Source organism: Nasonia vitripennis, chromosome 3 (genome assembly GCF_009193385.2).
Source record: "Nasonia vitripennis strain AsymCx chromosome 3, Nvit_psr_1.1, whole genome shotgun sequence".
Classification (NCBI taxonomy): Eukaryota; Metazoa; Arthropoda; class Insecta; order Hymenoptera; family Pteromalidae; genus Nasonia; species Nasonia vitripennis.
The window spans coordinates 15,119,250-15,365,719 of record NC_045759.1 but is presented as its reverse complement, the minus strand read 5'-3'; the positions used below and the strand labels follow the sequence as shown (position 1 = coordinate 15,365,719).

The following is a 246,470-nucleotide window of genomic DNA, read 5'->3' as shown; positions in this document are numbered from 1 at the left end:
TGCTCGAAAATACGCACCTAAATGGCAATCTCTGTCTCTAGAGCTTGGTCATATTAATTACCATTAACGACCGATACGCGCGCACGGCAATTAGGCGAATCTTTATTCAATAACTTCCAAGGCTCTGATGCACACGCCGAGAGGTCGTTCCTTATAATTGCCGAAGCCCAACGTGTGACGTGACGTAAATAATAACAACCAGAAAACGGCCCACACGATATACAGCGACGTATAAGAGCGACGTATAAGGCGAAGTATAAAGCGCTTCGCACAATTGATTGCTTATTTAGCGAACTCTTACTCGATTGCGGTGGTCGATGTCGTTCAATGCGGTTGCAGCTCTGTGGACACCTCTTGACTAACTTTGCAGCTTTCGAAATGAGTTAAGAGGTCAGTGACACATTTTTCAGTATGCTGCTGGAAGAATTTATGTGGTGTTGCCGATAAGAAATGTAAATCACACTTTCTGAAGTTTTCGCGTATAGATGGGATATTTATTTTATTGCGAATAGCGTTGATGAGTGCTGCTATGAGGATAAACATCGTTTTTCATGTCGATTCGTTCAAGCGAATAACAAGTTGTGTTACTTGTTTATTACAAGTATATCAGTTTAGGCTGCATATGCAGTGAATAAATAAATAAATGTATTGTTAATTACATTTTCTAAAATTATAGTTCTGCTGCAAGTATTATTATAATGGAAGATTACTAAAATAATAATACATAAAATTCTTTTATGTATATTGCAGTTAATGTATGAACAGCTTAAGCAGCATGAAGCCTAACAAAAGGTATTTCGGCATGGTATATATAGAAATAGGAAAGTACTTATGCGCTACCTATCTTCGTTGACCAGAAGCTTGGGAAGTTTAAATTTGCGAATCCAGTCCAAAACTGCTTTAGTCAAGAACTTCGCTACAATGAGAAGAAAATTATATATTTTCAAACCAGCGTTTTCTTACTCTGTAATTATTTATAACGTTTCAAGAAAAAAAAAGTTTTGAAAAATATTACTCTTAATCCAATGTGCGATGCTTCATAAACCAGGTCCTGGAATCGTAAATTGCTCAAAATATCTACCATCGCAAAAAAAAGCACAAAAGTCAATTATTCGGCGAATAAAACCACGCTGACGTCGAGCATCAATTTGCATACAGCGGAAAATAAAAGTCATGTTAATTCAGCAGCAGTGGCGTACTCAATCGCCCCTGAACAAACGCTACTGGCATGCTGGTGTGTGCGAGAGTTGCCTGACCACAGGCGCGCCACTGTTCTGGGAAGCATGGAAATTCAAGAGTTTAAAAACACCAAATTTTCTCGAGATGACACTCGACGACCAGTTTGATAGTTTGCGGTCCTCTTGACCGTTTGCATTCCGAGACATGGCGACAAAACTTTTTTACTTTGTCTCTTTACGTGATGAGCGAGATTCTTTCCTGCTTTCGAGGAGCGACATCGTGAATGTCTGGTTAAAATGTCTTTTGTATTTTTAACGTATTTAAATGTAATAGAACATATTATAGTAATGCATTTTCTTAATTTTTAACAATTTTAAATGACGACATATGATTCAGTAAACTTAGCACGCTTAATAATTCCAGTTGGCAATATCTAAATTTATAGTCTCGTCAGTTCACAGTGTATAATAAATCTTCCGATGCAAAAGTACGCAAAATAGCTATTTAAAGCAGCAGGCAATTTTCGGTTTCTCGGTAGCGTTTATCCGCCCTCTTTTTACACACTGTGCATCTCGAGTAGCTTCTTATACGTTCGTATCTTCTTGCGCTACACCTTTAGCACACGAGCAAAAACTATGGATCCCCGACAATAAAAAGCTGATGCACGTGTGTATACGTCGGCTATAAATAAACCAAAAGTGTCGATTTCGCAAAGTAACGAGAGCCGCCCATGTCTGCGTCATTATACGCGAAGATACAAGCTGCCGCAGAGAGCAGGACTGCAGCCGCGCGCGCGCATCATCCTGAAAAATCGTAAAACTGGCTTTTCGTTCCTCACCCTGGCGCCAGACACGATCGGCCGATCGGACGTGCAACCGTCTAGCTATGCAATATACCGATTTTTCAGCCGGGATCACGAGCCGCAGAATAAAAGAGCGCAAGAAAAGGAAGACGAGATGCCGAGGTTCAGCCACAGGAGCAGTGAACGTCCTTGGTCCTTGGAAAGTATATTACCGCGGGCGTTGTTCCTCCAAATGCGTGCGATGATCACGCGTTCGTGCGTGCCCGTGCGCTCGGGTGTATAGCTATATAGCCTTGCTGCAGCAGTTTATTAAGACGTGTGGATTAAACAACAGGGAGGAGTCGGCGTTCGTCAGCGGAAAAGTAGCAATCATTTTTCGCAGCTGAAGCGTGTATAATGAAACTGTTTATACGGCGCTCAAGATTGAGGGGATGCTCTCTTGGTCGTATAATCGGCGATTTGAGTGTGATGCATATGCTTCAAGGAATTGTTAATTTTATAAGCAAGTGTGAGTCGTGCTTCATGAAATAAATTGAAAGTTGTAATGATTATTTTTTTCTTATAATAAAAGCTAATTTTTTGTAAACATCATATTTTTAATGAATATATTTTACTGTATTAATCGAAAAAATTTTGAATTAATTTGTTGAAAAGCTACGTGCCAATGACATTTTTTCATTATATTTGTAATATCGAATTACATTCATTACTGTTTGCGTCATCCAGCACCAGCTTCGTATCAATAAAAACTGTACAATATCTTTGCAAAGATATTAGCTTAATGCAATTAAACTCTTTAATTGCCCGAGTGGAAAAACTACTAGAATGACAAGCCCGACGAACTCTTATCCTTTTATGTTGACTTTTTATGCTCCACACGTGTATGCTCTGAACTTTTTCATCCAGCAGAGACAACCAATGTCATCTAAAAGTTTTTCATGTCAAAAGGAAACAATGTAATGTTTAAAAGTGCATGTGCCATCGTTTAGCTCATTCGTCATCGGTCAGTTCAAGTGCGACTCGCTGCAGGTAGACTTGGTAGACTCTAAAGTGAAGTTAGCTAGCCACCATGATTGTGTATTTTCAATTAATCCTGCTTAGTTTGTTCGTTCTTCACATATGGATTCGATATCGCCGCATGGGTCGAGTAGTTGATAAAATACCTGGACTGCGGCCTTTGCCATTTCTTGGCAATATGTTAAGTTTTGCAGTGGACAAACGTGAGTGATTATTATTTTTAATTTATATTATTAAATTTTAAATATATCTCAGTGACACATATTTATGTTGAAAAATAAATTATAAAAACTTATTAAATCTTCATTTATCATTAGAGCAAAATTTCTATAATATATTAGTCTGCCATAATTTTTTGTTTCAGATCAATTATGGCTTACTATGCGGGGTCTTGCCAAAATATACACCATAACAAGAGTATGGTTTTTCACTCGTGCTTGGGTCGTTACCCGTGATCCAGATGACTTTCAGGTGCTAATTAAATAAAAATCAAAAGTAATACCTACACCTACTCATCTGACATTGGAAACTAATGAGTAATAATTTCAGATACTACTTACGAGCAAAGTTAATTTGAACAAAAGAGCCCTATACGAGCACTGCTTAAAATTTGCGAAAACTGGTCTTCTCACAAGTAATCGTGCGTAAAAAATTATATTATGTTAGATCCGCGGAAAAAATTGTATGTTGACATTATTATTGTTTTAAAGTTATTTCCAGATTTCTCTTCGAGAAGGCAAGCACTTTCTTACCATCACTGACTATTTTTTCTGTGTACTACTGCAGTTTATTACCATTATACCCAAAATGTAACAAGTTATTTCTTGTGCAGGTGAAAAATGGAGTCAGCGTAGAAAAATCGTGAGTACCGGATTCCACTTTAACATCATGAAAAAATACGTTGAGATTACGGGTGAACACGCGGAGCTATTCACAAAAAAAATTAAATCGAATGGCAAAGAATCTTCTCTGAATGTCGTGCCAGTGTGTTCAGATCTTATGTTACGAATTATATGTGGTAATTACTTCATTCAATATTTTGTGAATTTTTTTAAATTTATAAAACAATGTATATTGTGATATATTTTTTCTTATAGAATCAGCATTTGGCGTTAATCTTAATAAATTGGACCCCCAACTTGTAGATCAATACAGCGAAGCACTGCACGTCGTATACGATACTGTAGTTTACAGGTAACGTACCTTCTCTCCTTATAGTTACGTTATTGCAATGATAATACCGGTCGTCAATCATCATTTTTTAAAAACTCATGTAGAGCAACAAGACCATACATCAGAGAATGGATGATGGACTTCCTACCCATCGGCTGGAAACTGAATCGCGCTATCAAAATTCTTCATAGCTTTTCTGACAAGGTTTGTTAATTCGATGCTTACAATTAGCACACTAGTGTTAAATAATAGGTAAAATAATGTATTATTTCTTTTTATAGATTATACAAGAACGGAGAGATTATTACAACAAACAAGCAGAAAGCCGGACGTATCAAAGTTTTGTGGATGATGTTGATACCGACAATGAAAATACGCTGGGTGGTGAGATAACAAGCTCACTTATACTTCATTAGCTTCTGAATGTTAGTAAAAAAATCGTCCTTAATTATTTATAATTTTAGAACGTAAAAAAAGGCTGGTCATGCTTGACGTGTTATTATCAGCAGAGAGGGAAGGCCTCATAGACGCGGAAGGTGTTAGAGAAGAAGTAGACATATTTACAGTCGCTGTGGGTATCAGAATTAGTTTTGTATGTATTTAAATTAAGTAATCAGTGCTTTATGTATTTGCAAAATTTTACAGGGTCACGATACAACTGCAGTTACGATGGCTTTTATGTTAATGTTGTTTGCTGAACATTCAGAAGCACAGGTAATCGACGTAATTAATTTTTTATTTTCTGATATAGGAATTAATATAATAATTTTTATTAATTCAAGGATCGAGTGAGAAAAGAAGTTACGAAAGTTTTTAATGAATGTGGAGGCAAACTGACTATTACGGAAACCCAAAAGTTAGAATACTTAGATCGTTGTGTCAAAGAAACCTTGAGATTGTATCCACCTTTTTCAATTTTCGCACGTTACATCGATGAAGACGTTCAACTGAGTAATATTTTAATCAAATACTACAATACCAATAGCTATGAATTATATAGCATAAATGAATTTGTTGCTATAATTTTAGAAAAGTACCTCGTTCCCGCTGGCGTCGATGTACTATTTTTAAGTTACGATGCGCATAGAGATCATAGGCATTGGCCAGATCCAGATAAGTTCGATCCTGACAGATTCTTGCCAGAAAACGTGAAAAAACGCCATCCGTATGCTTACGTACCATTTAGCGCTGGTCCTCGCAACTGCATCGGTAAGCAATTCTTGGATGAACTTATATTAAACTTCTTTTTGGGAGTTTCATATTTTAAGAATGAATTCAAATTTTTCAGGCCAGAAATTCGCAATGCACGAAGTTAAGTCAGTGCTAGCTCACGTTTTGTATAACTTTAACCTCGAACCTGTTGATAACATAGCCGATATAAAACTCGAAACCTATATCATAACGCAACCCTGTCACCCGTTTCATGTGAAATTCATCGCAAGGAATGCAAACTGATGCGAAGCACAGTGTAGGAGAAGCAATATCAATCGTTATACGAAATATATGCAATTTATTTATTTCACACCACCACCTATTAAAACGAGATGGATATAAGTTTATAGAAAAAGCCGTGGGCCACAACTCATCGGCAGCGGTTTTTAATAGCGCACTGCCCCACTGCTCTAAAGCACACAATAACAAGACAAGCGCCAGAGGGCGAGCCTAAACTCTCGGGGGGGGGGGGGGTGCGTAGCGAGCCCTCGACTCTTCATAAAAGACAAAGGGTTTAAAATCAATTTACGTGTTCTCACGGCTCGCAAAGCCGGCCGCGCGATGGCTTCCTCCCTTCCGCTATGCAACCCGACGTGCTCTGGCCGGTAAGACAGGGATAAGGTCTTGCCGACACTCGGTCGGATTACCGCCGGGGCACTCGCCCACTCGATACATTATATTGTACATCTCTCTCACTCTTACTCTCAGCGCGCACCCACTTCGACTGCGTGTAAACAAGAACACGCGCCGGCACTTGAAAGCTCCCGCGCTCGCGCGCATTGTGCAAATAATTGAAATACTAATCCGAACTCGTGCGCGCGGACGCGACAATCGCACGCGTTACTCCGGAATCGATGAGCCACTCGCTTGATCGCCCTCTAAGCTCGCGTGTACGAGCGAAGGGAGAGCGCGCGCGCAACTATATACTGTGTGTATACAGCTACTACGTCAAAGTGAGCGGTCGCGTGTGCTTGAGCCTCCCTCGAGGGCCACACGTGACTTTGCATGCCGTGATTTTTTGGCTCGTCGCGGAAGAGCTTCGTGTTTTGTGCGGCGGTCGATTTGAAATGCGCGGAGATGAGCGGGAATCATATTGTGCCTGCTGATATGGGGTGGTCTGTTTTTCTTTCAGCTTCTGGAGGGTGGATGCGACTGATTGACGGTAATACGGGTCATCGTTGTATGCGAGCGACGTTCAGTCTAAAAAAAAATATGTACCTTGGTTGCTGTTCCGGACGAAATCGAGGGCTGCTAGGGATAAGTCTTTATCAATAATATATTCTACCTATTAGTAGTTTTAGCGAACGTTTCTCCGTCATTTGGCTCTCATATGCGCGAATCGACAAGGCGATTCGTGGCTTCAGGCCAATACGGTTAGGAGTGATTTTATAATCATTCCTAGACTGCCACGGCTTCCTTTAGGAGTTTTACTCCGCGGATTTTGAGGGTCACTTTCAGTGCGGAGAGGCTAAAGAGCCGATCTGTGACTGCCAGGCTAGAGAGTCGAGTGGCGAGAGGCGTTCGCGTGGGCACATGACTGCGTATGTACAGCTATAGATATAGAGGAGCGCGCGCACTGATTCGAGTCCCTTCGGCAGTCCTCGAAAAAGCGCTTTTGTTTTAGCGAGCCCGAGTTTTCGGCGGCGTTTAATGTGTAGAGCGTCAGTTCTCGGCGATAACTTGTGAGAGAAGGTCACGCCAAAACCTGATCGTTAGGAGATTTCAATAAAGTCATAACATCTGATCAACAATGATTTCACAGTTTATTTTTGAACTTTAATGTAGTCTTGTCCCATACCGTTACTTATAATTATTTAGAAAAAATATAGAAGAACGAGAATTTTCATCCATCCGAGCTCGGCCTTGAAGCAAACAGAAAGAATCTCTTGACCAGCCAATCTCGAAAAAGCGAGGCCGCGCATCTCTCTCCTTTGTCCGTATCAAGAAAATTTTCAATAGCCTCGCGGCGTGTATCATCGGCCGAGCAAACAAACAGAAACTCAGCCGGCCTTTTCGAGAACCTCCCACATCTCGCTGTATATACCTACCCTGCACACATATTGAAACCGTCTTTGTAAATACGCATTCAAGAATTAGAGAGAGAGAAAGAAAGAGAAAGATCGTCCGATGGCAAGAACCGACGCGGCTTACGCTCCGCCGTCTCTTGGCTTCCTCGGACCGTCAAGTCGCGCGAACACGTACATTATAGCAGCAGGTATTATTCAGGTGGAGGAGAATAAACGAGAGGCCAGTTTTTACCCCGAGCAAAGCGATCCCACTCGAGGGTAGGCTGTTATATACGTGTACACGCCAATGTAGACAAAAACACAAGACGCGAACAACCGCGCGCGGGGAGAGAGAGTGTCGAGGATGAAAGAGAGGAGAACAATAACAGAGCGGTAAACGAGAGCTGTGTGCGCGGGGGAGTTTAGTGGCCTCGTGCGGATAATGAGAAAGAAATTAGTGTGCTGCGTATGAAGACGGGCCACCTGTGTGTGTGTGTGTGTGTGTGTGTGTTACGTGCGCCTTTTCCACTGCCACTGTGCTCTTTTCTCTTTGTATGATCTACCTTTTAATTTCTTTATTATCATGCTCTGTTCCTTTATCTACATTTATGGATCTTATTCTTTAGTTCTATGCTGTAAATTATTTTGAATCGTAAATTCACGCCATTTTACATTCTATTCGAATTTTAACACGACAGCAAAATTAAAATAAAATTCTCCGTAGGGAATGCAAAGTATAACGAACGAAATTACGATCTGAGCCGCAGCCCACTCTGCTTGAAAAAATTAGTCACGATCAAAAGCAAATATTTTTCCCCAGCGTCTAAACCTCAAGGATCCTGCTTTCTCAACTGACCTTCGTTTACCGATAGTCCCAAAGACTAACAAACCGCAAGGGCTCTCTCTCTCTCTCTCTCTCTCTCTCTCTCTCTCTCTCACTCTCTCGTCACAGCGACTTCATTTTGTCCCACACCCCCGACGACTCGTCGCTTCGGGAAGCTCACCTCCTCCTCCTTCTCTAGTACACATAGGACAAAAGCATTCAGCCAACGTATAGATCCTCGATAAAACACTGAATGCAGCCCTCTGTCCCTTCGTCCTTCCCAGCTCATTCAAAAGCGATTGCCCATTCACGGAGGTACACGCACACAGTGCGCGACTCGCACAACGGAACGAGAGAAAAAAGGCGGGCTGGAAATGTCATCGCTCGTGCGGTTCGTAAACGTCGCTTCTGTGATTTCGACGCTGAGAGAGGGGTTTGCGGGCTCGAGATGTCCAGCCACGAGAGACCAGGGCTTTCTGATCGCAGTCGCCTTGTTCCGCCGCACGAGGAGCTTGGGATTTCTTTATTTTTTTTCTGTGTGGCGACATTTATCGGAAGATCTGTGCGCTTGGTATATAGGAGAGATTGACGCCTGAAACGAGATTGTTATTGTAATACTTCCAGGATGCGAGATCATTTCGTTAGAATAGCACGTGTTTAGCTTTAAATCTACGGATTTAGACGGTGCATCGGATAATACGCACGCGCATATCGTCACTAGAAGTAAATTATTCTTTTATGCCTACTTTGATATTTCGTCAATATGCTTACGACTAAATAAACGCAGAATTACATTTCCCTTATAAAAAAGATAACGTTTGACAATCCAAAATCTTCGATCCAATCTCTCGTCTTGAAGGGAAAAGAAGATGTCGCTCGGAAGATTGCTTCGAGGAACAGAGAGAGAGAGAGAGAGAGAGAGAGAGAGAGAGAGAGAGAGGCGCCGGCACTTTGTCATATTTTTTTACAATCATTTTCAAGGGACAGCGAGAAGTGGTGTTTGCACTAATGGAAGATGATTTGTCAGTTCAGCCGGTTGAGTGCCTTGCGCAGCACGCGCTACGGGGACACAATGATCTCGAGCTAAGTGATTTGTCCCTGTCACCGAGAGCGACAGATCCACGCCATTACCCGTTCTAAATTTACAAAAGGGAGCCAGCTTCTATAACCTCTGGGTAATTCTGCATCTCCCATCACTGCCGTCATCGCAAGCGTACCTTATAGATTTTTCAAAAAAATTTTCTTCATATTTTTCTGGAAGAATAAGAGCTCCTACCTTATGCATAAAATATAAGATTGATAAGATCGAGAGATATCAAACTATGCTTGAAAATGCTGTGTAAATTTTTTTTTTAATAAATTGATTATTTTGGAGCTGCGTCTCGTCAATTCCCACCAGAAAGCCGAGCTCGAGTAAATCTCGTACTCCAGCTCTACAAGTGACGTAATTTAATAAAAGAAAAAAGCTCTCCACCTGCAGCGTACGTCACTCGATCCGAAGACTCCTCTCGTGTGTACGGCATCAAAAGGAAGAAGAGAAAAAAACAGCCGAAAGATCGTGACGACGCGAGACAAGCTTTCTCTCATCAAGCGACGGAATTTTTCCCACAAGTTACACAAAAGCCGAAGACATGCGGGCCAACGTCGTCTTTGGCAATATTATATACGTTTTGTCTCTGAAGCACCTCTTCTGCCAGTACAACTCGCACACATAGCGACGCGTACATGGTATACAGCAAGCCCGCGTTCTCCGCTTTCCTCCCGATATGATGGCTCCTTGGCGCTTCGAGTGGGTCCCGGGCATTATTTTCTTCCCCCCACGGCAGGGGGTTGTCGACACTCGCGCACGAGAGCAGCGAGGAACAAATATTTATATCGCGGCCCACCCGTCGCGGCATTGTCGTCGGCTGATTTCGATTTTCGTGACTATACTCGATCTTCGCGAGTGCCCTGACGGGGGGCAAAGAGAAAAGGTTTTGACACCTTCGCGCGAGAGAAGTTTAGGATGCTGGGTGCGCTGAGATGGTTAATATTGATGCAAGGGAAGGGTGTATAATGGCGAGGCGAGGGACACCGCTTCAGGTTTTTAATAGAACGTCGTTGCGTGAGGTATGGTTGAGAAGATTTTTGATCAGGGTGTATCATTTTTTGCGTAATTAATGATTGTCTTATCAAAATATGCAAGTATGAAATATGTATGGAATTTTATTTGTAAGTGTGATTTTATTCAACAAGAATCGATTGATATAGTTATCAATATAGAAACGGGTAATTTTTTTAAGAATTAATACATTTGGTATTAAAAATATCAATCAGCAGGCAATTTTGCAACTTTAATTTTTATAGCCCGGCAACTTGCTTTTCAACTTTTGAATATTGAAATTAACGTGTACAAGTATAACGGAGAGTACAGCACCGAATTTTTCACGTAAATAAATATTGCATTCAAAAGACAAGCGTCGTATTCAGCGAAACGCATCTCGACCTTGTCGAACTATATTTAAAACTTAGTTCGGTAAATCGATCGTTAACAAAGAAGAAGACACACTTGCATCCCAGCATTTTCCGCTCTTCGGAAAACAAGGAGAGAGAGAGAGAGAGAGAGAGAGAGAGAGAGAGAGAGAGAGAAGCGCGCATGCACGTACGGGCGTTGATATTACATCCCCTTCATAATACATATACATATAGAGGCAGCGGCAGTGATGCACTCGTCAGTGCGGACGATATTATAGGGGGGAGGGCCGGCCGCCCTTGGCGTGTGCGCAAAACAGGTAAAAGCACGCTCAGTCATTGCTCGTTGACTAATGATAGCCATCTGACGATCGCGTCTGATAGCGAGGCATAACATGAGTTCCCATGGATTATATGCTTGTATACAGCAGCCGCTATAGTGGGCGCGAGTGAGCGGCTCGTTGTCTAATGACCGAATTCTCGACGATGTGTGCAGGGTTTTCGTGGGCGATGCGGTACATCGTGTACATCCGTGACTCAGAATTTCCGTTAATTGAACGACTTTTTTGTAACCTGCTTAATATTGATGAGTAAGTTAGTGTTCTGAGAATCCGTATACCACCCCATGGATACTTTATCGGGTTGTTTCAAAAGTTGAAAACAGAATTGAAATTTAATTCAATTGAATAATGCGTGATTTTTATTATCATGCTGAAGTTAATTTAAGATTGTTATAATATTGTCAAGTTCTTGTAGTCATCTAAAATTTATTTTATTTTACTAACAAACATTTCAACGACATAAAATAAGAAGAATAATAAATGTTGATTATAATATTTTATTCACTTTTATTGAGAAATTAAAACTTATAATCACAATAGCTTGTAAAAAATGCCAACTAAATTACAGTACACAAACGAGTTACAAATTCAACCCGAAATAACCGGCGACATCCTCTCGCACCAAGCTCAAAGTTACAACAACAAAAAAACTTATTCACAAACATAAAATTACCACCACGTGCCGTACGTGCTCATAAAGCCACACGACCGAAGTGCAAAAGGCACATCTACATACGCATCATAACCCACTATATAAAAGCGATGCCTCTATATAACCTGGTAGTGTCGAAGCCAGCAGCAGCAGCCAGTCAGCCAAGCTTCGCGGCCAAAGAGGCAACACGCATGCGGGGGAGTCGCGCGCCGAGGCGGGGTTGGTTAACCGCCCGCGCCACTATGGGCGTGGTGTAGCAGAGTCGCGACCCCTGATCTCTCTCGCTCGTCATCTGCGTATACTCTCCCTTGATGCGAAGGGTAATGGTGTTATTACCTAGCGAGGGGGGCGACCACGTATACTCGTACACGACCCCCCTGTGAGATACGCGCGCTATCCTTTTATCGGGTAAGCGTGCGCTATCAGCGCTAATGTCGTCGCTCTGCGGTGCCGCTTGCGTGTAACGCGCACTGATGAATCGCTCTCGAGTTTAGTCGGTGTAGTCAAGAGGCTCCTCTTGATTATACAGACGGAGATTCGGGATGATACTCTTCTTTTTGATGTACGAGTGTGTGCGTGATTTGATTTTTTGAGCGGATGCTCAGAACGAATGATTTTTTTGTTTTCTTTGCTATAATTTACTTTTTTTCGTTTTTTATTCATTTATATAATACATGAATATCAGGATGAAAAATAAAATAAAATCATAAGGTTATTTGCTAATATGTTTGAAAATTATCATTCAAGGATTGCATTAGAGAATCGAGAAATTTGTCAATATCACGAGAAGAGTGGATACTGCTAGAAATAATCTACTACACAATACATGCCCCGAACGAGTAAAATATTACACATTTCCCACGATTTATACAACCGGTAATCTCGCATCCTCGAAACTTTAATCGCGCAGGAAAATTTTTCCAGCCACCCACGCAGGGTATAGCACACCCCCGGAACATTAATAAAAAAGCCGAACAAAAAGGAAGAGCGAAGATCAAATTTCGTCACGTTTGTCAGCGAGAAGAATCGAGCGAAAATGGCCGCGCTGCCACCTCTCTCGTCTTTCCACACTCTCGATGAAGGCAGAGAGAGAGCGAGAGAGAGAGAGAGAGAGAGAGAGAGAGAAGGGCAGCAGCCGAGTATAAATCGTGGGACGATAATGGAATTCTCAACGGGGGTCGCCCCATTGACGCTCTCTCTCTCTCTCTCTCTCTCTCTCTCTCTCTCTCTCTCTCTCTCTCGTACACTTTCTCGCGGCAGCGAAATGTCGCCGGTGTCGCTTCCCTCGTTCCACGGGTAGTATAGCGTATAGTAGTATGGCGCGACGCCAAGTTGTGCACGAGAAGATCGACGGCTGTGTAAGCATTCACCTCTCTTTGCAGTCGCTCAATTATATAGTTTATTATTTTCATGTGCACTTATATTATGTTCATGAATCATTTAAAATAATGTACTGCTTTATCGACTATTTTGTTATAATTTTCTTCTAAGTGTAGTGCAGAACTATTATAGCACTGACAAAGTTTTCAAAATTTCAAAAAGTGAAGCTGTCATTTAATTTCTGACCAAAGTATAGATTTTATCCATCAGCAAGTTTATAGCGTTCTTTAATCCGCGTACGCACAGAGTACAGAGTAAAGTATCCCCGATGGATTGCCGGCGAATGATTTGATTAGCAGAGGCGCGCGGGGTGTATAACAGTACAGCGGATGGCTCTTCGTGTGAATTCTCCCATATAGAAGTAACACGTGTTAATACTCGACTACTGCTGCCTGTTCGAGTGAATCACGAAATGCACTGACGTTTTCCGCCCTCGCTAATTTCGTACACGAGGATGTGAAGGGAGAGCGCGGGAGAGAGAGAGACAGAGAATTCATCGATGTTGTACAATGCGCCTATACACGCGTATACCTTTTTCCAGCAGCTTCGGCGAGCTATCTTCCTCCCTTCCCGACTCGCCCTCGCATCGGCAGTTGTGCGTCCCACGCGTACGACAAGTTGATGTGTATCTTTTTAGTTTAATGCATGAAATTTAAAATTATTTTCTTTATCATTTTTTTCTGCTCGATTTTGTATAATCTAGATAAAAATATTTTATGAATAAATAGATTACTTAAAATAATTTTTCATTAATTTTCTTTAAAAAAAAATTGTTTTAAAAATCAATCTAAATATCATAACTATAATTTATAATTTGGATTTCTAATTTATATATCATTCTTATTTGCAAAAATTGCAAAATAGAATTATTATTTAAAAATATGATAAAAATATAATTAATATAGTAGTACATTATGCAACAAGGGACTAAAGTCGTAGATTATTCCCGCAGGCAGTAATCACCCGAGGGAATGATCGACTTCGGTCCCGTGTTGCATATAGAACTTCATGTACGACTTAACTGTGTGGCCACTTTGTTGTCTTGTAAAGTGGGACCTACACATCCGTTGTTATACAAACTACATCTTAAAATTTTTTTAAATTTTAAATTTTATTTAAATTTTTCCAAAAATTAAAAAAATGTGGAAATCAGAAATTTTATTCCCAAAATTGCCGGAATAAAGTCATAACTTTATTCTCTCAATTCCTGCAAATACGGGACGAAAAATATATGAGGAAATAAAAAGCTACTTTAGTCCCGCTTTTCGGGAAATAAAATAGTTATTATATAGTTAAGACGCGAATAAATAAATAAATTAATAAATGTAATTATAATTATAATTGTAATTATCATATACATGTAAGAGCATATGAGCGCACGCGTCTGGAGCGGGTGAGGATTTTTACCCCCACCCGACTGGAGCCTAACTTATTAGACTCCTTATATTATGCACAATCATCAATAAATATTTCAGTATCAATAAATTTTAAATTTAATATAATTGCTGTTATAAATAATTAGAATCATTATTATTTTATCTCAATTTTAAATACAAGGCATTGTAAATACCATTGCGCCACTCAAGTCAATTCAAGAACCGTACCAGAATGCTGAATCCAAAAGTATAATGACTCTTTTCAAGATTCATAAGTCAATACCATAGCAACTCGATCTTCCAAGGCGAACAGGCCTGAGACAATTTGGCACTGCGCATCCATGGTAGAAATGAATCTAAGAACAGGATAATAATTGGCCAGTTCTTAGGATTTAACCTAGTTACTAACTGATAAATGGCCAGTTCTTAGGGTCATTTCTACCAGGGATTCTAGTTGCAAATACCGCATACTGAAGTTCTCCCCCTGGTAGAAATGACCCTAAGAACTGGTCATTTATAAGGTAGTAACTAGGTTAAATCCCAAGAACTGGCCAGTTACTAGCCTGTTCTTAGACTCATTTCTATCAGGGCCGTCACCTTAATAACAGGCAATCACCGGGCCCTCGGTCTCGCCGAGAGACAATAGACGCTGCCGCTCTAGCCTGATCCCTATCGTTAAGCCATAATCACCTTTATGTTCTGGGGAAAACCCGAGACTCTCGGTCTTCTTTATTAGACCTCACTGCAAAAATGCGTACACATTCGAGGTTGGTCGCTGTCCTCTGTTTACCAACAGCACAAACAGCTTGTCGCCGTTTAAGCAAACGAAGATTGCATAAGAGAGGAGGACTCCCGCCACCGCCAGTTTTTACCGAACTCCAGCAAAAAAGGTAGGATAAGCTTGCTTCATAGGAGTGCGAGTGGTATACGGTTCTTTCCCCGGCGACGTATCATAAAATACTGGCGCCTGGTATTATTGAAGGTAGAGGGACGTTTTACAACTTTTACTGGGAATTCGGTATATAGTTGAAAATTCCTGAGTATATTATTTAGGGTTCATTAGTTAAATCCATAATTTACAATCGATCTTATGCGCACTTGTTCGATGGCTTTAAGTCGATGAGATGAATGATAAGCACGATCGGAGTCTGGCGACGCCTCTTTGATTTTATTGCATGTGCCGTCATTGGCCTGTGAGTATAAAGTATCTCCCAATGGGGAAAACTTTAAGCGGTGAAGTTTATACACAATTTTATAAAGTGGTGTGCTGAAAAACATTTCTTGACTAAAACTTATGTGGTGTATAAGTATTGCGCGGTTGAGATTCTGAGGAATATCGCACGTAGAGCCTTAGAGCTGATCAAGCTTCTAAAATTTTATGTCTAAAATATATACAGAGAAAATTTTGAAAACTTGTAATTGTGAAAAGTTTTATTTAAATTCTTTGCACGAGTAGTCTGCTTAGTTATAAGTAGTTTTTATTAAATATGCCTAAAAACACTATCTCGGATTTATTTTGCTCTTCTCGCTTCTTGCAAAGAAATGCATAACTAAAACTTACTATACGCTATCAGGTGCTAAAATTTTAGATCTTTCTGGAAATATATAATTGATAACATAATTATGAGTGCGTGAAATCAAAGCCGAAAATAGATTGGTAGATTCTGATGAATCGAGAAATGTGATTAGTTAATGACGGCGCTGTAGCTGCTATCTAAAAACTTACCATGATTGGTTGTTTGAATGACGCAAAATTAAACAATTCTATCCTTAAAATGTAGCGTGCACTATATAATAAATTTGATCACGTCTATTAAGAATAAAAAGTTTTATTATTATTGAAAAATTAGTTTAAATAACGAATATGATTGTTATTGTCTCTGTATAATCGCGTATACGTACGTCCTATAAGAAATAGTCAATGTATGTGTGAATTCTATGTAGTATCTGTGTGGCGTCAAACTTTTAAGTACTTTTATGTTTACGTTATCCCTTCCTTAGTTTCTAAGATGCGATGTAGCGCGTTAAGAAAGAAAGCGTAAAAAAAATCAGTGTGGAACAAGGGCTCGACTAGCCAACATCTCATTTCTGTGTCCTAGTAAAATAAAGTACAATCTTTTCATTCTCAATCCTTATCGAGTTTTCATTTAATAAAATATCATTACTTAGATTAATTTGTAAGTAAATGCATTAATAATGCAATTGTTTACAGCATCTTAAATTTAATTTGAAATTTTACTGTACCGTATACTAAAATTTAATATGATTCGAGTTTCTCTCCTCTTAACACATAAAATATGCTTATAGTCATTTATACTGATACATCTTTTTCCGCGTACAGCTATTATTTTTTTGCATAATTACACAATCAAATAATAATTTAAATAATTGTATTCACGTTGAAAGAAAATTCCCGATCATATGAAAATTACACGGACATTTATTAAAGTAGTAAAATTAACAAATCAGGGAGTGCTCAGTTCTAGTAAGTGCATGATTTAAAATCAGCAAAGTCGCTAGCTACAGCGTCTACACTCCTGCAAATGAGATGGAACAGATGTCAATTTCATTTTAAGAACAGCTAAGGCGCGCTCATCTGCCCGAAGTCGCGTACCGGCATCAACCTGTCTAATTCTAACGTTTGCACAAATGTCACGAAATCGACTTTTACACTTCTATCCGTGTAGCATACTATAGTTCCCCGCCTTCTTTTGTGAGTAGACGCAGGTGCAGGGATTTCTTATACTCTTAGTACTTGAATACTTTCAGTGCGAACAATTCAATAAAGTCTTAATTCACTATGGCTGTAAAAGGCTGTCTCTTCTATGCAGACCAAAATTATCCGCAATTAAGGTCGGGGAAACCCAGCAGACGGCGGGTCGCCCTCCTTTAGCATACATCTTGACCTCCAGTTTAAATCCATAGCAATCGCTGCACCGCAAACGACGCATCGCTCGCCTGCGGTATATACCTTGACCTCCAGCTTAGATCCATACCAATATGCGCCACTCCACCTCTGTCGGACGGCGGCCGGGTGTCATTAAGAGTATTTTCAAAGAAATCGAGTATAAAGATCAAGCGATCTGATATGATAATTCGCAGCATTTGAGAGGTGCGGACAGGTTGAACGAAGATACTTTTCGCTTTTCTTGCTTCAAGTCTAGACGTGCCTCGTCCGGGATCGGCTTTAAGTTTTCCCCAGTTTTTCACTTACGATTCCCGCTGTGTAAGTTTATGGCACTCGGCCGACATTATCAGCATTATATTGCTGTATAATTGCGAGGATTTTTCGTGGTCTGAGATTTACAATGGAGCTATATAGCTGGCTCCATACCTCGAAGTGTACGAAAAGTTATGACTCTACCAGGTGTTCGGAGAGCTGGCGAGAAACCATGAAAAACTACGACTTTCGCCTGGAATAACAAAACGATTTTGTACACTCGTACATTATTATTTAATTACATATTATATATCATCCATCATATACAGACGGACTACGATGTTCACGCCAAGCTCAATAAATCTGAAAAGTTTCTAAAATTAATTTTTTTTATTTTTCCAAAAATTTATTAATTTTCCAAACGAACTTTAAAATAAAAGTTTTTGTCCCGCATTTGCGGAAATAAATTAACTATTACAAAGTGGCTATTATAGTTAAGCCGTGAATAATAGTACATTATGCAACAAAGGAGTGAAAGTAAAAGATTTTTCCCGCGGGTGAGTTTACTGCCCGAACGGGAATATTTTTTCAGAGGGCAGTATGCACCCGAGGGAATAATCTACGACTTTTGTACCTTATTGCGCAATGTACTAATATGAATTACGCCTCTTAATAAACCTAACCAGTGCAGCGTATAAATATAACCATAAGGCCTCACAAAAGGCTTGAGATTTACAACAAGTGCGCCAAGATCCCCGCCAAGCAAGTGAATATCTACAAAACTGAAACAATAGAGCCACCAGGCCCCCTTTACACTCACCCTTTTCTCGTCCCTCCCGCAAGGTCCAATGTTTGTAATTGAAAGCGCCGACGACGACGTCGTCGGCAGGTCGTGTTATTTTCTCCGCACGGCAACTCTTCGAGAGCAGCAGCTAAAAGCTAGAATAACCTGCGCGACTCACATGAACAGTACATTCTCCTTTCAACGTATACGGGTATACCTCCCCCGACATTCAAGCACACACGCCCTGCCTCCCCCGCTCTCTGTCGAAACGAAGAAAGAACTCGACTACTGGACCAGCGCTCTCAGTCTCTCCCCGGAAATGCTTTGAATAGAGGGAATACACATGCGTAAGCGGTGCGGGATCAGGCTCGCATTGAATGAGAGACGCGCGCGCTTGAATCTCTGTAAGGAAGCACTTCGTCAAGAAGCGAATCCTCCGACGAATGAGAAAGCTCGATGCAATCATTCACCTAGAGAGTGTTGTGCGCTCGAAAAAATGGCGCGCTGACAAGTAATTCGAGACGCTGTACAGAGTTGGAGAAGGAGGAGGAGGAGGAGGAGAAAATGGTGGGCTCTGTCCTTCTTTCTTCCTCTTCGTCTTCGTACCTTCTCCATATTATGTATAACGTATACCTTCGGCGGCGGGAGGGAAAAAAGGATAAGGCACAAAGACCGACGACTGACAGCGGCACTCGGCCGACATGGCGAGGCTCGAGTTACGTCATCCTTGCGCGCTCCCGCCGTTGTGCTTTTTTTGAAAAGGGGGTGCGATGAGCCGCGGCCATTCAAGAGAGTGAGTGCAGGTAGTGCGTTAAACGTACTATACACTCGTGTATAGATGCTGATGGACTGCTCTCTCGCTCACTTTGTGATTTTCGGTGAACGATCGAAAAGGAGATTGTGTTCCCTCTTTGAGCGTTTGATCCTCTTTGCTTTCTTTTGCCGTTGTGCTCGCGCGCGCTTATTGTGCGTGGGACACAATGCCGGACTGAGATAATTAATTTCGCTGTGTATGGCTCTCACTGGAGAAAATGAACGGACAGAAGCCTTTTTTTCTGGTTCAGTTGCGGGCCTGCGCTTCTCGAACGAGGAGACGCGGGATTTTCATGTGCGCGTTTGCTGCTGCTATGGATGTGAACGAATTTTGACAGCTGTCGTTTAGTCTACGGCGATGTGTAGGATTTTTATTTAAAAAGGCTGAAAGATTCTCTCTTGTACACCAAGTAAATCGAGAACAACCTATCTTGAAAGTGAAATGAAAAACGCCCTATCTCAGCGCGAGCATATTTTGCAGATTTTTCTAGGTTTTCGAGTTTTCCTCGCAGGAGGAACAAATTTAGTATATTACGCTAGAAGGGCAGAAAGTTATGGAATTCCTGCACTGCGTGACATGATGCTCGAGGCGTAGCCGAGCATCATATCGCGCAGTACAGGGCTTTTTGTTTATACCAGGTCGAAAGTACGTTTACTAATTAACTTCTAATTAATAATTTTCAAAAACAATGCGTTGACTGCTCTTTCGGACTTACACTCGGCGGTACACGAAGAGAAATGTATCACTAAAAATTACTATATATTTTCTCCTAATCGAGAACTCAACCTATGCAGAAAATATAGTATGTTTACGTGAATGTTTACTATAAATTCATCAAAAATTGCTATACCAGTATAGTAAAAATTGCACTCCGCTTTGACTCGCTGTGTTCCGTCCTAAGCAGCTTTGAAGTTATGTACTGGGTATAGTACGGGCTAGCAGGCGATGGCGACGACGGCGACGGGTCAGCACACAACATCGTGGGAGAGTCCGCACTTCGTTGTTCTTCTCTACTCCTCTTTCACGGTAAACTCCGCACTTGCACTTCTGTTTAGATACCTTTAGATAGTGCGGTTTAGTGCACATTCTGGTACGTAGCTTTAAGGACTTAAGGTATACGCTTCCGCGACCGATACTGGCGACCGTCTCGTCGTGACTGTATGAAATTGTTGCTCCCGCTGTTATAGAGGGGACGCGTGAGATCGGCTCGGCTTCGCCTCGGGCATCATGTCATGCAATACAGGAATTCCACCTTTCTGCCGTTGTAGCGATATATATATATATATATATATATATATATATATATATTTCCTCTCGCTGCTTAAAAGTTTGAAAATTATTGAAAATTTATTTATAAACTTTACTATACTAGCCAGTTTAGACGCGCTTCACGCGTTCTTTATATCACATATTTTTTGAAGGTACAATTTTTGAGGTTAGGAATTCATACATCTGCACAAATCGCGCGCAAAAACGTAAACGAACAGCCAATCAGAACGACTTTTCACTGTCCTTCAAGATCGCGCGATAACTTCTTTTAGATAGAATTAGAAAAATAAATAAAAATCAATATTTTGTGTTCGTTAAAACAAAAAAAAAGACGCAACAGTTATGCAGTTCTTAATTTTCCATGCATGAAAAAGGGCCTATGTTTCTAATTTTCCCCCTAGTTGCACTATATACTATTCCTCAATTTTCATGGTAGTCCAGTACACTTTTTTGAAGGACTCATTACTACCATAAATAAATTACAGAAAATTAATTGCATATGGCATAAATATAATCTAGAAAAATATGCTCGCGCTGAGATATGGCGCTTTTTAATCCGCTTTCGAGATAGGCCGTTGATCATGCGTCAGCCAAGATAGGCCATTCTCGAAGCTGCTGCCGAGATAGGTCGTTCTACTACTCAGCCATCGAAATGGACTTTGAATTTATCTAATAATGCCCTAATATTACCTGTGATAAAGAAATTCCCACGGAAAAATTTACGATTCGCGCGCGTAATATAATTCACAGCTCTGGCGCGCAGTTCACGCTTCATTAACGAGGCCCATAAAGCATACCAGCAACAAGAGCCCTCGGCGCACAAAAGTATTGCAGTAAGTGCCATATTGATTTACGCGGAAGAAGCTGTTGTAAAAAAATAATAAAACTCTCACTAATCGATTTCCGCCTGTCCAACACTCGTTAAAACCCTGTTTATCGCGGCAACCTGTTGCAGCCACCTACGCACATCACATCAACTCGGTCTACAAAAAAAAATGTCGATGCACGCATATACACACCCCGAAAGAGAGGCGAAAAAGCGATACACGCGAGGGTGTGCAGTGCATAGGGGGTACATGGGAACCCGCGAGCATATGGCCCGGCGTCAATACATATCGGATGGCGCAGCGTTAGATCGTCAGCTCGTCTATGCCTATATATACCTTTGTTCCACCTACTACTGCGAGCGCAGCCGAAAAACGCGCGGTACCTGTGTGTTGTACTCTGCGGCAGACAGGGGCGCGAGAGAGATACGCGTCGGAGAAAGTGGAGTCGGCAGAGTTTTTCGATCGATTCGCCTGTTTCGCCATATGCTGCACGAGTTGACGAACCTGCGGTGTAGTTTCATGAGAACGCGCGGCTCGTTCGTAGGTACTTGTAATTTGACATGGGAATTTCCTGATCTCGAGAGATGATGATCTCGTTTGGCACGCCGGATCATAATGTGTTTACCGTAATGCGCTGCGCATGCATGAGCTGCTGAGCTCGAGTGCTGTGTGTGTGTGTGTGTGTGTGTGGATTCTTCTTTTCATTCGTTTCTCATCAATGGGATATATGGACTACTGGGATAGGGCAGGACGTGATTAATTGATTAACAGCAGTTTTATTGATGGTACTGAGGAGGGAATAAGATATTAAAAATATTTTTATTTTTATCGTTTTTATAATCACTAGAAAATTAAATTTAAATCTTACCGCCGGCTAAGCACTAACAGTTTGAAGCGTTTGTAGGTTATGTAATCAAATTTTCATTTCTAATTCGCGTTCCTAAATTCTTGTACCAGGCGACCGATCATCAATTAAATGCTTTACAACGAAGCCTATCACTTTTCTAAGAGAGGATTTTTTATATAACGTGCAAAATGAACGATAAATAATTATTCATAAAGCAATAAAATATAATAATTTCTAATATAAGTGTAATTTTTAACACAACCCAAGTAGTCCTTACATTACGTGCTTACTAAAAAACCTACCCCCAAATATAACCGTAGAGAATTCCTAGAACAGCTTTTGAAAGAAACTTATGTAAGGCTTATACGCCACTCCACTGACGGATCCATCACAGCATCTACATCCGCGGATCTAAACGAGAATCAAAGTGTTTCTCCGGGAACTACGCCACCTCCAGCGACATTATTTGCCCCAAATACATCCGCTTCCTCTCGAACCTCCCCGCATCAGAGCTACATCCACGAACGTGTAACGCCGCATTGAAAAAAAGAGGAACAGGAAAAAAGCCGTCCTCGCATAGAGATTTCCCTGCGCATACATTCGCGCGCGTGCAGAAGACAAAAAGCCATCGGATGAAAATATCAGATTCGCCATCGTGCAGCGCATCGGGAGAAAAAGGCAGCTGTTGAATCGGAGCGCGATGCGTCACTACATCGCGAACGACGACGGCGACACGTAGATGTCCGTTAGTCGGCCGGAAGTTCAATGTTATTAAAATCAGCCGGTCGCAGTTGTCGCTGCCGTTGGTTTCAACGGGGTAATAAGGAGGAGGGAAAAATCCTGAAACGAGTCGCGTGTGTAACGAACTTTTGCGCTCGCATGCGGGGATTGAGAGGAGAGAAGACGCGAAGCCAAGACGTTCGTGCGGCCAAGACATTGGCGACAATAAGGAGGTGCTCTCGAGGGCTTTTGGGGTGGGTATGGCGTGAAAGGGACTTTTTAGTCAACAGCGTGCTTTTGTGATTTTATTTAAATTTTATCGTCTTCAGTGTATGGGACAAGACTACATTAAGATTCAAAAATAAACTGTGAAATCATTGTTGATCAGATATTATGACTTTATTGAAATCCCCTAACGATCAGTAGTCCGGGCGCTGGTGCCATCTGAGTATAAATTTTGAGCTCCCATCAGTAACTTGGAGATTTTCCATGTTTTTTGGGATGTTGAATCGAAATTTGTTGGTTACGAAGCCCGAAACCCGTCAGTTTTTTTGTTATAAACAAATTACTGATTTACAATTAACAAATAATTGCTATTTGCAATAGAAAAAATTTAGTTACATTATTTAGGCATTTTTAAATCGAAAGTGATCTTACAACTTTTGTCGTAAAACGCATACTTTTTGAGTTAAAAATTGATTCAGCATTCCAAAAAACATAGAAAAGCTTCAAGTTACTGATGGGAGCTCAAAATTTACACTCAGATGGCACCAGCGCCCGGACTACAGGTCCTGGTGTGACCTTCTCTAACAAGTTGTCGCCGAGAACTGACGCTCTACACATTAAACGCCGCCGAAAACTCGGGCCCGCTAAAACAAAAGCGCTTTTTCGAGGACTGCCGAAGGGACTCGAAGCAGTGCGCGCGCTCCTCTATATCTATAGCTGTACATACGCAGTCATGTGCCCACGCGAACGCTTCTCGCCACTCGACTCTCTAGTCTGGCAGTCACAGATCGGCCCTTTAGCCTCTCCGCACTGAAAGTGACCCTCAAAATCCGCGGAGTAAAACTCCTAAAGGAAGTCGTGGCAGTCTAGGAATGATTATAAAATCACTCCTAACCTTATTGGCCTGAAGCCACGAATCGCCTTGTCGATTCGCGCATATGAGAGCCAAATGACGGAGAAACGTTCGCTAAAACTACTAATAGGTAGAATATTATCAATAAAGAATAAATACGCCGCACTTGCTCTTATCCCTAGTAGCCCTCGGTTACGTCCGGAACATTCAGCTTCTTCGTTTTTATTTTCGACTTTTAGAGTATTCAATTATTATTAACAAAGAAATATAACAATTGTTGTCTTGTTGTAAATTAATTTATTATATACAGTTCTGAACCCTTCAAATGACACTACACAAAATAATAATAAAATCTCGAGCCAAACATTGAACTCTAAGCCCGTCAACAAAAGTAGAGTATCCCACTCGTCTACAGCACGCACTTAGCCGGCAACTTTATCGCAGAAAGAGAAAAAAACGCAGCCGTATAAGAACCAGAATCAGTCGGAGAAACCGACTATGAGAACGTTAAAGCTGAACAAGACGCGAAGAAAGCAATGGCAAGGAGAATAATAAAGAACAAGGAGCCGCGAGCGCGTCCCTCTCGCACCGGCTCGCTGAGGAGGCGGTGCGCGGCTTTGCAAGGGTGACAAGTACCAGCGCGGATCAGAAATCAGAGACTCCTCGAAGGCGAAGGTAGACGAGCGAGCAGCGGAGTCTAGCCTATATCCCACCCTGGGCGGAGACATCCGGTCTCCGATTACGCATTCACCTAGTTGCGCGCTCGCGCTCGTTAAAGAAGCGCGCAACCAGGTTAAGGAGAGGAGGAGGAAGAAGAGAGAAAGAGAGAGAGAGAGAGAGAGAGAGAGAGAGAAAGAGAAACGAGTAGCTCCTTGACGGTGGGAACTTCTTCCTTGGATGAGACTCACTCGACTTGAGGGTGAGCCACTGCTTTCTTTGGACTCGAGCTCGAGAGCTAAAAGACAGAAGCTGGAAGAGAAAGAGAGAGAGAGAGAGAGAGAGAGAGAGAGAGACTGGATGTTTATTGCGCGATATACGTTGATGAGAAGAAAGTGTATTATGGATTGACGTGAGTAAGGGAGTTCGTCGGAGATTGAGCTTCGAGAGGGGGTGTGATGTGGCTTGGGAAGCGGTTTTGAAATTTTGTCGGGCGCATCTGACGGTTTTTAGGATTGATTCGAGCATCGTCAGTTTTTATAGTAATTTAGCAACTACACGCTTTACTTCATATTTATATTTTAATCCTCTTTAAAGAAGAGATACCGAAAAATTGAAGCCGAAAACGGTTTGGTCGAGAAATGTGATTGGTTAATGACGACGCTGTAACTAATATCCAAAAACTTACCATGATTAGTCGTTTTAATGGCGCTAAATTTGAAAATTCTAAATTTAAAATGTAGCGCGCGCGGAGCACGCTTAAATGCACCAACCGCACTTGCCAAATATTTTCAGCCCTCCTCTTTCGTCGCTCTACCATCACGCTCTCAAACACCCTTAACTCCCTTCCCTCAAATCCCTCGCTAAAAGTCTTCCTACTGATCCTGCGTCCGGTGTCGATCTAGGCGAGTATAAGATCTTGCAAAATTAGGTTGACATTCTCTCGGAGCTCTTTCTTTTGGAAAAAGCGCGCGCACTTTCTTCCAAAAATAAGGCGGAAGAACGGCCTAGAAAGCAAAGCGCTCGCGCGGCCCAACAATATGCACCGGAGTCGCGCTAATCCCCTGGGCTATCATACGCTTGACTGCTCGCGGACTATGGGGATCCGCGCGCGTCCCGTCAAGCCGGGGAATTGAAAATAAGGCCCCTTACAGTTCGCAACCGAGTGTACGGGGGGCCTGAGCTATATGCGCTCCACAAAGTCCTGCGCGTAATGGAGGATAAGCCGGGGGGCTTCGGACTGACTCTACTCGCCGCCGCTGCTGTTTGAGAAAGAGAGAAAAAGAGCTGCCGCGCTAATGCTGTGCCTGTGTAAAAATTGCCCCGAGTCGGTACAATGCTCGGGATTACTCACTGGAGTCTAGAGACGGATGCAATGCTGGGTCAGGACTGGACGAGTTGGTTGCATCGCTTTTTTTTATTTTATTTGACGGAATTCGTCGATTGTTACAGCCGCATGACTTTGCTCACTTTTTCTCAGTCAAAAATCGACAAAGTAGAGATTACTATACACTATTCGATTATGGTAAAAAGTCATCGATTTTCTAAACCAAACCATCCAGTATTGCCCTAATTTTTCATTTAAATTTATCAGTAATAATTAGTATAAAATATTTGTGTCCCTATGTACTGTTAGAGTTTATAGTAAAATTCTGTTAATCGCTGCTATATATTTTTCTCAATGCAGGTACGATTTCGGGATTCGGGAAAAAGTGATCTTTTTCAATATACTCGTGTGCAGGATAATACCGGCGCAGAAAAACGAGATAGCGGCAGATCCCGCGAGATATTGGAGTCGACGCTGAAAGGTCTTTCGCTGGATGAATGAAAACGAGGTCGGACTGCGCGGGCTTTTCTTCTTCTCTGTTTTTTTTACGGGGTCCGAGAAGTTTCTCTCTAATGTGGAAAATGGATACAAAGTCCTTTTCAAGCAATTGTCGGAATGAAGATCGCTAAGCTAACGTATGGAGTTACTAATACGCTATCCTTGGAATCTGTAATGATGCGCGTTTTGTGGGAATATTTCGGTGCTTTCATTTATTTTAATGAAAAGTACACGTTATACAAAAATGTACAGAGTTTCAAGTAGATGCATATTGATAATAATTGTCTGACTATGCCCACACTGTTCTACTTTGTTAGTATATAACAAAATTAGGCATCTATACACTGTGCCAGTGCCAAGGTTCGTTCGAAATTATGCGAAAAATATGTATTATTAATAAGCAAAAAATATTCCGCAAGCTACTTTGAATACGACAGTTAGGCCAATCAGCCGACGATTTTCAAATTTGAATAGCTCGAAAAAAAATCTAAATCGCCTGATTAGCATTGCCAAATTTCCAGTTCATCGAAGCAGGAAAAACTTCTCACCGCAGCAGTAGGGACTGCGAAAAAAAATCACGGCGAATCGGCTGAGCGTCGAAGAGTCCTTTCTGCAACATCCCGTCGAAGCGGCAAAAGACGACGCCGAGCCGAGAGCGTATAAGGGGATCGGCGCTCGATGCCTCTCGAGCCCCGGATTATAGCGTTATATGCGTCTGCCAGGGTTAAGCCGCGGGAACCTCATTAAATGCAATACCAGTAAAACAAGGCGCAAACAGTGAACGGCGTCTGCCCGGATTACGGGCCACCACACAGCGGCAGAAACTATGTATCGACAGAGAATTGCTGCGGACCGTTTGCGAAGACGACGCTGATTTTACGTCCAAGATAGGGGTGACATAAAGACGTCGAGCTTTACCTGAGCACGACCGTGTAGCTTTCTCTCCGCGTCTGTCTTTCTTCCGTGAGACGGGAGAGCTTAAGTTCCGGTCTCGGCTCGGCTTAACCCACGACGGTGCTTTGCTTATCGATCGATCGTTATATATTGTAAACTTTTTCTTCGGGTTTCTGCGGGAAAAACTTGACCACCCGTGGCAGGCCCCGCTTGTACGCCCGTTTTATTGAAGGATTATGGATGATAATATAGCGTATACGACTCAGTTCTAAGAAAACCACATTCGAGAATTAGGAGAAATCGGTATGGGCATCGTTGTTATATTGCGGAGTCGGTTTTTTCTATGACTAAATGGAAATCCCCAAGGATGGGCTCTCGACGATGCCCGCGTCTATGAAGATTAGATATGCGTAGAGGAGAAGGACGCTAACTTGAACGCTCTTGTTTTGTCGCTTTATAGTTTAAAACGGTTACATGGAAATAAAGAAAAATCAAATAATCGGGTTACAAGAAGTTGGTTTAAAGTTATTTATACACGAATTTCAAACTCCCTTAAGCAGCCACTGTAAAAATTCGTCTAGAGCATTAACAAAGTGTAAAATTTAGGTGCAGAATTGGGCAAAAAAATTAATCAGAAAATTGTATGCATAATGTTTAGCCCTTTTAAGATGTACTTTCAAATCTCAGAGGCCCGCAATATTAATTTTCGGACAGACTGGGGCGATCGCGTTTTTCCTGACTTTTAAAAGTTACAGAAACTGCTCGAGAATTTTCGATTCACTGGTCCTAAGCGCATAACCACCGCTTACAGAAAAATCCGAGAGTCAAATGTTGCAGAGCGCAGGGGCAAAAGTTATAGAAGAGTCATCGTACTGCCCCGCGTTCAAGTTAGCCCCCCTGTCCCCTACATATTTTGAGGCGCATTTTCGAATATTTTTGAGCCAACTTTCTAACGCTATGAGATAAGGTAACTTCAAACAGCTGCTTAAAGCTCATCGCACATAAGATCGTTTGGAAAAACAGATTTGATTTGCGAGCAGGGGCCGTCGTGCGACGATGAAGTTATGATACAGCTGGCAAATTCGCGTCGGAGCGGTTGAGCAAGTAATTTCGTAATCGGATCTCGAGTGCATTAGGGGTGGCTTAATCTGACATCTATAGACCATCGTCGATTTAAAATCGCGTTCAGCCTTGGATTAAATGATTTCGGTGTATTCTAATACTTCCATATTATCTAATCGCAGATTGACAAATATACCGCTAGAGTACGAACCTTCCGTACAGTTAAAATAATAATAAAAAAAAATATTGCGAAAAAATCGATTACCCGGTCAACACCGAAAGACGGCAGGTCGCCCTTTCGAAAAACAAGCTCACTCGAGCGCGAGCGTTTTGATTTTGCGACTCCGTCTCTTTCCGCGCTGCAGCCCCTCCGAAAGGAAAACAGAGTCGCGCGATGGAAGCCGCTCGAAATGTTCCTCGTCCTCGGCCTAAAACAACATATCGCTTTTGTGCCGGCGATCCGCGCGCCACAGTGCACTGCAGTCCCATAATAAAGCCCGGTAGACACAATTGTATTTTGATTCTACGGGCCCACATTACAGCCGTTTAGCCGCATTTGCCTTCTTGACAAAGCGACTCGAGCTTCGATCTATACGCCGCGCGGCTCTCTATTCGCTTCGCTGCGCTTTTCGCCCGTATTTTTCTTACGGATTCGCTCTCGCCCTCTTTTCTCGCGTTTGATAATATACGCGCAGCGTCGACTGGTGCGCTGAATAAAAATAGCGCATCTGCTTTTCTAGACCAGCAGACTTTAATTTTGTCAACTCAAATGCGAAAGTAATTTTCGCAAATCAAAAAGCATCCCCTAATCCTTTTCCTTACGGACAAGCCAGTGAGAGAGAGAGAGAGAGAGAGAGGTGCATAACGCCGCGCAAAACGAGAGCGCTCGCGTGTCACTATTCCGAGTAGCCCTCGCGCACCCCCCCCCCCCCCCCATCGCCGCGCGTCAAAAACCGGCTTTGTTATACACAGCCCCGTAAGCGTCGGTATGGTCCGAAAAATATAAGCGGCAGCAGCAGCAGCAGATTTCTCGGATAGTTACGCGGATAATCTTCTCGACATATTGCGCCAAAGCCAAAACGCCGCACGCCTCGGCGAGCAGAGAGACTCCAGGAAAAAGAGCTATATATAGGGTGGATCGTGTTCACCTTTTCCTGGCTCGCTGCGTCCGAGAGATTCCGGTTTTTCAACTTTTGTTTTCCGCCGCTTTTCTCTGTTCTCTCGTTTTATTTTTTATCTCGTACGCCCGGTCGGAGAGCATTAGTGTTTTCTTTGCGGTCGTTATGGTGTAAAAGTTTTTTATCCTCGCCGCGGACGCTTATTGACGCGGACTTTGTTGTTTCCGAGAGGGATGAGAAGAGAGAGAGAGAGAGAGAGAGAGAGAGCTGCATAGCTGTAGTGTGTGGAGAATGGGGAGGAAGTGCGGGGCGGAAATCGCGAGAGGGACTGATTTTGAAGGATGCCGCCCTCGAATATAGGTGTACCTACTTGTGAGGTCGCAGCGGCATAAATCCTCATATTTTCGCTTTTATATAGTTAATTCAGCGGCAACGTTTGATGGAAAATATACTCGGCTCTGGGAAATGTCTCGAACGAGTTGCGCGCGGATATTTAAAACTCATGTCGCGAGCATTCGGAGCCAACTAGTGCGTGAAATTCCAACGGTAAATACAAACTCCGGTACTAATCGATCCAACAAACGTATCGAAACGAAAACATTCTATTTGCGCAGGTCCACTACTACATCTCTCTCGAAACTCAGTCGTCCCATCGTCTTTCATCGCATCGAGTAGACTGAAAGGCAAATAGCTACAAGTCCATTATCCGCGGCGAGCTCAGAGTCTCTCTATTTTCCGCCTGAGAGAAAGAAAAAGAAGAAGAAAAGGAAAAACTTCGTCAATGAGCGTGTATCATCCGAGAAGATCTCCGCGTGCGAAACGCACACGCATTCACGACGTTCCTCTAACGCGCGCGCCTCCGGCACTAAAATATAAAGAAGCCTCGGAAGAAATCAAGAAAAAGCCGGCCCGTTGTGTAACCGATTTTCCGGCCGAGAAACTCTCCCTCTTCCCCTCTCCTCTCAGCAGTCCATACAGGATAATTCAAGATGGAGTCAGAGAGTCAGGAGGCGCGTAGATGTATCCTATACGCATCTGCGCTGGGATTCGACAATGGCCGCGGCGCGACTCGACCCTCGCGCCTTCTTTCTCCCTTTGTGCCGACGTTGCGCTGACGATCCTCGTGTGTGTGTGTGTGTGTGTGTGTGTGTGTATACCTGAGAGTGCACGCATCGGCAAATCATCACAACGAATACGGCCCCGCGGCTAATTTTTATTTCGGACTGTGTAGCAAGAGCGCGCGCGCGGCTCTCTTGTGTCTCTGCACGCGTATAAACGCGGAGATATACGCGCTCTTTTTTTCCTGGTATATGTAAGTGTATATAGGTATAGGTATCGCAGCCCTTGATGATAGGTGGCTCTTGAATGGGCGATTGTTCGAGTGAATGCGTTATATTTATTTCGAGTGCGCGAACGATTCGGAACGGCTGCGCTCGACGGACATAAGTGGATAGCGTAGCTCCTTTCGGGGGATGGATCGCGTTTCGCGGTTTGACGACGTGTGAAAGTTTGCTACCGCTGCTTGATGGATTGTATTATTTGAATGCAATAGATGGTTAAACGGTTTATACTTTTTTTGTTCGAGAGAAGATTGAAAAAAATATTCGGTATAGTAATGACCTGTTTGTTTTTAACTATGCAAATAATCGCTGCGACCTCTTCATCGCTCGAATCACAGAAGAGTTCGGATACGCAAAAACAATTTGTTTTAAAAAAAAAGTATTCGTAATCTATTCTTACACGCTAACTAGTACATTTCGATATCGATTCGATACCGTGCACACTGCACATGTATCGAACTATGATTTTAAACACTCCGTGCACGAAACGCGGTTTCTCGGGCTCTTTTTCCGTGCGCGAAACACCAGGTTCTTTGAATAGTGCGCAAAACAAATAATATGGCGCGAAACATGCCGTTATTATGGAAAAGTTATTTCGCATACATTTCGAAACACTAGGTTTTTTAAGGGGACAAAACACCTTTAAATCCTGAAAAAAAGAATTATAAGTGAGAATGACAAAATTGAAGTAAATCAATTGAAAATTTTTAGTGATATTTAGTATCAATACCTTTAACTTTACCGTGCTAAATCCTTAATTATCCCTGCTGGCCCATTGTGGCACTCGGTGCAATGTTTTGTGAATTTTTCCACTGTCCGTAGGATTCCAAGTGAACGAATGGTTTTTTTGGGATCAAATTAAAGAAGGATAATTTGTACACCTGTAGTTTTGTTATGAATACAGGGATTTTAATTTGAATGTTAGAAAATATTTTATATACAGAAAGGTGGCATAATAAGCGAAAAAAAAGAAAAAATTCAGTATTTTCATCGCCAAACCATTTTTGAGCATTCAAATTAAAATCCCTGCATTCATACCAAAACTACAGGTGTACAAAGTATCCTTCTTGAATTTGAGCCGAAAAGAACCATTTCTTTTCTTCATGATTTGAAGGTGTTGTGTCCCCTTAACTAGTGCGCGAAACAAATAATAAGACGCTAACCACATGGCGTAGTTATGGAAACGTTGTTTCGAATACGCTACACGAAAAACGAGCCCCTTGAAAACCGCGTTTTTATTAACTGTCTTAACTTACAATAAAACCAGAAGCATATAACGCAGCTAAAACTCTCAACGTTATCCGCTAAATCCCCCCGAAGTGTAACTCAACGCCAACAAATCAAAGATCTCTCTTTGCAGTTGGCCTTTTGCTCCCAAAGTCATATCATCCCTAAAGTACCTCTTCCCGTATGGACCTGCAAATCTTATCAAAAATCATCTCCGCGTACACCCCTAAAAATAGGCAACATCTCATGTGCACAAAGCCGAAAGTAGAATTCACCACACGCGCGCACCCACCTATCGACTCTGCGCCGATGGTATCTCGCTGTGAGCAAGAAGAGCAATTCATTTGGCAAATCTGTACCGTCGTGTCTGCATACAATGCAAGCCCGGTATGCATTAGCATCAACCAGTGACACGGCACCGTCAAGAGGCCAGAGAGAGAGAGAGAGAGAGAGAGAGAGAGAGAGAGAGAGAGATACAGAGAGAGAGAGAGGGAGAAAGAGAGAGGAGGGGGGGAGATACAATGCAGGGCGCTCGCAGCACCCTGCGGTTAGGGATCGGGCGCATGCGCGCATCCCCCTCGTCTGTGTGGCAAAACAGGCACGCACGTCTGAAGAGAAGGGGGCTAAAATTTAGGCTCCACCTATTTCTTGCGAGGGGTAGGGAATAGGGTCGCCAACTGACCAATCACAGAGATCTGAGCCAGTATCAAAAAGTCCGCCGCACGGTTGAATGTCAGTCAGAACAGGCTACACCGTCAGCGTAACAACGACGCGAAACTATTCCTCAACGTTATCACGAAACATAAATTGACGGAGAAATAGCTGGAAAGCTCCAGTTGTGCTCCAGTAGTCGTATGATAAGCATGTTGAAGGCTAGAGAATCCCAGACTCAAGACAAAAAGCAGCCTTGTATTGTATTGTTTTGTAACTACGAGGGGTTGGTGCAGTTACAGTAAATGTTACTCGTGACCGAAAGCACCCTACATTATTTTGTTTTGTATTTGCGTACAACGGTAGAGTAGCAGTGAATGTTACTTGATACAGAATGCAGCCTTGTATTGTTTCGTTTTGGATCTACGAGACGTCGGTAGAGTAACAGTGACTGTGTTTCTGCGGACAGAAGATACGCGAGGTGATTTACATCAGAAATCAGTGCAGCCGACGGACTCTGAAACGAGTTCGTATCGTCCGTGTGAGACACAGATAGAAAAAAAAAGATTCGGGAAAAGCTTCTAGCGAAGCTGTTCATTTTCGTCAAGAGTGCAAGCGGCTAATTTAGCCGAAAACTCTTCACCCTGGCTCGAGGACTTATGATGCTTAGACCAGACACCAGGATGGGACACATATCGCATAGTCCTGTTGAAAAAATGGAAGCACATCCGATGACTCAACCACAGCCACCGTCTTCAAGTGAGTATTTTTTTAGTATTTTTTGGTTCAGTGTCGGCTGGATTTATCGGCTTATTACCTCTTTAGGGTGTAGGTTTTATCGATTATATATTATGTATAATTTGATGTAAACATACATGTCGTGTACTCTGGTAAATAAATAAATAAATAATTGTCGTGTGCAGACGTGCTTCCACTAAAAATTTTGACACGCGAGTGTCGAAATTTTGGTGTTTACAAACTTTCGAGTAATAATCATTTCGTCGCGTGGAAAGCTTCACCTCGCCAATTTATGCTTAACATCGTTCTACCTTTCTTTTTCAAGGCCGAATCCTGCACGACGTGCCATGTCGAGTCTGCCAAGATCATTCGTCGGGCAAGCACTATGGCATCTATGCATGCGACGGTTGTGCCGGATTCTTCAAGCGTTCGATCAGACGTAACAGACAGTACATCTGTAAGGCGAAAGGCGAGAACCTCTGCGTCGTCGACAAGACGCACAGGAACCAGTGCCGTGCCTGCAGGCTTGCGAAATGCATCGAGGCTGGCATGAACAGAGATGGTAAGTTTTTGGAACATTTTTGCTCGGATTATTTGCAAACCTTCGAATCTAGACTAATCGAAAGATTCTTTATTACCCCAGCTGTGCAACACGAGCGTGGACCGCGAAACTCGACGCTACGCAGGCAGATGGCCCTATACTACACGAACAAGGAAAGCGAAATTCTGACCAGCAGCCTCACTAACGGTCTCGCTAACGGCCTGGCTAGCGGAATCGTAGGCAACATCGCTACCAGCCTCAGCAACAGCATCGTCAATCAGCACGGAAACGGCTACACGCCACCGCCGCAACTGAACACCGCGTTGGATCTCGTTCTCCCGAAGTCAGCATCGACGGGACCATCGAGAGTAAGCGTATCGCATAGGCATCTACATCATTCCCTCTACAGCAGCGCGCATCCATCCAAAGTGAGTTTTCCTTCCGATTGATTGCAGCGAGACTTCAACAGTGATAATAATTCCGACTAATCGTTAATTTTTCTTTGCGTTTCGTTATAGGTTACAGACATCAGTTCTCCCTACCTTCACCACCCTCGACATCACCACCACCAGCATTCCCCACCTCCGCAGATCTTACACCCTCTGCCCACGATCCGATTGCCCTTGTTCATCATGGAAACGATGTGCGAACAGGCAGCCAATATCTTTTTGCTGAACATTGCTTGGGCCCGCGAGGTTAATTCCATTACGGGGATCTGCCTGGAAGACCAACTGACCCTCGTCGAGAACTCGTGGCGCGATCTCTTCGTCCTGTCGGCGGCCCAGTACGCACCTACCATGGACCCAACGTCGCTGATCCCACCTGGACCCAACAGCCTTGCAATGTCGATAGAGGTCAGTCGCTTCCGCGAGGTGCTCATGTCCTTGCACACGATGGCTCTCGACTCTCAGGAGTACGCCTGCATACGCTCGGTCGTGCTGTACAAGGCTGGACTCGAGAACAGCGAGATCGTGCCCAGCAGCCGAAGCAGCGACGGTTCCATGTCGCCCGGATGCAGCAAGCTCAGGGACGTCCATAGTATCATGAAGATGAAGGACGCCGCGCAAGCCGCGTTGTGCACCAAAGTCGACGTCAGCAACGCCGTCGGTGCTGTCAAGTACAGCAAGATCGTTCTACTGATACCGATGCTCAAGCACATCTCGGCACACTCTATCGAGGAGCTTTTTTTCCGAAAAACTATCGGTGAGTCCCCCATGGAGAGAATCATCTGCGACGTTTATCTGAGACGACGTGAATAAAGACGCGGACGTTGTTGTTGATTATATATAGTTTTAACGCGTGAATTGTACATAAAAATTATACATATATATAAATATCTATGTATTTGGCATACATGTATATACATATATGTGTATGTCGGTTTGAACTTTTATCGAGACAATTCGAAGGTTCGATGTATATATAGATCGAAAGAGTAAGAATACTTTTAGGTCGAATTCAGAAGACGAGGAAAATTTTTGGTGTACACTTCGCTTAAGTTCAGCCAATTTCATTTGCAGTTTTAGTTAAGAAAACTTTTAAATTTGTTTACCTTGTTAAAAATTTAGTATTAGATTTCGCTAGTCCAATCTTTTTATTAATAGAGTTAGGGAAACAAGACGCTGCTGGAGACAGAATACGTTTTAAAATTCTATTTAGTTATACTAAATTATGAAAATTATCCCTATGCGACTATAGATATGTATCGTAGCAGATAAAACGTTCTGTACATGTAGAAAAAAAACTACGTTGTATAAAACATAAATTATTCGATTAAAGATTTAAATTTTATATAAACCTGTTGACGTTATTATTTTTTAGTTCATAACAATAAGATGTATGTATAGTTTTAGTTGGTTAGTTTATGAAATTCATAAAATAAATTATTAAAAAGCCAGTTTAGAATATTCGTAGCAAATAATATATGAACAGATATTATATACTGTGAAGACAATAGCAATTTTAAGCAATAAATGATTACTTATCACCCAAGTCGAGTTTTTTTTACTTAAAATTATTGAGCAAAGCATTTCTTACTGAGAAGTAATATTTTGAAGAAGTAAGCAGCTTGACACAAAAATATACACGTGCGCGTAAATAATTCTCGCTACGCTATATTATAATAGGGGAGATGTGCCCAGTATGGATACCCTTAGCTATTTCGGGCATAACTTTTAAACGACGCAATGAATATTCGAATTCGAAATTTCAACGTGATCTCTAGTCCATTTTCTACAAGGACATAGACGGGCGCCAGTCTAAGAAAAGTTATCCGCGTTAACGTATAAAAAGTGCAATTTACGAGATCTCGAAAACATGAGACCAGTATAGATAATTTTAACTATTTCGACTGTAACTATTGACTTACGCTTAACAAAAATTAAAAAATTTTAAGTGAAATTATTCCTAAAATATAGCCTTCTATAATTAAGAATGATCCTGATTCGATTTTCCGTGCAATTGTTAATTCGTGACATCAAAATAAAAAGTGCAATTTTCAATCCTCGTAAAATAACTTTTTACACTTTTGAAATGCACATTTTCTTATTTTTCTTATAACTTTTGCTTTGATTAATTTAAAATAACGGTACCGAAGTATATTCATTAGACCACAAATATGTAAGAACAAACTGACCTACAGTAGCTCTATCTATTATTGGAAGCTGGATACATAAAATTATCCATACTGGGCACATCTTTCCTATACTATTTACACATCCAAATCGATTTTGTTGACTATACATTTTTTTTATTCAAATCTAACGTCAAAAAGGTCTTATTTAAAATTTTAACTTTTGATTCTCATACTGCGGAAGTATCTATAGAATCTGAGTCGAATCTATAGAATATCAAAACACCCCTTTGTACTAGAATTTTCCGTATTTTCTATTCAACTCAAATGAAAATTTCCTTAATACGACCCTTTAATACGGCGTCGTCCTGTCGCCAGATCAAGCTCGGGATTTACCCGCTGATGCGGATTCTGCGAAGTAGTCTAGGCGAAGGTGGTTCAAAGGTTACATGGGTACTAGTATAGTGGGTGGAGTAAGCTTAAATCCGCAACTCTCATTTAATAACTACTTAATTTATGATCAAGCTCTATTGAAATAGTCTGCTAATTTATGAATGTATTCTTAGAACTTCTGTAGTCGCACCGCCCATACATAGAAAAGCTTAAAACGTAGCGTCTACGCTTATTAACCTACACTGAGAAAACTAGATATTAAAATTTACTACTCATGCAGGAAAAATTACTATTATTATTATTATTATTATTATTGATATTTAATGTTGTTAAGTGAAAGAAATAAATGAAAGAAAGAAATTTTTCTGCGGCGACGGGAATAGAACCTGGACCTCTAGAATGGGAGTCGAGCGCACTGACCACTTACCCAAACAGTACTGTTATGTACTAAATTTTAAATCTGATATATTAATCACATTCACTCATGAATTAATATTAATAATAAATTGACCAAAATTAATAAATAATAGCAGCGAATGATATTTTATCACTTAATAATACCAGATAAACAAAAAATTATAGATTTTGGTCTCTGATTACTGCATAAATCAACTTTATAACCTCAAATTTTGGCACACGGAGAAATTCTTAAAATAATTTTTACTATATAATGTAGTAATTTCTAGTAAACACGTAACAAATTTTAATATAAGTCTAACAATTTTTACTATGAATATAGTAAAAATCGTCATGGAGCGAGTATGACCTGCCGTTACGATCTAATATAGTAATTTGTCCTACGTATGTAGTAAATTTTAATATATAGTTCTCTCAGTGTATAAGACTGCGTCTACAATGGACCGTATTCGGTCAAACGAACCTATACGGTAGCGAATTTGCCAGTACTGCCAACCTAATTCGGCTTTTGCAAGCAGGCTGTACCTAACCTCAACATCTAGAATACTTTGGCAGTACTGTCTGAAGCACTATCGTATACGTTCCTTTGACCGAATACGGTTCATTGTAGACGCAGCCTAACGCACAAGCACTCGACTTAACGCCCGTGTGAACGCATATACCGAACGTCCTCGAAGAATCAATTAGTCTCCAAAATACTTTGTACGCGTACAGAGCAGTCACGCGAACTCTCGCTCATCGCATGACGCATCTTCGCTGTCACCCCTTTTCGGTTATCGAAGCGCACGCACTTGTTCCCCGATATTCGAAAAATTCCCATGCCTGATGGTCCTGGCTATTACAACACTGTATACGCGGTGTATCTCATCTCGTGTGAAACTCGATAGTAAATTCGAGCGCGAACATTTGGCATTTAAACGATCAGTCATATACGGCGCATATAGGAGCATAGCTCGAATCGTCGTTATGCCACCCCCGCAGCGCGCGTGCGCGTTCGAGCATGAGAAAACGCCGGCAGATGGTTAGACAGTTTGGCTGCGCGTTATGTTATAACGAGGAATGCGCTGCAGGTTGACCCGTTTATACATCGGCAAATCCCGATTGAATAGTAATTATTTTTCAATCCAAGCACTGCCTGTATAAAAAATAAAGCTTCCTCGAGCGCAACAACAATATCGCGGTTATTATTCTCGCAGGACAATATACTCCGCGGATTTCTTTCCAGCTTCGAAAACAGAAAATCATCCCGCAAGCTACTTTGACTCTGTATACGTATAATATTATCTCACCCCCTCAGACCGCTGCCGCGGCAGCTAGCTACTATAATACAACATAGAGAGCCTCCGGCTGTTTTTTATTAATTCCTCGCGAATCGAGCTTCCCCGCGCGTATAGCGAAGGTCTATCAGTTAAAACAACATCTATATATTTTTTAAAGACCAGAAGCGCAGATGACGCTTGTCGTATACTATAGCACACATGTCGCGAAATTCCCATGCTTGAGTGACTGTGCAGCGCTTCGTTCGTGGGGGGCAGATTTTTTCGGGACACGCGCGCGCGCTCCGAGGGCTATAATTATTAGGTCGTTTAGATGCGTCGCGTGAGAATTTTCGGCAGGTTCTTTTTTTTTATTTTTTATTTCCTCTATACTCGTCTATAAATTTCTTTGTTTACTGACTTCGATACACTGGCTCGAGCGCGAGCAAAGCTGAATTTTTTTCCCGCCGCGAATCGACGCGCATGAATAAAGCAAGCGCCACTTGATATAGACAGCCCCGACGACTGACGTCGCGATTTATTATGCAGCGAGCGACAAGAGCCGGTCGTTCTCTCGCGCGCGCGCAGGAAAATATAAAGCGAAGAAGATCCGCGCGCGACGTGAAAATATTAATGACCGCATCGACACACGCTCTCGTATATACATATATACATATACTGGCGCAATTATAAAGTCTCGGGGGGAAAATCGATACGAATTATAGCCGGTGCGCATTATGTACGCGAGAGAGAGAGAGAGAGAGAGAGAGAGAGAGAGAGAGAGAGAGAGAGAGAGAGAGAGAGAGAGAGATAGAGAGAGAGCAAAAAGTCCAACCTGTCACGTTAGAAGCCAAGGCCTGCATTTACGCGCGGGTAATATTATAGATGCTCGAGTCGCGCGCGCGGCCCTCGCGCGTCATCCCCCACGTGGAGAGACCGAAAACAGGAGGAGCCGTTTTCGTGAAAAAAAACGATCCACCCCGAGTACGCTCGTGCGCGCAAGTGAATCACATCCGGTGTGTGCAGTACACCAACGCGACGCCCTCGCAGAGAGAGTTGTGCGTGCCTTAAACGGCAAAACCGCAGACACACGTGGATAACTTTTGGTGCGCGGCGCTTGTATTATATTCGCTGACTCGGGAGGACGATGCGAGGGATGAGACCCTTAATGCTACGTTGGTTTACAGGGAAGATGATCACCATTTATATCGACGCTCCTAAAGAAGACTAGCACCACTTAGCTAACTGCGAACACTAGCTCATTTCACGACTTGTAACGAAGGATCGCAAAATATGTGGCCCCCCCTCGTAAAATATGTGGCCCATGTGTTAAGGATTACAGGCGAGCGTAAACCCGGTTTTGGTGTTAGTTTTCGTCGCAAAGAAGACAAAGAGTTTTCGTTTCAGTCGCGAGCTCGCAACACGTGCTACTATTCAATGCAAAGGTATCTTAGCGAGCTAGTCTTCGCGGCAATCTTGGTTTTCGTGCGATTTTTCGTTACAAGCCCTCGTTTTGGGCTTGTTTTCGTCACAAAGTAAGTTTCGGTGCTGATGTTCGCGGTTGTGCTGAAATGCGTGCTAGTCTTCTTTAAGAGCGTCGATATAATATAAAAGATAGTTTATGACGGTCGAATCGAGCCCGAATTCGGTCTAAAGTCTCTAACCCGCAAAACCTGCCCCCAAGCGAGCCTCCCAACGTTAATGACGTTAATAATAGCTACAAAGTTGGAGACTCTCTGTCTCCTCGGAAAAAGTTATGTACACCAGCCATGCAGAGACAACGAGAGAAGACGAGCACACCAGCTCGGCTATATACTGTAAAAAAGCTCATGAATTTTTAAGATGAATGCCGACATCAGGATCGGCGTGCGTATTGCCTTATCCCCTAATGAAAAATTCACGCGCATACGCAACGTGTGTGTCCCGGTAAACTCCCACACACGTGCGCGCGCGCGGCTACTTTTTCCACCCCCTGACGGTCAATATGTAATTTCCTCTTAACGCTACACACGAACGCGCTTTTATGCACTCGCGGCGTGTTATATAGCTGCAAAGCTACCGTACTGAAGCTGCCTCCACGGCTTTTATTTTATATATCTATGAGAATTGTATAATTCTCCCGAGCGTCGGAACATAAGAAAGATGCAGTATCGCTGCGGAGTCTGTAATATTCATACGCAAATCGTCGTGTTTATAGGCGCGCGCGGGAACCTCGGCGCGGAGGAATAATTTCCCGAATGGATCTGCATTATGCACAGCCGTGCATCCGTATGTGATTACCGTCCAGCGTACGTACATAGCGTTTTCTTCTTTTTTTCCCCGGCGAATAATTTTTTTTCCTTTTCGTCGCCGTGTGCGCGCATTCGCGAAAAGAGAAACGACGCCTGATGCATAAACACAGCTCTCGTCCCTCTCTGCGCGACGAAACTTTGCCGATTTATCATTCATCGAGTGCATTTCCGTCGCGGAGTGTATTGAGGGTCTTGTGCATCGCGTATGTACGAAAGCTCGGACTGTCTCCTGATGGTTATTCATGACTGATTCTTGTGGTTTTCGCCGAGGAAAAAGCTGTCTTTTCGTGCAGTGCTGCACATGCGAGGGATTATATCTGTCTATAAAGTTTTTACATATTGTAAATCATTCATGTCCGCAACTTTTCCATCTCTCTGACGGCAAACATATAGATATATTTAAGGAAAATTAGTCAATCAAAATCGAAACGCGTCCACTTCCTCGACCCCTACACTCCGCGCACAAAAGGAACTCGGTCGCGAGAGCAAACAATAACATCCGAGTCTGGAAAAAAAGAATTCCTCGAAAAATTTTCGCAGAGTATGTATAACGACTCGTTTCCCATTCACCCCCGGAGCCTTTAGTAGTCGGTAAAAGCCATATTAGCCTAGCCTCCACAAGAGAGCTGCGCGCGCAGGAAGTTTTCAAAAAAAAAAAACGTCAAACACTTCCTCAAACGTCAGCGCTAAACTCGACCAAACCGCCTCAATGAAATCGAAAAGTCCCACAGTGAGACGTTGAATGAAAGAACGAGAGCGAGAGAGAGAGAGAGAGGAAAGAGAGTTCATTCATAAGGCGCGCGCGGCGTTAATCTCGAGCCGCAAGAATAAGCGTATTTTGAGTGGGAACCCGTTGGCCGAGTGAAAACACGCACTTTTCGCTGAATGAGGCGAAAAGCCCCGTGAATTTGTCGCAAGGTCGCGCGATGAAAGATCCTCAAGAGAGCGAGAGAGTTGCTCCGCCCACGATTCTCGTGTGTGCGCGCGCGTGTATATACGGAGTGGATGAAAAAGCCCCCGGGGGCGCGAAGAATGGGGCGTTGAAAGGGCCGGATGTGGCAGCGTAGTGCTCATTCAATCTCTGCAGCTATATAAGTGAGCAGCGCAGCCAGAAACATGACACTTCATCGTATCGCAATCTGCCAATCGATTCCCAGCTTTTGCTTCATTATTGTGCGAGACTCGCCGAGGTATACATATATAGCTTTGTATTTGTGAATGTATATACGAGGGCCGTTTGCCCGGCGGCGAAGATGACGGCGTTTCTCGCGTGAGATTTTTCAGGTGCGCGACGGCGGGGAGCTAATCAGGTGTGAATGAGGCGGATATGATCGTAAATTTGTATTTAGGAGGCGTTGATGTAGATGATTATAATGATGTGTATGGAGGGCTGTTTGTCCTGCGTTGCATTTATAGAGCAATAATAATGACAATCCGACTTTATCGTCTTACAGGTGACGGAACGAGGAGCTTTATAGCCGATTTGCAAAGATTTGACTCCGAGCGGCTATAAACTTATAGTACCTCATTTACAACCCCACCAATATAGTGACGATAAGTTTTATAAGCAGCATGATCACCATCACCCGTACAAAGGAATTCGATCATGACTTTTCGCCCGGCCGATTTCATATACCTGATGCTGATTGCGGAAATAAAATGATACCGTAGGTAAATTGACTTCTCTTTTGTTTAGTCAGATAGCAGTCGATAATTATTATACCGTTGCTATGATTGCGGCAATAAAATGATACCGTAGTCAAATTGACTTTTCTTTTATTTAGTCAGGTAGCAGTCGATAATTATTATACCGTTGTTATGATTACGGCAATAAAATGATACCGTAATCAAATTGACTTTTCTTTTGTTTAATCAGGTAGTAGTCGATGATTATTATATACTGTTCATTTAACAATAGTATAGACGATTTCATGTACCTCACTGGGGGTAATAAATTTTTTCTCCGATTCGGCAAGAGTCAGTCAACGCTTACCCCCTGCTAGCTTGACTGACTTTCCTACCTCTGATTGACCCGCCCCTTTCTGTCAGGTAGTATATATATACTTTGCTGTTCGTTATCACGCTGCGTTATTGAGATTGCCGCTATTTTACGATCAGATGAAGTGCCTTGTGGTTGCAGTTTAAAGCCATTTTCCGCGTGAAATAAGTCGTCGATAATAATTTTGCTAAAACTATTATTAGGCACGACCACGACACGGAAGTGCCTTATAGTTTTGTCATCGAAAAATGTGTGAGATGCGATATCTCAGGCAATTTTCGACCGATCGGGCTGAAATTTTGAGAGGAGTCTTAGTCTAGGCGCTGAACACTTTTCGTCGGACTTGAATGGCCAATGCTTTTTCTATGTATTTTTGCCTCCTGAACACAAATTTCGAGGGTGGAATGCACAAAAGTGGTCAGGTAATTTGTTATTAACAAATTAATTGTTAATATTTAACAAAATTATATTATTTCGAACCAGTTTTCGAAATGTTTTTTTAGATTCTTTACATAATTCTAAATAGAAAATGTTCTTATAAGATTTTCTGAAAAAGGCTTTGTTTTTGAGTAAAAATTGATCAAGTTTGATAAAATTGAGAAAAAATCGCGATATTGACCGGATTTCAGTACTCTTTTACTCGAAAACAAAGCCTTTATCAAAAAATCTTATAAGAACATTTTCGATTTTACATCATATAAAGAATCTATAAAACTATTTTTGGGTTCAAGTTTTTAGAAATAACATAATTTTGTTGAATATTAATAATTAATTTGTTAATAACAAATTACCTTACCACTTTTGGGCATTCCACCCACGAAATTCGTGTTCAGAGGCAAAAATACATATAAAAAACCTTGGTGATCTACTGGCCATTCAAGTCCGACGAAAAGTATCTTCTCTTGCACAAACCTAAAAACTAATTTTTTTTTTATCCCGATCGTCTACGTTTTTTTAAAATGCGGGCACAATTTGTTCAATTTTTGCGTGTTTTTTTTTAATAAAAATTTTGGTGTTACACGATTATCTCTAAGAGACTTTTATCAATCGGGCTAAAAATTTGTGTGCGAACTCCCCTCGTAATAGTAAGGTGCCAAATTTATTTTGGGCTCGATCCTGCATGTATACGCAGAATGCGATCACATCCAAAAATCGCTAAAAACGGTTTTTTGGCTCTAACTCGGATTCTATGCATTCTACAAAAAAAAGTTATATAGAAAAGTTGTAAATCTCGAAGAAATACAACTTTTTTCTATTTACACTGAGCGTGAAAATGCTTTTAATTCGAGTTAACAGGCCAAAATCGATTTTTTTATAGCAATAAACCAGTATTCATTATAAAACTTTGAGGCTATACATTATACATAAAAACCTTAAATGTAAAAGTTGTAGATATTTTAAAAACACAACTTTTTATCGTGACAAACATTTTTTCAAAACGCTTATACATAAACAACCACCCTAGAAACGATTTTTGGTACATAAAATTGAATAACAATTTCGGTGTGAGTGTGTGAGTCTGGTCCAAAAGCTTTAATTGATTGCCTGACGCTCGCGCGAGCATCAGGCGATATCGCTTAGCGGTCGTGCCTTACACGCGCCTTGCATCGCTTAGTGATGCAAGGCGGCAAGTCACCGTGGCCGTAAGGCCGCGTGTGGAGCGCTAGTTTTTACAAATAAGAACTCACCAGACGCTTCCTCCCTGCCCCACTTTCGATCACGGCCTCAGCCCCCGGGAAAATCCCCGCGTATTTACTCATCGCCTAGATCTAATCCCTTGGCCATAAAATCAAAAACCCCCCAGTGAGAAAAAAAATTTTTCGAAAGCCAAACGGACAACACATCAGCATACTATCTCCCGCAGCCGACAAGCCCAAGCCAAACATCGTTCCGAGCAGAGCTGCGCACCTACGCAACCTTGGCTCACCCGCCGAGGCTAATACAGACCGAAATTTCCCGGAGCAAATAACTCGGGCAGACAGGAGAGAAAAAAATTCTCCGAGTGAGATGCAGTCGAGTCTCTCGGAAGCTCATCAAGGCGAACGAAGAGCTCTTACCTGCGCGCGCGGGTTGCAGCTCAACAATGCAACGCATTTCCACGGGGCATTTCATGGTGATTTGCGCGGTAATCGCTGCACAAAAGGGAAAGAGAGAGAGAGAGACCGAAATATTCCAAGCTATATACGTCCGGCCGCAGCAACGTGTAATAACTGTGGGCGCGAGAGAGAAAGAAACTGCCCTCTCTCTCTTTCTCAGGGGGTAAAATAATCGCCTTGGCGCGCGCCTCCGCGCGGCATTTTCTCGCCGAGCTCTTTCTCTCTCTCTCTCTCTCTCTCTCTCTCTCTCTCTCTCTCTCTCTCTCTCTCTCTCTCTCTCTCTTTTTTTTTTCAATTGTCCCGCTGTCGCCGACACACAACATGGCCGCGCGCCCGCTCTCTCCCGATCTAGCGCGCGCCAGAGTCTTTTGTCGTCATTTGTCACGGCTACTTGGCAAATCGGTTCCTTTTTCCGGACAATGCCCCGGGGGATACGCCGAGAGCGCGAGAGAGAGACTTTTGCCAACTTCAGCGATGAATGCAGGCTTTCGGAGCTTGATTGTGCCTCGCGGAACAATATTTGCATAGGGAGAGTTTTGATTTTTCTTTATATGTCGCATTCTGTACTTTGGTTTCTTCTAGCCGAGAGCTCGAGATTTCGAACGCCGAGAGGTATTCATCGACGGCAGGCTTTTTGTCGCCTGTACTTGTAGTCGTGAATGGCGACGTTGTTGGAGCTTGGATTTGATGAGTTCGGAGGTGCTAATTGGAAGCAAAAATATTATTTTTTGGAAAATGAAATATTTTTTCTTGGCTTTAATGGATCTCTTTTGCTATTTTATACTCGAATCGTATACGTTAGAACTTGAGGTTCGAATTAAACAGTTTGTATCAATATTAAAAAAAAAAGCCTTAGATATAGAGCACACATGCGGGACTTTGAATTCGCAGCTTGAATGCCCACGTCGAGTATATCACCCTTGTGCCGCATGGATGAGCCCTGAAATGTATCGACACTTTTTTCCGGCGGGTTAACCGTCAATTATTGTTGTCATCTCTCGCGCAAATCGAATGATCATTCAAGTGCGCCTATACGAGAGGTCCTAACTGACTCTGTTTGAAAAACGATAAATCGACGAAGCTATCACAGCTATTTTAGAAACCCGACATCCTGCCAAGCTACTTCAAGGCGGCATCATCTAACCGAAAATCCCCGAAAACTGCTCTCCTATCATCTCGAGCCGACTGCGTCGGTAGCTAAAAAAAGCTGTTTCTGGAGCATCGCTCTCACCGCCGAGCAACCTTCAACGTCGGAAGATATAAAAGGTGACCGCTCACAGAAGCATCGGCGTATATAGCTATATACACCACCCGCTGACCCAGAGCCTCAAAAAGCCGGCCCCTGTGGCTGGCGACGGGCCAGATTTGCCCATTGGGGTATTATGTGCTGACAAATTACTCAGGTAAACAGCCCGCCCCGAACGTTCGGCCCTGTGGAATATACATCTCCGCAGTGCAATGTATGCGGCGACCACAATGATTATATTTTCGAAAATACCCGCGTAAAAGCCATCATCAAAAAGCCGGGAGCGCGTCGAAACGTCAAAGGTGAGCGGAGCTTCGCTTCTGTGCGTCAGTACCTCTGCCTTTATATGTATAGGGGCTCGCGAGGATGGAATTGAGTTTTCAATGCGAGCCTCGACACGCCGTCTTTATGTAATTTCCCTTTTCGAAAGTTTTTGTGTACGAAATAAAAATTCAACCAAAACTCAATCCCACATTGCGCTAAAATAAAAACAAACTGCAAGTACAGCAGCAGTGCCTCTCGCGTCGTCGAACTAAAAATAATTACACGCACACACGAATTCCATCATCAGGCGTCCCAACGCTGCACAGAACAGCAGCCGGGCGCAACATACCCTTCGTCACATAGTCCCGGAGAGAAGTAGCGCGTGCGCGACGTCGGTAATTAACATCTCGATTTAATGAAGCACTCGAGTCCAGCGGCCGTATGTCGGTAATATTCCTCGGCGGGACATGCGCGTCTTCCACCCTTTTTTTCGAAGGGGAGGAGGTGGAGGGAGGGGACAGAAAATTGCACTCGCTCGCGCGCGCGCGAGTTTATCAAGTACCTACCGCGGTGCGACGCTCTGAAGAGGACGTAACTCGCCGCATTGAAGCAATAGGCAATACAGTGTATCGTTTCCGGTCGAGTGAATAATCATCCATGTCTGCAGCGAGTGTTTATAATTTCCTAGGGGGGAGTGAGGACCAAAACGCAGAGGAGAGAGGGTATAAGCGTGCGTAGGGGCTATTGTCGGAGTACGGGCTTTTATGCTGGGCGGCCGTAGTCGAGGAATTCCTGCGCTTGAAATAAAGGGAAGGAGAGTTTTCAAAGGCCGAATCGACAAGTGGTTCCCACACCGTGGCGACGATTATTATATACTGCAACGCTCGAGGATAGCGTCGCGATATGGGCTGCCGCACCTTGCCGATCGAGCCGACTTTCCCTCCTCCGCTTTCTAACTTCGGTTTTGATCTTCGTCGAGACTTTTTTTTTGCTGGTTTGAGTTATGTAAATTGCGTAGAGTTATCGGCGTGTATCTGGCTTTTTTTAAGTGCATCGACATTGAAATTTATTTCTTGTTGACTGCAGAATCGGATTAGAATAATTTATATTCGAGATGAAAATTTATACGATTAGAATGATAAATCAAGCTTTTTAGACTTATTTCTGCAGCTCTCAAAAAAATCCACCCTCGACTCATGCCTGCACGAAGTGCGAGATAATTGAGAGCGGCATATCGGAGAGCAGAGAGAGTATAAACTAGAGCAGGAGAGCAATAGACCAACAATAACAGAACGCCATCGATGCCGCTGCCGGCACAAAGGCGCGAGCGTGAGTGTATAATTGCATCTAGGACGCGACGCGCTACAAAGAGGCACCCTCGACTCAGCTGTGTGTATGTATTGTACATACCGCCTGTAACATGCGTCTGTATTGCACTACGTCGCTTTTTTCAGCCCCTCTCTCTCTCTCTCTCTCTCTCTCTCTCTCTCTCTCTCTCGGACGACTCACGCGAGACGACGTCTCTCTCAGGGCATATCGCGTCGGCCGAATCTCGAGGATCGGCGCATTGTCTCGAGGCAACAAAACAGAAAATTCGAACTCGCCATTGTGTGATCAATTAGCGAGTGTGTCACACGCGCGACGTATGACGTCGCATCAAGAGTCAGTGAACCGCTATATAACGTAATAATTCAGGGTAAGCATTCGCGAATAATTTTTAAAAAATTCCTCCTCTTAAAAGCTATGACCCACAAGCTGAAATTGCGAGAGCGAATTCATATCGTTCCCGGCGGAGAAAAAGGCGCGGATCTGCTTTATAATATAAAAGCGGCGACAATATAAGGAAGGCACGACGACTATGTGGCAGCCGCGCAAAATAAGCGAAGACGAAATATTTGCACGTGCGCAAGTCTCTCTCGCGGCAGGAATTTAATAAAGCACAAAACGCGCGCGATTTTAAGTGGCTCTCGAGAGACAGGAGACTCGCACGTACTAATCGTCGCACGTTTCGCACGCTCTGAAGGTGTACTAAGTATAGAAGCGCGCTCACTTATAACTCTTGGTTATATGTGCGTGTGCTATATATACGTAATTCTGTAGAGCTCCCCATCTCGCACGTCTCTTCTCGCTTTCTCTCCCTTCCCCGCGCGAGTATTACCCGTATATTGTGTGTACATACTGTATACGCTCTTTTGCCTTTCTTTATCGCGTAATCGCATCGCCTTCGCGCCTTTGTCGTGTTTTCTTTGCGCGCGATAATATTGTGTGCGCCGTGTGTCACTTGCGCGAGAATTTATACACGCCACTTTGTAGAGGCGGAAAAAAGCTTTGGGTTGTGATTTTTCGCGATTACTTTGAATTTAAATCTAGGTGTATAGAAGTATAACGAAATAAACTAATTGAATAGAATTCGTAAATTCCTCTGAAATCATAATCATTCAGGTATAAGATATTATATTGCATTTATTTTTTCAAAATATGCACAGATTCAAAATGAGAAAACAGAAAGATCACTAATTTCTCATACTATTGGTATTTCGATCGCATCGAGATTCCGGCTAGCAAAGATAGGTGGCGCATGGCTACTTCCCTGCAATGTTCTATCAAAGTCTGCCGGGCGAGTACATACATATAAAGCTATGCCATCCAAGCCTAAACCATGCATACATGCTTTGCCAAGCCTCTTACTTGCTGCCTAGTGAGTATGATTTATTATGTTGTGAAGTTCAAATTGAGCTTCGAAAAATAATAAACTTGTTTTGTCAAAAAACCAAATTAGACTATATAAAAAATTCTTTTTTAAAAGAACAACAATTATAGAATAAATAGTGCCACGCAGCAATTAATACGCAACTGCATAGTATCCATTTCATTTCACAGAGCCATACACACTCGTCGCAATGGCTTCTCGTGAATGTCTCCCGAAGCGCGACGAAATCTCTCTTTCACACCCCTCTCCAATCGCACGAGCGCTCGCATCCCTGTTTATTATATATACCACCTACGGCGCGCGCGCTTGCGTTCTCTCTGCTACCCCCCTAAAAATCAGTCAAATTCATTATCTAAGCCAAACGATTAACCAAGACACGAGCGCACACGGTCACTCTCGGCTGTGGTGGTGTGCACTTTATTCGCCGTATACCTTATGCACACAGATAGACTCCCGTAGGCGCGCACAGCGGCTCCACCCCCCGAATAATAATTTATTCGGACAATAAGCCTCGCGCCGTTGATTTGCGCCCCTTTTGCGCGTCACAACGATGAGCTCGAGCGTCACCTTTCTCCCGCCCCTCGACGTGGCAGAGAGAGAGAGAGAGAGAGAGAGAGAGAGAGAGAGAGAGAGAGAGAGAGTGACAGCGAGCAACGTAATCTGTTCCCATCATCGGGCCGCGCGCGCGCAAGCGACATAATGGATGCTACGACAATGGGGGACAGCGTTTCTCGGGGAGAGAGCGGAGTGACGCTTCGGATGCTGGCGTTTTACGTCGCTCGCAAAACTGATGCGCGCGCGTGTATACGTCTGGATGCAATGTATAGACGTGTATAGGTATAGGAGTGAAAGAAAGAAGGTATTTCGTGCGTAGGGGGTCCTTAGCCTCTCTTGCGCGTGAGCTGATCTGCTTTGGTTTCTGCCGCGGCGAGATGCTTTGCGGATTGTCTTTTACGCTTGTATAACTAGAGAGAGAGAGAGAGAGAGAGAGAGAGAGAGAGAGAGAGAGAGAGAGAGAGAGAGAGAGAGAGAGTTAGTGGAGCATTATTTTTCGTTACGAGAGTATGAAGCGCTCTGAAGAGGAGCATTACGTTTTAATCAGCTCAATCGTGTGTAGCCGATTGGTTTGAGACCGTTGCGTTGTGGCAGCTCGTTATGAGCGAGTTTAAAGGGTCTAGCGATTCTTTATACTTACGATCTGTGAAACGTATCCAGCTAACGACCAATTTATCTAGCTTAATTGTGCATGCTGACTAAAATCAGTTTGAAAAAAAAAATCAAAACCAAACAGTATACATTCCACCTCTACTAGCACAGGTACTCATGACTCAGCCAACTCTCTCGCTTCCTCAGTTCTCGGTACTTACCTAATAAAAAGTTAAAAACCTCGGAACCGAGCATTCCAAACACCTTATGCACAAAGTCTCTCCCTAATCCCCCTAGAGTCAAGAAAGAACGCTTATCATCAGGCAAAAGTAGCTTAACGAGCCATTCGAAGCCAGTGAAGCAAGTCAGCGATCGGTCGCCCTTTTCATTCCTTCTGCACCTACGTACGACCTTTTTCTCGCTAATCGTCCGCCTCGATCGAGAGCTGACCCACGTAAGAAGCGATAATATGTCCCGAATAACTGTCGTCTCTCGCGCAAATGATCCGGAAGTTCGCGCGATAATGAAAACAATGCTCGCGGCGGGGGTCAGCGCGCCGAGGACGACGCCTCCGTATACGCCTTCGACTCGGGTGTCCGCTGGGATTTGCGGATTCCTCGAGCGAAGATTATTATACCAGGGCTCGGTCTCACGTCGGGTAATCTGTTTTCACTGTAAATGCTGACTTTAATTGTTGGCCACGCAGGTGCTGCACCTGTTTTCGCTATAATGTCGCCTGTACTTGGCGCAATGCGCCGGTTGGAGGATTTTGCTGTTCGGTGACTTTCGGCACTCGATCCTTGAGTACTTTTTTGGCCGTTTGAAAATAAGAAAATTTTACTCTGTACTCGCGTTGCGAGTTTCTGTCATCCATGTAATTGTGTACGCTCATCGCTGTTCAAGTGTATACAATTATAAAACCGATTTGAGTACGCCATGCCTTCAGAAGTGGGATTATACTTACATGGTTTTCAACGGCACACGCTACCGGGTAATTGCCGAGGATTAAATTCTCTCTCTCTCGCTCTCTCTCTCTCTCTCTCTCTCAAAGGTACTCGGATAAACGCTAATGGCTTCGCTCATCGCGTGTCAAGATTGACTTCGTGATTTTCCTATACCTCACCGCAGCTTCCGCGCACGTTTCTACATCATGAAAAAGAGGATTTCGGATATAACGGAAATTCCTACTAACGACGAGAGACTGTTTACAGGCTAAAAGCTTCCAAAAATCCTAATAGCAGGAAATGCTCTTTAACAAAAGATATTTACTACAGCCCGAGTGAGGAGTCATACACAAAAGTTCGAAACGTGAACAAGTCATCGAGGGCATACGGCAGCGTTAATCTCCAGAAAGAATACGAGCCTCGGTGTACACGCATCCAAAAAGCCCCGGGCCTTGGAAGAGAAAAAAAACCGTCGAGTCGTGCAGCACAAAACGGCATTAGTGCACAGAGAGAGCGAGTCTCCTCTGTCTTCGCACACACACATACCGGATACAATAACTCTCCCGTATATCCTCGTGCGCATCGCGCGTGTAAGTACGCGGCTCTCGCGGCCGCTTAAACATCCCTCGAGGCTTTGAGAAGAAATCCTCCCCGGCGAAAGGTGACGCAAGCGGCGGGTCTTGCTTCCGTCAGTACAATGGCTGACTTTCGTATAAGGCAAAAATCAGAAAGCTAGCGATCGCGAGCTGGCTCTCTCTCTTTCTCTCTCTCTCTCTCTCTCTCTCTCTCTCTCTCTCTCTCTCTCTCTCTCTCTCTGGGACCGGCTGTGCGCGTATACATATAGGTCGACGAAGAGAGAGAGAAAGAGAGAGAGAGAGAGAGAGAGAGAGAGAGAGTGAAAAGGTTGGAAGATCCCCTACTCGAGAGATGGGGTCGAAAATCACGGTCCCCGTTGATAGAGAGAGAGCGAGGGATGCGCAGCTGTCGTAATATGGCGCGAGAGCTGCGATTGGCCGGAGTCACGGCCATCTTGAATCTTTCTGGTCTGATTTTATTGAAGTGGTAGTTGGCCGAGAGAGTAACTTTAACCGACTCTCGTTCTTTCTTCCGCGTCGAAGTCAGATTACGCCCGGGGAAAGACTACCGATCTACATCGTACAGGAGTAGAATTGCGGAATCACGAGTATTACGTAAATGTTGCAAAAGCGTGCATTATCTTGATAATTTATTTCATTTTGTAAATTACAATTATGCTTCTAGTTTTCTCCAAATCCCTCCGATAAAAGCAGAATCGCCGCGTCCGGCGAATTTCTCCGATCAAAATCCATAAACCCCCGCCAAAGCCTCCTGCATCGAACTTCGAAACTACGTCACGTTTCGCGCGCATGCAACCGAATCCTTTTCGAGTGTTTGCTCATACCCCCGTCGTCGTCGACCCTCCGCGAGAAAGCACAAGTGCAAAAGAAGAAAAAAAAAATTAACAGCTAGCCCGCGTCCACTATTTGCGCAAGCAGGACTCGCGCATGTAACGGCTCTCGCTTTTACACACAGGCAGCCTCGGTAAACAAAACTCCTCGGCTTACTCGCACGTCCCGCAACTCTCTTTCTCTGAGCGTGTGTTATCGAAGCAAATCCCGCAGCAGCGACGTCGTCGATCCCACATAATGCGCGATCACGCCGGCGAAATATACGGGGGTGTGCGGGACGAGCGCAGTGAAACGCTGTACGTGTATAGTATGTACGTAGGAGCGAGAGAGAGAGAGAGAGAGAGAGAGAGAGAGAGAGAGAGAGAGAGAGAGAGAGAGAGATGAAAAAGGAAGGGTTGCGACGGGTCGCCGTCGCGTGCACGCCCTCGGGATTAGGCGCAATTATCGAAATCGTCGAGAGCCGCAGCCGCGCGGATAGATGTATGCCCCTGCTATATACGTACAGCGGGAAACGTTATATCGTCAATCGATTCCGCCGTTCCGTCTCGTCTCGGCAAACAAGTCGCAAAAATTCAATCTCGTGGACAGATTACGTGGCTGAATCCCAGCGGCGGCGACACGGTTCTTCCGTATAACGTACGTGTCATGTGTGTTCTATATACTCGTGTTATATCCAGCCGAACGATGTACGGTGGGCCGTGTCCTTTTCCGAGTCTATAACTGCGCGAGACGTGATCGCGGGGGCGATTCCAGGTGAGATCTGTTGCGCGTAGTATGCGCGGATCTCTGGAGGCAATGATTTTCGGAAGGTCATAGTCGGAGGATATGGAATAGGCGGCTTTGTTTGATTTTAGATTTGACTAACTGGAAGCTGTACGGCTGCGGTGTGGACTGTTCCGGTTGGGAAAAAAAATCTGGCTTTATATAGGAGCGCGCGAAACTGAGCTTGTATAGGCGCGTTTAGTATCATTAATTCCGACGCATATGCTACCGCAAAGCATCGACTTTCTACTTCAATTCGCTCTAATTCAATTAAACGACCAATGATACGACTCATAGCGCCCGATTATTCTCGCATTTATACACAACTATTTACACCCGCATTTATAAGCTGAAAACGTGTTTATCAAAACGAGCGAGTGCGTACTTATAACGATCGACGCTATAATATACGCGTTACGTTATATAAACCGAGAAAATAATCCTACGGTAGACGCGATTTGCTCGTGCACCTACGGGAAATCCAGACCCGTTCGCTGCAGACACACAAGAAACGTGAGACTCGCGCTCGCGCGAGATTACGAAACAGGACAAGTCACCGATTAAGCGACACATGCATCTCTCTCTCTCTCTTTCTTATTTACTTATGTATAGTATAGTGTGTACTATATGGAGGGTCGATCCCGGCCACGCAGTTTTCTGCGCGTTGACTTCGATTTCCATCGATGGAAAACCCGTTACGTGTACTTTCTCCTGGCTATCGTTTTTTTCTCGCTCTATATACGCGATCGGCGAGTATAGCTTGTATGGTATAGCGGCTCGTCTCTTTTCACTGACCTAGAGTTTACGACGTAAGCGTTACATGTAACGACTCTGTCTATACGGGCGGCTGTGTAATTACGTGATTAATTAGCAGCGCTACTACTACATCTATGGAATTCCGTGTAACTATATATATTCCTTAAAATTTTTGTTTAGAAATTCATACGAAATTTAAGCGTTAAATTATCGATCCTCGACCGGCAAAAAGCAATCGGCCGAATCAATCAAAGTTCGCTTCCCACCACTCAATAAGCTCCTCGATACGTACAAGCCGAATAATCCACCCTCCTACTTCACTCCGATCGCGCGCGATCTTATCTAATTGCGATCATTACACAGGACCTCGAGAGCCTTATCTCTCGCATAAGCTCGCGACTGCAGCACGCGTCGCTCGCGATCGCTATCTCACCTTCTCTCTCGCTCTCATCCTCTCGTCTACACATACATACACACACGACAATAAAGGAGTCCAAAGAAGAGAGACTACACATGGGCCAGAGAGTGGGTTCGATGCACACAAGGAAGGGGGGAGAAATAGAGTCGCTCTCTTTCAAGCGACTCTCGGTTTGGCTTGTTATAACTCCGATAATTATGTTACCAATGCCGTCGCGGGGACAAAGAACCCTCGACCAGCCCCGTCAGTGCAAATCCCCGGATATAAGTATGTAGCGCTGCGAGCGCGTTCGACGGGGGCGAAGGACTGCCAGAGAGAGATGGAGCGAATCGGAAAAAGTGTTGTGCGGAGAGAGAGAGAATAAAAATCACACGTGTGCGTGTGCGTAGGCTAGAAATGCATATGCATGAGAGAAAGAAAGCGAGAGAGATAATTTGTACGCGCATTAGGAGAAGAGAGAGAGAGAGAGAGAGAGAGAGAGAGAGAGAGAGAGAGAGAGAGACAGGCAGACGGAAAAGGAGGGATGATTACCCGTAGCGGTAGTGGTAGTGGTAGTAGGCCAGCTGCCGGTAATCCTCCCTTTGTAATTTGCCTCCGTGACCCCCTGTCAGTGTGCCGCGGCGTCGTTCACGCGCGTGCGCGCCTATACCAGACGGCAGTTCTCTTTCTCACTCTCTTATTGCTGAAAATTCTTTCCACTCTCTCGAGTAAAAGTGAATATATTCCGCCGGCAGAAAAGCATCCGGCCGAGATCTCGTCAAAGCGAGGGCGAAGATCGTTATCTCGTGCCTATGGCTATATACCTATAACACAACGGCTTCGTTCCTACTAACGCGCTCTGTTTCCTCGGCGAGCTGCGTATACAAGACTCTGACGTTTAGTCCGCTCAGCCGAGCTGCTTAAATTTCGCCGTTTTTCCAGATTTTCAACCATCGCCGCGCGACGGCTTATTATTTTAAATTTTTCTCTTATCGATCTTCTCCGCTTCCTCTGCAACTTATAAGTCTATAAGCGAGTGGGATTTTTTGTTTATACATCCGCGCGAGCACGCCACAATTGAGTCTTCGCGGAACACACATCGCATAAATAATTCAGCTCGTCGATTTTACCTGCGCGACCCTCGACCGAACAAAATTCATCCCCGAATGGTAAAAGTTAAAAGAGAGACGCTCGCTTTTTTCCGGACTATACACTCCAGCGTCGGCCGAGCAAAAAAGGGAGAATAAAAGAATTCCAGGTCACCCTATACGCCAATGGCACACGGACGAGCTGCACAGAGAGGAGAGGCGCACAAGCGGTTGATGTCACCGTGGCCGTTCATAGTGTGGATAATAGAGTCCGCGACTTTAATGGACTCGCTAATCCTCTTGCCAGTTTGCCGGAGAGAGAGTAAGGGCACACACACGCGCGCATCACTGTCAATGCGAGCGAAAAATCCCCGGTTTCTTTTCTCTCCCCCTCAGATGTGCGCTGCACGTACACGCTTTTTCTCTTTCACACGTGCGGGCTTTTTTCTCGCTTAATAGTAACCTCCTCGTTCGTATGTTTTGACGCTCTTTATTGCGTTAGCGTTAATGGTGCTCGATGTAATTTAGAGATCGAAAACTGCTAATATATTATACGTGATTTTGTAATGGAACGAGAATTCAGCTCTTCCGTAGTTTTTGAAACGCGCGCGTAAAGCGAGTACTTACAACGATTATAATAAATCAGGAGCAGCCTAACGCTGCGAACAGCTTGCGCAATCTATAATCAAGCTATTGCTTTTCCGCGAACGAGCTGATGCAAGTACTCGCAAATTCGTGTAATTTACGGGTGTATAACAGTACGACGATTACAATTTTGCCACGATTATAAATATAACGACCGCAGTTATATAGAATCCAATCCTGTGGACAAAAAGATCCGCTTCCTTTTGAAGTTTCGATTCGCCGTTTTCCTCCCCCCTCAAAACCACCTTCCAATTCGGCGATTCCACACACGGACACTGCGCGACTGCGGCTTAACTCTCTATTCAGTCCGAGACTGAAGCCTAGAAACACCCGCGTGCAATTCCACGTGCGCGCACTCCTACGGTCTCCATTTCCATCTCTGCGGCTCGCTTATATTTACCGCGGGTTAAACGCGTCCAAATGCACACACACAGTCGCACAAAGGCCAGGGGGGCTGTACCTTTTAAAAGAAGAGAGAGAACTGCCACATCGGCGAAGCGTCGTCGTCGCCGCTCCGGGCTACGCCCCTTGTGTGCAACCACCGGTGCGATGATACCTTGATTTCTCGAGTGACATATTAAGCACCCTCTCACCCCCGAAGCGCGCGACATTATACGCGCGCTTCGAAAACGCAGAGCGGGAGTGTACAAAGCTACGGGAGATTATGGACGCAGAGCGCAGCTGTGCGGCAGCGCGTCTTCCCTCTGACGACTTTGTTTGACGCGTCGACCGAAAGTAGATTGAGACAGCAGTGCAGCGCTTTTCGGACATGTGTGTAATTTTCGCTGACAGGAGGAGTTCTGCCCGAGCTCTTTTTTTTCGACGGGAGGATGTAGAGGTGTACAAAAGATCAATGAACGCTGTGATTATTGTTTGACGAACGTTTTCTTTTATTTCTACTAAATTCGGCGCGTTAGGCTTTGCGTTTAATTATCGTATAGTATACACAGTGTCGCGTGTTACTCGTGTAAGACGCTATAGAATGATGAAGATGACGAGGATGATGGTGATGGACGTGGGGGAGATGATAATTTATTTCGCTATATTTGTAAGACGAAGAGAGAAGAGAGAGATATAATGTAGGAATATCGATCGTTTTTGTAACTGCATGTTTTCTTAGTTGGTGGGGCTTGGTCATTGGGGCAGCTTGCTCTTAACCTGGAAACAGAAGTTAAACGTTGCGCTCAGTCAACAGCGAAAGTATCGTGCGGGTTTTATTGAATTATTTTCTTGACCTGTTCTAGTCGAATTATACCAGATTGCTGTTTTTAGTAGTAAGTTATACGGGCTTCGATTTGATTTTTTCAAAGTATAGCATAGCTGGTTCTAAACTAGTTTATATCGGGCATTAACATAAACTTAAACCGCATTTCGAAGCCGTTAAACGTTGCGAAATCTAATTTTTCAACGAATAAAAACACGTTTCGAGAATTGCAGCATAATTAAAAGGAGCTCGTAGCCTTGGAAACTAATCGTTAAACAAAAAAAAAATATATAAATAGTTCTAGTTTTTCGAAATAAAAAAATCCGAAAGTTCAGATCGGAAAGTCGACCGTTACCCCTGTCTACTTTTACTATGTAAACTAATCTGCAATAAAATAAGCGATTCGCCAACCTTGATACGCCCTCTGCGAGTCGATGATCTTCTGAATGTGTGGCGGCAGGTTCTTGGGATACTGGCCCTGTGGCTGCTGTTGCGGCTGGCCCTGGTAGGCGCCTAGACCGGCGGGGGGTCCAGCGGCCTCAGGTCGATAGAGTGCGTTCGGCTGCGGCTGGGGCTGCTGGTACTGCGGGTTGTATTGAGTCTTGTACTGAGGCGGGCCCTGCGCCGCTGGCTGAATACCCTTGTAGGTGGGCTGCTCCGGGGCTTGACCGTACTGTACCTGTTAGAGCGAGACGTTCGTTTGCGGAACAGAGAAAAGTCGTGGGGTGAATTGAAAGTGTACGCAAGTGTGCAGAGAAAAAAAGTACAATTAAATTGGCAAAAAGGTGTGACGGAGGAACTGATGATTACTATATACCGCGATGATTGTGCTCTGGTATCTATTGTAGGGTGATAAAAGAAATTGCGAGTATGACGAAACATTACACTACTATTACTGGATACAGAAGCGTATACATGTAAAAAAGGCGTTTACATGCTGGGAGAAAGTATGTACCGACAAATTGGATTTCACTTGATTGCTGGTATCCGTCGATACGTTTCGTCCGGCTAATACTTATTGTATTTACGACTTATTATGGTAATTATAGCAGCGGCGATCAAACTACTAGTAAAACATGACGTTTTATAATAATCTCAAAGCGTCGTAAACTGGCGCCAGATTTACGTAACGTGTGATTACTGAAACTAATCTCCCAAAGAAGTAAGGATTTCACTAAAACTAAACTAACTAAAAAAGCAGTGTTCTACAAAGCGTGTCACCTTAGGGTTATACTGGGTTGGTCGTACTTGTGGAACGTGCTGCTGCTGCTGCTGATGCTGGGGCGCAGCAGGAGCAGCCTGGAGCTGCGGAGGAGCGTGAGCCGGTATGTGGACCAGAGGTTCGCGATACGCCTGGAGTTGCAGAAGCTGCTTGATACGGTCAGGAGCCTGGTTGTAGGGACGATAGTTGTAGTTCTCGATCGGAGCTTGCTGTGGCTGCTGCTGGTGCTGGTTTTGCCTCTTTACCCGCAGGTTGTCTGGAGTAAAGCAATGCGAAATATTTGCATAAACTAATTTTCTAATTTCGTTCGTTTAAGACGCCGCGTGTTTGCACAGATAAGGAAAAAAAGAACGATTCGAGTGTGAATGGTGGAATGCATATACGGTCTAGAATTTCACCGTAGAAAATTATCGGGTACAAGAGCCTCATAGCTCGAAGACTTGATAACAGTAGTGGAGAAAAATCTAATAACAGGAACTTACCAGCAATATCCGCGTACAAGCTTTCGCCCGTGCACGCCGAGACTAAAAAGCATCCTACTATCTGTAAAATGAGGAAGTAAACGTTGAGATGCATACAGATTACGCACTTTTACAAGATCGACGGTTTATGTAACGCTGCGCGATTGATTAATGATTTAAAGGGGATTATAATCCGTTCGAGCGCGTACTTTGTTATATGAATTTTATTTACGCGAAGTTGTATAACTTTTGCTTTTAGCTTCGAGTGGATTGGTATAGACGTGTTACGCGTTTGGTCAAAGTCATTATCACTGCTTTCTTGTAATATACGATGCAAAAAAGGATATTAGATGAAGATAATACAATCTATTATTAATTCTTTGTTCGATCCTTCGATATAGTTACCTTGAATATCCTTTTTTATAGCTAGCAGTGATTTAGCTTTGCAATAAGCCAACAATGAACAATCACAAAATAACAATAGAACCGCGATAGACTCTAATCTTTGTTAACCAAAAAGATATTTAAAAAAAACTTTGTATAGCATGCTAGCTTTCTCCCCATCGCCAAAACCGATACATCGAATCCGAAGCTCGAAACAAAAGCAATGATAAAAATTTGCCCCGAAAACGATCACTCGACACTTACGAAGTACCACATAATGCTAAGTAAAAATGCGCGCGAGCTGCTCGTGCCCGTTGTCGTTTCTCTTTCTCAATAATGCCTCTAATACGTTCAAAGCCGATGAGGATTTCGGAAGGACCCCGAAGAAACTGGCGGCGGTATCGCGCGGCACTTCTATATGGGCTCGGTCGGTCGCGCGCCTTCTCCGCGATGGGCCGCCGTCGTCCGCCGCCACCACCTTTTGCGCTTTCACGCTTCGCGCTCGGCCACCGCCGCCGCCGCCGTCGCCGCCGTTGCATTTTTTCTACGCCTTACCCCACGGCGCCGCACCGAAGCTGATCACGTAACCAGCTGTGCTTTGCACGAGCCCAGGAAGTGATCGGCTTCGGGCAAAAATGTCAGCCAGCAAAGTGCACTGCTCCGTATAGTATATATATGTACATGTGTGTGTGAACGAGAATATACGGGATGCCGTTGAACTACTGCATGTGCATGCGACGTGGAGTACGTAGACTCGCTTTGTGTGTATTGGCTCTGCTGAATCGAGGTAGCTTTGCTGCTTTGCGGTTCGTTTCATGCTTTTACCCGAGGACGGGTTTCGTCGGCTTATTAACTTGAGATTATGGGAGAGGGAGTTGTTAGGGAATTATTTATGGGATGATTACTCCATTTTTCGGATGAAGCAATTTTTTAGAGGAGAAAAATTAGACGATAAAGCGGATTGTTCTCTATTATCGTTTCTGCTGAAAAATGAGTTTTATTACGGAATTAGCGTTTTATTGGTCCCTAGAATCTCTGATGTGTGGGATAATTTTTTTGAGAAATTGGCGCAGTGTAACTTTTGCATCGTAAGTGAAATAATTATACAATTAAGTGCGCTTATGACAGTCATAATTAAATTAAAGTATTATGATTATGCGATGTATGCATAGTTTCGCAAATGGGCTTTTCACGTAATACACCATCATTGTTCACCGCCTTTCATCCAATTATTTATAAAGCACAACATTATCAAAATAAATGCGTTTCTAAATTATGCAACGAGCTATCGAATTCCACCAAAGAATCTAGACGAAGGATCGTACTGCAATAAATTTCGAGTATTCCCGATTTGGAATATTCTGTACACGTGATGCAATAGTTACAGCTGTGATAGCCATTAATTTGAAAAATAGCGTTAAAAATGTTATAATGCACCATTAGATTTGAATGTCTCATTATGCCCGCATACTTACCAGCACTGAATCTCCATACAGAAACAATGCCGCATATAATAACGTCAAAATTAATCAACATCTCAGAGCATTTTTCGCAATCCTACATCACCTCCAATCCGACTATACCTATATACGCATCCACATATGCATCGTCGGCGAAACAGCAAAGTAATTAATGCCTCTCTATACAACCAAAAGAAAACAAACCCTCCTCGTATACACTCGTCCGCGATACAGAGCAAAGGCTCGAGTGGTACGCGTAATTAGGCCGTTGAAAGGTTGCTAACCTTTTCGTTCGCGCATTGTGCGAGCGATTTATAAGCTGTACGCGACATCTGGTGAGTCCGTGTGAGCTGTATAAATGCATCAGCCTCGACTCTCGAGAATACTCGTATTATACATACACGTATTACCCACTATGTGTATCGACGATCACGTAACACACAGAGTCGAGCGCGGCAGTCCCGATCGCTTTTACGAGAAGAATGGAAAGGAAGACTCCTTCCGCGTTGCTCGAGAGAAAAAGTTCTATGCTTATAGATAGCCAAGTAGCGAAACGCGAGCAATTTTCTTTGGGAAACTTTTCGCGGGAAATTATAAACGACCCAATTTCTCATTGTTGCGGCGGCTGTTGTTAAATTCGGTGAGTCGGGCAGAAAAAAGAGGAATTGCCTGACGTAAAAATACATCACACTGCTGGACTGGCCAACTAATTCGCCGGGCAATAAAGTCCGGAGATACAGTGTTGTTATTTAGCCTGGAATGTGTGACCCAATGATGATGCAATAGCGAAGTTGCATTTCGCGCAGGTGCGATGTCATAATTTTAGGCATCGAATTATACGGAAAAGTTTTATTCGGGCGTAGAAAGGGTTAAGCTGCGGATGAAGATGAGGAATAAATAGCGTGTTGCGTGTATACAGTTTTAGAAAATAGAATTTATTCCATATTGTCGATCGTACAAAAAAGAACACATCTGTTATACACACGCACTTACTGTGTAGAATTCGCTTAAATTAATAATAATGCTCTGTGTCTATGTCCTCGGTATACAATCGATACGTTATAGGTAGGCGTATATATAGATAAATTCAGAGACTCGTACATCACACATTACGTCATTTACACGCTTTAAACTTATATCACTGTGACCTTGTAATACTCTAATTCTCTGCGATTTTACAGAATAACTTGTATAAATTTCGATTAAAATGATCGTCGAGGCAAAAAATCAAAAGCGAAAATAATCCAGACCGGTTATTTGCTCGCGTGAAAAAGCTTCGATTTCTAAAAGCACGCTGTTGACAAAACTCCGACCGGTTTGTCGTTCGATTTTCCTTCTAAATAATTTCTCCGTTTCCGGTTGACCGCCGATCTAGTGTAAAAATCTCATTAATCCTCTTGGTTTCGAACGAACGCAAAAAACAAGCAAAAGTCTCGCAGGATCTAGTTTCGTTAAAACATCAAAATCGCTAAGTATAAACACGCGCGACAGAAGGCAGACTCGCGCGCGACGACGACTGTAACTCTCGATGTTTATATTCCGTTATACACAGAGTTACGGCGCTCTAGCGAAGTGCAACAACTTTCTCAATGGAAATCGATATGGGATATAGAGTGTTACCGGCGCGGGACGAAAAGAGAAACGATACTATCTACGGGCTCAATTAGTTCGATTAATTATATCATTCCTTTTCAAGTTTTCATGATAAAGCGCGGAAAACTTTCACTCCGCGTGGATTTTCCTTCGCCGCAGCTGATCCCGGCGGCGAATGCGGGACGTTGGACGCGTTGTAAAGAGAATGTTTGAAATTTACGAGCTTGTAGTTTTTTCAAAAGAAGAATTTCCCAGCGAAAACACTCTACATCTCAACGAGCGGCTTTAAGAGTGAAAAAAAATACGTTTAACAATCTATCAATCTAATAAGAAAATCATCAAATCTCGTTAGATCGATCGAGCTCAATACTGTCGCTCGCGGGGATCCGCTTCCTGCTGCTGCTGCTGCTGCTGCTGACCGTAGTAGCCCAGAGCACGCGACTGAGCATAGCTCAGCTGACCCTGTTGTTGCTCCTGCAGCTGTTGCTGATGGGCCTTCTGAGCGTAGGCGGCACCAGCTCCCTGTTCGTACTGGGGCTGCTGGTACTCGGCGGCCTGAGGCTTGTACTGGGTAGCAACCGGTTGAGGTGCCTGGGAGTGTTCTTGTGGCTGGACCGGCTGGGGGATGTAGGGTTTGTCAGGTCGGTAGATGATCTGGTTGGCGATGACGTCGTAGGGGATCTGCGCCTGGAACCTCAGGATCTCCTGGATCTGTGAAGGCACGTTGCCCGAGTACTGGGGAGCTGGTTCCGCCGGTGGTTGCTGGACCCTCCTGTAGGCTTTTGGGGCTGGTACGTACTGCTGCTGGTCCTGCTGCTGCTCCTGTTGGAGGTAAGCCTGGGCCTGCTCGTGCAGCTGTTGCTGGTATTGACCTGGATGGGGAGCCTCACGACGTTGCTGACCCTCAGGGCGGGCGTAAGCCTGCTGCTGTTGTTGCTGCTGCTGTCTGGCGAAGGCCTGCAGACGTTCCTGGTAGTAGGCGTCGTACGACGTGGCCTGTCTGCGCTCGCGGGCCTGCTCGCGCTGCTGCTGCTGCTGCTGATGTTGATGGTGTTGACGAGGCTTGGACCTGTACTGACTGCGAGGAGCCTCCTCGATCACCAGCTGGGGTGGATGCTGGGCTAGAACCTGCTTGGGGTACTCCTCGGCGAATTTTTGGGCTTGGGCTTGGGCCGCCTCCAGGGCGTCGTGTCTGAAAAATTATTATGAAGCGCTTTGATTAGTTTGGCATTTTAGAGTTCGTACAATGAGAAACGCGTTAACGCTTCGAGTAAGTCGTCGATGATGATATCATTAGCTTATTCAAACCAGTCGTCACTTCGCGCGCCGGACTATAATTCACGTGCGTAAGGAAAAACTTTATTTCTCCACACTCGTCTATATAGTTACAGTTGTCATGCAATTGTACAGCTTCGACGGATGAAATTTATTCCTACTACAAGTCGTAACTTTCAAGGCTATAATCACCGCGTTCTCACATCTGCAATCAACGATGCCACTACGACTGCAATAGTATAATTTCGGTAAAGGCAAACACGTACGATTCCCAATCACGCATAGCCAGAAATAATTCGTTGCCCTCCCGGATGGCTTCCCATGCTCAAGATTACGCTGAACAATATCGAGCGAAATCGATCCCGTGCAGATTATCCGCAGCACAAAGGAGAATACAATGAAGCCTCGATGCGAAATATGCGCGTGTATACGCTGCCTACCTAAGGTGCTCGGGTATGATGTTGACATATGGTATTTGCGCCTGGAACTGAAGTATTTCTTGAATCGACGGCGGTGCCTTGTCAATGGGGTTGTAATTGATGTTGGCGACCGGAGACCCGTACTGCAATCGTTGCTGCTGCTGCGGTGCAGCTTGTGGCTGTTGAGCGGCTGCCTGAGCTTGCGTTCTTCTGTGCGAGGGACGACGATGGACCGGTCGAGGGGCTGGTTCCTCGTATTGCTGCTGTTCCTGTTGCTGAGGCTTCGCGGCGGCGCGGTTGTACGAGCGCCAGTTTACGCGGTGACCTGGAGAGTTGAAGGTTGATTTTTGTAATTTTTAAGTTATCACAAAATTATGTGAATTTCTCTAGAGTCGTTTAGGTCAAGTAATTTACTAGGAGGATATGGTAAATTTGAAAATATAAATTTAAAAATTTGTTTAAAGTTTATGATATTTTGTTTGTCTTGCAAATAAAGATGTAAAAATGAGTCGAATTAAATTTCACGCGGTTCAAATTTTACCGATCAGGAAATACGGAGTATGAACCGTACCCTCAAACCGCAAATACGTTTTCTGTATCTGTAGATGCCAGATACTAATGTATAGTTATAAGAATTTGTGGTTATGGGTCAAGTATATTTTACAAAATGCAAGGCAAAAAGACATTCACACTGTATATTAGAAATAAGTCTATATCTATATCTAGAAATGTGACTAGAAGTTGTTGTTTGAAAGTATTTTGCATTTTGAAAAATTTGACTCATGAATAAGACAAAATTCAAACTCGTTTGCTTTTCGCAATAACTTTAACTACTCTTAATGCATAAAGTACAAAATTTCGTTATTTTAAAACGCTAAATATAAATTTTGATACTGACCATTTGCATCTTTGTATTCTATTGCTCGGCTCTGGTGAACCGGTTGCTGAGGTTCCTGTTGCTGTTGCTGTTCATAATTATGAACATAAGCTTGGCTACCTCCGTCGGTCGGTCCGTGAATTTGAAATTCAGAATTTCCATCTGTAGCCCCTTGGATTCGGAAATCAGAGTTTCCGTCGGTAGCGCCTTGGATCACAAAATCACTGTTTCCATCACTAGCTCCTTGAATCGAGAATCCACTGTTTCCCAAAGAAGCTAGAATTATATGGATATTGTATTATTTCAAAACAATAAGTTTTTTGGGTATTTTGAGGACATCTTTAACATTACAATTATTATTGGCTCTTTAGAACGTCTTATTAAAACAAAGCAGTTGTAGACTGGCTCTTACAACACTTTAACCTTCTGTTTCTCTAGTCCCTGACTAGCAAAGACAGGTAGCGCATAGACGCGTTTCTGTTTCCCTCATCACTTATCTGCGCTCATAATGCACATATTATGAAGTCGCATGACACCTTTGTCAAAACTGCCTTTTCTTGTGCTTACACATTGAGCCGCTCATGCCATAACTGCCCAAGTTACCATTTTCTAGACATTTGTATTTTACTTTTCGATTTGTTTAATTAATTATTATATACGTATGTATCGTACGAAAAACAGTTACTATGCGGTACGATTTACAAAAACTTTTTTCGTGCAATATGCAAAATCCAAAAATAGAAATGATAAAACTAAAAAAAAATGTTTTTCGAGAAATTCTGTGCAACCAGGCATGCGACCAGCGTCAAATCGTGAAAAGTTATTCATTTCCTCTACAAGGGATTTCACAAGCGCCGTTCAACTTTTCCAGTCGACTTGATCTATTCGTGCAGGTTTTGCGACGCACTAAACGCGTACACGCATTGAATTTAAAAAACTATTGCCATTTTCAACTCTGCCTGTATTTATTGAAAAAAAACGATCGACATCGCATTATATAGAACGCGCGCTGAAAACTCGTAAACTATATACCGGGCCGCGACGAGGAATTTCGAAATTCTCGCTAGTTACAAGCCCCGCCGTAAATATTCTAATTGGACAGCGGTGTGAATTATTCTTTCCACTTTTGACTCGCGACATGTGTGTAGTATGCGATAGAAAGTGGGAGAAACAGCGGAGCGCGGGAAAATATAATCAATCGCTTTGGCACGGCGCAACGCGCTCGCGCAATGGCAGAAATTGAGAGGGGCAATTACCGGCTTGATCCGTGTACTCGACTCCCTTGTCCGCGCTGTACTTCAGGCCCTGGGCCCGTCTGTTTCCATCGCTTGGCCCTTGGATGGAGAACTGGCCGAAGCAGAACGGCAGCAGGGACAAAATAATTATCTGTAAGAGAATGTTTGTTGTATTAGAGTATTGTATATAGGGTTTAAATAATAGTATATTGTTTGAGAAAATTTTGTTAAGAATTCTATGAGATAAGTTTTATAAGTAAGATAAAAACATCCGATTTTTCAAATTAAAGAATTTAATATCAATAAAAACCAAAAGGTTCACGTGCAATAAATTTAGTTGACGCCAGTAAAATACGACTATGGCGGAGTAGATAGTTAAAATAAAATACAAGTGCAAAGTCGAGTCTTTATTATTCCATTTATCCCGGCGCATATAATATTTTCACTTTCTTGCGTCGCGAAAAAAATCATTTACAAAAAGCCTGCAGCCATAAAAAAGCGTATAAAACTTTAATAACTTTTACTATTTTACAAGGTACAGCCGCGCGCACAGTGAAAGTTATCCCGATATTTATACTAACATCTCCGCACGCAAAGCGTCCTATAACATTTATTTAGCAGCAGCCGACGATCATCGTCGTCGTACTTGAGAAAACAGACCGTCATTACATTCAAACAGACGCACGTGCTCGACACATTCGCGCATTAATACTGTAGGCAAGACGAAGTTAGCGCGCGAAGGTACAATTTATCATTGTTTTCGCGGCGAAGGTGCGCAGGTTTCGACACGGAGCACGGACTTTCATTATCCGCGTGCATCGGCATAAATATCGAGTGCCGCATAGTCGCGCCTCTCTAAATGCGGGATAGGATATGGAGGAGCCGAGAGGAGAGAAGAAATAGAAAGTCGGCTAGTCGCGAGCGGGCTGCATATGGAGCTGGGATGAGGATAGAGTAAATCACGTGCCACACGGCGATGGGTGTACAGTCTGTTTCAAGCGTTGCGTGCGTGCGAAATTCATTTTGATTTTTAATTGAATAAAAAAATTTACGAAGTAAAATACGAATTCCGAATCTGAACGCTTAATAGTTCGATGCACAAAAAGCCAAAGTAATCAGTCACCGCTTACTACATACAAAATTTCAGTATAGCTTGGATTTCGGCTTCTTCCTTAATGAATAATGAGCGTAATTGGAAAACAATAAATTTCGGGCCTCGTAAAGCACACACGACCTGTCATCATGGGTTAATAAATCTGCGCTCATGCTATTTTTAGAGACTACGCATTATCCACCTATTAAAAGGATATTTGCAATGGTAATAAACTTATGTAACGTTATGCACAAGTTATTGCCAAAATTTTTAATTCACTTAACTTTATAGCTCCAAAGATATACTGTGCGCATACGTCGAAGGTATAATACAATGCAATGTGTACGTAGATCAATATATTGAGAAACTAACTTTTCAATATCGATCAAAAAAGCGGATAAAACCATCGGTACTGCCAATACCCATCAAACTGCACCACTAATCCGTCAAGTCTGCAGCCGGCCGCGATAAAAAAAAAGAAACAGCATAAGACGCTCGGCTCCTTTTTCCGCTTCACTTTTATACTCACGATCAGCCTTCCACTCGCGGTTTACAGGTTGCGCACAGCCGTGTATCGCGTGACGCGCCGCGTGTATACACATCCCGCCCGATAGCGCACTCCCGAGATGCACCGCTGGAGTCGCGTGAGAGCAGCGAACTACCGCTGCCGAGAAAGTAAGTACACGTTTGTTCAGCGGCGAATGACTCGTAAAATTTTTAGCCGACTTTGCCGCGAATTTTTTCCCGCTTCCGCATTAGCCGCCACGCCGCGAAGCCACGAGATTACCCATCAAGCTTAACGAGCCGAGTATACGGAGAGTATTATTACGGAGTTTTTGCCAAGTGTCTCACGCGCACGTATAGGGAAAAGGTATTTTTTCTCTTCGATGCTTGCGCAATTTCAACTTTTGCGTAATTACACGGGTTAGGCCGCTCTTACCGAGGTGGACAGTTGGACGTTGCGTTGGGCTGTGGTTCTTTTAAGGTTCGATGCAGTTCGGTTTGTAAAATCGAGAATTTATAGATTAAAACTACAGCCGATCGCGATTTAATCAAAGCTCAATTTCGAACGCGTTTAAATTTAAATTAAACTTTGGCTTAATTTCCCAAGACTAATCTCGCAGCTAAAAATCGCAGCTCATAAATTACCCAAAGAATTCCGAACTTTCTCGTTCTCCAAAAGCACCAATAAACGTAGCAGGTTTAACTCGAACTGCACACGGTATATATCGCGCGATTTAGCTTCATGAATAATCTAACGGCTCCTTAATTGCGGAAAAGCAATCTCCGGCAGCACTGAAATTTCATTAGACTATACCCGGCGCGCGCTTATACTTGCGCCCGCACCGATTCGCGATTTTTCTCAAAAAATTATGCTAAGTACATCATTCGCTCTATGAGCGAGCAGCCGTTTTGCGGTCCATGGCGCGCGTTTTAGAGCCTCTGGCGCCTCGATTCTCTTTTTTTCCACACTATGCACTTTCCCGGTGTTTAAAAAGCCCATAGCGCCGGCAGCGAATCGTTACAATATTCCGGCGAAGTAGAGAAAAAAAGCGGCCGCACCTTCGGAGAAAAAGAAACGGCGACAAAGCGATGATAATTAGGGTGTATAAACGGCCGAGTACTTTACCTGGAGTTTCGCCATGATGAGAGAGTGAGTGAGAGCGAGAGAGTGAGTGTCGACGACGGGCACTGCACCGAGTGTCGTCGAGGGTGGAGCGATTCTGAAGCGGGCGCGCGTCGCACGGAACAACTTTATAGGCAAGCTGGCTCTCCTATAGAGCGAGGGGATGTGTTGTCTGCTCTCGAGAGCGGCGAGCGGTGGTATAGCCACCTCTCCTGCGACGGCTACGGCTACACTTATACCGGCGAGTGCCGTGTACATACCGTGTGCTCGCGAAATCTTGGACTGTCGCTCTGCTGCATGCGGCTGTACGACTGCGATGGAATTTTCAATGATTTTCGAAATTTCATCGTGTTTTGTGTGATTTGAAATTTTATAAACAATTATAAGCATCGAGAATATGCACAATATCCATTCACGAATTGACTTTCGTTAACATGCCTGAATATTTTTACTCGCATTAAATGCAGCCATCTATAACGTTTCTAATATGCGTACACCGTAATCTCAAAAACAAATAAACGTTCCTCCTAGGGCGTGGGCCTAATTTATGTGTTTATTCAAACCGCGCACTGCGCACGATTATTATTTTTTTTTTCCAATCATTTTGGCGAATGCCAATCAGGTTCTCAAGCGCGGCTAGAAAGTTTTTACGCACTTTCCCGGAGCAAATGTTTATATTTTTATTCTGATAAAAGCAACATCATTATGTACTCGCTGGCTATCCAATATAAATTAAATATATATTTTTTTGAAATGCCTCTCGAACCGCCATCGAATTACGTTACATACCGCGCATATGCTAATTCGTTAAATAAAAGACATTTAGTTTCCGAAGTCTTCAAAGAGTTCGCGATTTGCCTCGGCTTTCTAACGCGTGTGAGAAAGATAAGATTAGTGAGAGCAGATCTGCACCGTGGTATAAGTAATTCGTTTCAAGAAATTTGAGATGCCGAGATTGTAAATAAATATCCCTCGGTGTGTATCAAAGTGAGTGCGTTCGCGTGCTCTGGCTTTTTCGAAAATCGCATCGATGAATGCTATAAGCGTAATAATATATAAAAGAAATTAATTTATAGCTATTTACTTCTCCATAATATTCAAACATACGGAGAGCCGTATAATTTTAATAAACATCGACCGTGCGCTTTAATACTTACTAATAAAACCACTGAGTATGCTTTTCGAGTCGGAATAACGTTCGCGTATGATTAAAACTCAGCGATACCTCGTTCGTAACGTCACTCGTTCTTTATAATTCAATCCAGCGCCACTACGCACACAAACTCTATACCTTGTCAACCCATGAAAAAAAGAATTATACGCGCGTCGATCGCGTCCATCAAAAAGGATTGCACGTAAGTCCCCCCATACTCGCGTTCGATGTAACTTATACCCTGCATAACAGACATTTCTCGGTCAGCGACTCCAATTCATCTCGGCGCACTCGAACGCTCGTGAGATTTTAACGAATTTCCGGAATGCCCCCGATCGGCCATCGGGCGTTGCGCTTTACATCTCGCGAGCGCGCGCTTCTAAAAACGACGAGCAGTAGTGCGCTCGCCGAGAGTAAGTAAAATCGAAAGTACGGCGTAACTCGCGCACGTATACACACGCCGCGGAGCGTGAAGGCCACCAGGAAAATGGATCGTTGATCCTTCCTTCCTTCCTGATCCGGAGAAATGCCTGTGTATACGTGTACCGATGCGTCGTTTATATATGGATGTGTGTAAGAAGGTGAAATCGTTCATTAATCCTCGCACACTTTTATTTTCCTTTGTATTTGAAGTATTTTTTTTTTTTTGTTTTATTACAGAGAATGACTCGTGCGTTACATTGCTGGTTGATTTTGCTAAAAACGGCAGACAGTAGCGTAAACGTATGCGGTGTGTATCGTCGTTTATTACAAAATTTCACTTTTATACGTCTGTACACGCTTCTGGTGCTTATGTCGTTCGCTTTATGCTCGATCATTTACAGAGAAGAGAGCCGGAGAGATGTTTTCACTGTCGAAGGGAATTTTCTTTTTATTGATATACCGAGCTGTACCGATAAATGATCCTGGAGATCTTGCCCAATGACTATTTTTATCGTCCCAGACGTTGACAAAACTCCGAATCGTGTACACCACTTAGAGGCACGAGACCGTAAAAAAAGACGCTATTGGGTAGATATACACTGCACTGCAGTAATTTCTTACTGCACGGTCTGTGTATGAGAGAGAAGAAGGCTCGATCCTCTCGATAATTTGCCGGTACAGCAGAGAATAAAAGGTGTATAAAAACTAAGATTAAAAGAAAATCGTACAAAATCTTTTGGCACCGTAGTAGGGGGGATAACAGAAAGATCGTGTGTCGCTCGAAGCATATTGTTATACATAGTCGCGATCGAAGATAGAGATTGAGCCGTAGATTTTCGTTGGTATCTCGCGGAAAACCTACTCGTCAATCTCGACCACCTTAATCTCATCGATTGAGAGACAGAGAAAAATCGACGTGTCATTTATACGATAGAGTCGAGAGAGCTTACTCCTCGCTAACTTCCTCCTTGGGCTCCTCTCGCTCGACTCGATCCTCTCGCTCCTCGCGATCGACGGGCTCCTCGCGCTCGGTTCGCTCCTTGACTTCCTTCTCCTCAGTCTCCTGGTCGTTCTTCACGAAGTAGATCTTGCTGCGGTACTTGTACGGGCCCTTGACCTCCTCGGACAGGGGCTTGGGCACGAAGATGTTCTTGGGCTTGTAGAAGATCCTGTTGGCGATCACGTGGTAGGGTGTCATGGCCTGGAGGTTGAGCAGCTGGTGGATCTCCTTGGGCATACCGTCGTCGGCTTCGCGTCTCTGCTGCTGTGGGTAGTCGTACTGCTGCTCTTGGGGTTGCTCCTCGGCGACAGCCTCGCGTCTCTCGGGTACGGCGCCGTACTGGGGAGCAGCCGAAGCGGCCGCGGTTGGCTGCTCTTCCTTGTACTGAACGTAGCCGACCTTGGACTTGTTGATGGGGTACTTGGTCGGGTACTTGGGGGCCTGCTCGTACTGGCTGCTGTAGCTGCCGAGCTGGGGCTGGGAACTGGTCTGGGCTGTCTCTTCCTGAGGCTCGGCCTGGGATTTCTCCTGGGCTTGCTCTTGCTGCTCTTCCTCCTGTTGCTGCTGGTGGTGGGCGCGGTAGATGTAGACCGCGGGGTCGACGTACGGGATCTGAGGCTCGTACATCTCCAGGATCAGCTGCTTGATGTGCGTTGGCACCATCGAGTAGGGTTTGTATTGAACCTGGGATGAAAATTTTAATTCAATAAATACACTCGATTTTTGAGAATTGGCTAGAAATGATCGAGTATAGACTAAAAATGAAAATGATTGAGGCCTTGCGCGTTAGCACTCGGTCGTCGGACGTGCAAAGCTGCACCGCGGCGGTGACTAGCTGTCAAGCGTATACTTATCAACTTGTTCAACGGGTTTGATTATGTGAGAAGTTCCAATAAAGCTAATGAGCTATAACTCACTTTTACGATCGTATAAAAACTTTATTTGGAATCTCATAATTTCTCTAAATCATCATTGTTTATTTACGAATAACCGTTACGCCTTTCGACGGAGCATAAATTATCCTCGAAGCAAAACGAATCATTTCCTCAATTCGCTACTTTCCGCGGAATATCCAAAACAATCCAATCTCACCTGAACCTGGTGCACAGGCTGTACAGGCTGCACAGGTTGCACAGGCTTCTCCTCGGCAATGGGAGCCGGATCAGAAGCAGCCAGAGGAGCTGGCTTGACGAACTCCGATTGTTGAGATTGTTGATGAGGTCCCAGAGCGGCGGCAGGTTGAGTTCCGCTCTCGGCTCTCTGATTGCGCTGAGGGTTCTCCAGGTGGGACTTCCATTGGGTGTACGGCGCGTAGAGCTTCCAGCTGACTTTCAGACCTTCGACAATAATCATCGTTCCGGAAAGAGCGATTTTTCGCATTAAGATCGAACGACGATGATAACATCAGGCGCGGAAGTGAGTGCAAATGAGCGCATTATGTCGGATTACTATGTTGCAAAATGAATAGGAAGATAGATCGGTCGGATAAAATAGAAAGTGCGCGTTTTGAAAGTACAGCCGCGTGATCGATCGAAAGTTACCGATACATCGCTTTAATTGCTCTTAATTAAATAATGCTCGCCATTAATCAAGTGGAATTTCGCATGGGTGCGGGAAGGGCATTTTCGCGTAATTAGTGAATCAGGCTCGTGCGGGTATTATGTACTTTCGATGCCGCAAGATAAGGTTTATCGGTAAAGCGAGTGGTAATGAACTTTCTTGGACGTTACCATCGGGATCGCTGTACTGAATGTGTCCTTGCGGCGCTCGAGCGGGCCGTTCCTGCGCTGCGGCAGTCTCTTCCTGCTGCGCGTACGTCGCGGAGAACAGGAGAACAAACAGGATCTGAAAACAGAGATGTTTATTTATTTTCTTAGAAAAATTATTTTAAGAAAATAACTCGTGATTGTATTCTCTGATTATAACTTTTTTTCTAAGAAAGTATAATTTATTCGCAGGAAGAAAGTTTTGCGCTGCTATGCGATTTTTCAAGTACTACGTTTATACACATTGTGTTATAATAAAGATAATTATAAATACAGCGTGCAACAATGCGTTTGAAATGGCTTTTCCGTTTCAAAAGCATGCAATAAAACAGCTGGAAGCTTAATTATACATCACATTGTATGTACACGAAGAAGTGGTTGATTTTTCGATCAAAAGAACGCATTTAAGATATAAGAGCGCGTGCAAACTTTCACTATAATTTTCAAAATGATATTTTTAATACTTTCTACTTCAGCTTTGCCAAACCTCAATTTCTTGCATGAAATATCATTGAGGTGCCGAGAAGCATTTAATGTTGTAAGGTTTACTATAAAGATTTCAATAAATTATTCCTGATATGGGTAGTATGATCACGTGAAATAATTACGCTTCATGTACTGTATGCATGAAATAACTATAAAACGCATTTTTCACCCTTTTATATATGAACGATTAAAATTATATATATATATATATAGTTTCATTTATTGCTAAAAGTTATGCAGTGTAATTGTGCAATTTTATCCAGCTCTAATAAAGCATAGACTTCGTTACTTAAAATAGAAGTGATAAATCAATTGTTATTGCTTCTTAGTGGTGCGTAATAGGTAACGTATGCGCAATTAGGATTTCAAAGAGAGCCTAATAAATTTAAATGATTCCGTGTGCATCGAATCTTTTAAGATAAGAAAACAGGCATTGCAGGATAACGCATAGTTCAGAAACAAAGAAAAAAGCTGCCGCAGCTATAAGTTGAAATCGAGAAGCTTTTTACGTTTACAAATCAACAGTTGATAAAATAATCAACTGTCACAAAAAATATACAAAAAAGACAAGTGAATCAGTAATAGACAAGCATTTCTATAGAAAATTGCTTACTACCCGGAAACAAGCTTTTTTTGTACAAATCTACAATGACGTCGCGGCTTCCCCTATACAATAACTCACTACATGAAATTATCGACAACGAACCTGTTCCGGCTACAGTCTAGAACGCAGCACTAAACAATAGAGTAAATTTAAAAACGCGTCAAAAGCGAAAAAAAGCGCGATTATAATAAAGCAGTCGAATGCCATAATCGATCACACTCACTGTCGACTTCATGACGTCGTAAAAACTCGGGCGGCAACAAGAACGAAGCTTCGCACTTTCTTCCGATCGCACGCGCGTTAGTCCGTTTCCTTCGCACAGAAGCAACGCTTATCTCTCTCTCTCCAGTAGCTTCTCTCCGCGCAACAAGGGTCTCTGTCCCGGGTTGATGTGTTGGCGCGAGTCAAGTTTGAAGATATCTGTCCGTCGGGCCGCTGCGGACTTTTCTATATAGGCAGCGGCTGGTGCCGTGTAATTGGGGCCTCGCTCTCCCGGTAGCCGCTTTTTAAAGTCATTCGCCCGCGGTATAACGAGCGCCAGCCCGCGGCAGCGCGTCTCTACTCCGCTGCACCGAGCTGCTCGCGAAGCCTCCAGGGTATTGTCCGGGGAGGGATAGCGCGAGCGAGAGAGCGTGGCGTAACCGCGCTATATGCACTGGCTTTTAGAAAATGCTGGATAGGAAGCTGGAAAGGTGGTATGGGTTAGATGAGGGGCGGAAAAAATAGCCGCTCGCTGCGCGCGAGAAAGATCGACGATTTTCTTGAATGATCCGCAAGAGAGAGCTTGAGGGGGAAGGGGTTCACGGTTTTTCCACTTGTTACCGCGAGGTGTTTTGGAATGAGAATGAGTGGTTTTTTTCTCGAGCAGAGCCAGGCGCGAAAATAGCCCACAATGCGCGACAGTCAAGAATGTTCGCTAGGAGCAAGGTTCTTTGTTGTTAAAATAGTTTCTTCGCAGCTGTGATTGTTTTTTTTATGCATCTACTTAGCCGATTCTTAATTTTCAGAGCGTAATGCCGTTTAAACTACTCGTTGTACTATACGCGACAGATGCAAATATTGGCGAGGCATTTATCCACTTTTTTATTCTTCCTTTCACCGACGTTGCACACGATGTAATGATTATACTTTTTAGTTACGAAGAGGCATTAACAACTATTTTCACATTTACCCGGGTACTTCTGCTTACGCGTATAGCCCGATGTTTATGCGTTTGGTAACCGGGTAGTAACAGATGAAACCGTTTCGTAAAAACGCACTAAAGATGTAACTTCGGATACACGGGGATGTATCAAAAACATAAATTGTGCAACGGCGAGTAATCGTTTGCCGAAGATTACGACTCGCATAAAGTATTCATCGGCTTCCATAAAACCATCCGCTATTTACACTCGCCGATGCGGCGGCTTCAACTGAATTTGCCGGTTTCGACAGACTTGGCGTTATTACACGAAAACTTTGGCCCGACCTCAAATGTCAAATCGTTTTCTCAAGCCGAGCCGCCTCGATTTTAGACCAATTATAGTCAATTTCATCGGCGAACTAGATTATCTTACTCCCCGGCGCAGAACGGGCCGTCGAAAAATCAGTGCGCAAGAGACCGCAGAGTATCGTGATTGAGGGATCAAGTCGAAACGACGGTATCGGCGCTTTTTTTGCTCGAAAAATCGTTCCCTCCGCGCACAGCCTCGCGTGAGAAGCTCCGGGCGTAGATTGGGCAGGGTTTTCTTCGTTGTCGATTAACTCCGAAACGGCCGTATTCTACTCTATGCGCCAGAAATCTGCACAGCTGTCGGTTCGTTGAATTGAGCTGAGATTTTAGTTATTCAGTCACGGCATTAAGGGGTAATTAATTTTTTGCAAATCATTGACGAAACGCGCGCATTCGATCTGTTTCGCCCGTGTATAACGTGTATAAGCATACGATACAACTGTTGTTTTTCTAGGGGGAATAATTGACATGTTACGGTTTAATAGGGCTTTTACTTTTAGCGGCATTGATTATCTGGCGAAATATAGCCCCGAACGAAATTTATGATGACATTCAGTAAAGAAAGAATCGAAACGGGAGGCTATGAAAAATTTTCCATCGGCATTGCGTTGAAATCTTTATTGCTTTTGAAAATTGCTCTATATTTTCCCGGAACAATATACTTTGACTTGATTTATAATACTTTCTTTTTGCGTGCGCTGTAAAATAAACTGCTGATTGTAATTGTTTTTACTAACCTTGCTCCTCTATACATAGAATGTAGTATCGCGAAAAAATGATAGGCTAACGTAAGATGTATACGTGTCTACAGTGTGCGATGCATAAAAGTATAATCAGGTTTTATACACTCCCATAAATAACGTTTTCTCTCTTATATGTACAGGAATTTAAAATTTACGTAAAAGAAGTTTTCTTTATCTTCTTCGGATATCTTTCGACATCCAGAAACAAATACTGCGTAGCTTGTTCATCTTTGCTAGAACTACAAGTGAAGGTAATCAAGAGATCCAAGGACAATGAAAAGTCATGCGACTATATTGTACCTGCGAATACAGCAAATTATTGTCAAATCGTTTTTCTGTGTAGCTGCAGGCTGCGCTATAAAACTTGAGTATGCATTCTTCTTTTTTACTGCATTCCCTATATACAATTGGATTTTAAAGCGCGTTTATAATATCAGCTGTCGATTATACCGCATTCAAAAAGAAATTCTACTAAGCACCATTATTCGTGAGTTTAATTATTAAAATGATTCAGTTACAACTGTATTCTAAGAATTGGCTATCGAAATGAACACATTGCAAAATAGTAGTAGATTGACGAGTTACGTAAGTTATTAATTTATGGTTCTTCTAAAATTCTGAATTTCTAGCTTTACGTAAAAAAGATTCGTATATACGTGGTTTTAAAAAGCAACGTTGCTCGATGTTAAGTAATTGGCACAAGTACGTGAACAACGTTGGTGTACACTACTTATATTTCCAGGTAAATCGGCTTATTTACAAGTATTTTTTGTTTAGTCCCATTACACATCAGTGTTTCCGTTTCTGAAGCTGTGATAATAGCCATTTATATTTTCGCACTTAGCGAGTTAGTCGCAAATTCTGAAATTTTTGCCTCGAGTCATAGTGAGAAACGTTTTCTTAAAGCATTAAAACTGTTGGGCGCAGCAATTTTGTAAAATTTAATAATGATCTTTTTTATGATGGAATCGATAATTTTTAAAAAATGTGGACACTTATAACATTACCTGTGTCCTTCACAGGAGGCGAGTAGATTAAAAAAAAAAATAACGTTATAAAGTGAAATTCTTAATTCGTATACAAGAATTCCAAGTTGATTACATTGATTACTTTAGAGAATATGGCTAAGAATTTTTCAATCAACTGCGCAAGCGATTAAAAAATTAGGCAAAATTTTATATTCTTCTGTATATTAAATATGCATATTATATAGCTTAAAATAAGGTGCAATTTATTTGCCGATCAATAATAAATATTTCTGGCGCTCCTGTATGGTCGGTAAAAAATGGTCATATTAGAGGGGCCGCCGCCGCAGTGAAAATACGGGGATACGAACGAATGATCCCATGAAAACGTAATAAAGCTACGAGGGCAATTACTCGTTCTTCTTATTTTTTAGACTTCAACAGATAAATTATCTCGAGTCGTGCTCTCTGTGTTACAAAATTCTACAGAAATAAAAAAAAATGTTTTGGGAAGTGCAGGACGCTTGATAAACGATGTTGCAAAATATCGATCGCTCTACTTTTATACGTGGCAATCGCACCTATACTTTATGCTGGAAAATAAATAGCAGAAAATCAATTTAAATGTTTATATAATATCGAAATTTCGTTAACTTATTTATTACAAATTTTTATTTTATATCTTCTGTTGTAATGAGACACCTGTGATATTTTCACTCGCATCACAACAACTCGAATCCTACAAAAGTAAAATTTGACGAAAAAAGTGTATGATTATATTGCATTTTAGAAAACAATAAACTATAAGTTTCACTCTCTGTAAAGTAAATAATAACTAAAATCACTCTTCAACATTTATAATTCAGGTTCAAGATGGCCCTGCTTGCTTATGCATCATTGTTCAAATGTAGAAAGCGTTGCTACAGAACAGAATATTTAAATCTCATTACTTTTCTTTAAAAAATCGTACGCGCCCTCTTTTGGGAATTCCTGAAAACGTCAAGCCTTTTCTTGCACTCAGTCGATAACTGTAGTGTCGAACGATGTACTTACGTGAACAGTATACTCTTTCAATATATTCCGACAGATGGCCTGCATACAACAAGTTTCAAAAGCGCCTCGCCTTACAAATATTATTACGTAAATGAAAAATACATTGTTTGTATTAAAAAATATGCCTTTTTAGCATGATTAGCAAATTTTTTTGACATAAAATTTTAACAGCTCCTTTGATTATGAATTGAAAAACATAATATTTCTATGGCTGAAAATATGGCCCTACAGTATAATATAAATAACACAAAATTAATGTACAAAAAAGTTTAACATCAACATCGAGAGCAAAATATCTTGGTACTTGTATCAGTCGAAGCGTGCTCCAAAATTAGCATACAAAAAACGAGCTTAGGAAAGCCCAAACAATAAGACAATCAATTGCGACATCATTAAAATTCGGAGTCGCTCTCACAGGCAATTGCAAAAAGGGACTCGCATCGAGCAAATAGCGAGGATTCGTTTCTCATAGGACATCTGGACGAAAATCGCGAAGCCATTTTCCCATTCACAAAGTTTGCATCTCATGCATAAGAAATTCCCTTTGAGGAGCCGCGCGATCCGTACTCACAGCCAAAGGAAAAACCGAGCGCCGCCGCGGAGAGTGTCAACGTTGAGAGAGAGAGAGAGAGAGAGAGAGAGAGAGAGAGAGAGAGAGAGAGAGAGAGAGAAGGCACACGTATACGTACGAGGAAGTGGAAAAAGACTCGCGTTCGCGAGAGAAAGGGACTCTCTTTAAAGGTGAACAGCATGTTTTTGTTCTCGTATGTTATTCTCATTGGACGTTACTTTGTATAACAGCCCAAAATATTTGTTTTAATTTAATTTTTTGATATGCAGTGCTGGTATCAGTTTCGTTTTTCGATGAACCGTTGGTGTAAGTGAATAATTTAAGTTTTATTATTTTCTCCGTTTGAAATAAAAAAGGACTTTTATTATTGATCGCCCTTGAATAAATTCACGGCATACCTTTGTAACGAAAGGTAAATCGCAGGTGATCGTCCTGCCAAAATTAATTTTCTTCCTAGCTGTTTGTCGACGAAATTCCAAACATTCCTCATCAACAAGAGTTATTTATTTCTTACATCGCAAATGAATTTATAAGATTATAGTGAAACTTTATTTATGAATAATTTCAAGAATTTTTAATATAGTAACTCCGCGGCTTTCTCCCATCTGAACCTTATCAATTATCCTGCAAAATTTGCTTATAAAAATTGCAAATCCTTTGCAATTAACGAAACACGACCCCATGCAAAGGAGGCACTCCCTCGATTCCTGAGCCCGGCACACAATGGTCCCTCTCGCCAAAAGTACACAGAGAGGAAATAAATAACGATCACGCCGCGAACCCGCGCATTATCCTTCAGCATCCGTATTTCTCATGGGCATATATGTGCAAATCCAGAAAAAAACGGACACTTTTGGGGGTCTGAGTGAACGAAATTGAAATTTGAGGGCACACCTCCCAGACCAACTATTTTGGGTTCTTTAGGCCACCCAGAACCCGAAAAACCTTGGGTTCCCGCGATTACGAAATACTTATTTTTTTGCCGGGTACATTAAATTCTCTTATGGGAATTTAACATGGGAAAAATAAACGAAAATTAGCCATGGTTCAACTTTACCCACTTAGTGTCTGAAGGCGAAATTAAAAAATGTGTATTACTAGGATAGAAGTATTAAACGACAGCTTTAATTTAAGGGCTGGTGAGTTAAAAATAATTGACTGGGGAAAATGTTGTCTAGGCTTGAAAATAGCAAAAAATCATGAAAACTTACGAAAATCAGTAATTATTCCCATTTTTAAAATTCTTATAACTTTTGATCCGAGCTGTCAATTTCACCCATCCGGGGCTCAAATTAAAGCCAATTACTTCTACTTTTGTTTTAAAAATTTAGATGAACCTTCTAGTTGTTTGAACAGTTATATATGCCCATCAATTATAACAGTTTTTTTATCTTTTTCGTTGTCATATATATATATATATATATATATATATATATATATATATATATATATATATATATATATATATATATATATATATATATATATATATATATACATATATACATAATGAAACCGGTAAAATGTTCAATCTGATTTTTGAAAGAAAAATTAGAAGGAAAGAGCTTTCATTTGAGGGCCGGATGGTTAAAATTGACAGCTCGGATCAAAAGTTATAAGAATTTTAAAAATGGGAATAATTACTGATTTTCGTAAGTCTTCATGATTTTTCGCTATTTTCAAGCCTAGACAACTTTTTCCCTAGGCAATTATTTTTAAACTCACCCGCCCTCAAATTGAAGCTCTCTTCTAGTACTTCAATCCTAGTAATATACATTTTTGGATTACGCCTTCAGACACTGAGAGGGCGAAGTTGAACCATGGCTAATTTTCGTTTATTTTTCCCATGATAAATTCCCATAAGAGAATTTAAAGTGCCTGGCAAAAAATAAATATTTCGTAATCGTGGGAACCCAAGGTTTTTCGGGTTCTGGGTGGCCTAAAGAACCCAAAAAAGTTGATCTGGCAGGTGTGCCCCCAAATTTCAATTTCGTTCACTCAGACCCCCAAAAATGTCCTGTTTTTTCTCGATTTGCACATATGGTCATAAACAGAGACTATCTTACACATAAGCTGCAGCACTAATTGCATTAGTATTCCCGCAATTCGAATTAAGGAAAAGTGGTCTATCTCGTTCGACGTATGGTTATGCACGCGGTGTGATGTATTTATGGGCCTCACGCCTGCCACCAGGGCGTGGTACTATATTATGTCTGTGTGTATATGAATGGCAAAGCGTTGTTGCGCTCTCAACGATGCAGCAATAAAGCCCGGCTATATGCATCAGCAGCCTATGGTCTTTGCTCGAAGTATAAGAACAGCAGCGACAGAGCAGAAGCAGAGGTGGGCTCGAACCTTCGCAATCTCGTATAAAACGCCCCTCTCGGGCCCGCGGCAGCGCACTGTTCGTTTCATCCACTCGTGCGATGAGTGCTCGGCTTGTAAGTGATTGCTGATTTTACGTTTTGGTCCTTTACGGTGTGCTGTGTGATACCATGGGTTTTTGACTATTTGTTTAATTGCTTGTTGGAATGTGGAGGATGACAGTGACTAAACTTTGACGTAGCTTTTTTGTAATTTTTTTAACTTAATATTTTGAGTTTCAGTGACGAAAATTTTATAATATTCAAATTGAAATGGTTATTTAGTATTTTAATTTAGGAAGTTCTTATTGAAGAGTGGTGTAGTATAATATTTTTATAGTTTTTTTAATCAAATTTATAACGTATGATTTTGGAGTAACATAATTGAGAAAGGATAATCAAATTGTTTTGTATACTGTCTAATTTTAAGAAGAATTCACACACAAATATTCCTAATCGTATTTATTTAATGACATTTATACGTCTTTATTAAACACTTTTTTACTCCTACGTTTTTATATGCATTTCAAGTGTACGCAAACCGGTTTCGGGTGAATGCGGATGTAGTGGGAACTTCATTGTGTTATTTGCAAGCACGGACAAATTTTTGAATGAAACATTTTTTTATAATAATTTTTTTAACTCAAACCTAACATCAAGCAAGCTCAACAACTTCTCGACACTACTTCATAACGGTTCGTCCACGCGACACTACTGATTCAAAAGCTTACATTCGTTAGTACAATATTAACCGTCCCAAAGCTTTCTCTTTGACAATAGGTCTTTTCCACTCTATTGATTTTAACGACGCATTGTGGGATGTTCGATAATAACTATGAAAGAATTCCAATCATCTGCTCATAGCAATATTTCGGCAGCTTATAATCATTACTCAATTTGTAAATCGCAACAACCTACTGTCCCCTTCCATTTAAGCAACATCCTCGCCCATCGGTTGTCTCCTAATTACATCGCCTGAATAAATATACTCATGCTCTTACTCACCAAGAATTCTTTTCCATAAAATTGCAGATAATCTTGTCCTGCGCGATAGCGCTGGCAAGGTGCCAAAGAGAGTACCTGCGAGACTCGCAAAATGCGGCGATTCTGAAGGACTCGCGTTACCTGTCGGGCGATGGGACCTTCGGCGCCTCGTACTCGCAGGAGGACGGCGTTGAATTCAAGGAAGAGAGCGACGAGTATGGCAATCGCCGCGGCTCATACTCCTACGTTGATCCCACGGGACAAAGGCGCACTGTCACCTACACTGCAGGCGTCAATGGTTTTCAGGTATGAGAGCTATTTTGTTCGACAATAGTCTATGGGATACGGATTTTTTTTCAAATATCAATTTGCACTGTATACATTTTGAAAGATGACTATAATTTAGATGCGCTGTAATTACGTATCTGCGATCAATGACCTTTTACGGTGATGCGAAGGCTTGACTGTATGGTACCTGCTATGCTGGTATCAATGCAATACTACGATCATTCTTTTGTGTAGAAAAGGGATTGCTGCAATTTATTGATATTTTATTCAGAGACTAATCATTTTTTCGATAGATAGCGTTCTTGCTCAATGTTTTTGTATTAAGAAAGTGTAATTTTTTAACTAATACCCTTCGAGCTCTCCAAATACAGATATTATCTTGCTTTGCTAAATTTTCTCAAGCTAAATCGAAGCGACGTGAAGAATACCTTTGGGAATTCAACGCCGTTTAATGCAATTACGTAACGTGAATATACTTATCTTTTTAGGCGCCAAATCTTTAGGCAAAATGATCGTCTTTAAAGCACGATGTTGCATTAGACGGCGCTAGATTTATCTTTATTCCTCGAAGCTATTTGAACGAACGCTGCTTCAAGATACGGATAGATTCATATATCTCAATTAGAGTTACGAACGGTATTATGCAACTCACGTGTCATGCGAAAGTTCAAAACTATCGATAACTCTTAGAAACTTGATACACGATTAAGGTATGCACGATACAACTGCAAAGCTGAAATAGAACAAACCATTCATCCCTTTGTCTCACGCATAGAAAAAAAATTCAAACGATCTCGTATCCGTATATCCGCGACAGAAGCTATAAAATACTTCGCGCTCCGAGAAAATCATTCGTAATTCAGGAAACAGCGAACGCCAGCGTCTCTTATCTTCCCGAAACAATAGCGCCGCGTCAACCCACAGAAAGTCTCTCTTCCTGCACGCACTAAATTTCGTTTTCGAATCTCGCAACTCGCGTATAAATTACAGGCAAGCGGCGATCACATACCGTCGCAGCCGCCACCCACGCCTCCTCAGCCCGAGTACGTGCCCCTGCCCCAGTACAACCCTCCGGACTACCAACCCCCGGCTCAGCCGTCTCGTCCGCCGCGCTACCAATTGGTGCGTCGGCCTTACGAGCCGCAATACGAGACCCAGGAACCTTCGTACGAGCCACAACCTCGACCAACCCAAGCACCGCGTTACCGTGAACCACCGGCGAGGGTACCAGCACCGAGGTATAACCGGCCGCCACCCCCGCAGCCTGAATTGGTGAGTGATTTTTTATCGCTTTGGTGTAGATTGATGGATTAACCATTATGCATTTTTCTTATATTTGTTTATTTTTAAATTGAGCTTAGTTGCATAGTTTGCCGACACTTCTTTGCAACGTTATACAAATTTAATATTTTAATTTCCATGCGAAATTTCATCAAGTGTAAAATAGATTCTCCCTCCCATCCCTGCCCTCGAGTCAACCCTATGAAAAATTTGCAGGTGCAGTACCACTCGCCGTACGTAGAGTATCCAGCTGATTCGCTGCGTTACGAATCCAAATACGAACAACCAGTTGGACCACCGATCCCACCAGTCCCTCAGTACCGGCCCTTAGTGCGACCAACTCCTGCGGCACCGCTACCACCATCGCGTTACAATCACTATAACGAGATAACGACACCGGCTCCACGACGCTTCTATCCGCCCGGTAAGCTCGATTTCAACAGGACACCCGACGGTTTCTCCTACACCTTCAGCAAGAGCTGAACCAGTCGCGAGGAGGTGCAGTCGTACTAATCGTCGCCGGTGAAGGGGATTTCGACGAAGACAATCGTTTTGATAATGATGACGATCGTCGCCATGGGTGAGAGGATCTTCGCTCGTCTATGATTCTTTTTTTTTTCAATGATGATACCTTTTTAAAAAGTTTTTTTTTCAATAATCGTGATATTATATCGTGTAACGATTGATTTTTCGTGCTAAACTTATTAAATTATTTTGAACCAAGAAAAGAGTTTCGTATCTGTGATAATGAAACTGGAAATCAAAATGCTTAAATCAAAATCAAAAAGTTAACATTTGAAATGTATCGTAGAAAGAATATTTTTAATGCAATATAAAAACTGTTATTTTCAACATTACTTACAACAAGAATAAATCTTTCTATAAATATAATAACTGTATACTCGTTTTAGTTGTCTAAAATTTCAAAAACGAGAAAGATAAGTAATCTTCAATTCACGAATCCCTACTTGGAAGTCAGAATCCTTTGGACGTTTTAAATTGGACTGTGCGCAGTATACGTGTGTGCGCTATGCAACGACCTTGGAATTTTTACGTCGTCGTCGAGGGAAGAGCTTCGCGTTCACTTGGAAGATTCGAGCTAGCGATTGGTCGCGCACAAAAAAAGTCGCGGGTGGCCTCTATAAATTTATCTTTATCGAAGTTGACTTTCAAAGCGTCTTTTTCTATCCCTCGAGTCGTTACGTATACACCGAAATACGATCGCATGCTAAAGGGTCTATGCTCAGGTCAGTTTTTTCACGTATTATCGTCATGCATGACGTCGGTATGTTTACATGACTGCTAAATATGAATCTAGTCGTTTTCTATGCAATATTCATTTCCAATTTTCATTGTATTATATTGCTGCTATTCTTGAATTTAACGAATCTACCCGTAAAGCACTACAGATGCAAGGCAGTTAAATTAGATCGTTCTACAGGCTTCAATAAAAACATACGAGGTGAACACACACGAAAATCGTTTTTCCCCTATATACATGCAACCAATTAAGCCGTACTCACGTGTAATACAAAGGTACAGATGATGATGCAAAGGTGGAATGTGTTTTGCACGTGCTTTTCTCAATCAATATAACGAAAAACGGGCTCTAAAGAAGCCGAGCAAGAACCAAGGAACATCTGCTCCCTTTATAAAGTACACATTCTCTCTCGTTCTCTCTCCTTTCCAATAACTCGATTCACTTTCATCTGCTAACCTTTGATTACTCTCGCGCGTTCCGTGGCGCAACCTCGTGCTCCGTTCCCGCCGCAATCACGCCCTGAAGTCGCGCTCTGTATTTGTTTTCCATTCAAGCGCTGAACTCTCTTATAGCGCAGGAGGCGTCGAGCCGTTTGTGGGAAAGTCGAGTGTCAGAAAAAAATTGCCTTGCTTCGATCGATCATCTTATAACTCCTTAATTGGTTCTGAAAAAACCTGTGCATCGCGAGCGGCGTCTTGTGCAACGTTTCTCTCGAGAGAGAGAGATTATATTCAAATTTATACGGCGTTGTTTCACTTGGATGCATCGGCAGGCCTCGTTGTGTATTCAGGCGGCAATTTTAGGCTTCTACAAATTTTATGGAAATCACTTTGTTGGTGTATTGATAGCTTATTGGTTATTGATATTTTTGTAAGAAAAGTAGTATCGTAGCAAACAAAAGCTTTTATTCTTTTTACTCGAAAGGTTGACTTTTACAGATAAGTCTTGTGAACCAAAAGAAAAAGTTTATCCGATAAAGCAACGAAAGCCTAAATCCTTGCGATATGAATCGGCGTGCAAACCGCGAGTCTGCGTCGATCGCACAATGGTACATTGTATATAAGTATCCTCAATGCGAATGACTGAGACGGTGAAAGCTCGGGCTATCAGGTGCTTATTCGGAATGCATAATGTGTGCGCACGCGGCTCTTATCTCGCGCCGATCGCATAATGTGGGAGCAGCATTTCTGAAGTTCCTGTGCCCCGGAGATTGAAGCTGGTTCTCCTTCGGCCGCGCCTATCGTGCTGCAGACTCGAGCTGTCTGTGAACCCGACTGTGGGCCGGGTCATGTCCCGCTGTGGCAGTAACTCGCATGTGCTCCTGCGATTCTCCGAAGGAATGGGGAAAAAATCGTCGTGTAACCTGTACGATCGCGAATTGGAGAACTACTGATCATGTGTATCGTAGCTGTAGAATATCTTAGGGTGTACGTGTTCTTAAATAGTATATCGGGAACGATGTGCATACGCTTGTTGGTGCACAGATTCCCGTGGGAATTTCGCGTTCGGATGACCTATCCCTTGTAATAATGCATTAGAATTTTTTTATATTTCAAACATTTTAAATAAAATCTGGAAATTTTTGTATCATTATACAGTTAGATACAAATAAGTGAATGGTTCAATATGATTTTTATTTATAAAGATATAATGAGTATACATTGTATTTTATTATTATGGCAGTAACTAACTGACTCAATTTAGCCGTGTATACTTCCATAGTACAAAAGTCACTTACCCAACTATTTTTTATTTCGGAAGTAAATTGTAGTATAAAACAAGAAAACTGACAATAATTACCTACAAAATCAATACATCTACAACTCGCGCCCCGTTTCGAGCGTCATGGCAACGTGCCTCCCTAAGCGCGCACTATGTGCCGTGCGTAAGTCAAAGTTAAGCAAAAGGCACCACATGTACTTTGAAACATATGTACATTTTCTTAAAAACGCATTATACCATGTCGGTAAATGCGATTTTTATGGATTTCATTGCACGTCAGTACCACTCTTTAATACAATGTATTTGCTTTGATTTCATATAATTACGTTCTAAACGATTGATACAAAATTCGAAACCTCTTCTGTAAATAATCTTCCTATAGCTTTGTGGGAACTACTTATTTTTACCGAAGTCGCGATAAAAGTATCCAAAGATTAAGACTTTATGATTGAAGCTTACTGGTATTTAACTAATAATATCAAGTAATTAAATTCCAGGTATTACAAAAAAAACGTATAATTGTGAAAAATTGGAAGTACAACAGTTTGCGAGTTTCGATCAGAATTATTCTTCACAGAAGATCCAATCTAATTTATATATGATGAAAAGATAGCCAAATTTTTTATATTTATCGTACAAAACACATCAAAAAATCGATAATTTGCCTCAAAGCTTCAGAATCCGAAATATTCAATATTTATATAAACTGAAGGAGTCTAAATACATTGTGATTGTTAATTGCAAATTTTATAATCACAATTACGTATCTTGAAATAAGAAAAAATCAAAATCATATCATTTTTCTTGTGATTCAGAACTTCTCAAGTTAAAATCAACTGGATAAAATAATATCTATAATTTACTTCGTACTTATAAGAGAATGATAAAAAACGTATCTAAATTAAGAAAAAATTTCGTAAAAGGCAACAAGAATATAGATTCTAAAAACAAAATAGTTCTAAAAACTAATTTCACAGTCTTAGCAAACATAGTAGAATGAATTGTACTGTTTTCACAACTAAAAAACGAACCTAACTAATACAAGTTCTACGAACATAACACTTATTTAGTGAGTCTTAAAAAGCTATAATCTCTAGTTATATTTCTATTATTAACCATAGCTAATTAATAGTACGATCACAATAAGCAAACAAAATTCGGGGAAGCTGCTTTAGTGACTGTTCGAAATAGTCTCAAAGTCTTCTTTTAAAGAAAAGCTACGCATTCATTCAAATTCACTTCTCTCGAATTGTAAAAAATCACGTTTTTCACCAAAAGCATGATACGCAGTTTAAAATTTACACCTTCATTTCCGAAGATAATACGATGCTCAATTTTGGAGTCACGGTACTTCGAACATATTCAGATGGTCAATCAATCAACTGTGGTAAGTCAGAGAGTTCAATCTCTAAACCTTCTCAACTGAGCATCGCAAAACTCGTTAGCCACACTTTCAGAACCAGCTATAACTACTCGCTAAACAATTCATCCTGCAACCCTCTTCGACTATTTTAGGGTAGTACGCGGATCGAAGGAGTCAGGGTACCGTGGGGTACCAGGCGATGTCGATGTCGCATCTCGAGAAGGTTCTAGCTGCATAGTCCGGATGGGTCGACGAGCCCGCGAGCAATGAGTTCAGCTGTGGCAGGATCCTGTTTGACTGCAGCGGCCGCCGCAGCCGCTGCAGCAGCTTGCTGCGCATGAGGCTCGAAATGCGAGCGCACATGCAGGATGAACTCGGTCTTGTCGGTGAAGTCCGTCCGACACATCATGCAGTGGTGCCTCTCTGCTGGATAAGGCTGGGGCGGAGGCACCGAGCCCGGGAAATAGGCCGCGGCGTGTTGAGGTGGTCCCGAGGCCTCCAGGTGCGACCTGAAAAATTTTCGAATTAGTTTAAGTAGCTGTTTTAACATAGGGATTTTATGGGAGGGTTAAATAATTACCTGGCATGTTGAGACCATTCTTCTCTAGTGGCCAGCACTCGACCGCACAGTTCACACGCCCAACTGACGGGTTCTTCCTTGGGTTTCAGTGTGCTGTCTGGACGCGATTGTTGTTGTTGTTGTTGCTGCTGCTGCTGCGTTTGCTGCTGTTGCTGATGTTGTTGCTGTTGTTGCTGCTGGTCGTTGTGAAGACTGTTGTTCACCGATGGTGTGGACAGCGATGCGACACCAGGCCGATGCCGAAGTTTGTTCATGTGTATCACCAGCTTGTCTCTCCTTGCAAAGGCTTTTCCTATTGAACGAGAGTGAATTATCAGTAATTAAAAGCATACTACAAATATTAATCTAAATTCTTGAAAACTGTAGCGATAAGCAAACAAACAAAAATCTCAACCGAAATTCTCGTAAAAAGCCACATCCGTCAACAAAGCGGATGCGATTCTCAGCTTCCTTACCGCAAACTTCGCAAGAGTAGGGCTTCTCGCCGGTGTGTATACGCATGTGGATGACGAGTTTGTCCTTGCGCGCGAGACCCTTGCCGCAAACTGTGCAGGCGAACGCTTTGGTCGTGGGCTCGCCTGTATTGGTAGCTTTCGAAACGGAGCCCGGCCTGATGCCGGCATTCGAATTTCTCAAGGGCTGTTGCTGCTGCTGCTGCTGTTGATTCACCGTCCCCGTAGCGCCAGTTGTGCCCTGGGCTCGACCGTTGCTGAATTGAGGCTCAGCGGCACCAGGGAACGCTGGCATCACGGCACCTGGTCGCATTGCTGACGAGTAGTCTGGAGACCTTGAGGACGCAAGAATAGTGGAGTTAGTGAGAAAATTGATTGAGTTATACGAGATTTTGAATGAGTAAATACAAACGATAAAATCTTTTGTACTGAGTGAACCATGAGATAATTACCACGTTCCGATCGACCGCAGAACCCGCACACCGTCATCGTAACCCAGTCCGTCGTCCGGTAACGTGAACGTCGGATTCGGAGGCTGTGGTGCGGCACTTGGTACCGGTCCAGACAACAATCTCGCTTGAGCTGCTTGCTGGGCCATGTGTTGCTGGACGGCCGCGTGTGCGACTGCGTGCGCTTCCGCGTACGCGGAGCGTTGGTGGTGCTGGCCGTTCGACATTTTGTCCTTGTCGTTGTTCTAGAAAAAATTGAATTTTGTGATATCATTCTGTAATTATTGATGCCTGAATCCACTACATAGTAGTAAAATAGTAAAGTTCAATGAGGTGAAAATCGGTAAGTGATGTAAAAGGAAACTTGGTTTCGCAGTCTTAAACGCGTGCGCAATTTATCAACTATTTTGATTTGATCTATTTCTTTGCCAGTAATAAATAATTCTGAATTTTATAATTTATGAAAAGAGTATTTATGGCTTTCACCAGAGTGAAAAACATCAGGGAGCAGTTGCTGATCATTAAAAGTCATTTGCATAATTTTTACAAGTCCATAAATGCGGCTATAAACGTTTAATTGCGAGAAAATTTTACTTTCGCGTTACACAATATCGTCAATCAGTTGGTATATGCACGATTTTGAACGGGAAATTAAATTTATTTTTGTAGATTCTAGTAATATCATATGAGCTTAAGATAATAAACAAGAAACCCGCTGTAAGTGCATCGCGGTTGCATCTTTTATAATAAAGAGTGAAAATGAAAGAATATTTGCTAGCCTATATGCGAGTAATGCAAATATACGATATAATTCCGATTTACTTTATCAATGTAAACGTATCATAAATTCATTTAGTCTAAAATAAACACACATAAGCGTCTAATTTATGTAACGAAAGCACTTTCACTTTTTTATATAATTTACATACGCATATATTGATGGATCATGAAAAATACAAAATAAATGCACTGAACATGATCTCGTCGCCCTTTCAAAGGTACATTCTTGTGAACAATTAATTCATAATGGTTTCATCTACTCACACAAAAAACCTTAAAATTTTTCTCAAAGTCAAAATTTCCAGGTGCGTTGTTGTAATTTAAATACTGCATTGTTCCATCGAGAGGGAACTCTCTAAATAATGTTTATTTGCACCGCACTGTTCGCCTCGATTTACTCCATTCATCAACGTCTTACACTTCGTCGAGCTATACCTTACAACCCTTTCGTAAACCTGCGTGTGAATAAAAATTTCGATCGCTGATACAATATTTTCAACAAACGTGCCTCCCAAAATCACACCAACGATCACAAATACCCGCACAACAAAAGCAGCCTCCCAAAAGTTCAAGACCGCAGTGTACAACTCGCCAGTAGAGCAGCTCAGACGTAACTCCGCAAAGCGTGTGCGCGCGACAGCAGCAGCAGCGACTGCAGCGGCGATCTACGTCGTCGATGCGCCGCCGCGGGCTGCTGCAATAACGAGCGCAAGCGAAACAAGGCCTCGTCGGGACCAAGCGAGAGAGACTCCTCGGATCTTTCTCACGAACGAGAAGGAGCCGAAGACGCCAGAGAAGAGAAAAAGAGAGAGACGAAGAGCAGAGCTTAAGGAGAAGGACGATCTGGGTTTCACGTGCATATTGTGTGTACGTGTGCACCGAACGAACGCGAGGGAAGGAGAGTGGCCAATGATTTTTTTTGCAATATTTTTTAGCGATTTTTGCTGAATCACTTAATTTCGTGAGAATTTTAATGCAAACGATAGCGTCGCAAACAACCTGTATCGAGGAAGAATAAATTTAATCGTTCAACATCCGAATTCCTCAGCAAACGAAACGCAAACAAAATTTATAAAAAAGTCTCTCCCCCAGCAGTAGCGAGCATTCGACAGGATTCGATTCGGCCACTTTCTACGTTTCCTTTTTTCATCGAGCACCGGGCACGCGGTATGTACACGTAGAGAGAGAGAGAGAGAGAGAGAGAGAGAGAGAGAGAGAGAGAGAGAGAGAACCAGCGAAAGAGACTGGCCAAAGAAGAGGAGAATCCAGGCAACAGCAGCCATCCTACGGGCCTCTGTATATCCTATACCCACATACATACGTACGTGTGCGAGCTGTGCGACGTCGTGGAGTGAAAACGCGCGCGCGCGAGCGACGCTCGCTCGCGTGCCCGGCTGCTGCGAGACGAAGGTCGACGAGAGAGGAGTATCGATCCTCCGGCAACGACCTTATGCACCGATATATGTCCCGCGGGCTGCGCGCACGCCGATACTGTACTGCTGCAGCCGCGTTTGCTCGCTCGCGGATATTATCCCGTGTGCTCGGACGAGAAGAAAGGGAGACTGATGACCATTGCCAAGTTGAGAGGGAGGCTATAGGTCGTTTGGTTTTATGCCTGCAGAGATGGTTATTTTTGGGACGAGGTTTTGTCGATCAGGAATCGCTTGGGAAGAGAATTCTGTTAATCGGAGGTAATCGTCTGAGATTGTTGCGCTTGTAGGTGAAGAAGTGGAGACTAGAGTCTTGCTGAACTCGGCCCGCAACTACTTGCGCGGATTACGATTTAATTGCGATTTATCGCATGAATACCGCAGTAGTTTTCCTTAAAAATAGACCGCCGATTCCTAATCTCAGTCGGAGAGATTCCGCGTATCGGGATTTGAAATTCAGCGTATGCATACATCGCGAAACTTTGCGTCTATACCGAGGTTAATTAACAACGCTTTCACCACAACGAAAGTACCGCGTAAATCTCCCTACTCTGTGGGAATTAAATTAGTTCAGCTAAGAGGTATGCCTAATAATTTTACAGCTACGAAGAAAGTCGTAAAGCCGAGTTGAGTAAAAAGGTTACGTTCGGATATATAAATTATGCAACTGTCTCGATGCAGGTGGTGTTAAGACACAGAATTTCAATTGTAAATGAAGGAGACTTGAGAGTGACAAAAGCCAGCCAAAAGAATGCTGAGTTTGCCAAACAAGCGCGAAATGCGAATTGAAAAAGGGGTGTTGTTACCGGGCAGGCCTGATGCGATGCTGCATAGTCTTTTGCCCCCCGAAGAGCCGGTTTTTTCCTCGAGTCAACGTCTTCGGGCTTTTTCAAGTCAAAACTTACACACAAAAGCCTTTGTCTCCTGTTCTATGTAAATTATTGCCAGGAATTTTAATATCTTAAGCGGACTTTAAAGGATACGGCTGAATTAAGAGCTGTTGCATACGTCGTGGAAGAGAATGAAACCCAAACGTGTTTTTCTTTGCGGATACTTTTTAACGATTAAATTTGCGATATCGACTCGTTGTACAAGTTGAATTGAGAATAAAATGAAATTCCTTTGAGTAATCGAACGCACGAACTGAATACCTTCGGCCTAACGAGCTTTAACGTAAATTTATCGAAACGTAATGAAATGAACCAGAAATATACCAGAAACCGTCACCCCCGAAAATCCAAAGAAAAAACAAGCCCTTTCCTCCACCAAACTAACCACACCACAAAACTCCAACCTCGATCCACACTTTCGCGAGAGACGATACAACGAGAATCAGCACACCTCCACGCGACTAAAAACACCCCGTGCGAGATTCGGTCGCGCTAGCTCCCGGCGTAAAACTGACGTTACCGCCGCCGCTGCAGGGCCGCAAGCGCGAGGCGTAGACGTACACACGTACACACAGACGGTCTCTCTCTCTCTCTCTCTCTCTCTCTCTCTCTCTCTCTCCTCCCTTCCCTCCTGGCTGGCAGCCTCCCTTTTGCGCTCTTTTCCCCGGGTACCGCGCCAACGTCGCCGCCAGACTGCGGCGCGGTGCGTCGGCCGGCTGACCTTGACACTGACATTGGCCAAATACTCCGTGTGTGTGTGCGTGTGTGTGTGTGTGGGGGGGAAATCATGTGTGTTCGTGTGTGCAGGAGGAGGCCCTGCACCAACGACGAAATCCCGATTATTACGCGGTCCTTATGCTCGCCGCCCTTTTGCAGCTGCGGTGACGAAAATTTTCGGCGATTCTTGGGAAATGCAGTGGCTGGATAGATGCGAGCTTTATTTCGAGTACGAGGATTTTTTTTAACTTTTCCAAGGGAAGCGACTGAAGGGTAGTATTGTACTCGATTTGATCTACTTACTGAGGAAAAAATTGCCTTACAATTTTATTCAATTTGGCAGCAAAATGAAGGTAAAGGAATAAGTCTTCATTGAACGAAGCCGAGCGAAGTACAAGCCATAACAGACTCTTTAATTAAAAGGGGAAAACGGTCGTGCTTCAAAAAAAAAATGGCGGCTAGAAAGAGAATTTACCGGTTAAATTAAAGTATGGCTGCATAAAAGGGAGACGAAGTAAAAGTCCTTGCAATTATCCTGCCGTGCTTCTCCAATTAAAGAATTTCAATAGGATGTTCAGACACGAATCGCTTCGTATACAGAACACAGAAAATGATTAACTTCTATGATATCTGCCTGATTAGAATGTTCAAGACTGTTGTTTGCTTTCGTACCGGTTAGATAAAAGTATTGAGGAATACATGCTAGGGACTTTCGAGCCGTTAAAAATATATATTTATATTGGTGTGATAAATTAGTTGAAAAACATATCTCAGCGGAACATCGAAATTCTACGACTTCTAGTGTTTAACAGACATTCATACGCAGTCATAGCAGAGCGGCCTAAAGACAGTTTTGTCACATAGCCTTCACACACCTGTATATCTGCAATACGTGCGCAGATTTCAATGAAGGATATAGAAAAATGCCCATGCGCCACCTATCGTCTCTAATCAAACACGGCGGTTTTGTTTTACGGCTATACTCGGACCTGGCGCTACTACGACTAATTCCACATGCTTTACGCTTCTGCACACCACTCGTGGATCTTTTTTCTACATAGAATCACTCAGATCATCGATCTACACAGTTACGCTCAGAGACGCCGGATGCAGCGATCGTGACAAAGTGTATCGTTTGTACACCGCGAAAAATAAGGACGAGGAGGAGGCGCGAGGGGGATTCCCTCTTTTTTCATCGAGAGAGCCGCAGACTCTCGCGTTGCTCTAGCAGCAGCAGTGGCTCGCGAGAGGAACAGGTTTTGCGCACAGCGGCGTCGCGTCGAACACGGTTGCCACAGTGGCCGAGACGGCGGCAGCTATATGCGCGCGACCGGATCGTTAAAAACGCCCTGGCGATGCCGCGCGCGGAAAAAAGGAACGGCGCGATTAGCGAGAGGAAGAAAGATGTGCTCAGTGCGCACCTGCAGCGCACGCACGAGGATGTGCGACGAATCGAGAGAGAGAGAGAGAGAGAGAGAGAGAGAGAGAGAGAGAGAGAAATCGCGAGGTATGCCGCAGAGATGAAGATGATTCGCGGAGACGTTCGTGTATACGTGCGCGAGTAGTAAAAATGTCTGTATGGAAAAAATTGTAATCTTTTTTTAGACTTGGATAGCTTTTGTATAGGAAACCAGGATTCTCGATAAGAAAAGAGTAATCAGAATTCGAAGACGAGCTGAAAGGATGAAGCAGACGTCGCAAAATACCTGGCGGCCCCCTACGAGGGAGGCGGGGGAAGAGCGAGCGCGCGACGCGAAGGAGACGGCTAGACGGAAAAGAGGAGCACGTATATAACAGAAGGCTTGACTTTCGCTTTCTCTCGCGTGTGTAGAGCAGAGCGTAGCGCATATAGTCTGTATACACGAGGCGCACAGCTTGTGTGTGGATGGATATACATGTATACATAGCAGTAGAGAGGTAGACAGACCGGCCACCCCGCGTTACTCGCGCCGATCAATATAGCGTCGAGCCGACTGCGACGACGGAGATGCGATTGCAGCACCCACACACACACACACACACACATATATGTATACGTATGTCTGTATGCATACGAGTCGAGGGGGGGCTACTTACCCTCGCCCGACTCGCAGACTAGATATTCGACCGTATATAGTTTTTTTAAGCGACGGGGCTGACATGGAGCTTTTATTTTATTATAGATTGTTTGGCGAACGTGGAAACGATTGCGTTGCTTTAATTTAAAAATAATGAGATGGTAAAAATTTTGCGGAAACGTAATTCAAAGACATTCGTTTCTTCTTTTCAGCTATTATTACGAGCGAAAATGGTATGGATTTGTTTTTCAAATTAACGATTCGCTGCAATATTTATGAAAGAGCAGTTTTTTACGCGATTGATTATCAGCAAAAGAAAATTCCAAAATTATTTGTTTATTGGCTAAAAGATAAATGCATAAAAATAGTCTTCGCATTGCGTTCCTTTTGTAATTACGGAAAATTCCGAAATACTATATTATAATCATGAGTAATAACATTTACCTGATGAACTGCAGATGCTGCAAGGTGCTTCAAGCTATCTGCATAGTTTTTCAAAACTGTGTCAGTCGTCATGCAGCTTACTCGAAATTCATAAAACATGTTTAATTTGTACACACACCTCTGGCATATATTTTTTGGTAAAGCGTCTTCTTTTGTAATCTGAAATGAGAAAAGTAATAATCATGATACCATCAAAAAAGTAATAACAAAATTCGTACAAGAATTCAGCTTTTAATCAGTGAATTCGAAACTTCAAAATTGTTTAGTCTGCATGCATCTATATATATATATATATATATATATATATAGTTCCTGCATGAACTGCATCAAAACATCCGGCGCAAAGAATGAAATTGACTTGCTTGACTCACCACTGCCGGTATGCAGGACCTGATTTTAAACAGCAACTGTCTCTGCTCTCCTTCTTTATCGAATATCTGCATCTGTTGGTTGCTCTTTAACGAGCAGAGCCTGCAGAGCTCTGAGAAATTAAAATCTTCGTTCATTGCCATTATATCCTTTTAATATTTTCTCCCACTCCGACGTTTGAGGTTAGGGTACACGCGTTTCCCGGGTAGCTTTAAAACCCGCAGAAACTGTTATCTTGGTAAAAAGATCGTTTCGAGTACGACCACACTGCCCTTCGGCTATCGACTCCGAAGTCAGAGACACATAATTCTGTATGTGCAGTGCCCCCGAAGACTTGAGAAAAAAATAAGTATCAAGTGTAGGGGGATTACACGAGTGAGCGGCTGTAACGCAACCATTACTGGCTTTTGGTTGTCGTCCTTCGTCAATCACACCTCGCGGCTCGCACCCATGCACTTACATATTTCGACAGCCTTATAGTCAACCATCTGGTGTCAGCAAACTGAACTAAGCACGAGTATACTGTAGATGGTCAAGTAGGTGACCGTCTTTTTCGGCAATTGATTATGGATTTTTGATAGAATAAATAAGTTATGTGGCCTTGAATTTTTTTTAAATACCTGTATTTTACTTGCTGTTGAAATGAAATAGAATTATTTACTATTTATTTTATGCATTTACAATTTATAAGTAATTTTAATTAGTTTAAATAGCTTTAAAATTTTTAGAATAACATTAATTTGTGGCATCCAACAGACTATTCATTTTAAAATTTAACTGAGAATATAACAAATAAAAGTAATATAATATTGTAAATAAAATCTATTTCTTTTAACAATGACTCTCTTTTTTCATATTCCGGAGAAAATGTTGAAATAAATGAATATTGAAAAATGAAATTAATTTAAATGTGTGTAAGTGTTTATTAAATGCACATCTTTACATTTGGTATACAGAATTTTTAATCCTTCTTACTTTGTGCTTTAAATTCATTCTTGACATCCTTTACAACATCACGCAACGCCTGTTCTGGATTTTGTTTCACTTCCTCCAATTTTTCAGTACCTTTTCTAACAGCTTCGTCCAAGACGCACTGTTTGGCCTTTTCCATAACTTCGTTTTTGTACTTGTTGGGAATGTTTTTTTTCAAATCCCATAATTTACCGTCCATCTGAACGAAAATTAGGATCTTAGACGTGCACCATAACTATTTTGAATGTATTCAAGAAGGAAATAAAAATGCTACTCACGATTTTCAAGCTTATCTTTTGTTACCGATTCGTTGAGCCTTGAACCTGCGAATTGCTGTCCGTATAATGCTTCGAACTGATTGCGACTACGAACAGACGACTACTGAGGTTTTGCAGCAGGTGAATGTCGGTAAAGGTCGGTTTATTGCGGGGACACAGACTCTTAATTATTCATTTGATTAATATCGCTTTTGAAGTAAATTTTTCATAAGCCCATATACGGAGCATAACACTGACGCCTTTGCACTAACTTTGACTCTAGCTTCAACGAGCCTTGAATCAGCCTGAATTAAATACTAATAATTGACACGTAAGAAAAGTTTGGTGAACTCTAGATTGTATAAATATAATTCTTTTTATGTTTCACGTATTGTTTAGAGGGTGCATTCAATCAATAAAACTAGAGTTGGTGCAGGCATAACGTAAAAGTGTTATACAAACTAGCTTTTGGAAAAGGCGCATTCTTTTCTCAATTTACCATCAAAATGAATTAATATAGATGTCAGCTTTCAGAAAAGTTAATATTATGATGAAAGCATTCAGAGCTTCTCTTACGCCGTATCAGCGTCTGCTTACCGCAAGGTGAATCATCAAACTTATATAGTGAAGAGACTTGAACTGTCTTTCGATACAAATTTTTGTACCATGAATTTAATAAAGAGTGAAGTATAAACACATAAAGAATGAAATATATACATATTTATTGAGAAAATATTTTACGATACGTGAAACTCGTGTAAAAATATTGCTAATTATATCATGTTTTGGGTATATAATAAAACAACTGTATATTTAAAACATTACAATTAAACTATTTATTCATTATAAAAGTACAAAAGAACAAGTCGGCTTCTTCTGACAAAATTATTATTTTTCGAAGTACACCCACATAGATTTTTATACACTAGGAATGAAGGCGCGCTTCGCGCGCTCTTGATTCTATCTCTGTCTAATAACACTGGTAAAAAATCTACCATAAGTGTTGGGCGGCACACTAACGTCTGCTAATATTTTATAAGCATGTAACATGTTACTAAATCCCTCAAAACTATTTTTTAATAAATATATTAATAATGCTCAATGTCGTCATCATTGGTTTGAATAGTGAATTTGAAGAAAAGTTCAGTATAAGAGTCAGTGGGTTTGTCTATCATTACAATGCCTTTTATTTCCATTACAAAAAAGCTATACAACTGAAATTTTACACAGATACTTACTATGCTACCTAGAAAACATGTAACCTACATGACTATGATTTAACTGTTTTCATTCATATTTTCACATCGAGGTCCATATGAATTTTTTAACTTAGCGTATCAAATTTTGCTTGTAGACAGTTACACAGAAACTACCATCTCTAGCACATTGTATTTCTGGTTTCCAGTGTATTTTTACATGAAGAAAGTGATAAGTATTTTAGCTTTTTTGTCAAGACCTTAATTAGAATTTTGACTTTTAACAGTTGTGAAAGATTTTGAGACCGATACCTGTTTCTCCATTTTTGCATTTTTTCTCAATCGAAAACTAACAGTTTCTTTTGTGATTGTGGAAAGATATTTAAAGTTGAATCAACGTTAACTGAAATACTTTTGTGTTCGACTACAACATCCATGATAATTATTTAGTCGTATAGCATGAGTTTGCATTCACATCAGTGTCGGAGTCGAAATCAGAAGTTTTTCAGTTAAGGTCGATTCAACTTTAAATATCTTTTCACAATCACAAAAGAAATCTATATGCAAAATATGAGCTCTCTAGAACTGTTAGTTTTTGAATGAGAATAAATACAAAAATGGAAAAACAGGTATCGGTCTCTCACAACTATTAAAAGTCAAAATTCTAATTACCTAATACCTTGACAAAAAAGCCAAAACATTTATCACTTTCTCCATGTAAAACTATGCTAGAAACCAGAAATACAATGTGCTAGAGATAGTAGTTGCTGCGTAACTGGCTATAAGTAAAATTTGACCTGCACAATTAAAAAATTCGCATGAGTCTGGATGTGAAAATATGAACGAAAACAGTTAAATCAGAATCATCTAGGTTACATATTTCTAGGTAACATGTCTAGTAGCCTTTTTACAATTCAAAGAGCATTGTATAATGATAGACTTAAACTTACTGACTCGGATACTGAACTTTTCTTTAAATTCACCTCTCAAACCACACCGAGGGCGACTCTGGGCACAGACACACAGTATATCTTCAAACTCTTTTTTCTTTTACTTGAACTTCTCACTGACATTTAAAAAAAAACTAAATAATATTCACACACTTTATTACTACTTCAAATAGGGTTAGGGTGCCACTTTTCAATACACATGTTGTAATACTACACACTCTTGGTAATGATTAATTTTTACTAAAATTTCTTGCTAGTTATATTACATATATTTTATCTGTTATCAAGGTTTTCACATTTCATTTTAAACACCTCAAACATTTCTTTCAGGGTTATAAGTTATGACTGTTTTGAGGGTTATGAATTTAAAGCGCGGTTCTGATTTCGTTGCCTAGGCAACCAACCAGCAACCAATCAGAATCACGTATTAAATGCTTCACAACAAAGGCCATCATTTTTTAAAGAGAGGACATAATTCATACATCAGCTTTTTTGAAACTTGTCGTAAAAGTTTTGAAAAAATGCAGAGAAAGCAATTATTTACTTTACAACTTGTTGATAAAAAGTTCTGGGCAAGAGAACGCTAATTTGCGCCTCCGTCAATATGATTATCATCATACGACCTCAAATAGTTTAAAATAGCATCTATGATTCTTCTTGTCTTTATAACTTGAGGTCTTCCGTCCACTCTTCGTTCGAGTAAATCAATAGCAAATCTTTCACTCGTTTGGTACGCATTCAACAACGAATCGAAATCAATATGAGCGTATGCCATTCTTTCTAACATAGGTTTACTAACTACTCCTGCGAGAGGCCTCAAGCTTTGCAAATAAACTATACTCTCTTCTTTTCTATGCATCAATTCTACAAGCGAATCAAAGCTTTTATGGCTTTGAACTATATCATCATAAGCTATATAATTATTAACTAATTTTTCCAACAACTTCACATCGTACATCGCATCGTGAGCATATTCCTGCGCTTCTTTAGGCGATACACCAATAAAGTCTTTGGCTAATGTTGTTAATTTATAGGAGCCTTTTTCTCTTCTACCGGGGAATCGCTTTTTGAACAGACTCAAACTGTCAGTGAATCCAACGACTACTTGGCGAAATTGATCTAGTAAATTAAAATGTCTGATTTTTATTAAAAGCCTCGAGGAGTCGAAGTTACAATTGTGTGCTACGAGTACACAGGGAGAGCCTACTATTTCTTCCAAAAAATGCAACAACTCTAATAAAATCGGTTGTAAAGGTGATGACTGAACTCTTACTCTGCGATGATACAAGGCACTTCCGTCATTTGTTAATCCGTGAACTAAAGAAGAGCCTGGACTGATATATTTTGTAGGATTTGCGTACCTGTTGAAGACTTTACTTCCGCATTTCATCGATATCTGGAGGATATCGTCGTCCCTATAGAAGCCACCAGTTTCAAGGTCGAAAAAGGCAATCGCTACGTTCGAGTACTGAGTTGGTGCTCCGGCCATAGCGTAAATTTGCGAAGTTTATAATAGAATAAGATATATACGGGTATAACAATGTACGATAAATACACGAATATTTTTGACTCTATAGTAATTACTCGCAAAAACGAATCGTATAAAATCTATCTATAAGTACAAACACGCTTAATTCGTCGTAAATAATATACTTAAATCACAGTCACTTGTATAACACATACACGCAAATCTTCTTTGCACTATAAAAATGAATCACAAACACGTTTCGTGCCGCTCTCGTGTCAAGTTCGCATCTGTCAGTCTGTACCTCTTCTCAAGATCCTCGAAATTCGGCAACGTTGAACTCCGGCCTAAGTTATTTCAAGCCCTTGCACGCTAAAAAACGATTCAAAGTCAAAATTCTAATCATGGTCAAAAGAATATAAATACGCGTAATGTAGATGTGGTTCTTACGGTAATTTGGATGACGCAATTCTTGTCAAAAAAGTGCCTGCTACTATAGTTTCTCCCGTAAGCGCGCGCTCGAATATGTTTTAGCGCGTTGTTATCTGCTTGGCGAACAGCGAACGACAGAGGAGACGACTCGAGTTGTATCCGCTATACATACATTATCGGGCGCTTTCCTAAATGCGGTTCGTGTAGTACCCACGTAACTATACAGTGCATACTGTATACAGTGTAGAATTTGATGCGCTACAGGCGCGAAATTTAAATTGACCGTTGCAATAGCCCGACGACGGAATTGGAAAAACTGATATTTCAGTCTTTTTAACCGTAGTCGCGCGTTGTAATCACTTGTAATATACAGTCGTTTCTGCTGTAAAGTCCGGTAGTTTTAACCATACTGCCACCGTAACGACTGTTCAGTAAGAACAACGGTGTGCAACTGGTAGTTTTGGCGAGTCGCGACTCGTAAAATTGGTCGCTTACGCGGGACACCACCAAAAACGACCGAACTGATTCTTTAAAACTGCTGAACTCTACGGTAATCTTGGCGAGTCTTCGTACAATGACGGATTACTGGTGCGAGTTCAGATAAAATGGCTGTGTTTTTTTTTTCAGTGTGCTGCCGAGTCATAAAACGGCCGAGTTCGGCGACAGACTCGGCAGCATATTATCTGATGGTTGCTGAGATTGCTCCGCTCTTCTAAAGTTCAGGTATAGCCGTAAAAGGGGTAAGGGATGTCATCGAATTTTCGATTCAAGTTGAGATAGATTGAGCGATCTTTGTTAATTGACTGAAAGTAAGCAATGGTTTTGCAATATTTGCTGGTGATTTAATAAAAGAACGTTCCTACTGTTACACAATTTTCGTATAATCAAGATTCGGAGCTTATCTTCTTGCGCTTTATCAGTGTCTGCTCGCTATACACGGTGAAACCTTAGAGCTTTGTAAATAAAGTGAGTAAAGTTATATATCTTTGAATAAAAATTCTTGTTGAATAAATTGTATATGCAGTATGAAATGCACATATTTAATGCAGAAAGTACTATGATACTTGATCAAAATCTCAGCTTCATCTCTTAAAGATATACTGAGATAAAATCGAATAAAAAGAAGTCGAACCGATTACTTTAAATGAGAATCCAAGTCGTTATCTCGCTGATTTTTCATTCGAAAAAATTGATTGAGAAAACCATACGAATAATTTAAGGATTCGATTTTTTGGTATAATACAATAATTAAACACTTTAACCTTATATTTATTACAAAAATGAAAAATTTTCTTGTACAAAAATACTTTTGTACCTAGAGATTTATTACAATAACGAGATATATATGTTAGATTTATAAAGTACATCCCTGAGTTTTTCATTATTTTACTAAAACATGTTTTGTATACATGTCGTATAAAACTGTAGAAACCATACACATCAACTTTTATATGGCACTTGGTTGGAAAAAATACAGAGAGAGAGAGAGAGAAAGAGCCATTATATACTTGGTAACTTATTAGTTAATTCGTTGAGATCATGCTCTGAGCAAGAGAATGCTTCCCTCCTCGTCTTCATTAATAATAATTAAACTCCTCCCGTAAATAGCTTAAAATATTATTCAAAACGTTTTTACTCCTAACTACTTGAGATCTCCCCTTAAATCCTCGCTCAAGCAAATTGATCACATGCTGATCGCTTTTTCTATACTCACTCAGTATAGTATCGTAATGGATAGTAGCATTTGCCGTTCTTTCTAACATGGATTTAGAAACTACCCCTTGAAGAGGTCTCAAACTTTCCAGGTAATATAAAGTCTCCTCCTTCCGTTCCATTCTATCAACATAAGAGTCGTAACTTTCATGATTTTTAATCAAGTAATTACGCGAGAAAAACTTTAATGCTAACTTTTCCAACAACTCCGCGTCGTACAACGCATCATGTGCCTGCGCATGTATCTCTTTGCACGATATATTCAGGAAATCTTCAGCTAATGATGTTAATTTGAAGGCACCTTTACCTCCTCTATCAGGAAATTGCTCTTTAAACAAACTCATGGTATCAGTGAATCCTAGAATTACTCCACGAAATTGATCTATTAAAGACAAATGATATAGTTTTAATAATAACCTGGAAGCATCAAAGCCACATTGGTGTGCTACGAGCACACATGGCTTGCCCAGTCATCTCAAAAACCTTAACAACTCCATTATAACTGACTTTAAAGGCAATGCCTTGACTTTCTTTCCATGATAAATTATTATTGTGTCTAGATAAGCCATGGACATCAGTAGCATGCGGGTTAATGTCTTTAGTTGGTCTGATGTACTCGTTGAAAAATGCATCTTTGCTCACGATGGCTATCTGTAGAATGTCGTCTGTTCTACCAAAGCCACTGGTTTCGAGGTCAAAGAATAATATTTCTACATCCGAATATCTAATACCCATAGCGCAAACTTATATTGTCAGTAGAGCCAGCTATAAACTGTAAACACACGAAAAGATATTCATTGTTATACTTATTCCAGTCACTTGTGCATGCGCATGAATATTCTTTATTCTATATACTAACAAAAAGGTACAGTTTCTTACATTTACTTATATTTTTTTACGTTTTATTACAATTTATTACAATTCATTGCATTTTTTTCCACTAGTGAATATTCATTAATCTGATAAAAAACAAATCACAAGTACTAACTGCATAAAATCTATCTATGCTAACTTAAATAAATTATAAGCCCACCTGTTGATGCGAATGATATTCCGTGCTGCCAGCGTGAAGTTTATGCCCAGGTGCCTCTCGCCCTTTAACCTCCTTTCTAGAGACTTTCAAGCCTGAGAACGTTGAACTTTGTTGTTAAATATTTCGTAAAGTTTTGGCACTGTAAAACGATTCGAAGTCGAAGTTTTGATCGTGAACTGAAGTATTAAAACGCCGAATTGAAATGCTGTTCTTGATGAAAAAAAGATGATGCAATGGACTTCTGAAACGTGTCTGCACTAGTTTCCCTATACAGCGATGTTATCAGCTTGGCGTATCTAAGTACCTATAGTGCGACAATAGAAAGCTTGAATTGGATCTGCCCTGCTACATAATTATATGGTACTAAGGATCCTTGAGTCGAATGTACTCCCGCCAGTCTACTATGCCCAGATAACAGCACGTGCTGTCTCCACCGAGACTTGTTGTGCCGCACGGCGTGCTGTCCGTGTGCCGTCCAGTTGCTGTCTCGACATGCGTCCTAGGGCGTCTGTACGCGACGGCACAGAGACTGCACAGCGACAGCACGCGTGCCGCGTGCTCAGAATGTTGCATTATTAATAATTATGGACTTTAATTAGTAAAGAGCATACATTTATTACTTTTTTTATTCTCTCCAAACCGAATTACATTTAAACATTATTTTATTACATAATTCTAATTATTAGCGATGATTATTAGGTGCAATTGTGCATCAAATTGTAAGAAGAGTTGTGGCTCAGAGGCTAGAGCTTCGGACTTCTGATCCAAAGATCGTGAGTTCCAGCCCTACACCCGGCAGATTTTTTTTTCTTAAATAAAATTTTTTTTATACTATATAACAAAATTTATTAATTATTTATGATGTAGATGCTTAGTTATGCGTTCTAACTAATTTTTATTTAGCGTTATTTTTATATGCGATAAAATCGCTCCCCGCCGGTAGCGTTTTCTGCTGGCACAGAGACGGCACAGAGACGGCACGTCGTGCTGTCTCGCCGTGCCGTCACGTGCCGTCTCTGTGCTGCGGCAGCTGGACGTCGCGTGCTGTCGTGGATGCCGCCATCTCGTGCCGTCACGGGGACGTCTCTGTGCCGACACGTTGTTATCTGGGTGTATACAAAAAAATTGAACTTGATGCGAGTTCCGACTCAGAGCGCCCTTTTCCTGCACAGCGGCCCATGCGGCAACTATACTCCGCGGGTTTTTGGTAATGCGTTATGCGCGCGAAATTCGAATCGCCAATACAGTAGCTGATTCTCTGATCGAGCTGGACGGCGACGCGATTGAACGATACTTTAGTTTTTTTAGTAGTCGATATAATATAATTTTCGACTCGGATTCATTTTCTTTGGTAAATACATCAGATATTTGGATGACGAGAAATAAAAAATCCGTATTTTGTAAAAACAGAACTGAGATGTTCATATATTAATTACTTTTTAACAATACAACATCATCATGTAACCTGTACATACAATATTTTTCATTTCTATAATCACGTTTAATTTAAAAATTTTGCGCAACATTGTATGAAACAATTAGTCACAAATATACAAAAAAAAAAAAGATAAGTACTGCGAAGCGCACATTTATATAGTAAATGATTGTCTTAGTTATAATTACAGTAATAATTTATTTACAAAAGCTACATCGAAGCTATTTACTCGACGCATTAACGCATATAAGATAAAACCCTGCTCTACATCGTTGCGGACGCATATCATATAATCTCAGCACATATCATACTTATCCGAAGCAATTAGACTTAGCACAAGTATAAAAAGAACAATAATTTTTGTCAATGGACAAAAGACGCAATGACGAAATTATGTACGATTGTAAGTACAATGCGTTATCCGCGTTTCTCGACTTGTCCTCCGAAGTATTCTCGAAGCATTTTTATGTCTGCCGCCTTGGATAGCTTTTGTCTAGGCTTCGGAGCCTTATACGAAACTGGAAGTCACTGAAAGTTCAAAGTCGTTTGAACGATCGAACGATTTCACTCATCGCGATGTCGGTTATACATATACAATTTATCGAAAGCTTAATCTAAATACATATTTGATCACGATTTAACCCTTTTAATCACTGGATTCATCATAAAGCATATCAATTTTCGAAAAATTTTCGCACTAAAATTGTCAACATTGCAGTGTTAATACTTTCAACTCGGAATTTTTACTCGAAATCGACAAGAAATATACTAGAAGGGTTAAACATTTTTGCTGCTCACTAAAATCTATCATACTGAAGTGTCATGATCGCTTATCATTGGGTTATATCTGTTACGTTATAACTGTGCTGTGCTACGGAAATTTGTGTAATGTGTGTGGCGAGTTAAGTATATCTAGTTAGAAATGAAAGCGGCTCAATAGTCATGCTATTAACTACAATAAATTACAATAAAAATACCGTTCTTGAATGATTTTAGACAATTTTTTTTTTCAAGCATCGAATCGACGACTAAAGTCACAGTGTATAAGTAGATTCCGAATTTCAAATAAATAATTTTATTCCACACGTACGTAAATCTAAAATTATTCAATAAATTAGAAAAAAAAAATTACCAGCGAATGATAAGATGAGAATGAGAAGCAGCGGTGGCTGTACTGCTAAGATACGATTAAATGATTAAAATGACGTCGAGATCTCTTCTCTTTTACCCTTTCAAATAGCGTTTCCGATATTCTCAAAATACGTAGTTCTGCATCCCATATGCGTTCACGTGAAACATTAATAGACCTAAGATTAAACCTAAAATATTTACAAAGCTATATAACGGAGTAATAGAAAGCCATCGAAAGGTTGATCCGTCTTAAAATTCGAATGTACACACGCGTAATCGAACGACTCAAGCTCAAGGTAAAAGTGTCGTTATCACGTCAACGGGACTGACGGTAGTCGTTAAGTCGACGGGGCTTAATGTTGTCGTGCTGTTGATTACTCCCAACGTCGTCGACAAGATCGTCTGGACGGCTGCGTTGACGATGGTTTTGTTACCACTGTCCACCAGTCCAGACGCGGGGGTCGTGTAGAGGGAGATGATGTCCAGCAGTGAGATCCAGGTACCGGATATGAGAGCACAGACGGCAACCAAGGCGAGGAAGCAGTTCTTCCACAGCCTCCAGTTGCAGGTGCCGAGGTGACACTCCCAGCAGGAGACGGTCTCCACGACGGCCGGGATGAAGATGCCGAGGAAAGAGAAGAATATGGCTCCGACCAACGAGATGAACGGCTCCAGTCTGGGGACCAACATGGCCACGCTCACTGCGAAGAGAGGAGAGTCGAATCAGCATTGGATGCGAAATGAACGAGTTTCGTGTAAAGTTATAGCGATAATTACCTGTCAGAAGTACCATCAGGATTCTCATGACGGTCTCTCCGAGTACCTCCCATCTGTGGCTGAACTTGTGCTTGATGGAGTTCCAGATGATCTCCAAGGGGACGAAGAACTGGAGTCCGTAAGTGAGTATGACAGCCAGCGCGATCAGGATATTGACGACCTGAGCAAGGCTAAAAGTGGGAAAAGCGTAAATCATTAGTACTCGTCATTTACTAGGAACAGAGATCGGTAACACAATAGTGTCTTATTATTCACAATGCAATTGCACTCACATGTCTCCAGGCGGCAAATTGAGCGTAATGCTGCCCTTGGCGTCATCGCCGAAGCTCAAGTAACCGAAGACTCCCATCATCGTGTAGAGCGAGATGACGACGGTCATGGAAATATTGAGGACACCTGGGCAGCCGATGAAGTGGTTTGGATTGGCCATACTGTTCTCGATCGGCATCACCTTGGAATTGAGAAAAATTAATTGATCCGCTGCAACTTATTAGCAATGTCAAATGGACTTCCTGCCGACTCTAATTGCGGAGAAAACCAGAAAAACTAATGCAAGTGTAAAGCGACTTACGGTGCCGATTCCTTCTATCGCGAAGATGACGGTCGCGAAGAACTTGGGCATCTGCGCCCAAGTCGACACGTAGTGGATTTCGCTCAGTGGTTTGAGATCGCTGAATATGTAGTAGAGCGTGATGGAGAAGCCGATGGTCAAGCTCATGTTGGCGATCACCGAGAACGGAACAAGGATTTTCAGGTGACGAATTTGGCCCAGCAGAACCACAGCCGGGATCAGGCAGAGCATGTACGTTCGCTTCGGTATGTCGATACCGCTGTACTCGTCGCCCAACTGTAAACGAAAGAAGGTATAAAAATAAAATTTTTTACTTGGAAGTTGTAAATTTTGATTATTCGGATGAGTGTTTGGGTGATTACATATATTTATTCTATCGTTAATCGCTTTAGCGCCGACGACGGCGATAATCATATCGCCTGATGTATTGCGCTTGACAGATATATGAAGAGAAGTTCCTTACGTAACGCGGACTTCGCGTCTCGAAGTTAAGTATATACGCTCAAACGTCATAAAGTGACATCAATAAAATGTGGAACATTAAACGTTATCTACTCTTGCGCGAAAAACATTGTCGCATAAAGCGGGTAGTAAAATCATTAACATTCATTCTCTTTGACCAAGATAAGAACTCTAAAATTATTTCGATCCTTGAGTAAGTCAAAAATATCCATCGCGAGTATAATCACTCACCACTTTGATGGCGTCCGCTATGAATACTATATAAACACAGGCGCCGCCTACGTAGGTAGCGCAAAGCGCCCAGTTGACGAGGTTCTTGGCGAAGGCAGCGTACTTTCTCACCGCCAGCGGGCCAGACTCGAAGGCCGCGCCGGCCGTCTCGGCGTACGTCATCTGAGGCGTCTTCGTCCTTCGGCACAGCACGTGCGATGACCTCACCAGGATGTGCACACAATGGGAGCACAGGATACCGATGATGATGGTGCCGATACCGCCGACCAGCAGACCGCCGTTCTTTATGGCACTGGGCATCGCCAGGATACCCGTGCCCAGCGACGACTTGATCAGATGCGTCGCCGAACCGACGTCCCTGTAAAAACGGATGAGAGCATTTTTATTTCGGTTCGATAAGCCTTTTCGAAAGAAAGGCCCGATTGACGTACGGAAATTCTATTATATAGAATATTGCCTATATTTGCCCAATTGAGTTTTTTGCCGATATCTCGTATAGTTTGTATGTGAAAAAAAACCGACACGGCTGATAAATCCCGCACGTGTTTCGAATGTTTATTCCTGGGTCTGAATGGAAATTACTCATGCGATAAGAATAATTATGTCAACAATGTCAACTTTTCCGCACGTTTCTTCGGGCCGATATAATTATATACGGCTAGATAGTGGTTAGAATTAATGTAAGGAATTCGTGAAAACACACCCTATGTTATTTGCGCCAAAGCAGTTGGATTAACATTTTTCGCTCTCGAAAATATTTGATGAAGTGTGTTCCTTATACACGACATCATCGGTAATCTAATAACTGATCAAATATACACAATACCGACAAATTTCTCCTACTCGTGAATTCCAATCCCATTTTTTCCAAACAAATGATTCACGCCAAGTTTTCCGCGATCGAACTTTCAATTAACGAATTAACTCATCCGCGTAATATATATATACACTGAGAGAAATTTATAGGAAATTTTAATAAAAAGTTTGGTAATCCACTCACAGACTGACAGTCTAGTAATTTTTACTAAACTGTATAGTAAATTTTATAAAACTATAAATTTTACTATACTGAGTAGTAATTTTTACCCTGACTAAATTAAATATAAAAATGCACATAGTGGAAAAATTATTTTCAATTATTGTATGGCTCTAAATTTTTATGGTTATGGAGGGTTACTCTTCTAACGCACTTCATTCAAAGAACATTATCGATTCACTCGCCGCAGTTGATTTTTAGAGACATTAAACTAACCTAGATACATTTCCTACAACTAAACGCTTAATTATTATACATATTCGCAATTCGCAGTACATATGCTTATACGCTTGCAATTGTTACAACAGGGTTGCTAAACGGACTTATATACTAACTGAGCTAACTTCTTACCGCTTGCGGGTTTTATTTTCCGTGCACCCCCTAGCGGCAGCACACAAAACAGTTTGACTCTATTTGAAACAGCACCGGCTTCAAACTGCTGCTCTGAAGTCGAGTCTTGCCATAGTGCTTATTTTCAGGTGCTTCTTCTCGCGGCCGCCATGTTTGCTAAACGCGCATGCGCATAACGCGTCAATACGCATCAGTTCCGATTTTCAGATGAAAAGTACTATACGTTCTATTAAAAATTACTATACTGTCAGGTAAAAATTCATACATTGGCGATTTTCACTATAGTTTCTGTTAATTTTTCCTATTGAGTATGGTAAATTTTATACGGAAGTTTAGTAAAAATTGATATAAATATAGTAAAAAGGTCAGTTTTGTCAGTCTGTGACGAGATTACCAAACTTTCCAGTAAATTATCATGAACATATAGTAAAATTTACGCACTATTTCTCTCAGTGTATATATAGGCGTGAGCGTATAATCGAGGAATTCGTTTAATACGCACATCCGAAAAAAACAACAGGTTCGCGTAATTTTCCCCAAAAGTCCTCGAAACCGCACACGCACATATCGTTCTCGCCACATACACAAAACGAGGATTGAAAACTAACAAAGTAATCGGCGCAAAGTAACGCGACCTTGATCCCGATCATGCTGCAGAACTCGCAGGTGAAAGGTCCCTCGCGCGAGTAAGCACTCGTCCATGTTATCATCATCATCATCGTTTATTCCTTTACGTTTCAGGCACCACTCGTCGCTTGCATCTATAGTATATAAAAGCCGGCAGTTTAAGCGGAGAAAAAGAAGTGGGACGGAAAAACTCCGAAATTAATCGGCGACGCTTCAGCTGTTTTGTCGAAGGTCTCGTGCAGATAGAGCCTGTTTGACTCTCTTTTCATTTACGTGACGGAATTCCACTGAGGTTTCGTTGTTGTTGCTCTCGCGCGACGATGCGAGCACGTGCTTCTGTGCGGAGTTTTACGACTATACTTACACGCCTGTTTGTGTAACGAATATGACCGGTGCGAAAAGTAGGTTTTCCGTTTGACACACACTCTTTCTGTCTAATTATTGCTTTTACGCGTGTGAATTAACGTCTCGCTAAGATTTTTATTGTCGGGCGATCGTTAAGTTATTATTTCTACTCGACTGATGGTGCAGCGTTTAGCAGAAATAAAAAACGCAAAAGCAAACCTATACGATACTCTGTACACGGATCAAATCGAATCGTTTGTTGTGAAAGATTTACTTCGCAATCCTCTACCGCGATAATAATTAAATATCACTTTGCTTACACACACACACACGCGCGCGCGCGCGTGTGTGTGCAAAAAATTGCGCAATATACCAAAACACATCCGCATCAGTTCTAGCACACGTTCATTCCCGTTTCTATCATTCATCATTCCCGCCGAATAGCTCACTATATTACATGCACAACAAACGAAACTCACGCGTTGCGCAACAACAATAACCCCGAGGAGAAAGTGTTCCAGCCTTAATTAAGAAAAAAAGTCCTCCTCGCTCTCTTTCATTACGAACCCGAATAACTCGCTTCGAATTCGTTCGCGCGCGCGAGTTTAAGAGAGTCGCTCTCTGCGGAGAACAAGAAAAAAAATCCTGTAGCAAAACAGATGCCAAAGAGAGTCCATCGGCCGCGACGAAACGCCGCGTGTATCTCTCAGCGCGCCCGTATAATAATTTACGCTTTCGAGCGCGTAGTTTCCTTTTGTCGCTATATATACACATTGTTCCCGAGCACAAACAGGCCGAGCTCTCTGAAAAAGTCCATCTCATTTCCGTGTTATACTCGCGCCTCTACTCTATAAACTCTCCTGAACGCAGTACAGGCAAAAAAGGTCGTCTTTTTCGCGTGGATTTTCCTTTCCCGCGATGACTGCACAGGACGGAAATCTAAACGTCGCCGCGTTGCAGAGGTATTGAGGTCGCGGACGAACACCTCGAGTGTGTGTACATAGGCACATCCGATTATCTGTTATAGCCGTGTGTGTATATGGAAGGAGAGAAGCGCAACCTTCGCTGACTGCATTTTTCGCAGCCGCGAGAGCCATCGATCGACGAGATGAATATTCAGCGATTTCCCGAAAAACGGACGAGCGACGCTAATGGCCTTCGCCATATACACGCGTCATCCGAGCGAAATGGTTCTGAGTATGTATGGCTTTGGAGGACTTCTGACTTTCTAATTTGAAATTTATTGGTACGGTTCGCCGCGTGAGATCGTTGACGTGCGAGGAGATCGCGAAAAAAAGAAAAGATGGATCGATGTTGTTCGATCATCTTTGTTTTTAGAATCTCGTCGGTGTATTTAATTTTGAAATGACGTGCGTGTGATGCTTGTATTATTCCAATTAACTATATTTTTAAACTGATAGCCGCGAACTTCAAGAATGCAGATGTGTCACCATCAGAGAAATTAAAAAAAATAGCTTTACACCGAATGAACAGAATAAAACAAGTGTGCGTGTACTTACGAGGTCGTATGCTTCTTATCTCTGTGATCGAACGGGTCGTAGAGTTCATCCTTCTCGTGGTATTGGCCAATCACCGGTGCTATTTTAGTTCTGTAAATTAAAAAAGATGACTGCATTTAGTCTCCCGCAGCTATAATTGAAGCGCACCGGTACACATAGTCGTAAAAATAAGGACGAAAAATCAGTTGAAGAAAGTTTTGTAAGAAAGTTACACAGTATGTCGCACGTAGATAAGGCAAAAATGTTTTTCCGATATAGCAGACACATGTTAGCTCGGCGATCTTTCAACCCGGCGTGTATACCTGTATATTGCAACACGTGCAGGTTTATACAGCATACTGTATAGATACACACGTCTTATTAATCAGCAACTGATCGTAGATAACGAATGACGTTATTAGACTGTAGTCGACGATAAGTCGAAAAACTCATTCGATATACTGTATAAAGAGTTTCAATGTCTTCGCGAGCGAGTCGTTTTGTACATGTATACGTACATGCATTCCATCGCGCGTCTCTTATCCGATTATGATGATTGATTATTATCCGGTATGTTTGCGTCGGGCAATAGAAGAGTATAGAGGTGTATTAATGTACATAAAATGCCGAGGTCTTTGCTCTCGCACACAACTTGCGTTATCGGTACATGTACTTTTTCGTATACGACTCCTCTCGAGTATATGCGGTTTGTCGTTTCATCTATAAGATTTGCAGCCGTGTTTGCCGCGACAATAAGTAAATATTACGTTTATGTTTGTGTGCATTGGAGACGAAGAATATAGCTGCGGAAACCTCTGGAAAACCGAGCGTTAACTAACGCAAACAGTTAGAATGACGAATTTTTCTTCTTTGCATCCCGATGAGCTTGCACTCGCGCGTGTTTACAGACTCTATTCGCGATAATAGGTGTCAATTTTTTGTTTTTTATTTTTGCTCCCCAATTAATACATTAAGGACACTCACGTGCTGCTGAAGTCTCGCATCTGCTCTCCCGGAGCCTCGTTTGCTTCCTCCTTCTTGCCCATCCTGGAAATCTGAAAAGCAAAAGTTTTCCTTCATAAATATATTGGAACAAAAATACATCGTGAAAAAAGTAAGTAGCCGGTAATAACCGTTCGTCGCTATACTCGCGCTAATGAATAAATCCATCATCGTTGCAAAAACCAACGCATTGTATATATAAACGCCTCTGCATAATGGAAGAATTCTAATTGTCAACCTCTCTCTCACTCTCTCTCTCTCTCTCTCTCTCTCTCTCTCTCTCTCTCTCTCTCTCTCTCTCTCTCTCTCTCTCTCTCTGTAGGCGCGCCGTAAAACATTTTTTACCTTATTTGCAGCGCGCGCACTACGAAAGAATAAATGCAAATGGCACAGTACAGATGCTGGAGAGTTTAGCGCGCGGCGGCAGTTTTTTTATCCGTGTCAAGAGTGAACAATGCCTCGTCTCCAGCTCCGGTCGGCGCATATAGGAAAAAAACTCAATCGCGTCCTACTTGAAAGAGAGATTAAAGAGCCGACGTAAAATGATGAGTGTGTATAATTGTATATATTCGCAAAATCTTAGATCGTCTTCGATACAGTGCGAGGTATTCGCGATCGAATATAAAGGCTGACGAATCTAATGGAATTTATTGCATGGAAGCGAAAGCTTTTCGTAATCGCTCTCGATAATACCGCGTGAGGGTATATCAGATCGAGTATATCGTGAAAAAAAAAGAATATGTGCGCTGTGTCGCTCGATAAAGAGGCGCTTTTATCGCTGCGCCTATTTATGCGTATACTTATAATTGCGATCGCGACTGTCGATACCTGCGTAGCCGATATGGGCTTTAGCGTCGCGCGATCTCCGTTTCCTTCCTCTTCTAATTGCTCGTATACTTATATGCGTGTGGTATAATGTGAAATAATTTTCAGAGAGACCGGCTCTTATATCAGATATCGAGGGGGATGTTACGTAAAATATAACATAATTCTGGAAAGCATCGTCTCCGGCAATTTTCGGAAAATTCCACGTATTTTAATGAAATTAACGCCGGACGTTTCGTCGAAATTTTTATCTGCCGATTTTTTTCGATACGCGCGTGCGCGTTGCGCAACGTCGTAAAAAAAGATCCGCATATCCTGTCGGGGCGTTATCCTTCTCGGCGATCGTCGCGAGAGCCTTTATTTACAAACATCGCATCAGCGACGGCGGGTCTAAAAATACGGTGATATATTATAAATGATTCGCGTTGATACGTATACAAGCGATAATGATACGATCGACGCGTTGCACAATGCTAATTAGGCACATATCGACACCTGACATTTTTCTACGTACAATTTCCCTACGGCTAATCTCGTACTTTCTATCTCGGGAAAAAAGCGAAAGGTATGCGCAGACAGTCTTTCACGTCGCCGTCGCGGATCTCTAATTAAAATCGAAGTGTGCCTGTTGCGCGTCCGATTGATTTACGACTCTGCACGACGCCGAAGCCTAGTGTAATTTCAAAAATGGCTCAAGACAATACACGATCCGATCGCTGATCGATCAACGGGTTGATTTACGAGGAATACGAGTGATAGGATCGATATAGTAGTTGGCGATACATTTTTGAAAAAAAAAAATCCAATCTCATCTATTCCCCCGACGATTATGCACCGATTCATCAATTCGTGTTATCGCGCGAAACGTGCTCCGTCAAGCTCAACATTCCTGAGTTTTCTAGTTAATGCCTTCTTTCGAATCGTTCGCACAACCTTCTTTCGATAAAACGCCGCTGAAGCGCCGCTGTGCACCCGCGCGATCGGCGGAAAAAAATCATACGTCACATCAGCGATAAGAGCGAGTCACACTGTATATAGGATACGTACATACCACACTTAACTTCCCCAGCGAGTGAAATCTCTAATTTATATGCGAGCGTGACTCGCGTGCCAGTTCGTCCTTCTCTCTCTCTCTCTCTCTCTCTCTCTCTCTCTCTCTCTCTCTCACACACACACACACACACACACGTACATGCATACAGTTCGGCAAAAGTCGTATATATACCGTTACGTTACATAAGCGGCTTCTAAACACCGGCTAAATGTACGCGGCTATTGTGTATCGACGCGGCGCGATGAATGACTCGAGCGAGAAAAGAAAAGGACGACCACGTTGATCGGTAGTTTGTTTTTATTTTCAGCGCGGCCCTCGCTTTATATACCACTTGGCTATTCCGCGTGTGGGCTCGGCCGACAAAAGATGAGCTTCGCGGAATGCGCCGAAAAAGAGGATAGAGAAGCGGATGCTATTCGGGCGTGTGTGTATTTTTGCATGACAATAAAAACGGAGGCGCGTGGAAAGATTTCACACAGATGTTCCCCTCTATACGCGCGTGTGTACGTGTATTAAAAACACGGAACGCCGCGAGGAGCAGCTGTAAATTCCGTATTTTGCCGTCTTGTTTTTTCGCGCGACTTTATCTGAGGTATTAATGCTACGCGACATAAGTATGTAATAGGTGCATTTATGAGTGTGTACCGAAGCTTTTTTTTGCGTCTCGAGCGACCAATGAGGAAATGCGGCGGGATGTCTATTGCCGAGCGATTTGTTGAAAAAACGACTGTCTCGGAGTGATAAACAAGTACTTATCTCGACAAAAAACTGCGTACGTTATTTACATGACGAGGCGTGTATCGATTGCAATATACAATGTTTATTCAGGTACGCAGACGGAGAGCAGACAAGCCTTGCGTGTGTATATATTAGCGATTGCACCGGCTGCGATCGACTATTCAGACTAAAGCAGTGCTTCCGCAACGTATTAGCATGGGATTAACATTGCGATGAAAGTGTGCTAAAAATTTAGCTAAAAATGTAATATCGATTCGTGCTTTTATCACACACTCGATGCGATCCTTTGTTCACACGTATATGAAAGTTTCTGCCTTTACGTAAGAGGTCGGTCTTACACGCGCATTACAGATTGCGTCGATGACAAGAAACTCGGTGCACAGAAGAATAGAGGCTGGTGATCGAAAAAAAATCTATCGTTGTTGCTATCACAAGCTGCCACGTGCAGTGTCGATTGGATCAAATGAACCGAAACGGCGAGTCATGTAACCGACGCTGCAAACGTTACATGCTGTCAAAAGTTCCAGCGAAAGTCCATCAGTGGGCTCGGGGGGGGGGGGGGGGGGTGAGGCACGCGGCGTAGAATTTAAGGCCATCAAGTGAAAATTCCGCGTCGCGCGAGGTGAATAAACGAACTACCGCGACTTTTTTGCCTATGTCCGTTCTTTATTTCTTTCTCTCGTTCGATAAATTCACCATACACGACCGAATAATTATGCAAATGCGCGGAAAGATACTCCAGGAAAGATTCGCGCCTGGCGCTGCTTTTTGTTATCGTATTCACCACCGAAAAGGCATCGCGCGACAACGATGTATAGCCACGGAGTTTCCTCCGTATGTATGAAGTAGTATGTACAATCGATGAGCTCTCAACCGTAAACAAGGAGAGCGAGAGCGTACAAAGCGCCGAGGAAAGAGAAGACGGAATATCGGGCGCGAGAGGAGATTCCTAGACACGCTACTTTAACCCAGATATCGGCCTGTGTTTCACCGCCTTATACAATAGCACCGCGCATGGATGTACTGCACGAGAGACCGGTCCCGCGCGCGCGCGCACTGAACACGGCCGCACTTGGAGGTGAAAATTGCGTTTACTCCGATTTTTCCGCAGAGCGAACTCGCCAGACACCGAGTCGTCGAGGATGCGCGCAAGATCGGATGGATGACTAAGGCGCGCAGTGCGTATTTGGCGAGAGGCTTTTTTTCGTTCCTGGAAGTGCCCGCTGCAGTGCAGGGTTATCGCTATTGCGCATAATTCGTAGGTACGACCGCGCTATAAACTGGTATTTCGAGTTGAATTTGAAGGTCCGACGCAGGTGTTCGTTAAATGTCAGCGATTCGAAGAAGCCTCACATAGCGGCCATAGTTTTTTACGTCCACAGTTGACATCCGAACAAACACACCTGTTTATAGAGCCGTAAACTCTCATTGGCAATCGAATCACGTTTATTTATAAACTCCCGTATGGCAATATTACACATTCTATATAAAAGCCCCTCGAAAAGAATCAACATTTCCCGTGCCAAGGCACTCGCTTGGAAATTCCGTTCTCCGTTGTACCGCGCAGTAGTTTATTGAGCAATTATACCTGACCGCGCACTATACTCCGTAGCTATATCCATATACACCGCGAAGAAAGAAAGAGAGAGATGAATAGGAGGCGCGCGCGTGAGATTTGCATTTTTTTAATCCCAAGCTACGCTCGGCCGCCGCTGCCGTGTGTATACATACAGAGAGAGAAAGAGAGAGAGAGAGAGAGAGAGAGAGACGAGCGCGATGCTGCTGCTGATGATGATGATGTAGGCGATGCGATAATAGTTCGAAAGTGATTCACACGAGCGCGAGCCTTCGCCAAGCGGTTATATGTGTTTGAGAAACAGAGAGGAGCTGCTGTGAGAGGGAAATAAAGGTTACGAGTGCGTTACACTTTCCTGCGCCATGTCGTTGACTTTGAGCGCGATTTATTTCTCCTTTTTTTTATTCTCTCTCGCGCGCGCGTAGCTTGCTTTTTCTCTTAATTGGCCGAGCGGCTTTTACGAAACGCTTGCTTAATGCTACTCGCATTGTGCGCGCAATGTGTTTTTTTTAATGTGTACAGAGCGAGAAAACTAGGTGCCGTTTAATCGGACCTTCGCGGTGAGCTTGTCTTTTTTAAATGCGCGAACGCCGATGACCGTGTGGATACGAGGACGGTATAATATAGCGCGCGAATTCGAATCGCAGGTTTAAACGTAAGAGTTTTAAAAAAATATGCGTTATAATTATTACACGCGCTTTCGAACAGCTTGTGTCCGAAAAAAGAACGATTCGAAACTTCAGTGAGACGTACGCGATACTTATAAAAGAATCGACCAAGGCTGCGATGGCGAAATCTCTATATACCCATGCCGACGCGCTCACCGATCCTCGAAAGGCTGTATACACACTCGGCGATCGAGGACTCAAAATCCTAATAGCTTTTTATCTATAATCCCGTTTTTTTTTTTTTGTTTAAAATTCGTACTTTTGCGTTCGACAAAGCCGCTAATTGGAACGCGAGTCAGGAAAAGCGCGCACTTCCTCGCCTCGTAATACACTGCAGTGAACTTGACACAAGCGTAGCTCGAGCGGAAAATTCAAGCGAACAACATATCGATATACCGACTCGCGTGAATTAGTGACAACTTTGTCGCTCTAATTAACGCTCCGCGAGCGATAACGATGCACTAAGTTATGATTTTTAGTTTCACTTTTGCTTTTTGTGCTCAACTTACTTGCAAGTCGTTGTCACAGGTTGAAAGCTCCAAGAGCGTAAGAAGATTTCCTCTTCCTCTTTCTCTCTCGCTCACAGGATCGCACTCCGCACTGTTTTTTTTCGAAATTTCCCTCGAGCACTATACAGATGAGAATCTCCGAAGCAGACAATTCAGCACTGTACAATAGTATGTTGCGAGCGAGGCTTTTGGGATCCGCACGTGTGTGTATGTCCGCAGTGGCGGAGAGCATGAACCGTACTAGAGCAGAGCGGCGACAGAGCAGAAAACAGAGAGAAAGAGTGAGTGAGTGAGAGAGAGAGAGAGAGAGAGAGAGAGAGAGAGAGAGAGAAAAGAGATTTGAGAGAGTCGTGCCTCGGGCCCGGCCGCTCGCTCGCTCGCAACACTAGGCAGGCCCCGCTTGGTGGTGGCAGGAATATATACCACCGATAGGCCGCCAACCAGGCGGGGGTCACCACGTGCGACTCGCTCTGGTGGGGGAGCTCTCGCGCTCCGCGATATCTTTACCTCTATACACCGGAGACAGTATACACACGTATATGTACATACGTACGATGATGCGTTTGCCTACGTTTAATCTACATACGCCCGACACCTGTTATCTCAGCGGCTGTGGCTTATCGTCGCCGAGAGAGCTACAGCTAACGAGATCTGGGGATGCAACGTCCGGATTATCTCGATCCTCTGTTTGGGATTTACCCGGTAATTCGAGGTAGTTTTTTTATTGAGGAAGCGCTTTTCGGGTCGAGGAGACGTGATTTTGGGATCGGCATAGTGGAGTTTTCCGACTGGGGTATAAACAAGAGTGATGATTTAACCTGCTAATGGGAAACTTTACGAGATGACGCGCTTTTACTGCAGCAGTATATATAATAAGTATACTCGGAATCGCACATGTTTAAACAGTCATCGCATGGAGTTTAAGAAGGGCATAACCTAGTTTATTTATCAGTGAAATATATAGAACGAGTGCAATATACCTATGTATAGTTTCAAACTGAGAAGAGCAGCAGCTGCCAGTAGAAAACTGGTCAGACTCGCGTTAGGTACTGGGATTTGCAATGTAAAATCGCAAAGTTTACCGCATTTTTCCAACAGTTTATATATTTTACGCTTCTTATGTCATAATGCAAGCAACTTCATGAATGTTAAAAGATCCTGCGCTGCACAAATATTCGACGTTGAAAAATGAATGACGCGACGAGGTTTTTCTCTGCAGATTAACTAAGCTAAATAATTGCATTGAACTAACTGTATAGAATGTCAGTTCGCGAGAAAAAAAGTCACTATCTCGCACGCTACACACAAAAGGATTCCTGATGCCGCAATTCCTTCTAATCGGTTACGTTATCGGAATCTGGAGCCTAAGAAAAGAAAATCGAAGCTTCGAAGAGCCTCATTGCGCTCTCATTCCGAGCGCTCAGTGACGCAAGCGAAATCGAATAATGCTTAATTTGTGCTGTAAATGTGCAAAATTCACTGCGTCGTAAACTCGAATCAGCGATTAAGAAAACCTTTCTGACGTTTTTTCCTATTTATTATTACGTGCGCACGAGCCTGCAAAACAGTTTTTAACAGTTACACCGAGCAAAAACTTTCGTTCACGTAATACGTCTCCAAGAAGATACACGCAGAACTACTGAATTAGCAGCTGTAGACGGCATTTTTCAAATCCTCGTAAATATAAATCGGTAGCACTTAGTTATCGAGATTATAACTGTAATACACATTATAATACGCGCGGCGTTTCATAATTTCCTCTTGAATTACGCATTAGAGACACGTCGAATTTGAATATACTGATTCATGTCCCAAAAAGAAAGTCGCTAGAGTAGAAGCATCGATAAACGGGTAATGCCAATGATCGACTCCGTATATTTTCTTTATGGACCGTAATTTACGCTGCCGTTTATTAACCATGTGTATCGGGGGGGAACTTGTCGTGGAAAACGACTCGCCTAATGGGAATAAAAGAAAAGTCGAAATCGCTTCGACAGGACTTTGCCTCCTACAGTGGCCCTGGATCTGCTCTAAAGAGCGTTTAACGCTGTTCCAGCGTGCGATAAAGTCTCGTTACAGAAGCATTAGAAACGCAATCACAGCTTACAAACGTTGCGGACGGAAACAAACTATATACACTACAAGCTCCATAAGAATATTAGCACAGCCATCGGGTTAGGCCCAGGACCAGTTTGCAAAACCATACAGCCATAGTGAGAGGTGGAGACCCCCTCTGACGTCAGTTCTCGCTCGCGATCGACATCTGGACCCACATCGCGTCACGAAATTATTTATGTAACGCTATCCGCGCGTTTCTGCACTATAGGTATACGCACGCAGGTACCAGCGCATACATTTTCCAGGATATAATCACGTTTGTGCAGCGGCGTTCGATCTCTTTCTCAAAAGCCTGATGGCGGTTCGCTCGGCAGAGATATACCTGCCTCCGACACACTATATACTCCCTATATAACACTTTATATTATGCTTCCCTCTCCGCGAGCGCGTGTCTCCCTCTCTTCCTTTCACTCTCGTCGTCGTCGTCGTCGTCGTCGTTGTCATCGGCGTCGGCGTCGGCGTCGGTATAGTAGCCACAGCAGATCGTATATCTTCGCCTTTCTCTCTCGTTTCGCGAAACCGAGGCTGAAGCTGTGTGTGTGTGTGTGTGTGTGTGTTGTAGCTCGGCATTCTTATAAAAGTACTTTATAAACTGAACGAGATGCCGTGTCGTCGTGCTGTACACGCGCCGAGAGTTCGATGCGAGCCAGAGAACCCTCCGCGCCGACTCATGTCCCGTACTCGCGTGAAAGTCTATCTTGGAGAGCTCGGCTGTTTCTCGCTCTGTTTCTGCGAGTCCCTCGGAGATGTTTAACGGATTTGTCGTATGATTATCGTTAAAAAAAGATTAAATGATTGTTTTGCGAACAATCCACGCGCTCAGCTCTGTTGAAGGAGAGGATTTCTTGTTTTTTTCGCCGAGTATCACAGCATTAATCCATCTTTGCACACAAGGAGATTTCTTCGTAAATTCATTTATAACTTGTTTATGATTTTCCGACGATACACTGTCTTCTATTAGAAACTTTTATAACTCGTTTTACGGAATACCACTCTTATCTTCGCCATTATTTTCGCATTAAACGTTCAACAAAAAAAAAATTTTAAAATCAAAAACTTTGTTTTTCAAGAGTATACGGACCGATGAGTTTGAAAAATGCCGATGGCAAAAATGTCTTCTTTGAAATTTTAGAAGCATCCTTTGGGCTGTAGTTTGTGATGAAACGTGAAGCATAATATTATTTCAACTTTCTCAAAGATTATATACAAACAGTGTAGACAACGCTACAGAAGACGCCTCTAATCAAAGAAATGTTTCTATCAGCCACTTATACAGTCTCTCAAGATGAACGTCATACCTTTCACTCGAGTGATAAGCCGATCGTTTCGTTCCATATACCCGCAATAAAACCTTAATTCCATGACTCATAAAGCAAAAATCCCGAACGGGACGCCTAATCTTGATAAAAGGCTGAAAATTAAAATTGAACTTTTTTTCCTTACTCACGTCGAGTTAATCCGGTTTCTAAATTCTCGCCCGTTTGTAAACAGGTTGCGTTCGGAACATAATGCGTTATTATAGGTTTTCAACGTTATACATATTTTACGAAATCTCGTGTGAGTTAGTGGAAATTCAATGATCCGTGCAGAGTTCAAACGGATACGTGCATTTTTTATCACTGCGCAGAGAGTATGGTATTTACTACGTCCTCTCTGTTTTCTTTGAGCAATGCTTCGCTGCATCGGCTTAAAAATTGCATGCAAAATGTTTACCAAGAGATTACACGCGCTTATATTAGTTACAGCAATTCGATACTATGACGCCTACGCATTTCGCAAGACAGTCTTACTCGAGCAAGCACGTGTTCATTCACGCCGTTAAGAAATTTAGATAGTTATACAGATAGGTCAAACATATTTTAACTATAAGAAGCATGAGAAGGTACAAGTAGGTACTCATAGGTGAAACAGTTTTTATCTGGAAAGAAAATAACTCATATAAGTAGAAATTGTGATAATGCTCATTGTTCGATTTTTTAGCGAGGATTATAGAAACAAATTAAAGTTCAATTAACGTTGAGAGAACAATTTCTACATTCTTCCTCAATTTTATCAATAACAATGATAAAACTAATAAACAGAAGCTACTATGCCTAGAAGCTATAAAAGTTAACTGCACATTGTATAAAAGGCAGCAATTATTCGACATCTAGTGAAAAACGATTAGCATGTCGATATAGTGTGTAAGAAATCTTTCCAGCAAAGCAAAGCAAGGCAGTGTAACAACGTCCACACAACGCACTGTCGTGACAAAGCACATATCAAAGCAATTAAAAAGATCTGAAAAATTGTTATGAGAGCTGTACATAAAAAAAAGAACGGACATCTAATCGTTATATAACTTTTATTGTTTCATTTATACAAGCGCAGTTGAGCAATACACGATTTTCACTCCTCACAACAAGTTGGAAATGTATAACAGACGCAGCATAAACTTTAAGCAAAATCATTCTCCGAGAGAATTTCTCTATAGCCATTAAAAGTAATTACAGAAGGACCCAACGATCCTGCAAACTAACTTTCAGTCTCGTTCAATACTCGCGCAGCACAAGCTGCGGCGCAGTAAAAGGAAAGGAAAACGGCGTATCCTCGACAAAACCCGAGATTTCATTTTTCATTTAGCTTCGTCCGCAGTATACAAAAGATACGCAATCTCGACAAAGGTATCGTCCGCACAATCAACGCGTCGCGTCTACAAATTTATTATTTTTGCAAACATTTACACGCACATTCCGCGTCTTCCTCTTCAAATCTCCCTCTTCGTCATTATAAACACGACACTCAGACACTCAGAGCTGTAATATAATTGCATGCAGACCTCGCGCAAGGACTCGAGAAACGCGCTGCTGCAGTTCGCCGATGAAAGATCGGATTTAGCGCGAATCCCTGCGCTTCCTGTATACGTATTCCCCCGTTGCGCAATCGCGGCATCTGCAATAATTCTTCCGAAAGGCAACTGCGTAGTTCTCGCGCATACATACCGGCCCTTACGCTGGCGCCGCGGCTCGAGAAGCCTCGCGAAGTCGCGAGAGGGAGAGAGAGAAAGTGCCGGAAGGTGGTGGTGTGACGCAGCTGCAGTCGACTAACCGCAGATCGCCGCGTCAGGATCCTCGGCGCCGCTGTACTCGCGCAAGATATCCCGTATGTTCTCGATCGTACCGAAAACCTGTACACATGGAACGTGTTGACATAAACACGCGAGCATAAACACGTAGGAATGTTTTGATTTTTTTTTCGTTTGATATTGCTTAAATTGACAGTTTTACAGCATATGTCTATATGTATGTCTAGTGTAGAGAATTCGTTTGTTATAGCTATACTTTTAAAAAAATGTTCGCAGCAAATACATTGAACTGTATACCAAGGATTTGCAGAAATTAAAATATTACCAACGAATGATTGATGACTTTTATTGTGTTTACCACACATATTTACTTTGCAGGATTCTCTTTCAGACTCTCAAGGCTGATATTATCAAAGAGACAAACACAGCAATCATTCGCAAGGTAAAATCACGCTGAATAAACGCTTGACTTAAAATTAGGAATTTACCGAGCAAGTCTGGAGATAGATAAGACAGTTTCATGAACTGACCATGTGAATAGCATACTAGACTTAAGTGCATTAGTTTAGTCAATCATGCGATATTTTAGAATTCAAGAAACCGATCGCTTAAAAATCGTCTTGTATACGGATAACATCGCTAGAGCTTAGTGGGATCAGAAGTATAAGTAAATCAGTTGTTAGATATAAAGCAGTGCCGCCGATCAGATTTTCATCGAATGATGGTAGCGTTTTTCTCGCGCGTATAATGCTTGTTTCATATTTATCGCGTTTACTTTCAATTTTTGTACCCACTCATATCACGGCGGGTGGTAAAGATATAAAATGGCCTTTTCATTTCCGGTGCATGAATATTTTAAAATTAATAATTATTACTCGAACGGATAATTATTTTCTATAAATTCTTAAATGCATAAAGGTAGTAATTTTTATTTAATGACTATCGTTTTATTAAGTATGCAAAACTTGGCTATAGCTAACATTTTAATTATCTGAATTTGCATAATGTATTTTACAAATTTTTATCACTAAATTTGCCTTGTGCTTTAACAAAAGTACTTAATTATTGATAAAATATTCATGGTACAGAATAAGTTTCAAGCTGCAATTTCATCGTAATTTTATGAGATGCTATGAATAAACTCTTAAGAATCTCATTATTCAAATTTATTATCTTTCGTTGCTTTATGAACGATTAATCTCACGTTACGTTTGCATGAAATACGTAATTGTATTTTGTGAAAGTCACGAAATAAAGGTTTTTGGTTGCAGTTCTTTGAAGAATGATTAATCTTGTTAATTAATATAAATCAATTTAAAAATATACTTGATGCGCGTAAGCTTTTCAACGCCATTAAAAAGAATAAAAATTTGATATACATTCAACACCTAAAAAAATTAATAGCCAAACCTCTACAAAGTAAATAATACAATAAAGCTATTACCTAACATATTCCGCAACAAATATAATGCGTGTACACACGAGTAAAACGAGCATTACCATAATCATCAGCCAAACAAATAGGATGAAGACATTCTTGACGAGCATGAGATAATGCCTGGCTCGTCCTGGGTCGTTCCACTTGGTCGTGATCTCGATCATCGCGGGAATCAACAACATTACCGTTGTCATGCTCAGCGCGGCAAACAAGCCCAGTAGTTGCGCCAAATGCGGCAACGCTATGGCCAGCGAAGCTGCTCGCAAAACAATAATGTGTTATTCGCACGACGTACTTGCTCGCTACGCATAGTGGTTTCTATTGTAAAGGGGATTGACCAATTTCACGGACACTTTTTCAAACTTTCAGCGCTCGTCGTATCTCGGATCCACGAATTATTTTGCAAATGTTCGGGAACTTTTGAAGGAAACGATAAATTAACATTCCTGTTGACGCGAGTGAGTGTAATTGGTATGAAATGATGAGAATTTAAATTTACTTTGACTGAGAATTGTTCTCATTGTTCCACTTGTGAATTAAAAAGCTTTTGATGTCATATCCTTCGGTTTACGGCTTATGCTTTAAAAACAAAAGTTCATATTCGACGCGACAAAACATCGTTTTCATTTGTTCTGCATTAAAAATGACGATAACTAAGTTAATGTAACTTACTACAGGCGATGACTCCACCCAGACGAAAAAATGTTTCGTAGACGCGCTTATTACCTATTCTCTTCGCGATCATCGGCCATAGAATAGTGATCGGTACGTAATACTGAAGTCCGTACGTCAGTAGCACCGACAGCGAAACTGCGACCTTCACCATCTGCGCGGGCCTGCAAAGTATTGCAAAAGACGTTTTACGTTTTTTTGGGGGGGCACTTGCTTTGAATCCCAAAAATTTGTCACTTCGCTTTATTGAGAGCGTAACTACTGTTTTCAAAGTCCATACGCGTCCAAGACATGAGACATCTCCGTGAATAAGTGTATTTCTGGCTCAATTGTATCTTTGATGAATGATTAAACAAATATCGCAATAATAACTATATTTAACAGTTGAAAAGAAAGTGTTCCAAAAATATTTTGTTTATACGTACAACGGCCAATTTTTAACATGTATTGGAGGACACCCATGAAGATGCGGAAGTTTTAATTAAGAATCCTTGATTAACTGTGTGCAAGCTAAGCAATAACAAGGTGAACCAAAACGAGTTTCGAATTAACAATAGAAATCCCTGGTGCATTAAAGCGAATGAACTGCCAATGCTAAGGTCGAAAGCACGTACGCTTCCTCACTCTCTATGAATCACAAAATTAAATGGTAAGAATTAAAAATTTATAGCTTTGACACTTCAATGCTATATTGATTTCGACCAGATTTTTTTCCAAAAACTAGGAGATGTTAAAAATATTAAAGATGTCTACATCCACGAATAATTGTTATTGTCATCTAAAGTCTTATGATGCAAAGTACAACGAGGTCTCATCATCTGACATAATTTGACATATGCTTTATCAACCATCTGTATAACGTTTTTTCAGCCTAATTAAACTTCATTGGAACATAAAGATGAAACGACAACCTTATAATGATTTAATGATTTAATGATTTACGTAGTTAGAAACTGTGAATAGCTACGTGATAAAATGTAACACACATTTTCATCGGATGAATGATTTAATAACTCTAACGAATTCGTCATCATTGTTCTATCTGAGAATATCGAAGATTTTGAGGCATTTTTAACTATAAATAGAATAAACGTATAAAGAATAGCTTATCCATTTTCAACATCAAAATATTTATATAGATAAAGATAAAGAGTCGTTGCAAGTAAAAAGCTTACGATAAAAATATCCTTTCATAACTAGATAAATAGAAATAAGAAATCCATGAGTTTCATAATCAAAATAAATACGTTTCATAAACGTATACCTATGACACTTTACATTGAATTTTATCTCCAAAATAAAATATAGGCTATCGTCAAAAAAAGTTACGACTGAATTTCATAAGCACCAGTTCAGTGCAATTAATTTGTATAAGACTGACATTGCTTGTAGATACACATTATATAGACCACGTCCGATTTATCAAACAAGCCTTAAAGCTCACGTTTTCCTCATCTTCAATGCGCCTTCAAACACTCTTATCATTGATTGCAAATACAATGTCAACGATCTTTTTTTAATAATAAAAAAGATGTTGCAAGATCGTAAAAGACTTACAACTCGTCGAGCGGCAAATTCTTAATGACCGTGTCGCAGGCGTTTTGATACTTATTGTAACCCAGAAAACCGAAGGTCACGTTGACGATGACGTTGACGATCATCGAGACGCCCAACACGAGTCCCATCCTGCGGGGGTGGCGCATCGTGTTCTCCAGAGGCATGAGCATCGACATGTTGTGTACAGCGAACAGGAAGACACTGCAATAGATGGCCAGGTGCTCGATGTCGGTGTACATTTCAAGTCGGCTTGGCGACGGGAACTGGTCTATCATGTAGTACAAGGTGGTGCAAAATCCCAGCAGCAGACAAATCGAGCCAATTATGGTAAAGGGCACGAGGTACTTGAAGTTCGGGATGAGCGACAGAGCGCAAAATATTGGCAGAAAGACGAGGAGGTAGATTCGCACGTCCTGGTGGTTCCATCCGGAAAGATACTCAAACACCTGAGAATTAATCATTGAATTATGAATTATTTCTACATGCGCAGCCCCAGATAAGATTTGGAATTTTTATTGTTTGTCAAGGATCACTCTTTAGGTGAAGGTGTCCATTTTTCTGTTATAGGTGTACGATTCTCTTTAATAATTCATGAGAATGAATATTAATCATGTGTTTTATTGCTAATCAATGTACTATGATAAAGCTTTCATTTATAAATTTTATTAAAGCTGTGGTCATCCTATTAAAATTCAAATCTGCTTAAAAGAATATATATATATATATATATATATATATATATATATATATATATATATAGGTATATGGTTTTGGAACGATCCTGTCGTCGACCTTCGTCGCCAAACAGAAGCGATGTAATTGGATCGATACAAAAATAGTAACCTGGAATATTACGAACGACTCTTTAACTTTCTCCATTACTGCAATGCACTTGAACAGTTGCGGTTTAATACGGTGTATTTAAGAATGAAGACAGAATGATTAAAGCATTCGTTAAACTTCAAACAAACAAACACGCACGATACAATGTATTTTTAAAACGAAGCATGCACTGATCGTTACATTTTGCATTTGAATGAAGATGAATAATCGAGTAAATATTTTTGAATACATTATTTTTTCAAGTGATTTCTTTAAAATATTTAAGAATCTAAAAACAAATAATAAAAACTAATGGTTCATATACATATGATTTTATAAAATATTAAACATACTTTTGAATGTATGCAATGTTACTATACAAATTTGTATAACATAAACATGTGATGAGATATATATATAGGCAGGTTACAAAATAGAAGTTTCAGTAAATATAAAATGTATTATTCCAAAAATGCTACGAGAATGTCCAAAAATGGTTGATTTCGATCAGATACTGGTTTATATACTGGCTATTCTCACATACTGTATACACAGAAATGCGTATTCATATTCTGAATAAGAGACTGTCAATACCAAGCATGTTTACGTTAACACAGTGCACTTATCATCGTATATGCGAGGAATCTGGTATGTACATACTATATCCGGTGAATAATTTTTAAACATTTTAATTTAGCTTTTGTACTTTCTATTGTTTCTTTCCATCAAATTGCCAGTCAGTGTAAAATTCGACATCTTATGAAGAAACCAACGTGTGATATCAAAAAACAAATAAAAAAGAAAAAGTATAACGCTAAGAAAGTAAGATTTCCATAATACGCTACTGCGCTTCCTTATTTTTTGCTGTTTTGAAATTCGAAATCCACAATATAAAATTCATCATAGAAGGCTACTTTAAGCGGTGAAACGACTCTTAATTTGCAACATATAATAATATAATACATGCCAATTTATTTTAAACTTTCCGCTATTGTTTTCCAGGCTAATATTTTCTTTGATCAAAAAAAAAAGAAAAAAAAAGAGAAATCATTGACGAAACTTATAGTGCAGAAGCTATGCAAATTTGATTAAATAATCATTTATTACTGTTTTATTAATTAGAAATCGAGCTGTCACTCTTAAATTATTCTTTTAGATTTTACTTTATTTGCAACAACAACGATATTTTCGAACTAGAGCATGGTAGCTAATATTCATAACAAAGTCTAAGGTTGGCAATTTATTTTTAAGTACCCTACTCTCAATAATATGCATCATTTCACGTGACAGTTACTCAACACGACCTCGGTCTCTGCCATCTACAGACACTTCCGCGTCTCCTGTTTACACTTTTACGAGCGGCCCATTCAGGAACTGAAACTGAATACAAACTTTTTGGGATTCCCTAGAACTGAACAACAAGTCCTAAAAGATTGTAGGTATGCATATTTCAATGGTTTTAAGGAACCCAACGGATGGAGAATCCGCGGTCTCCGGGATTCTCCAAAAAAAAAATACGAAGAAAAAAGAAAACAACACGAGCGATCGAGGCCGAACAGTGGTCGCGCGTGGGTAAACGCGCACATCCGCACACAACCCTTCGCGGCCAAGGACACAACCTGCTATTCTCCATACCGCCATGAGCATCGAGACCGAATTTCGACTTATTTCTGCAATTTCATAACCTGTTTGAAGTCCCATTTAAGGCATCGTTTATTCCGTCGGCGTACGTTTAATGATATAATTTTCTTGCACCGCGCGGTACATACTGGGGAGTGAAATTTTTATTCAGCCGCGCGGCCCAAAATTAAATGGAAATTAATACTTAAGGATCTGCTGTAATTTTCTTATGAGTCCCAACCGGAGGTTTTTATTCGTTCGGAGCCCAAAATCAATTTGAAATTACTATGAGTTTGCGAACTTGTTGGCGAAAATTTTTTTCGGAGACTCGATCGAATACCGGTTTCCAAACTATTCCGTCGTGGTCGCTGATAAGTATAGGGCACAAAGCTAATTTTCGTCTCGCGTATCGATCGATAAGTCAACCTCTGTTTAATGCCGACGACGTCAAGCATCTATTTATTTGAAATTTCTCTCGTCGAGATAACGCGCAACTGCATTACGTTAATTGTTTTTTTTATCGCAAATTTCGAATTCCATCGAAAAATGTATATCTCGATGACAGCTTTCCTCGCAAAAAAAAAATGATAACATACTTATGTACCCACTCATCGACGCTCACCTGCTGGAAGGACGAAGCGACGTAGATCGAGTAGACGACCGCCGTCTCGTACTGGACGAAACAGACGATGACGTTGGTGGCGAGGGCGAAGGCGCCGGCGTACTTTCGAAACGGCTCGGGCCCCAGTTTGAACGAGGCCTCGGCCGTCTCGGCGAAATTCAGCGAGGGTACATGCGACCGCTTGCACAGGATCTGGCAGCATTGCACCTGCAACTCACGCGAGTCGACGCAAGGGGCACGTGAACTCCTGTCGCTGTAGATATAGGTATATAACATGTTGCGCGCACGCGTTGTATAGAAGAGAAAGAAAAACTGGTTTCAAGGAGTCGCGCGTAAGCGGGCCTTGAGCCAAGCGCACAAAGCTTGATATGGATGCCGATTGGATCGGCTTTCTTTGTACTCTGATATTTCGGTTCTTACGCTCTCTTTCTCTATATTTATGCAGTCGATCTGGTGTTGCGCTTTTCGATCGAATTTTTCTAAACGCGCGCGCGCGCGCGAACTTTCTCAGGTCGTCAAAATTCAAGCCGGTAGCTTGGTGCACTTAGAGGAACAGGTAATAGAATGGGGAAGTAAGACGTGCATAGTTTACCGTTATCACGGCCGTGTGAATGCTTATAGTCCCGATGAAAATACTGCACAAGATAGCCGCGAGATATCCAGTTCTTCGAAAAGCGTAAGGTAAAAACAATATACCACTGCCGATCGCGGCTTTTATGAGGTGCATGAATACGGCGAAGGTGCCACTGCAAATTCAAGATTGAAACGTGCATAATGATACGTTTTACATGAGATTAATCGAGTTCGCTGAAAATGGCAAGTGCGCACGTAGTGAGCTGCTCTGGAGGTCTGTGCTCCTCGGGATCGTAGTCATCGGTTCCGGTCTGCGCGTTTCTGGTGTCGCCTTCGAATTTCTGCATCTCGCCTGCGAATTACATTAATTTCACTTTTGACAGATTCTACGCACACCGATGCTTATTAATTTATTGTAAGATAATGACATTACGTTTTCATTTGCATTTTTTAACGTAAACATTGAATCATTCATTCATTCAGAGCCGAGGAACAAAAATATTTTGAAAGTAGCAATAACATGTTTATATTTTCAATTTACATCATACAACAACAAAGTATTAAATTCAGTGCTCCATAAAGATTTGATTCTCTTTCTCCCTCTAGGATTAATCAACTGATAATTCCGATGTATCGAAAAGTGATTATAGCGTTATCATACGTAATTTGCACGCGTAGCCAGTCAATTGAAGCATTATTGTTATATTTCCAGGTATGGCCAGTTAGATTTAATCTTTTTAACACGGCGCTACAGTTGTTTTGAGGAAAATAATAAATAGAATGTATTTTAATAGATTCCAGAAAGGCCAAGAAAATTACATCTGAATGAATACGTTTCATCTTTACGTATGGCAATTGCCGGCACACCAAGGACCCTTTAAAGACGTCTCGTTCAGGATAATGATAATAACTTTTGTATAATTATTCTGGAATGCCAGGTTATTGTCAAACTCTAGCTGTTCTTTATCTTATTCTCACGTTGTATGCGAATCGCCAACTTTTATTTACACGTCACCTATTCGAATGTTTTTGATTCATGTAGTATAAATTTCAAATTTTATTAATAAATATTTAATGTGGAGGTATAATACAGACATTTTAAAAGTAATTAATATTGTGCCTATGAAATTTAAGGTTAGCTAAAAAATTACTTTTTTTAGGTGAATTGCACTCATGCTCCTTCGAGGAACAAAAAATATTTTGATAGAACATAAGCTTTTCTCGTTATATTTCATCTCCGAAAAAACTTTTTCAAAAGTGCAAACCTTGGCAAAAAAAAGTAATAGTAATCTAATAAACGTAGTGAAATCTCTAAATATTAAAATGTCAAGTAAATGTTTATTGCTATACGCATTAAGATATCATTTTTTGGGAAAACTAATTTTAACTTTAATTTTATATCTTAATGCGTATAGCAAAAAACATTTACTTGACATTTTAATATTTAGAGATTTCACTACGTTTGTTAGTATTTTTCTTGCCAAGGTTTTCACTTTTGAAAAAAGTTTTTTTGGGAGATTCCACATCTTTTACAAAGCATATCCTCCTTGCTATTGCACTTCATGAAATCTTGATCTATTCGATAGACAATAAGCTACTATTGCTTTAGACATTGATCGCATCGCGCATATAATCGTATAGTATTATTATATGCATATAATTGCGTGTGTCGCCGAGTAGCAGACGAATGCCGGTCAAGTAGATGAACCACTTTAACCACTGGTGTATAATACCTAATATAATATTCACCGGAAGTCACGTGACCGGAAGATACGAAAAAAATCGGGAGAGGATGGAAACTCTGAACGAAAAGAAATATACCGAGCAAATTTTCAACTTGCAATATTAAGTTAATAACTTAATATTTTTGGATGAATCTTTTTAATCATGAAAGATTAGGTTAATATATTCAAGTAGATACCAACAGATTGCGCATACGCGCAATAGTAATGATTTAAATGCTCTCGAGATTTTTTAAGGTTAAGAAAACCTAATTTCAAAGTATATAGGGTTGCGCCGTCGACAAATCGTACTTCGTACTTTTTCTTGCCAGCGCGGCGCTGTCGTGACCCTTGATTATATTTCATAAGAATTGAAAATAAAAATGTAATAGGGGAATGACCTGTCGATTTATAAATGCCTGAGTGGCATTAATAACTTCCGTCTTCTTTCGACGATGATCAATGCTCGATTAATCCCCGGATAATTATTGGCAATACTTAGATCAAGATGGCATTATTCAATTGATAAAACCAAAAGAATTTGAACGTGATCTTTGCATGTGTACACACATATCGATTCAATTAGTAAATTACTTTTCGAACTTTCAAGTAGAGAAATGTCACGTGGTGCCTTTATTCTCTATTCTCAGCTTAATTAATTATACGATTCGTTGTACTTTAGAATGCCTTACCTGATTAGATTAAAATCTTTCGGGTACAATGATTTTGAAGTGTCCAAGCGTGGTCTGCAAAACCTGACAATTACTTTTAAGATAAGGTTATTTATTTAAAAATATAGCTAAATGACATACGAGAAAAAAAAAGAGAAATTCGAACAAACTTTTGTTATTTTTACTGAGCAAGAAAGTATTAAGTACTTATACGATTAAATTATCATTCAAAATGTAATTTTAATAAATATAGATGATGTTTATTGAAGTTAATTAAGATTCTTATTGATGATCAATTATGCATTTTTGCTGTAAGTATTTAATTAATCAGTCATGAACAATAACTTACGAGATAAAAACTTTTCTATTGATATATAAAAATAATATATATGTATAGAGTGCAACGGTTATTTCGATGATGTCTTGTATTGGATAAACTTTCAACGTTATATACATCAATTTAAGTATATTATAAAAGGTCTTTATGTCAATCTTCTAAGCAGAAGTATATTTTTATTTCTGTATTATTGCACAAAGTAATCCTCATGATATTCATAAATCAATAGTCAACAATGTACATCAGGAAACTAATCAAAATCATAATAGTATGGTAGCCTTTGTAGCATGCAGCCTACCAAATTAATCGTGATATTCTTGCAATAGTTACAATCTATACTCTTAACCTAAAGTTGAAAATCAGGAAGTGAAAAGATTAAAACCTACATTTTAAACTTTATAATTATTTAAAAGTAAATGGTACCCTCACAGAGAATTAATTGATGGATTTTAATCTTTATGCAAATCAATTCTACAGATTTACACTTAATTGTAATGCTATCATTTGAGGATATCAATCACTTTTTTAACATTCATAAAGTTTAAAATGTAGGTTTTAATCTTTTCACTTCCTGATTTTCAACTTTAGGTTTAGAGTGTAACGATTCCATTGAATCGCGAAATGATAAATCATATTTTACTAGAAAATTTTTATTTCTAATGATTTTTGTAAGAAAACACATTTTTAATCGTCATCGTCGTTATAAGTATGAAATCCATAGTCATGAAAATACCAATTTGAACCAGAACTATTAGTTGATGGTAAAAGCAAGTCTAAAAGTGGTGATTTGTCATTAACGCTTTCGCTGTCCACTGATGTACCGCGCACATCAAGTTTTAAAATAATGCCATTTTTGCGAAGTTTGGTAATCTTTATAGCACAATCTACTAAATTGTTTGTGATACACTTACAATGCTTACAATCTAACAATTCAATTGAATCGCACGATGATATCAGCGTGCATAAACCGTCATCTCTTATTTTACCACTAGAGGCACATGATAACCTTTTTAATTTTGGCAGGTATTTTAAAGATTGATCCGTGACGTTGTTCAAATTTTTAATATACAATTCTTCCAGTTTTGGCAGGCGGCTGATTTCGTTAATACCAGCATCAGTTATTTGAGTACACCCTGAAATTAATTTTCTCTATATTGTAATTGAAGAATATAGTATAAAAAATTAAAATTATCAATTTAATTACCAGATAAGTTTAAATTTAATAATTTTTTACAATTTTTTGCCAGTACTGTTAAAAAAGTATTGGATATATCTTCACTATTAGTAACATCCAGTATCTGAAGATTCGTCAACGAGCTGGTAGCATTTGTATTCAACTTTAGAAGTGCACCAAGCCTTAACTCCACGATATTTTTAGATAAAGAAACTATTATAGCTGTTGAGTCATCAAATGTCAAATATTGATTTTCCGTGAATGATAGCGTTCGCAGATTTTCAAAATTCGCAATAAACTATTCATAAGAAATATAACATAACAGTATTATAATAGTATTGAATTATGTTTATAATATAAATGTAATAGATTTCATTCAACCACTAACTTGAGCGATATTATGAGATGTAACTTTAGTACAGTCATTCATAATGATTGTTTGCATAGAATCTCTTGGTAAACTTTCTAAAAACTTGCCAGTCAAGTTTTCATTGTTAGTAATTTTTAAGTAACGAAGTTTCTTATTTACTGAGAAAAATTTAGACAATTGGTAGTCATTACATTCTTCAGAGCATGTTGTAAATGTAATTTCTTTTATATTTTGACAATTAGCTGTCATGATCTCAACGAGCGGAATCGTCAAATTCAATTTCCCAACATTAAGTGATTGCAAATTGGGACACATTATCGCAACGTGATGCAAAGCATTATTTTGTACGCTGAGAAAAGAAAAATCGACGTGCGTCAGTGTATGTCCACACCGCTGCAATACCTTTTCAAAAATCAACGTTAATTCTTCCGGCGATCTTATACATGGATTAAACCCCCAAACGTTGACATTCTCATTCAAAGTTTTGATATTTTTCCATGAATTCTTACTCACTTCCTGCCAACGTTTACATACTGCAATAATGAATGTTTTATGAATTAAAGTTCAATAATTGATAATTAGAAGAGTCATTTTAAAATGGTGCGTATTATTTGTTATTACCTCGTTCTATCTTCACTTTATCTTCTATTTGAAGAAAACCAAATATGTAATTTAAACAGTCATCATTTAAAATTTCTATTTCCGATTCTTTTCGTACTTCGAATTTGCCTATGGATTCCTCATTATTTATAATTTTCGGTTTCTGGAACCGCTTAATCATTTTTTTTTTGTGATTGTTCACAAATAGAGTTCAATAATAGTCCACTATTATTATATGCGACCGTTATTTGATGTACTTAATGTATCAAATGTCGGTCTAGTAATGATTATTTATCGTTGATGTTATTTTTACTTTTTAAATATAAAATGTTTGATAATAAAATTTTCTCTAATAAGTAACCGCTTGCTTGATTATAAATTTAATTTTTAATATTTCGTCTTGTTGATGCGATAAGAAACACTAATTTCATCCACTTGAAAAGGTTCTACTTACTACGATACCAAAAACTATACTGAAAGACCGACGCATTGAGCAGGGACATTGTATCAAAACATAGTTTGACCTGAGAGAATAGGAATCCGGTACGTAAATCAGTGTGTGTATAACACGCATACACGGCTAAAGTTTTCTTTGAAAGACAACTGTCAATAAAGTTACAGTAAGAACAAAAAACATTTGAACATCTCAAGGCAAATTTGATTGCTGATTGACATATTACAATAGAATTACATCGATTATAAACAATTGCACATTGTATCCTTTAATATTTTCCAAAACTATTACTCGATATCAAATATTGATGGATAGATACTTAAAAGTCAAAATTTATAGGACATAAATTAACAAGTTGAAGTACTTTTGGAATTGCGTAGTATTTTATTTCATTATAACTGTATCACGTTATCGCAGTTTTACGTTAAAATATTTACAATTTAAACCTATTTAAATAGTATTTAATATTTACAAAATTCGCCAGAAGCATCTCTTCGATAAAATAATATTCATACAACGATTACAATACGCACCTACGCAAGACAGAACAATATAGAAAGTACGCACGATATCGTCAATGATTCAAGAAACTTTGATCATTCATAAACAGTTTTCTATTCTGCTTAGTTCTCGCAACTGTATTAACCCTTTTATAAAAATAATAGCCTCCGCTGCACAAGCCTTAAAAACGACGTGAGCAGCCTTTTGTGTCCCTATATATCGACAGATATAATAAACAAAAAAACTAAGGACGTAGAAACATTTTTTTAATGTAAGATACATCTGTTCTGATAAGGCGGTTTTGCGCAGCAACGATAAATTGGAGGCATCAAAGCAAAGACCGTCAAATTAGACGATCTTCAATAATAATATTTTTATCATTACTATAGAAAAACTTAAAGAGTAATGAAAACATAAGTATATGATTGACTTAAGTTTCAAGCTTTTACAGACGAAACTTTTAACAGTGTTTTCAAAAGAATTATAAGTGTAAAAAATCGTCTAATTTGAAAGTTTGGACAATAATAGTCCTTCAGTCCTATTAAAATTAAAACGATTAATCACAAATTCGCAATATTAAAAACTAAGATCACATTCTGTGATTGCTCGTACTTCGAGTCATCGTCATCGTCACCGTCATTCACATTTTGTACCACACAAAAATAATAAAATTGGTTAAAGCAAGGAACTGTATGTACAGTAGTATTGAATAGTCAAAAACGCCTTTTAAAATGTCCTTTTTCTTTTCGCCAATTGTTCGTAAAATTTTAAACATGTTAAACACACTTTAGAGTGAAATTTGAAAAATTACAATTATTACATGCCATTTATCACGTACGAGCTTATAATATATTGAGCAGAAGTACAAAAGAAACTATGTAATGTATACATAAATAAATAACAGTGCAGAAAATCGTATGTAACACGTGACTTTAAAATTTTTTTTCAGCATTCAGATGCTATAAATCACATTCGATGTTTATATTTTTTACGAATTATTGGCAAAAAGGTGAAAATAACTAGTCTAGTTTTACATTTGCGGATTCCACGATGATTTTAATCAATAGTCATTATTTTTCGACTTTCAGTTGTAGATATTAAAATGTCGCAGGTTTTACCTGGAAAGAGATGTGTATATATAGTAATTGTCAATATAAAATATGACATTCATATGAGAAAACCAAAAAATGATGACTACCTATTACTAGCCTAAGTCTATCCTCGCTAATTTATAAATTAATGACTGTAAACTCGATTGATTACTTGAAGAACCATTTTGGACTTGGATAAGATTGGGTATTCGTCACTCGCATGATATGTTAAATTCTGGAAAAATGATTATGAATCAAATGATGTAAGCTCAAAAACTTGAGGTCAATTTTAAAATGAGAAAAACTATCTGGCGTATCATCGCTATACATCAAAATAGATGATTACATGCTGTAAATCAAAGTAAATAAGTAAATATAGAAAAAGATTGTTTAAAAACAAATGTCCGATACTATAATGGTATTAAGAATTATAAGAAAGGCACAACACAGTTTATGTGTGTACAATATAGTTATAAAATGCGCGTACAGAACAAATAGCTGACGATAGATTTCGATGAACTATATTTAGACTGCTATTTTTGCAGTAATGAGACTTGTACAGTCTCAAAGTTGGTCTCAAAATGCTATTTTATAAAAAAAGTGTTTTTGCTTATTTTTAAATCTGCAAACCAATTTTGGATAACATAGTTGTAAACTCCTGTAAACAGTAATATTCGCTCAAAATATGAAACATACGATGAAAAGATATTTGAGTTTTCCAAGTAATGTAAAGTTTGCAATACAAACTCATTCTTGAATTGTTACTCGTTCGACAAAATAGAGCGAATTGTTGCTGTTCAAACAAGGTATAAAGAATATTTTGTATCCATTTCTTAATATAATACGTAAATTTGCGGTATCAAGACTGGCTAGCATAGTAACAGACTTTTTAATTTACTTTGTATAAATGTTTTACATTTATAGTATGTAATGTTCTGTGTATTTTTAATGCAATTTTGTTTAATGCTCCAATAGTCAGTGAAAATATTGATAGTATAAAACGGACTAATAGCGTTTCTTTATTTGTTGTATTATATTCGATGTATATGCATGTTCACTATAGGAATTTGAGACATTTGTGTGATCAAAAATGTTTTCTTTTTTAAAAAATATTCTCGCGGAAGATCAGGGATTGACTCTATATCTACACGCACAAGTTTGAATTGGAGTTTTACGAAAAAGCAGTTGTGATCGTCAACAATAAACATGCCAGTCTTTTTTGTTCTCAAGACTACCCAAGAGTCTTTATAATTTACTATCGTAGATGTGCTTGGAAAAATGTTTCATTTCATTTGCAACATTCACAACTCCATTGAATCGAGCTTCTAGGCACAGATGATCAGGAATGTGATTTCGATCCGTATCTTCTTAGTTCTAATCGAATGCATTTTCAAATCGTCTGTATTGCACTACACAAGATTCGTTGATGGTGTATTTCTTTGACCTACGTTTACGTCATTTAAGTTATTTACACATAAATGAAATATGATTTTCGAGTTAAAATACGAGCCAAGCATAAATATACATACACTTTCGAACTTTGTAATAAACTTATAATCATCGATTTTCACAGAAAACATTGGAATTGTTAATTTTATTAATATAATAATCAAGCGAATGTCTATCATCAGAACCAGCGTCTTCATTCAAAGAAAATAGAACAATTATTTCAAACCAACTTATTGCACTTGACTCCTACATTGCTTAACACTATTTATAACGAGGCTCAAATTTAACCATCCTCAAACCTCTACGCTTACGATCGAGTGGCGTCTCATCGAGTGTCGCATACTGTAACCGTTAACAAACAAATCGACGAACAGCAAATTTATCAATAACATCAACAGATTTTCCACAAACAGTACTTCGGTAGCTCATCAGCTGTTGCTCTCTAGTCTTTCATCGCACTCGAGCGAGTCGCACTCGGCCAGTGCCTCACCATGATCCGGCGGGTACTCGTAGCTCTCATGCATCATCATGTGCTCGGTGTCGATGCTGTCGAAGTAGCGCGGCACTGACCATGGTGTCTGGAAGAGTCGCTTGCGCGTCGGTGAGCCGATTATGAATTCGACACGCGTTGAGCCCGTGCGCGACGACGTCTCGTCGTCGTCCTCGTCCTCGTTGAAGTTGTGGTTGGTGTTTCCGGTGGAGTTGAGCGAGTCCGGGTAAAGAGAGACCTCTGATGAGAACCACGAACTCGGTGGATTCGACGATTGCATGCTCTGGAAAATTCATGAAGATGTTAATTCTTTTTGTACTTGGTGTTGATGAGAAACATTTTTTTCTGCATTGTTTTTAGGATATTTTGTACAGCATGTTTACGTTCGTTATGTACAATCATTATTGAATCTCTGTTAATTATTAAGGAACAATTCTTAAATGAACATTAGCTATGTTTAATTGCAGCTTGTATTCATGAAAATTGTAGTATCGAAATAATAGAACATTTTCTAAAGAAATAAAAATAAAAATTTGTAAGATTTAAATGTACAACTGGTCACCGGAGACCAAGCAACTAAGCATATGCGGTAGACAACTTTTCTGTTCCTCAGATGCATATGCCAAATAAAGGTCTTGGGAGACAAATAATAATTTGAATTTTGAGTACTTCGAATTTCTCAAAGTAGCAAACTAAATTTAAAAATTGGCAAATCATAATGCAACGTAAACATAAAAACATCAAAACTGTGCAGAATATTTTACGACTTTGGCGGGTATGAGAAAAGCACGCTTTTGCAAATAATAAATGTACACATGTGAGCAAGCAATATAAAAATTCACGTAAAAGTTCCCGTTTTTACAATTTTATACAATAAGATGTTTGATTTCAACTAAAAATAAATTAAACGTAAATTAAATTTAAAATCAATATATTTTACATTTTCTGATGTAGATAACGTGCTTTAATCTGCACAAAGTGTATATCGATGATACCTGAAATATAAAATTATGATATAGTGATTGTGAATTATGAAGCATGATTATGATGGTGCTCGATGCGTACATTGGATATAGGGGATAGGGTGCTTACTGATCATCAAATAGCAAGGACAGGTAAAAAGTGTAAGGATTTGAATGCAATGAAGCGTTTGAATGAAGGGTGCATGATAAGTATACTAGTGCTGAACATGCACATTTTCAAGATCTACAAAAAAATATAGGCTTTTACTACTGGTACTAAATACTCTGTCTACAGTTGTGACAGTACATACGTATAACTACCATACCAAGCATAATGCTACCAGACCAATTCTCTAAGGTACCATAAAAAATATAAAAAATCATTCATGATCATCTTAATAAATTTGTCAACAACAAAAAATCTTAAAACTTTTTTAATCAGATCAATTAAATTGCTGACAAATATATTAACTACTGATAACTGTTGCCAGATTCAACACATGAAAATTTCCAATCCACTCGCATTCATAAAAAAAAACAAAAAATTGAGTATATGTATAGAAGATAACTTATAAAGTACAAGCCTTTATAAGACATAAACAGAAAGAAAATTAAAAAAATGAAGCTAAAAGTGCAGTTTTATTTTGCACGCCACGTGCCAATATCACAGGTAACGATACAAATCTCACAATACTGAAGTGGCGCTCACATTAAGTAAAAAAAAGAACTCATCAGCCTATCAGTCAAACAGCATTCAAAAAACTTGCTCACTGACAGCATTAATTGCATAAAAAGTACGCGTGCGTGCACATGCCAAGTTCCCATAAAAAAATCAAGGCATAAAAACAACTGCTTTAGCATAGAATCAAGTATGCCAGGCAGTCAGCAGGAGTGTAACATAGGTAAAAAACAGGTTCCAAATAACTACCAACTAATATACAAACTACTTTGGTGCAGGATACTGGATGCGTATAGAACTACTGGAGGTATACAGGCGCCAAACAATCGCAGAGGTCACAAACAGCGTTTCTCTCCACCGGCATCCAAAAGAGAAGCGTCTTGAAGCAAATGATAAATATAAGAAGCATAACTTACGAGAGACCGAAGAAGAACGCGCGATCGAGCGAAACTCTGGGACCATTTCTGTCTGGGTGTACTCTCTCTGTCTACACATAGGTATTGCGGACGGCCAGTTGGGGGGACGACGGCGACGTACTCCGCCTCGATTTGCCTCGCAGTGCAGGCGCAGGAAGAGATGTCGCAGATAGTGGACGTATATTTTTTTGTTTTGTTTTTTTGGTTTGTTTTAGCGTTGTGTCAGCGTGTGACCGTAACGGAATCTAACAGACAGTCCTCGTGTGATTCTCTTTGAAATAGATTGTCTTTAAACGTCAGTTTATTTTCTTAATATGTATAACAATACATGGTATTAGAATGAGACGCGAGAAATGAGCCATAGCGTAATTAGTTTCGAAGCTGTGATTATAGCGTATATCTGGCGATTACTTCTTGAAAATAATAAACGCATATTCGTAGCGAATTAGTCGACGGAATTTCGAAAAAAATAATAACAACGTGCGCAACAACTAAAGAAATAACAAAAAAAAATCAGCAACTACTGATCAGAGTCAACGCTCTTTCGCACATCGGAGTACGCGTTCGAACAGCCAAATGATCATCCAACTAGAAAAATGAAGCACGCATAAAGTATACAACAGCCGCAGAGAACGAATCCGAGCCGCGCGAATTTGCCCTCTCGGTAAAAGTCTATAGCTAGGAATGTGTCTCGTCTTCGCGCGAGCAACGTCCACGTTTACATATCGCAAATGTATTATCTCATTTACTCGTGGGTGCGAGTTAGTAAATGTCAATAATGTCAATGTGTGTATGTATGTCAATGCATGTCGATCTCAGAAAAACAGAGACAAGATCGTAGACTTAGAAGCGGCCACGGCCCTACGAGTGAGAGACAATTTCGTTTGATAAAGCGAACCAGCGCAATGTGGCTCCTCCAGCTCATCCATCCTTCCCTTCTCTCTCTCACTCCCCCGTCTCCTGCTCATCATCCTCCTCAACTCGTCTCACTTGAGCCAGGTGGTCCAAAAGAATTGCTTTACGGTGCGTACCTTGCCGGAGCCGTCGGCTGCGCTGTCCGAGGGCCCGCCCGAGCTAGGCCTCGCGGCCTGGCTCTGAGAGCGCCTGGCAGGCGCGGGCGGCCTCCTCGGCGGTGTTCCCGGTGCCTGTTGCTGCTGCCCGCTGTGCGTCGACTCGAGCGAGTCCCGCGGCCGCGACAGCAGCGAGCCGTTGATCGCCGACTTGCCGAGCGAGTCTCGGCCAGAGTTGTTGCGCGGCAGCGAGCGACTCGTGGGCTCGCGCGGCTTCGACAGGCTGCTTTTGTTGAGGGACTCGCGACTGGAGTCGCGTCCCTGGCTCTTGGCCGAGGTGATGGGCGCCAGTCTGCCGTTGGACGAGATCGACGGGTTGTTGCTGCGCGCGTTCAGCGACTTGAGCGAGTCGCGGCTGTCGTTGCGCCGATGGCCCGCGACGCTGCCGGCCGTTGTCGAGGTGGGCGTCGTAGCGGCGGACGGTGGTTTGGGAGCCGTGACCTTGTTCACGCCCAGCAGCGGAATTCGACTAGGTCGCCGCCGGGGTGAGGGTTTCAGCTGGTGCTGCTGCTGGGGCTCCGTCGAGCCGTTCGTGTGGTTCATCTGCGAGGAGTCGGCGCTGCTGCTGCCGCCGCCGTTCGTCGAGACGTCCAGGCCGTTCTGGTGCAGGTGGTTCGAGTGGCCGTTGGCCAGCGGCGACTCGGACTCGTCGTCCGCGTCGGTCTCCGTCGCCGGGCGCTTCTGCAGCAGCTCGAGCAGCCGCATTCGCGCCAGCGTGCCCTCCAGCTCGATGTTCCGCTCGGCCAGCTGTTTCGAAAGATTCATCGAGTCGGTTAGTGAAGGTACAAGCAAGTAAGTATAAACGGCACACCTCGCCTCATCTTCGAGAAATATCGAGAAGACACAGTACCTGGAAACGCAGATCCTCGTTCTCCTCGTGCGCCTTTCCTAATCGCTCGGAAAGCGTCTCGGTGCTCTTCTCGACCTCGTCTAGTCGCTTTTGAAGAACCTGCGGGCAAGAACATCGGCAAGTGGTAAATTTCGCAAGAGAGAGCGAGTCTCGGTTAGCTGTACATAATAGCTGATCCTCTCACCTGATTGTGGACGGTAGTGGTGATAAGGTGTCGCTGGAGCTCGAGGGGCGAGCGCTCCCTGAGAATCGCGGCGATCTTGCGCGTGTCGACGTCGGAGCGCTTCACCTGCTGCTGATGCAGGGGCAGCCTCGTCGGCGATATGAGGACCGAATCGAGCGCGCCCAGCTTGGCTCGCCTCTCGTTCACGCTCGCCTCGGCAGCCGCGGCTCCGTGAATGTCCTCGATCGAGCGGCTTACCGTTGCCGCCGCCGCCGTCACTGCTGACACGTTCGCCAGCACGTTCTTCTCGATCGTCCTCGTCCTAAACCTATTCTTGTGTGCTTTGCCTGAAAGAGATAACATCGCCGTTAATCGAGAGTCGTCGGATTCATCTCTGCGTTATTGTGAAATCGAGTTTGTACTGACTGGCAGCATCTCCGGAAACGACGCTGGCAAAAGCCGAGTCCTTGCTCCTGATGTTGAGCGCAGTTCCGTTGGCTCGGGGCGACTGGAGCAGCGTCGGCGCCGAGGGCTCGATGGGTTGTATCCTGTGCGCCCCGGGCGCGAGGATCCCAGCGGCGGTTGCGTCGCCAGCCTCGAGTCCAGCCCTCAGCCTGTCCTCCAGTCCGTTCTTGAGAGCCGACAGGGCCGCGAGTTCGGACTGCAGCTCCTGGGCTCGAGCTCGGCTGGATATCGTCTCGGCCTCGAGCTCGGCCACCTTGTCCAGCAGCTGGAGCTTCTCGCGCTGCAGCAGCGCCAGCTGCGAGCCCTCGTCGCTGAGCTGCAGCAGGTCCTCCTCGTCCTCGTCGTCGTCGTCGTCGACCAGGCCGTCGTCGTTGAGGTGCGAGGAGCGGCGCCGCGAGGTGACCTTGCGCACCGCGTCGAGGATGTCGCTGGGCACGTCGAGCTCCTCCGGTGCGACGCTCTCCAGACGACCTGTGGCATAATTAGCCGACGCTCGTGAGCATGGGGACTGTCTGCAAGCTGCGATTTTCAGATAGAGTGCGTTTAGTGCGTGCTGCTATGGCTGGGAATGTGTATGTTGCGTTAGAGTTGCGGGAATTATGCGCTGATGTTTTATGTGCGATGATCATAATCGTGACTCCGAATTAGTATAAGATTGACCCCGAAACAATCTTCGTGAGATCTCAATCAATCGATACGTATAACACAATAGGCGCTTTCACGCCGGCTCAAGGATCGCAGAGAGACGTGAAAGTCGCGCGCTTGGATAATAATCCCCGAATCCAAAAATATCCCGTTTTCCAGCTAACAATAGCCCGCAGAGTAAAAAAAAAGAATCGAAGCACAGTCAAGTTCAAAGCTCGAAGGTCGACATCGAGGAGATGAGGAGTATAATATAGTTACACTCGAATGCATGGGCGCTTTGAGTAGAGCATACCTTGGAGGCTCTCGACCTCCTCTCTGAGCCGGACTCCCTTTCTGTGGATGACATCGAGCAAGTTCCAGAGCTCGTCCTCGGCCTCGTCGAGCACCGTCGGTCTCGAACTCGGACTCTGCGGCCTTGGTATCGCCGTGGACGCGCTGTCCTTCGAGGAAGTTTCCGTGCTGAAGCCCGAGTCCTGGACCGTCGCGCTGTGCTTGTTGCCGCCGCTGTGCGAATTGCTGCGACTTCTTGGCAGCGACGACGAGGCCGACTCGTTCTCGCGGGACTGGGCCACTCGTCGCCTTACCTTACCGGGCTCCCATTCGCCGATCCGTCGCGACGATGGACTGCTGGGCAGAAAAAGAATTTTTAGAGATTCAGAGAAATCTGATTGAATGAGTAATGGTATAGAGGGAAAAACGTACCTTTGACTGGACAGCGGAAGCGGTATGTGTGAGCCCTGAGCGGAGGTGATGAGGACGGAGGAGGCGTTGCCGTTGCTGGCGGACGATGCGCCCGTGGCAGCGGAGGCCGCCGCAGTGACCGCCATCTTGTGCCGGAGGTTTGGGAACGTCTCGATGACGAGGTCCCGGAACTCGAGGAGGGCGCCGACCTCATTCTGCAGCTCCTGTAACGCGACCAACGACTTGGCCTGCTCGCTTATCAGGTAGTGGAACGGCCCGGGACGGAGGGGCATGCAGTCCATGCCACCGACGACCCCGTTCACGCTCACCACGCCCTCCGATGCCCCACTGCCACACTGGAAGAAAAAATTCCAAAATTATTATTCGTTTATTGTGCTTCGATGGCTCGATTGCGAGATATACTGTTATCGTAATGTAATATTCTCCTCGATAGGCATAAACGCGTATAACGAGAGTCGTGTGCGCTCTATTGCCTTCTTCCTTATTGAAGTGAAAATGCCTAATCAAATACGCGCAAAGTAAATTCACTTTCCCTGGAAGCAACTGCGCGCGAGCTGCACTTTGACGATAATTAATGTTCGGAAGAAAAAAAAACGTTGAGTATATCTCTTCCAGCGTATACCGGATGTAATTTGAGGATGCGCGCGCATTTCTCGCAATGATTAAATGCGCGAGTTCAGATGGTTAATTCGTCGAAGCGACGATTATTGCTTGCGAATACGCGAACGTTGCGCAAAAATATCGCGCATGAAAGTAAAGAAGGTGTACAATGGAATATTTTACGACTTCATTAGTATAAACGAGATATTTTTTAATTGCTACGACCGACGCTAGAGGGAGATAATGGTAAAACTCTCGGTATTTCCTTGACAGCACGCATAAACAAAGGTGAGCACTCCGCGCGGGGGGGATTGCCATTAGAGAGAGGATCGCTTTAGTTTCAAATTTATGCTCCGCAGAGTTTTACTACTTCCAGGTCAAGATGTTTTTGTTGGAATCTGTGAGCTGTTCCGGTCGATTGGACCTTCAGCAGAACGCGTGACCTTCCTTTTGCGTCTAAATGGGTCGACTTTGGCTAGAGATTTATACTGTACACTCGAAAAATCACAGACGGATAATCGACGCCTACTGCTGCTGCTGCTGTGTTCGGAAAATTCCGAGACGGGTATTATAAACAGAGATAGGTACTTTCTTCGTTGCGTGCAGTTGTAATTTTGGTATAGAAAGCGCCTTTTTATCGGCGACTCTCGTCGGTGGGGCTTTTTGTGTTCCAGTTTTGTTTTTTTCATTTTCTACACTACATAAAACAAAAGCACGGCGCTTGAACATGTCCAAAGAAGTGAAAATTTCTCTCCGATCCATGCTTAATTACGGAGATTCGTATTTTTTGTTGCCATCCAGCTGCGTGCGATCATGCAATTTTGTTGATGAAAGCTCGGAAGACTTTTTCCCAGATGAGAAAGTTATCGGGACTACGAATTTAAGTATACAGACTGGAGGTGTGCAGTCGAAAATTGCGAAGAGAAGCGTTAGATATACATTCCTGCAACCCGCCACACACGAAATACACATCATCTCGTACACTAAGCTCGCTTAATTGGATTGGAACGCACATAGCTCTCATCTTAACCAACATTCGCGGCGCACAATGAAGAAATAAAAAACGGCTTACAAAACTCCTTCCTGTGGGCCGGGATACGGAGAGCGAACAATTAGTGATCCAGATGCGCAACAACGGCGAACGTCTAAATCGCCTATAATAGAAAGAGGCCGAGTCTCGATGAGAACGGCCGATTAATCCGCGACTCGAGTTTTATATACGGCCCGGGAGCGCTTTATATATTATACACGTACAGTAGCGCGCGGTAATAAGTTTTTCGATCGCGAGGGCTTATTGAATTTGAATGGGAGATAACCGAGTGGAGGCTTTATGGTGTGTATGTGTGTGTAAGGCGAATGTGAGGAAATTTTTCGATGTAGAGAAATAATCACGACTTGGAAATAACTTCGAAGAGTGAGCTGCAGTGAGCAGTGATGATTGGTTTATGGACACCTATATGCTTTGGGAATAGAGATCGTTCGTGTGTATACTTGTATTCGCATAGCATTACATTAACCTTGTGTAATCGTCGAAGTCGAGCTGTTGTAGCCATAAATTTGACTTCGTATAGGTATACGAGAAATTTTCGCAATTAATATTTACTGCCACGGTTTCTAAAGAATGAAAAAGCTAACAATTTTAAAAAAAGAACACATTCCATTCGCTACGCATATCGTATGATTTTCTACGAGCGGACGCGTTCACGCTCGGTGAATTTTCGGCGGACGGCACACTATACAGCCATCGCTTAATGACGTTTCGGCTGGCTCGCGCTTGCGATACATTCGTCGGGCTTGGCCATACCTCGCTTGCTACATGCCTTAATTGGCCCTACCCACCTCCTGTGTCGGACCGACATTCGTCGCCCGCAGTGTGGCATCGCGAATTGCAGGAGCTGAAAGCAGCAGCGACGAAAAGTATTTCGCAAGAGAGCTGGCTCGAAACTTTTCGCAACGGACATAGCCGCGTGTATATGAATTTGTCTGCAAGAGAGAGCGCGGAATTGCAATTTTTCGGCCTTTTTACAGGTGATGAGCTTGTAGATTAGGGTTCCGACTCGAATGATTGGCGAAAACGATAGGATAGTGCGCGGAGACTACTTTGGAGAGCGAGTTTCTTTTTTTCGAGTATTTTACGGCCGTTTTTGCGCCCTACTGCTTCAATTGGTTAATCACACTTTCATTCGATTAACTGCTTTTTCTTCGAGTGTGTACAAGTGTATACGCGAGTTCGATTCCGTAATCGATTTGCTCTTATACGATATGTGCTCAATCATTTTGCGTGATATTTTCGAACTCAGCGGCGTAAATATTTTAGATCGATTTCGATTATCGGGTAATCGCTTTCGTTTATCATATATAAATGCTAAAATTTCGTTAACACGACGACGTGGAAAGTTTATCCTTGGCCTACTGGCTAGCGCAGCAGCGAGAATTATTTTTCGCGGAATAATTTTCGCTGTGTGTGTAGCAACCTAATTATAAGAAAATAGCCCAGTGTGTAAGAAAGGAGGTGTAATGAACAGCGCTGAAAAAATGTTAAATATTAGCTAACGATGTCCATAGCGAACACTATAATCTAGTGAATTATTATACATTTCACATGCTCAAGTATGAATTTTTAAATAGATAGCTATTTTTAAATATTACCTCTACTTGCAATATATATTACGTAAATAAACGCTTTTAAAGCCAACAGCATATATTTCAACAACGTCTTATTTCTCCCCAACACAAAATAAACAATCCACACAATGAAAAAAGCTCAAAAAAGAAAGTCCCTGAAAACGCCTCCCGCAGAGTGAGATGAGCCGCGACTCGGCTCTCTCGCACGATTTCTCGCGGTAACCGCCAAAGTCCGCAAGAAAGCAAGCGAGCACAGAAGAAAGATCGTCAGTAGGCAGCGCCGCATAATATCAATGCGCAGGAGAGCTCGCGGCTCCTTAAACAGAAGAGACATCGGAAGCGTCATTGCGGGAAAAAGTCGCGCGCGAGAAAAGCGCAGCAAGAGTAGAATATCCCGTTGACCTGATTCGACGTCTTTGTGTGCCTATATAATATATGTATACAAACTGTTTTCACCGACGCGACGTCGGATACAGGCGCGCGTGGGTGTGTGCGCAGCTATCAATTAATTCGATCGGGCCATAGATCGAGCGTCGATCGGACGAGTGCACTTTATAATTGCTTAGTCGTGACCTTTAGTACGTGATACGATACCTAGAGTGGATTAGGGAAGGGACTGAGTATCATTGCATATAGGCGGAGGTGTGTATGAGAGTATAAGTGGGCTGGTGGTCAATTAACCTTTTACAAGTTCTCCGACGTTATTTTTTGACTGATAGTGAAACTTGTTTCGGATAGCACAGCTTTGGCGTGATCGATCGCGTGTTTGATTGGAACGCGGTTTGTTCATTATACTGTGAGTTATATGACTGGCAACATTAGTCGAGCTTGATTGTTCGAGTGTATGTTATATCTCGGTCACTTAATACTCGTGCATTTTTCATATTCCAAGTGTTTTTATTTCGCAAATAATAATGCATTTTCCGCTACGCGCTATCCATAAATTTTCCGTTTTTACAACGAGAAGATTCGCAATTACCGGGACGACGCCTACAGATCTCTCGCCGGTGACTTACTTACGGCACAAGGAGCGACTGGAAACAAATCAACGATAAATTGTTCCGAGGCTTCCGTGTTGGAGCTCGAAACATAGGCATATGTATGAAAGGACTTCGCTGAAACCCGACGCGCGCGCCTGACGCTTCTTCGTGAGATGGGTTTTTCCTTTTTTTCGACAGAATTTCTCTTCACTCCCACATGCTTTGACGGAGAAAGGTCGCCATAATAATAGGTAAATTTACACTAATGGCTCGACTAGACACTGAAAGTAGAAACCAGACGATAAATCTTCAGTCTGTGCGCGTATACATGGAGAACTGTTATCTGTTGTAAGGAGTGCCATTTAAAATCAGAGCCAAGCTCTATCGGTATTACTTCGCTTAAATCACTCTTTTATTTATATACAATCTAAAGATCGAGTCTTTTCCGTTATGTTTTGAGAAATTCTTTGAACCAATGGATAAACCTGAGTCATGGATCGACGATTATTTACACGATAATTACTCCTGATGTGTTCCAATGTCGATTTTATATAAATAGCGCGCGCGTCAATCAATTCTTATAGAATTATATGCTTTGTCGAAGAAAAATCCATTCGTCCGAGCGAAACTTTCTCCCTAATGATTTGCGCGAAGAAAATTTACAGATATAAATCTTTTTACTGAAAACGAAAAAAGTTTCGTAATTTATAGCGCACGTATAATACTTTTCTCTCGAGAGCAGCAGCAGCAGTTTCGCGAGATTATTATTTTCCATTTTTAATTTCACCGTTTTCATCGGTCAAAAAACGCCGTGAATAAGCATTTCGATTCGCGTTATCAATCATCATTTACTCGCGCGCGCACGAGCGCAGTTGTCGCTAATTTATGTAACGTGCAAAATTACCAGACAGCCTATCCAATTTGTACCGCAAATTGATTTTGAGCAAATTAATTTTAATACATTTATGCAACTTTCAATCAGAATTATCAGGAAAGCATCGGTAAAGTGAATATTAATTGTCGCTCATATTTTTACGTCGCATAGAGTAAATATGGGACAGAATACCCTGGAAGAAAGTTTAGTCATCAAAGTTTTTTATTTGAGAAAAATTTTACTGTGGACTTCGACGTGGCAAACATCATCGCGGGCAGCAATGCATGCATAGCTAAAACACGTGTTAGATTCTCCGATACAATAGTAATAAATTATTGAACGCGTATAACATCATCCTCGCGTACACGAGCCCGCTGGCGTCTAGTCTCGAGAAAGTCTCTAAATCCGCAATGCCTGTATTACTTCATTCGAATTCCTCAAATGCAAATTCACTCGCATTTCAAGGCTGTAACATCATCGCGAGAGACAAGGCGCTGACGCGTGATTTTCATCACTTCATCACGATTCTCGAAAAATTTCAACGTAAGAATCACGCACTTTAAAGTTTCAGTAGGAACGGATGGGCATCGACAGACGCGGACCTATTCGAAGGTACGATTAAAAAGCACCTATAAACGGAATCACTTATCGCGAAGCTATATTCACGACTCATGGGTAGGAGTGCAAGGATCAGCAGCAGCAGCCAGTGGCCGATTAGTCAAGCGGCAAAACAGGAAAGTAAGAGAAAACGAGGCTTTTGTGTCAAAGAGAACTGCGTAATAACTCTTCTCTCTGCGGCAACTCCGCGACTACGACTACTACGACGAGGCTCTTTTCCCGCGCTCCTCTCTCGTCGGGAGCAACGACTACAATAAAAAAAGCCTTCCTTCGACAACGTCCGGGTGAGCAGCCGCGGCGGCGCTGGCTCCACTACTTTTCTTCAGGAAGTGCAGAAGCAGCCGACAGATCCCCTCCTTTCTTATATATACCTGCTGCAGCAGTAGTGCGGCTGAGGTGCTGGAGTACCTATATAGTCGCTCGATATATATACATATATACATACGCGTGCGTAATGTCGCGGCGCGACGCGACTCGCGTGCGTCAAAAAGTGCGCGCTCGAGACAAGAGAGTAAGAGAGTGTTTGACGTTGGGCTACTGTCTGGGTTGGCTGCATTGTGTAAGGGATCGTGGTTGGAGAAATATTTTTTGGTTTTATATTACGTTCAATTGGAAAACGACGTTCTCGAGGGCTGGAATTTGTAGTTAAGCAGAACTCTCGCATAGTGTAGCTTCGAGGGGCGGATGAGAAGCATCGCAGCTACAACGAGGTGAAGTTGGAATTTTTAATTTGAAAAAGTTTCGAGTTTCAACTTCTACGACGAAACTCTGAAGTTAAATTGGAAGAAGCAAGTCAGCGAGATGCAATAATGCTTAACATATGCGCGATAATAAGTAGGACCCCGACGAGTTAATTACAACTTTTACAACAACTATACGCCTTATTAAAGCAAAACTTGTATGCATATCCACATAAAAACCGCAGCTCTGGTACACCACCGTAAAGTTTCCAGCGCATAAGAATAAAAAGCGAGCCGATCCTCCGAAGCAAGGGACATCTTTAGATCGAATAAAGCAGATGGAGCAGATATACATAGTCGTCGCCTACAGAGAGAGAGAGAGAGAGAGAGAGAGAGAGAGAGAGAGAGAGAGAGAGAGAGAGAGAGAGAGATCGGGTTATTTATAGCCAAATAAAAATTACCCCGCAAGCAAGCAAGTCCGCCAAAGAAAAACAAGAAAAGAGCACATCAGTAGCGTCGTCGCGTATACCCGCGCATTTCCGATGCGCGCGTAGGTTTTTCGAAGGACGAGCACAGAGCAGGTTCATAGACTTGTAATTACGAGCGAGAAAGTGATCGACTTTGTTTTTAGTGCGCCGGATATGCGGAGCTGCTGCTGCAGAATTATTCCAAAGTGTGACTACGACCTTCGTCGTAAATGGCCAGCGGCGGGAAGAAACCACCGCGCGCGACAGGAAAAATTCGCCGAGGAGAGAAAGCTTTTTGCTGATTAATGCAGGGCTGCAGCGCTTTACACGGCCGAGTGGGCGCGAGGGAGAGCGAACGTCGCTCGCCTTAATAATGAATACGCGACAGATAACGCGCGGATAACGCGGCTTGTGATATATATACAGTATATACTCGACGTATACGGTGTTTTACATAAATTACCGGTAATTGGTCGCAATTCGTATTAATTTTAATTGTATAGGCGACGCATAGCCGAAGTATCTAGAGCTATTTACGATCGCAGAAAAATTTGCCGCGGAGGTCTGTCGAGAAAATCGGCCGCTGCGCGATATGTATTTTATCGCCGGAGTGTGATTTATAAGGCTTATGAATCATTGCGGAGTAGTAGACTAGTGTGGGTTTTGGTAAAAACCTGCTCTTTTTTGTGCACTTGATTGTACAAACAGTGTGTACGATTTTCAAGCTGTGAGCCATTAGGAGACGCGCAAACAATAGCCGTCGATTTGAAATAAAAAATTACGCTCACATAATAATATGCCGGCGTTTCGGGATTATATTCTCGCGCAAAAAGCACTTCGCCGACGCACAAAAGAGCCAGTCTAAAAAACAGATCATTAATAATAACCCAGGCCTACATCTTCTTCTCCGGCCACGACAGCAACAGCAACAGCAGCCAGTACAGTATACACGAGACATGATCATGACCGAACGAGTCGACGGACGCGCTACACACTAGATCGCGCGTTGCCTTTTTCGTACGGCGATTCGCCCGAAAAAAGCGAGCCATCATTCCTTTTCGGTGCGTGCGCGAGCATCTCTCTCCTATACACTCGTCGATCTGTGTATAGGCGATCGCAAGAAAGCGCGTCCCCGAATAAAAAAAGGGAGAAAGAAAAGAAGCCGCGAGAGATCGATATACCGTTAAAATCGAGCGGCGAAAAAAGCCGCGACAAAAGCAGTATAGCCGATAGCCGGCTATTACGGACTACATCACACTGCGGTGCCTGTACTCATTGGCTTTCCACCGCAGCTGCAGCTTCTTGCGTAAGCGAGAGAGAAGTTGGATCGTCCGAATCGAAAGTTTTCCGTGAGCGGCGCCCGGACACGTGAAAATCTCCCGGTGTCTAAAAATACATACCCGCACGACACACAAACGCGTTTGTCTCTGTCTGTCTGTCTGTCTCTCTCTCTCTCTCTCTCTCTCTCTCTCTTTCTCTCTCTCTCTCTCTCTCTCTCTCTCTCTCTCTTTCTCTCTCTCTCTCTCTCTCTCTCTTTCTCTCTCTCTCTCTCTCTCTCTCTCTCTCTCTCTCTCTCTCTCTCTCTCTCTCTCTCTCTCTCTCTCTCTTTCTCTCTCTCTCTCTCTCTCTCTCTCTCTCTCTCTCGTCGGTCGCTATAAACGAGAGACACTGGATTAGTAGCCTTATAGTGTAACTCAATATGGACTCAGTCCGATGCGTGTGTCTGCGTTTACGCAGCGAGTGTGTGCTTTTCGAGTGAGTATTGGGCAACTTTTTCGAGAAATAAGACATAAGAGTTAATCGCTGTACATATCCCGCTATAAATCTGTTGGATTTATCGCGCAGTGTTTGTGTGTGATATCGCGACTCTTAAATTAGGAACACGTAAAATTTACTGTCAACGTACGCAGGCGACTAATTACTCGCGAGAACGTACACTAGACACCGGATCTCAAAGCGCAAAGATTTACGTCCAAGCCGAAAGTCTCTCTTTTCGCTATATCCTTGTCGCGGAAAATACGCTCGACCCCTGACCTCCGCTTGAAAATTTACAATGCTTCCTCGAGAGAGAAGGATAGCACGAAAAATCGGGGAAACGTAACGCAATACGTATCGTAAATCGCGCGAGCGAGTGGGAGGCTGCTGCAGAGTGTGTGGAAGAGGGAAAAAGGAAGAAGATGCGGAAAGTTGCGAGCTGACGGCACGTGAAAAGCCTGTTCTGAATCGAAAAGCTCTCTCGCACGCGCGATTTATCATAGTAATAACCGCGCGCTGCTTGACTATGCAACGACCGCTGCGCATAGAGTTCGGCGATGTCTCCGAGCGCGAGGGCAGACTCGTTTTCTCGTCGCCGATTTAATGGGGAATTAAGTCCACGATTATAGAGGAGTTTCAGTGTATATTAGTTTGATTCGCACTATTCGACTCGCTGATTTATCGTTATGTAAGCTTTTTAGCGCTGTGACGATGACGCACGCGTCGAGAGAGCTTTTAATAAGCTAATCGATAAACGTATGCAGATAAAAATAATCATAGATATTCCATTGATACGTAAGTCTACACTCCGCACTCGCTCGAATTAATCCGTCTTTACCGACGCGACGCCCGCATGTCAATCTTCCGCGAGCGAGAGAGCCGTGTTTAAAAAAACAATTTGATTAGGCGCTCGATGGCTTCAAGTAGGTAAAGAGACTTTCCTCGAAGAGCGAGCCGATCTCGAATTACAAGCCGCGTAGCAAGCATCGCAGGGATCCAATAAGACACATAACTAATGTCAAGCGAGAGAATCACCGACGCACTCGTCCAATCGTCAACTCGGATTGGGCCTAACTGCCAATGAAACGCAGCCGCACTGTATACTTGAGAGAGGCTTTCTTTCTCTCTGAATTTTTTGCAGACGGCTCTTTCGATTAGCGGCTACTGTCTCGACGCTCTTTATGGGATTGGACTCGAGGGTCGAGACGTGGTACATAGTTTTCTTCGGGTTTCTCGCGCGCGATGATTGAGGCAATGATGGGCAGAGATAGAGAATGCCGTGTGTGTTTACCAAAACGACGTGTATTGCTGCAGGAAAGCGCTTTTTTCTGAAATCGCGTTTTCTACAGCCTGCTAGAATTTCTTTCGGGTCTGCGTGTCCCGCTTTTTTGCTTTCGAGTATAAGTAAAAAAACCTGAGAAAGCTGCGTTAGCTCAATCGATTATTGAGGAAATACACACACACACTGTGCACGAAAAAACGTGGTCGTGTCAAATCTACTGCAACGTATTATTGCATTACCCAATTATTTTCGAAATCATCTCCAGCGTTCGTAAAAGTGTTGCACACGAGACATCTCACAAGTGTCAACGGACAAACCAGTAGCTCGCAGTAGCAGCTCTCAGCGTAAAAGCCCGGGAAAGAGAGTAAGCAGCGCCGAAATGCTGCAGCTTATAGCCGCACACAAAAGGCGAAAAAGGGGCGAAAGCCGGACGACTCGCGGCTTTTCTCGCAGCGCCGAGAGATAAAGTCTTCCATGTAGGTATAGACGTGCACATCCAAGAGAGTTGGAGAGAAAAGTCGTCGCCGCTGGCGATCACATAAGATAATGACGAGAGTAGCTATATATGTATACACACACACACACACACACACGTGACGGCGTATAAGGAGACTGCGGGATCACGCCTACGCCCGAGTAGCGAGAGAGAAGAACTGCTGCAGCAGCGCAGGATCTCGTCCGCCTCTGCGCTTGTGTATGTGTGTGTGTGCGTGTGTGTGTGTGGAGTAAAAGGCTAGAGGTGAGAGACATCTGCTACGGCTTCGAGATAGGTGTCTTCGCTTCATTGTGCGGCACGGACGGTGCCTTATAGGCTCTCGCTGATTGTCGGCGCGAGACTGCAATTTCAGGAGGATCGTGGCGGGTGTGTGTTACATAAAGACAATGTTTCGGAAGATCGTCGCTTGTTCGATGAAGCAATCTCTCCTATACTGTATTTTTCCTCGCCGTCTATATGTATATACAATACTCTCGCTGATACCGTGAATTTCGATAATAAGCCTAATTGAAAAAGTGCGCGCTGCAGAAGCGGAGAGAGAAGAAGAGCAGCACGCGAAAGCGTAGACCGCAATAATTTACAGCTGCGGAATCCCCCGAGCGCGCGCGGCGTTTATTATCGGACAACGAGCGCGTGACGCGTATAAGCGCGTGTAGTACGATATCCTCCTCTGCAGGCAGCAGCAGACACAGGAAGCTCCGGCACCTCCGGCTAGAAAAATTTCCTTCTCCTCGTGCAACGATCGGCCTCGAATGCTGCGGTAAGTACTTGAGCTGCTGCTGCTGCTGCCGCTACAGCGAAGGGCGATATGGAGTAGCCAAGAGTAACGACACAGTGTACTGCCAGCTCTCGTGCGTAATTCTCAAGGTCCGAGAGCGAACGACTCTCTCTCTCTCTCTCCCGCGATGCAGAGCAGTTTTATCCCGTAGGTATATACAGCGGCAACGATTTGAGCGAGAGCTGCCAGGTGAGACGAGAGAGAGAGAGAGAGGAGGGAGCAGGATGTCGCTTTTTTCAGCGGACGCTTTTTCAGGGTTTCTTGCGCGAAGAACGCGAGAGAGAGAGAGAGAGAGAGAGAGAGAGATCTTCGATTTTTCCCCTTTTTCTTGTATGCTATACCTACCGACGATGTATATATATGTGTGTGTGTGTGTATATATATATATATATATATACACACACACGCGCGCACCGATAGCACGGGGGCTTGTTTTTCCTTCTGGCTTTTTGCGGGCGTTGCAAGAGCTGGCTGATTTTGTTTTCGTTTTTTAGAGAGACGAATCGAGAGAGGATTATTAATTAGTCACGACGACTGAATCGATTTAACGTCACCGACGAGGAGCGAATTTCGCTCGCTGTGGGGACCTTGGCCCCGAGGAGTTGAGGCGTTCGTTCGCTTATCGATTCGATGGCGATTTGATTAAACCGTCGCGGCACGAGCGAATTCACCGTGAGAGTGACACTACCTTAACGAGATTTCGACGACGCGATAAAAAAAAAGAACCACTTTTATAGACGGTTTTCCAAAAACTATATACTGTTAGCGCTCGCGTAACATCAGTGTGTGGGAACAGCTCGTGTACTATACCGTAACCGGTAGATTCGACGGCGCACCCGCTGTTACGGCGAAAAAAAAGAACAAAAGGATCAAGAGAGAAAAAAATGAGCGCGAGTGTCTAGCCGCAATGAGAATCTCGTCGTCGGCGGCGGTGTCGTTCGAATCGAAAGTATATAATAATGATCTCCACACGCGAAACAACTTTTACATAACGCCACACGCATTTCCCCGTTATGGAATTTATCGATTGGTCTGATCGATATAAAAGGAGTCGATCGTCGCACGCCATCGGCCATGGACCCGTTACGCAACCGTGATCCTGATTCGAGCTCTAGCCCCTTTTTGCGCGGGCAATTATACCGCATGGTATTAACGCGACGCCCTGTCGATACATCGTCAGGTTCGATTGTACGTGGGAGGATATTATCGTTTGAAGACAAACGCGGTACAAGATATATAATATTATAGGCTCTGGTCTGTGGAACTCACCTGGAACAGAAAAAAAAAATTCTGATTAGTTATGTTTGAAGGGTTTGTCGGAGTCAGGAAACGTATGTGATAAATTATTCATGGGACTATATACTACTCGTATAATCGCATCTACGCACGAAACCATATGTTATGAAAAATGTATCATAACTTATTCATGTGAATACATTTCTACAACAACAAATTGTTAACATAATTTTTAGATAAAGAAAAAACTACTGAACTCAAGTAAATCAATAGATTATCGAGAACAGTAGTCGTCTATATCCCTATAACACAGCTGCTGCACAGTGAGTCGCGTTCTTCTAAAACTAATTATCGCGGATTGCAAAACGGAGATTCGTGTGACATTGCCAAGGACTGAGGTGGAGTCCGCGTGTAAAACCGCGCCTTGCACTCGTTCGATCCGCTTTTTTTCAGTTAGTCCGCAAACTACACACCGTCACGCATTGTTTTATCCGCGTAGTATATCGGGCGTTTCCAATTATTCCGTCAACCTCGTCACACTTGTACAAACGCTAATCAATCTATATGTACATGCATATAGCATGTTATATTCGGATTCAAAGATACGCACAAGCTCCGCTAATTAATAACGAATTATCTTGTACAGCCCTCGAGAACTCGCTGCATCAGAGTGCGGCTTCGCGGACTTACGTAAAGCCGCGCACGATAGCCAGCTTTTTACACCGAAAGCCTCACTCGCGCGCGTCATGATTAATCCACGCGAGCGAGCGTTTCCTCGAGTCGCACTTAGCAGCTCATACGGTATAGTATAGTGATTTTTTGCAGGTATAGCACTGTACGCTATATGTATAATACTATCAGACTCGGCGCATCACTCTCTCTCTCTCTCTCTCTCTCTCTCTCTCTCTCTCTCTCTCTCTCTCTCTCTCTCTCTCTCATTGTAAATAATAGGAAGAAAAGGCCGATCCATCTCTCTCGCTCGCGGCTCTAATCTTCATAATTGCGCGCACGCCAAGTGTTCCACGGCAAGAGAGAAGGGAAGGATTAAAAAAGACATTTAGCTCTCCTCTAGCGCGCGAGGCGAATTTCCGCGGAATTCGCGGCTAGCTTTTTGCACTCAGCAGCCGGTGGTTTGCGTCGAGTAGATAATGCTTCATTCATCTCTCTCTCTCTCTCTCTCTCTCTCTCTCGCTCTCTCTCTCTCTCTCTCTCTCTCTCTCTCTCTCTCTCTCTCTCTCTCTCTCTCTCTCTCTAACTCTTTCTCCGTGGCTGCAGAATTCGCGAGCTAGCTGCTGTCTTGCGTATATAGGGGAAGTCTATATAAAGACTATATAAAGAAAAGAACCGTAAAGAAGCCGGTGCGGGTACAGAGCTGGTGGTAAAGCGGCGAGTTAAAACCGCGGTGAACAGTTAGGTGGTGCGATATATTTCTCTTTTTTACGGGAGGTGTGCAGTTTATATGATGCATCACGAGAGGGCATGTGCTGAGAGGTGTAGATGTGTAGGTAGAGGGTATATAGAAATAACGCGTTGGAAGGATACGTTCTGCGTTATGCGGGTGTATTTTATACAGAGTCGAATATGAGTTTTGGTTTGGGTTTAAGTGGCGGTTTGTATAACATCACCTCAGAGATAAAGGGAATCATATCACCTATCAGAAAATAAACCAACAAAACTGTAATTAAAGTAGTTATTGCATGAGCGGCCTAAAGAGGCCTAACAAAGCGGCTTCGGCATAAAGGTGGCCCAGCACCGTTATATCTAGACACGGCACACAGATTAAAGCTGAGGGAAAGAGGCAAGTGCCATGCGCCACCTACATCTCATCGCATAAAACAATTATCCACGTTGAACAAGTGGGTTTTCACAAGTCATACAATCGACACAAGGGTCAAAAGCAATTCGACAACGCAAGCGATCGTCAGCTAAAATCTGCGAACTCGACTACTTCCTGCACTGGCAGTAAACGCCATCCCAATGTATACACATCCGTAACTCACTATATATATATGTGTGTGTGTGTGTGTGTGTGTGTGTGCACAAGCTGCCGAATGAATCCGCGTTACGGATTCACGTGCGCGCACAGACACACGCACCACAATCGAATCGTAACTCTCGGATGGTTCTCTCGCGTGTGTGTATGCATGCCGGATGCTGCGTCTCTCGCAAAAGATGCTCTCTATACACAGAGAGAGAGAGAGAGAGAGAGAGAGAGAGAGAGAGAGAGAGAGAGAGAGAGAGAGAGAGAGAGAGAGAGGCTTATAGGCAACGCGGATTTTCAACCGGATGATCGTCGTAAAAGGAGAGCTGCAGCCAGAGGCTCATTCGCTCGAAAACACGCCCGTTAGATGCTTTATGGAGGAGGCAGCCTCGGAATGCGCTAACGGCAGCAGCTGCTGCGCACGCGCGTGTGGGGCTGATTAATGGACGACGAGAAAGACCTGTCGCGGAGAGACTGATTTAAAACGAATCATTTCGGAATTATCGGCACCGCGAGATCGGGATGTAATTTGCCCAAGAGAGAAAGAGAGTGAATGACACGCGCTGATGTGGCTTTCGGGAGACGACGAAGCCTTTCATTAGCGGAACAGCTGGACGCCTGCGTGCGCGTGATATCCCATTGATTCTTTTTTCTCGCAGGGCTTCTTACCGGCTCAAAAGCACTGCGACGATTTGAGCGATCGAAACTTCTATATGGTTGAGCTTATAGCGTTGCGGATTTAATTTGTTATTTTCGATCGATAAAAGCCGAGAAAATCATAAAAAAGCTCTCTTTTTAAGGAGGACGAGTCGTTTAGTTCCGTGATACACGGAATGCCGCAGTAAACGGAGGAGCCGCAGGCTTTTGAGTGACTGAAAAGTTTATATCGATTAAACAAACATCCATCCAGCTCATCCATCGACCCCCACTTTTATCAAGGTTAAAAGGACGTTCTCTAGACGTGGGGCCGTTTTCAAGGCTCGTCAGCGCGAGCTTTGTTACCCAAGCGGCTTCTAATTTCGAAATTAATCGCGATCCAAATCGATCCGAATCCCCATCGATCTTCACGAGATCACGAAAAGTAACGGAAGACACGAGCTATGGCGCAAGCGAAGCTATCGCTGAAAGTTCGATTGAATAAAAAGACCCTTAAAACTCACAGTGTATGATTAGTTGATATTGTTAGCCATACATTAAGCCGAATTATCCTTTCTTCCTCGAACACGAGTTTCCACTGCCGATACATCTAATCCGCATAACGAGTGATCGTGACTATAACCCAAATGCTAATAAACGCCGCCGTACGTCGCCTAATAAAACCCCAGGCGATAGCGAGGTGCCACATAGCATACCCACACTTCGCTAGAGGCACACGATATAATATCCCGTGGCAGCTGGAAAAAAAGCTTTCGTTATATAGCCGCTGGCCACTCGAGGACGAGAATATATACGGCTTCGCGCTTATGTGTGTGTGTGTGTGTGTGTGTGTGTGTGTGTTGGCGCCGCTCGTAGATTTTTCGAGGTCTCGACGCTGGCTGTACTCATACTCGAAGTGTATTATAATGGCTGTGGAGATCTCTGGAGACCTGATTTTTTATGCGCGCTCGCTTAGGAATTCGGCGGGTTGTACCCTTCTCCGTGAGAGATTTTATTCTAATAAGGTGAGAGAATCGAAACTGGTATTGTTGGGTAAAGTCTCGAGGATTTATGTAATTGTCGGTGTGAAGCGATTTCCGTAATGTATTCAGCACGAGCAATTATCAGTGATATAATAGGAATGTGTTATAAAAGGGTATGGAGTTTTTTCCTTCGAGCTGTGTACTACTTGGAAAGCGCCTAGCTACATCATTAGACCGTCTTCTCCGCGGATAGTACTTAGACGCGTGTAATTTGCCTCTCATTACATCATTAACGATATTTTTTGGAGCTCTTCTTACACAAGAATACATACGAGAGTCAAAAAGCCGTCATTTATTCGTCACACCTGTCACTTCCTTCACAAATAAAATTCAGCTCATAATACGCACTCTTAAATAAGCGCAATAAAAGAAAGGGGGATAAAAGCGAATAATATAAATACAACGATGTACGTATAAAAAGGTCCAGAAATGTAAAGTAGGTTTCACTCGCGGCCATGCGGCACGAGGAGGAATGCGTGAACCTTGGCTCTCTCTCTCTCTCTCTCTCTCTCTCTCTCTCTATCTCTCTATCCCTCTCTCTCTCTCTCTCTCTCTCTCTCTCTCTCTCTCTCGCTCGCTCGCGACGACACGACGCTCTATGTGATTTCAATTCAAAGCAGACATCTCTCGCTCTCTCGCTCGCGCCATATATCCTTGCGCGCGAGCTGATCGTCGTCGTCGCTCTGTTTATATAGACCTCGGCGATGAATCAAACGTGCACATGCGCCGCCGTGGCTGCCTGTAAGAAACTCGCTGAATTTTCGCCGAACGAAGCCGCACACGGCTATGTCACACGATCTCTCGCGGGAGCCCTTGGGGACCGCTCCTGCTGACGATGTATGGATTTATGCTGATGACAGAATCATCGGGAATTACTCATGTGCAACGGAGTTGGCTGACGTCTTTGGTCCCACACGCGATTGGACGTGTCGCTTTTTGTATTCGCGATATGCGGATAATGCCTGCGAGAGTGATTAGAGCGGTATACATATATAGGTATGAGAACGCTTAAAAATTTAACTTTGAGATGGATTGCTCAATGCGCGGCGAGAATGTCGAGTTTCTGTGTGGACTTTCACGTGTGGCTTTTCCCCATCAGCTGCGGCGTCAAGTGTTTGTGGAAATCACGAATAAAAAGTTTGCTCTAGTCTTTGAGACCGATAAGCTTGTGTGTTTCAACGGAGTTAGCCTTGCTAGGAATAGATGGAGATTCTCTGAAAAGGAGGATGTTCGAGTGAGGTTGCGAGGTCGACATTGTTAACGCATGAGAGAGGCCTGGAAAAAGATATCTTTCAGAAATTATTACGATGAAGTTTTTCACACCGTCCGCAGTGGATAAAGTAACTGTATTTTGGTCCTACTATAATACATATTTATGAGTATATAAAAGCTCACCTCGTCCTGCCATAAGCTTTGAAAGTTGCAGTACCAAATCAGTATCAAGGCGCACAAAAAGTAAATAACGATCATCTCGACATACTTTCACATATTCGGTAATCACATACCACACGCGCACAATTTTGTTAACTTAAAAAATGCTCCAAATTTCATTTATTGTAAGAGGTAATAATAAACACCCGGCCGAAGAAAAAACACACGCTTCGTAAAAAATTTTAAAGATCCGTCACGCGACGATAAACCTCGTGTACCGCATTTCAATACGAGGTTAAATTACACTTTTAAAAACGTACATGCCAGCCATACACTGCGGACAATAAATTTAAAAACGTCGATCAGCATCGATCAGTGTCAGTATATTACTTCTCGAAGAGTTTGCACCGCATCACGCACAGTATCACTTGGAGCAGTTCCCGAATCCCACATTCAATCAGCGGCAATTCCCGCAATAAACTTCGCCGCGATCTTCTGCATCGCCAGTCAAGCTCATCGCTCTCGCGCACTAATACACTCGCGTGCAAAAAGTAGGACAGCCGCAGCACTAAACTGCAGAGCACAATGTCAAAGACCCTCCCGCTGAGAAAGAAAGCAAAAGAAGAGCGAGAAACAGGAAGAAACGAAATCAAAGAAGCAGAAGGAGGTCGCGCAGGATACACCGGCTGATTGGCGGTTGCGACGTCTGCTGCCAAGGAGAGGCATAGAGGATTCGCGACGCGAAAAATATCAGTTGCCGAGCTCACGCACGCGCGCTACTGCGTTTCTCACGGCGCGAGAGCGAGTGTATTAGTCTTACCCGACACGATTATTATTCCCCCTTTTCCATGACGATCTCCCACGTGCATGTATGTATGTAGTACGAAGACAGGATCGGGCATATGCGTAGATATAATATAGGGTAGACATCAGCGCGAGTACCAGCCGGAGCCGTCGTCGACGACTCCGCGGTATGGGCTGATGATTCGCGACACGCATATCTGTTTGCTGGAGGCGAGTCATTTTCTACTTTGTTTTTCGTGGTTTAGTAGCGAGACGAATCGGTAGAGCTTTTTGAGGTAGACGGCGGTGTTTTGCATGCGGAGGATAATGGTTGATGATCACGTCAGTATTTTTCAGTATATTTAAATAGTTTTGCTCTATGAGGTCATGGAGGTTTGCGAACACAAGTGATGTTCGTGTGTGAACGACGACTGAGAGATAGCATTTGAATTCGGGGGGAAAGTTTTGAATGGGAATTGATGGAACCGAGACATGCAATATTGTCCCAGTTCGAATCCATAAAGATTGAATCTGTTTGATAGGAAATTCATTAGAAGTTTTGACACAGTTTAGAACTGATAAAAGTATAATTGCGTGATTCCATCGAGTCCTGAAAAGTGTTCCCTATGTTGTAAATTTAAAATTTTGATTGGTTTGCAACCACACTATATTTGATATTTTTGAGTCATAAATTCCTTGCATATTCCAACAACTTATTTAAAGAAATAAATATTTATGAAACCAATAAAGTGCGCCTCTTATATAAACAGCAATAATAAAAAATTATTCTAACTATACTCTGTCGCTTGTTGAAATTCCGCGCATGCATTTAGAGGCACGCCGCTCGCTCTTGTAGCACAGCTAATTTTAGACGCAATTGTTCAAGCGTTTGATAAACTTTAAAAAAATATTGTTATCAATTTTAATATACTCATAAATTTATCAGTCGAGTGCAAGTTTTTTATTAGACTAATGTACGCAATAAAATTAAAAAAAAATTTCGACGAGGATGGGATTCGAACCCACGCGTGCAGAGCACATTGGATTAGCAGTCCAACGCCTTAACCACTCGGCCACCTCGTCACCTGTCGTGGTCCGTTGTGTAATTTTAAGATTTGCCAATTATGGTAGAAAGTCATCTTAGCATCTGAATTCACTTAAACTTTGATCACGTTTGCTTATAAATCTCCGAAAGTTCTATCTCTAACTGACTAAGACGCCGATTAGCTATGTTTTCATTTCGATTTGTGTATTGAATCATTCGTGCTATCAAGAAAAAATACCAGTAACGAATCACAGTCGAACGAAGTGTCACGAAAATTTCCAACAAGCAAAGAAAGAAGCTTTTTACGAAAAAAATCAATGAACAGAGAATACTGATAAAATCTAGCTTATAGTTAGATTACGGAAACATCAACCTTCGCATCTCTGTTTACACAAGGCTTTAACCTTCAAAATTTCGACAAACTGTATAGCCGGCAATTGCTTATCGGAGAGCCTCAAATACAAGACTCCGTTCTCCTGAGTCATGCGACGATGTTCCTAAAATCTTTTCCCACCCTGAGAAGAAAAAAATTAAAAACAAGCATAACCTGATAATTCAATTTCGAAAAGCCTCTTCCCCCGTCCCCACAATTAAAGCCCAACACGCAACTGTACCAAACTATATAGGTGCCTTAAGTCGCTTCAAAAAGAAGTTGTTATAACTGTAAATCCCGTACCTATCGCACCCACGATTAACGACAAAAAAGTTCTGAAAAAGCAGCCGAAAGAAGGATAGAAGTCAATCTCTCACGTCCAATTTCTCGAGAATTACTCGCTCAGTGGCGAACAAACGACTTGCTTACGGTGCACCAATCAATTCCGTATACCCAGTTTGTTTCGGATCCACCTATATGTGTATACACATACACACAGAGCGGGTAACAATGAAGATGCTCAATTGTATCGCTTCCCGTATGTCGAGCGGCGATTGCGCAACGCTCGCTCGAACGTCAGGTTCGTGCGGCTAAGCGCGTCGCCCGAACAGCAGCAGCAGATACAGTGCTCCCCCTCGTTTTCCGTCAATCGACGACTGATTCATTTAAGCTCCGAGAGCGCGGCAGGTGTTTCAAGGCCGGTCTTGCGAGCAGCTCAAAAAACTTGTACATATTATCCAGAGCGACGAGAGTGACGCGCGCGCGCGCGCTCCTTTCCATTCACGGCCTCTGGCGGCGCGATTGGGAAATTTTAGAATGTGCACAGCAGCTGATACGAGAGATCGAGTGTGTGTATGCCTTTGCCTTATTTTTCGTGTGCGTAATGTATAAGCGGTAGCAGACAGACGGGCGTCTTTGCATGTTATAAAAGAGCGAGAGCAGCTGGAAGGCGTGCGTGCATAATGCGTTATGTATGGCTCGAAGTCGAGAAAATATTTTTCGATTTGGAGAAGTGAGCTGCTGCGCGTTATCTGCGCTGGAAATGTTTTCTGAATCATGCGACTACCACGCTCCGCAGACACGTGCCATGGATTTGCGTGTAATTGTAATGTACGTGTATTTTGCAGACGTTGAGTGTTTTTGTTTTTCTTGCAAAGGCAAAATTTACAAAAATCTATAACGCAAGCTAACCGAACAAAATCCAGTTCCACGTCGCACAGAGCGAGGGGATTCCCTATAGCACACACGCATCAGCCAGGAATTAATCATCATCATCATCGCTGCGCGCAAAATCGACGTAACGAAGGCCCGCAAGCTAGTAGCGCGCACTTACGCACGCCTACTTATGCATCAAGCTGGAAATATTCCAGCCGCGAGCTGCACCTTAATTACTTCCTTCGCGCTAACCTATACGTATATAGATATATGCGTGCATGTTTGCGTGTCTGTGCGCACAAGAAAATTTTAATTGTTTATCTTCGAACAATGAGCGAAGTCGGTTGAGCATTCGTCTTTTAATTTGGAGAAAACGGCAGAGCTCTCGGATTGATGAATGGACGCACGCGGTGTATCGTCCTTCCGGATTTTCCGAGTGATTGTAAAGTTATCTCACGATATAGGTTCCTTTTGGAGTGAATGTTGGGGATTGTCGAGTCAGCGGCTATTTTTATAGCGAGACGAGGCTGGAATTCCTATGTGCGAGTTATCGAGAAATATTCGAATATAGATATGACACAATAAGAAGAGAGTAGGATATCAGGTACGAGAAAACACTTATACACACAAAGTGAATAAAAATACAAAACGACAATAGCGAGAAAGGCTTGGCCGAGTAAATTCTTCATTGACAGATGTTCCGGAAGGCAGCGGCAGCTGGCATACCGGTGGGAACATCTCATCCCGACGAGCCTGCAGCAGCGCTGCGAAAATTGCGAAACCTTGTACCGAAACATAATACACGGATTGTACACAGAAAACCAAGGCTATACGTACACAGCTTGCATTTAAAAAAACGCTCTGCTTTCGTCCACGCCACTGATAAATTTAAATAATTACCTGTATTATTACAAAACCCCAGCTGGTTTCGCGACATGTTGAAGATTTATCTCGCGTTTTTCTCGCGAATGCTCTCGCTGCGCTGAAAAAAGCCTCATAGCGCGATAAGATCTCGTGTGATTTCCAGACAATTATTATATCTGAGGTGAAAATCTTGAAATTAAAAACGTACCGATGCGAACTCGAGAGACAAAGAGAAAAAGCTGGACCTTTGCAGACAACTCGCGAAAAATAAACCGAGCGAAATAATATATCATGTCGATGCGTGTATAATATCCGCACACTGATGGCAGCACATCGTCGTCATAAGTGGCTCGCAAGAGCCGGAGGAATTTCACCGATGGCTACATTCGACGGCCGATCGCTTATAATTATGGGAATCGAGGACACTCGAGTCGTCGTCGACCTACCGCGCCGTCCGGAATACCAACGCGTTTTGCCGCTCTTTGTGAGCGTCTTTGCCGATCGCGTTACCGATCGCTATGCGCGTGAAAATGTGCGAACCGTTTAATAGCTATACACGCGTCGTTTTAACCTCGTAATGTAAGCGCGAATTTCACGTGGGAATTGAAAAACTCGATGCGGTTTCGATGTCACTAGCATCGATCCAGAGAGATTTATCGATTGGCTCGGTTTAAAAGGAGTTGTAATTTTTTTTCTCGATTTTTCTTGAATACACAGTTGAGCCAACAAAGCCATAAGGAGATGAAAATACGACAATGTCAAGCTCAAACGGTAGTTGGCTCTCTTTAAACACAAAATCCATATAAGGAGGCTATTTTTAGCATTTTACTAGGAGAAAGCATCCTCTCATCGGTAGCCTGGATTAACAGTTTATTTGTGTGCTAAGTAAACGTTTCGCGCCGGTTCTCCGCGTACACTATATATATCTGACGCACTTACTGCAGAGAAGCACATATGCGATATACTTCAGGCGATTCTATATAAATTTTCACCGTAAAAATTTTAGAAAGCAAACTATTACGTATAAAACGCGCTACTCGCACACGAAACTATATAGTTTTGTATGAAACAAAATTTTGTAGGAAAAAAAATGTGCACGTCGAGGATCAGTTTCCTGTGTAGAGCAGGACTCGCGTTCGGAATTCGACTCGCCATTATTCCGCGGCTCTCGCTTCGATTTTTAGAGCGTGGCAAAGTGCACGGTTTTATCCGCGGCCAAGCTACGGAGCCTGTGTTCTGCCGAGTGCTTATTTAGCTATAATAGAGGCCTTATCGACTACTCGTATCAACACGCACGTGCACGATTTTTTTTTTATGAATGCGCATATTAGCTGCGTTAAATTTTTCTAACGTTTCTTTTTCTCGGACTCGCGCGGGGTCCTTTTTCTTTGTTGCGCGTTTTTTTTTCAATTTGAAATTAATTTCCACGTACACACAGGATATGCGCGTGCGCGGGCATAAGCGCTTAACTTTGGTAACTTATATACGTTATTTATATATTGGAACTAGTTTGGAAATTTTCAATTAAATCTAGTCGGTAAAATTTGTTTAAACCTGTTTTGAAATTTCATCGAAGCATATGCAAAATTAAAATAAAAAACCAGCCCATACAGCCTTAATCCCAATGCCTGACTACTTATGATGGTATTAAAGAAAAATGAAAGCGAAAAGAGAGTGAACCAATTTGCCATATAACTGCGCAGATCTATTTAATCTCTAAACCATCGGAACACTCGTTAACTAGAGAAACCGTGATTCTATTGAACAAACGTACACAATGAATGATTAACGTTTGATTATGTGAGAGCACTCGCTATTATAAGCTAGTTGTAATTCGGCTGCAAACGATGGAATATTCATAGCGATTTGTACTCACTACATAATAAGCAGTATCGGTCAGTCTACGAAAACTATCGAAGCGTGCAGGAACACAAATTACCTGAAACAGAAAGAGATCAGAGATTAGATTCGAAATGTATTACACATGTGATATAAAATTATGCTGATTGTGCAATAGATACACACGCAGCCTCGCACGTGTAAATGAGAAATAAATTTATTCACATATAATTTTCCTTCCTGTGCACAGGCGAACGCTTTCATAAAGGCGCGATAGAGTTTTGAGCATAAAGAATAAATATTACGACAGCTAAAACCCTCGCTCGCACCGCTAACCCAAAGAACCCCATCGATTCTCATTACCACAATAACCGAGAACATGATTCACACCGAACCCCTAAAGCATCCCCCAATCCAGCTGTACCAGACACCAGTATACACAAATGACACATGACGCATATACATTACACACCAGCAACTAAAAAGAGCACACGTATAGATACCCTCTCGGGCCTGTTTCTCCGATTGGCTTCCTAATCCGGTTTAAGTGATGGCAGCGCGCGCAGCTCTGAGGTTGCACCGCACCGGCGACTCCGTGCACCGCATCACGCGCGCACACGCACACACACACACATACACAGAGCCGGTCGTTCTTCTCCTCTGCGCGCGAGGCGTTACGAGGCCGTTCAACTTGCAATGCCCGCCTTTACATCTCTATATAGCGAAGCCCATTGCACACACACATGCATCGGTGTATTAAAGTGAAAATGACGTCGGTGCATTCTTTTCGAGAGCACGATCATGCCGTTCTTTTGTTCCGCGTCGTCTACGCTCCTCGTGCGTGTATTTTTCTCTCTTTCGGCGCTGGCGCTCGGATGTATAAAAGAGTATAAGATCGCGACTTAATTACTCCCTTTCGCGACTAACGAATTCATCGACGCCGCGCGCATACCGAAAACTCGTTTTTATTTGACTGTGTGTGATGGTGTATTATAGCGAGGGTATGTGTATGTATAATATGATGAAGTTGAAGCTACCCGCCACACGGAACCCGCCGAACAGTGCCGTATACGCGGTGGGGACTCAAATTGATTATGGTTAAGATAATCAAAGATTATCGAGAAAATCACTTTTCCGTGAAAAACAAACAAAATGGGCATTAAATAAACAATTGTAGTCAACAATCGCAAAGATAGCAATTTTAAAGTACGAATCAATAAAACATATTCCTGAATTATTACTGGCCAACGAGGTTTGCTAAGATTGTTCTTCATACGTGTAAGAAGTCAGTCACAGCGTTAAGGTAATGGCACCAAGTTTTAAATAAACAAAATCACCCCCTTACTTGCAAAATATATCCGTATATATAGATTTCACTGCGTAAATTCTATGAATCTTTTTTCAAAATAATGTTTCGCGAGCGAAACTTGCTGGAGGTTTTGTTCTTACGTGTAGAAAGACATCTATCGTGAGCAACTTGTGGCACCAATGTTATTAATAAACAAAGTCGCCCCTTACTTGCAAAAAAGCACGAATATTCGGGTTATTAAAAAACATAGAGGAACTTTCATGGTGCCACAAGTTTCTCATGGTAGATGTCTTTCTACACGTAAGAACAAAACCTCCATCAAGTTTCGCTCGCCAAACATTATTTGAAAAAAGTTTGATGGACAAGACGTAGCAAAACCCGAATATTCGTGCTTTTTGCAAGTAAGGGGCGACTTTGTTTATTAATAACATTGGTGCCACAAGTTTTGCACGGTAGATGTCTTTCTACACGTAAGAAGAAAGCCTCCAGCAAGTTTCGTTCGCCAAACATTATTTTGAAAAAAGATTCATAGAATTTACGCAGTGAAACCTATATATACGGATATATTTTGCAAGTAAGGAGGTGATTTTGTTTATTTAAAACTTGGTGCCATTACCTTAACGCTGTGACTGACTTCTCACACGTATGAAGAACAATCTTAGCAAACCTCGTTGGCCAGTAATAATTCAGGAATATGTTTTATTGATTCGTACTTTAAAATTTCTATCTTTGCGATTGTTGACACCAATTGTTTATTTAATGCCCATTTTGTTTGTTTTTAACGGGAAAATGCTTTTTTCGATAATCTTTGATTATCTTAACCATAATCAAGCGGTTTTAAGCTGTGTACATTAACAAAAAAATTTGGGGCCCCACCGCGTATACGGCACTGTTCGGCGGGTTCTGTGTGGCGGGTAGCTTCAGCTTCATTATAATATGCCGAAGGAGGAGGCTTTTTTGACTCGTTTTTACGGTTTTACTGTTATACACGCGCGCCGCGTGCTCCTCGCAAGTTGTTACACACTTATAGCGAGCTGCTTAGTGAAAGTTACAGTCTTTTTAAGTGCGTAGACAGTTGGGAGTAATTGCTGCAACTGTCGTCCTGTGTCCCCTTAAAAAGTAACAGTATAGTGCAGCGCGGCGCCTCTTTATAATAATTGAAATGCACATGAGACACAAGGGACGTACACACAATACTTTTCATTGCTGCTGCGGCTTCTCTCTGATGGATCATGAAGTGTTTCATTGTCTGATTTTCCTTCAACACGCTTAGATAAGCATTTTTCCCTGGATCCGAATATAAGAAAGGGGATAAAAACTCCGGCGTCATATTTTTACTACTCTTTATGCCTGTTATAATGTAACAGCTGCAGCTATCGAGCGACTCTTTTGTATTACAGTTCGTCGAGAAAGTTTAAAGAATAAAATGCAGTTGAAGTTCACGCATACGCAGCAAACAATGGGAAAGTATGCGCGCAGTCTATTTATACATCTCTCAGGTTGTCTGACCACTTAGTATGTATCCACTTTAAATATATGTAGATGCACTTTCTCATGGCTGTGTGTGTATTCCGTGAATTTCAAATCCGCTTTTTTAGGCTATACACAGCGAGCTCGCCCAAGAATTATACAGCTATATATACTCTCGTTTCCGTATATAATAAAGAGGGGCTGCAGCGCTAACCAAACGAGTTCGATTACTCGCGCGCTAGAGAACTTGAGCAACTTGTCAGCGCGACTGCTATCATTTCGTGGCTGATTGAAACGACTACAATTAAAAGCCAGTGGCACGACTGAGCAGTTAACAAGAACTGCGAATTAAAAAAAAATTGCCACCTCTGCAGCAGCAGCGCATCTGACCCGACGAGAGAGGAGTGTCGAGACGACCCATAAACACCGTAAATCTCGTATGCAAAATACGGCGAGTTCTCTCTCAATTGACTAGTCTCTCTCCCGCCGCTGCATCGAAATGCAAATCCGGCTCAACCATAATGTTCGCTCGAGGTATACGTCTCTCTCGCCTCTTGTACATCGTAAATACAATAATAGCGCTCATTGCGATTGGAGAGAGAGAGAGACTCTCGTCCGCTGTACAGATATCACTGCGCAGTGTGTGTCTCACTCGCAGAGCCGACGATCACTTCTTGCTCACTGCACATACATTCGCACAACACAGAATCGCAGTCCTCGTATGTCCCTTCCGCCGTCTATTTTTAAGGAGTTTATAGGATAGAAGAGGATACTGCAGGAGCTGCTGCTGCACGTGGCGCACGTGCTGAGCTCGTTAAATTACGCTGTTACTGCCTGCAGTGTGTGTGCTGTGGTATTCATCGGTTTCGCTCGGCTCTGTACGCGCGCGCATTGAATACGTATTCCTTCTCTTTCGGTTTATGAGCGGAGACTCGAGATTTTTATCCGCCAAAGTTTTACGACGCCGAATATATCGACGACGGAGAGATTCAAGTGACCGATAGAAATTACGGCGCAACTCTGCGAAATGACATTCTAATGACTGCAGCGCCTGCAGAGTGAGGGGATTGTGTAACAATTATTTTTTGCAGCTACAGCGGCGGCCGAGCTATAGCTTTTATATGTATTCGATGCTGTAATTGGATTCGTAAGAGGTAACGCGCAAAAGCTATTTTGATTGCGGTGTTATTGTGTACGCACGAGCGCGAGTTTCCGAGTGTGATGTGTGAGGAATGCGCGATGGACTTAGTCTCACACCTGCGGACGAACGTCTATATTTGCGTTCGAGTCATGCGCTCTTGGTATTTTTAGAATAAGCGCAAAGTTTGTGTAAAAAACGCTGCAATTTTTCGAAACTCATTGTTATTATATTCTCTTCTATTTTTTTTTCAAGATTGTTACAATACTGTTTTTATCGCGACCGTCGATCATTCAAGCAGCCGCGTAATTACTCCCCCATTCAGCGGCTCTCACCGGCGCACAATGCCTAAATCAACTAATAACCCAAGCACGCGTTGATTTCACTCGCGGAGAGCTTCCCCCAACAAAAAAGCGTACATCCTCGTGTGCACCGTACATACATGAAAAGAAACAAAAAAAAAGCACGACAACGCTAATTACATAATTCACGAGAGAGACGACGATCGTACAAGCACATACATACACACACACACAGAGACACAGGGTGAGCTTTAGCGAAGCGTGGCGCCCGGCATCCGTTTCCGGCAGGATATGCACACATGCACGACCTCTTGGACGCGACTTGTTGTCGCTCAACTTTAGCACTGCGTGTGTGTGTGTGCGCGTTATTCACGAACAATTACCGCCGCCGAGACGGGCGCGCCGCATCGCGAAATTCGATCGATTCCATAGGCCTAGCCCAGATTATCGGGAATAGGTGCGCATTTGCATGAGGGAGCGAGGCCGAAATGTCCCGCATCCGGACACTGGTAATTGTTTGCTCGAGCCGAGGTTGACTGTAACGATTCTCTGTCTCTTCTTCTTCAATGGGTTTTATAGACGTCAATCCGGGCTTCGGCTTCGCTCTGGGATTAAAATGGACGTGAGCTAACGCTGCTGAGGTTGTTTTTTGTGAACAGAGTACGTGTGTGTTACGTGAAATATGAAAGAATCGGGTGCGAGCATTGAACCAGAGTAGATCGTTAGTCAGTGCGTGTAATAGAAGGGCAATTTGTAAGCGTTTTAAAAACGAATGAGTTACATCCGATACTAGAAAGCTGGATGAATTAAGCTCGAGTGTAAGCTTATTAAAGACACATTTCCTTCTCCTCTGATACGACTTACATAGACGAGGTATATACGGTTCTAAAGCTGCTTTAATTTCTAATTACGATGTGCGAACTCGAATCTAACTCGACGGCAGCGAAAACACGATACTCAGCAGTATTATCGTCATTAAAACGCGAGTCCTTCGAGCGAACAACGATCACGTAACGCAGCGTCACTCCGCACTACTCGTTAAAATTAAAAACAAAGCGCGGTTCCCAGCGTGAACAATCCAAAAGCAATTTTCTAGATAACTCTCAGTTCCTCTCTCTCTAAACGCTATCAATGCAAGACTGAAGCTGCCACTCTGACGCCCATTGCGTAACGAGCAGATCAGGAAGTCATGCGACGCTGATGAAGAAGTAGCGCAGCGAATGAGAGTAAATAAAAAAAGAAGAAACAAATAGGTGGATCGATAATCACGAGATATCTCGTGTCTGTACATAGCCGCGTGGACTTCGGAAATCCGACGCCCGCGACTGGGGTTATACGGTTACGGCGCCGCATCCGCGAACCTGTTTCCCGTCGCGCGGAACGAAACACGAGCCGATTAGAACTGGTCGCGCTGCAGTGCTGATGATTCTTTTCGGTCACGCGCGCGCAGTGTAAGGATTCACCGATGCAGCTTGTGCAATCGATCGGCTCGTAGATATTTCGTGCGTTCGATCGATTATACGTGTTCATTGCTGGGATTCCGTTTCCGAGATAACGAGTCTGTCTGCTCGACAGCGGAGAAAGTGGTCATAGGATACAGTTCTGTACATTACGGCCTCGTTGCACCGACGAGAAATATCACACGAAATCGTACACCAGCGCACATAATAAATCTAGCGAGGTGTGGGCCTATACAGCGCGCAATGAGCCCTGTGTGCGCGCAATAATAATGTTGTTCTCGAATAAAGCGCGTAGAGTGCGCGGTCCGACACTTTGAGAAATTCAGTAATTGGCAATAAATCATCGGCGGCGTGCGCAGTTCACGTGGAAAAAAAAGTACATGCAGTCCATGCGCAGGAATTGAGTAATCAGCGAGTGATTTTACGATTTCACGCTTATTATGCTTTATAAAACGCAAAGGCTGCTGCAGCGCGGTTGATTTTTCCGATCTTATCACTCGCGGATGATTCTTATCGCTGTGTATTCGATTACGCACGAGTCGCGCATACCTGCGTCACGGTATATCGAGAGTCCTCGGACTATCAAGTTTACTGTGTGACTGGATTTACCTCTGAAAACTTTGGTATCATCGATAAACGAATCCAAGCGTTGATGCTATAAGGTTTGGGGGCTTTTAGATAAGAATATAATACATCCAGACTTCGTTCAGACGTTATTTTTGAGATGCTTCAACAACCACCAAATACTTATCCCAAACGCGAAGTTTAACGAATAAAAGTGACGCGTGCGACAGTAGCCGAAAAAAAACGAGTCTAATCAAATTCACAAGCAGGCGTTTATCTGCGTTCGTATAACACGTCCTCGTCGCGCGCTCGGCGCAAACTTTCACGCGCGCGAAATCGCATCTGCATTCCCTATAAGCGCTCGTTCGCCTCTACTCAATAATCCCTCTCTCGTACACTCTCACACACACACACACACACTCACACACACATACTCACACACATACACAGGCAGGACGAGTGACAAGTGAGGCGGACAACAAGCATACACTGCACTCGGTAAGGAAAGTCTCGCTCCCGGGGGAGAGCTAAATGCGCGCTCGACGCCGCTTTGACTTTATTTAGGCCTCTAATGCGAGCGCGACACGAGTCGTGCGAGCTAGAAGGCGTGCGACATGCAAATTGCAAATGAGCTACTGCTGCTTTGCCTTGTGGAGGTCGTCTAGTTGCTAAACTCGTTCTCTCTCTCTCTCTCTCTCTCTCTCTCTCTCTCTCTCTCTCTCTCTCTCTCTCTCTCTCTCTCTCTCTCTCTCTCTCTCTCTCTCTCTCTCTCTCTCTCTCTCGCTCCGTTAATGCTAGGCGTAAGTTGAGTGTGTGTGTTGGGTGTATCAGTAGTACCGAGCCGAAATTGAATTTCGCGACGGTGCCTTTGTGAAAGGTGGGATGTGTTTCAGGACCGAGTTTTTCGTGTGGTTTAGCACAAGTCGTTACACCACTTTCTGAAATGCACACTCTTTTTTCAACCGGTTACGAGTACTCGAAGAAACAAATATCATCGGTACACGCGCACACATCGTTTGACCTATAGCGTCCAATGAAACGGACGAAAAATTAGAAAGCGGTTGCAATGCGCTGATTGATCGACGATTAATTTTCATCGGGTACACACATACACTTGCGCGCGTGGCAGCGGTATGTGACAGAGCGTGAATAAGCAAAATCTTTACATAACGCGGCGGCAGCACATAAGTGGCCTATCGAAGAAAATGAGCTAATCCCAATTTACACTCCATCAAAAAGGGGATACTGGATTCATTCCGTATACTACTATATAATATAGTACAGCAACAGCTGGAGAGGCTAGTAGGTATATTAAAATAACGATCGGCCGGTAATTCGTTCCGTATCGCTAGGAGAGAGTTCGCGCAATGACCCGTACCCGCGCGTACCACGACTGCCTCACATTGTAATTGAGTTACATCGCGATTATAAGCGGTAATTCGAGGGAATATGACGCGTTCAAGGTATCGGGAGAGTTCGTGTCCGATTAGATTAGAATCGGTGCGCGCGGAACGATGTAGTAATCACAGGGCTGTGTCTTACGAAACAGGATCGACGGCCCGGCACGCGACTCTCGTCTGATTTCTGTCTATGTGTGTGTGTCTTATGGCTTTCATAATTTTTCGTCGACTCTGGCTATTATGCTTCCAGATGGCTTTTCTCCACAGACATGCCGTGAATGCACGGCTTGTGTCTACATAATCTAATTACGGAGAGATATCCCGGGAGCCAATAAAACTTTCACGCGCGGTGAATTCGCCTTTTTGAGGACCGACGTAATCGCTGCTTTTTATTCTTTTCTTGCGACTGCGCCGGCAACAAGAACGAGTGGGTGCGGTTTTTTACGCTATTGCATTGTTGGTCAAAATAATATTTTCAATTTTTTTTCGACGTATTGTAATCCATTAGCTCCGCACAAAGATGTCAGTTTAACGAATTCACCTCGATTTTCAAAATATGACGAGCGCTTCACCGCACGAGTAAGCTTCGGCCAGAAAACTCGCCGATCTCGAAAAAAAGCATCCCATTGAATCCGCGCGCAAGAGAACCCTGCACACACAGAAAGTCCCATTACGATGAATACACAAATGACCAGTCCACATAGAGCTCAGTAGCGTCGGCCGACCACTCGTGCCTGCACTCTATTCCCGAGACTTCCGGGTAAATTAGAACGATACGAAATTATATCGTCTGTCCTTCTGGACAATGACCGAGCGAGTGTATAGAGCCAGCCGCGCACGGTAACGGTCGCAGCTCTTTGCTCTAGCAGTAGATTATACTGCGCCGGCGAAAGATGACGATTACGTTCGTTCCGTTTGACGACTCCCCTCAAACTTTCTCGCGAAACGACGTCGATCCTCCTTGGCGTCGAATCCATCATCATTGTTTGCGTAAGGAATCGCCTGTACGCGAACGCAACCATGTGTCCCGGAAAATTCGCCGGATACCATACCCTTGCTGTTGGACGTGTTCGCATGGAGAGGGCCGCCGGATTTTCATTGCAAAATTACGACGTTTTCACCTTTTTCGCAACTGCGCCGCTCGTCCGTAAAGTACACAGTCCGCAGGCGAAACGTGTCTGGAAAAGCGCACACGATTCCCTGCAAAAAGCCGCGAGCTAGGCTATACGCGTGCTATTTTCTCTTAATCATACAGTGCTAACTGGGCTTTCGAATCGCTGAGCTCCGTATGCGCCGGCCGGGGTTAATTAAGATGCGAGAAACACAGCTCGCGGTTGACACATTAACGTCAGAGAGTGGAAGAAAGAAGCGCAGTTGAAAATTTACTCGTGTACTTGGAGAGAAAAGCAGCTGATGACGGAGTTGATTGATTTTCGTTGTGCGCGCGCGGATATGAGAAAATTATACGATTATATTCTAGTCTGCAGGAGTAGAACGATTGGACCTTCGCTCGCGGGCTGTTATATCGGGAAATAATTGAAATAATTTTATCATAATTTTATGCTGATTAGCTCATTACGATATATTATAACTGAAAGTTAGTATCTGTTGCATAAAGTGGGATGTATAATAGACGTAGACGCGATAGGATAATTAATCAGAACCGTGTAATCTCCCTCGCGCGCGCGCGCGCGCGAGTGTTAAGCAAGACGAAAGCTACCGCCTGCAACGAAAACTTGGATAGGTTGTAATTAGAAAATTAAAGATGTATAACTTAATTCTTAACCACACAGCGCTGTAACCACTAAAGTCTCAGTATGGTACACCAACATTAAACTTGATAAGGACTGATACAATGTACCTACACGACGGCTAATGACAGCGATACAATGTAATAAAAACGTCCACCCACTATACCAAAACCGCATCACCGAATTTAATGCAGGTCAAGCACGAGGACAGCCTCTTCGGTAATACACCTCTCTCGTACAGTATTTACAGGCAACTTTTCAGTCTGTTAATCGCGGAGCTCGTTTAAGGTGCCAAGTGCGCATAATCGTCCATGTGCGTCGAAAATTGACGCCGACCTCCCACAGGCACTCGCGCGAGTTATGAGTCTCTCTCCGCTTGCCTGTATGTACGTATACCGGATTTATAAAGTAGAGTAAATCATCCCCCTCGGGCAATCGCGCGAAAAAGAAAATCGCGGCGTTGCGGGACCGCTGAGAAAACAGATCGTTCGGCGTTTGTGTCCCGCGTCGATAAAACATTGTTTCGCGAGTGTGTATGTAAAAATCGGCGGGGAGTAAAATTATGATTTACTGCCGAGGGTCTTGAAAAAATTGTCGAGAGTGGCCCCTTGTGTGCATTGCTGTGCTCTGATGGTAAAAGAATTAAATTCGTTGCGTACACGTTGTGTACACGTGATGGATAATTCGAAATTAAACTGCAAATAAGTTCTGAGTCACGATAAAGATTGTTATTGCGCACAGTTTTTAGCCAATGCGTTATGGATAAATCCGTATCTGACTCAATATTTTAAAGCAACTTCCTACGGGGAGATACTATATATATATATATATATATATATATATATATTTTTTTTTTTTTCTAAGGTCTATCGAGTCCATTAATCGCGGCCGTGATTACGGATGAAAATGATATAAAATAATGAGGCCTGGTATATACGAGAGCGAGAGATAAATGAAGCAACCCAGAGAGATCGTTGCAGACAGCGCACGAAGTTAGTTCGAAAAATGCAACTCGCATGCTTATCAATTAAATTGCAACCTTTCGGGCATTTTATCAACGCGAGTGGTAGTCTCTCGGCAAAAAGAACGACAAATTATTTACATGCACCCGACTAACGAGGTAAATGCTCGTAATTATGTAAAACACTCGAGGCTTGCGTAAGAAAATTGCGAGTAGTTTCCCGTGTTTATACGTGCAGTACGTATGTATAGGTAGCGATCGATTACGCGAGGTTTCCTTAAAAACAAATTAAGCCTCTCGGCCGAGACGACGAGGCGTTCGGAGAATTACTTAAAAAGCGCAAAAAGCTGAATCGAACTTTTGAAAAGCAGGCGGCAATCAGACGGCTGCGCGCAAAAAGCGTGTGAAACCGGAGTATTTTCGTTATAAAAGCGCGCGAGCGCGGCTGCAAAAAAAGTCATCAAACGGAGGAGGATGAAGAGAAGAATCGTCACGCTCAGGTGGTGCACAATCGAGGGCCTGGTGCAGTAGCTTCAAAAAGCGTTTCACTGCAGTGAGCTCAAAAAAGAGAGTAAGATAGAACGGAAAGAAACTATGAGCGCACGTGTAGGAGGAGAATGATAAACGTAAAAAAGAGATCGGGCGCAAGAAGTGGGAGAGAATAAGAGTAATATAAAGGGACTGAAGGTGTATACGCGAGAGAGGAAAAGGAAGGAAGGAGACGCCAATTAAGCCGGAAATTAAAATGTACCGAGCCTCGTCACAAAGTGCATTTCTCTTTCTGTCTGTTCTGGTTTTTTTCTTTCTTTGCTTCTTTTCTTTTTCTCCGCGTTACGGAGCTCGTTTTTGTGGGGCGATGTTTTTTTACGGGCATATTGTATTAGTTTTAATCGCGATGAAATATCATGATTAGATTACATATTGTGGCTTCGCGATTGAAATTAGATTCAATAAATTTTAATCGAAATCTTTGAAAAAATTAGGTCATCCGCATACGTCTAATTCTTTTGTAACGACGACTTTCTTTCAGCCAGGAAAATTTTCGTCGAAGGAACATAGCTTATGGCCATGGGAAATTAGCTTATAAACATTTACTTACGAATGCAATGTTGTGTGTAAATCGAATCGATCAGGAAGTCGTTACTTACCTAAAACAGATAAAAACGATGGTAAATTATTGAGACTGTAAATTAATAGAAACGTGTAGTGTTATATTTCTCAACTATGTCTTATTCAACAATTCCTGTAACCATCATCATATCACATTGCGAGAAACTACAAAAAATCTAGACTTCGGTGTACACAAGCCATTTAAAACTTTCTAGTACTCTTATCCAACGGTAAATTATTTGCACGTCGATCTATATCCCATAACTATTTACCTTTTTTATATACACACTCTAATTCTTCTAAAACACATTTTCTTTGAAAAAAAAATGCACAGTTAAAAGCGCTGACCCGTAAACCTTCATCTCCCACATCCTCCCTCTCCTGCCAACTATACGAATATAACGTCAATACCCCATCCATATTTTTACGACTGCATGCAAAGCTCAACTTCCCACCGATGCTCCCGTCATTACTCGAGTCTTATAACCTAAGTACCCTCTTCCCCCTTTTGCTCTCTTTCTCAGGACTCCTTCCGGTATATAATACAAAGTACATCACATACACACATACTCGCACTCACTCACAAAGGAAGAATCAAAAGAAGACGGAGTGGAGACCCCCCCCCCACCCCGCAGGCTTGTCGTCCCCTTTTCGAGACCGGTCCTGCTCTCTTGTCGGCCCGTTTCCGCGATAATGGCCGGAGAGAGAAAAAAAAATCGAGAATGCCCACCCAGATTTAATGTAAGCCAGTGTGCCGCCGCGCTGCCAAGGCGCTTTTCTATCATTAGCCGAGAGCATAAGCGTCTTCATTACGTACGTGCATCCACGCGCGCCGGGAAAATTTTTCTGCTCCAGGCGAAGCGGGTCAGCGATATACGCACACGATGCTGAATTAGTCGTAAACGATGTAGCTGCAGCTGCTTCGGGTTGATTGTACTTGAAGATTTTTCGCGAGATACATACAAAATGATAGTGTTATACCGTCCGTCGTCAGTGTTGGGATAATGAAGATAAAGTTGTATAACTATATAAGCGAACAACAATCCCGCATTGTGGCATTGTGCCGTGTAAAATTGAAAAGCAGCAATCCGCGAAGACAATATTCAACGATGGCGCGATTTCAATTTTTAATCACAAGCCTTGCGCGCGCCTGCGAATTATACACATTGGATAATAAGCGCATGCGCAGCGACGACGACGGCGTAACAGTACCGGAAGCGTTATTGGAGGATTCGCATTGTATCACTACTACCGGATCGTTACATTTCTTTCTGCTCGACTGGAAGACTAATAATTGATTTCGGTGTATATAGTGCTCGCTAGTGCCGCAGCCCGTTCCGTAACAGAGGGGCAACGGAGGAGGAGGAGGAATCCGTGCAATTAGAGGCGAGCGCGCGTAAAAGGCCTTCGGACTAGTATCTATATAGGTAGTCGTGCAGCCGTTATGTCACATTTGCCATGTGGGTCGCTTCCGACTGTTCTGCGGCGCGTATATAATGCCTCTGAAAAATCGAGCGTTAATTAATAGCGGCAATTAACGACTGTGTGAGCGTATGGATGTTTTTTTTCTTAGGTATGTTTTCCGCGAGCCAAGGAGGTTTACTGTTTGAAAAAGTGGTGTAAATTGCTATTAATTGATATAAAAGAAACTTATTAAAATTTTAAATGACCAATAATTGAAAATCACTATAGTCGATCGCTCAAACCGAAACGGTTGATATCATAAAAAAAAAATTGTCTGCTTTCATTGCTTTCTCGGATCACTAAGCATTTGAGCTACGCGCCGCGTATAGGATACATGGAGTGTACGGAGGTTCAATGCCTCTGGTTTCCGGCTCTCTCGAGCCACCACCTAATTCAATTCATCGTCTTGTCCGTGTCCAATTCGGTCCTAAAGTCGCGCGGTGCACAGAGTTTTAAAAATTTTTTGTACTACCTCATGTATTTTAAATTAGAAAATCCATAATTTCTATAAGGATCATCAATATTTAAAGACGCATTATGACAATAATAACTTCTACATTGTTTACGAAAGCAGCTTCATTATTTAATCATCGACCTACTCTTCGGCGCGAATAAGCGACACCAAAACCGCGTGCAGAGCAGCCCATCAAAGCGAGCTAATTAGACCCACGTGCTCTGAAAATCGCTTCTGCCGCCCCATCAAAGACCATCACCACATGATACTCCACTTCATCCAAGGGCTACTACTCTTCACGATGTGGATCGACCTTAAAATCTACACACATGCATGCGCGGCCGCACAAAGCGGGCGTTGCCAGGAACTCTACGCAGAGTTTGTGTGTGTGTGTGTACCTGAGCCGCATACATTATAGCGTCGTTATATGCGCGCGCGAGCCTATCATCGTCTACGATCTCACTCCAACTCTGACGTTTCGCCAAGCTATATGAATAAAACTATATTATACGCGATGCGGTGCAGCGGCAACCGTGTTGTCGAGGCGTAGACGTTGATGATGACCTCTTAGAGACAACTCGAACGTGACCTTTCACCGACTACTCTCGTTCATATAGTTGCGAGACGGCTTGTCTAGTTTTCCTGATGTTCACTCGACTTGACGGATTTTCACGAGTATACAATGAGCATACACGTTGTGCAGTAGTTCGCGGTGAGAATCGTGCTCAGGCATTGTTTCGGCGTTTTATATTTTTATGATTATTAATGACGGAGTAGACGCACGTGAGAGTTGATTATTTCATATGCGATGGAGAGGTGAGGTCGTCGGCTTCTGTATACTATATACCTGATGATTCATTTCAAATCGATGCAAATGCAAAGCGTCATGCCATCACATCGCTATCATTAGAGCCGTATTAATTACACGCGGATTCGATATTTTTTTTACAAAATATCTATACTGTCACGTCTGACGATTTTCTCGAATAATGCACAAGAGAGAGGCATTGAGCGATCTCCCCCTCGATAGTCTGCTAATCAAATTCGTAAGGACAGAGACAATAATTCATACAATCTCCGTTGTCGTCGTCTCATTTCGCGAAATTCTCATTAAGTATACGTCCCTTTCACGTGACAAGACGATAACCGCGCGAGCGCAATCTCAATCGATAAATATCCGCAAAATCCATTATACCCCCTCTGTACACACTCGCGCAGTATCGGCGCAATAAAAGCCGGCAAATTACGCAAATGCCCAAGAGAGAGAGAGAGAGAGAGAGAGAGAGAGAGAGAGAGAGAGAGAGAGAGAGACAGAGAGACAGAGAGACAGAGTTCGCGGTATACGGCTTGCACAGCTGCGCAGAAATAAACAACACAAAGGAGCGAGTTTATCAAAGCCGAGAGAGTGTCATTTATTAAGGTGTATCGAGCAAAGAAAACGCGAGCGAGATAAGTAAATGTACCTGCGCGCTAGTGCAATATAGACAATGCGAGAGCTTTCCTTCGAAGAAGAAAGCAGCGACACATCCACAGGAGAGAAAAAGAAAAGCGAGAGTGAAGAGTATACGCGTGCAGGTAATTACGAAGCGAGCCGTGAACCTCGACGAGACTCTTTCTCCGTCGGACGGGAGTGTGTCGGCTGCACAAGGGTTCCCTTGTGTATAATATGGCTTTTCTTTTGCTTTTTTTTACGAGAGAAACTTTTTGAGATGCTGCACTTGTTCGGCTAGCAACGGAGCTGGCTGACGGTAGCAGTTAGAGAAAAATTCTTTTTAAATAAAATTTAATAAAAGTATACCGATCGAGTAGTTTATTTAGAATAATATGATAATGATACTTCGAGGCTCTTCCCTATTTGCATAAATCCTCCATTTAAAATCTTCGAAGAAGTATCATCAACTCTTGAGAGTATCGCCAACTCGCGTTTCGAAAATTTTAGTAGATCATGGTCTGAATGCGAAATTAATGGCTTCCTTTTCCGATTATCTTCGAAATAAAACTGAAGCAAATGATAAATCCTGCGAGCGCGCGTGACGTCACACAATGCCAGAAGTATCACGCGGATGACGTCAGCGTCCGAACGAGATCGGCGCGGTGTAATAACGAAAAAATTTTTTTTTTCTCCAATGCGTGTGTACACGGATTTTATTAAACGACGACGTGGGAAAGGGACACTGTTGTTGTGTATGTGTGTGTGTACAGTACGAAAAAGCAGCTCGAAACACAATTACAAGGCACACGAATGCGTCCAAGGCTTCGAGAGTCACAAAATTGTGACTAAGCAGTATAATGTCCTGAGAAACTCTGCGAAATCGAAAAAACGACTCTTATACAATTGTAAAGTCATGTTGATAGCGTTAGTTATAGACTTGAAAAAAATACACACGTTTCCTATCTATAAACGACGCAGAAGTCGTAGTTGACAACAAGCGGTCATTCAAACCGTTTATATCCCTCGAAATTCTTAATTAAACCCACGATATTTATTTTTACGCTCGCAAAGAACACGTTGCCCGCCCGCGTATAGTATAGCCATCATCAATTAACCGCCCATTCTCGCAGATGCTCCACATACTCCGCAGCGGAAACGCTTCTTTAATATATAGCGAGAGCACATGGACCAAAGCGCGAGTGAATAAAAGGAAAAAAGCGATAGCAGGCTAGAACATCGAATCGAAGGCCGAGCAAAAAGGACGACGGTAGCCTTCACGGGCAGAAATGAATCGGCAGTGCGCCGTTTCCGTGATTCATGCACGTTCGAGTTCATTACGCCTTTTTTGGAGCCGGCGGCAGCAGCGGCGGGAAAAAAGTGCTTCAAACTTGAGACCGGCGACCTTTTTTTTTTAATCGACGTGCGCGATAAAGTTTTTTCAACCGGCCGTGCGCACGCAATCGTGTGCGTTCTTTGTAACGAGCTGCTGCTGCTATATGTGTGTGTAATGAAAAGTTTAAAAGTGCAGTGCATAATTTATATAGCTGGGCTCGATTAAAAGCCGATGCTGCGAGCTTTAATGGAGTTATTTTGTTGAATTATTATGCGGTCACTGAATTATCGACTGGTAGGCTAAATGAGAGCCTTCGGGCCTCGATGAGTCTTGATTTACTGCGTGGCTGCTGTAAGTGTATAAAAAGGGTCCATAAAAAATCCTAAAGCAACTTTTATCACAATTGTTAACTACATCCTGAAGAATAAAAACTGTTTAATTTCTCTCAGCCACAAGCTTGCTAAGCAACAGCTTCCTCGAGAGATATCCATCAAACGAATAAATTCAGCAAACTACTCGAGGCATCCTCGGCACACGTCTACGTAAACTCGAGTTAGCAGCTAAAACGCTCGGCTAAATCTCGCTGAAAACAAGAGGCGCCGCGTCAACGCCCATAACAAAGCCGACATTCGCGCTGCATACAGCGCTGTGAAAAATGCAAATTGCTCGTGAAATTTGCGAGCGTCCCTACGTTTTAATTCACTTTGATGCCGGTATAATTAAAGCCTGCTGCATCAGTCTCGACACTTTTCCCATCGCGTCGCGTCGACTGCTCTGTTGTAGCTCTCGTAAAGAGCGAAGAAAAAGCTCCGAGTGCTGATGATTGGCCGCGACAACGATAGGGTTACAGGCCCTCGTTTAATGGCTCGCGACGACGACGACGATGGATGAAGGCGTGAACGGCAGCAGCCGGGAAAATAACCGGGAGGATGGATTTGAGAGACGAATTAAGATGCGAAGCATTGTAGCTGGGATGGAATCTAGGTGAGGCGGCTATAGAAAACGATTTAAGAGCATACTTATATTATTGACAGTACAGCTATAGCTATATACTATTGAATTTTTTTATGGCACTTACTATGGTTCTTGAGATGCTTTTAATTGTTGATAACATTTACTTTGTTCCCATAAGCCAATTTTTTATGAGTTTAGGTATCCGAGCGGAGATGACTCATCGCATTGTCTCAGCAGCGCGAATGTTTGCGCTAAGCATCAACGTTCCGGAAAAGGTTCATTATGTGTTTTCTTTTTCTCATATTTTCTTTGTAGAATGAGCAAAGCTTACGAAACTTATTCTTCTATGACATTACAGCCAGGGCTTTGTCTTCGCCATCGCACACGTACGGCATTAGGATTTCTCAAAAATATCTCAAAAATTAATACTGCTCGCTGGAAAAGAGTCAATTTCCTCTGCAATTCCTGCGGCACATCCGCACAGATAATAAAAAAGCAACCGCATTCGTGAAAATACTTACATCCAAAACTCCGTTTCACGAAAAGCCATCCCGCTCCAGCGACGCCGCAAAAGCTCCCACGTTCCACAAAACTCTTTCCCAAACAAGAACTCCATTAAACTCCGGCCAAGCCGACGCGCAGCGCCACGGAATGCCTCACCACACAAAAATCATCCTCAGCTCTAAAAAAAAGAAAAACACTCGCAGAATCCACGATCAACAGTAGCCGATTACACGGCTTTCCCGCAACGTCGTCTCGCGCGAAAGAGCTCGGAAATCCGTCGAAAACGATGATATCCCGAAGAAAGTGTGCCGCGCCGCGGCCGCAGCTCTGTGTGATCGAAAGCTCGCGCAGCTCCTGTATACATATATAATGGACGAGCCGACAGAGAAAGTGAAACCCCCCGCTGTGTTGTGCGCGCGAGCGACGCTGCGAAAATCGAAAAATCAATTTCCATATGCGCGTGTATGTGCGCTGCTTCGTTCCTTCTTTATCGTTATTGTCTCTCGCGTGCGCTCGTTTCTTTCCCGAGGGAGATCTGCACTTATTTGCCTTGGAAATCGCGATTTTACGCACGTTATTGCTCCTGCTGCGAGCGACATCGGGATGCAAATGCGAGGTCACTAGCAACGGGGGATTTATGTGCGTACGAGTTTTCGGATGGGAAATATCGGTTCCGCGCATGAAATTAGAAAGCGCTGAAAATTTAAATTTCGAGGCGTATACCTCGAGGCTTGTGTAAAAATCTTTTGTCTCTGACGCGAGTTACTAAAAATATATGCGAATGGTTATAGCGTGTGGTTAACTATGCCGTGACAAGACTCTAGCTAATTATTCGCAATTGTTTCCATAATACCTCATTAAGGGTTTCGATGTATATAGGTGTTCGCGATAAATCACATTTCAGAGAGTGAGTATCGAAAAAAAGCTTAATTCGCTCGATTATCATACAGGAACGTGTTATTACAATTCAATTTGATTTCATATCCTGCAGCCAACTTGATAGACCCATTATAAAAATATTCGAACCGATAGATTCATAAATTAATAGCAGCTCGAGCCGAAACGAGTAATACCGATTTGCGAGATTAAAGTACCTAATTACACAATATGGCATCAGTTAACAGTTCGTTCATACACACTTCACAATAGCATTCCTCTCGCTGCTAATGCATTATTTCGCTACGTTATATAGCGGACATCGTTGCATATCCACACGCTTCGCCTATTATTACCGAGTCGATTCAGGATCTCTCGTCTCCGTATCAGGGTCAATCGAAAATCCCCGAGACCTCGAAAAAATGGCGTATTCGAAAGCAGCTTTGTCGCCGCCTCTGACTATGAATGCACAATTATGCGCGAAATCAGGGCGTCGTTCATTATATCTAGCCTTAAAAAAAGGCCTGTATAAATAACCGATCGCATATTTTTCATCGCCTCTCAATAGTGTGTTCTATTAGAATTTCACGCGATTAACAAGGCTAACGCGCGCGCGCACTCGATAAATTTTTCGATCACCTCTATAAAACTCATCTCGATTTTTCCCTGGAAAAGCACGTAGCTTGGCGCAAAATTACCCGCGGACTTTCGCGATCTAATCGTCCGACTAGATGGCGTATTATCCTCCCGCGGTCCATTTGCTTTTCTCGCGCGCGGCGGAGAAAAATATATGGGACGTTCGTCGCGCGCAACCACTGGAACGCGTCGATTCCTCTCCGGTTCTTTTTTTCTCTCTCCTCTCGCTACTCAGGCTGTTATACTGCTGTTTTATCGTCGAGCCGCCGCCGCGAAACGTGAAAGTAACTCGAGCGCCGGCTTTGCTGCCGTAAGTCTAACGGGAGCGAGCGGATTAGTAGTGTAAGCGCTCGGCTGACACTTCTGACGGTCGAGAGGGTTGTGTCGGTGTGTGTAAAGGCGGGACATTGATTGGGCGTACAGTGGAGTGTAGTAGAGGCTTTGTTGGAATGGTTGGCGCGTGGAGATAAGGATTTTTCTTTGTTCGATAGAAATCTACCGGAGTTTCACGCTGACGACTTAATCAGTCGCCTGGTGAAAATCGCTGAGATTTTTGTGTGTGGTTATTGGTTAACATGGAAGGAAATGTCAGTGTGTCACTCTCTCGAGAGATGTTTGCCGGCTGGCTAATCACTTTTCGAAGCAGATTTCCAAATAGTTCGTACATTCAAATCAGCGGTAGACGATATTTTTCAAAGTGTATAACACTGCACATAGACGACATAAACAAGTGTTATAAAAATGTACAAACAAACACTTAGAATAAATTTTCCATCGCGTGATGTATAAATTACGGACGCGCAAGTGTGTACACGCCTCTACGGTATTGGTTTTTCCTTACCGATCACTTACCGCACGCGAGACATAAACGACACTCGCAGGACAGTCCAATAAAGTATAATTTTCAAGCGCAACATCAGAAGTCTAAATATCCGGCGCACTTCTGGTGTATATCAGCACCCGGGGCTACTACTCTAAATACTCGAGACCGGTATTTAATCAGGATACACGCACGCGCGCTTCTGCGCACGATTACCGCTCGTCCGGCATACATACTCTGAACGACGAGCTATAGAGCGAACCATATATAGTATACTATGCGCTGTATAGCACTAAATATATACATACAATTTTCTCGCGAGCGCGCGTGTCGCCGATAAATCGATAAGATCGCGTTTATATGACGACGAAGAACAGGTAGGCGAGCGGGAACCGATTTTTCGCGCGCAATCGGCAGTGAAATTGAATTCTGGAAGCCAGAAAAAATGCCGCAGTCTGATAAAATGGAAAAATGTTTGCAGAGAGTCGAGGGTGTGCCCGTGAAAAGAGTGCCTGGTATTAATAATCGATCGCGTGACACGGCTCTCGTTTTGAAACGGTATACATTGATTTATGTAATTTTCTACCGGCGCTGCAGGTGCCACAACACGTGTGTATATCGGGCTTATTAATTTATTCAGCGTATATCCGAGATTTTTTGCTATTCTTTTATACTCTCTATAACGCGAAAAATATTCTTATCGTACGCGCGATGAGGGGAAATTTGCATGTCGGGATTTTTTGCGCTAATCGTAACGAACGCGTGATTAGGTAAGCAGATCATAATTCAGCTTGCACACGTGCTATGAAAGTGAAATTCGTAACGTTACGGTGAAGTGTATATTAACAGATCTGCGAGGATTTTTACAAAGCCTGTACGATATTTCTTTATAATAACGAGCCGAGGTCTCGGATCATTAATCCTGCGTCGATAGGATCGCGCGTTTGCTTGCATTTCATCGGCCGAGACGAAAAATAAAAACAGGTTGAAATTCTCGCAAAAATAAATAACAACGCTCCGAGATCAGAGAGAAAGAGTAAATAAATTACACCTCTACGTTACACATTTTCCTTTCTCATAACTCATACAGCCGAGCGACGTCAAATTCGACGCTATCAGTCCAGCAGCAAGTATTCCAGTAGCTCAACGTAACGTCATCTACGTATGTATACGAGCTACCGCCGATACACATGCATAAATCCAAAGGAAAGCGAACGCGCGCATCGCTAGTTTCTCCGTTCACTGAAATGCAAACTATTGTTGCATAGCCCTGCGTGCACGCGCGAGTTTCACTGGTGTCTCATAAACATTTATATATAGCGCGTCTGGTGTGAGAACGGACCAGAGGCCGCCGGAAGCGAAAATCACGGCACGTCCAGTTTGTCGTGCATCGACTTTGGCCGGTGTGTGTCAGTGAAAGGCTTTTCGAGAAACGCGCGTGTACGTGCGTGGGGAAATTCCAAAGTTTACGCGTTTGTTTTATTGGTAGTTTATTGGGAGGGTTTATGGAATAAAATTATGTTTTTGCGGATAAAGGAAAACGTGGGATTTCGCGAATCGTTAAGCCTTTATAAAAGAGAGAGAAGTGAGTCACGCGTCAATTATTCCCAGTCATACACACATGCGATAAAACGAATTTTTGCAACGACTTCATTATACAGCCGAACAAGATTAATGGCCATTTTTCTCAACGAGAGAACTTGAATAAGGAAAGAGCCTTGCGTCGCAACTCCGATCGAATTCGATTCTCAAAAGCGGCTCTAATGATGCGCGCGTTTTATTGGGTCACGTGTAGGTGCTCGAAGGAGAGGCACTTTTTGCGGAGGCGTCGCCGCGCGGTGACACATAAAATTATTAGGGCCTTTTCTCTCTCTCCCTCTCTTTTTTTCTCCGAGCGATGAATCATCCAACAACAACAGCGGCGGCAACAGCGCCATCACAACAATGACTACGTAAGTTAATGAGTGCAGGCCCGACAGAGAAAGAGAGGCTTTCATTGTGTTTTATAGTAGAGATTCTATTGCGAAAGTGAAATCCGCGAGCTCGTCGGCAGCTGATGCAGCTAGAACCAATTTGTTGTTGATTTCTCGAGCTCTCGAAGCGCATAAAATTTGATGCGACGCTTCAGCAGCGAGTCATATTTACAAGCACGTGAATGATGTTTTCACCACCATATCAATCATCGCTTTTACATTTATTTATGGCTAAGCGATTTCACGTGGAACCGCCGCGTGCTTTATTACCGGATACCGAATGTAGAAAATTTACAAGAGTATACGTATCCAATACGTTCCCGTGGATCCATTTACGTGCTTCAGCAGTAGTAGATTTCGATAAGGGAAACAGGAAAGCGTCTGTGCGCCACCTACCTTTGTTAGCCAGAGACTACAGAGAGACGGAAAGTTTAAGCGCTATGACTTAGCGTGTTTGAGCATACCGTCAAACATGACAGTTTGAACAATCAATTCCACACAATCGAAAGCCCAACACAATAGTCGAAGGAAGAACGAAGCCTCGAAGATCGCGAAAACATCGACAGTGCAGCCATTGTAAAGTCGATGTAAAATCGTCGTAAATCGATCGTCTACGAGGAAGACATTCGCTCGACGCCCAAGCAATAACAGAATAACAGGCAACAGTCGATCCCTCGTCGATGATAATACCTTGGAAGCGGCGTAAAATTCGAAAATAAGCAATTAACAATTTCAATGTCGACCTCGTCGTTCGAGCAGAAACAATGGTCTGCACCTCAGCTCTCGCGTGTCGATTTCCGATGATAAACGTATACGCGTGTCACTCGTCGTCGAGTTTGCAACGCCTAACGTCGACTTCTACATATATGTAGACTGTCGCGCGATCGCTGAAACAGCGAAATTTACAAGGGAGATTGTCGCGAGTGCCGTCTAATGCAAGAGTCTTAGATTTCGACCTTTTATGCCTAACCAAGTGTATATAATTCAGATGACCTCCGATAAACAACATACAAAAGCAACCCTTTACCAAACAACGCACACAGTCTTCCACATCCGCAAGCGAGCAAGGCCTGCACATGGAAATGAGCGAGTTTCATCACAAGCCGTCATAAAGCACGCAAACTTTGAAAGCCTTATCTCCACATCCATTTCCCCAAGATAGCGGCGCGATTCCGAGCTGTCGGCAAACAAACAAATATAAAGCAATTGGAGAGAAAAAATGAGCCCCAATAAAACAATCGGACCATTATAAACCGCGGGGATTTCGCAAGAAAAAGCCCCGCCAGCATGAGTACCAAATCAATGTATATATAACGATATAGTATATAGTTCCTCGCGTACACGCACGCGGATGTGCCGCAATAATCGCACGCATACGTGTATCTGAAACAGTTATCTCCGCTCGGTGATCGACAAGTCAAGGACTAATATTTATGGATATCTTTGGTATCGCGCGTAAGTCTATATGGGTGAACGGCAGCTAGACGGAGCAACGGTTATTATAAGTGTCTATGTGGACATAGTCCAGAGGCGCCAAGGATAATAATACGCGTATGCGTATGTATGTGTGTAGAAGGATGACGAGGTACTCGGCATTATAACGGAGATGATCGCGTCAGGTGGCGGCCGCGGTGATGACGCTTATGCGTCTACATCATATATATGATATACTCGCGCTTTCTAACGACTCGCAACTTTTTGCATTCACTCTCTGTAGTACGTCGCCTCGTTATAATTGACGAGCAAAACTTTACGGATTCGCCGAGATTCTCGCGATGGGGATGAACTTTGATGAAGATTCAAGTAACAGACGGATAACCCACACTTTTTGCTCGATTTAAACATTTATTTTAACGCAACGATTACGAATATCGCAGAACTTTCTGGAATTCACGAGCTCTGCCGAGTTCAGCGGAGTCACCTCGGCTGCAATTATTCCATATACCCGCGCTGCTGTTGCTACTGAAGGGGCAATTAAAATAGCTGACGCGAGAACGACGATAATAATTTTGATAATTAAAACGCGCGAGGCGCGCGTATTACGCGTCATTACACGCCGGCGAAGAACAATAAAAAGAGTGATTTTTCGTTTTACACGCGCCGCGGAAAGTTGGAGAGAGAGAGAGAGAGAGAGAGAAAAGTACAGTTGTGCGTTGCGAATGCCGATGCTCGCTGTTAAAGAGACGGTGCGTTACGGTTATATAGGCTTACACAAGGAAGTTCCATCGCGCGACGGTGTGTATGAAAAAAGCACGAGCCGTGGATATTACGGCGAAATACGTTGCGGAACGATAAGAAAAATGATGTTGATTTGTTGCGATGCGCTATATGGTATATTACACTCGTGTTTGTGTGAATTAGGAAATACGATGATATGCGCACGATGCAGCAGCAGCAACAACTGAAGCGGAGATTACCTCTGCGGCATTAATTGCAGTCACAACTTCACTCGTTGCGTAAGCTTGAGCAGTCGGTATGATAGATTCGAAAATGCATGAACCGATATGCAGTTTCGAAATACACGGCGCTATCGGTCACAGTGGCGACTAAGTGAATAATCAGAAGCTGCAGCGTTCGAGAGTATCTCCTCAACGCGTGACAAGAAAAAAATAATCACTTAGTAGAGTGTATGCATTTATTTTTAAGACAACCAGCAGCTAAGAAGAAAACCTCTTACAAATCTCCTTTACTCCACACACGGAAGTCCAAATTTTCGGGACAAGAGCGAGAGGGAGCGAGAGAAAGAGAGAGCGCGAGGTCAGGTCAGTATATGGGCGGGTCATCGTCGAGGTGACGAAGCGGCTTTCTAACGGTCTGCCGTGCGTTCAGGTCGTAATACGGCCTCGCGTAATCGTTCTCGAGTCTGCGGCCGGGATCGTCCACCACGATCTCGATCACGGCGTCGCTGCTGCTGGCGCTGTTGCTCGTCGTCGTCGTCGTGTATTCGCTGCTTCTACGGACGGAGAAAAGGCAAACGAGAGCCGATTAAAAAATCGCGAGAAATGTTTTAGCCGAATCAAGGTGTGGGTTTATGTGTTTTTTATATGGCAGTATGGCTTGTAATTTTGCTTTGCGTCATGTTGGATTTAGAATATAGATGGGGCGATACACTTAATTACGTGTTGCTGCCTTGTGCGGGCTTCCCATATAAAGAGCTGCGGTTGGAAAAGCTCGTTTGTCTCGAGGTACAAAGTTTGTAATTAATGATCGCTCAATGGGTCGCTCGGATATAGATGACTCGTTATCTTTGAAGGAGATGTTTAATACGTGGGAGGGCGGGATATACGAGTTGCTCGAATATGAATATTGTAATCAAAATATAGAATAGCGCAACGATCGGATCAAAGATAATAATTTTTAGCATAAAACGAAAGTTCCGCAACCTTTCTCGAATTTTCATTACCAACATTATACCTCCCAATAAAACCATAGCCAAACAATCATAAACTCTACCCACCGCGAACAAAGCAATTAATTTCCCGCGAGAAGTGTAAAATAATAAACGCACGAAACATCGCGTGCTCATCGCGCTGCTGCAACAATGACAACCGTCCGCGCGAAGCAAAATTAGCTCCTCGAATGGAAAAACGATTCTTTCTCTCCACGCCCGAGTCCAAGAATCGAAAGTGGCCGCGCGTCTATTATTACACTTCTTTCTCTCCTGACAATGGCGCGTTTGCGCCGAGCGAAAGGAGAGGCATCTTTTTTTCGCGTCGGTTGGAGCGATTGTCGCGTGGGCGTCGTCGGTGAGTCGAGATGTCTCGAGTTGGAGGCGGTGAATATTTTTTTTTCGAGGCTCTGTGTACTTACGCCAATTATCGTGAATCACTCGCTAATGCAACGATTCCTTATTTACATACGTCAACGAGGAGGGAGTTTGAAGAGATGCGTGTAAGGTGCATTGTGTGATTTGATTTTTTCGGCAAAATTTGTATTGAATTGCGTTTCGTAATATTTGTTTATAATTGAGAGACAGTGAGTATTATTGGCGCGGAGTTGAGAAATTTCCTACAAGGAAGTGTCTATTTCTCTTGTCGCGTTTAAGAAGAGCTGTATTGTGCCTTGTGCGAAAATTGAGAAACCTCGAGTGCATATCGAACGCGAACGTTCTTGCGAATTTTGTATAGTTACACTCGTTCAAAAAAATATCCCGCATACGCTTGCTATATTATCAGAACACTTCAGCGAAATTAAAAAGCTTTTACAGCAGAAGACTTGCCGTATTGCAAAAGAAGGCTTGTGTCGAAAGCAAACGTTTCCAGTCCACGCCTTCAATTATAAATCGAAAATCGATTCTCTCACGCCGGAAACGCCGCGGTCGCGGAAAACGCGGCGTAGATTCTTCACGCTGTGCACGTGAACACACATTTAATACTTATAACCTCGACAAAGCACACTCTCGCTTCGGAAACAATTACATATTCGGGTGCAAGCTCGCAAAACAAGTCAGGAAGGAGCTTTAACGCCAGCTCACGCGATCTCGTTTCTTTCGCGGCTGACGCGCGCGCATGCACCTAATACCGTAATGTATATGTATAGCACTTTGGATTCCACTGACTGTGAGGCAAATTTGCATGTCGTGGTGTGTTGTGGCTACGCGGCTGATTTGAATAGGAGGTTAGTGTGTAGTTATGAAATGTGCAGTGTATATTGTTATATTTCAAGAGAATTCATCGGTTTGCGGTAACGCTTATAATTTTCCACACTACTGCCTTATGTAAGATAGTGTCCATGTGCCGTATTTGTTGTCGTGCCAGACTCTCTGAATAAAATAAGAATAAAAGCTGCGCGCTGCGACTGCGTTGAGAAAGAAAATAGCCTCGCACGATAACGGAATGCTTGGAATTCCTTTCCTTCATTATTAGTCATCACAATTGCATGATGTATTTTATAAATAGCCACGCGAATAACCCAAATCACAGGCTAAAATCCGCCCAGTAACACAGAAAAAGAACACTCGAAGATCCATTACAATTCAAAGCAGCGTCTCTCCCATTATTCTCGCGCATTACAGTCACCGATATACATGTATATGTATATGTATATATATATATATATATATATATATACTCGGCGCACGAACGCCTCGTTCCAACACACAGCCAGCGATTTGTCCGTCAAATAAAAAACGCCCGATACAACCAGTCTACACTCTGCGCGCTGCTACTACCCACGAGGCATAGAAATTCAAGGCGCACACGTGGGGCGCATTTGCATAATATAGCGCGTGCGCGACGCGTGTACGTTATATGTACATATACAGTGTTGCGAGTCCAAAAGCACACATATATCGCGTGCGCGAAGAAGCTCGTTCGTTTTATGCTTTCGCGATCGGCCGAATCGTGTTCGCCGATTTTAATCGTGTGCGTGTGCTACGCGGGAATTATTTTTTTCGCCCATACGTGCCGGCGATTATACCGGAGCATGATTTCTCCCGAGAGATTATCTCAGGAGCAAGATCTTTCTCTAGGTATATGTGGTGAGGTAGAGCTAAAGGATTATCGGATGTATACGTATGGATGATTTGTCTTGATTAGATGATCGTTTAGGAACACGAGTCGATTTTTCGAGAAACCAACAGCCTTTTCGATTACTATAGATGGGAGTTAACCGATTTCCCATTTTCTCTCTCTCTCTCTCTCTCTCTCTCTCTCTCTCTCTCTTTCTCTCTCTCTCTCTCTCTCTCTCTCTCTCTCTCTTATAAGTTACGTATAAGGCGCGCAGGATAGATGCACATCGGCTACTCCCGTCATTCACACACGTCAGGATAAACGAGCCGTTGTTTTAATTACAGAAGATACATATACTTATACACACGAGAGCTGCAGCAGAGAACGAGCATATGTGCAAGAGCGTTTCGTTAACTTCCTGATTAATTAAATGCATACATTATCAGCGGCGTTATGTGCCTGCGTTTAATTACGAGTAATTTCATCAAACTAATTGCACACATTGCTGTATACTAATCACTAACTATCCCGTCGAGATTTCGTAAACTTCATTTGCATCACAAGCTTCCTTTGAACTTATCGCTAAACTTTTCATTACATATTATACACACACAAAGAAGCTTTGTGAAACTAGTTGATATCGAAAGAACCGCATATACATACAAGACGAGAAAGTGCACTTGAACACACGCGGAAACAAAACTGCATACTTGCACAAAACCGGATCATGCGCGCGCGCGAATGTTTCATATATATGCCCTCGCGCACATGTGTGTATAGGATTCATTTGGACTATAGGGAAAAATCGCGAGAACGAGGGCCGAAGTATATGTATACGTGCTTGTACCTCGTCTGGAGAATCGTTGTCTTACAAAGTGAAACAGTTTGTGAAACTGCGTTGCCGACATATGCGCGCTGCACCGGAGGATTTGTTCGATTTTTGGTCGCGTCGCTGTGTGTGTTTAGTTATACGGAGTCAGAACTTCCTCTACCATGGATATTACATACATATATGATTAATCGATCTTCGAAAATTCGCGTACATTTGCTCGACAGAATTCCAGCACACGTGATTATGCATTAAACAATGATTATAGGAATCGTCGAAGCTTCGCGCGCAACGATTTCGCAATACCTCGAAACAATATATAACTCGAACTACTTCAAATTAACGCCAGAAGAATGCACTCGAATTCTAACTACATGTATAACGAAATTATAGAAATTGCGCAACTCTCCGCTGTGTGAATTGCGTAATTTCACAGAATTACGAGCATGACTCTTGATATTCCTAGAAATACACTCACACACACACACACACGCACGATCTTAAATACGAAAATTGCTCGGAAAAATGAAAAACCGATCCAGCCAACTTGACCTAAAACTTTACGTAAATGTTTTCGGAAAACAATTTTCTAGGAGAGGCAGACGGAGAATTTACGAGCTGACAGAAAACGCTTCATTTTTCCCGCGTTAATATCCCGTACGATGTATCCCATAAATAATATCGATATCGTGGAGAAGCAGCTCCTCTCTCTCCGACGAAGTATGCGCAGAATGCGTCCTTATATTATACCGAAGCGCGCGCAATTATGCAAAATATTCCTATAACCGGATCACGGGCTCGTTTGAACTTGCACAAAAGGCAATTTGCAAAACAATGCGATATTCGACTTCTTCGACGACGTGAGGATGTTATAAGAAAAACGTAGCTGCGGCGTCGACCTCAAAGCTGCAATAATATCTCCTCGTAATCGACACGAATACCAGCATGTATTGCAGGTTGCATAGACACACACACACACGCTTGTACAGATGTGCGCACATAGTTGCGGTGAAGATTTTCGACGCCGACAATGAGTCGTAAAATCTTCGACACGATCGGCTTCGCAATTAAGAAAAAACAGTTTTCTTGACAGTGAGGTGAGAAAGAAGAATCGCGCAAAAAATTTAGCGGAAAGGATGCGCGCGAGCAACGAGAAATTGCCCGGCGTGCCTATTTGGCTCTTGCAGCGCACTGGCTGTGCCGCGGATATAAGAAGTGGATGATACCGCTCAATTTTGTATTCGAGCGAGTTTGAGCCTCGTTACGTCTGTATTTTACTGTTGCTTTACCGCGAATTCGATTTTTTTTTTTGGAAAGACGATAAATATTAGATGATAACTGTAAACGTTTTATTACGATGATATAGAGCTGCGGACGGATTTTTCAGGCTTTTGTTTGCTGCCTATTAGATAAACAAAATGTGAAAGTGTTACTAGAACATGCGAATTATGCATTAATCTCTAATCCTCTCCGGCCCCTAATGACTCGAGACCGCGCAATAATTTCAATAATTATTGATGCATTTTTTATCAGACTAGTAAATCAGTAGCCAGTGAACGCAAATTGAGGCATTACCTGCTGGAAAGTAGGTATGAGTCATGCCAATTAATTCTATATGTGTATAGGTATATACGGTATGTATTGCTTTTCTTCTTTCTACAAAGCCGGAACGCGCGCGCGCAGGTGAGGGGACAAATTAGGTTTACTCCGGCTCTTACGTAAAGATAGGAAACATTGCCTTTATCATAAATGGGTTAAGAGAATTTTCATGGGTAAATAGAAAGTTAATACATTACGAGCGCGGCACGCACGACGACGACCAATAATAATTGACCATTAATACGAGACCGTATGTGTTTTTAACGACCAGGGGTGTGCTGCTCCTTTAATTCAGTTTCCATCGTTAATCCCCGCACGTAATATAATAAGCCCAACGAGCTACTCCCGAGATCCACTAGCGACTCATCCATCAAATTCGCCACCAACGAGACACATATACAGCAACAAATCCGTCTACACGCCAGAGTCTCTTCGCCCTCGTAAAAAGCCATCAAAACTACCTCCGAATCTATCACGCAGAGCCTAACCCCGATTTCTTTCCCCGGATCAAAGTTCGGTATGTAGCTCGCGGCAATGGCGCCCAACGAGGAGGAGTCTCTCTCTTATCGGCTGCACGGCAACGCGGCTAAAAACAAAAACGGGCCGAATCCATAATCCGTGCCGGCTGGTACCGGAGGCATCACACGCCATGTCTCTCTCTCTCTCTCTCCCTGCGATGTGGTTTTCACCCTTAGATACCCCCGCGGTGGTGATGTGGGTATACGCGTTGAACGTATACCGGTTGAAGGTGTACAACACGGAGCAGACAGAGGTGATGACTCGACGGACGGATTATCTCGAAGTTTTAATTGAGAAAGCAGTGCAAGTTTTTTTAATGGACTGTAATTGAGGCTGATGGTTCGTCCGAGGCGCTTTATTGGCTCGTCGCCGGGAGTTTTTTTTGCCGCGGCGGCTTTGTTTTTAGCCGAGTAGGGAAGTGAGAAAGCTGATTTTCTTATGATTGATGCGGCCTCTGTGTGCGATAATTTGATTGTTATGGGATGTGGCGTTTATTCGGTAATTTCGGTGATGAGGCTGATTATCGTGTTAGCTTCTCCTTGACGAATGAATTTGTGAACGAGAAATTTGAGGAAACAAAAAAGGCCCAGTCGTGCAGCGGATAAACACACAGAGGTGTAATGAGAAGCTATGAGGAAGTTTTATTTCTGATGAGTCGTGATGAGGTAAGAATCAGGTTTCTTTTCGAGAGATGACTTTATCAAGAAACGAAGTAATAACGAGAATTCGCGTTATGGTCTGGAAAAATTTCAAAGTCGTAAAAAAAAGCCTTTTAGCAAGAGAGAGAACGTTCTTATTAAGCGCTAACGAACCAGCGAGAGACTTGTGTCAGCAGAATTTTTCGTCCTGTTGTGGTCTAGTTTTATGTTTGCGCGAAAAATAGAAATTCTCATGATCCGTTCGCTCGCTCACAGTGGGACACTTTCACATCTCATTATTCGCGTGTCATGCGCGTAATCGTAAAATTATTATAATTAGCCCTCCATTCTTGCGGCGAGTAAAAAAACTGGTAATAATTAATAAATAAAACTTATGCTTATTTTAACGTTTGAAAAGTGAAAGCAGAGTGGTTCATCTCGCATGTTTTCAATGGATCTCACGCGGAGAGGAACATTGAAGCTATAAAAAAGCTAAAACACCTGACGATGGACGTTACTTCAGGTTCACACATACCTGCACAGAAACAAATTCGTTGCATCGTGGATGAAAAAATGACTCGTCTAAAATGTTGAATTTATATAACAACAATTTCCGCAACGTTTCCTTTCTTAATTGCAAAAACAAGGCGCGAGCGTTTCTTCTCTCTCTCTCTCTCTCTCTCTCTCTCTCTCTCTCTCTCTCCGCTTCGGAGTTGCAGAATTTCACCTATAGCGATGCTTCTACACACACCTATAGAAACGCGAAAATAATTTTCCAAGGCATTAGAAACTGCGTGCAATTCCTCGTGCGGATACCGATAAACACGCTGGCGCTGCAGCATAAAATAAAATTAATGCAATATTGCATAAACGACGAAACAACGCCCCTATAAGCCGATAAAACCCACGGGCTCGAACGATTGCATACGGTAAATTTCCACGCACTTGTTATTCCCTCATTAATCGGCGCAGTATAAATAAAAAGGCCCGACTTTCATTATTTTATCAATCGGCAATTAACAAAACTTTCCTCTCGATCGATTTTCCCCCGTGAGTATAAATACATATATACAAACACTCTATACTTCAGGTATACACACAGCTATCCACGCTCGTAAATTACGCATAAAATCTCGAGCAGCCTCCTTAACTCCCGGGAAAAAAGATCGACATTTACACATCGGCTTATGCCGTGAGAGAAATTGATAAACTGCGAGAGAAGAAAAACCAAACGTGCGCAACACGCTTATGTATACCCACTACAGAGTCAAAGCAAACAAGGGCGTAGTTTATGGTTTACAGCTTGGAGAGCGAGAAGAAAAACCGGAAGAGGCGAAAGTCACACGAAAAAAAAACGACTAACCAGGGGAAACTTCTCTCTTGAGAGAGGCAACGGCTCTCGCGCATCATAAACGCTTTTCGAACGCGCGCATAATAAAACTGCTCTCCGCGCGGCGGCAGCTCGTATAATTCGCCGCGCGATAATAACGAGGAAATGCACATCGTGTGCGAGTGAAAGAGAGAGAGAGAGAGAGAGAGAGAGAGAGAGAGAGAGAGAGAGAGAGAGAGAGAGAGAGAGAGAGAGAGAGAGAAGATCGATAAAACATCGCGAGCAGAGTTGGAAAAACGAGCGACTTCCGCGAAAAGTCGCGAACCCTCTCGACTTATATGTATATACGCGCTGCTGTGCTATCGCGTTGCACAATCGATTTGCGCGACTGTGGCCTATGTTGTACTGATTAGGTATACGCGCCTACTGCCAAGGCTGAATAGAGATGTCGCTCTCATACGTCGATTTCGTTCCTAACGAGGTATCGAGTCTTCGTGGGATATTAATTGATGAAAATGCGATGATCAAGGAGGTCGATCGAGCGGAAAATTTATAATTCGACTTTTGCGAAAGTATTTGAACGCGCGCCAGACAAACGCAACTCATTTCTCCTGCACAGAGAGCGATAATAAATTATTCACCTTTTCCCATCCATCCATCCAACAGCTGACTGACTACAACACAGAGCCGGGCAGGTCGCGGCGCATCAGGCTGATGAGTCACGTCACGCGAAATATCGAGCGTTACCGCGCGTCGTTGTTGCAATAAAAAACTTTGCGCTGTACACGGGATCTCTCCTGTATTATACTATGTATACTCAGACACAGAGAGTATACGTGCAATGCGTGCGCCAAAGCTCATGTGAAAGTCATAATCACCTCTCAGGCGGTGCACTCGCGAAATAACTTGAGTGAAACTCGCGAAAATAGTAGCGCAAGCGGGATTTTGCGCGAAATTAAGGATCTTATGGGTTTGGCCGGGGAGTATACCACATATATGGGTATGGAACTGGCTCTTAAAGGAGGCGCACGCGCGTACGTTTTTAGGCTGCTCGTGAACTGTATTAATAGCGTGAGATTAGATCGGATATGCGGGCTTAGATATCGATTTAACTTTATCACACTTTCTAGACCGATCGACGAGCTATGTGTGGGATTTATGGCTATCTCGGCGCGGCGCGCGAGGATACCACCGCGCGCGTGTCGACGGAGGTATTGATTAAATACACATTTTTCTCGCTTGGCTACGATTTTACGAGAGCGCGGGAAACCGTATACGTTAATGTACAGCGTTATGTTTGGAAAATTTAAGATTCAGGAGAGTCCGGGAGTCGATGCACATGTACCTTTGGAACAAAGAGCGTCAAAGCGAGTAGTATACAAAGATTGCATCGTAGGTTCCTCTGTGAGAAAGGAAACAGGGCGCAGACATAAACGTTTACAGAAGTTGCGCTGTTTATGGCTGTTTCAATGTTTCCATTTATACGTATAGTCTTGCTAAACCAGTAAACGCCCTTCTATAACGTACTCCACACACGCCTATACACATATTCTATTTATCCACGTAAGAATTTCACACTGCACTTTGGATTGTTTACACCTTCCTCTCCCGGCATTTGCATACGCGCGTGTAAGATGCATAAGAAACCGGAGAATTTCAAACAGCTTGTGTGTATCATGCGTTCGACGAAATCGAGTTAATGAACTTTGGCTGTTAACACGACATTGCTAGATAAAATCGGCTACAAGGAGTGCGCGCGCGTGTGTTTTATTGCACCTAAAAGCGTGATATAATACACGCAGCGTTGGATTGTAGGTCAGAGAACCAGCTGATTTGCATAATCAAATAAAGAACGGACGCGTCCAGCGAGGAATAGAATACAATGAAAACCGGTCGCGCAACAAAGCGCTTGTTCCAAATTTTAATCATTTGAAAATATACTTTTGTCCCGATTCTCCGCGCGCGGAGACCACCTAGAAATCAGATTCACGTGTACGTTTTATTGCGGCGACGCCGAGAACTGATTCAACTTTCTAAACAGGATTCGCCTCCTCGAGCGCGTTTTGTAGAATACAATGATAATTAACGAACTGACTAGTAAATATCCGCTTTTGCATATCGCCTGGTTCTTTTATTTTAAAACGCATGTATATGAAAGGTAGTCGGTACATATGCATACAGCCACATCGGGGGCGCGATACGCAGGCGTTGCGAAAAATTGTATCGTATGTAGCGCCAGACCAGAACATACATGTATACAGTGTACACACCAATGCCACAACCGAGAGCGAGACACTGCGTCCGCTTCGGCTCTCTCTCTCTCTCTCTCTCTCTCTCTCTCTCTCTCTCTCTCTCTCTCTCTCTCTCTCTCTCTCTCTCTCTCTCTATACCGTTACCAGATTTTTAGCGTGGTCAACTACCACGACTACACGACTATACGTATAAGTACAAACATATATTATACACCAGAGAGAAGCCGCAGCGCGCAAAGAACCTATGGAAACGAGAGTGCGCGAGCTGGCTCTCTTTCGACGCGCCCACATGCTGCAGCTGTACATTACATGTGCGCGCACGTATAGCACTGATGTGAGATCCCTACCGCCGAGGAAAGGGCCGGAGAGTCGAAAATAGACGCGGGCGTTTATTCAATTGACTTATCCCCCGTATATGCGGGCGTCGTCGAGGAGGAGGAAAAAAAATAAAATATGGGCGAGGGGCGAAGAGGCGTTTCTCACGCGAACGAGGAAAATTGTTTTGATCATTGGCGATGATGGTGAGAGATGAGTTGTGTTTTGTCGAAAAGTTTGTACGATAGATTTAGCGTAAGCAATATATTGTACACGTTATACACGACGACGAAGAACTTATCTCTCGATTAATGACATCGGTCACTCGACTTTTCCACGGGATTCCCCATAAATCGCGTGTATCACGCTACACTCCGCAACGAGCAATAACTTGTCCATCGCGCATGAGCCCATATTTCACTGTTTATCGTTTCCTCGACGTCTCTCTCTCTCTCTCTCTCTCTCTCTCTCTCTCTCTCTCTCTCTCTCTCTCTCTCAGCTCTCTCTCTATCTTAGAGCTCTCTCGCGAAAGTATATAGTACACGAGTGGCAGGTCTCTCTCTTACCCCGACGAATTTGAAGCGAAGCTGCTCTCCTCGCTCGTCGTCGTCGTCGTGGATCTCGCCGCGTTGAACGACGAGGAACTGTCGAGATTGCCGCGCTGGAAGTACAGTATGGGAACGACGTCGAGGATTCGGGATCCCAGGCTCGACGATGCTCTGCAAGAGGGTATATCTCACAACAGCACGTGCAATTTAGGAGGAGCAGGCTAGCGTGTATATCATTTGATGCACTTCTGAATTCTCTCCGGGAATTGCAGGCTCTCTGTTCGCCGCGCGGAGAATCGAAAGTGAGAGACACACGCGAGAAAGTGTGTGTAATGCGCCCCGGAGTTTGCGCTCGCTAAAACGCGACGGATTTTTTACGCTTTTGCTGAAACGAGTACAGTAGCCTCCGATGCGAATTAATTGGGAAGCGTTAACGATCTGTTGGAGTTTAGCTCGGTGTTTTTATACGCGAATAAAGACGGATATGCACGAGGGAGAGAATAATGGAGTAAAACGTCGATGATGCTTCCTGAAAGTTATACGAGCGCATAAATTACAGCTGCACAAGCGACGTTTATAGTCCGATCTCGAACGCGCTACACTTTCACACACACACACACACACACACACACACACACACACACACACACACACACACACACACACAGAGCGAGTCCTCCCCTGACTCTGTCAAATTGAAACTCGAAATCACTGCGCGAACGTCGAGTCGATAGCGCTTTATTGTTGCGAAATCTATACGATCGCGTTCGACAATTTATTCTTCAATCGATAAGGACACGCCTGAAGGTTGAATTTTTCATAAAAATATAAATGATAGTCAATCGGTTATGAATCGTACTGTATTTGGAATCCGATCAGCGCGGTTGGCAATGTTAACGATTCGTTGCCATTTATAGGATTAACTTCATCATCGTCAGCGCTGCTGTCTGTCGTAAGATTCGACAAACCGCTTTCGTTTCGCCGGTTAGTCGATCCGTCGAATGTCGTAGTTCTCACTTCTCGGTCGTTCGAAAGTTCACCTAAACGTTTGAAATTACGAATATGTTAGAATTCTCTCGTTTTATAATCGTTAAACGAATTCAGATAAATATTATTCTAAAAATTAATTTAATAAATAAGTATCTGTATAGTAAATACGTTATAAAAGTATCTAGCACCGATAATATATTTCCGTGGAAAGCAGCGCGGAAATTCGGAGTTTCTCAAAACGTACCGACGATATACAGTATAGGCACACGGAGAGAGATTAAAATTCCATCGAAAACCGCTGCAGCGGCAGCAGCGCAATCGTATCCCGATACACGTCTAATATCTCTCGCGGATCGCGCGCCTCAAAGGCAGCAACAGCAGCTGCAGCAGCAGAGAGAAATTATCGTTCGCGAAATGAATGAGTAAATTACGAGCAGCCGCGCCGCGGATAAATTAAAAGGCTCGCCGGGAAAACGCGCGCCGTGCGTAATTCGCGTCTCGTATAGAGAATAAGAAAGAGAGATACGTATATACACTCGCTGGCGCCGAAACGGGGCTACGCCGTTTAACGCGAGTTTCATTCCGTTTACGGAGTGTTCGACGACGTTCGGTCAGTCTGTAGCCTAGATACCTTTAATCTGTTTTTCTTTTTTAATAGAGGCATTCGTGAATATTCGATTATTTCAGTTTTCATGGGGAATACGTCGACTTGTACGGAGAAGCTGTACTGTGGTGAAATTCTAGGTTCATCACTGGCGTTAAGTGTGCGGTATTGCGGTTCGACTGCGCTGCACTTTGCTTTTTATTACGCGGGGAGTGTTTTACTGGCGAGATATTCGTCCGAAACTGTAAAGCTGTCCGCATATAGATTATGGACGTACTTTGACCCCGCGCGTGTGCTTATGCGAAAATATTAAAACTTTACTGTTGCTTTTGTAATCTTCGGCAATAACGGGAGGCTTTTAAGTTCTATCTCTCTGCACACATCCAAGAATGTTCTCTCTCGTGGATGCAAATTAAAAAAATTAAAGAAGCACTTGTGCGGAGAGACAGCTTTCAACCTAGAGAGAAAGAGAGAGAGAAAACGAAAAATGCAAGCTCCGTTTTTCTGCTAAAACGGCGAGAGGCGCTTAAATTTAATTTAAAAAATGGACTTGACTGTGAGGGTACCTGTATTCAAAGAAGGCTGCGCTGAATCGACTGTCGAGAACGAAGACGTTCCGGGGTCAAAAGAGCTTGAAACAAGATTACTTTCAATGAGATTATGCGGTACGCCGGGCTTATTTTCTTGGCTCTCGATGCGGGAAGCGTTTGTTTTATCAGCTGAGCTATTTTCTGCAGACTCTATAGGGAATTCAAATAATACTTGATATAAGTGGAACGTGAAATCAAATCTTTTTACATTCAATTAAATTGTAAATTATGCGAATTTTTCTGAGAAGGATTTCAAAGATAAAGCGAAAAGACCAGCCAGGAAAAATACGCACAGTCTGAATCTCTCAAAGATCTCTCAAAAGCTCGTAATACGCGTATACGGTAAATACAACGCGGAAAAGCAGAGCAATAGTGCTGTAACGAGCAGTTTGAGCGACTATTACCGTCGAGCGTGTGCTTGACTAGATCGTCGGAGATAGCAGCAGCAGCGGCGGGTGGTAGTTCGTCCGGAGGTGTTACCCCCGACGTCGAGGCGTCGTCCTCGGCTGACGATGTTGCCGCCGATCCCTTTGACGGCCTACTCGCTTTTCTCGTCTCTCTCCACTTCACCAGCGACTTCAGCCGGCTCGACGAGAGTCTCGATCTAATCTGCTCGGATGTTTTAGCGAATATTGCAGCTTCGGGGCTTGAAATGATTTCGGGGCTGTGTTTTTATTGCCATTTTATGAGTGTCGTGTTTGTTGTGTGATCGTCGGGGTGTGATAAATTTAATTTGAGACGACAATATCTTCAAGGATCTACGCGCAAAGATCATTGCACTTTGGAGGGAAACATTACTTCGCGAACAATCACCAGTTATTTAACTTAATAATTAGCAACTATAGAGACAGCGAACGAGATAAGATACGGAGGCTCGAAGTAAAATTTCGTGAAATACGTAGAGGACATAAAACTTTATCTCTTCCGCCGGCGCACGTATCTCGCCAATGGCGAATCGCAATTCTCGCAGTTTAACTTCTTGTTTTGACGCAGCCGACAAAGCTACGAAGACAATTGCTTTGCACGCTCGGAAGGAAAAGGAAAGAATGCCTTTGGAAGAGTCTGTAACCTTACAAACGATGACAAACATGGAGTCGCACAACAAGCGATGATGACTAATGTTCGAGAAATGTTATTCCCTCAATTGCATGATCCCTTATCGTGATAGTTTAATGAGGCACAACTGGTTAAAGGAATTTACGAATAGATCTTATGTGCGATATGCAGCGAGAAGCTTCGTAATAATACTTTTGTGACGAATATATAGGTAAACCATAATAATATGAGCAAATACGTATAGAATGTGCAAGTAAATTTTTGTTTTCTTTTTTCAAAAGCAAACAGTAATGAAGCCGAATTTCTCTCATTTTTACACTGCAGCGTGTTAGCAACTTTCAAAAGTTCTGTTGTGTGTTTAACGCAACTCGAGTTAAAAGTAAAACTCTCGTGTCTTGTCTACAACTTTCGAAGTGCATACACTCAGAAGAAAAAGGATTCAGCCAACTCCGCGCGCGCGCGCCCGAGGAACAATAGAGCCGTGTAATTACTTGCAAATTCTACATCGTAAGAAACTGAATGTAGAATTCCAAAAATTCAAAAAAGAATAATCTCGCGCAAACACTCTGCTCATAAACAGAATGCAGTCTCACTCTCTTTTTGCACGCGACAAAGCGATTTCACGTGCGTACGCTTACGCTTGTGAAAAAAATAAAAATATCAAGTTTCACTCTACGCGTGTCTCTAATGTATCATTACAGTGTAGTTTTAAGCGCTTCTTCAAACTAATAAAAATTCTAAGCCAGCCCCTGAACTACCTATAGGTTAAGTCCGCGTCTCAAACTTCCTCGCAAGCGAGACACTTCCCAACCTCCCTCTTTTATTCCAAAACGAATTCCGCTCACGATTTCGAAGACTATGCACAGCGAATTTACCCTGTCGCGCAAGTTCGAGAGCGCCGATATCCTCTCGACACCCGAAGAAGTAGCAGCAGCAGTGGCATCGGCAGCTGACGCTGCAGCAGCATCCGACGACGTCGACGAGGACTGCTCTTTCCTCCTGCCCGATGAGACCGACTCGGCGTCGCCGTTCATCCCGATCATATCTCTCCCGGCACTCGTCGATTCCGGTTTTGGTCGTCTGCCAAAATAGGGTTATTTTTTTGCGACTATCGGCGTGACGACGACGCGCTCTTTTGTTATGTTCGCGGGGTTGATGAGAGTATGGGTCATACGTTTCGGGATATTATTATTTTGTTTTTTGTCGTCTCATTCACTGGTTTTGTTTACGCGAGACACGTGTTTGCAATGCGGAAATGAAAGCTTTGCATGTTTTTGACGTTTTGAGTGTATTTCTGGTATCTTGAACGAGTTCCCTTGTTTAAAAAGATTTTTAATTTTGTGCAAGGCTAAAATATCAAATACAATCGGTGAGAAATGGGACCGACCGTATGGTGACCAGATGCTTACTCCTATACATCTGCAAATCCCTCCGCAGCCGTGGAGGTTCTGACCTGGCCTACCATACCCCCCACCATCTGTATGATCCACTATCAGATGCCATATGCACCGCGTGCATTAGCCACACTGTGTACTAAAACTACACTCTCTCGAAAGCGAAAATCAATTTATTACTGTACCGAGAGGCACTATACTATAAATATTTCTTCGCAGTAAACGATTGGCGTGAAATCATATTTCCCCGCGCAGTCTACTTGGAAACAATAAAGAATACGATTCAAACGCACTTTACAACAATCGTATCGCATCGGAATATCGCATAGTTATCATCGGACACGCGTTTAAAGATCAAGATTCTAGATCGTCAATCGATTGCGTCGATCGTCCGAGGCTCTCCGGCTTCGAGACTCTTCCACATAGTACAGTACAATAAATACTTACACAGGAGAGAAATTAAAAAGCAAAACACAAACGTAATGATCGTCCATCAACAAAAGTAAGTCGCGATCGAAGAGAGATCTCTCCGCGCGTGCGCGAGCGTTATCTCTCCTACCCCCCTCCGCATTATACATTTCTCGAACATTGAAATCGACCTTGCTCCAGCTTACTATAAGCTGCTGCCCTCGTGAAAGCTATTACATATAACACAGAATATCTCTCGAGTTTACGCCTGCACATATACACTTGGCGGCTACTACTATCGCCCTCGCGGAAAGTTGCCGCGCGAGTTTCCATTACTCGGACGAGGCTAAGATTGATAAAAGGATTAACGCAAGCGACGGGAGAGAGAGTTATAATCGGCTCCGTATCGCAAATGCAAACTTGCATACAATTATACACCGGCACGTATCTCTCTCTCTTCGAAGTTTAATTATCGACTACTGCTGACGTCAGTCCGCAATCGGCAATAATTTTTACATTCGCAAGCCTCGATTATAGTACAACCTCAATAGCAGTAAAATAGAAAGCTCAAAGAGAGTCAGAATATCGAGAACACACGCGTGTGCAGTGCGACTGTCGCCAGCTGCGGTGCGTGACATTTTAACAACAACTCGCGCGCCCCGGCTTTCCGCGAATTTCGTACGTGCTCTGCTCGGTTAGTAGAATTACGTAAACTCGCGCGCGCGCGTTGCACTGTCTCTCTCTTTTGTGTGTTTGGAAAAAAAAATCCTTGAAAATCGACGGGCGTCCGCCGCGAGTGTATACGTGAGTAAAGACACGCGGTGAAAGCAATGAGAGAATATTCCTTTGCGCACAGCTGTGTGTTATCGACAGCTATCGGACGCCGCTTATAAGTACATGCTCGCACGCGCACGATGAAACATTGCCTCGTCATTACAATTTGAGCAAGTTATATAGATCTGGATGTGAGTGCACTCGGTCTCTGTTTAGATTCTACGCGGGGATTCGAATCGTAATTAACTTTTTAAACGAGCGAAGAGAAAATTCGATCGGCATCTCGCATAGTGTGCGTGTTTCTTGAAACGGTTTTCCGTAGTGCGTTCTTTTTATTCTCTCTGTTGCTCATTGGAGATCGCGGCTTTCGCTCGATTGTTTCAGAGCGCGCGGTTATATTTATACTTTTATGGCCGGCCGATAGGATGTAGTAGTGTGCCGAAAATACTCTACTACGGAAAGTCAGCTGTTTTCTGCGCGACGTGAATCAGCGCAGTGATTCATAACTGGTCAATTGGGATATTTATGCGTTTACTAATGATTCAGGATCCGTCTAGAGTTCGACTTTGTGTGACCCGTACCGATGACTGATCGTTGTTGTTCTTATACTCTTCGAATATACGATCTTTCTACGATGAAATTCAAAAATCGAGTTAACGAAAGGCACTTTACTTCAATCGTAAAAACTGTAAAAAAATCCACCCATCGTAAAGAGATTCGCGGAAAATAACAGTTTCTGCGAGCATCACTTACCAGCCGATAATTACACCTATAGGCGCGCGCGCGTACGTTTCAGCAGGATGAAAACGTATGATTTCGATGCATATATATTTTCTTAACAACAAGCTTCATTGTTTACACTCATATGCAGCGTATAAGCAGTAAGCTGACCGATTGCCTGAGCATCAATCAAAGAAACGCTGTGTCAAAGCCGTAGTCACACACACACACACATAGACAGCACACCCACCCGATTTCCATTTCCGACTTGGTAGTCTAACGCGAAGGCACGTAGTGCCGTTTTTTACAAATCGATGTTTTTTTTATATACGAAGACGAAACGTCAGAAGAGACGATGAGAAGCTCCTTGCATAATCGGCGACATCAATCGTCATCTGCTGATGAATGAATCCGCATGTTTCCGCGTGTCGGAAATTTTTACCAAACGCTGATAATTGTGCGAAACATCGTCAGCGAAAAAAGCGCTTATATTACATTACAGCATAAAAAAACAGAAAGCTACAAAGTAGCTTAAGGTCGAGTTCGCTCTCCCTCGCACGCGTCGTCGGTCGCAGAGCACACGACGACGACTCTCCGAAATCAATAAAACGAGCTCGAGAGCTCTCGCGCGCGCGGTGCGGCTCGTTGCACACCTGCGCGACTCCCCCTCGTCGCTCGTGAGAAGGAGAGAAAAAACTTCATCGACAACAACTTTGGCGTCATCGTCGCGCCGCGTATCCTATAGACATCTCTCCTCGTATGCATATACGATAAAGAGAAAACAAAAGCGTCCGCAAAGAAGATATAGCTGAAAATCATTGTCATGATCGCTCACCGGATATGCGTAAGGCTGGCAGGGCACGTAGAATTCTCGGCTCATAATAACACTGCTAACGCCGTCTCCTCAGCGAACTCTTTGTCGGCTGCCGCAGGAAGTGAGCAGGAAGCTGATGATGATGAGGGGGCTGTGGCCGACGAGGATGGCATTTGCCGTTGCTGCAGGAGGCACGAAGCCGCTGCTGGGGATGTGTCAGAACGCCGCTGGCGCCATCTGGCTGCCCACATCGCCGCTCGCTATGCACACTATACTACTACTACTCGGCCGCAGCCTGCTGCTCTCTTGCACTGTGCGCTGCTGCAGCTTGTCACGAGGCCGAGGAACACTCCACGACGACGACTACGAGGTCCACTCGAGGAGCTACGGGCTCTTGCATCCTATCGAGGCGGCGCTTCCCGGGCTGGGCGACGAGCGCGAATGGCTGGGCGGAATCGATGACACAAAGGAGGCCGTCGCGCAACGAGACGTGCGACGAGAGACTGCACTGCTGTCAAAAGCAGCAGAGACACACTGTTTTGTCCGCTATACCTATATGTATACTCCTTCTTCTCTGATCACACGCGGGACGACCGATACGCCCGGAATCGCGGAGGACGAGTATAATACGCGTGGGGGATAATACACACACTGTGCTGTTGCAATCTGTATATATATATATATATATATATATATATATATATAACACCGCAAACTCAATGGAATACTGCGCGAGAGCAGCTTCCGTTCGCGTACACACTGGCACTCGTCGAGCCAGACTGCCGATGATACGCTCGTGTCGCTACGCGCTGAACAGCGGCTCCCTATCGTTCCGTATCTAGCTCCGTCTCTCTCGCACCTTCACGAGTCTGCTCGGCGAATTCCCCTCTCTCTCTCGGCCAGCCAGATGGTGGAGGCACTGTGCTGTGGGGGTGGACTCTGGCTGCGCTCGCGGTCGCCTCGAGGCGGAGTCAGCGCCATCTGTCGTCGAGGCGAGTGGGCGGTGGAGACTGCTGGAGTGCGCTTTGCGTCGGTGCGGTAGGATTCGACGTGGTGTCGATATTATGTGCGAGGTGAGTGGAATTTTACGATGATTGCAGAGCTTGTTGAAGGATTAGGGGAAAATCGATTTGGCCTTTGTTCATGTGTTCGAATGAACGGAGGCTTGGGGTTTAGAGAGTTTTGCGCTGCTGAGCGTTGCCTAGACTTTGGTATTTTTTAACTTTGAATATAATGCTTGATAATAAATCGCGTGATGCAAACTTTGTTCTCTGAGATATTGACAAATAAACTTCCAACTTTGGGAAATTATGGATACCTTATGGAGCGAGCAGCTATGTCGTGGTTCATTGTTCAATTTCGTTTTAATCATTTGCTATAGGTAAAATTATTTTGATCTTCTGCTATTTTGTGGCGCGAAAGTTTTAATCAATTCTTTGAATCCTTTAATATAGATTTGTCTTTAATGAAAACTATACATCAGTATGTACACAATATTTGAAATAGTCCACAGTACAGCCCAACTCCAACGAGAGAATAACAGAAATAGAAATGAGGAAAGAAAAAAAAATCACGTACAATTTACCGATCCCAAATCAATATTCGAAAGCTCCTCCCCGATTTATCCCAACATCATCGATCACCCCGTCCCCTCCTCTCCGCACAGCGAGCTTCTCTCAAATCGCACATCTCGATCATCATAATCGACCTTCCACAGGTAACACCTGCGTCACTACCGTTCGAAAGTGAATCGCCGGCTTCCATCGGTCGCGTTAAAAACGCCGGTGAAATCAATTGCCGACGAGACATTGAACTTTCGATTTCGTCCTTTTTTCCCGGCGGCCTGCAGCAGCAGCAGCAGCAGCCGAAATCGGTGTCCTCGTCGCTGCAGCAGCAGCAGCAGGTTCTCGCTTTTTGCGCCGATGATGGACATTCGTCGCTTTTCTCATGATGATGACGATGATGACGCGACTGCTTTCGACACTCGGCGTTTCTCTTGGGCCGCTGCTGCTGGTGGACGCAGTGCAAACTGCTCTCTTCCGACGATTGCAACCTTCGTGCGAGTAAAAGCGGATTCGATTGTAATACACCTTATTCGTGCTACTTTTACTTTTTAGAGAATATAATGTTATGTATGTAGTTTGATAGTATAAATTTTTAAACGAAGCCACTCGCTCAACACCAGAAAAAGCTCGCACTCGTTACACGCCCTAACGACTCTCGGATACTCTCGACTCGGATCCATTCAATTAGCCTGAATTAACGGAAAACTACCTTAATTGGCAGCCTTCCACGCTGTACGGCTCCCGTCCATCGCCTTGGCGCGAGCTTCGCGCGCAACTTTTTTCCGACCTCGAAGCTACTACTACTCGCTCTTCGGGCCGTAAAAACTGCTCGCAGGTTTCAACGGTTTTCCGCGTCTCGTTATCCCCAGCCGTCGACGCGAAGCTTCCGTCTCGTGGCAAAGAAAACTCGTAGAAGCTGGGATCGACGAATCCGATTTTTCCTCTCAGGTCCATCGCGCGAAATTCCGCCAGGAGTCTAGATAGCCTGAGGTTCAGAGGTTGAAGCTCGTAGTCGATTCGCAGGATCGACTCGACGCCGCTGCAGCGCGACGATCTCCGCGAGAGTCGAGACTTCTGGGATGACGCTTTGGAGACAGGCTCGCCTTGGCTACTCCGATCGGTGTCACCGGAGCGACGCCATCCTGGTCTCGAGAACAGCTTGTCGTAGGTGACCTGGGCGAGATTCTCGATTATCTTGTTCTTCGCTTCGCTCAAGCTTGTCGCGACTTCCGTCGCTTTTATCTTATCGTCATCCGGAGCCGATGATTCCTGACGCGTCAAAGTTTCGCGGGAACAATAGCATGCTGAATTGGACGAGCTGTGACGCTGCTGCAGGTCAGGCTCTATTTCAATCGCTGCGATCAACGAACTGTTTTCGGCTCGTGGAGTTGAATGACATTCATTCTGAATAGGCGAGGCAGTATTCGACTGCTGTTGAGCGTCGATGAGAACTTCATTGACAAAGTCGGAAATCGCTCGGCTCTGTTGGGAGAGACAAGTGTCGCTCTTTGCGCTCAATACGTATCCGTCCGCTCCGATGGACACAGAGGACTCTCTCGCGGCTTTGTCGAGCAAAACCGAGCTCGTTCGAATCGCGAGGTCGTCGTAGTCGGGGATATCGGATGAACGTGATGATGTCGGTGAAATTTGAGAGTCGTCGTCGTCGTCGTTGGCTACTGCTTCGCGCGGACTGAGCAGCTCGCTCGACGTTTCGTAATCGCAATCGGATAGAGTGTACGTCGACGCAGCGGTCATCAACGCGGATGACCCGAGGCTCATCTCCGAGTTGCTGAAATTCGTTTTTGCCGAGCCGAAAACACTCATTTTTCTTGTTGCTCCTTTTTTTCTTAATTGCGACTGTTAATTTTCGAGTTTATTGCTATTATATTGGCTGTGGTTTATATACGAGCAGGAATTTTGAATCGACGTTGCGCTGTGGTTGCTTATCAAAACTTACATGATATCTTTGGTTATAAAATGCAAATGAGATATGAGAGCTTTATTGTTAGTCACACTCTGAATGTGGTCGCGGGCATTGGATAATAACAAATGATTCAGAAGCGACGGAGTGCAATAATTCGAAGTGTAACTGTACTCGCGAGACGCGATAAATCGGATGAATTATGAAATGTGAAACGTTTAATAATTGCATGCGGCACAACAACTTGCTTTATACACGGTGTATTAATAATTTTGCTATACATATATCGTCGTAAAATAGGTGTACTTTATAATTTTGTTCTAGTTGACCGACAGTTCTAGAATTACAATATCGTGTTTACACTGGAAATCTATAAAATTTTCTCATTACTTCCTAGACCTCGAGCAGCCGCATTTCTTATTGCTCGTTTTTGGCAAGCGTTTACGCGCAGTCGGGCATTTATTTTTCGATGAGAAAACAATATTTTTTGACAACAGCAAATCATCCCATGGAATTTCCACCTCGTCCTTATCGCACTTTTTGGAATGTTGGTTGTCATCGATTTTGATATTGGGATCGAACAAAATATCATGCCAAGGAATTTCCAGCGAGGAATCGCATTTTTTCATATTTGATTTAGCTCTCTCGGAGTCTACGGTACACGTTATCATCAGATCCTCCCATGGTAACTGTACAAACTCGCAAGATTCCTTCTTTACCAGCCCACCTTCCCCTTCTTCCGCAGTTGCCGCTTTCTGAAACGGTATCGAAAATTTAAATACCCTTGACATTATTTTTAGAACGATCATATTTTAAATACAGTTTTAACTAAATGGAAAATAATTATATAATGAGCTAAGTATATTCCAATATAAATGACGTTTCTATTATTTTGTATAGTAATATAATAAAAAAACTTCACTGTGACGATCTGGATTCTATCAAAAAAGGATAAGTTGCATAGTTTGAACTGATGAGACATTGAAAAAAGTGTGTTACTAACACAACGCAAGCGTGTATACCTCTTGAGCTACTTTGCTGCTTTCGATTTTCGCCAAGTCAGCAGCACCTAAGGCAATATCCTTCCAAGGAAGCTCAATGACTGAACTGCTTTGAGAAGACACCTGAGAAAACTCTTCTCGAAGATGGTGCATGTTATAAAATTCCTCATCACCGTTGCATACTAATGTTTCCTTTAATCGCGTGCATCGCTCTCTTAACCTTCTGTTATTCAACTCTCTTTGTCTTCTTCTGGAGCAATTGCAATTCTGCGATTGATTGTTCATTCTAGCTTTTTTATACTTTACGGTTGTTCGTTTGGTTATAATTTTGTATAATTTTACTTATTTTTTTGCTTGAGGAATATTTTTAAATTCCCCATGATTTTCCAATCTACACACGCGGTAACCTAAAATTTAACGCAATAATTTCTTACTGCTAATTCGCGTCATTTGTTTCACTATATCTTCCACGTGCGAATTGCAAAAGTATCTATATAGCCTACTAGAAACATCGGAAATTGTGAAAACATTCATTATTTATCAAACTGTTATAAAATTTTGCAACATATAAATCGACGAGAAGTAGGAAGCTTGAGACAGTAGAAACTGATAAGCTGCAAGCATTCGTCAGAGCATTCTTTTCATCAACAGGAAAATTCACACGCCTCCGAAGTGTTATTTGAATAATGTTCTCCTCAGCAGAGAGAAGATTATGTCATCAAAGAAAAATGATTTTGTGAAAATAGATCGATAGATACCAGCAGAGACGTGGAATGCTAGTTGGATGCGTCAACCGAGCCAAAATTAAGAACTAAACTTTTGAAAAATATCGAATGTATATTTTACGTCAATGAACGATATGAACTTGTACGGTATACGAAAAGACAATGATATTAGTTGTAATTGCAGCGATACGTAAATGTTAACAAAACTTTATCCAAACACTAAAGAACGATAAAAAGCAACAACAACCCTCTGTCCTATTCGAATACTCCCGCCAGCGAGCGTCCAGGTCGGATTTTAAAACTCGTTCGATCATCGCTCGCTGCTCGCACGAAATAATTAATCAAAAATTCGCTACGTCGATTTTATACGACTCGCGCCGAACTCACGCCGAGTTACTTTCCGCAACTCACACACACATAGTCGCTCGCGTCTCCGTTAACCATTTCCTCCTTGCATCATCATCCGCCTCGACGAGATTCCCGTTTCTGTCCACCTCCACCACATCGCCGAAACCGTAAAAATAAATCGTAACAGCTATATGCGCGCGAGAAAAAACAGGGAACGCGTATATGTATATATATGTACAACGCGAGAGTCAGGCAAATATTCCTCGCGCGCACGCGTCCTCTACAAAGTGCGCCTCTCTGATATTATAATCGTCACAGAGACTATACACGCGCATCATATACCTATATGGGAAAAGCGAGACACTCAAAGGGGGAGAACGCAATGATGACGATCGCCGGCAAGGCGATGCGATGACGAGGTCCCTTTTTGAATAAACAATCTGCGATAAGTCTGGCTAAGTATAGTAAAAGTCTCGCTACAGTCTCGCCAGCGGTAATCCGATCCCACAATTTCCCCAGGTTTACTTTGGGAAAATTTTTCCAAACTATTTATACTTTTACGGTTTTGGTGTAAACCTGTACGCGAGGTGGAAAGCTCGACGATATAAGTCGGACAAAATAAGAGACTAGTGGTCGTTCATGGTAGACGATGATGATGATGATAATCCACGCAATAAAATGCACTGGATACTACTAGTGCGATCTGAACGTTATTCACCACTCGTGACTTCTCCGATTTTGGACTTGTTAGCGGATATCTGAAAATAAAAAGAGACCACAGAGTATCTGATCTTTTAATTCAGGCAGGAGTTTAATTTTTGAATATAGAGAAAAGTAGAATATAAACATGCACGAAAGAAACTTATCTGATCATTAACGACGGCCATACCCTCGAGAATATTGAACAGGGAGCGTCAACTTTGATACGATTTGTAGCTGCTCCAAAACGATGTGCTTTTTAAAAATGTTAAAATCATGATTGTGGATCGTCGTTCGTCGTTTAATCGCGCACAGTTGTGAGATGGGCTAAAATAAAAAAATGAATTCATCAGTCATTTCTTAATCAATGTAAAGAGTCGCCGAGGTGTAATGTCGACGATCTTGGTCTCAACGAAAATTAATGCGTTAAGACTATTCAAATAAGTTGCACACGTAACAAGCAAATATATTTTTTCTTATTTTTTAAATATATTTGAGAAAACTTAAAATAATTTACACGTATAAAAGTAAACTTAGAAAAAAATGAATAGTACAAGTCTAGCGCTAAAATGTATAAGTATTGCTTGCTCTTGAACGAAGTGTTTAAGATGCTCTTCGCGCGGCGGTCAAGTCGAATCTGATTTTTGTCCTCGTCGTCTGTCTAGCAAGTTGATGTGACAAGAGGGATGAGCGATGCCGGAGGGGGTGTAGGCGGCGCATCGAAATAGGTAGGAAGGTTCCTCTAGGATGGATATTTTATGACAGGTACGATGGAGGGAGAGCTAGAGGCGCAGTGTAGTTTAGGCTGTGGGCGTGCGCTAGAAAAATCCAGGTAAAGTAGGATGCGGGAAAAGGTCCGTCAATAATGTCATTAGTGCGAAGGGTCAGCGCATTCTCTTAATTAAGCTGGTGTGCAATAGTATTGAGAATATGAAACGCGTCTGCGTCTAATCCTTAATCGCGGTCGTCTTGCAGTCCGCGTTCGTATTTCACTGTGTCGTCAATTATAGCAGTGCGGATTTGTAAACATACGAAGCGCTGATATCTGCGCAGCAGATGAACGGTTTTATGATTACGGTTTCCGGGTTTTCCCGAGGGACAGTCGTTCAGCTACATATTCGGAGATTTTAGAATACCTGTAAGGCGTACGAGCATCTGCTATAATATTATATCTAAATATGCATACATTTTTAAAATAAGAATATTCATAAACTTATATCTATACGTCTGGAGACGGAACAATCAACTCTTAGTATAACAATATATCATAGTACTTATAGTATAGTTGAATTACTTACAATTTAAAAGAAGTAACAGTTATGAAATAGTTTTTCAATATGCAAACTCTGACACAAAATAAAAAAGTAGCCTATTGAAAATACCTATTTTCAAATGTCGAAAACAACAGCTGTTATAATTATTCACATAAGAAAAATGAACAAATAAATACCTGATTTAAAAAAGAATTTCTTATGTGCCATCAGTGTGTATAATTGTTTATACAGGTAGATCTTCTCAGGATAATGCTTGCATCAAATACCTGCATTCAGCAATAAACTTGATGGAGCAAAAATAACTCTTCTTTTGATGGCTTTGTTCCTGTTGAAGCTCTTTCTAACGCGAAAAAAAAACATATCTGGATTACTAAATGGTTATTACATGGCCCATACTTAAACGTTCAAAATTACCTTTATTTAATTGTTCAACAAGAACGTTTTCCAACAAGAAGCTTTTGTTTGAAAATTCGCGTTCCTCTGGCACACGTCTCAGCGCAACTGATATATACCTATATATCGTGTAACGTTACAGACAGGCAGCTCCACCTATGCAAACGTGTATACAGTACAGCACGGGAGATATGATCATTATATACATTTGCGGCCGGCGACGACGACGACGACGACCGACGACGTCGGAGCTATATAGAAAAACACACGTAGCGTCACGAACACGCTATACGCTAATACACGCGCGAGAGCGACGACTGAGTCCTTCTCTCTCGCTCCGTAAAATCGAGCCGCGGCAGACAGAGACGGAGATAGAAGCATCAGGCGCGTGCGTGTACGGGCCGCCGTCGCCGCCGCCGGCCACTCGCGCAATCCGCGGCGCACACTACTCCCGTGCGTATATATCGCGCTCTATTATACATATACATATATACATACCGCTTCTCTTTCTCCGCGATGGCTCGGGAGTTTTTGCCAGTGTAGTACACTGTATAGTCTCTGGCGAGAGACACGCAGAGTCGGAGTCGCGCGCTGCTGTGCATATATACGCGTTATATATAGATAAAGAGGCTCGCACACAGAGCTGTGACGCGTGTGTGTGTGTGCGAAAAAGAGCGAGAGAGAGAGAGAGAGAGAGAGAGAGAGAGAGAGAGAGAGAGAGAGAGAGCGCGAGCGAGAGAGACAGAGCGCGAACAGCACGTAGCCGAGTGTGTGCGAGCGCAGGCAGGCTTTCGTCGAGCGAGCGAGCGAGTGAGTCCGCGGCGCGCCGTGCACGAAAAAGCGCGGAGGACATCTTGAATCGCGTAGTGGAACGACGTTTTAGACGGCAGCCATCTTGCAATCCCTAATCAAAGATCTCCTCTCTTGTGCGCTCTGTGCGGGCCAAGCGGCTTTTCACGTTTCCTCTGAGCTGTGTCCCGGGCAATAGCCGGATTCCCAATTAACACACAACACAGCCCCTCAAATGGCTCTCAAGCGGATTAACAAGGTACGTGCCTGCACGGCTGCCGCCTGCACCCGCGGCAGCTCTCCTCTCTTTCCCTTCGCTGCTACTCTGCTCCGCTTATTCGCGCTGTCCCTCTCTCTCTGTCTATCCCCCGTCCCGATCTACCCGACTCCGCCTGTCCACCAGGTCTCGTAGAGCCGCTTTTCCCGTCGTCTCGCCCACCCCCCGAGTTCTTCCGGAGCGTTATCCGCCATCGCTGCAGCGGTATCTCGCGCGAATCGGACCCTCGAGCCGCGGCGCAGTGCGGCGCTGACGTTTTCGCCCCGGAGCCGACGACTCCGAAAGACGTCCTCGTCGGAGTCGAGGATGCTTCGGCTCGCGCGCGAGAGAGAGCTCCTCGAGGCGCGGCCGAAGACGTTTGACCTCGCTCGAGGCCGACTCCCGGTGCTCGGCCTTCGCCGAGGCTGCGCGGAGTCTCACGTGTCGCGGCCTCGGTCGCTCGCGAGCTGCATTGCCGGAAGTAACGTAAAATCCGTGTGGCGGACCTACCGCCTGCCAGCTCTATCGAGCACAGCGTATGCCTATGTGCGTATATATATAGAAGCCGCTCACACGTACAACACACGGCGCGGGAGCTATAGATAACTCGGAAATCGTCGAAATTCCCCCGATGCTATGCGGCTCTGGGGCCTGGCTACGAGGCCTTCCCCAGGACACTGCTGCTCGCGGTCAGCAACCAGTCCCCCCTCTTTGACTCATCCACAGGAGAATCCAACTGTGTTGATGAACATCATGATGACTCCTTGCTCCCTGGACTCCATTATGAGTCATCTTCGCTGCTGTTGATTCTTTGACGAGCAGAACAAGGATGATCCGGGTCTCTACGCTCTGGGGAGCTGCTCGCTCGTTGCTTTGCTCATTCTGCTTTATGAATAAAAACATGCCGATTCACTCTGCTCGACTTGCACACAATGAACCTAGTGCAAAAGCTCTGGAGCCAGCTTTATGGTTGATTGGATCCCTCAACTAGTTCAATATTTATGTTTCATTTGTCATTTTGCAGGAACTCCAGGACCTCGGGAGGGATCCACCTGCACAGTGTTCAGCTGGTCCAGTTGGAGATGATTGTGAGTCTTATTCCGATCAATGGACTGATTTACATCGTTCACTCCTTATAAAGCAAAGTTTTACATCTGTACACATTGGCATACCGAGTATAATTTTAGAGTTACACTTGTGACAGTTGCGTATGCTCAGAAATAACGCTCTTTGAGGCTACTGTTGCCAGCAAAATGGCTGTCTTAATCTATTAATCACATTACCGAACAGCTTATTAAAACTCATTATCTAAATGAAAATCAGAAATAGAAAATATGCTGCTATTGCATATGTTGATGAAATGACAATTTTTCTAATGATTTGACAGCTACAATTGTATTTCTTTGTGCAGTTCATAAAACAGTATTCTCATGAGCAAATACAACATTTGGTTAAAATTTACTAGTTACAAATTGATATCACAATTATTTTACATTTCTCCAGAAGTATAGCTACTTTGCATGACATGCTATCTATGATCTATATCTAACCATAAAGAATAAATGAAATGTATCATAAACAGTTATATTTTGTTTGGAAAAAAGTTAAATCTGTGAATAATAGCATGATAGTTATGCAAAAAATATGAAAACGTAATTTGTATCACAGGTACGGATTTCATAACCAATAATGTTTTATCTTGCTCTTTGTGTAAAAAGCTACATTTCATTTAAGCTTCTTTGTCAAAGAGAAAATTCTGTGTAAAGTTCTTATTATTGCTGTTATTTATTTAAAAAATAATATGATGTAACATTCAGTGCAAGCATGTAAGAATTTGCTTTGTCAACATTATTTTTTTTTTATCACATTTCTGTTATTTACAAAATAATTTTATATGTTACAGTATTTCACTGGCAGGCAACAATTATGGGCCCAGTAAGTATTAAAGCGTTATGTAATGTTGTTTTTTTTATTTTAAAACTACAGAAATCTTACGAAAATATCTTTTTCACAGCCTGACAGTCCCTATCAAGGAGGAGTCTTTTTCTTAACAATACATTTCCCTACAGACTATCCGTTCAAACCTCCAAAGGTATTTAAATATTTTTAATGATTTAACAGTTGTTAGCATTAAGAAATATAAACCTACATTGTTTTTCAATCATTATTAGAGTATCATTGAGATTAGAAACTGTATGAGTCATAGAAAGTACATTGACATACTCAGCTACATATTTTTCTATTCAATTTATCACTATACTATTTATTATGACTAGTGATATTTTATATTAAGATGTCTAATGCATTTCTATTTATTCTAGGTGGCTTTCACGACCAGAATCTATCATCCCAATATTAACAGTAATGGAAGTATCTGCTTGGATATTTTAAGATCGCAATGGTCCCCTGCACTCACTATTTCAAAAGGTAAATATTGATGCATTCTGTTAAAAAAAAAAATTTTTTTTAATAATAACTTACAGTTATACTTAAAACTGAAGTTCATCAATCAAGTCACAAGAAATGAAGTTATTTTGTATTGACCAGTTATTTGAGAGTAATAGCAAACTCAATATACTTTTTGACCTGCTTTTTTTTCTTATTGATTTACATATAAGGTGCTATTTATGCACCATACGTATTGATAGAAATATTGATTCAATATCCATTACCAAAGCTTATTTTACTTTGTACAGCTTCTTGTTGTACCTATTTTTTATGCTAAACTTATTATTAACTATTACTTTAAACTTTTTACAAGTTTCAATATATAATAAAAGTAGCCTTGAAATCGCCTTAAAAAAGTAGGTTTGTATTGATCAGTTTAGAAAGTGCTTGCTATTACAATATAATATTATGTTGTGCAAAGATAATTTTTGTATTAATAACAAATTTTCCTAATTGATATTGTCAGTCTTAGCACCCTGTATTGATTGATGAAACCGTGCTACCTTTTTAAAAATTCTAAATAATAATTATTTATTAATTTTTTATATTAGGGCATTTTCAAATTCTTTAATATTTTTGATTTTACTAAATTAATGTTTTATTGGTTAAATTCATAATTCAGAATGGATAATTTGTAAAACATTTTTAGCTTACCCTTCTTCACCTTTTTTAGATAATGTTTTGTTTCATATAAAATACTATATAACGGTTATAGTATATTACGATACATGTGACTTAAACGGCCCATTATTACAGGCCATGTAATAATGGGTCGATTTGAGTTACAAGTATCGTATACTATTTTATATCATCTGCCTGCCCTAAGTGCGCTATGTCACAACTATCCGTGACATAAACAGTCCTGTACTGCACCGTGCGGTTAGCGTCCTCGCTACGCTCGGATGATAAAGCACGGTGCAATAAAGGACTGTTTAGGTCACGGATAGGCGTGACTTAAACGCGGACTTAGGTCACGCAGTGCTATAATAGTACATTACGATACGTGTGACTTAAATGGTTCTTTTTTACACGGCGCAGCTAGCACCCGAGCGTAGCGAGGGCGCTAAGCGCCGTGTAAAACTGAACCATTTGAGTCAAGAGTATCGTATAAAATTTTATAGCACAGACTGCTAAAATCCGCAAGTCTCGACTATTCGTGACTTAACAGAGGATTTTAGCCACACTGTGCTATAAAATTTATTTGATATTACTAATAAATATATAAAACTGCATACTCTGTGCATTTAATGGTTTGGCGTTTTACATCATGAGTGATCGTAGTTGGTCATCGCGCTTATAATCATGCATAACCTTGAACAGGCATAAATTATTTCATTTTGTTTCAGTTTTACTGTCAATATGCTCTCTTCTGTGCGACCCGAACCCAGATGATCCGCTCGTGCCAGAGATAGCTAGGATATACAAAACCGACAGAGAGAAATACAACGAATTGGCACGTGAATGGACGCGCAAGTATGCCATGTGATGCGCCAATATCCGTTAACCTCAACATCTGTACGCCACCATCAGTCCCAGCCTAAATGCCATTTATCAATCAGCACCGATTCAACCTAGCTATGGCTCGTCTGTCCTTTAAATAAAGTAATCAACATCACATCGTCTGAATCAGACTTCTGGGCTCCGCAGGGCATCGCAGGCCAGCTGTGATCGTTCCGTAGTGTGAACTTCTCTTCTCCCTGGGTACCCTGCGAACTTCCAAGTCGGTGTCACGATGGCAACTAAAGGGCGATATACAAAGGATAAAGGATAAGGTGGTTCATCCCTCAAATTATTAAAAAAAAAAAGGAAATAAATTTCAAATCTAAGGATCGAGGAAGCAACAGAAACAGACAGGAATGAGAGACACAAAACAACATATTGTTCGCTTTAATTTTCGCAGAAATAAACGAGAATTTTAAAAAAGGAAATAATAAAACAATATAGGCGAGTGAAAGTAGGATTTGTATTTGAATTTAATAGTCTAATTTCTATGATCGTACTTATAACGCTGTAATATCTTTGCATATATGCCTACTTTCTCGGTGAAAAAAAAAGATAACACACAAAAACGTTGTACGCAAACGTAAGAGAATAAGGATTATGAACGAATATAATGCAAAGGAACATAACTCCAAAATGGCAGCGCACCGATTGTTAGTTTTAAACACAATGAGCGATCCACGCCCGTCCCTCGATACGATGCGGTCATTTTTTTGTAAGACTGGGCTCTATATATATAAATAATTCTGAAAACGATACTAACTTGTCTTTTTTTACTTTTCGAACATTAACTCGTTTGATTCCTTTATTTTTAATCTTTTCTCAAATATTGAAACCTCGTTTTGTCTTGAAAAACAAATTCTACGAGTAACTCGATCAACGCGTCTGTGGCTCGGTTGTCGGTATAATGAGCGCGCGTGGGCATAAAGTTGACAGGAAATAACCATTGAAAACTGACAAAAAAAAATCAATCTAGCTGTAACACGTTTCATTGATAATGTACTACATTTACAATTGCACGGAGAGAGAAAGAAGTGACGTTCGATGTCAAGCTCTGAGCTTGAAGATGCTAGTGGGGTGGGCAGATATGACATTCGTAGCATGAGATTATTGGAACCAGAGAATAATAAGTACTGTTCGAAAGGGAAAATCTTAATATGATGAGATCTGTACTTTCGATAAAAGTACCTGGTATCCTCGAGTACTCTATTAACGCAAATACTGTACAATTCGCTGCGACTTAAAGTACTATCATGGAAAGTGAGAGAGTATAAGAGAGAACAAGCGAAAGAGAGCGAGATCGGAGTCTCGATAACAGAAAGGGTGTTGATTGAGCCAATGCCCAAAGTCGTAAGAACTAAATCGCGTTTGTACTTGTAATTATAATAATAAGACTCTTCGGAAGTATATTAAAAAAAAATGAAGCAAAACTTTTGTCATCGTCGTACGACTCATGTTATTATGTACGCCGTGTGACTACTTAGGTGTCAGGTTTTTTCGCTGGTCGTCTATTGCAGCGGCGAGTATCGCTTGTCTTTGAGATGCATATCGCGCGCGCGCGAACTTAGCTAAGCTTTCGACTCTTTCTTCTTTTGTTTTGATGCTCACAGTGCATAGATTTTTTACAGTATAATTGTGCGAGTGATGCAAATGAAATTCGTGTATAAAACAGAAAAAAGTGCGAACGCCGTTCAGTCTTATATATTGTAAATGTTCAACGAACTGCTTATTAGACAATGGAGTAAAAAGATAAAACTTTTCTGGTACCGATTACTTTGTTTTGTTTTAATTATTTTTTAGGTTTTTTCGCTGCGATGTGGAGAGACGACCGCGACGATTATGATAATATCGATGGCGAGCGAATAAAAAAAACACGCATCGTTGTAAGTGTTCCCCTTCGATGCGAAGGTTTTAATGTTTGAGAAACTATTCGCTCTGTGTTTGCGTTCTCAGGATCGCGATGCAACGCGAAGCAGTTTTCTTTTTAAATAAATTATTATTTATGGATACGGATTTATGGTGCTTATAAGCAGTTTCATAATAGTCGCTCAAACAAAAATGAGAATTAGCAGAAACGTGCGACTTGAAGTTCAAAAGACAGTTCTTTTTTTTCTATCGACAACTCACCGACACTGCGAAAAGCTAAGCGGCTCACGGAGAAGGCAAGATAGGAGTTAGCAAAAATAATCGTAACGTGCGAGGCAAATCAACGTTTTTTTTGTAGATTGTAATCGACAATGGTTTATGTACAATGCGGTCATTTTTAAATTTAATCCATTTCTTTTCTTCCGTATCACAGTGCGTTATTTTTAATTAAAAACAAAATAATGAGAAAATTTGCGAAAAAAATCGATAAAAAGCGTATGGCAAATAAGCGTCGAAAAATCTACACATTTAAGACTTTGCCCTGATCGACATGAAACAAATAAGAAAGGAACAAAATGAATAAATAAAAAAATCAACTGCTCGTGTGTAATTATTATTGAAGTCGCAATAATGAACATTTTTAATAACTTATCTTGTGTACATTCTAGCGTTTAGCCCTTTATATAAATAAAGTCCACATAACGATAAAGATGCAGACTATGTGCTTTTCTCAAACGGGAAACAGACAAAAAAAAGAACAACAATAAAGAAAAATCAAGCAAAGTACAGATGCCGACCCGCATCAAGAGCGCGCGAAAATCCAAGGTGTGCATCGCAGCGAGCGTTCTATATACCGCAAACCGGACCTCGCGCGCGCAGCTGCAGCAGATGCGCGATGTGTTCATTGATTCGTGCCAAAAGCCGCAGCGCGAAGGAAAAAAGCAGGCGGGCGACCGTCAAACGGTATCACACAGGCGACTCATCCGCGCGAACAACAAACACAAATACGACCGGGCCGCTCGAGAAAAGCTTGACCCCGCTTGCGAGGCATCTAATTATAAACGAAGGGCCGATGCGGGAATAAATTGGATTTCGGCTATGACCCAGTGACTGTCGTCGACAACGTCGTCGTCTCGCGGCTGCACACGTGCGATGCAAATTATCCGAAGGCTGAGCAATGTCAGCGTCCACACACACCGCATGTGCAGAGCACTTTAGACTAATAGACACTGCACCAAAGATTCGCATGCCAAATCTCGACGACGCGCCGCGTTTCGGATATAATGTCGAGTGAGTGTGTTGTGTGTGCGTGAGCGAGTTTATGGTATTGTAAATGCGTGTGTACAGTACTCGCACGTTGGAGACACTCCTCGTTATACTTTGAAGTGAACGCTTGTGTCATTCATCTCGGGTTTATAGGCCGTGATTTGTTGTTTTGTTTTTTTCACTGGTCACGTCGGCATAAGACAGCACAAATCAGAAATAATAATATTGGATATATGAAATAATAATATCTTTTAGTCGCGGCTTGTTGGAGTAGGAAAATTTTATACGATCGCTTTTGATAAATGAGTATTAACAGGAGATGATAAAAAATATATTTTCTTATCCACTTTTATTATGTAGAATATAGTACATGCACGGTTTTTCTGCTGTCTCCATGCAAAGGTATGGCCATCACGTTAGATAAGTTGGTTTTCGAGGCTTTCAGAGCAATAATTCAGCCGCGATTCAAACATAATGACTATTCGTGCTTTTTCATTTGTTCATGAATATAATTTTTTGTAAGAGATCGTGTAGACAATTTTAATTTACAATCAGGTGAGATGGTACAATCAATTGGTTGCGCAAAATTCAATCTAAATTTATTTGTAATTATTAATTATAAGTCAACTATTAAGTTTGCTTTGATATAACAGGAGTTATCGATGCGTCATCTATGGAAGAGAACATCAAGAAGATGGCAAAACACTATAGAAAATTCAAGCTGGAAACTTTGTCGGACATCGGCCTCTATACGTCGGCCACGCAATTTTTTCACCTCGATTTGCGTAAACTTTTATTACGTAATTTTAAACGGTGTCGCGATACACCGCTTGTCTGACCGTACGTCGAACGCTTTAGCGATTTGGGATTCAAAGAAACAAAACATTTGCATCGAGTCACCGCGGAGAGACCTAGAACGCCTCCCTCGATTGACATTGAACTTCGCTTTACGTCAGGATTGTTAAAATCAAAAGAATGACCCCTCGCTTGCTGTGGCTATATGCGTATAATACGTATACTCTCGTGTTTATTCTTGACCGATCATTCTTTTGATTGACACCCATTTGCAAGTGAAATTATTTTTATAGGGATTGGATTATGTCGAGCACTTTTGATCGTTACGTAAGAATCTAGCAATGTGATTGTTAGATGTTTTTCTATTCTTGCTTGATTATTCGATTGATACGTGCGGAAATTAATAACGAGGAAAAACTATAGCTGATATATTTCGATGAGTTTTTAAAAAAACTTTTGTATAACCAACGAATAATCGCCGAGAATTACTAAGATCGTTGTAGCTGTATACAACTATACAAATACTAATTATATGAAATAGAAAAACAAACTACACTAGGTAACTTTGTTATCTCGAAACAGACGAAATCGAAATATGTTCGATTGATATCGATCAAACGAGTCGAAATAAATGTTTGGTATATGACTGAAAATGGTTATCTGATTTGCATTTTTGTAAATTAATTTTAATTTCTATACGGAAAGAATAATCTAAGTTGCTTGAAACAAGACTTTCATTTTGGTTGTTTTGATATTTTGATTATCCACATACATTCACGTTTTAGCAAGTGTTCTTATTTTATAATTAAAACGCCATAAAACTCTGATTCGACAGAGTCACTAATTGTGCATTAATTATGGTTATATAATAATTTGGCGTTACTCATACATTATACGAACAGTGTACTAATTAAATAACGAATGCTTTTAAGTTCCAAAGAACGCTACTACATTGCGTATGATTAACCGATAGTAAGTAATTTACTACACATTTAATATTATAATTATATAAACCGTAATATATTCAGTTCGTTGATCTTGGGAACAATTTCTTAAGATCAATTAATGAGTTCTAAGTATAAATATTTAAAATACAGAAGCATACAAATATGCTTCTAGTTTCGATAACTTATTGTTGTTGATATGTTTTTTAAGCCAATGATAATCGTTGAACAAATAAAATAATATAATATATCTACATGCGTATATAGCACATAATGCAGTAAGATTTCAATGAGTTGGATGAAATTAATTAAATCTATCATTGGACTAAGTATAACTATAATTGATAATGAGATTTTATAACTAATGAAGTATTTTTTATAGATTATACGACACTATTCGAGAAATACAATATCTACACAGGTGACAATTATAACAATTACTTTATAAAAAATACATGTTACATAAACTGCAGTATTCAGTCACTATATTTATATAGTATTCTTGTGTAAAAATGTTAGAAAATAAACGTTAATTATAAGATGAAGAGATATCTTGTTATGCTAAAAATCACAACCACGATAACGTTGTAAAAATAGCTTGGACATTTCAGATGCATAGTGTACGTCGTCAATAGTCTTCGAGCACTACACTGGACAATATTGTCGCCACGAGAACCATTGCATAACACTTCTTAATGAATCGTATTGTCTACTAAATTAGTAAATCATCACAATCGAGTCTGTATACATTGTTGCTGGTCGACCGACTTAGCTGTACAGAATTCATTTGAATAGCCATCGCGTCAACACCAATATTTTCATTCATTTCATCAATTTTCATGCAGTCATCTTTTTAATCTCCTGCTTCCATTCACGCAATACTGCGCGACACGCATCAGGAAAAATTCTTTGTCCGACAAGGAAATATCTTGATGGGATGCATGGAAAAAATTAAAAAAACTTCTGGAATATAATTATTTTGTTCTTCGATCTTACAAACGAGGAAAAAGTGTTAATTTAAAACGATCGGAATAATTTATAGTGAAATGTATAATTTCAAGTAGAAACTGAACCGGACTAGTCACACACTTTTACGAGGATTATGGAAAGTAATTTTCGATAACATTATAAATTAAAATGAATAATTTTCTTTTCTTCGTGTCGCATCTCCTTTTCGATCATGAGACCGGTACGGTAGCTTATGATTGCAATCGTTTCTAACAGCCATAAGACACCCACTCCCTTAAATCTTCCTCCAGTGAAAGTAGTGACTTAAACACATAGCCTCAGATACTTTTATACATTCACCCAATTTCCATATATGGTCACACTATCTTAGACTTTTTCAAAGTTTCTAACAAATATCACATATAGTTATCATCGAAATCATCACATGCGTGTGAACAAATAATCTTCCAACATCAATGAAAAATCAAATCCCAACTTTAGTGCTTAATCTTTATTAAACGAACAAAACAAGCGCATAGGCTGGATCCCAGCACACATAACGTTCGCCAACGTTCGGCCATAGCTCGCGTAAACTTCCACGTTCAACAATCTCAATGTGGCTTTCACGCGCGCGCGGCGGCTCTTGTGCGCGTAAGTCCGTTTCCTACTTCCTTATAATTCTCTCCGAAAAAGCCAGCTCCGCTCACCTCGCCGCAAAAGATATAGACGGACAGATACATCGCCGCGCGCGGCTTCATAGCTCCACAGAATGTCGCGGGACGCGTGTAGTGTACACGAAACATACGAGGCTCGGTGAGAGTGAGCTCTGACGTAACGTCGAGAGGAAAGACCCCGAGAGCTTCGAATTATTGCCTCTTTGATTTCAAGTTATATACCTATACACTGTACGATCGAGCTACGGCTCGTTACTTGTATCCAATGCGTATGGGAGGTGTTTTAGATGGGCAGGGAGAGGCTGAAGAGAAATTGATTGAGAGTTGCTGATGATCGGCTCTGCGCGTGTGGTTTGGGATTTGGCGGCAAAACGTTTGAATTATTTAAATTGAATTGAACGTATTGCAAGTGATTAATATTTTTCCAAAATGTACATTGATACATTCCCATCGGCTTTCGATCTCTTACTAAAAAACCATAGGATGAATGATGTTTCGTATTGGTGAACGATCCGAAATAATCCAAGATCTTATGATCAAAGTCTCAGAAAGAAAGAGAAACGGAAAGAGAAATGGGCCCCCACTCTTACGTTCTATTACCTCCGAGTTACATAGTTGAATCAAGCTGTTTCTACCATACGAGACTTTCGGCTATTTTATGCGTATACCCCTTTTAAGTACACCTTCGCATCGTGAACAAAGCAATCGTGTCTCTTTCCCTAAACATCCTTTTTAAACAAAAACATAAACCTTAATAAAATCCATTCCCAACACAATGGCATCCTCAAAATCTCACCTAAAACTCTCTAAAAACCTGATCAGCCTTTCGCGCATCTCTCTCTCTCTCTCTCTCTCTCTCTCTCTCTCTCTCTCTCTCTCTCTCACACACACACACACACACACACACACAGCTCAGCGAAATTTCACTGGGGAGGTGGCGAAGATACCTTACTTACACAACGATCAGCCGCGGCAACAACAACGGCATAGCAGCGCGACTCCGCGCGGCACAAGAAAGAGAGAAAGGAAATCGAGGCTCTCCGCGTGTCCAGTCGTTGCGCTTGCCGCGCGGGTCCATGCACACACGCGGTACTCCACTCACATACATACACACAGATACGAACACTCGGACATCGAAGCGAAACTCCCCGCTGCTTATACACCGAGGCGAGTATAGGTAGCGCGCGGCTTATTCGCCGTCGCGGAGTCGCGAGCTCAGTGCCAGCGATCAGCTCGTGAGGTTCGGTTGCTCGCGCCGACGGTGTGCAGTGAGATTGAGACACGTGCATTGCAATACCAGAGAGAGACGATGCCGCGACGACGATAGATGCTGTACCTCTGAGTACCGGCTCTGTCTCTCGGTTCGTCGGGCATTTCACGAGCCCGACACTCGTCTGTGTCTTTGGAGAACGCAGGACATTTTCTTCGCTGGACCAGAAACGCGCCAGGTGAGTCGTTGTGTGCTTTTCTTGGAGTTCGATGTACTCGCTTGTAAATCGTCGAGTAGTTGACCGGTTACTTGAAATCGTATAAATATCGCGGATAAGGTGTTTATCGTATTGACAATGCATATCGCTACTGCATTTTTAATTGCACAGTGTCCTCTGCGCCGAAGACTTTGGGCAGTTAAAAATTTAGTGCTCGTACAAATCACTCGGAGACGTTAGCATATATTTTTAAAACCTAGAACGAAATCTAGCCAAGTCGAGTCATGCAAATTACCTGGTACTGGTTTCCGAGATCATTAGAATAGTGACGAGGAATTAAAGAGCAAAAACTTATACGATCCCGCGCATCATTATAAAATTAGCTCGGTGGAATTTTCATCGATCAAAAGAAGCTCGTTATTTCGTACGTGCCACTTCGACCGATCGCAAGCGAAGATTGTTTACTTGTCAAATGAGTGTAATGCAACTAATCCTTAATGTTGTCGACTTTTTGTTTGGAAGTCCGAAAGAAAGTGGATCCAACGCAATGTTGACAGGCGACTTTCGAAATTCGTTGTTTCGGCGATTCGCTCGGTGCACCGTAACATTCTGCGAAGGTCTTTAGAGAGGCTTTCTTGTCTTCTGGCTTTTTTTCATCGCGCGCGCTGTATAATTTCTTTCTCAACTTCGACCTCACAAAAAAGGTTATACTTTTTATTATTCATGGATTTTTTTACTTAATGCTAGTCAGTTGAATCAGAAGAGTCGTTACAACTAAGAATCAAAAACTTAAGTCTTTAAACTCATCAAGTAAACTTGAAACGACGTTATTTCTGAAGACTAGATACTTGCAAAGATCAACGGCATCTGAAAACTTCTCAACATAATACGATTCACGAATAGAGTCCAAAATCATAAAATATATAAACATTGAATAAAATGAGTACCTCAATATGAGAACAATGACGTTCTGCGCAGCCATGACTTTTGCGACCTTTTCACACGACGATCCGGCGGAATATGTATGTATTTCAATAGGATGCGTTAGAAAAAATTTTGGTTACGCAACAGCGCATCTCATTTTTTTTTATTTTCAAATCGACGACGAAGCTCCGTAAAGAAGGTTTGTCGATTATTCGAGTGTTCTTTTTTTCAATTTGTTTGATTTAATTTCCAGTACGCACACACGTGCACGCTCTACATTCGATTGGAGATTAATTTGATTCTCAACCTATAATTGCGACATTGTTTAATTAGAAGATTTTTTGCGTAAATTTATCCCCATAGATATAGTTTTATCTGTGACCTTTCGGAAATATGAAGGAGTACAAAGTTCTGAACGTTTGTGATAATCTAATTTCTACCAAATGAGATAATTGGTTATTTTTTTCTGTTCGCCTACATATACATCATTAAGATAATATTTTTTTTCTTCGCCGATAGCAGGCCTACGCACACGCATCTATAACTCGTCAAAGTAAAAAATCGGCGTTTGAATATATATATATTGGCTTGGAAAATCCCCGAATTTAAAGACTCGTGCTATATCCTATAATATAATTGAGGTTCTTATAATGATCCAAAACATTTTGTTGTTTACATCGTTGCGTATAATAGAAATTTCTTGAATAAAGCCGCGCTTGAAACGATGCTCCATCAAAGACCACAAAGATACCGGATAGGCCGTGCTTGCCAATCAAAGCTGGCTTTTACATTTACCGATCCGCAGAGTAGTCTTCAACGATCACATAATTACCGCTTGTTAAGAGCCCTGAAGGCTCAACGAAAAACGTAACATTAATTTCGTTTCGATTTTGTTATACCTATTATACCGAATCTAAACTTGGAAATTTTATTCGATCTTCGATCGATATCCGTAACAGAAATCTATGATTTTCCATCGCTTCCTCATGACTACACTTGATACTTCATCGTCAAAAAAAGTGTTCCAAATGTATGCTATTCTAAAACGATAATCCTATCAACACCCTATCTCATAAAAACAATATTAATAATTACAAAAGTAAAATACTTGTCTGCAGAACGTTAAACGCACAAATTTCCATAAATGATTGTCGTTGAACGCACGAACTTAAAAAAAAAACAACTAATTGCCAAACGCTTATAAGCTCGCACGTTATTATCCTCGCCAGTTTTTTCGCGTTGGTCAACCGTTAAACATCCAAACGCAGGATACCGTTGAAAAGTGCCATCGACTCCGACGAACAAAGCGCCAGTTTTTCGAGAACCAAAGCCACAATAGACAAGTAGATAATGTCCCGACGCGGTAAGACGTAGGTGATCTCGGTGATAACCCGGCGATCGACCTGTCTTGTGCGTAGGTATATATATCTTCCACAGCAGCACATTTGCCGGGCTTCCGACGCGGAGGCCTTTGTCAAGGCCGGACTTTGCTCACACCGTGTGTGTACACCGCGTTGCGTATATATCGCGCGATTACCAAAGCCGGAACACCGAGGTTGAGTTTATACTTGCGACAGTACACTAGTGTGTACTGGCTTTTCTTTTTCTTTGTAGGGACCGGCCGTTAACTGTGAATTTCTGTTGACTGTTTCTGGGAGTCGTGACTTGTTTGTCTATCTGCGCGCAAAAGCACCTGTGGATCGGTAATTAATTGTTGAATAACATAGGGTAGGAAACGTGCGGAGAGGAATAAAGTGTATTCTTAGAGGGATATGAAGGTAAAAATAGCTCTCGGATCGGTATTCAAATCGGTTACTCTCTTCCATGCATTGTTTGCTTATAGCCGTCCTCGCACATGTGCCTATTAATTTGAATGCGAAGTTGGTTTGTTGTGTACACACTATACTGCTCGATCGCAATAACAAATTCCGTTCTAAAAAGCTTCATCGATAATTAACCGGATATACCTCCTTTTTCTCTTCGATAATATTTTCAGCAGCCCAAAAACGGATTACAACCGAGCAGTTTTAATCCCGTACGATGAATCCCAGTCGGCTATACAGGCACGCATCCTCTTATAAAATATAATATGTGTGTTAGATTCAGCTATAGCCAGACTGGGGATATCTGGGTGCCGACTCTCTCTCTCTCTCTCTCTCTCTCTCTCTCTCTCTCTCTCTCTCTCTCTCTCTCTCTCTCTCGCGTGTCTGATACGTACCTATGTATAGTATATATGTGTGCGCGGTCCCGTTTCCTCAAAACTTTCTCGTAGATTGCTGCAGCAGTCGCTCGAGAGATCGGAGAGTATAGCCGAGGTGAGAGTGAACGGAAAACTCACCGCATTAAGCGGGGAGAGAGAGACTTCCTTTTTGCGCTGACCGCAGTGTGGGTATACTGCCCGATGTGTCGCCGCGAGAAGAAGGCATTTCGGGACTTCTTTTTTATACCCTTTTGTTTGCTGTGTGTATAAGGAGGTTTGTTTTTGGATGCGGTGTTTGGAAAGGCTGGCACAGATTTTAAAAGGGGTACCTCGATTAAAGCGAACGAGTTTCGGTTCGATATATGATAGTGTCATTGCTGAATATATATGCTCTGGGTTTTTGCACTTGTATAATGAAAATTCGCCCGAAGTTTACGTATTCGTGGAAATTCGAGTAGAAAGTGAAGTTTTTATAGGCGGTGTATATAACTTTGAAGATATGCAAAAAGCTTTTGTGCAGTAAAAAAAAAAGAAACCTTTTATCCGCGCACTGTTGAAATTAGTTCACACGCCGACTGCACAATAATCTCGAAAAACAAACTTTCCTGATTTTACACAGACATCCTTCGTATACGCACTGTACAATTTCTCCGCGCGCGCGCATTAGAAAGTTTTTATTCTAACGCGGATTTACGTAACATTTTTGAATGAGCAGCGTATATTGAAGTGTTTTCGGCTCTGAGTAACGCCTAATTGATGAATACAACTGACGCTTTTCCATTAAGAATAATCAAAAGGCGCGAATTGCATACAATAAATTGATAAGGAAGATGGCGTTCATACACACCTTAGATTTCTTCCGGTCACGGCTAATTTAACTTTCGAACCATCAGAGGTGATAAAATCTTTTCCGGCTCGCGCTTGGATCTATGAACATGCTTTTCCGCGGTAAAAGAAAATGAAAAAATAACTCTCGCAAAATTCATTCTTCTCGTCAATTGCGCGTATATTGTGCAACGAGAGCAAAAGCGATCAGCCTCTTTGAAGCAGGCTCTATTCGAATGTTAAAATGTTTGATCTGAATGCATGTGGCATGGCTTTATGCAGGCCAATGACCTTAATCGGAACACTTTATCAATGAAAGTTTTCAAGAGCGTTTTCAACGCCCATACATTCACAATACACCGGGGGCAATTGTTGTATATTTTCAAAACAAAAATATGTGCGTTGCGTTGTGTACTATAAAAAAAAACGACCTATTTTAAACAACCGTATTTCGGGAGGTAATGAATGTCGGAGCTATAAATTTTCTGGAATTCGCAGGTGTGCGCTCACCAACGGCCTTACAGATGATGAAAATACTGCCATGCGTCGAGGAGGTCACTGACGCGCCTCGAGATGACATCGTCAACGAGCACCTCGTGCACAATAATAACGCGCACGAGAAGCCAAAGCCGCTTGAGGAGACGGAGGAGAAGCCGCACGGGCATCACGTAAGATGACTATATATAATTTTCTTAATTGTTTAAAAAACTCAGCTGCACAGATGCTCGTACTGATTCGTTGAAATTGAATTATTGAGACATTGTTTAAATATCCGATAAATAGTATTTTTTTTTAAATTCTTATCTCCGCGCGTATAAAACGATACACTGCAATAATAACGCGAAGCCTTACTTCAGTGTGTGCTATACGCGCATGATCAGTCACGTTCGCTTATAGACGTGTAGAGCCGTTATAAGTCAATGGAACATCACCTCTTAATTTATTATGGAATGTACTCAAAAATGCATAACAATAATATTGATTATTTTAACGATAACGTTTGTTTGCCTACCGTCGTTTATTATGCAATTATTATTAACAAGCTTTACGTGCATACAAGTGATATTTTTGTTGTTCGAATAAGTTGTTTGTATTAACTTCTGAAAGTTTAATTTAACCAATGCTAAATTTCAGAAACCATAGAGCTTTATGTGATGAAAATGGTAATGTTTTACACATCTATACAAACACGTTGAACTTAACCTTCACTGCATATGTTAATGAAGCCAGTGAAAGTGAATCCGTCATCCGAAAAATTTCTCAGTCCAGTCCTTCATCCTCTTGTATCTAAATTTCGAAAGTAATCAAACGCTGATCACTACTCTCCGCGTTTGGATCAGTTATGTAATTATATTCATGTATTCCAGTCGGCACAGACTTCTAGAACTGCTGTGCTCCAATTATCGGCTTCTTTAGAATCACATACCTTTTTTTATTTGGTATATCTTGCGAAAACTGATAAATTCGCTGTGCTACACAGGAGAAATATTCTGTAACAAGGAAAACTGAAGTGATGCGTACTTAGATTCCAATGGAAAATTATAATATATTTATCATATAATTATTAAGAACATAATCATCAAGGACAAATGATCGCAATCTTTTGCTTCATTGATGTTGAAATATTGAACAAACATGAACTCTGACAGATGTCACGTATTCTATGCATGATCGAAATTCTGAAATGTAGATACCCCTAACTTCGTGATTTGATAACTCTGAAAAACGTGTTCCTGATAGTGTATATTTATTATCATGCATTCAAATATTGGCGAACTACATAAGTAGTTTGAGCATTTTCACCGGCGCGTTTTCTCCTTATATACCCATTGCTTCGGACACGCGTCTTTTACTTACTAGGTTGCATTGCAACTGTTGCAATCGTTACGCTTAGTCCGCTACACTTCCTACTTCAACGCTAATAATAAAAATTAAGAATTTATCATTAATACCATTCGATATATTTTAACAATTTACGAGGTTTAGCATCGTCGACCCGACTTCAGTGAGTTGAAATTGTAAATAACTCAACAAAACTGAAAACTCATCCTTAATATCGTTATATTCCAACTAAACGCGAATCAACGAGTAGCATCTCCGTTTTTCTGATAAGTCACTTAGTTTATGTGTGACAGGTCGATGAAATTAAAATTTATGAAAGTTAAAATGACTCGGCTGGTTGGAAAACGAAAGCTCATAGTCGTTTCACAGTGTTACAGGGCAAATCTTCAGTAGCTCTCGGCTCCGTCGGAGAAAGTCCGAGGCATATTTCGGTGATTAGGTGTATTCGCGCATATTTCAAGGGGTTCGCGAGAGATATGTATTCCGTAGAAAGCGAAGTATGGCCATGAAATTCAAAAGTAAAACTTTACCGAGCACAAAAAATGCAACAGCGCTTCGAATTCATATGCCGTTGCGGAATCTTTCAACTATATCAATGCTGTCATTACATCTGCATTGACGATCTTTTGTATAAAAAATATGTATAACTTTATAATGATACTGAAAAATGTGGAACTAAAAAAGGCTACTTTTGGCGCAAAAAAAAGTTATGTTATAATTGACGCGCTGCACTATTATCTTGCTTGTATATCGCAAATCATTTATAGTCGAGTAAATAAAGCACTAAAGACGGCCTGACTGATTTTTTGAGCAGTAAGACAGATCGTAATGCGAAATTTTGTGACCTAGTGTAATTAATTACTTTTTTTGAAAATGCATTATTGCATAAGTAATAAGCATTTTAAAATTGCATTCCGAGGACACACTAAATAAAAAATTTACAACTCGGTAAATATTGATGGAAATGAGTTCAGTTTTGCTACTCGGGAGTTTTTGGGGTCGCTGAACACGAATATGGCAATGGCAACGGCCTCCGAGGTACCTGGTGCCCAGAGTAGACCGCATGAGCGTCGTCTCCGAGAGTTTTACGGAAAATTGTAACATAGCGACTAGAAACTCGTGACTCGGGGGTTTTCGAGATCGTAGAACACGAATATCGTGATGGCAACGCTCCCCGATGTACCTGGTGCCCAGGGTTGACCCCTGTTGAAAATATATACCTGGATATCCAGGCATATACTTTCAACAGGGACAGTATTAACGTCATCTGGACTCATTTCCATCAATATCTACCGAGTTGTAAATTTTTTATTTAGTGTCTCCTCGGAATGCAATTTTAAAATGCTTATTATTTATGCAATAATGCATTTTCAAAAAAATAATTAATCACACTAGGTCACAAAATTTCCAGACGCTCTGACGAATCGAATGCAAAAAACCGCATTACGATCCGTCTTCCTGCTCAAAAAATCGACAGTCTATTGCTTCATTTCCTCAACTATTAGATAAGAACGTCAAGACGTGTTTTTGTCAAAACTTCGAATGCTTTGTTTTGCCCAAAATCCCAAATAAATTGGCGAACCCAGAGTCCACCCGTTACCCGTATAATTTCATAGCCATCATTATCTCCAAAACAGTATACCAAGACAGCGCGTTACTTAAAAAGCAATTAACACACTAAAATCTCACAGCTCTTCTAAGGAACAACTCGAGAACACTTCCAAAATCATCGGCAAATTCCGCATAATACGCGTGCTTAAAACTGGCACTAACATAACGGCTATTCCCGCTACATCCGCGCAATTAAAAGCCGCACAAGAAGGTGTGCGCGAGGAAGAGGCTATTCCGATCGAGAAGCGATGAATTTCCCCCGGCGAGAGAGCTGCCCGAGGCTATGGGACTTGACATACACACCGTGAGCGGCGGAGGAGATCGTGTCCCGTTGTGACCCACTTCCCTCGCTTCTCTTTCTCTCTGCGTCTCTCTTGCTCCTATCGCGTGCTGCAGCTCTCTTCTCTATGTGTACACATGCCACTCGTACTTATGTATATGCGGACCGTTTATCCGCGAGCGGACGTTCGATTTCGCTGAGGCTGAAGATCTTTTCGAGCGGCGTTATTAGGGTCGCCGGAGAGCTGTTGCCAGAATTTTATTGGGGTCAAAAAGCACTGATGGTTTAAATGCAAAACGGCCTATTTTTCATACATACGAATATATATGTCACACTGATTTGTTGAAGCGGTGACGAATGAAATGCAAAACTTCTCGGGATGTCCTCTTTAGCTTTCTGAAAAAGAACGAAGCGCGCTTGGCGAAAGAAAGTCAGTGAAAATCGAGGATAACGTAGTATCGAGAAGAAGCCATAATGTACAACGTGAAGACAAGCTGCTACTTACACTTATTTTCGCATTTAGATACAGTTGTTTTACCGAAGATCACGTCTCGCTACTGCGCGCGCGCGCTCATGAGATGCAAATTGACCGAGCGATTCATTCGCGCGCGTTTATTTTACGCTACTTTAAGAAGCAACTGCCGTTTTCGGAATTTTACTGTCTTCGTATATCTCAACGTGTTAAATCCTAGATTCGTCGCAAACACGAGTCTATAATTACTCGTAACGCATAAACGTTGCGCTAGATTATATACCGTTCAAAAACTTGATCAAAATCCAGAACGAGGAAAAACTGAAATAATAATAACTCCCGATACACACACGCACCGTGTGTTCATTGACGTCGTCGCGAAATCAGAGACGTCACTTACACACGCGTGCAGACGAGAAAAGTCCGTCTCTGCGAAGGCAATTCTCGTCGTCGCGCGGAAACCAAAGCGAAGAGACTACTGATTTCCACGTAGAGGATACCGCGCGGAATTACGTATGCATTATTTGCCATCGTTCGCTTGTGTTTCATGAGAATAACATCGAGTCGTCGCGAGGAAAATATTGAACATACATGTCGAGTAAGATTCGAGATATCGAGTGATATTTTGTTGGCTCGTGCCTTTATGATTGATTCAAGAATGCAAGTGTTTTAACCTACATTTTACGTTTAAATTGCAATTTAATTGGAGAACCCGCCCGCGCAACTTTATTGAAACGAAAAATCTTCTTCTCGCACTCATGCGTACACCGCGCCTTATCGAATCACAATACACCCTCCGCGTATTATTCCATTTCGGCACGGCTTTATCCGCGCACACAGCTTCTTTATTTCTCGCGGGAATCGCCCGTGGCAACAAGGTCAGGATTTCACTTGCTGTACCGCATAAGTAGGCCGACGACAGCCTCTTCGTTTTCTCTCTCTCTCTCTCTCTCTCTCTCTCTCTCTCTCTCTCTCTCTCTTTCGTTTTATTAGGACGACGCTGCGGCGGAGGCTGTGCGTATAATGCAGCGAGCCGTTCTCGCGCCTAAGACGCCGTTAAACTGTGAAAGATTGAGAAAGTCGAGGAGGCGTCGCCGCTTTTGCTTAAAAGGAAAAGTTTTTGCGCTGAATTGTAAACTCATGGGATTCCTGGGTTTACGGCCTTTCTGACTGCAGCTGGTGGAAATAAGACGAAGGAAGGATTGTAACGATTTGGTGTTTTGCAGCCGACGATGTTCGATCGACCGAGGGAACTAGCAGATTCGCCCATCAAAGGTCCGGTCACCCCAGAGGATGAGCAGCGGATGAGGGTATTGCTGCCGTATCATCTCGCTCCGGAATACTTGCGCTTCAACCCCTTCATCCTCACCGGCTACAGGGGATATCTCACTACGAAGCTGTGCATCGAGAGGTCAGTCGAAGACAATTTGTTGATCTGTACCATTAAACTCATCTAAGAGTTGTAAAATTGAGAAGTTTTGTTTTCCTGCTTATTCCAGTATATTCTGGTGGACGAACGAGACGATCAACATCTGGAGTCACATCTTCGGCTTCGTCCTCTTCTGCGGGCTCACCTTTTACGACCTGTATTTAGTGAATATCACCGCTCCGTTCGGCGACAAAGTGCTGTGTGCTTTACTTTTAGTCTGCTTCCAAGTGAGTTCGAATTCGCGTTTGCGAAATTCTCTCCAGCTGTGTATACACGTTTGTATACTAATCCGCTGATTATCTCGTTTCAGGCCTGCATGATACTTTCGTCGATATACCACACGTTCTCCTGTCGAAGCGAAAAGGATTACTGGTACTTCCTGTCCTACGACCTTTTAGGAGTCGCGCTTAGTCTACTAGCAATTTACATGTCGGGAGTTTATTACGCCTTTTGGTGTCATAAGGTAGTTATAAACATTTCGCTCGGTGTGCAGTGATTTAAACCCTTACATAACTAACAACCATGTATGCTTACAGGGACTCCAGCGCTTTTATCTAGTTACCGTGCTGGCGATCTTCATCGTGGCGATGCTGCTGCAGCTGCCCCGGTACCAGGTCAACGACAACATCAAGCTAGCGGTGTTTGTCGGCTGGGCTGTCTACGGGGTTCTGCCGACCCTTCACTGGGTCGTGGCCATGGGCGGCATGCAGAACCCGGTGGTGAACCTCCTGCTGCCGCGCGTGCTGGGCATGTACGTCATCAGCGGGGCCGCCTTCCTCATATACTTCAGCAAGATGCCGGAACGCCTATTTCCAGGTAGGCTGCGAAGCAAATTTTTGCAACGTGCAAGTTTGCGAGTGAGATATTAATAAGCTACTTCGTTCAAGGCTGCGTGGACTACCTCGGCTCGTCGCACCAGTGGTGGCACATCCTGGTCGTCGCGGCGCTCTACTACTGGCACAACACCGGCATGATGTACGTCGAGTACCGTCTCAACAACGGCTGCCCCAGCTTGAGTCAATTATGACATACGGCCTCTGACGATCCGTCGTGTGAGTATATACATAAAACGAAATTCTTCTCCGAATCCGCAAATTACAAAGACAGACAAAACTGGTCGTAAAATCACTCCTCGCTTTGGAAAAAGTCAAATAACTTTCGCTCGGCTGCGCAGGAGCTGTTATGATTAAAATAACAAGCCCGCAACATAAACGTAAATCAGCCGCGCGTGAGCCGCCCTTACTCACGTTTTACGACGACGTTTACAGCTCCGGCAGTGTTCTCGATGGAGTGCGCCTGCGAAATGGAGAACCGGTGGTCGTCATGGTACCAGGAATCGGTGATCCCCTACTACGCTCAACAGGGAGTTCTCACCTGCCTCATTGAAAATCCTCTCCGAGCTTACGCTCAACTGAAGAAGCTGTGAAGCGCTAACTACGCGAATATACATCTTGACTAGTTGAAGTGTGACCGCGAGTGTGATTTTCTCTCTCTCTCTCTCTCTCTCTCTCAGCGATGATGGACGCTTTATTTATTGTGAACTTGTTCCGATTTTAAATATATGATCGACGACGTTGGCGTTGGCCAGTGCGTGGTCGTAAAGTGTTGTTTTTATCATGATAATATGCGGGAGCCTTGCATAGGCTCCTGCATCAGCATTGTAATCGATTTTTTGAAAATTTGTATTAGTGTGTGTAAGTTGTAAGTATAATCGAAATTCTTCTTGTGCCTGATATGCTAATGCAGTGCAGGAGACGATGATTTATTTTCTTATTTTAATCGGTCTTCGAAAGATTCGTTCTTGTTGGAGACACTTGTTTTTATTTAATTTTGTTATATTTCAATATGTTATCAGTTAGGTGCATATACTTGTAAGATTACTGATAAGCATACCTTCATTTTACTGTAATAGTTGTGTAAATATTTTCACGCGTCGTTTTTCTATATGCTTTTGTAGGAAAGGAACCTCGTTTATTGCTATATTCTTGCGTTGAACTAAAATTCGCTTGCGCCTTTAATGGCTAAAATATTATATACGATGCGTACTGTAAATTTTTATTTTCAACCATACGTTAAAATGAGCATGCTATATTGTAGGCAATTTTTCTCACTTATATGGAACATTTTTCAAACGTATAATGACCTACGTTATCTATCCTCTATTTTTTTTCTTTTGGCTCGAGTTTTTTTATTGCTTCATGATGGATGTACTTTTTAAAGTGATGTAAACGTATAGCATAGGTCTCGACATTCATCCCTTTTTTATGATTTTTATTATATTCGTTAAATAGGTTGTGTGTTAACGGTGATAATGACGTCTGCGACGTTTTAAATAAATCTTTGGTATAAGTACAAAGATAAATCATAATTCGATAACTAAAAGTTTACCGCAGTGAAGTCAGCTGTGTCATAATTCAGATTTGTTTTTGATATAGCTTACGGGCTTCGCTAATTGATTCACAATTGTTACCTTTGTCATTTATTAAAACTGTTATTTATACACATCAGAGAGAATAATTATTGAAACGCCACCCAGTGCTACTCCAAAATTTTGTCGCTACTTGAAGAAGTCGTAAAAGAAAAATCGAATTATTTTTCAATTTCACTCTGAATAGCGCACGGATTGTTCAGACTGTTGAAGGCTAATCTGGCGATTCAGCTTTCTCCGTTATATAACCAAGATTCGTACATTTGAAAGATAAAGCAGAGCTCCAAGTTATCGATATCGCTTGAATTGTGCTCTAAAGTTTCGGCGTTAATACGTGA

At 42.3% G+C, this 246,470-nt stretch overlaps 15 protein-coding genes and 1 non-coding gene across 40 annotated transcripts; 5 read left to right on the top strand and 11 right to left on the bottom strand.

The window, feature by feature from the left end:
* The first annotated feature begins 2,977 nt into the window (after positions 1-2,977).
* On the top strand, positions 2,978-5,671 carry CYP4AB18 (cytochrome P450 4AB18). 2 transcript variants are annotated; one of them, NM_001172512.1, is made up of 12 exons: positions 2,978-3,201; positions 3,363-3,469; positions 3,548-3,638; positions 3,831-4,016; positions 4,096-4,192; positions 4,276-4,375; positions 4,453-4,555; positions 4,636-4,742; positions 4,817-4,885; positions 4,954-5,122; positions 5,201-5,380; positions 5,460-5,671. In NM_001172512.1, exons 1-12 carry the CDS (start codon positions 3,051-3,053, stop codon positions 5,624-5,626), a joined length of 1,527 nt encoding a protein of 508 aa, NP_001165983.1. In that variant the 5' UTR covers positions 2,978-3,050; the 3' UTR covers positions 5,627-5,671. The 2 variants fall into 2 exon arrangements, with proteins under 2 accessions (NP_001165983.1, XP_031783058.1); XM_031927198.2 differs by lacking the exons at positions 2,978-3,201; positions 3,363-3,469 and adding an exon at positions 3,709-3,734 and having other exon boundaries at positions 3,542-3,638.
* Positions 5,672-32,772: 27,101 nt separating this feature from the next.
* LOC100112394 (tailless) lies at positions 32,773-35,761 on the top strand. The gene is made up of 4 exons (XM_031927588.1): positions 32,773-33,444; positions 33,749-33,985; positions 34,067-34,392; positions 34,483-35,761. Exons 1-4 carry the CDS (start codon positions 33,345-33,347, stop codon positions 35,221-35,223), a joined length of 1,404 nt encoding a protein of 467 aa, XP_031783448.1. The 5' UTR covers positions 32,773-33,344; the 3' UTR covers positions 35,224-35,761.
* A 21,478-nt stretch (positions 35,762-57,239) lies between these two features.
* LOC100118864 (gamma-gliadin-like) lies at positions 57,240-60,103 on the bottom strand. 2 transcript variants are annotated; one of them, XM_001608020.5, is made up of 5 exons: positions 59,909-60,103; positions 59,282-59,342; positions 58,826-59,055; positions 57,989-58,256; positions 57,240-57,531 (listed from the first exon to the last, which is right to left on the bottom strand). In XM_001608020.5, the coding sequence occupies exons 1-5, from the start codon at positions 59,918-59,920 to the stop codon at positions 57,527-57,529; spliced, it is 576 nt and encodes a 191-aa protein (XP_001608070.1). In that variant the 5' UTR covers positions 59,921-60,103; the 3' UTR covers positions 57,240-57,526. The 2 variants fall into 2 exon arrangements, with proteins under 2 accessions (XP_001608070.1, XP_001608072.1); XM_001608022.3 differs by having other exon boundaries at positions 58,799-59,055; positions 59,909-60,101.
* A 1,917-nt stretch (positions 60,104-62,020) lies between these two features.
* LOC103317948 (putative mediator of RNA polymerase II transcription subunit 26) lies at positions 62,021-69,314 on the bottom strand. The gene is made up of 5 exons (XM_008218472.1): positions 69,227-69,314; positions 66,525-66,654; positions 65,290-65,544; positions 64,413-64,716; positions 62,021-63,889 (listed from the first exon to the last, which is right to left on the bottom strand). The coding sequence occupies exons 1-5, from the start codon at positions 69,239-69,241 to the stop codon at positions 63,061-63,063; spliced, it is 1,533 nt and encodes a 510-aa protein (XP_008216694.1). The 5' UTR covers positions 69,242-69,314; the 3' UTR covers positions 62,021-63,060.
* Positions 69,315-71,025: 1,711 nt separating this feature from the next.
* Positions 71,026-75,182, bottom strand: LOC100123295 (putative mediator of RNA polymerase II transcription subunit 12). The gene is made up of 4 exons (XM_001606870.4): positions 74,879-75,182; positions 73,530-73,644; positions 72,892-73,136; positions 71,026-72,483 (listed from the first exon to the last, which is right to left on the bottom strand). Exons 1-4 carry the CDS (start codon positions 74,888-74,890, stop codon positions 71,746-71,748), a joined length of 1,110 nt encoding a protein of 369 aa, XP_001606920.1. The 5' UTR covers positions 74,891-75,182; the 3' UTR covers positions 71,026-71,745.
* Positions 75,183-77,436: 2,254 nt separating this feature from the next.
* Positions 77,437-85,281, top strand: LOC100123303 (cuticular protein RR-1 family member 38). The gene is made up of 4 exons (XM_031927617.2): positions 77,437-77,475; positions 82,875-83,132; positions 84,105-84,386; positions 84,612-85,281. The coding sequence occupies exons 1-4, from the start codon at positions 77,437-77,439 to the stop codon at positions 84,876-84,878; spliced, it is 846 nt and encodes a 281-aa protein (XP_031783477.1). The 3' UTR covers positions 84,879-85,281.
* Positions 85,282-87,269: 1,988 nt separating this feature from the next.
* Positions 87,270-97,052, bottom strand: LOC100123310 (zinc finger protein 300). Of its 6 annotated transcripts, none has more exons than XM_008218473.3 (6): positions 96,912-97,052; positions 96,541-96,699; positions 90,226-90,467; positions 89,777-90,108; positions 89,322-89,613; positions 87,270-89,250 (listed from the first exon to the last, which is right to left on the bottom strand). In XM_008218473.3, exons 1-6 carry the CDS (start codon positions 97,050-97,052, stop codon positions 88,968-88,970), a joined length of 1,449 nt encoding a protein of 482 aa, XP_008216695.1. In that variant the 3' UTR covers positions 87,270-88,967. The 6 variants fall into 6 exon arrangements, with proteins under 6 accessions (XP_008216695.1, XP_031783217.1, XP_031783218.1 ...); XM_031927357.2 differs by lacking the exons at positions 96,541-96,699; positions 96,912-97,052 and adding exons at positions 91,267-91,457; positions 91,542-93,873; XM_031927358.2 differs by lacking the exons at positions 96,541-96,699; positions 96,912-97,052 and adding exons at positions 91,267-91,457; positions 91,548-93,873.
* Positions 97,053-100,220: 3,168 nt separating this feature from the next.
* On the bottom strand, positions 100,221-102,342 carry LOC103317949. The gene is made up of 2 exons (XM_008218474.4): positions 102,200-102,342; positions 100,221-102,121 (listed from the first exon to the last, which is right to left on the bottom strand). Exon 2 carries the CDS (start codon positions 101,771-101,773, stop codon positions 100,868-100,870), a length of 906 nt encoding a protein of 301 aa, XP_008216696.1. The 5' UTR covers positions 101,774-102,121; positions 102,200-102,342; the 3' UTR covers positions 100,221-100,867.
* A 3,193-nt stretch (positions 102,343-105,535) lies between these two features.
* LOC100123329 (proton-coupled amino acid transporter-like protein pathetic) lies at positions 105,536-120,156 on the bottom strand. 2 transcript variants are annotated; one of them, XM_008218475.4, is made up of 8 exons: positions 119,765-120,156; positions 114,377-114,447; positions 113,414-113,503; positions 109,535-109,892; positions 108,842-109,117; positions 108,543-108,721; positions 108,271-108,440; positions 105,536-108,194 (listed from the first exon to the last, which is right to left on the bottom strand). In XM_008218475.4, the coding sequence occupies exons 2-8, from the start codon at positions 114,436-114,438 to the stop codon at positions 107,785-107,787; spliced, it is 1,545 nt and encodes a 514-aa protein (XP_008216697.1). In that variant the 5' UTR covers positions 114,439-114,447; positions 119,765-120,156; the 3' UTR covers positions 105,536-107,784. The 2 variants fall into 2 exon arrangements, with proteins under 2 accessions (XP_008216697.1, XP_032453954.1); XM_032598063.1 differs by lacking the exon at positions 119,765-120,156 and adding an exon at positions 119,515-119,583.
* Positions 120,157-124,207: 4,051 nt separating this feature from the next.
* LOC103317950 (proton-coupled amino acid transporter-like protein CG1139) lies at positions 124,208-134,768 on the bottom strand. 3 transcript variants are annotated; one of them, XM_008218476.3, is made up of 8 exons: positions 134,664-134,768; positions 132,506-132,602; positions 132,270-132,423; positions 131,678-131,884; positions 128,614-129,059; positions 127,057-127,220; positions 126,447-126,640; positions 124,208-125,048 (listed from the first exon to the last, which is right to left on the bottom strand). In XM_008218476.3, exons 2-8 carry the CDS (start codon positions 132,595-132,597, stop codon positions 124,965-124,967), a joined length of 1,341 nt encoding a protein of 446 aa, XP_008216698.1. In that variant the 5' UTR covers positions 132,598-132,602; positions 134,664-134,768; the 3' UTR covers positions 124,208-124,964. The 3 variants fall into 3 exon arrangements, 2 of the variants coding, with proteins under 2 accessions (XP_008216698.1, XP_008216699.1); XR_513113.4 differs by lacking the exons at positions 124,208-125,048; positions 126,447-126,640 and adding exons at positions 126,701-126,801; positions 126,884-126,963; XM_008218477.3 differs by lacking the exons at positions 124,208-125,048; positions 126,447-126,640 and adding an exon at positions 126,874-126,963.
* Positions 134,769-135,663: 895 nt separating this feature from the next.
* LOC100678998 (F-box/LRR-repeat protein 14) lies at positions 135,664-137,304 on the bottom strand. Its single transcript, XM_032598120.1, has 5 exons — positions 137,145-137,304; positions 136,542-137,056; positions 136,214-136,451; positions 135,891-136,112; positions 135,664-135,791 (listed from the first exon to the last, which is right to left on the bottom strand). Exons 1-5 carry the CDS (start codon positions 137,302-137,304, stop codon positions 135,664-135,666), a joined length of 1,263 nt encoding a protein of 420 aa, XP_032454011.1.
* Positions 137,305-137,938: 634 nt separating this feature from the next.
* On the bottom strand, positions 137,939-213,506 carry LOC100119980. 14 transcript variants are annotated; one of them, XR_004344732.1, is made up of 10 exons: positions 213,304-213,400; positions 170,579-170,641; positions 147,061-147,395; positions 146,651-146,985; positions 145,675-146,232; positions 145,270-145,595; positions 145,086-145,184; positions 144,197-144,982; positions 143,166-144,026; positions 137,939-141,391 (listed from the first exon to the last, which is right to left on the bottom strand). XR_004344732.1 is itself a non-coding variant. In XM_032598062.1 (10 exons), exons 4-10 carry the CDS (start codon positions 147,339-147,341, stop codon positions 141,047-141,049), a joined length of 2,730 nt encoding a protein of 909 aa, XP_032453953.1. In that variant the 5' UTR covers positions 147,342-147,395; positions 170,579-170,641; positions 181,996-182,044; positions 187,768-188,019; the 3' UTR covers positions 137,939-141,046. The 14 variants fall into 14 exon arrangements, 11 of the variants coding, with proteins under 11 accessions (XP_032453953.1, XP_008204655.1, XP_008204659.1 ...); XM_032598062.1 differs by lacking the exons at positions 143,166-144,026; positions 213,304-213,400 and adding exons at positions 181,996-182,044; positions 187,768-188,019; XR_004344733.1 differs by having other exon boundaries at positions 143,166-144,982; positions 145,675-146,184; positions 146,651-146,982; positions 213,304-213,506.
* On the bottom strand, positions 166,267-166,348 carry TRNAS-GCU. The gene has a single exon. It is a non-coding gene; the product is annotated as a tRNA-Ser (tRNA).
* A 1,217-nt stretch (positions 213,507-214,723) lies between the features above and the next one.
* LOC103315804 lies at positions 214,724-218,386 on the bottom strand. 2 transcript variants are annotated; one of them, XR_004344730.1, is made up of 3 exons: positions 217,791-218,386; positions 215,557-217,523; positions 214,724-215,335 (listed from the first exon to the last, which is right to left on the bottom strand). XR_004344730.1 is itself a non-coding variant. In XM_031927929.2 (3 exons), exons 2-3 carry the CDS (start codon positions 216,669-216,671, stop codon positions 214,915-214,917), a joined length of 1,536 nt encoding a protein of 511 aa, XP_031783789.1. In that variant the 5' UTR covers positions 216,672-217,523; positions 217,772-218,367; the 3' UTR covers positions 214,724-214,914. The 2 variants fall into 2 exon arrangements, 1 of the variants encoding a protein (XP_031783789.1); XM_031927929.2 differs by having other exon boundaries at positions 217,772-218,367.
* Positions 218,387-221,719: 3,333 nt separating this feature from the next.
* On the top strand, positions 221,720-227,974 carry LOC100115948 (ubiquitin-conjugating enzyme E2-17 kDa). Its single transcript, XM_001605431.6, has 6 exons — positions 221,720-222,256; positions 223,278-223,341; positions 224,157-224,188; positions 224,268-224,345; positions 224,575-224,680; positions 226,048-227,974. The coding sequence occupies exons 1-6, from the start codon at positions 222,233-222,235 to the stop codon at positions 226,185-226,187; spliced, it is 444 nt and encodes a 147-aa protein (XP_001605481.1). The 5' UTR covers positions 221,720-222,232; the 3' UTR covers positions 226,188-227,974.
* A 5,913-nt stretch (positions 227,975-233,887) lies between these two features.
* Positions 233,888-246,211, top strand: LOC100119952 (progestin and adipoQ receptor family member III). The gene is made up of 8 exons (XM_016984727.3): positions 233,888-234,142; positions 238,569-238,738; positions 243,502-243,686; positions 243,775-243,931; positions 244,015-244,167; positions 244,241-244,520; positions 244,592-244,756; positions 244,973-246,211. Exons 2-7 carry the CDS (start codon positions 238,595-238,597, stop codon positions 244,729-244,731), a joined length of 1,059 nt encoding a protein of 352 aa, XP_016840216.2. The 5' UTR covers positions 233,888-234,142; positions 238,569-238,594; the 3' UTR covers positions 244,732-244,756; positions 244,973-246,211.
* The last annotated feature ends 259 nt before the right edge of the window (positions 246,212-246,470 follow it).

Bases quoted from the DNA above. Each gene is read 5' to 3' on its own strand.
- LOC100123310 (XM_008218473.3), bottom strand. From the start codon at position 97,052: ATGGCAATGAACGAAGATTTTAATTTCTCAGAGCTCTGCAGGCTCTGC. The intron at 90,468-96,540 runs GTAAATGTTATT...AATTTTTTCTAG, and splicing joins CAGCATCTGCAGTTCATCAG to AACAACGACAAGGACAAAAT. The intron at 90,109-90,225 runs GTAATTATCTCA...TGCGTCCTCAAG, and splicing joins CTGCGGTCGATCGGAACGTG to GTCTCCAGACTACTCGTCAG.
- LOC100118864 (XM_001608022.3), bottom strand. The intron at 59,056-59,281 runs GTAAGTTCCTGT...GCTTTACTCCAG, and splicing joins CTTGTACGCGGATATTGCTG to ACAACCTGCGGGTAAAGAGG. The intron at 58,257-58,798 runs GTGACACGCTTT...TCGCTCTAACAG, and splicing joins CAACCCAGTATAACCCTAAG to GTACAGTACGGTCAAGCCCC.
- LOC100678998 (XM_032598120.1), bottom strand. From the start codon at position 137,304: ATGATTAAGCGGTTCCAGAAACCGAAAATTATAAATAATGAGGAATCC. The intron at 137,057-137,144 runs GTAATAACAAAT...TCATTATTGCAG, and splicing joins TAAAGTGAAGATAGAACGAG to TATGTAAACGTTGGCAGGAA. The intron at 135,792-135,890 runs GTAAGTGTATCA...GCGGTACATCAG, and splicing joins ATTGTTAGATTGTAAGCATT to TGGACAGCGAAAGCGTTAAT.
- LOC103317950 (XM_008218476.3), bottom strand. From the start codon at position 132,597: ATGCAGAAATTCGAAGGCGACACCAGAAACGCGCAGACCGGAACCGAT. The intron at 129,060-131,677 runs GTGAGCGTCGAT...ATTAATTCTCAG, and splicing joins TCGCTTCGTCCTTCCAGCAG to GTGTTTGAGTATCTTTCCGG. The intron at 127,221-128,613 runs GTAAGTCTTTTA...AATACTTTGCAG, and splicing joins AATTTGCCGCTCGACGAGTT to GCCCGCGCAGATGGTGAAGG.
- LOC100119952 (XM_016984727.3), top strand. From the start codon at position 238,595: ATGATGAAAATACTGCCATGCGTCGAGGAGGTCACTGACGCGCCTCGA. The intron at 243,687-243,774 runs GTCAGTCGAAGA...TGCTTATTCCAG, and splicing joins ACGAAGCTGTGCATCGAGAG to TATATTCTGGTGGACGAACG. The intron at 243,932-244,014 runs GTGAGTTCGAAT...ATCTCGTTTCAG, and splicing joins TACTTTTAGTCTGCTTCCAA to GCCTGCATGATACTTTCGTC.
- LOC100123295 (XM_001606870.4), bottom strand. The intron at 73,137-73,529 runs GTAACGTCCAAG...TTATTGTCGAAG, and splicing joins TCAGTACAGCGATCCCGATG to GTCTGAAAGTCAGCTGGAAG. The intron at 72,484-72,891 runs GTGAGATTGGAT...TTTTCATCCCAG, and splicing joins AGCCTGTGCACCAGGTTCAG to GTTCAATACAAACCCTACTC.
- LOC100115948 (XM_001605431.6), top strand. From the start codon at position 222,233: ATGGCTCTCAAGCGGATTAACAAG. The intron at 222,257-223,277 runs GTACGTGCCTGC...GTCATTTTGCAG, and splicing joins CTCTCAAGCGGATTAACAAG to GAACTCCAGGACCTCGGGAG. The intron at 224,681-226,047 runs GTAAATATTGAT...ATTTTGTTTCAG, and splicing joins TGCACTCACTATTTCAAAAG to TTTTACTGTCAATATGCTCT.
- LOC100119980 (XM_008206433.4), bottom strand. From the start codon at position 213,348: ATGAGCCGAGAATTCTACGTGCCCTGCCAGCCTTACGCATATCCG. The intron at 147,396-170,578 runs GTGAGTACAAAT...TTTTTCTTCCAG, and splicing joins CCGATACTGCTTATTATGTA to TGTGGCAGTGGGGCATCGGA. The intron at 144,983-145,085 runs GTACTGTGTCTT...CTTTCGAAACAG, and splicing joins ACGAGGATCTGCGTTTCCAG to CTGGCCGAGCGGAACATCGA.
- LOC103317948 (XM_008218472.1), bottom strand. The intron at 65,545-66,524 runs GTAATTGCCCCT...ATATAATTCTAG, and splicing joins CGAGTACACGGATCAAGCCG to CTTCTTTGGGAAACAGTGGA. The intron at 63,890-64,412 runs GTAGGCAGCGTA...ATAATTTTTCAG, and splicing joins ATCATACCCGAGCACCTTAG to ACACGACGCCCTGGAGGCGG.
- CYP4AB18 (NM_001172512.1), top strand. From the start codon at position 3,051: ATGATTGTGTATTTTCAATTAATCCTGCTTAGTTTGTTCGTTCTTCAC. The intron at 4,193-4,275 runs GTAACGTACCTT...AAACTCATGTAG, and splicing joins TACGATACTGTAGTTTACAG to AGCAACAAGACCATACATCA. The intron at 4,376-4,452 runs GTTTGTTAATTC...TTCTTTTTATAG, and splicing joins TTCATAGCTTTTCTGACAAG to ATTATACAAGAACGGAGAGA.
- LOC103317949 (XM_008218474.4), bottom strand. From the start codon at position 101,773: ATGGCCGGAGCACCAACTCAGTACTCGAACGTAGCGATTGCCTTTTTC.
- LOC100123329 (XM_008218475.4), bottom strand. From the start codon at position 114,438: ATGGGCAAGAAGGAGGAAGCAAACGAGGCTCCGGGAGAGCAGATGCGA. The intron at 109,118-109,534 runs GTGAGTGATTAT...TTTCGTTTACAG, and splicing joins TAGCGGACGCCATCAAAGTG to TTGGGCGACGAGTACAGCGG. The intron at 108,441-108,542 runs GTGAGTGCAATT...TCCCACTTTTAG, and splicing joins AATTTGCCGCCTGGAGACAT to CCTTGCTCAGGTCGTCAATA.
- LOC100123303 (XM_031927617.2), top strand. From the start codon at position 77,437: ATGAACACATTGCAAAATAGTAGTAGATTGACGAGTTAC. The intron at 77,476-82,874 runs GTAAGTTATTAA...ATAAAATTGCAG, and splicing joins GTAGTAGATTGACGAGTTAC to ATAATCTTGTCCTGCGCGAT. The intron at 84,387-84,611 runs GTGAGTGATTTT...AAAAATTTGCAG, and splicing joins CACCCCCGCAGCCTGAATTG to GTGCAGTACCACTCGCCGTA.
- LOC100112394 (XM_031927588.1), top strand. From the start codon at position 33,345: ATGATGCTTAGACCAGACACCAGGATGGGACACATATCGCATAGTCCT. The intron at 33,445-33,748 runs GTGAGTATTTTT...TTCTTTTTCAAG, and splicing joins ACCACAGCCACCGTCTTCAA to GCCGAATCCTGCACGACGTG. The intron at 34,393-34,482 runs GTGAGTTTTCCT...GTTTCGTTATAG, and splicing joins GCAGCGCGCATCCATCCAAA to GTTACAGACATCAGTTCTCC.
- LOC103315804 (XM_031927929.2), bottom strand. From the start codon at position 216,671: ATGAGTGTTTTCGGCTCGGCAAAAACGAATTTCAGCAACTCGGAGATG. The intron at 215,336-215,556 runs GTAGTTTTCCGT...ACTCGCACGAAG, and splicing joins GTGGAAGGCTGCCAATTAAG to GTTGCAATCGTCGGAAGAGA.